The sequence below is a fragment of the Kogia breviceps genome, chromosome 9 (assembly GCF_026419965.1).
Source record: "Kogia breviceps isolate mKogBre1 chromosome 9, mKogBre1 haplotype 1, whole genome shotgun sequence".
NCBI classification, from domain to species: domain Eukaryota; kingdom Metazoa; phylum Chordata; class Mammalia; order Artiodactyla; family Physeteridae; genus Kogia; species Kogia breviceps.
The window spans coordinates 33,162,140-33,450,497 of NC_081318.1; the positions used below are offsets into that span (position 1 = coordinate 33,162,140).

Here is a 288,358-nt window from a genome sequence, read left to right on the forward strand (position 1 = left end):
ACTTTTATATTTTATTTGAACTATTTAAATAACTGCCTCAACTCTCATTTTTCTTTGCTATCATTTATTATTCTTTCTATGTATGAAGAACCATTTCCTTTTAAAAATAATGTTGTCCATACCCTTCTGAACTGGTTAATTTTCTTTCCAACATTTTCTTTTGGGCTGTGTAGATATGACCTAACAGTCACCACAATAATGCTGTTATTTCAAAGGGTAAAGACCTTTTTTTCTTATAAAAAATTGAATGTGAAAAAAAAAAAAAACCACCTCATATAGTGTGAGAATGCCTGTTTTTCTTGGTCATATTTCATTTCCTTAGCAAGACTATTTTCTTCTGCTTTCCATTGTCAGCAGACAAAAAAGATACAATTAAATCAAGGAAACCTGGCAGAGCCGATTTTGGAAAATAAAGTGAATTCAGTTTCTGATTTGAACAAAGAGCAATTTATTATGTTGGAAAAACACTGCTGTGATGAGATTCAAACTCAATGTGTCTCATGTTAGCTCAGGACACCACTTCAGATCTGCATTTGTGTTTATCTTTGAGAAGGGGCAGTGATTTCACCCCCAAACTTTAAACTCCAAAGAGGACGTAGAGTTGTTTAAGGGTCAGCAAGCAATTAGCACCCAGAACCTTTGAGTGGAGGCTGGGGCCAGATTTGCAGCCTTCTCCAGTCCTGAGCTCTTTGATTCTAGGTACAGATTTCTGTAAACAACTCCAGCCATTCTGTTGGAGCAAATGAAGCACTAGGGTTGATTAGAGGGAATTTTATGAATCAGATGAGTTCTAAAATATATTTAAAAATAAAAATATATTTTAATGAATTTAATAACCATAATAATACCATGTATTTGTATAAAACATTATATCATTTAATATTAACAACCAGCATTGTGAGGTATAATTATCTTCATTCTTTATAGACAGGAAAAGTGCAACTTGAAAAATTAAGGGACATTGAGAGTCACACAGATAGTAAAGTCAGCTGGGGCTAGACTAGGACCCTGTTCCTAGTATCATGCTGGTATTACTAAAAAGGATGAAGAAAACTAGCATCTGTTTTCATAACTTTTTCCTTCACATATTTCTAGATTGTTTCAAACTTTGGACCTGTTTGATGGTAATTTTATTCTAGCACCTTCCACATAGAATCTTTCTGTGGAGAAAGGCAGGTAATTAATAATAATAATGATGATGATAGTAAAAATCAAGGTCCCCATAAATATCACTGCCACTTAATTAAAGTTTTGAATGAATCGTTTCATTTAATCCTCACACAATCTTATGAGGAAGCCACTGTTTGTATTTTCATTTTACAGATGTGGAACTGAGGCTTAGGAGGGTTAGACAACTAGTCCAAAATCATACCACTAGTAAGTGGTGGAAATGATGAAAACCTAGAGTGTCTGATTCCAAAGTATGCCCACCTAAGCTCTATGCTATAGCACTTTTATCCAGAATAAGGGGTTTGTGGGGGGGCTTGCCAGGTCACTGGGCCCTGAATTATGACTGGATTAAGTCAGTAATATGATGTCAGCCGATTCAGGTTTCCACATGTGGCCCCTTATGAAACGGACAAAATTAGGCTGGGCATGCTCCTGCCAAAAGGACAGTTGGAGTGAAGCAAAGTAACCTGCTACAGTAAACAGCCCATCTCTGTGGTGTATGTTTACCACGTGTAAATACAGTTCCAGTCAGTTAAAAGTTGTCAGCTGAAATTCTGAAACAACCCTCACAGAATGCTGCTTATCAGGAATGGGTGTTTCATTTTTATTACCTAAGTTTAAACCTTTATATCTTCCAAGTAGTCTAGTTTTGAATATTGCAAAAGAGAACTAGAATTTTAGAAAAATGTAATGTTTTGTTGATTTTTTTTTAGTATGTTGATTCTGCTTTGTTAAATGGAAATAAATAAGTAAATCTGTTCTTTAATTATTTTTAATAAGAGAAAATCATTGAAATCTATTTAAATAAAGATTGAGAAAATATTTAAAGAATATCAGTTTGAAGGGACACCAGATTATCAGCCAGCTAGGGAGTCGGGGGAACATGGTCCAAATAGCTCAGTCTAGCCCTCTTTACTAAAATCAAAAGGGGGATTTCAGTGGAATTTCAAAGTCACAGAGGTTGAGAGACAGCCTCCTTGACTGGGGAGATTATGCTGAGTAGTAGTTTGGTCAGTAAGACGGAGGCTTTTGAAGGATGTTCTGAAGTGTCTGGCTTAGTTTAGAACTAATGCAGGGTGGAAATTTCTGGAAGAATATACATGAAAGTGTTAACATCAGTTACACTTAGGGAGTGAGAATGGAGAGTGTGGGAGAGTGGTCAGAGGATATTTCCTGTCCATTTTGTATGTTTTTGTCCAACTAAAAATTTTTTTTTCCATGAGGATATATTTTGTAATAAAAATAAACAAAACAAAACGAGACATAGCAACATAAAGACTTGATGCAGGGAACGTCTAGGAATGGGCATAGGTTTTCAAGCAGGAAAATGACATAGTCAGATATATAATTTTGGCAGTTGGTTTTAGATTATAAGAGTCAGTACGCAGAGGGCAGAATAAGGAGGTCAGTTGTTAGAACAACATTGGAATAAGATGTTGAGTAATGACTTCTAATCCAACTATAATTTGGAGGCAATATTCTAAAGCCCACATGTGGAGGATCCACATTTTCTTCTCATCAGAGTAGTTAAAATAAAATGATTCAAAGTAATCATAATTTAAAATTTGATATGCTTGCACTAGAGGGAGTTACATTTTTATTAAGAGCTTAAATCTCTGTCAGTATAACAATCCTTAAGTAAACATATCCTCAGAGTAAAAGTAGGAGATAGATGTATGAAAAAATATATAAAGGATATATTACAAATGAATAGAAAAAATGAATAAGAGCAGCATATGACTCACTAACTTTTTTTTCCCTGTGAATCAGGCAGGCTTGATGGTGGCAGCTCTGTTTTTTTACTTTCTGTCATTATAAGCATTCGTTTACTAAACTAACAGCATTTCATCAAGCAAGACTAATTCCTGAGAGCATTACCTTAGCCCATTAGCTTCCAGACAGTCATTAATTCCTATGACATGTCTTGGGATGAGATCATTATTATTATCATTATTGTTTTTATCAATTAAGTTCATTTTCAGAAAAAGTGTCTATGTAGTTTTAACAGTGGGTATTTTGTTTCTGAAACATGTTTTTATAGTATCTTTGTGATAGTAATTTCTTGCTTTACCCATGTGTTTCCATAGATCTTTTGGCTACCACTGAAGCTAGTTTAAATTCCTTATATTTAATTCTCATAAGCTAACAAAAAATCAGAAACAGGTTTGCAAAAGTATCCTGATAGGATATTTGGGTTTCTCTGTATTTTTCTTTATTGGTACTTCTGAAGAAATCTCTAAAGGTGATCATGTGCCTGACTTCAGAAGTGTGGGACAGGATTTCACAAAGGCTCTGAATTTGGCATTTCTTGTTTACAAGAATTGTTGTCACTGATGAATATGGTAGTTGTTTAGTCACAGTTCTGTGGAAGGGAAGGCCCTGCTTGACTATAATGGAAAGAGCAGATGTCACTGTAACAGTGGCAAACATCAAAGTGATGGCTTGGGTTGGCAGACAGTAGTCTGTCCATTACCACTTTCCAACACTTCTAGAATTAGAGACAGAAAGAACACTCATAAAACAACTGTGAAAAGTATAAACAACCAAGAAAGGTAAAGGAAAATGAGATGAAATATGGTGCTTAAAAATTCCAGGCTGCCCAATAAAAGTAGGAACTGATGTTTCAGACCCCATGGACCATGATGGGGAACACAAATGGTTTGGGCAGTCAGTGAAAAACAGTTCTGACATGTTTGGATGACAAAGATTTTTAAGGTTGATCTCTTTTGGCCTGGTAAGATTTTATGCATTTTTGTCGTTCCAGCCCAGAGGTCTAAGGATTAGTGGACATTTCTGCCAGCCTGGAATTCGTGTGGTGGAAAAAAATGTACCCATGTGACAGTGAAAGAGTGAACACATAAAGACAAAAGGCTTCTTTTCAAGAAAAGGATAAAAATTAATTATCATTGTAATCTGGGACCAGTGCTTTCAAAATAATGTTAAACTAGTAGTTTATACTTAAATTTAAAATTTCCATTTATGTATCCTAAATGTGTCCATTTTCATCTCAGAGTTGCTTCCTTAATGCTAACTAGTTTTTGTGGAATGCTTAACCAGGTAGGGTTTAACTGCCCAGGAGAGTGGGACTTGAGCTTTATTCTAAATTGAGTTACATGGAAAACTAGCTCTTCGTTAAAAAAATAATAAAGGATTAGGAGCTATTTGGATGATTGATGCTACTTTTATATGGAAATAATGAACTAATTAATTCCTATCAGTTTTTTTTAAAAAACCTATACTTTTAGTGATAAGAAGGAAAACATACTCATCAGAATAGCTCAGAAGCACACAATAGAGAAAAGGGTGAAGACAGAAGTACCTTCTGTTTCCAGCATTAGTTACATATTTGCCTTGATGCCAATACAGTACTAGCTGGATGACAGGATAGTACGTTCTATTAATGATGGGCTTTTCATTATCGTAGATATGCTTTTGCAATTTTCCTAGATTTCTGCTCTGGGGTCACATGGTAAGTCAATAGTAGTTATAAACCTCTCAGCATTGTGATCAATACCTTTGGCTGACGTAATCTAGACCTCTGGTGTAATTTACAACAAAGGACAGTTTGGGCGAGCCTCTATTTTATTACTTTCAATTCACCAACTGAAATATTTCACTGGTTTATGACTGGAGTTATTTCCAAGTTTTGATAGATAGGGAATTGAGATAGTCCTGAAGAAAAATGTCAGGTATGAAGAGGAAAAACACTTTATGGAATTAAAAGCAATAAGCATTTCTTCCTTTGGGCATAATGTCTGCATACCTTTCTCCTGAAATTGTCTAAAGCACCACAAGAGTGCATCCTACGTGTCTGTGTAGTCAGCTATGTATGTCTAGTCATCCAGATGGATTATAATATTAACTAAGTATTCCTTATCTTCCAAACACACTCCATATAACATATAACACCATATAACAATACTGTACTTAGTCTACTTTTCCTGAGTTTGAATAATCATTAACCACCCATTTGAGCAAAGCAAGGAACAGTAATACTCTCTAGACATGAATACTGAGAATTAGGATTCCTGTCCTTGTGCCTTCCTGCAACTTTCCTATAATTTAGACAGGTTGTTTCTTTCCATGTCTGTTGTGAATTCTAGGTCTGAAGGCTAAACAAGAAAAAAGGAAACTAGTCATTGGAGAAGTGATTAAAGGAATAATAGAGAGTTTGGAGAAACAAGAAGGGATAGAGGTAGTTTTTGGCTGATCGGCACTAAGAGGAAAGGTGGGGCTTCCCTGGTGGTGCAGTGGTTGAGAATCTGCCTGCCGATGCAGGGGACATGGGTTCAAGCCCTGGTCTGGGAAGATCCCACATGCCACAGAGCAACTAGGCCCATGAGCCACAACTCCTGAGCCTGCACATCTGGAGCTTGTGCTCCGCAACAAAAGAGGCTGCGACAGTGAGAGGCCCGCGCACCGTGATGAAGAGTGGCCCCTGCTCGCCGCAACTAGAGAAAGCCCTTGCATGGCAATGAAGACCCAACACAGCCAAAAAAAAAAAAAAAAAAAACCCAAACATACATTTAAAAAAAAAAAAGAGGAAAGGTGCCACCATCTTGTCATTGTTTTGTCATGCTTCTCAGCCCCCACCTGTACTGCCGTATCAATATTCAAAGATGAGGTAGAATCACAGCTTTATTTCCACTGTATAAAGCTGGTATGACATGATGGATGGGGTAAGATATTTAAACATCTATAAGGTTCCTTTCAGGCTTCATTTCCCTTTCATCAACTGCAGGCTACATTTACATGGGTTTTTACTGAAGATAATAATAATATCACAATTATTGAGCAACTATGGTATCCAGGTGACTTTACACACTACTTTTTAGTCCTTATACAACTTTGTGCAGTAAGTAGGACTAACCTACATGACAAAGAAACTTATGTTGAGAGAGGTTCAGTATTTTGCTCAAGATAAGTCAGAGCTTGATCTATTTGCTTTACTAAGAAGCTTCACTTGGTATGTTTAAACTGTGATACCCACCTTGATTCCAAACTATTTTACAAAGCTACAGTAACTAAAACAGTACGGTATTGGCATAAACCTGACACATAGGTCAATGGAACAGAACAGAAATCCCAGAAATAAACCCACGCATATATGGTTGGTTAATTTTCAACAGAGGCACCAAGAATATACATGGAGAAAGGATAGTCTTTTCAGGGCTTCCCTGGTGGCGCAGTGGTTGGGAGTCCACCTGCTGATGCAGGGGACACGGGTTTGTGCACCGCTCCGGGAAGACCCCACATGCCGTGGAGTGGCTAGGCTCGTGAGCCATAGCAAAGGAAAAAAAAAAAAAAAAAAAAGAGGATAGTCTTTTCAATCAGTTGTGCTGGGAAAACTGGACAGGCACATACAAAAGAATGAAACTGAACCACTATGTTATGCCATTCACAAAAATCAACCCAAAATGGATTAAAGACTTGAATGTAAGACATGAAAACGTAAAACTCCTAGAAGAAAACATAGGTAGTAAGCTCCTTGACATAAGTCTTGGTAATAATTTTTTGAGTCTGGCACCAAAAGCAAAAATAAAAAGTGGGACTATATAAAATTTAAAAGCTTCTGCACAGCAAAGGAAACCACCAACAAAAGGGAAAGTCAAACTACTGAATAGGAGAAAATACCTGTAAATCATATATCTGATAATGAGTTATATCCAAAATATACAAAGAACTCATACAACTCAGTAGCAAAATAACAAGCCACTTAAAAAGTAGGCAGATCTGGGGCTTCCCTGGTGGCGCAGTGGCTGAGAGTCCGCCTGCCGATGCAGGGGACACGGGTTCGTACTCCGGTCCGGGAGGATCCCACATGCTGTGGAGCGGCTGGGTCCGTGAGCCATGGCCGCTGAGCCTGTGCATCCGGAGCCTGTGCCCCGCAACGGGAGAGCCCACAACAGTGAGAGGCCCGCCTACCGCAAAAAAAAAAAAAAAAAAAAAAAAAGTGGGCAGATCTGAATATACATTTTTCCAAAGAAGACATATAGATGGTCAACAGGTATGTGAAAACATGCTCAACATCACCAATCATTAGAGAAATGCAAATCAAAACCACAGTGACGTGTCGCTCACACCTGTTAGATGGCTATTATCAAAAAGACAAAGGTAAAAAAAAGGCAAGAGATTACAAATAATGGTGAGGATGTGGAGAAAAAGGAACCCTTGTTCCCTACTGGGAATGTAAATTAGTGCAAACACTATGGAAAACAGTATGGGAGTTCCTCAAAAAATTAAAAAATAGGGCTTCCCTGGCGGCACAGTGGTTGAGAGTCCGCCTGCCGATGCAGGGGACACAGGTTCGTGCCGCAGTCCGGGAAGATCCCACATGCCGCGGAGCGGCTGGGCCCGTGAGCCATGGCCACTGAGCCTGCGCGTCCAGAGCCTGTGCTCTGCAACGGGAGAGACCACAACAGTGGGAGGCCCGCATACCGCAAAAATGAAAAAAAAAAAAAAAAAAAAAAAATAGAACTACCATACAATCCAGCTATTCCACTTTTGGACATTTATCTGGAGAAAATGAAAATTCTAACTCAAAAAGATATATGCACTCCCATGTTAGCATTATTTACAACAGTCAAGACATGGAAACAATCTAAGTGTCCATTGGTGGATGAATGGATAAAGAAACTTATATGTATATATATAATTCAGCCATAAAAAAGAAGGAAATCTTGCCATTTGCTACAACATGGATGGACCTCAATGATATTATGCTAAGTAAAATAAGTCAGAGAAAGACATATGATTTCACTTATATGTGGACTCTAAAAAAAAAAACCTTAAAAAATCCCAAAACCAAACCACCAAAAAAAAAAAACCCCATGAAAAGAGCTCAGAGATACAGAAAACAGATTGGTGGTAGCCAAAGGGGATGAGGAGGTGAGAGAAATAGGTCAAGGGGTCAAAAGCTACAAACTTCCAATTTTAAACTGTGAAGCCTCTTCAGAATGGTTTACAGGGCTTCCCTGGTGGCGCAGTGATTGAGAGTCCGCCTGCTGATGTAGGGGACAGGGTTCGTGCCCCGGTCCGGGAAGATCCCACATGCCGTGGAGCTGCTGGGCCCGTGAGCCATGGCTGCTGAGCCTGCGCGTCTGGAGGCCACAACAGTGAGATGCCCACGTACCACAAAAAAAAAAAAAAAAAAAAAAAAAAAAAGATGGTTTACAGATCTAAGAAAATGCACAGTTCTAATATTCACTAACTGTGTAATATTGTTTGTCTCTTCAATTCCTTGGGGTGGGAGAGACTGTTTATTTGTAAATCTCCATCACCTAGTACGATGCCTGACATATGTAGATGCTCATTACGTATTAGTGGAATTTAAAAAAATACTATTAATTTCTTTTACATAATGTTACTTGTTTCCTGAACTAAATTGGGTAAATTAACAATGCAAGATGTCAGCAATTAAACATTTAATGTGCTTGTACAGGTTTTGTATCCCTTCACCATATTTCTTTGAGGATGTAATCTCCTGTGTAGGTCAGAGAGAGCAAAAATATAATTGATGCCTACACTGTGGAGTGAAAAATCCTATGGTAATTAAAAATACAGAGCATCAAGCAAACCTTTGCAAAGGGATATCTTTTTATCCCTCTCTCCCTAGGAAGATTCCCTTCCACCCCCCATGTCAGTGATTCACCAAACATCATGGGAGCTACCTAGGTAACTCTGTATATGTGGTGGCTTAAAGTGATTGACTAAAGACAAGAAAATCCTGTTTCAGTAGAGCACTGTTTGACAACATGCTAAAAAAGTGACAGACTCTTCGGATATAAAGATGACAAGTTCTTGTCCTTCTGGGCATGGAGTCTGATTGATTGAACTTCCTATGGAAATGCATCTCTTAGAGGGGAGGGAGTTTGACTGGGTACAGGCATTAAATTCTCTTTCACTAAAGAATCAGCCCCCACTATACTTCGTAGGCACTAGTTTAAACTTAGACCTTAAAAAAAAAAAAAAAATCAGACTGCCCTAAAGCTTAGATGACTGAAATTTCACCTTTGAATCCCTTTACCATTACAAGAATATTCATGGATATAGCCTGAAGGTAGTTGCTCTAGTCCCTGGGGGCACCTGAAGAGTGGGAACCTGTGCAGATGAAAAGAGTAGTTTTAAGGGGGTAAGAAGGTCTCTCTCCTCCAACACCCAACTAGGTATCTCTGTGCCGACTGTGGGGTTGCAGCTCCATTGTCATGTCTTCTGGTCCAAGGATGCACCTTGCTGGAGAAGAGGATCAAGCTGAAGTAGGGGCCAGGTGCTCTAGCAGTTGAAAGGTTGTCAGGAAAATGTTAGGTAATTCAGCAGCACAGGGGAAACCACCCTTAGAGAGACAGACTTCCTGAGATTCAAGGATGCAAATTCTTTTAGATGTCTATGCATTAACTTGACTAACACTCTCATAAATGGATGAGTTGGTATAGTCAGGTGAAATCAATCTTAGGCTTCCTCTGTCATTATGTAAATGGAGTAGGTAATCAGGCATGACTAGCAAAAACCAACTCAGTATACAAGATGATACATCACTTTAATTGTATGATTTATCAGAACAACAACTATTAACATACAAAGTACCATTCAGCTCAACTGCAGGTATAAGCAGTGACAAGTTATCTAATTCTTCGAAGAATCACTTAACTCCCACAATCTGTCCAGACACATTAACCTAAGGACACGTTTATAAATAGCAAACATGATTTTCACATTGTTGCTTTCTCAAGCATATATACAGGTGTGCAGTCTTGTTGATGGGTTGATTACATAAGCGCTATTCTCGATGTATTCATTCTCTTGACATCGGTGGAGACAGTTATTTCTTTCTGCAGAGTGGATTTTTTCTTCCTCATTCATCATTTACAATATTCTGTGAATCAGTATTACTCTTTACACTTCTGAAATAGTAATATTTGAATTGGAGTATCTCTGCAGTACAATTCCTTGTGTCTTCTGGCAAGTTCCACCATTGTCAAAGAGCTTTTGGTTGTAATCATTCTCTCTCGCAACAAGAGCCCAACTCTACTATTGGGTTTTAGCATAACACACCCTCTTTATAGCTTGCTGTGTTAACCCTTGGCTTCAAGTCCTGATGATGTAATGAGGGTGGGGTGTACTGGCAGTCAGTACGTTTCCTTATCACTATTTACAGCCATTTAAAACCATGCTGTTATTAATCCAAGTCCGACATACCTTTTCTGAAATGTTCACAGTGCAGTATTTTTGTGGCCTAACAAAAGTTTTTTACATCATTAAAAATAAACCTTTTTATAAAAATATAATACTTTAAATGTTTACATCGACAAAACCAGTTAGAGTATACTGTGCCACATGCATTATACAGTAGTAAGCACAAAATCCCACAGAACAAAACGTCACAAAAGTCCTGACCAGAGTAACTGTTCATCCAGGTGAAATGGCCAGAACTTTCAATTGCCTTTTTTTTTTTTTCCCCTAAAATATGTTTTGCTTAACACAAAACATGTCCTAATGCAAAACTGGACTCCTCCTGATTTTATTGTCTCCAATTGTTTATGGGGTGGAAGGCTGCCACCTGAGAAAGAGGCGAATATTTCCGGTCCATCGATTCTTTCTTGGCTCTACTTATGAGCCATGATTGGAACCAATAAAGTTTTAGTCAGATGTATTTTGCTTTAAAAACATGCTGAGTTACCTTTAAAAACATTTATCATCACAAATTACTTGTTTCATTTTCAGAGTCATCATTAAAAAAAAAAAAAAAAAACGGACAAAACTTCTAAATGTCTACATCCAGATCAGAAAGGTATCATTCTCAAACAGTTGATTTTTTTTTTTTTTTTTTTTTGCGCTATGCGGGCCTCTCACTGTTGTGGCCTCTCCCATTGCGGAGCACAGGCTGCGGACGCGCAGGCTCAGCGGCCATGGCTCACGGGCCCAGCCGCTCCGCGGCATGTGGGATCTTCCCGGACCAGGGCACGAACCCGTGTCTCCTGCATCGGCAGGCAGATTCTCAACCACTGCGCCACCAGGGAAGCCCTACAGTTGATTTTTAAATGACAAATATTTCACTGTGACTAAGCTATTTTATGAAAACCTTAATGTTGTCTATGTACATATGTAAATATTCCTACTAATTTATAAACACATTTCATGTCCTGTTGTTCTGAAATGTTGACCGTGTTGTCTATGGATAGCTCTTCAATAAAAGGAATGTGTAGACAAAAATTTAAAAGGGAATGTTTACCTAATGGGCAAATGACACCACCAGTAATAAAAAAATGTGTTGTTCATACAACACATAAAAGTTATTTGAAATAGTTTAACTCTAAATGAGTGGCCTGGTCCCAGGGCTGCCATGTCTGTCCTGGACATTACCACTTCTTTTGAATTTTCTGTGATCAAGAAGCCCTCAAAATGCATTGCTTCAGTTCCCCATATGAAATCAGGTGGGATCCTGATTTTTAAAAATTTCAACCCAGCATTCAGGTTTTGGCCTGAATGTGAGAGAAGCGTCATCACAGTTGCAGGATTGCTGTTGGTCACTGGCCTGTGGGGCCAAGCTTCTGGCTCCGATGCTTTGTCAGATGAGAAATTCCGTAGAATCCAGTCATTTAAAATAACAATATAAGGTCCTATAATAGTGCAATTATGGCAAAAGCAAATAATACCTGGTGGCCTTTCAGTGGCCAGGCAGTGAAAAAAATATTGGACAAAGTGTGGACTGTTGTTTGGACAGTTCAGTAATGCTTCTCAGAAGGGGGCTGGTGGTACAGGTGCCTCCATCCATCATGTATCCCCCTCGCCATCAACATTATCTTGTGATGACAACAGAGAAGGATATGGAGCGACACATTTGACATTCACGTATGTAGCGTTCACATGGACATAGTGCTCCCCAATGAAAGTAGAGAATATCGCTGATATCCTGGAGACCAGTTCAGAAAAGGATGGGCGCAGTTCAGCTTTAGGGTGCCAGCATTTCAGCATCACTTCATACCTGTTTCAGAAAGGAAACAATGCTCTGAGGACTCTGAAGGCAAGTATTTCTGTAAAAGTAAAGAACATAAGAGCTACAGAAGATCCTGGTGGAATTCTTACTTACAAGGGATCTGGGCAGTATTCAGGTTGTAGGAGCCTTCTGCCTTGCAACAAATATACAGTTATATCAAAGGTGTTGACATCAGGATAAGGTGGTGCTCCTCTTGTCATCAGTTCCCAGAGAAGCACGCCAAAGGACCACTGGTCAAACAAGGGAAGGGAGAATCCAGGTGAGGGAAGGGTGACCACACAAATATGAAAGGTGATCAGCAGGTCTTCATAATTAAACTTGGTTTAGTGTATTCATACTATTGCTGTTTTGGGCAAAATCTTCCTTAAAGGCAATCAGAAAGCTACATAATTATGACTCGTTTAAACCAGAATTGGATAAAGTTTAGATTACAAGTAAATGTAAAGTTTTCAAAGTCCACATGATGATTAACATTTCATCAGTAGTTTGCAGAGTGCATTTTCCAAGTTCTCTCTTACAGGGTCAAAGCATTAAAACGTTTCTATCCTTTTTTATAACAGCTTCACTACAATTTTAGATTATTAGTAAAAAAAAAAAAAAAAAAAAAAAAGACAAGGCTTCCAAAATTTAAAGGTGTGGGATTTCCAAATGAATGTAAATACTCCTTAAGAAATGTAACCATATCTAAAAGTTAATGTTAAAAGAGAAGATCTAAGTCAGTAAAAGTAAAAATCCATGTTAAAAATCAGAAGTAATAAAACTGCTAGGCATCAAGGCTCTCAACTAAAAATGAATTTCAATAAAATATATTTTGAAAATGCTGAAGGAGTAAATTAATATAAAACAGCTGTAAAAGTACTTTACAGGATGATCACAAGGACACAGAGGTTGACTGATTTGCTAAAAATTCCCCAATAAATCTGAATTCACACAGGGATAAACATTTAAGAGTTCTTGACTCTTGGGTCTTGCTTGGTCTACTAAACTTCACTAAGTATTCAATTTCTTGATTTAGAGCACTCTCCTTGGAATAGATCATGTCATACATATTATCTCGCCCTGGATGTGTGCCAAGGTGAGAATGACACAATGAGAGTAAGTCAGCATGTGTGGGTCACCGAGGACCAAGGAAATCAGTTCTCCCCTAGCAACACTTTCAGGACACTCACAGACCAAGAAGCACATGGGGGCAGGAATGAGGCACTAAGAAGAAAGAAGCTAGGAGGGCAAAGAGAATACAGATCAGACATGCAGAGCAGGAAAACATAACATTGAGAAGCAAGCGTAGCTCGTAATACTCAGCAAGGAGAATAAAGCTTGTGTTTCTGAAAGAAAGAAACCAGGTAGACACTGAGGTTGCCGATACAAATCTCCATTAATGACTTTTTCCCTTTGCCCGAGTGTGAGAACCCTTTAAGGTCACCTACTTCCTTGATCCAAATAGAGAAAACAAACTCCTTCCCAGGTGGGCACTAGATAACTTTGCCCTTCAAAGTCAAAGTTTTTAATGCCTAAAAATCTTATGAGTCACTTCTGACAACTTCATTGTGTTAACCTTCAAGTTCCAGAATTTGCATTAGAATTTAAATCAATTTTACAAGTATCTACTGACCCTTGATGATGCACAAGTAGGTCACTGTTCAAATTACTGGATAGGCCCCAAGGCTGATTTAACAGGGTTAAGAGTATCATGCAATTAACTGTCACACAGAACAATAAGATCTAATAACTGTGATACAGAGCAATTATAGAAAAGAGGTCCAAATGTTGTGAAAAGGCAAAGGGATAATAGTGGGATACTGAGAAAGGCTTTAGGAAGAAAGTGACAGTATAGCAGGTCTTGAGGAACAGGGAGAATATGTTAAATAGATAAGTGTATTGTAAGGGCAGAAAGAGTGTTCTGGATGGAGGGAGTGGGCCCAGGGGTGAGAGTACTCGTGTGTTGTTTTGAACCATAAGGACAAGAGGTCACTCTGTTTGATGTGTGGAGTAGGTGAAGGGACGACGGATAGATAAGGTTGAAAGGGGACCATGTTTTTGAATGTTGAACGTGGGTTAAACTGAAATCGATGGGATGTTACTGGGGTCGAGCTCCAGGAGATTGCATCTGTAAACACTCTGCTTTAGACAAATAGGGGAAGCCCATCCACAATATAGAGACCAGTTAGGAGGTTTCTGAATAGGAGTAGGTGAGGGCTGCTACTGCTTACTGGCAACACAGAACCTTACGAGACTGAACTCCTGAATTAGAGTGGTGGGAAAGAGTACGTGTCATTGTCATGCCCTTTAAAAAAAAGTTTGTCTTACTTAATCTTTATAACAGCCCTGTAATGTCATCAGTTTTGTAGATTTTTTTTAAATTTCTTTTTTAAAAAAAATGTTGTGGTACGCGGGCCTCTCACTGTTGTGGCCTCTCCCGTTGCGGAGCACAGGCTCCGGACGCACAGGCTCAGCGGCCATGGCTCACGGGCGCAGCCGCTCCGCGGCATGTGGGATCTTCCCGGACCAGGGCACGAACCCGTGTCTCCTGCATCGGCAGGCGGACTCTCAACCACTGCGCCATCAGGGAAGCCCTGTAGTTGTTTTAAGGATGAAGAAACCAAAGTTCTGAGAGGCTGATAACTTGTGTTTGATCAGGTTTCCCTAACCAACAGCCTAAGCTATAGGATGTCTGGAGGCAAATTTGCAAAAAAAGGAGAAAGAGTTGGATAAGTTTATAAGGAATGATAGGGCGTGTACAATAACTGGGTATCAGAGGAGTGTTGGAGTAATCATGGGACAGAAGAGTTGAGAAGGAAGCAGTTTCCACGAAAAGTCTGCATTCCAAACTCCCCGTAACAGCTTGGACTGCCAGGTTGGCAGGGGGAGGGGCAGTGAAGGAGGAGAATGATGCTGACCAAGAAGAGAGAGTTTGATGGGGGCCAGGAGAGGGATGGGGAGAGAGAGACAAAGGGAGGGGGTGGTGTCCAATACCTGTGCATTGAGAAAGATGGACACAACATTGTAAAGCAGCTATACTCCAATAAAAATTAATCAAAAAAGAGGAAAAAAAAAGAATGATGGAAACAGGTCAGTTTAAGCTTCAAGACAGGAGAGCACTGCCATTCTTGCTTATTGTGTGAATGGTCAACTTTCTGAATATCTGAGCAACAGCAGTGAGCTCACTTGAAGAATCTCTGCCTCACTTTCTCAAAGGTGATGCTCAAAGCAGTTATTAGAGGTGAGAGACTGTTATAAGCTATAAAAGTGATAGAAAGGCACACTGCCGAGGCAATCAAGGAATAGACAAAGCCAATTTGAGCATTCGAGAGTAGGTAAATTGAGATACAACACAATTTATAAAAACGCACAATTATTTAAAAAATGGATAAATTGATAAAATTTAACAACTGGTAAATTGATAACATTTTCAATAAAATTTAAAACTTCTGCTCTTTGAAAGATACCATTTAAAAAATGAAAAGGCAAGCCAAAGACTAGAAAAATATATTGGTAAAAACACATATCTGATAACATGTACCTGTATCCTGAATATATAAAGAACTCTCAACTCAACAGTAAAATAGCAAACAACCCAATTTAAAAAACACCAGAAAATAAATTCTGAAACTTAAAAAATGGGGAAAAGGCTTGAGTAGACATTTCACAAAAGATAGAATAAGGATGGCAAATAAGCACATGAAGAGATGTTTAACATAATTAGTTATTTGGGAAATACAGATTAAAAAGAAAATTAGACACCACTACAATCTATTAGAATGACTAAAATCCCACAAACTGAAAATGGCAAATGCTAGTGAGGATGCTGAACAACTAGAACTCTTATATATTATTGTTAGGGATATAAAATGATACTGGCACTGTGAAAGAGTTGGCAGCTTCTCGTAAAGTTAAACATACACTTAACTTACAACCCAGTAATCTTACTTCTAGATATCCACTCAAAAGAAATAAAAACTATGTTCACACGAAAACGTTTAAGTAAATGTTACAGCAGTTAAAATTACGTATAAGCAATTGCCTAAAACAGGAAAGAACTCAAATGTCCTTCAAGCAGTGAATGGATAAACACAATGTGAGACAACTGCACAATGGAATACTAGTTAGGAATAAAAAGTAGTGAATTATTCTGCTATGGAAAAGAGTATTCAAAAAATTAAAAATAAAATTACCATATGATCCAGCAAGCCTACTTCTGGGTATATATATTCAGAGGAAATTAAATCAGTATCTAGAAAAGATATTTGCACACCCATATTCATAGCAACATTATTCATAGTAGCCAAGAGACAGAAGCAATCTAAATGTCCATTGACAGATATTATTTAGCCTTAAAAAAGGAAATCCTGTCATATGCTAAAACATGGATGAATCTTGAGGATGTTATACTAAGTGAAATAAACCAGTTACAAAAATACAAATACTATATGATTTCACTTACAATGAGGTATCTAAAGTAGTCAAACTGTTAGAAACAGAAAGTAGAATGGTGGTTGCCAGAGAGGCTGGGGGGAGTTGTTCAGTGGATTCATAGTTTCAGTTTTGCAAGATGAAGTTCTAGAGATCAGTTGCACAGCAATATGCATATAGTTAACACTACTGTACTGTACCTTAAAAATGGTTAAGATGGTCAATTTTATGTTTTTGCCACAATAAAAAAAGGAATAACTACTGATACATTGATACTACTGATACCTCGCAAACGTATTATGCTACGTAAAGGAGACAGACTCATATTTATTGTATGATTCCATTTATATGACATTCTAGGAAAGGTAAAACTATTTAGAGAGAAAACAGACCGGTGGTTTCCAGGTCTTAGCGTTAGGGCAGGGGTTGAATACAAAGAGGCACAGGAAATTTTCCGGGATGATGGAGCTGTTTCATATCCTGGTTGTGGTGGTGGTGAATATACAACTGTATGCAATCTTTAAAACTTAAAGAACTGCACAATAAAAAGGGTGAATAATTGGTATATTGCACAATGGTGATACCATTAATAGAAATAAAGAAGTGAGGCATTGACAGTGGGCAGGAAAGAATTTGACTTTGAACATGGTAAATTTGTGTTGCTAATGAAAATATCGAGGAAGAGAGATTCAAAGGGGACCCTTGATGGGAATGGTTGAAATCGTTGAGAGAGGCTAACACCTGGGGACCAAAATCCTGGGGGAGAGTTGTGTGTAAGGCTGTGAGAGAAGAAAGAGAAGCTGTCAAGGTAAAGAAAACACAGCCTAAAAGCAGGAGGAAAACAAGATGGTACAGTGTCCCCCGAAACCAAAGAAGGAGGAAATTTCAAGAAGGGAGGAGTAGTTGACGATATTAAATACTGCAGAATGGTGAAGCAGGATGAAAAAGCCAGTTGGTTGAACAACTGAGAAGTCAGTATTGACTTTAATGGAAGCATTTGTACTAAGTGTGAGACACTGTGTAACACTGGGTATGAATAACTGCACATATAGAGACACTCCAATTTTGTTGGAAAGGGCCTCAAGAGTATTCAGACTTTAGCTGAACTCCATCTGGGCATTTGCGAGACAGTAGACCTTTCTACAAACAGGCAAGTTTTTGCTTGTAGGTCTCAACATACATGTGGTTTATTACATGCTTTTGGGAATGTTCCATGTCAACATTCAAAAGATTGTGCTGTCCTGGAAATGAAACTTTATGCAAATTTATCCAAGCAATCAATAACCATTTTCCAAAGCAGCACTGTATGGATTACTCGGGTTCATCCTTTATGTAGTACAGTATAGTGTCTTTCAATAAGAGGGAGAAAGGTACAGCACTTCATATCTATAGAAGCCTGTGTAAATTTCTAGTCAAGTATCTGAGCGATAGTTGTTTTATAAGAAGTGCTGGGCTTCCCTGGTGGCGCAGTGGTTGAGAATCCGCCTGCCAATGCAGGGGACACGGGCTCGTGCCCCGGTCCGGGAAGATCCCACATGCCGCGGAGCGGCTGGGCCTGCGAGCCATGGCCGCTGAGCCTGCGCGTCCAGAGCCTGTGCTCTGCAACGGGAGAGGCCACAACAGTGAGGAGAGGCCCGCGTACCGCAAAAAAAAAAAAAAAAAAAAAAAAAAAAAAAAAAAAAAAAGTGCTAACCTCCCTGCAGTGTGCGTGTATTTTTGTGGGGGTAGTAGTGTGTGTACAGGGTTGTCAAAAAGCTCAGAATCCCAACTCTTGCCTTGAGCATCCAAAATTTCATCAGGCTTGTTTTGTTTTAATATACTTTGCTGAGGTATGATTTATATATCATAAAATTTGCCAGTTGTAAGTGTACAGTCGATGATGCTTAGTAAATTTATACAGTTTGTGCAGCTATCATCACAATTCAGTTTTAGATCAATTCCAACACCCCAGAAACTTCCCTCATGCCTGCTGGTAGTCAATCTTCGCTCCCACCCTCAGCCCCAGGCAGCCGCTGACCTGTTTTCTGTCTCAATCTTTTGCCTCTTTCTAGAAATTTCACATAAATGGAATCATTCAACGTGTAATATTTTGGGTCTGCCTTCTTTAACTTGATATAATGTTTCTGAGGTTTATCCATGTTGTAGCATGCATCAGTGGTTCCTCTATGTTACTGAATAGCATTATTCTGTTGTATAGATATACCATGTTTTATATACCCATTCGCCAGTTGATGGACATTAAAATTGCTCCTGGTTTTTGGCTATTATGAATAACACTACTGTGAGCTTTCATGTGCAAGTCTTTGTGTGGGCATATGTTTTCATGTGCTTATTAGCTTGCTCCTCATACATCTCTGTGGTAAATATCTATGCAAATCTTTGGCCCATTTTTTAAAAAATGGGTTATTTTGTCTTCTTATTGAGTTGTAAGAGCTGGTTCTTACCAGTAGTCAAGTCTGGATGAAATGTATGTTCTTTGAGGATGAGTTAATTCTCCCTACCTTATGCCTTCACTTGCCACCATCATTAATGTGTCCTCAAGCCTACCTCTCTAGCACCTGCTTTTTTCATCTTTTTCAGAGTCTTTTAGGATCAGAATCCCAGGCATTAAGCTCTAGCATGGGCTATCACATCCTCTTACCAATCTTATCCACCCTGAAGTCCCATTCTTCCACCTTGTCCTGTGATACACCTGTTCATTGAAAACAGACGCCCAGTCACCCTCAACTTATTCTCTAATGACTCCCCCACTTCCTCAGGAACTGAAACTCTGCTTTCACTTAAAGACCACAACGTCTTTGAAACTCTTACCAATAGAGGCCACACCTCTCTTTCTTGCTGACTCACAGGGAGAAGGCAGATGACTTCTCACCTCCTAACACTGCACTCAGATCCCGGTCCCCTGTTATATCTTAAGAGCTGCCAACCCTTTCTCTTTTGCAATCTATGTCCTCCATTAACGTTATTTTCTCCCTACCTTGTTTGCTGATGTCACCAGTTAACACTTTTCCTGTTTTCAGTTGTTATCCTCAAGGACTGAGACATTAACATTTTTCTAACTCCACATATCATAGTCCTCTTGACTTACTAAAGGCAAATAGAATATTCCATCCACCACCCAGGCTCCTCAGCACACTCTAGACCAAATCACTTAGGTCTTTCCGCTTCCAAGACCCTTCTTGTGCCCTGAGTAGCAGTGGACCCTGCTGACCATATCCCATTACTTCATGAAACTTTCTCTTCCTCTGGGTCTCCCACCTCTCTGCTTTTCTCCCTTACTTCATGTAAGTAGGTTCCTCTGAATAATTGTATTTGGACTTTCAAAAGCCTATTTCCAGCCTTGACCTCTGCTGTGGACTGAACTGTGCCCCCCCTTTCCAAATTCATATGTTAAAACTCTAACTCCCATTGTGATGGTATTTGGAGGTAGAGCCTTTGGGAGATAATTAGGTTTAGATGAGGTCATGAGGATGGGGTTAGTGCCCTTACAAGAACAGACACCAGAGAGCTTACTCTTGCTCTCTCTCTAGCACGAGGCACAGTGAAAGGTGGCCATGTGTCTTCCTCACCGGAAGCTGACCACACTGGCACCCTGATTTCCCACTTTTAGCCTCTAGAACTGCGAAAAATAAACGTCCATTGTTTAAGCCACCCAGTCTATAATATTTTGTTACGGCAGCCCTCGTTGACTAAGACAACTAAAGAGTTTCTACAAGCTGCAGATCCACATTTCCAACTGCCTGACAGACCCTTCTGCCTGTATGTCCTACTTCCAAGTCAAACTCAATATGTTCAAGGCTCAATTGGTATTTTTCCTCCTAAACCGGCTTTTGCTCCTCTGCTTCACATATTTGTAATTGCACCAGTAATTGCACTTTGCTCCACTTTGACTTTCATCAATTTCTTGCTAAATATTGTTGATTCTACCTCTGAGATGCCTTTCCTTCCAACTCTTTTCTGTTTTTACAATCTCTATATTATTTCAAATTCTACCTCACTTTGTCTTCCTGCATCGACTCCTCTCAAAACATCTTACAGAATGAAGAAAGGCTGTAGTGTAATCTGATTCACTTTAATGTTTCCACATGGCCAGAGAATAAATTCCAGACTCTCTAGTTTGCTTTCCAAGGATCTCTATGACCTATTATGAAAATATTTTTCTCAATTTATTCTCATAAGTTCCCTTTGCACCTTCTATTTTTGCTGAATCACCGTTGCTTATGGTTTCCTTAGAACTTTACAGATTTGTATACTTTCCTGCCCCTTTGCCTCACCTGGATTGGCATTTTTTATTTCATTGTCCATTCCATCCTCCTATAAGGCCCATTTCAAGCACCACCTCCTCCACCAGGTGAAAGGGGAGTGTGGTAGATTTGGCTGCCCAGGTGAGTCTGCCCATGGTCTTGCCTACCCTCATAGCTCAGGTGCACGCCTTTAGAAGCTTGTTCTGTGACAGGAGGATGACCATTGCAGATAAAGGAGGGCACTTTTCTAGTTAGGCCCACACTGCTAGACGTGCCTCAGTTACAGCTTCTTCTGCCCTTGAGCTATGAGTGGCTAGACTAATCCCAGTCTACTTTGTGTGAGTTAGTGACGGACATGCCTTCCCATTCCTGCTGAGAAAAAGCTCCTGGAGGACAGGGTTCATACCTGGTTCTGCTCTGGGCTTCCCAAGGACTTAACGTGCTATTCTTCTGGACAAATGTTTCCGAATAAATGAATGAATTTATGAAAACATAATATGGGTACCTGTTAGACAGTCAAGCCCGTTTTTACTTCTGAAGGAAACTGAAATTAGTGGTGCTGAAGGTATCTTTTTTTTTTTTTTTTTTTTTTAATTAACTTTCTGGGACTTCCCTGGTGGCGCGGTAGTTAAGAATCCCCCTGCCAATGCAGGGGACACATGTTCAAGCCCTGGCCCAGGAAGATACCACATGCCGCGGAGCAACTAAGCCCGTGCGCCACAACTACTGAGCCCACATGCCACAGCTACTGAAGTCCGCGTGCCTAGAGCCCATGCTCCGCAACAAGAGAAGCCACCGCAATGAGAGAGGCCCATGCACCGCGCTGAAGAGCGGCCCCTGCTCACCGCAACTAGAGAAAGTCTGCGTGCAACAACGAAGACCCAACGCAGCCAAAAAGAGAAATAAATAAATTAATTAATAAAAAATTAAGTTCCCATAAAATTACTAAAAAAGTTTAGGTATAAAAGTAAAAGAGGAGGTTGGGGTGATCAATACGTTACCACATCTGACTTGGTGGTAAATTTCTGAGTTTGCAGGCTCTCTAAAGCCATCCACTTCACCGGCAGTTTTGCACCTGTTTTGTTGTGTACGCTATAGTATTCCTTATCATACACGTCTCTGGCAAGGCCAAAATCAGCAACTTTGACAGTGAATTTTTCATCCAGCCTACAGAAAGAACAAAAATTATTACTGGTGGCTGAAACAGAATAATTTACAGTGATGCTGAATCTCTATAGATTAGAATAAGGGACTTCAGTATTTGAAATCCATAACTTCTGAAGGGAGGGCTTCATCTGGCCTGTATTGACTAACACTAAATTACAATGGAATTCTTGAATAAAAATGCTTGACATTTACATTTGAAATTCAACAGACCAAGGAAAGAGATTATAAATGATGTGGCATATGAAAATCTTTTTTGCTTTCATGTAGATCTGGAGAAGTAGTAAAATTATCCACCCTCCCAGCTTTCCTTGGTTGCTAAATCGAGTATGCCAACTGACTACCCAAAGCAATCACTAATTTTCACTTGCCAGCTTATTAGCAATACTTAGTTTTTTGGAGGAGATATGAGAGGGGACTGTTATTTTAATTTTTCATTCTCAGTGGGCTAGGCTAGTACGTACAACTCTTATGTTCCACCAGTGAGGAGGTAATAGAGAAAAACGATACATAGTAAAGCATCTAGGAAAACAGCAAGGTTCAACAAAAATCAATTTCTTCTATCTGAGGCTATGTATCTTTTGTTTAAGCTGGCTTTTATGTTGTTACATTGACCAAAACCAAGGTAGGAAATTAATAGCACAGTTCTTTCATTCATACATACCATGAGCCATGAATCAGTGCCATGTAAGGGAAAGCACAAATCAACTACAAACTGTTGACTGTTGTATTATACAGCCCAGGCAGCCAGACACAAATAAAATTCTTTGTATATTCATTCCCAAATACCATTTTTGGTAGAGTTTCTGCAGGCTGACTTCAAATCCACTCTTGGGAAGTTACAATATGTTGGTATTTGTGTTACCAGCCCTCTCCTTTTCACTGTAAAATGCTGAAGATCAAATTCTCCCTCCCAAACACTAATGCAGTGTGAAACCACAACACTGGGGGCTATGGGTGGGAAGGAAAAAGAAAAGCAAGAGCACACAACAGCTGTTTAAGACCCCCTCTGGAGAATTCCTTTTAAATTCTGTTTGATAAAGCCTGAAAGCCCCGCCTACATCCCCAGTGCTTACATATTGATTTAAAACTGTAACGGAAATAAAGGACTTTTGCATGAGAAGAGAAAACATCCTCTCTAGCCTTGAACAGTGGAAAACAGATTCCTCCTTGTCACTTAATTTGGACTGCAGGCACAGAGATTCTTATACTTACATACAGTTTCTTGCAGCCAAGTCTCTGTGGACAAACTTTTTGCTTGCAAGATATTTCATGCCTTTGGCTACTTGAAGACCAAAGCCAATAAGATCTTTTACAGTGGGGTTCTGTAATAAAAGAGAATTGGAAATGCATAAACTAAGCATTTACTGTTCTAGCTATGATCTCAAAATTATGAAATGTTTATAAGAATGACCTTGTTTCAAATAATAAGTTGTGCCCTGTTGATAACAGCAATAATTTATTAAGTATCTGTTATTTGCAAAGTACCATGCTAGATGTTTTTATAAACTTTGGCTAATCCTTATACACTCACGTCTGTGATATGGGCTCTATTTTCCAGATGGGGAACTGGAGGTGTGTTAAAATGTAGGTTTTATTATTATTTAGGTATGGTAAGGCCAGCAAATGGGAACATTTGCCATCGAAAAGGCTGTTACTCACAACTCCCAAGAGGAGGAGGCATGCCACGTCATACAAGGCCACTCAGGGAAGTACCAGGGTTGGTTAAGGAGGCAGAGAGGGAGCAAGGGGAAAACATAAGCAAGAGTCTGTATTGTGGTTTCTGTGGGAAGGAATGGGTGAAGCAGAGGAAGCAGGCTTAGAATTGGCTGGTTTGAATAATTTCAGTGGGCACTGGGGTATAGGGACTGTCCCTAGTAGTCTGGTACCTGGTCTTGAAGTGATTAGTGCAGGTGAATAGTGTCCCAGAGTGTGAGAGCACTTTAAAGGAGGTGGCTGGGGTATGGGCTCTGGAGTGGTTGGTTTGGTGATGAAAGGCATGCTCTTTGAAGGTGAGTTGTTTAATATCTCTGGGAATTTGCTAGTCCTGGGAGGGGCAGTCTCTCCAGGGTCAGCATGTCCCCACAAGTCAGAGCATCAGAAATACACAGTTAACACAGGAAGTTCCCAGAAAAATAAATCACCCCAAACCACTCAGATGCTAAGTTGTGGAGTTAGGGTTTTAACCTAAATATGTTAGACTCCAAAGCCCACACTGTAGTGAAATCAATCACATCAGAAGCCCTCCTACTAGTACTGAAGCACCAGTGGCCTGGACCCACACAGAGAACAGGAAATCTCATTCTCTATAAGCTCAACACACAAAATTGGATGGACAGAGTAATGCCTTTAGTACCTATGAGAACTGTATCTGAAATCACATAGATGCCACTGCGGCTGATAGCCCTACTGGTGCCTGGCCATCAGGAACAGGATATCTCTTCTTCAGCAGCCACTGTGGAGTTTGTGAACTTAAGAGGCAGACAGTGGGGACTCTGAAAGGAGGGCTACAGCCCTCCTTAATGCATACAGCATGTGGAGAGGTCATTTCGTGTGTTTTAGGCTTCTCTAAGACATATCTGTTAGTGGTTGTAATAAGTATAGACTCCTTGGACTATAAAAGGCCATGGTACTGTATAATAGGAAATCTCTATCATGTTTTAACCCTGGGGGAATAATACCTAGAGAAGGTGGCATATCCAACCAGATGAACTCATCAGGGTAATGGCAAGAGTTAGAGTGGAAAAGTGGGTATGGTAAGGCCAAATCTTTGTGCTTTGTAAGGTAAATTCATCTTATTTGCAAAAATTCACTGCCAGGGAATATTTTATTCTTTTGACTGAATGCAAAATATTTCTTTATTGTCCTAGAGCTTATTTCCTCCGAGAACCTGACCCCATGTTTATGAAGCTGTTGATCAAGAGTAAAGCTACTCCATAACTCCCAAAGAGGCCTGATCACAGGAGCCAAGAAGCAGCCAGGGGCCATCTGTGACTTCAGTTCTGGAGACTCCTTCCTTCCCTAGTCCTGTTCTGGCCATTGCTTCCTCAGTCTTTAGGAACTAGCATAAACGTCACTTAGAAAACCCTCATTTGCAAGCATCTAAGAACCTCTTTTGTAACCCTGAGCTCATTCATTCAACAAATATCTCCTGAGAGTCTATGTGCCGAACACTATTTTAGGTGTTACTGCTACAGCAGTGAACAAAATACACAAAATTAGCTACCCTCATGTGCTTGAATTCTAATGGGATGTGTGTGTGTGTGTGTGTGTATACATATATTATTTATTTATTACCTAGTAGAGCACTGTTCAATAGAAATATAACACAAGCCACATATGTAATTAAAATTTTTCTAATAGTCACATCAAAAAATTAAAAAAAAAAGGCAAAATTAATTTTCACAATATGTTTTTCAACCCAGCACATCTAAAATATCATTTCAACATGTAATCAGTATAAACAATTATTGATGAGATATTTTACTTTCTTTTTTTATACTAAATATTCAAAACCTGGGATGTATTCTATACTTATAGCACATCTCAATTTGGACTAGCCACATTCACGTGGGGCTTGTGGCCACAGTATTGGATAACTCAGGCCTAGTGTATGATATGAGGGTAAGTGTGATGAAGGAAAACAAAGTAGGGGAGAGGATCAAGAAAGAAGGCATGAGGGTGTCGTGGTCAGCTGCAACTTCAGACAGGTCAGGGAAGCTTCATTTAAGATGACATTATGGCAAAAAGCTGAAGTTGGTGACTGAGATATGTGGATATTTTGGGGAAGAGTAGTCCAGGCAGAGAGAATAGCAAGTGCAAGGTCCTGAGGTAGAAGAGTGGGTGGCAAGTTTGAAAAATAGTAAGAGACCCATTTATAATTAATTTTCAATGTATTTCTTCCTTCTAAGGTTAAAACTCCTTGAAAGCTGAGGCTCTTTCTGGCTCTACGTCTCCTGTGTGGTGCTTTTTCTGGCATATAGTAGGTACTCAAAGATGAGTACCTATCCAGCAGATGGTACAGCAAGGATATTGCAGTGCAGGTAAGAATCACTGCCCCCAGGAGACCCTTCTAAGTATCATTATCTTCCTACTAGGATAGAGGATTTTGAGGAAACAGCGAATTGAATTGGCCTCTGTCCATTTGAATGGTGCAAACATTTTTTATGTGCTTCTTTGGCTAAAAAGCTTTTAAAAGGGTTCAAAACAGGCACATTTTGGAAGGCTCGCTGGCTTACAGCTAGTTCATGAGTTAGTAAGTTTGGTAATATACTTACATGAGTCTCATTTCTAATGAAATTTCGAAGATCCCCATGTTTCATGTATGGTAGGACCACCAGTGGAGACCCCTCACTTCGAAGGCAGATTCCCAAGAGCGAGAGAACATTGGGATGACTAAAATCTTTCATGATGATTCCCTCGGTCAGAAATTGGGAAACTTCTCCTATGTCAGTGATTCCTGAGAAAGCCAGCAGTGGAGACATTAACTTCATTACAGGGACAATGATTACTTTGTCAAGTTCAGAGAGGGAGAGCAATGGAATGTAAAACCATTGGGCTACATCTTGCCCTGATGCCTTATCATCAGAGTGTTTCTTTACAATACTTCTGAGTGAATGATGTCACCTGTGCTGCACTTTTTTTTTTTTTTTTTTAATTTTAGTTTTGGCTGCATTGGGTCTTCATTGATGTGTTCAGGCTTTCTCTAGTTTTGGCGAGGAGGGGCTGCTCTTCATTGCGGTGCACAGCCTTCTCATTGTGGTGATTTCGCTTGTTGTGGAGTATGGGCTCTAGGTGTGCGGGCTTCAGTGCTTGTGGCATGTGGGCTCAGTAGTTGTGGCACACAGGCTTAGTTGCTCCACGGAATGTGGGATTTTCCTGGACCAGGGCTCGAACCTGTGTCCCCTGCGTTGGCAGGTGGATTCTTAACCACTGCACCACCAGGGAAGTCCCTGTGCTACACCTTTAAGTCACCACCTGCACCCGTTTTTGTAAGAGTCTAGCAATCTGTTTGTCTCATGAAGAACCATAGTTTGTCTCTTACAGAAAAAGGAGAGGGAAGCAGGCCAGTCCATTTCTATAGTGATTGTCTAGGGCAGGGGTTGGCAAACTTTTCTATAAAGGGCCAGATAGTAAATATTTTTGGCTTTGTAAGCGTTATGGTCTCTGTTGCAAATACTCAACTCTTGCCATTGCAGCGCAAAAGCAGCCACAGACAATAGTGGCTGAGTCTCAATAAACTTTATTTATGAAAACAGGCAGCAGGCCATAGTTTTCCAATCCCTGGAGTAGGAAGATTTGAAGACCAAACGTTGTGTATGGTATCTAAGTAGACTATTTTGTTATAATAGTTTTTAATCATTTCCAGATAGAGATCCCGAGGGCCTGACAATAGTCAGCACTAATAAAGAGTTAACAACCTTTAATTTATTAATCTGATTAGTATCAGTGTCAGTGATGATATTCTTCTACAAATGCAATGCATTCTAAGACCAGGAAGTCCATCTGGACCAAACAGAGATCAGCACACACCAGGGACAGAAAGATTTCTTGGCATTAGGACTGTTCTGAGTACAACTGGCAGTGGTGCTCTTTAGTGAGGCAAACTTATTGACAATTATACTTAAGCCATCAGTTTGTAGTTAGATTTCATGTAAACTCTCCCTTTAATTACCTTGTGGTTAGACTTTCCGAAAAATGAACCATACAGAACACTGCTCAGCGTGGAGATTTATGTTTAAAAAAGCTGAAATATTTCTGGCAATAATGTATCTTGTAAGAAAACCTTTCACGTGTGCATTGAAAGTTTATTAATTCCAATATAAATCTGTAATATATCTTGTTAACATTTTTTCAGGCTGCCTCAAACTATGAGCAGAAATTTAGAAATGGGGGTAGAAAAGGCAAGCACACTGACTTGACATGTGAGACTTGTCAGCAAAGGTGGAGCCAGGAAAGCTCTAGTATGAGGAGTACATTGGGTTGTACAAGATAGTAATTTATGCCATAATTATGGCTCTGGGTCATTAATAAAGTCTTAGTTTATGTCTGGAAGCATTCCGTGTTTCTTTTCTCTTTTTTTTAAGTGAAGTTTAATAACATGCATACACGGGAGAGACCCAGGAAAACTGAGTAATTCCAGCATTCCCTGCTTCTTAAAAAGAGTATGCATTCCATTTTAAAAAGATTTTCTCAATAGCAGATAATATTAAAAAAAATATGTCTAGCACTAAAAGAGGGTAAGTATCACTTGTTAAGGAAGTTCGTTTATGTGGAATACCTCATTCACCAAAAATGTGGATAAACGAGATATTACCACATTTATAATTTTTCAATTTTCTGCTGGCATATTTTTTTCCTGTTTTCTTATTTCATTTTTTATCTTTTTGATGGAAGTTATGGATAAAAATAATTATAGTAATGTCTCTGGGTAAAATGAGTCATTATTACTGTATGGGCCAATATGCTTCCCATAGTTTCCATAAATATCACTTGCAAAACAAATATTATAAGCCAAACATATTTAAATGATACTTAGGCTCATCCAAGAACCTCATTTCTCCTTCATTCTTACTTATGAGGGCTCTGAGGGATAATTTCTGAGGAAATATTTCAATAAGAATTTAAAAAAATAAATTTATTTATATATATATATATTTAAAAAATTTTTGGCTGCATTGGGTCTTCATTGCTGTGTGTGGGCTTTCTCTAGTTGTGGCCAGTGGGGACTGCTCTTCATTGCAGTGTGCGGGCTTCTCATTGTGGTGGCTTCTCTTGTTGTGGAGCACAGGCTCTAGGTGTGTGGGCTTCAGTAGTTTTGGCTGCAGGCTCTAGAGCGCAGTCTCAGTAGTTGTGGCACACAGGCTTAGTTGCTCCGCGGCATGTGAGATCTTCCCAGACCAGGGCTTGAATCCGTGTCCCTTGCACTGGCAGGCAGATTCTTAACCACTGCACCACCAGAGAAGTCCCATCAATAAGAATTTAGATCAACGAATTTTCAGGATTAGATCCATAATTCCAGCAGTTGCTGATTTTTCCACAAGGGAAAGTGTAAATCAACATTTTATTATTTATTTATTTATTTATTTTATGGTACGCGGGCCTCTCACTGTTGTGGCCTCTCCCGTTGCGGAGCACAGGCTCCGGACGCACAGGCTCAGCGGCCATGACTCACGGGCCCAACCGCTGCGCGGCATGTGGAATCTTCCTGGACCGGGGCACGAACATGTGTCCCCTGCATTGGCAGGCGGATTCTCAACCACTGCACCACCAGGGAAGCCCCAACATTTTATTATGAACTATTTATTAGTTTGCAAACCACAAAAGTGTACTCCACTGTTAAATAAAATATAACTTACTATTCAAGGATTTCACAGCACAGTGAATTTTCTTATCATCATTGTCCAACAAAGTCCCATGATATACACACCCGAAATGTCCTACATGAAAGACAGAACTTGGTTAGTGCCACATTACTTTTAATTGTGCAATATTATTTATCAAGCTCTTCATGATCTTCATTTCTCTTTTTTTCCTACATGGAAAAAAAGTGCATTGTTTCTTATGCTTTTGATAAACAATACCACTATTTGTGTGTGTTTGTGAAATATGTATATGTCATATATTTCACCCAAAGATACAAGCAATATGATTATTTAATACATGGTAAATATTTAGGTGATGTAACTGTTATTAAAGGTTAACATAATAAAATATTCAACCACAGTGGAACCACTGAAAACAGGAGTAACATCTGCCTTGTAAAAGAAACATTATTTTTAAGGATCAAATAACATCTTTTAAATATGAAAATGAAGTTTTACCCACATAAAGAAATACAATAAAATAAGCTACCTATATTCCAATAAACTGAAATGAAATAAAAATGTCACCATTAGAAATAAGATTAGCATTATAGAACAAGGATTTCCCCCCTTAGTCACCGGTTAGTATGTAATCCAGGTTGGCAGAAACTGAAAGGCAATCGCCCAAATGAAGCAAATTCACTCTGAGTCATTTCATCTAGTTCTCTGGCTCTAGCCACATCACTTTCCCAATGGTAGCCTTTCATCCAGTGGCAGTAGTTTTCCCCAGAGGTACCAAATGTCTGATAGCTGTGTAAGTCATTAATTAGGTTTTCCAGCTGGCCAAGACCCCCTGAGTGCCTAGCATGTGAGTGTTGGGCATTAGTCAACTCTCTTGTAATGCAAAGATGACTAAATAAATGCTCTTGAGGGCTCACGTTCTACTGGGGAAAGCATATTAATAAATAATAGCTACTATTTATAGAATCATTCATGATTATTACTTTATAAGAGAGATAATTACCATTTTTAGCACCTTTCATGATAAAATACTAATTTTACAATAGGTAGAATTAGAACATAATTAGTGAAGCCACACACACTAAAACTGGTACAATTACTAGGATTTATAGGCTCGTAAAATAACTATATATTACTCTGATGTGAAACACGTTTGTTAACAGTGAAGCTGCTATTTGGGAAGGGGAGCATGCTAAGGATTAAATTCTGGAGTATGTGATAGAGGAATGTGCTGATGCTTTCACAGGAAAATGGGAAGGCCTCGTGAACACAAAAGGCAAATTGTCCCATCAGCTTCTTCTGCATCATGCTGGCTGATGTCTCTGCTACCTCTTGTAACACATAGTGAATAAAGAGGGATCAGAGGCCATTCAGTATTAAAGGTAAAAGCCTTTTAGAAAAAAAGGGAAGAGTGGAGTTCTTTTCCTGGCTTCCGGTTGGTTTCTTTTCCTGCTCAATATTTCCTCAAATACTGTATACACTAGCTGTTATTGCTGCTCTGGCTGGCTTATTACAAATATTCATTCCTCTTTGTATAAAGAAATTGGAGTGCATTGTAGAGATGATGTATGTTGCTTCAGATCAAGGGAAGGCTATAAATTCCCTGTCTTCTGATGCTGTCCAGAAGTATACAAACTGCTATAAACCAGGACTTCATAGAGTTAGTCAACTATTCTCAGGGTAGAGAAAGACTGGAAGGAGATAGGAGTAAAAATATTGGAACTTAACAGAATGATTTTTAGAAGGAAGTAAAAAGCACATTTCAAGGAATTATAGTTGTCATTATGAAAAAGGTGAGGAAGGAATGTGATTTATTTCTAATACGTTTGGGAGATTATCAAGTTGTCTCCATGCACAGGGGCAAATCCCCATGGATGTGATTTGCAGGGCTGTATGTCTGCAGAACAGAAATCAAGTGTACTTGTTATCACTGCTCTGTCAGTTGCTTTCACCATTGTCTAATTCCTAATCTGCAAAGGCAGAAGATAAAATGCTTACTGGAAAATCGTGTTTAACAAAAAGCTGAGTGGAAATACTTACCTCTTCCTATGACTTCATTGAAATGCACAATCAGGCTGCTTGGCCCAATCACTACGTGCTGAACTGCCTGGACCAGCTCTGGATTTAGAGCACTGAGGTCAATGTGGACAGTATTTTGCAGTAATGGACTGGATATATCAGAGTCCCCACTAGTTAGGATGGGGGATAGGTCTGTCAGAGGATACTGCACTTGTCTGCATGACCCATTCTGAGATGAGTTAGGAAACTGGTCTGCAAGATAAAGCATAATTATTAGAAACAACAGTGAAACCTCACTTAGTGGGGACTGCAACAGGGGCAGCAAATTGAATTAATAACAAAACCAAATTTTAAATTTCAATTTAAAGAAATGATGGTTGTATCATTGAATGAGGCTAGAAAAAACCTTTACAAAGAAATTGGTTTAATAAAATGATAAAATGCGAAAAGATACAGGTATGTGTGTGTGTGTTTAAAAAAATTATTGATTTTCTTGTAAGTATATTAAGCAGTAACTTTGAAAGCTTGTTTTCCCTCTTCATTACCTTAGACATTTCTCTTTTTATGTATAGCAAAAAGCCAAGCTTGAGATTTGTTTTTTAATATACTATATTCTTAAGAATGCAAAGAAGCAAAAGTAGTCAAGCAACTGCCTGGCTCCCACAAAAATCCAACTCAACACTAAGAAAATGAAAAAAGAGGCCTTTTGAGAGACTAGTGTTTATTAATGGAATGAATTAGTATTGCTCAAAACCTATGTGGATTCCTGGTCAATGAAAAGTATGTAAAGTGAAATATTATATATCTATATCTCTATATAAATATACACACATACACACAAATGACTAGAAATATGCAATGGCTAAAATTTCAGAACTGAAAGCTTTTCACATTTGTGGTAAGTTCTCCATACTGTGGTGATGGCAGCAGATCTAGTGTTATCACTCTTTAGAGAAAGCAGATTAGAATTGGGTTAGTGTGCCATTCTCATTGCTTAGTTGAGGACATTTGGAAAGGTATCAGATCAGCATTCCTTGTAAGTTGATCTTTATAACCAAAACTGTAAGAGCCTCAAGCAAGGTTCCCTTTTTCTAGGTTAAACTTTTCCATTTCAGGGGTAGGGAATTATGGGGCTGAGAATACATTTCTTAATGCCAGATAAGGCAAAAAAGCCACCAGTTGCTTCGTCCTTTCCAATGGGAATGCATACATGTCAAGGAGAGGGCATTATACTGGCAGCAACTGACTTGAAGACAAACTAGGCTGGGTATTGAAATGTATTAGTAAATAACACAGGGAGAGGGGAGATGTTTATGAGGGGGTCCCCATTAGCACCAAAAGAAAATGCTGTTTGTTTGCAAAGGAGCAGGAAAATCAGAACTTAAGTGAGGGTCATTAAAAAGAAAGTTGATTGTACCCTTACTATTCCTAAGCCCACTTAAACATGTTTAGTATCTGCCACATTGAAAGTTTGGTTAATACATCAATTTGGCCAGAGCAGTAAATTTCAACAGTGGTTCCAGAAAAGCTTTGGGACCACCTGTAGTTATAGTAATCCCTAGCTGGAAATGAGACAGATGCAACCTTAAAAGAAGGATGTAGAACATCAGGGGAGTGCTTGAGATGTTGGATGGGTGAGGGAAGGAAGGAGCCTAGCTGGGTGTCTGTTCCTTTAATTCCAGAGTCAGGGTTTCCAAACCTTTCCTAGGGGATGGAAATGCGGATGAACCTCTCTAAACTCAGTTCCTTTGCCTTCACTTCTCAAACCTTTGCACCTAGAGATCAGGGTTCTAAATTTTCAGTGGTGCAGAGATTAAGGGAAATCCTTGATGAGACACAGGAAAAAATCCTCTGGCATAGAAACTGTACTGACCTTTGGGCTAAGTTCAAACATGCACACAAACCAATTTAAACCATCAGTGTGTGATTCTGGTCTGACACACAGAAAATTCTAGGTCTGCATGAAAGACTGATAAGGATGCTGTCCCCACCACACACAGAGAGAGAAGCTCTGTAGGTGCCTCTTTATTAGGTGCTAGCTGTGCATTTCCTCATTCTTCCCCCTGGATAACTTTCTTTTGCCTATTTTATTTTTCCATGTTTCCAAGGAGTAGGTTCAATGTAGGAAAGAGGATGAAACTCAAGTTTCTTAGCAATGATGACAGAGGTCTGGTGAGTAATGAGGTTGAAGGAAGATTAACTATGCTTCTTTAAAAAAATTACTTGTGAATTTTAAAGATCTCAAATTAGAACCATTAAATGTGAATATAAAATAATAAACAGATATAAATTTCAAAACTATAAACTGGATTTGATTTGTCTATGTTGTTAAGGGCTTGGATTCTTAAAGGTAAAGGGAGTCATGTGGGAAAAGACAATATTAACAGTGTCTATAGAACATCTCTATAGAACTAACATAAACTTGAAAAAGTAAGAGGCAGTAAGTGTTGAAAAAGTTAAAATGTTAAGTGCCTCATTGCTCTTGTAGTTGTTTTGATGAGCAACTTCTAAGTTTTGCAGTATCCTCAACTGTCTGTGACTCATTTTATTTATCCAGTGGTAAATATTCAACCAGGGAAATGCTTGTACTTGACTCACGTCCTGTAACTTCTAAAGATAATGGAGCAGATACAATACAGACATTTTGCTTTTACCAGGAGATTTTAAATAAAACAATGTGAAATGCTCTGGCTAATCTGACAATTATTAGGTCTAATGTTTTGCAAAACAGATGATGTTAACCCTCCCTTTTAAATAGCATAATTGAAGGTTTTTATTGGATAAGACTCAAAATATATTCATCTTGGGATGCTGTGGGTAAAAGGGTGAGTACTAACAGTTCATTGAGAATCCTTCAAAGGAGGGCTAAAAGAATAATTAAAATGTCTGAGGATCAACAGGTAAAAAAATGTAGCTGTACCAAATTCTATTTCAATAAATATAAGTTTCCTATCTTAACTCTTCCTGGGTTGTTAAAGAGAGCTTCACAATTTCTTAGCATTGCACTCAGATGATAAACACCTTATCTTTGCTCAAATGATTTTAAAAAGAACCTTTTTGTGAGAACAGAGCTTAAAGACTCTAAAAATCTCATATAATATGTAAATGAGTTCATTTAAAAATAAGAGCCGTGTAATTCTGTGTCAAATTAAATACTTCTTTGGCCAAAGAAGAGGTGAATACTTCTTTTATATTTTTATAAAAATATAAAGGCAAAATAAAAAATAAACAACAATGTCACAACCCACTGAGATATATGTATAGGTATTTCTCAGAACAATAAACTGAAGTATACCTTCTGGAAAAGTAGCTCGGTAGTCTACAGATTCATTTGAAACCATTTCTGTAGTTGGGCTTACACTTCGGGCACTTACAAGCCTATCCAAATGAGGAGTGTGTACTCTTGCATCATAGCGAACTAATTCGCTGCCCAGATCTTAAAACAGAAAGAGAGAAAGAGCTCGTTAAAGACTTGGCTATCATGGGTCTCAGTAGACTTTGACCCAGTGACCAGAACTCATGGGTTTTATGGATTGCATAAGACCGCACACATGAATCTATGACAATTTTAAACTGTAACGACTGTATTCTTAAGGCAACTCCTTTAAAAAAAACAATAAGCAAAAAATGCACCTTTAATTTGCTTTCTCTTTTTCAGCCACAGGAAAAGCCCAAGTAATAATAAGAGTATTATTGATATTGAGACAACACCAACAATCAGTCCTGTGAAATTCTGATCTGGTTGAACTATCACTTTTCCAAGGATGGTTGAAGAAATTGCTTGCTTCCACTAAAAATGACAAATAAAAGTCAGAGTTTAGCCATGATAGATACAAAATACACCACACAGTTGAATCACTGTCTCCCTGGGCTCAAAATACTACCTGGTAATTACTGTTCTAGAAGTAGCATAATTGTCTTCAGAGTATTAAGACATTCCTCAATTCTGGTTCAGTGTTCAAATAATTAGGGGCTACTAATCACTTAAGTATTTACATTATGCACAGATGTTTGTACTTATAACTAGGTATTAGGGGGGTAAAAAGATAAAAATCAGTCTCTGACCTTAAGAAACTGAAGTATGAAAGTGAGACAAATACAAAAATAAATGATTATAGTACACTATGATATGTACTGTAGAAGTATGAACATATAGTAAGAAAAAGAGACAACAGGACATTAATTCTGTCCTGGAGGGTAGGGTAGAGGGCACAGGAGACTCCCTATAAGTAGTAATCATATTATTATTATGATGGGATAATAAAGTCTCAGAATATTTTTATTTCAGTTTTGATACACAGAAGAAGTCTTTTGACGTTCCTTCCAGCTCTAAGATGGTATGATTTTTAGGATTTCTGGTCCTTTTAATTCCAAACTCTGATCTCATGATTCAGCCTTCTTTGATTTTTAAATTTTTTCATACATTCCCATTTCATAACTTTTTGGAAAACTTCAGGAACCCTTTAAAAATCACACATTCTTGGATAAAAAAAAGTGGTATATCTATACAGTGGAATATTATTCAGCCTTATGTGGTGTATCTATACAGTGGTCAGTCTTAAAAAGGAATGAAGTTCTGACACGTGCTACAACATGGATCAACCTTGAAAACTTGCTAAGTAAAATAAGCCAGACACAAAAGGACAAATATATGATTTCACTTATACGAAATGTCTAGAGTAGGCAAATTCATAAAGATAGAAAGTAGGTTAGAGGTTACCAGGGGCTGGGGAAGAGGAGGAATTGTGACAGTACCATTGAATGGTTCCAGAGATTCTGTTTAGGGTGATGAAAAAGTTTTGGAATTCGATAGTGGTGATGGTTGCACAACACTGTGAATGTAATTAATGCCACTGAACTGTACACTAAAAAATGATTAAAATGGCAAATTTTATATGTATTTTACCATAATTTAAAAAACTAATAATGTAATATACCTAAAACCATTGAACTGTATACTTTAAATGTATAAACTGTATAGTATGTGAATTAATCTCAATAAAGCTGTTAAAAAAAAAAGAATGAAAAAAATAAAATCACTCACTCTGGTTCCCAGTTATCTGATTTAGCTGTTTACATGAAAGAAGTTACTGTAAAATAGTTTAATTCTTATTTTACTTCATCCAGTGCATACATATTCTTTTACTTATGGGTCTCTGCGTTTGAGATCACTGTAGCGGGCAGTAGTGTGTTGGCTCTGGCCTCCTGGAGTGGTGAGAGGTGGGGAAAGGGCCCTATTGAATGTGTCCTTATCCCTCCTGAGAATTACAGAAAATTTCGGCAAGAACGTGGCATGATGGAGAGGAGCGTGGCCAGCAAGGACTTTTGAGATCTACCCGTTGATGCTTGGGAAGGAGATAGTGCAACAAAAATCTCACTATTTCTAAAATAACAACTAAGAACCAAGGCTGAGATGATGAGCTAAAGCCCACAGACAAATGAGCTTTAATGATTTATTTCAAGCCTGCAAGTGACATAATTATGATGGCATCTTTATTTACATCATGAGAGGAAAGCAGGAATCCCACCTCTATATTTAGCTCGCTGTTCAATTTCAGCAGGTCATTGGGGACCGTACAAAAAACGGCTTCAGAATGTGAGTGTATATTCTCACAGCTCTTATTTCCAACTTTTAACACTTCACCTTTAACTGCTTCAGGGTCAATATCGTTTCCCTGGAAGAAAAAAAGAAAAAGGAGCTTGTTAGTACTTCACAGTTTTGCAGGAATGCAAACAGTTGTGAAGGAATATAAATATACTGCAAACACAGGCCATGTTGTTTACCAAGGCACATGATTTTCTGACACTCATTTTGATTGGGATTTGGATGGTTGAAAGACAGCATGACCATTTCAGGGTACTAATTAGTCAGGAATCATAGCATCTAGCTTTTCCATCAAATTGTATTTTAGAGAAAAGGACAGAGATTCTTGGTTCACACCCTTATGTCCAATGGTGTCTTATTCATAATCACCTTAGTAATGTTTTCAGGGGGTATTGATGGTTGGCAAAAGGGAAACAATTTGGAGATTTGGTTGTCGAGCTGCCTAATGCAGGGATACTCAGCTTTGGCTTTAGTTTTAGAATCACACTGAGGACTTTATATAAAATACTGATGCCTGGGTCTCATCTCCAAAGATTTTGATGTAATGGATCTATGTCAATGTATTTCTTTTGTATTTGAGTTGAGCAGTTTCTTTTCATCCTTCTTGCATAGTTGAATCCTATACAAAAATGAATCCATTTTTAAAGAAATTCCTATAAGATGCCGTGTAACCCTCATTATGATTTGAGAGCATGATTACATTATTTTGAACAATTATATAGTTACATGAGGGCTTTAAAAACATTGTTCAATTTGACATATTTAGTTAATTGAAGTCACCATTAGGCATTTAAAATATCACTGTTTTGTTGAAGAAACCAATAATTAGCCTTGGGAAAGAAGTGGTACAATTTCTCATATGAAGACTTAATGAGTATGGCTATTTATTTATTTATTATTTTAAAAATTTATTTATTTTATTTTTATTATTTATTTTTTGGCTGTGTTGGGTCTTCGCTGCTGCACGTGGGCTTTCTCTAGTTGCGGGGAGTGGGGCTACCCTTTGTTGTGGTGCGCGGGCTTCTCACTGCGGTGGCTTCTCTTGTTGCAGAGCACGGGCTTTAGGCAAACGGTCTTCAGTAGTTGTGGCTCGCGGGTTCTAGATTGCAGGCTCCGTACTTGTGGCGCACGGGCTTAGTTGCTCCACGGCATGTGAGATCTTCCCGGACCAGGGCTTGAACCTGTGTCCCCTGCATTGGCAGGCGGATTCTTAGCCACTGCACCACCAGGGAAGTCCGAGTATGGTTATTTATTAAAAAGTCATTATTTTGAGGAGAGAGAGCTATCAAAACATATTAGCATTTTTCTTAGGGACAAAGAGCAGCCAGTAACAACTACAGTACTGCTACTTTGTTTCCCACTTTGTTTAACATGACCTTTAATACTTGGCAAACTAGTTTTACATACATTGTCTCATATGGATCTCGATAGATTGCTAGGTCAAATATTATTCTCGGAAAAGAAGTTGGAAGAAAATATTTCTTTCTAACATGAATTTTGAGTTTAAAAAAATGGATATAGACAAACTCTATCCTTACCACATTTCTAGAGGCAGTGTGTGTACTCCATTGAAACAGGTCAGCCCCACAGGGCAAGTCAACGTAGAAGCATATAAATCTAAAAAGTCACCTTGGAGCTTCAAATGACAACTTGTTGGTTAGGACTGAGGAGGCTAAGGCACTGGCTCACATACTGGAGGAAATTCAGGGAATGACAAAGGAAGGAGATTAAAGAGCTGGAGGGCTTGATTTATGAGGGAATGACTAAAATGTGTCTTGCTCTCTTAGATAATGATGAAGGCTGGGGGAAGGGATGAACATACTGCATTTACATTTCCAATACTCCTTCTTTTAGGCTCGGGGTTGCCTAGGATGTTGCATAAAAGCTTCTCTGAAACAAAAACAGGTCACAAAGCTGAACAACGAAACCCCTTTTCATTTGTGCCTATTAAGAAATGCATAATAATTAGTGACTTACATAAGAAATTAATATCAGCTTTATATGTATAGTGATTATTTTATTTTTAAAAAATTTATTTATTTTATTTATTTATTTTTGGCTGCGTCGGGTCTTCGTTGCTGTGTGCGGGCTTTCTCTAGTTGCAGCGAGTGGGGGCTACTCTTCGTTGCGGTGCCCGTGCTTCTCATTGCGGTGGCTCCTCTAGTTGTGGAGCACGGGCTCTAGGCACATGGGCTTCGGTAGTTGTGGCGCATGGTCTTAGTTGCTCTGTGTCATGTGGGATCTTCCCGGTCCAGGGCTCGAACCCGTGTCCCCTGCCTTGGCAGGTGGATTCTTAACCACTGCGCCACCAGGGAAGCCCTGTATAGTGATTATTTTAAAAGTTTACAATCCAAGATATCAAAAAACTGATACTGGAAGCCCACTACTATATAACAGAGGGGAACGAATCAGGAAAAAAAAAAAGGTATAGGCTGGTTTTTGTCATTTAAAATAAATGTAGCTTTATCGAGCTATGGAAAAAAATGTTTATGTTTAGAAATTCTATCCCTTTTTATTATTTAATATTAGCTATTATTAAATAGTAGAACATATTTACAAAATTGGATTAGTTCTTCAGTCATTAAAACAGTAATACATAGGTTTTTAAATAAAGCAAAATAAAAGGAGCTTTCTGGTCTTTAATCCCCTACACCCAAGAACAATTTAGAGTTATAATTATCTCATTTTATCCTGCAAAGACACTTCCCTGAGGTAGGTATTATGGTCATTCCTGCTTTACACATTGAGAACTAAGGTTCAAGAAGGGACTTGGTCATGAAGCAAATCAATTTCATTTAATACAAAGCTACTTACCATCTACTACTGTGTGTTAGACAAAACTCTGGAATATAAAGATGAGTAAGAGTTTCTTCTTCTCACTGTAATGTTTAAATGAATATATTTCTAAAGTGAAAAACTGTTACTCCTCTGTCATATCAGGATGTCCCTTGTCCCTTTCCTCCGAACTCTGGCCAGGTATGTACGACATGTTTGTATCTAGGACTCAGGCCTGGGAACTCATGTCTGAGCTAGTTACAGAGCAGAGCAGATAGGAGTGGAAGTAGGTATAATTTGAAAAATAGCATTATAACAGGCGGGGTCTTGCAAGTTTTCATGCCTCCAGGGGCCACAATGTTGAGTCTGGGAAAGTCAGTTAAGGCCACGGAGGGGATGGTAGCAGGACTCAGCCAGGCCACGGTCCAGGGAGGCTGGTAATAGAAAGTCAGTGAGGTGGGGTGGTGGTGGAGGGACATTTACAGTTTATCCAGAGGACATGAGCCCCCTTAGCTTGGGTACTAGGCCAAAGAACCATCACAGAAAGCTTCAAAACTAAGTCCACAGGACATTAACAGGCATTTGGGGAAAAAAGTTCCCAGGTCTTTTGAGAAAAGCTGGATGAACGAAAATTAAATTGGTTTCTTCACTGGCTACTTGGGGCACTGGGGTACCACAGGGGCTGTCTATGTGCCCTGGAATATGGGTTTTTTTCCCCCACAGAATGCATATTAAAGTGTGTAGCACAGGGAGATACAGCTGATCCCTGAATAACATGGGGGTTAGGGGCACTGACCCCCATGCAGTTGAAAATCCACGTATAACTTCACAGTCAGCCCTCTGTATCTGAGGTTCTGTAACCACAGATTCAACCAACCATGGATCACGTAGGACTACAGTATGTATTTATTGAAAAAAATCTTCGTATAGTGGACAGTTCCATGCAGTTCAAACCTGTGTTGTTCAAGGGTCAACTGTACTAGTTTATGAACACCATCAATAAGAATAGGTCTTGACACTGGGCCAAATGATCTCTAAGAAAAGAGCCCTTCATTTCTACCCTGTCTGGAGACAGAACTGGCCTCACGGTGGCTGTGAATGGGTTTGGGCCTACAATTGCAGGTATATTAGTCAGAAGTGGGAGGAAGACAAAATTCTAGCTGGCTCTGGGCAGCAGGTAGACTGAGTTAGCTCAGAACTACTCTCCCTTCTAGATCCTTCTGATGCCCAGACACTGACACAGGCCTCTAACTGAGCTCTCAACCTTTGATCTTATGCTCCTAGTATCGTAGCCTGAGTCCCTGTTCCCTGACTTAGATGATCTTCCTGCTGCTTTTCCTGTTTTAGCCAACTTCTCCAAACTGGACTTCTCTATTACCATGTATATCTATCTATATGCTCCAGAATAAGATGAAGCCCCAGGGCAGTGTCAGACAGTACTAGTTCCAGCATTAAATACTGTGCTTCTCTGGTTTCCATAAAATATGATCATGAACAAAAAGTCATATAAGATAATTAGGAAAAAATTCACGGTTTCTTTCAACAGAATTGACTTTTAGATATTTTTAAAGAGTTTAGAGCTATTTCACTTAAAGGATTGTATAGCTATCCATGTACCATATGATAGAAAATTTCTCTATTATGAAAGGTATTTTGGTATACATGAAATGAAAGTTAATATGAAAGCCTTTGTAATGTAGTGGAAAGAAGACCAAATTTGGAATCAAGAAATTTGAGTGTGAGCCCTAGTTATGCTGTTTGCTCCCTAGATGACCCAAAACAAATTACCTAATCTTTCTAACCTCTGTTTACTTATCTATAAATGGGGATGATCATCACTGACCTCCCAACCTCACAAGTCCACATGAGTCTCAAATGAAACAACATATGTCAAAGTACTGTGTTAACTAAAATTCCACACAAATGTGAGCTGTTGTTGACATGAACACCATACCTTAATGTGTACTCCTAAAGAGATGTCTACTTTTTTTTTCCATAAATTTGTTTATTTTTTATTTTTGGTGGCATTGGGTCTTCGTTGCTGTGCACAGGCTTTTCTCTAGTTGTGGTGAGAGGGGGCTACTCTTCGTTGTGGTGCGTGGGCTTCTCATTGCGGTGGCTTCTCTTGTTGTGGAGCATGGGCTCTAGGAGCAGGAGCTTCAGAAGTTGTGGCTCACGGGCTCTAGAGTGCAGCCTCAGTAATTGTGGTGCACAGGCTTAATTGCTCCGTGGAATGTGGGATCTTCCCGGACCAGGGCTCAAACCTGTGTCCTCTGCATTGGCAGGCGGATTCTTAACCACTGCGCCACCAGGGAAGTCCCGAGATGTCTACTTCTGATGACCACTGTCCACAGCTGGTGTCTAAGCCTTGGATATAAACTACCTCCCACATTAATGGTGTTTCTGATTAGTCCTGAGGAATGAGTGATCCCTGATCTCTATTATGTTCTCTTGATCCAAACTTGGCTGACCCTCTTGGCCACGGTATAATCATTACACCAACTATTGACTAAGCCAATTTTCACAACTAGGGCTGGAAACTATCACAGTCTCTTTTTAGCCAAGGAATTCTTGTATGCATGGCTGCTTGAGGAGCACGAACTCTTCCTGGCAACAAGAAGCAAATCTCACTCTAAACACAATTCTCTCCATAGTGCTTTCACTGATGGAACACAAACATACTTCACATTCATGTTTTGAATGGTAATTGAACAAGCACAACATGAAATAAAATGGCACCCTTTCTTTTGATAAAAAACAGTTCACTGCTTGTCCAGAAGAGGCTTTTTCTTTTCTTTTCTCTTGCTTTATGTTTGTTTCTGCCCTCAGAGAGTCAGAGGTTTTAATGTGTTCAACTTTAGAAATTGATAAAGGGTTAAATTGCTGTCACACAAAGATTCTCTTATACTAGATTTCCTCTTACACATACGTAAAATGGAATATGGGAGAAGACTGAACCATGACACCAAAATAGTCCCCCCCAACTATTCCTTTTTTCCCCGGATTGCCACTCTGTGACATGACAGGTGCTAGACCCTCGTTAGAGAAAAGAGTCATTCTGTATATAGGCAAGAAGAGAAAGTCTCTTGTGTCTGTTTCCAGAGGCCTCTTGGGCCAGGTTGGGAACAGCATTGAAAGGCTGAGGATGATGTCAAATCATACTTTTCTTGGTCCAACTATTTTGTAGGACATTGAATAATGGGTATGTAATTTACAACAAAAGGAGTTTTCTCCTCCATATAAGACTGCTTGAAAGGGTAGATAAAGCACAATTCTTCTCTAATCCTTCCATCATAGATACAGGAACAGAAAAACAGAGTTTATCTGGATGTAAAAATATTTGCAAATAAACCTTTGTTTTCATCAAGAAAAACCAAATGGATTCTTTCAAATGGCAAACACAGTAATTGTTGAAAGCAAAAGGTCACACTAGATTGATTTTATTGAAAAAAAAAAGAAGTGATAAAAGCTCTTTCTCCCTTTCTAAAACTAATTAAAGAAGCAGATGAAAGAACTCTGCTATGGTAAACATGCTGTTCGTTGAAGCAGGCTTCCATTTAATTTCATGCTGGGCTTGCTTAATTATTGTACAAAACACAATTGCGAGGTTAGTAAACTTGTATGAGTACTAACGTGTGCATGGGTTTGGCTGTAGATAAAATCTTGTTGAAAAAGCAGAAAAATTTTAGTAGAAACATATTCTTACTTAGATGGAGATGGTCTTTGGGAATTTATATTACATCTAAACAAGGACTATCGTATTATTTTGTGTTTGTTCATATTTGCATTCAGGCTATCCTTCAGGGGGAAAATTCTGCATGCCTAAAACATCATGTTGAAGCATAAATATTTTGTTGTTTCTAGAGACTGGGGCTACAGATAATTAAAGTTTTGATCATTTTGCCTCTTTTATTACTATTTGAAGTAAAAGTGACTGAAGCAACATAAAAGAGTTGTATTCTAGTCTTTGTTCTGTCACGATTTGATCACTTGTCAAACCACTTAACCTTTCTGGGTTTTAGTATTCTTTGTTTGCAACAGGGTGGGTTAGAAAAGATGATTTGTTATTGTCCAATCAAATTATATTTAGAGGCTAATATATTTCTGAGGTAGAGGAAATCCAGCTCCATTTATAAATCTGCTTAGAGATAACCACACCCAGATACAAAATTCCAAATTAGAAGGAAGTACAGAACTACAATTGATGCGTTTACTTTCATGACTCTTACCTTTTATCTTATAATGAGCACATTTAGGTGTCCAGGGAAATATATAACATTGGCAGAATAATACATCATGGGCAACTTTAATGGATTTGTGCCTCACATTTACTACTTTTTAATATATACACAAGAAAGAGTTTTTAAATGCTTCATTAAAAAGCAGTTCATGATTATACATACCTTTTAGTCTTATGTCAAAAAGATTTGTTTCTCAGAGCTTAGATATTTGCCGATGTAGTAGAAGGTAATGACCAAGTACAACAATTTTATTCACATAGCTATGAAGTCAATTAGGTGCAAGCTGATAATTTAAGAGATGATTTTAAGCATTTCTTACCTTAATTTCCAGTACATTTTCATTGCCTATTGAGATCATCACTGGCTTTTCAAAAGGCTTAAACACAGGATTATGTACATAAATAAGATCAAAGTATTTGGAATGGATCCCATCTAACATGAAAAAGGCTTTGGTTTTCAGGGGGAGTTGTAGGTTCAGCTGTTGTAGTGAAGGAGTTGTACAGCAGATTATCTCCGAATTAGAGCGATGCTGACATGCCTATAGTAAGACACAATTATCCACTGTAAACAGAACATAGCTTGACAACATCAATAGCAACTTTCACATTTCACTGTTTCAGACAATCAACTGAAAATGTACAATTTTGAAAAAAATCTCCATTTAACTTCCTAATGTTGAAGAACACATTTCTGGAAACATGACAGATGTGATTCTCTAAACAACACAGTCTTTTTATTTTTTTTTAACATCTTTATTGGAGTATAATTGCTCTGCAATGGTTAGTGTCTGCTTTATAACAAAGTGAATCAGCTATATGTATACATATATCCCCATATCCCCTCCCTCTTGTGTCTCCCCTCCCACCCTCCCCATCCCACCCCTCTAGGTGATCACAAAGCATCGAGCTGATCTCTGAGCTGATCTCTCTGTGAAATGCAGCAGCTTCCCATGAGCTATCTATTTTACATTTGGTAGTGTATACAGGTCATCTTACTAGTGTGTTTTAAGCTATCAATTACTGAGTGCCAGGTCCTGGGCAAAACACTTTAGTACAAGGCTGGTCTCATTTAATTCTCACAATAATCCTATGAGGTAGGTGCTACGATTACACACATGATTACAGATGAAAAAACTGAGCTTTTCGAGCTGATGTCATCAGACCAGGTCACAGAACTCTGAGTGGCAAAGCAGGGAACATAAATCCTAGGCCACTGACCCTAAAATTCACATAACTCCCACAATGGATGGCTTCTTGCTCACTTTGTATTCTCTACTGATAAATCTTTTCCTATGCTATTTTACAAAGGCTCTGTTATTATTATTTCATGCCCTTTCATCTCTCATTTCAAATCTTCCCCTTTGTAATTCTGATTTATAGAAGTTTGGAAAATGTGGTTTCCTCTTGATTGTGCTTAGACTAAACCACCAACACAAAGTGGCAAGTTTAAGGTTAAATGGTTGCATTTTTTCCCCCAAGGAAAAGACAAACAAGCAACAACATCCCTCATATTTCCTTTTCTTTGACAAGTAGAGTTGGAGATAAAACAATTACTTATGCCCACAATACAAAAAGGACTCAGGATATACATAAAAAGCACAAACAAAATTGGATATTTGATATTTTCTTTTAAAAATAATTAAAATTATCCTACATTAAAAAATGTGTGCTATAAGCAGATAAAGAAAACTGATACATAGATATAATATGAATAAAATATTACTTAGGTTTGTATCAAATCCATATTATAATGCTAAAAGCTATTTATTCTATCATCTTGAAAAAAAGGAAATGAACAATTTTACTGCTATTACAGTAATTCTCTATGTAACAAGAAATCTGAAAATGATACAATAAACTGCTGGCTTCTGGGACAGACATAATGCATATTAACAAATTAATATGCATTTTGTTAAGAAGGTGATTAGTATTTTTATTTTAAAATAATTGAGTTCGTTAGGCTTAAAAATTATTGTGGCTGGATTGGTATATCTAAGTCAAACCTGACCAAGAGTTTTTCTCTGTTAAATAATGAATGGGTTAAATTCATCATGGTCAGCTTCAAATTCTATAAGAAGCAGGGAACATGGAAGGAACACACGTCTCTTTAAGAGGTTTTTCACAAACAACAGTCAAATAGACCCACTGAATTTTTCATTCCTGTCCAATTTGAATGCATTGTTCTATTGTACTAATATGTTTGTGGCTAAAATAAGAGAAGTTTACATTTCCAGATATGTAAACAGATAAGATTTAAATCTTCTACCATTGTTTGAATCTTCCTTGGCACATCTAGGAGGTTTTAATAATTATTTGATTATAAATGAATGAATGATGCCACATATCATCATAATGCTGGTGAGGAAGAAGGAAGAAAACTTAGCCATTATTTCAATAACGCAGGCTCGGTGTGAATTAGATAAACTAATAATTTCTTAGATTTCCACTTTTAAAAGTCACATGCCAACACCAAAGAGGGTTACTGTTATTTTTATAGGTTAATGAAAAATCGCTATGCCTGGCTGTGGAGAACCGATGTCCTTTAAATTAATAGCGGCGGTATTCTAACTTTGTTTGTGGCCATGTGCGGGGATTGGTTTCAAAGCTCTCTACTTCATACGGTGACTCCCTGGAGTATAATCTTTCAGGAATATTATAAAAATCTAATAATACTCTTTAGAGGTGATGCAATGTGGCTGATTGAGAAGGTCAAGAAAAATCTCATTTGAGATGACCTTATTGTTTGGTGATTTGGCTTGACATTTTTAGCCCCAAATTGGTTTTTGTAATTAAAGCACACTGTGGTCTTAGCCTTCACAAAATATTGGATGGGAATCTAAAAGGAAGTGCTGTAATTCAATCTACTGCCTCCCCAATCAAGCCCCTGCTTGAGAGGGGGCACTTAGAACTTTCATTCTAAGTTGCGTGTACAAGTCCAACTAGATTATGGATATTTTATATCACAGAAAAACAACAAAAATATGAAATCTTTGTAAATAACTCCGAACTTCCTAAGGTCTGAAGTAAAACTACCACTTTAATGTGATGTCCCAAAATTGTTAGAGCACGAAATAGGTCAATCACTTTTAAGGAGGAATTCAGTTAAATTCTGATTGACCTTGCTAATAAAAGAAAAAAGGTGGCGAAATACCAAACAACATACACAATCTAGGACATAAATATTCTAATGCTCTTTCTCATTATTTGATAACATGCTAACCAAGGCACAAGAGGACTGGTAAGAAGCAGGGATGTGTAAGAAAACACTGTACCACTTAGGAAGACAAGGATGCTGTGGCAAGATTAGAGGCTTTACCCAAGGGTTTTATTAGAGCAAAAGGGTTGATGTTCTATGGGGTATTAAAAAAGGGGGGATAGGGAAATGCAATGGCCTGAATGATTGCATCCTCCCCAAATTCATATGTTGGGAGCCTAATCCCCAGTGTGATGGTATTTGGAGATGGGGCCTTTGGGAGGTAAGTAGGTCATGAGAGTGAAGTTCTCATGATGGAGTTAGTGCCCTCATAAGAAGAGACACAAGAGATCTTGCTGCCTCTTTCTTTCACCGCCATGTGGGGATACAATGAGAAGATAATCATCTGCAAACCAGGAAGCAGGCCCTCCCCAGACAGCAAGATCTGCTGGCACCCTGGTCTTGGACTTACCAGCCTTCAGAACTGTGAGAAATAAATGTTTGTTGTGTAAGCCACCCAGTCTATGGTATTTTTGTTATAGCAGCCTGAACTAAGACAGGGAATGATGTGGTTTGCCCTTGTACTGACTGTCTTTAAAAAACACTGCCTCAAGTTGATAATCATTATTTGTGTCTAAATATTAAGTGTGTGTGTGTTTTAATGTTAGCCTGAGACTAGATAATTTTAGTTGTTGAATAGAAAATACTATTTGACCTATGCGGCAAGGAAGATAACTAGCAAACATTAAAGGCAAAACTGAAATGTCTCTGCTACCCTGAAAGCTGGTGGTAGAAGCAGAGATGCTGAGCTCTAAGCACAACTATCACTCAGAGGACTTACCACTGTAAAGTTCCTTCCTGCTTCGTGCACATTTATTACCATCCTCAGGATACTAACTGAATTCAGGTTTTTTCCAACACCTGTTACTGTGCTCCCACCACTGGCAAAATAAAATAGAAAAATAGCAATATTGAGGGGATCTTTCTCTATCAAGTATTTTAAGAGAGAAATTAAATTAAATCACATGTAGTGACTGCAAGTTATAGCCACAGCCAAAGTCAAATGAAAGTTCAGTGGTAGTTTTTCTTTGGCAATAACTTATTTAACTGGAAAGTTTTAAAATTCATATTTCATAAGCTGAAGAAATGCATTTGTCTTTTTATTCATAAAATATGCAAAAGAAATATTTTTTCCTGTCTGAAAAAAATACAAAGGAAAAACGAACTTAACTGTTGTTGCTAGACTGATAGAATTAACAGAAACAAGGCAGATTGAATTGGGTCCAATGAGATATCGATTCAGAGGGAGTCTGGTATAGGGAAAAGCTGTATGTAAAGTAGGCAGGGCAAAAATACACTGAAGAATGAAGAGAAAAAGGTGATTCCACTTTTAGGCACTAAGGTTAGTACAGAATTAAGATGTACATAATATAAGTGCATAAATATCAATATTATGATGTCCAGTTAAACTGTTTTAATGAAAGCTATTTAGAATAGGATAAAATGGCATGAACTAGCACTGATAAAGTCAAATTGTACTCAGAGCCTGAATGTAGTTTGCAATCCTGAATTGGAAAGGTAGCCTTCAAAAAAAAATGCAACAGTATCAAATCCAGAGATAAAACTGTCTTCCTTTTGACTATTCGACAGCCAGTCATCCTCATGTTCATTATTTTCTTATACCCATCAGAAGCTTTTACTTACCTAACAAAAGATTTGGTGGGATGTATTTCATAGATAATGGGGTCTTCCCGGTAAATGAAGCTGTTCATTTCTCGGTTGGCTAAGTCAATTTTCAATTTAATAGGAAACTCAGTTGGAGTGCTTTGGGCTGGGGTATAACATTCGAGAATACTATCTGAAACACTGAACAAAAAAAATAAGAAAATGGACCTTTGCTATTAGAGACACACATATATTAGAATTATATACATAAATCAAAAGGGTATCAAGTCAGTGGCTCCAAAATGGGAATTTTCTGATGTGGTCTAGAAAAAAACCTCTTTCTAATCTAGAAATTGTAGCCAATTTACAGTTGGCTGGATCCCAAACTTAGGCCATCCTTGACTTAGAAATATTTGGGATTTTAAGCAATTTTAAAGTATCCTTTTGGCACTTGATTAAACTGAACTCTCCAAATCTAAGAAGCAGAAACGTAACTTCCTAACCCAATCTCCCTCATGCTTCTCACCTCTCCAAAGTGATTTGATCTAATTGTAAATCTTGATGGAAATGTTTATCTTAATTTATTGTCAATTACCAGAATCTCACAGCTTATAGCATAGGTGGGATACTAAGCATAATAATAAAGAAGGTGGATGGGAAGACAAAACTTAAAAGGGGAATTAATAAACCATAAGGGAAGGGTAGAAAAATCAGCAAGAAGGAGTAGATGGCTTTGGGAAGGAGAAAGTTTTGTAAGATGGAGAGTAAATAATAAACAACTTGATTTTTTGCCACAAAAGAAGAACAATCTTTTCTTGATTTGTTAGGTATACATATTAATCCGTCTTGACTGATGCAACAAAAAATAAACTACAACACCTTTTTAAAGTACATGTTTTTCCACCAATTGAAATGTGTCTAGAATTTCCACTGTTTAGGTGCTTTCCAGTTAATGTAAGTAAAGTGCCACCAGTTTTAGGACCATAACTTGGAGAAATACTTTTTATTATAGGATCCTGAATGAGAGATAGAAACAAAACAAAATAACTTGTTAATTTTATAACTCTAAGTAGATTAAGTAATAATTAAATATCCTAGTTCATGAGAAAATTAATGCCTAGACTTACCACATAGGAAAATGTACTATAATGTACGGTCCCTCGACTGTTTGAAATAACTATGGACATATTGAAATGTTCATTCATTGCAGGACCAACTGTGCATTTCAACCTGAAAAAACAAAGTTTTGTATGTTATAAATCCAAAGGCATTTTCTGGGTTGGCTGTTTTATATTATGGGCCATTATCTATAAACAGTGAGCTGACTCCTCTAAATAGCAAGCAGAGTTTCCAGGTAAGCATTAGAATTGAAAATTGTATAATTCTGTTTCTGTACTATTATGCTAAACTTTATATTGACTGTCTTGTATTATTCATACAGACAAAACAGGAAATGTTAAACCTCATCAATGCAGACCTCACCAATTGAAAAGTTCATAATAATCTAATAATACACAGTTATAGGCATAATGTTTGGCATACTTAAGATGGAGAAATGGTGTTTCAACTGCATATGAAACAATGGGCTGATTACAACTAAGCAGAATCTCCTCTTTAAATTATGTCAAAAGATACATTTCTGTCGTTACATGTATTTATTTAGGTTACTTAAAAAATGATGAATTATTTTTGAATTAATAATCTTATTATAATCCTAAAAAGTATAAATATAATTTGTTTTATTAAATAACTTTTTTTTGAATTTTATTTAATTTATTTATTTATATTGCAGGTTCTTATTAGTTATCCATTTTATACATATTAGTGTATACATGTCAATGCCAATCTCCCAATTCATCCCACTACCACCACCTCCCCTGCCACTCCCCCCCCTTCGTGTCCATACATTTGTTCTCTACATCTGTGTCTGTATTTCTGCCCTGCAAACAAAAGAGGATGAATTATGTTTCACTTTTACAGGCTCTAATTTACAATGCAAGGAGCAAGAACTTACACGGGGGAATTCTAGAATGAATCTGTTTTGCCATTAAGCTAAACAAGTATGACATTAATTGATGTTTTGGCCTCTGTAAAATGAGTAGATTTAGATCTTTGTATAACCCTGAAAGGAATTCTACTAGGTGTAAAATAACCACTTGAAAGAATAGGTTCAACTATAAAACTTTAAATGTTTGGTTGTTGTTACTACATAACTCAAAATTTCTGGGTTCTCTGTTCGTTATGGGATTCAGATCTTATAGAAGTTACATGTAGAATACAGTAGACCAGGTACAGGTCTTGAATCATGAGAGCTGAGTTTGAAGGCCCGTTCAGCTCTTACCTTCTGGATTACCTCTGCTAATCTACACTCCACCTTTCTGAACTTTGGTTACCATCTTTGTAAAATAGGGATAACATTGCTATTTCCCAAGATTTGGGAATGGTTATATGAGATACACTCCCTCCATTACAGTGCCAATAAATATAAGGTAAATATAAATTTAAACTCATCATAAACAAGTCTCAAAAAATGTAATGCTTCATTACATTTCTGAGGTTTAGAAAGTGAATTTAGAAGAGAGGGTCCATATTGAGCTGTTTTCTGATTTTTATAGAAAAAGCTGTTTGAGACTCTCTTTATTTGAAGACTTTAAAGATGGAACGACCCCAAACAGTGCTATTCTTTCAAATTTACTCAATTTCTCAAGAGTTGTTAAAAAATGCTTGAAAAACTCCCAGATGCTAGATTCTTCTTTTCTTCACCTGAGTAATGTCACCTTTCTTCTTCCGTAATCCTGGTGAGTAAACAGTTTTAAAAACAAAACAAGTCCGCAAGGGGAGTGATGGGCCAAGACTCTTTTAAACTCAAGAGATAGACATTTGGGGCGAGTTTTACAAGATTCATTCAAAGACAAAACCCGTTTTCCAAGCACACCCTGGCCAAGCGATTTCATGTCCTTACATGTTTATCGTGCTCTCACTTAAGGTCAAGGTGCAGCTCTCATTTCCAAGGAGAACTTTGGTTTTCTTCAAGTCAAATTTATTATTCCTCTTGAATCCAAAGTCCCAGCCACATATGGTCAGCGTTGTCCCTCCTTCAAGGGGGGCACTAGTTGGGAAAACCTATGAGGACAATATAGAACTTAAAAAAACCCAGTATATTATTATCTTTCATAGGTATGGAAAACAAACAAACAAAATATGTATACTCAAAGAGTCTGAAATCCTTCCCTTCTCCCATTATCTAAAAAAAAGGAATTTTCACTATAGGAAAAAGGGTCACAAATTTCAGAGAATCTGGAACATACATTAAAACTATCTGACAGGCTGATGAAGCAAGCTGTTTTCAGGAGATCCAGAGATGGGAGAGAGAGCAGATTCAGCCTGGGTGGGGATGAAGGGCCTTCTTGGGCGTAGACACACTTTGGGCCCAGACTTTTACATGCTTATAACCCCTTCATGGGCCTCCAGATTGAACTCTGATCAAAACTCCTTTACAGGCCCTAGAAGCCAAGCCCTAATATATGCATTGCTCTGTATGCCAACTGGGTGTGTGCTATATTCATGTTGCTATAGTATTCCCCACCCAGAGAAGAAAGTCACACAGTAAAAATACCTCTTTCTGCACCCAGTGTTTTCATAGCTGCATTTATCAGCTTTCATAATATCAACCACATAGATGATATTCAATACATATCTGCCATTCATTCATTCACTCACTATAAATCATCTACTGCAGGCCAGGTATCAACAAATGAATAAGTGAACCTATTCCTTTATACATAATTTACATTTATTACTAGTCTGCCACTTTTATTTTTTCTTTAAATATGGTCACTATTTGATATATACCAGCTGGTTAGTTGACAAACTAAATGATGTAATATTTAATATATTCAATATATTATTTCTATTAGAAGTAGATAAAAACAGAATTGGAGAGAGCCCCACATGTGATCTGTATTGTAGCGATGTTTCTAATTATCTCCCTTGGCATCACCGTACATTTCATTTCTAGGATTGACTTTTTTTCCTCAGGCTCAGTATTAAATAAGTAATAAGTTCCTTTTATTATTGCAGGCTCATCTTTGGTGCATTAAAAGTAAAACTTGGGCCTCCTTGGTGGCGTAGTGGTTAAAGAATCCTCCTGCCAATGCAGGGGACACAGGTTCAAGCCCTGGTCTGGGAAGATACCACATGCCGCGGAGCAACTAAGCCCGTGTGCCACAACTACTGAGCCTGTGCTCTAGAGTCCGCGAGCCACAACTACTGAGCTCACGCACCACAACTACTGAAGCCCGCGCGCCTAGAGCCCGTGCTCCGCAACAAGAGAAGCCACTGCAGTGAGAAGTCCGCGCACCCCAACGAAGAGTAGCCCCGCTCGCGGCAACTAGAGAAAGCCCGCGCACAGCAACGAAGACCAAACACAGCCCCCCCACCAAAAAAAAGTAAAACTTGAATTCATTACTAAAAATCTGGCAACTGTGATATAAGATAGCATTAGGCTCTTATGAAGTCTATACAACAACTATTCTTAGGCTAAAACTATTAAAACAAAACAAATTTCTATGTTAAAAATAAGCTTCTCCTCAGCAGCTTTGTGACAATTGAGAAAGGAAATGCTCTTTTGGGGGGACATATTGTAAATTGTGCTGTAAAGTACAATGGTGGGAAAACACAGCACTGCTATAGAGGCAACTCAAAAGCCAGTAAAGGTATTTGCTAAAGACAAGTTAGTGAAAGTGTAAAAGTGACTCTTTTACAATTTAGAAGAGCTTTTAGCAAAATACAAATTTGCAAACATTCCCTTCCCTCCCAAGTAAATGACCACAAACCAAAGTCATATCCTTGTTGCCAAACCTCTTCAAGAGTCTTAGCTTAATGCTTTTACAATAGCTATTTTACCCATGAAATCCATTACACAGTTGTGCCTTTCATGAAAACTTACTTCGCCCCTGTCTAGCCAAATGAGAACTGCTAGAAAAGAAATATCTGTTTATTATTATGTTAGAAATCCAGGAGGAGGAAAAAAAGACATCTAACCCTCCAAGACTCTCTTCAGCCTGAGGCAGTCACACAGCTGCTGTTTCCTCTTTTAATGAGGAGTCTTGCCCACTGAAAACAGCCCAAGGCTGATGTTGGCCTGATCCCGCTGTCTGGATTCCTCCCTTTCTATGTAAAAATTGAAGTCTGTCACTCCACATTCATCATCACTTTCTATATAAGGATTGGGTGATGATTTCAGAAAAGACACGGAGAGCTGTTCGGTTGGTGTGCTGGCAACAGAAAGGGATACTATAAAACCTCTGCTAGATCATCAGGATTTGAAAAGCCAGCTCTACTTAGCTTTCCTCTCCCGGCTGAAATATTAGAGGGGGGCATCTGAGCTTTTCTGCCTTAGCTTATGGGGTAACGTTCACTCTTCCAGGGGAAAAGGAAGGACGCAGTCTTGGACTACACACCTTTGGACAGAACCAACAGTGGGCTGGCAAACTCTGAGTTATCCTGAGGGTACAGAAACTCTGTGAGAAGGAAATGAGTGTCCACACACAGAGGCTGGATCTGGATAGGGTAGAGCTAGCCACAAAAGTAGCTACTGTCCTTTCACAGGTGAAAATAATTTAAATGATCATATTTTCAAAACCCATTAGGATATACAAGAGAAAGTTAAAACACCACCACCACCACCAAAAACCTTGGAAAATTAAAATTTGTCTCTTCAGTAAATGTCACAAATATATTGGTGGCAGTATATTGCAGGCGTGAGATATCTCAGGTCCCTCATAAGATATCGCTGCTGCTTCTTATCTGAGTCTTCTGATCAATTAATAAGCTGTTTTATTGTCTCACTGGGACTGAACTCTAATCCTACAAGAATGACAGTTTTATCCTAATAAATTCAGAATATATTGGAAAGTGCTCTTCCTTTTCTGAAGCATTTTTCATTGCTCTCTAAGTACAAGATCAGATAACATGTTTGAAACAAAATAATGGGTTTGCAATCCTGAAATATTTCATATGTGGAACTGCAAAGAATTTCAGCCACTGAACATCATGTACCTTGAAAAGCAGGTTGACTTACATTTATTGGAAAGTGAAACTCTACACATTAGCTGGGTTTTGTGCCTGCAGCGTTTAAGACAGATAAGAAAAAGATGAATCATCTGTCTTATTTTTTGCAGTAAGAATGCTAAATGTCATGCTCTAGTGCAGCATGAAATCTTCCTAACAACTATGAACCGAAAGGGATTTATGGACTCAGCTGCATTACGTTTTTTCTAACTGTAGCACCCAAGCCTCAGTGAATTGTGCACGATGCAGTCTGACCTTTTAAAAATTTCCAGCTAGAGTGCTGGAGTTAGGGAAGGTGCAGGGTTGAGGTGGGGGGGAATTCAAACATTATGAGAGATTCTCTGGTTCTAGAAAATTCTAAAATATTTACTGTTTTTAACCATTTTAATATAGCTTTCATTACTAATAAAAGGAGGTACATTGGTCAAAATTAAGTTTCATTTGTACAAGTTCTTAACCTGCTCTTTATTTAAAACATCAGCTTTGCTGTTTTTGAAAAGAAATTGTTGTGATTTAATTGCACGCACACACACACACACACACACACACACACACACACACACACACACACACACACTCCCCGTATCTCTTTCATGGAATAGCTGAATTCAGAGGTCTGGTGTCTCAAATTGCCACGGCTACGTGTTTTAAAGTGTATAAAACTGCATGTGGTTTTAAAAGTATATTAAACACACAAAAAGTGCATAAATAATACAGTATAGATTTAAATTTGTTTTCTTAATATCTCCTAGTTTATTCTCTAGCTGATCAAGCTAAGTCTTAATAACTGTGTCACACCTAACATAAAATGATTTGGTTTAAAACCCAGTCACCCGGTATAAATCTTTCCCCAAACCGTAGCTAAATGAAAACAGCCATGCTCTTGGGGGCGGTTCCTGTTCTGACTCGTACACTTTGTTTACTTGGGCTTGAACCAGGCGACCGACCAAGACCTTTAACTTGAATCTTTCACAGGAACTACTTAGTACTAAGTCCAACTGTTCCACATGCAGGCAGAGAAAATATACATTGGGTCCTCACCAGGGAAGTAGCTTCAAGCAAAATGTGTTTGGATCAAGAAAAAAATTTAGAAAAATTGCCATGGAGATTTTCATAGTGCCAAACACATGCTTAAGTAAATAAGGCAATGGAGAGTTAGAGAGCGTGGCTACAATGTCATGGCTGAAGTCCACTTCTAGAAGCTCAGTTCTCTAAGAGCAGGAGGCACTTCTGTCTTGTCTGGGACTGTATCTCCCCATTGTCTAGAAGAGTGCCAGCTGTGTGGTATGCACTCAATAAATGTTTTTGGAATGGATTAAATAATGAATTGGCTTACAGAGTATAGAGGTTAGTGTAGTCATCAGCTGTGCTTTTACTTCTCTTCCAGGAACTTTGAGAGAAGGCACACAGTCACCCATTTGTTCACCATCCACATGCTTCCCACCTTGCCCTGAAAGGTAACCTCCAGACTCATCAGTGATGAGATAGCCACCATCTATGTGTCAGACAGAATGAAACCTCCTGTTTTGCCTGCTCCAGCATGGCTGGGATCTCTAGCTAGCATGGTCCAGGTTAGGGTTCTGGATTATGCCATGAGTGGATCCCTGTGTGTGATGAAGGCTCATGCCTGGGCACCTGGTAGATAAAGCAGCTGGTGAGAAATCAGAGAATGGGCAGGCCAGAAGGGAACAGGTCCCAGTGTGAGGAAATGGAGAGCAGTATTGCTCTCTAGCCACCACTCTTTTATTCACATAGCACTAAGGGAGAGCAACTGCCCAAGGAGAGTGTGAAGCAAGCACTTCAAGTGCAGGGCCTAGGGGCATGTGCCCAAACACCACCCTAAAGGAAAAACCTGGGGGGTAGGATTTCCCTGGTGGTCCAGTGGTTAAAACTCTGTGCTCCCAATGCAGGGAGTGTGGGGGTGTGGGTTTGCTCCGTGGTTGGGGAACTAATATCCCATGTGCCACGAGTTGCGGCCAAAAAAAAAAAAAAAACGCAGAGGGAGATGGCTGATGCCTCACAGCTAAATGAATACATTAATTTTTGAATTTTTCTATCAATGGGATTTATGATTTCCAAAAAACACACATGACAGCTGACAGAGACTTCTACCTTGTAGATTGTAGGCAGACAGGTCTCTTGAGTCCATGATCCACCAGGGCATTCCTCCAATCGCACACATTTATCATGGCACCAGCCACACTGCACAAAGGAAGGGGCGGAGAGGCACTGACTGCAGGACTGGAAATGTTCACAGCCCAAGCCATTCAGCGGGATCTTGGTGATCTGTGAAGACAAGTGATGGAAAGAGCTTCCAGAGGGTTCTTTTGTTTGCTTGTTAATAAAAACTAAATACATCGAAGATACATATAAATATAATTTTACAGAGTCTGACAGGGATAGCACCTATGTGTGCAAATCATGTAATAATGCTTACGTGATTAAAATTAAAAAAACAAATTTCTTCCTTCCTTCCGCTGTTGGCGCATATGTGATAAAAGTTACCATTACTGTCCAGTGAACACAAGCATTACCATGCAATGTTAGAGGTTCTATTTATTGGGACATTTTGCTCTGTCTGAGATGATTTTATTTTTTATTATTTTATGTTAAAATTTTTATTGGAGTATAGTTGACCTACAATGTTGTGTTAGTTTCTGCTGTACAGCAAAGTGAATCAGTTATACATACACATATATCCACCCTTTTTTTGATTCTTTTCCCATATAGGTCATTACAGAGTATTGAGTAGAGTTCCCATGCTATATAGTAGGTCTTTATTTTCTATTTTATATATAGTAGTGTGTATATGTCAATCCCAATCTCCCAATTTATCCCTCAAGAGAGTATAAACTAAGCTGCTGGAAAACACACTTGAACCCCCGGGAAATTCTAAGTAAGTTTACATATCATTCTGGCATCAAAATGCACCTCCTCTCAGAGAAAAGGGATTACTGGCCAGCGTCAGATTCCAAGGTACACTTCAGGGTTTATCTTCTGCACTAGAGTTCTGCCCTTAGGACTGTAATTCTCATTCGGCGTGTTTGTTTTTCTCATTGAGAAATACAGGACAAAAGGAGAAGTTCACATCATGAAGAGGACCTAATATAGGTCCAATCTTCCCTGAGTAAAAATTTAACTTGATTTCAGAAGATCTCTGGAATACTCAGGAAAGAACTTGATAGAAGAGAGGTGAATCCAGACGAAGAGAGAAGTTAAAAAGGACCAGATGACACTGGCTGTAAATATCCACTGAGGAGGAACCATATTCATGGAACCTCCCTGGGGAACAGAGCTTACCTTCTTCCCAGTGACAATGAGTGTATAGCCATTTTGGCTTAGCGGGTGTTCCACAATTGCTTCTGGAGACACAGGGTGGGAATCCAGGTGAAAATTCACGTGTGGGGTTAATGATCCTGATCGAGAAACCACAACCTGAGAAACAAACCAGAAAGCACACTTAGTCCAACAAGCTCAGTTTAAATATACTGTCAGGGGAAAATGTGGATGATAATGGTAATACCAGATTAGACGAGCTCATGGGTGTTTGAACTATAGGCCCAACAGTTTATCTCACTGTAAATCAATATGACATCGTCTAATCTCCTGCCTTGAGGACAATTCATCTGCACCCCCAGACAGAGTTTTGCCTATTATCTTTTAATGATTTCTAGGGAAGGAGATCTTCCAGTCAATCAGCCAGCACATGCAGACAAATCCTCACGATTGTATTGGGAACTGAAGGAGCCAAAACTCTCCCTAGCACAGAAGACCTCCCTTATGCTACGAGGATTCTGGATTATTTTTTAATGTATTCTCCTGACCCTCCCCACTGAGCATCTTCCCTTGATGTAATGGAAAGGGTAGTGAATGGGAAGTCTGGAGACCTGGATTGGGTTCCAGCTTTGCTACTCTTAAGCCATATGTATAGATCTTTTGAGGTCAAAATAGGCCCTCAGCTAACTTTGAAATGTTGTGCTGTCATTTCTTACAGACCATTGTCCCATCATACTTTTTTACTTTGATTATAACTAAAGTTCTGCTTCTTGGCCTGGTTTTACAATAAGGCCTGATGGTTTTAACAATGCCTTGGAAATGAGGTTTGATGATTGGAGTGATTCTTGCTGTTAGGTATTTTTAATTTGGGATGGTTCTCAGCTATAGAATTTCCAACTGCCCAGCTGCTAGAACCCAGTAATAATGAAGTCCAGGTATAAAATCAGATGACTATCTGAGATGAACACTCAGACTACAGGAGAGTTTAGGAGCACTCAGAGGGACTCTCATTCTTAAATAGGGCATAAGGTTGTATGTACAGGAGGGTACAGGAGGCTGAGCATAGCTCTGGGCTTGAAACTGACTTTGTGAAATTGCCTGACATCCAGATACCCTTTTACATTTCACTGAAAGTGCGTTTATGTGCCATGTGTTTGAAATCATGGGACAAACGTGGGCAGCTGTGAGATTAGGATTAAATAATAAATAACTACTCCTTCTACCTCAGCTTTCTTATCCATAAAATGGGAATGAACTGCTTAGTACTCTAACAAACACACAACATACAAATGCTTTGGGGAACCAGTAGTAAAGTTTTTCTTCAGTATAATAAAGGAGTCAAGTAGCCTGAGACAATTTGGGAAGATTCCCAAAGTCCCTAATTTGCTCCCAAAGAGTGAACTGTTGACAGAGAAACCAACCAGGCTCACACAGAGCTATAAAAATTAAACACCATGACATTTTTTTTTCTAACATTTGTTCTATCTCAAACACTCAACACTTTCAAAACAACTCCATTTAGCAGGGTGGCTACATTTGCACAGAAGTTAAGTGATGGATCAAAGGTCATATGGTCAGAATGGGAAAGGATGGAAACTACTGTTATTCCTAAATTTAGGGCCCAATTGTTATTTGTGACTTTTCTAGGGGAACTAAAAAGCAGTTCAATTACCAGTCCTACCTCCCTTTGGGTGTTGGTTACAAGCAGACTATCAGAACGCCAAACTTCTATCCCAAATTATCCAGATTTCAGTTAACCAATTTTTCTATCTTGACGTACTTCTGGTGCTCACCACCTCTTGTTTTTCCTACTCCTCACGCCTCCCTGCCCCCCAGTTTTTTCATATTTCCCTGATTGTTGTCAATCTCTTCAAACTGCAAAGGTGAAAAAAAATTTCATTTTCTCACACACAAGTAAAAACCAAAACAATACACCAGCCTCACTTAATAACCTGACTCTGTTCTCTGCCTCATTCTGTGCTTTCTACTTCACTGGAGATCATTCATTCCTCTGAACCTGCCTATAAGGTATTTGCGTTTTGCTCCTCTCTTATACCTTCCAATCTTTTCAGACCTGCTACATAACAGTCACCTCCTACTACTGTTTTGTCTCCTATCTTCTTGCTCTCTTTAATATCATTTCCCCTATCTATAATAAGCAATCCCTTCTTAATTAATAGGTCATCATCTTTGACTTTATCAACTATCTTAAGCCCATCCAAATATTCATTTCCCAGAAAGGATTAACATTACTCTTTTCATAAAGAAGCTCTTTGCACCTCTGGAACTTGGATAGATTCATTTGGTGCATTACCAGTTAAGACTTTTTGTCTGAAGAACACCATATATGATGGTAACTGAGCCAGGCATTGTGCTAAGTGCTTTAAATGGGTATTTTGTTTACTCTTCACAATAATCCTACAGGGTAGGTACTATTGTTTTCCATAAAGAAAAGATGACAGAGAATCTCAGCTAGAAAGTACAAGAGTCAGGTTTCCAAGGAGCTTTATCTCATGCCAGAATCTGTTTGCTTGACCTCTTTTTAAACACTCAACTGATCTACTCTTGGAGCACCAGAGTAAATACCAATAAAAAACTTCAACTCTGAGCTCCCAAGAGCCACTTATGAGCCAAAGCATTGAAACAAATTTCACAATATATTTGCCTTGCCAAATACTCCTTGTTTCAGTAATCTTGGCTGCACAAGTTAAGTGTGCCTAAGGAGAAAGACTCCACATCTAAATAGTTTTTGATGGCACAGAGGAAATGTTATTAGTACAGATGGCAAGCTCAACAAATTTTGATCATGGGCTAGGATAAGTGTGGCTTGTTATAGAAAAAGGAACTGAACCAGAGAAGACAGGAAGGCTGTGTGGAAAAGTGAGACGACTGCTTGGAGTTTCAAGCAGAGGTCATATCACAGATGCAAATACATTTTTAGGTGATCATTAGCTCTTTCTCTGGAGGGATACCTATTGCTATTGTTTCTATCATTAATTCCTCACTTCCTCTTATTGCCAGAATTCTAAATGATTGGGTAACCACTTTAACTCTCAAAATACTCCTGAAGCAATGTTTGCAAGAAGTTAGGAGTTCCTTTCGGTTGTCATGGAGATATTTCTAACGACAGAACAGAATCCAGCATTTAAATTTAATTCTTATGATAAATCACCTGGCAGTCTTAGGACAATGAGTAAGAAACAGAAGACTGGCAACTATATTTTGAATTTCTACTGTGCTGACAACTCATCTTTAGTGTTTAGTTCTCAAAAACGTTTTCTTTAATGCTCTTGAAAATACAAGACTAGGGTGAGGGAGTAGGGAGCAATCTGAATGTACTTGACTGTGGTGGTTATGATCTCATATTACCTGGGGGAGGACAGGGGAAGACATGTATGTAAAAATAAAATAAAACCTTGTGGCTAGGGCCCTAAATACATGACCTTGAACAAAGTAATTCTATGTAATATATCTATAAATACATAAAGGCCAGACCTCTTTACCCCACACACAGAGTTCTATTTTTTTTTTTTTTTTTTTTTTTTTTTTTTTTTTGCGGTATACAGGCCTCTCACTGTTGTGGCCTCTCCCGTTGCGGAGCACAGGTTCCGGACACGCAGGCCCAGCAGCCATGGCTCACGGGCTTAGCTGCTCCGCGGCATGTGGGACCCTCCCGGACCGGGTCACGAACCCGCACCTCCTGCATCGGCAGGCGGACTCTCAACCACTGCGCCACCAGGGAAGCCCCAGAGTTCTATTTTTGATTAAACTCTTTTAGAATTTAATTTTCTTTAAGAAGGATGAATACAATTTAACATGAGATATTATTTCTCACATAACATGAGATAACGTGTTTTTTCTCCTCATTTTTTAAAGTGGACAATTCAGTGGTTTTTAGCATATTCACAGATTTGTGCAACCATCTTCACAACTAATTTTGGAATATTTTCATTACCTCAGAAACCCCACACCCCTTAGCCATCATCCACCCTAGCTTGTCATACCCTGTAGTTCCTGGCAACCACTAATCTACTTTCTATCTCCACAGCTTTTCCTATTCTGGACATTTCATGTAAATGGAATCCTACAATATGTGGCCTTTTGTAACTGGCTTCTTTCACTTAATGTTTTCAAGGTTCATCCATGTTGGGGTATGTATCAGTACTTCCTTCCTTTTTATTGCCAATTAATATTCCATTGTATGAATATACTATATTTTATTTATCCATTTATCAGTTGATGGACATTTGGGTTGTTTCTACTTTTTGGCTATTGTGAATAATGCTGCTAGAAACATCCAAGTCTAACTTTTGGTGAGAATATATATTTTCACTTCTGATGGGTATATACTAGGAGTGGAATTGTTGGGTCTTATGGTAACTCTATGTTTAACCTTTTGAGGAACTGCCAGACCATTTTCCATATGGGATGCATAATTCTACATTCCCACCAGCAATGTATGAGTGTTCCAATTTCTTCACATCCTTATTGACATTTGTTATTTTCTGTTTTCTTGATTACAGCCATCCTAGTAGGTGTGAAGTGGTACTTCATTGTGGTTTTGGTTTGTATTTATCTGCAAAATGTTTCCTTAAATTAAGTAAAAGACAAGTTTACTTCTGAAGGTTCACAGCCTTCCATCCATTCCTCCTGCCTGAGACTGATACTTGGGCATCACCTGCTCAGCCTCCCAACCAGTTCTCTGAAGAACATCCCTCATGGTCAGACTGGACTTTTGTAAAACAGAGATCTAGAGAGGCTGGAGGTGGGGGAGGGGTAGAAGAAACAAAAATGGATTCTCACTAGGAGAAGCAGAGTGGGAGATGCAGCACGTTCCCCAGTGAATTGAGAGAAAAAAAAATGTAAGTGAAGGAGATGACACCATTAATAAACAAACTGGGTTATAACTGGATGTGAACTTACAGATCCAGAAAATGAGTCTGCTTTCTCTCTAGTTCCTAGTACAGATCTGGCACATAGTAGGTCCAAAGGGCATATCTATTGCTTAAACATATGAATAGACTGAAATAAGAAGACTACTTAAGCCTGGATGAAGGGATGGGTTTTTTAATGCTTCAGACATTTAGATAACCTTCAAGAGTTTGATTTGCATTTTCAAGGTATGGCTTCTGCTGCCTTTTGAAATGGACTGAATGTTTGTGTCCCCCCCCAAGTTCATGTGTTGAAATCCTAATCCCCAGTGTGATGGTGTGAAGAGATGAGGCCTTTGGATGCTGCTTAGGTCATGAGGGTGAAGCTCTCGTGAATGAGATAAGTGCCCTATAAATGGGACCCCAGAGAGTTCTCGTGCCCTCTTTCCACCATGTGAGGACACAGTGGGAAGATGGCAATCTGTGGACCAAGAAGCAAGCCCTCACTAGACTCCAGATCTGCTGGCACCTTGATCTTGGAATTCGCAGCCTCTAGAACTATAAGAAATAAATGTTTGTCTTTTTAAGCCACCTAGTCTATGGTAATTTGTTACAACAGCCCGAACTGACTAAAACACCAGCTATAGGTTTATATCTTCTTAAGTATGTGAGAGAAATTGGTATTTGTTTAGAAAGAGATCAGATATAAAGAGTTTTGTTTCAACCAAGGTAAACATCTAATTTTCTGGAATTAAAAAAATGAAACATAAGAAGTGGAAATTGCTGATTGGTGCTGACAACTCAAAATTAGAAGCAGTAAGACAAAGTACCAGGTGGCAAAAGTTGAATTAAATGAAACTGCTCTGTTCTTTCACTCTTTTTGCTAAGTGGGCACAAGAGCTTCTATACCAGCCTGACACTACAAAGGCCAAGGTATGTACAAAAAGTAAAACAACTTTTTTAATGATTATAATACCTATGTGTATTTGTGTTTCAACTTTTTGAAATGAGTCAAAGTGAGTCAAAATGAGTCAATACCAAACCGAGAACTTTGTAAAAAATTTCAAGCATCTAAAAACCAAATAAGCTAGTAAATTTGTAAAAATTAAAAAAATCCAATACTTTCAAATCAGTATTCCAAATACAATGATTGTAGGATTCGCCAATCTATATATAGAGTATATCTGTCTGAATTTTGAAAAAAACTACTGATAAATATATTTCCTGTTTTAAAATGTCTCTCAATTTTTTCAAATAAGCACCCGAACAAGAAATTCCAGTTATTCCCTGCTACCAAAAAAACCAAAACAAACACAAGGTTAGCACTTTCCCATGGTTTCAAATATGTATGGTGTTTTAAATTTCTATGCTCTAACAGTTTATAAGATATATATATTTCAAGACCATGCATTAATTCATTTTAGGAGACTACATATGAGTGGGGCTTAAATTTTTGTTATGGAAATAACTCTGAAATTATTATTTACAATAGGTTCTTTTTCTCCCAAAAGAAATTTCAGAACCCATGAAGTATATTTTCCTCTAAAGAAATATAGCAAAGCTACCATTCTTTAGAGATGTAACTAAATCAATGATGTACGCCTTAAAAAAAGGCAGATGATATTTTTATCTGAGCATTTTATAAAGGAGACGGGTAAGTTAGCAATCTCTGAAGAGGAATGTTCAAGTTCAAGCTTTGGCTGTGTCTCTGCAGGCTGCTCACAGCATTGATGAGTTGATGATCTGTGTCTACATAGTCTAAAATAGCAGTAATCCCAAATGAAACGTATGCTGCAGGCTTCCAGCACAAAGCACTGACATGCCATGATGGCAGCATAGGAACTGAAGAAATTTAGAGACAGGAGGTTAATAGATGAATCGATTCTTCTTACTAGAAGTGAGTAATTATTGTCAAGTTCACTGATTACTAACATAATCCTTTAAGTAATGGTCATAAGTAATGATCATGAGCTAACGATGTCTTTTGAGGTGGTCCCTACCTCTTGAAGTTTCTTGCTTAAGACCAACTAGTCCAGTTAAGAGGCACAAGAGAAAAGGGGTTATGGGTGGTAACAGCATCAAGGAATTGGGGAGAGGGGAAAGGATGATGGGAGAAGAGCAAGGATAATGCCAAAGAACCTAATGAAATCTGTGACAGTGCTCAGGCAGTGGCCACTATATAGCAAGGTAGCTGCCCAGTGAATGTGGAGCTAAACTTGCAACAAGTCTTGAAAGTGCCTTCCCACTCCCACCCCACCCCCATCCACTTGCTCTCCCTGGCCTGACAGTCATGCACAAATATTTTAATAACGATGCTTGCATCTAGGGATTAAAGGCCTTATATAAGTGCTGTAAAAAAAAAAATCAAGCAAGCATTGTTTTTGGATGTAGATTAGATGAGGAGCTCAGAAGGGGAGATGTGGGCAATCCCTGTGATTAGTCCTGTGATCTTCATGAGTATCCTGCCTCCCTCTCCCATGTAGCCCTGCACACTGTGCTCATGTTCCCCAGCCTTGTTCTTTTCTACATCCGCTCTGCCTCCAAAATTCATAAGAAGGCGTGTTCTTACTGTTTACTTATACTATCTCAAACATTGCTTATCATATTATTTTACTTCAGAGCATCCCAGAGTGATCACACAAATTAAAAACTGTTTTTGAAATCTATATCTACACTGACATAGCTCTACAGATAGATTTGAATGTATGTACACATTAGTATATTTAGACATAGCTGTACCTGTGTAAGTTACACGTTTAAATGTTAAAAAACATGTCAAAAATGTCTTCTCTTCCATACGTATAATATTGTTAGCTAAACAATATAATTCTTTCTAATCAAATAACCACTGTGAAATACCTGATTCACTTTGCACCCGACAGCTGGGGCTGAAGCTTGTATTCCCAGCCAGAGTTGAACATAAGCACAATAGGAAAGGCAGAAACAGCTGCAAACTCTTGGGAGAAAACATTTGCAAAGCAACTTTGCCTTTAGGCTTCAGGGTAGGAAGGAAGTAAAATCATTTTTCTATTCCTTTTCATGTGTGGCAGCTGTCTTTGGGAAAATTATGTCCCTTCTATATTGTAACAGAAACTTCATAGTATTATTAAAACATGGGTTGTAGAAACTTAGGCTTGGTCACAGATTCAGCACTTCAGTGCAGTCAAAATATTTACAGAACTTGGTAGGTTACTGCTTGGATAGATTAAGCTGGATGGTCCCCAAATTTTTGCTGCACTCCTGACTCCACCTCCACATTATTTGCTGTAAACAAACTGGATTTCAGTGATGTTGATTCTTTGATCCTTTAAATGGTTTAGGTTTATTTACATAAAATTTTACTAAATGGAATTCTTCTGGGCAAGTGTCAGAGAAATAGATCCTCTCTCTGTGGGTCTCAGTAGCCCTGTGTTTTTTATGTCTTTGTTTTCTCTGCTCTTCGTGTCAGATACATGTTTTTATTTCCCCTACTGAAATTTTAGTTCCTCAGAGGCAGGTTCTGTGTCACTGCTTCCTTTGTTGCACTTACTTGCCTAGTAAAGCAAAGTTAGTATGCTCTTGATACATATTTGATGAATTAAGAGCCACCTGGTTTAAAAAAAAAATCAAGGATATCAGTGCTTTTCATAAAATAAATATCTACTTATATACTTATTTACATCTTTGGTGTTATGGATGCAAAGGTGTACTATGGCTTCTTTTATGAAAATGCTGGGAGACAAGAATAAAACATTTGTTACATTTTTAATAGAAATGTTAAAGCATTTCTATTATAATGAGACTGATGTATATAACATATCACTTGGGTTGTGAAATCTGTCACACAGTAGAATTTACTTAGCTATTAAAGCAATCTATCTAAAAATGGAATTTTATTAGAACTTTAGAATCTGGAAATAGGCCAGGAGCATTATGATGTGAAAAAGTGTCAGACCTAAAGTGACTGTAGAAAACTTATTAATATGGAACTGGATTGGTGAGGTATTAGACAATTAAGCAAAAAAGAAAAGCAGAAAAAAGATAAAGGGAAGCAAATCAACATAGTGAACACAATAGGAATTCAATAGATGAATTCAGTCATCCTCCTTCAGATTTTTCTTGGAATTTACAGAATAACATCAACGTAAACTAAAAACACATATAAACACCACATAACAAACATATTTTACAAGGATAATAGATATGATCATATTTCAAATATGTTAGAGTGTTTGTGTGGGAGGAGACTGGGCATCTCTCCTTCACATTTTGAGGAGTTAAGGACAGCACTGAAATGCTCTGAAGTGGGTAAATAAGAACACTGGGCTGGGGGGTTGGGAGAATAAGTGTAGTTAATTGTGAAGCAATGGGAGGAGGGGAGACCAAGTGTGGGATTATTTAGATAACAGGATCTACAATATATGATTCATTTTGAGGTGGGAAAGTTTTATTTACACGTTTCATGATTTTGAAAAAATTCCACCATGCCCACTAGTACAAGAAAAACATTTGATCAGTACCCAGACTGCTATAAAAACAGTGGTAACTTTAAAAATATATATATTTGTTAAAGAATACACACAGAGAATGTACAGATGGGCAAGTCATAGGAAAACATCATTGTCCTCAATTCGTTTACTAAAAGTCATTGCCGGACTGGGCTGTTAATTATGTCAAATGATTATGAAATAAACATCTTTCTTTTTTTTTTTTTTTTTTTTTTATTTGTGGTACGCGGGCCTCTCACTGTTGTGGCCTCTCCCGTTGCGGAGCACAGGCTCCGGACGCGCAAGCTCAGCGGCCATGGCTCACGGGCCCAGCCGCTCTGTGGCATGTGGGATCTTCCCGGACCGGGGCACGAACCTGTGTCCCCTGCATCGGCAGGAGGACTCTCAACCACTGTGCCACCAGGGAAGCCCTAAACATCTTTCTTTAAAAGAAATATCTAGTCTTTGTGGAAAGTCAACATTTCCATAGATACCATTGTCACTGTGCATTAACCAATAATTTACTAATGAACTCATGTTGAAAGCACTACCAATAACTATTAAAGCAGTAAAACAGACCCAACATGAGAGCATTTTAATTTCTGCAAAGTGCTAGGGTTCTTGTATCTAGGAGATACGATAACTGCAAGTCTGAAATGTGAACTTTTATTGTATGGAAATACTGTTGCTATCCATTAAAGGCATTTCTTAACAAAATCCGGATCTTTTTTTCCCAGTGTTTGCACTTTTTTGTGTCTGACCCCATCATTTTGCAGAATCAGGAGAACTGGAGTTACAATGGGATTTTGATGATAACGTCCCTTCCTAACTCCTGCCAATATTTCTCAATGATGTGAATGTTTCTTCTCATGGAGACGCACGGTTCACACAATAGCTCTCTTTTGATCCGTAGCTTCCCTTGAAATAGGAAAACATCGCCTGGAAGTGCTTTAATTGTTTCATTTTATTTTCCAATCATGTGATAGAAATCATGAATGGAAAAAAAAAACCCAAACCATTCCAGGCAAGAACATTAAAGCAACCACATTTAAACTGAAAGCTTTAAGAATTTAACAACGAAAAAAGGCCATACACTTCATAAAAAGTGGACCAAGCTTCATTGTTTTGCTTTCAGTCTATGCCTCTAGCTTCCACTGTGATTTTCACTTACAGTATTTGCAAACACCTTACTGTAAAAAGAGAAGGAAATTAATTGCATAACACCGGATAAAACAGACACAGCCACTCTCAGAAAGTAAGTACCTGCATGAATCGACCCTCTGACGTTCCAAGATTAGCGATGGTGAGGTCTCCTTTAATAAAGGTGGATATGGATGTTAAGAGGACTTGGTTGAACTGGCCCGTGAATAAGTCAACACGCTGCAAAGCTGTGGTAAACTCCGTTCGGTATTCATCACTGCGCGCTTCGCAGCCTGATGAATTTCTCAAAAGTGTCTGGAATAAAATATGGTCAAAGAATTAATGTGAGTCCAGATGTGAGCAAGCTATTAAGAAACTTTTTGGTGTATCTTTTTAGAGCTTGGAGGGAATGGCAAGGATAATAGACAGTTTGCAAATAGACAAATAGTCCCAGAGCGTTAGAAACAATTCTAGTGACCTAAATGACTCTAGTATCAGTAGGTGCTGCTGTGTATATATAGACTCTAAAACTAGGGGCAAATCTTTCCCTCACAGTTTGTATCATTGGTTTGATATGTACATACGTAAAAATGGAACTTAGCTGGTGCTAGTAAAAGAAAAACAAAACTATGAATGTTTCAGGCCTGGACATAAAGGTAATGCTTCTAGCAGGCAAGTCCAATGAGATGAATATCAACTGGAATAATCACAAATGTCAGAATCACACTAGGACATTATATTTTAAAATGTGTTCCTTCGTGCATTTGTGCGCAGTGGGGTTGTGGGGATAATTCATGGGGAAGCAGCAGAACACAGACTCCAGACCTAGGTGCCTGCATCAAACCCTGGTCCTTAATGGTTACTCGTTGTACGTAATTTCTATAACTTCCCCGTGTTTGTGAAATTCATGTTATCTCTGTTACAGTTCCTCCATTTGTAAAATTGAGAGAATTATAGAAATGTACTTACCTTACAGAGCTGTTGTAAAGATTAAATGAGCTAGTTTACAGAGATCTCTTATAATAGAACCCAGCACAGAGAACACAGAGTATTTGTCCTCATTATGGTGAAAGGCTCAAAAAATGTATAAGTTGTACATCAAATGCTTTGTTAACCAGCTAACTAAAAGGCGATTACCACCAAACCAGGTATTTATCTTTTAGCTTTAACTTTAAGTGAAAGGATTTAAAGAATATTGTTCACTAATACATGATAATTTAAGTACTAGGGATCCCTCCCTTCACCTTGACACTTCAGTCTCCTGGTTTTCCTTCTACTACTCTTAGATTGTAATATTTGTCTCCTTTGTAGGACCATCCATGCTTGCCTGTCAATGTTAGAGTTTCTCAAGGCTCCATCCTAGGGCTGCTCCTCTGCTCACTCTTCATACTCCCCACCCAGTATATCTCAGTTTTATTCTATTTAGTTGACACTCACATTTGTACCTCCAGGCTAACTTGCTCCTCTGAGCTGATTGTGCATTTATCAAACTGCCTATGAAATCTGAACTCAGATGTCTCAAAGACCTCAGGCTCAACAGGACCAAAGTAGAAATCACAATCTTCCCCCATGCCTGACCTTGTGATATAATGCACCCCAGCAAATGGCTCCACCATTTCTGCAGGTGCAAAAGTCAGAAATCTAAGTGTCATCCGTCATTCCTCCCCATACAGTCCATCACCAATTCCCATCAATTGCACTTTCTAAATATCTCCTGGGTCTCTACAGTTTTCTCTATCTCTACCATGGCAACCTTCATCGAAGGCAACTCCATCCTTTCCTGGACTATGACAATGGCTTCTTAACTGGACCTGCCCTGTCCAATCTCATCCAATCTCTTTCTAGGTCCATTCTCCACACTGCAGCCAAATTTTTTTAAACCACAAATCTCATCATGTCACTCTGCTTAAAACTCTGAACATTTCCCTATTGCTCTTCGGATCAAGGACAAAACTTTTAACATGCCCCATTGGATCCTGCATCATCTGGTTCCTGCTCAAATTCTCCACTCACCCTGCACTGTGTTCTTCCTTGCTCCCTATGCTCCAGTGAGCTGGCCTTCTCTTAGTTTTCTAAATAGCCATGTGTCCTCCATGACAGGGCCTCTGCACATGCTGCTGCCTCTGCCTGGAATGCTCCTTCCACCTCCATTCACCTTGTTAACTCCTATGCCTCCTTCAGATCTCAGCTTGTCATCAGTTCCTCAGAAGGCCTGCCCTGACCCCAATATCTAGGTCAAATGCTTCTATTATACACTGTCATAATACCATTTACTATGTGAAATAGCACTTGTTATAGCTGCAACTACTATTCGCTTGTGTGATATAAGAGTGATGTAAGACTTCTCCCAAGTGGCTCCCTGTCTTTAGGGACCCTGCTTGTTTACGACTGTATTGCTAGTAGTAGATGAAATATCACACATAGTAGATGTTTAATAAATACTAATTGAATGAATGAACAAGTAAATCAATTATGGGTAGATGGGGAATGAGTGTGAAGATATGAACCAATATTACTAAAGCCAGTTTTTTTTTTCAGGAATAGGGATAGTTTATGAGTTTATAAGGGACAAACGGAGTGTCTGACCCCGACTGTCCTGACAAGATAATTGCAAATTGGTAACTTTGGTGCAGATAATGGGGGGGCAAGAAGGTGTATAAAGAAGACAAAGTCTAACTTGAAGAAAGAGGAAAAAGCTCAGTTTTACACATCTTTGTATGTAGCTACAAGTCCAGGAGAATGATTTGAAGATTAGAGATTTTCTATTATTGTCCTATTATATTTGTAATAATCGGAAAGTTATTAGAGCATATTTCAAACCAACTTAGTGCTTAAGAACAAACTGAAATTAAAAAATTAGTTACCCTTATGTAAAGTAACCTTACTCCTTAATGTCAAACTTCTGTCACATAGAATGCAAAGTTCTTACATCTATTAACTTTTATGGTTAAATATCACCTAACATCCTGTTTTATATAGCAACTACTTTTTTATTTTAAATGGTGATAAGTTAGCAAACAGAGAGTCTCAGAGATGCTAAACCTATGACTTTTAATAAGATATTCTAGTTCTAGACATTTTTTGATATATTTGTGAGTGCTATTTTACTAGTTAATTAGAAACTTTTCTTCACTAAAGTGCTATAGATTGCTCTGAGGAGTAGCAGATAACTGAGATGTACTGTCAGTTCAATAGTTACCAATTAATTGGTAATTAAGTTTCCATTGGTGATCAATCATCAATTTTGCAGAGAGTGCTAGAACCAGGGAAGCTTCTTAAAGGAGCAGAGGACATTTTTAAATCAAAGGCCTTCTGAAGTATTCCGTTATAGAGGTGGCTGCTCTTCAGAGTCAGCTTCTGTGATTTTGTTCACTTCTTGTTCTCACTTTTTTCCTATGTCTAGGTGGCATTCTGGGAACTTTAAAGCCTCAGACTTGACTTGGGGTTTGGTGCTGGCGGAGAGATGATGGATTCATCAGGATATAAAACAATTGGCAAATTGTGGAGTAGAGTCTTAGGTTGTAAACTAGTAGCAGCCTACTATCAACAAGAGTCCAGGAATTGTCTCATTTATCTTTTCTCCCCACTGTGTACACTGCCTAGCATACTGTAGGTATTTAACAACTGCCTGCTGAAAAATTAATGCATTTGCAAAGTAACCAGGGGTAAAGCTCATTTGCCTACCCAGCTTGCTTTGTGGTCTGCCTTGCTGAATAGGGCAAGCTGGAAAACAGAGGTTTAGATGCATCTCAGAGTGTCTGCAAACCTGCAGGACCTCACTGATCTTCTCTAAATGAAGGGAGAGAAACAGGACCAGAACTTTAGCTTCGATGTGTCTGTTTTCTCACATGTAAGGCTTAATAAGTGTAGAACTCTGCATCAGAGTTAATGCAATATTTATATTCCACACTTCAAGGTTTCTCCTTCAGGAAACAGTAAGGTCTCTAAATGGTACTTCCTCAAGGACTGAGAGGGATTCCTGTCCCCCACCCCCCCACAAACAAATTCCAAAGTATAGAAACACTGCACAATGTTGGAATAGGATGTACAGAACTCCTTGATCTTAAAAAAATTGTGCAATGGAGCCAGAAACCAAACATCATGTCAGGTTCAAGTGGCATTCAAATTTCAGAAGCCAGGGGACCCCAACCTTTTTCATTTTCTCCACAGCCGAGATCTGCAGGAGAGGAGCACTAACTTCGAGGAAAACGTAACATTTCAGTGTTCACTGCAGGAGAGGGGGACTACTCCTTGTCTCTTCCTGCTCAGAATCCTGATAAACTCTGACGCCTTGGGTCAGGGTGGCAGGAACTGGCTTACAGAGCTGCGGGCTGTCGTTATGCTTGAATAGTAGACCTTTAACTATTAGAGGGAGCCTTGGTTTAAATTCTCAGCATTGCAAACGTAAAGTATTGTGTAAATACTCCATCTGATTCACCACGTCCCTTACAGATAACGAGTGAATGTGTTTGCTGCTCATTTGTGCAGGAAAGATGGGGTGACTCCTCACCACTTTACACACAGTTCCTGGTGTGATGTTGGAGTGGGATTGCATCCAGCTGGAAGAACAACTACAGACCCACTGCCGGGGCTTTCCTTGCCACTCGTGCTTCTCTTAAAGCCAAAGGTCTCGTGTTTGGGGGTAAAAGTGAACGTAGCTGGTGAAAAGCAGTTCTCTGGTACAATAGCTGCTTTGGGGCACTCCAGAAGAGCCTACAGAGAAAGTTTTCCCCCAGCACCAGTTGAGGAGCCAGACTAATGCTCTCTCTTTGGTAACAAAGGGAGGAAGAAGGAAGGAAGGAAGGAAGGGAGGGAGGAAATCAATCTTTACCCTGCACCTACACTGTGCCAGGCACTGAGTTGGGCATTTTCACATACAAGCAGACCCACAGCAGCCCTGTGAGGTTTTATCACACTGAGTTTCAGGAGGAGACGCAGGGCAGCCAAAGGTGGCAGCCACAGGTTCACACTGGAACAGGCATTGGAATTTAATTCTCTCTGACTCTCAAGCTCATGAAATGCTTTTGCTACTGTTTACTATTCTGGGCAAAGTTCCGACAGTTATACAATTACAAAAATGGAAAGGGCCTTAGAGACCATCTTACTCCAGTCCCTCACTTTATGTATGAGAAACTGAAAGTTAGGGAAGTTGTAACTCTAAGAGAGTTGGAATCACTTAACGAAAGTTACCATTTAACACGTAAACCCTCAATGCTTCAAAGAAGGAAATTTATTGATAGATTTTTCCACCCCTGATTCCTTTTCTGAGAGAAAGCCTAGAATTAATCATTTTCTGGACCATGGCACAAAGAGGACCACTAGCATTTTGGGCTGTTCTAGTTAGCACGGCTCTCAAATTTACCTCTTTGTCACCTATTCTGGTTAACGAACATTACGGTGTTTCCATCCTGGTCACTTGAAATTTCAGCCATCACCAACTCCTCTTTCTCCAGCATCTCTCACATCCAAGCAGTTGCTAGGTCTCGCTCAACTCTGTCTGCAGTGTCTCTCCTGTGCAGCCCTCCAGCCACCCCTGCACGCCTGCCCCAGGATAGGTGTTCCTCACTGGCCTTCCTGTCTCCCATCTCATCTGCCTTGAAGCAGTTACTTCCTTCTTCAAAATTTTAATTGCTTCCCAAAGGCCTGCAGGAAAAGTCCAGTCTCCTTAGTATGACATCCTAACCTGCCTCGATTAACATGCTCAGTCTTTTATCCACTAAGGCTAATTTTCCATTAAGATGGTCAGGTGACCATCTAGGACACCACGGGAATCTCAGAGTGGCTATCCTGACACAAGACCCTTCCCATTTTTGGATTCTTGAATTTACTTTGGCAGCTGATGGCCAATGACACTCACTCCCTGCTCATGTAAACCTGAAGCCTGGCTCTCTCCTAAAGTCTCTCTTTACGATGTCTTTTGAATGACAGAAGTAATGTGTTTTGGGACTTCCCTGGTGGTGCAGTGGTTAAGAATCTTCCTGCCAATGAAGGGGACACGGTTCGATCCCTGGTCCGGGAAGATACCACATGCCGCGGAGCAACTAAGCCCATGCGCCACAAATACTGAGCCTGTGCTCTAGAGCCTGCGAGCCACAACTACTGAGCCCGTGTGCCACAACCACTGAAGCCCGTGCGCCTAGAGCCTGTGCTCCACAACAAGAGAAGCCACTGCAATGAGAAGCCTGTGCACCACAACGAAGAGTAGTCCCCGCTTGCTGCAACTAGAGAAAGCCCGCGCAGCAACTAAGACCCAATGCAGCTAAAAATAATAATAAAAAAGAAGTAATGTGTTTTACTGGATGGGGGAGGGGAAACAGTGACAAAGAATAAGAATAGTGGATAGTACAAGGGCACAGGAAGTTACCATACAGCTCAAGATATTTGAGTCAAGAGGGAAAAATAAATAAATAGTCATCCAGTACAATATGTTGTTTAGGCATATACACATGTGTAGCACAAGTAAAGGCAAGGAAAAGATGAACAAACAATTCACAATTGCTGTTTACCCACTTGTCTGGAGCAGGAGGGTAGGAATAAGACTGGGAGGGACACATGGGGCCTTCAAAGGCATTGGTAATATTCTCTTTTTAAGCTTCGTGGTAGAGAATCAGTATTTGTTTTATTTTTCACACACACTCACAACACATACATGTATACAATACATTATTCTTTTGTACATATTACTATATCATTATAAAAATAAATTTTAAAAGAAAACAGTGAATAAATGGGAGGTAAGAAAGTGAAGAGAGCCTATTAAGTACTCTCTCCCCCCCAACTTTTTTTTTGCTTTCTTTAACATCTTTATTGGAGTATAATTGCTTTACAATGGTGTATTAGTTTCTGCTTTATAACAAAGTGAATCAGTTATACATATGCATATGTCCCCATATCTCTTCCCTCTTGCGTCTCCCTCCCTCCCACCCCTCTAGGTGGTCACAAAGCACTGAGCTGATCTCCCTGTGCTATGCGGCTGCTTCCCACTAGCTATTTTACATTTGGTACTGTATATATATCCATGCTACTCTCTCACTTTGTCCCAGCTTACCCTTCCCCCTCCCCATATCCCCAAGTCCATTCTCTAGTAGGTCTGTGTCTTTATTCCCATCTTGCCCCTAGGCTCTTCATGACAATTTTTTTCTTTTTAGATTCCATATATATGTGTTAGCATACGGTATTTGTTTTTCTCTTTCTGACCTACTTCACTCTGTATGACAGACTCTAGGTCCATCCACCTCACTACAAATAATTCATTTTCATTTCTTTTTATGGCTGAGTAATATTCCATTGTACATATGTGCCACATCTTCTTTATCCATTCATCTGTCGATGGACACTTAGGTTGCTTCCATGTCCTGGCTATTGTAAATAGAGCTGCATTGAACATTTTGGTACATGACTCTTTTTGAATTATGGTTTTCTCAGGGTATATGCTCAGTAGTGAGATTGCTGGGTCATATGGTAGTTCTATTTTTAGTTTTTTAAGGAACTTCCAAACTGTTCTCCATAGTGGCTGTATCAATTTACATTCCCACCAACAGTGCAAGAGGGTCCCCTTTTCTCCACACCCTCTCCAGCATTTATCATTTGTAGATGTTTTGATGATGGCCATTCTGACTGGTGTCAGATGATACCTCATTGCAGTTTTGATTTGCATTTCTCTAATGATTAATGATGTTGAGCATTCTTTCATGTGTTTGTTGGCAATCTGTATATCTTCTTTGGAGAAATGTCTATTTAAGTCTTCTGCCCATTTTTGGATTGGGTTGTTTGTTGTTTTGATATTGAGCTGCATGAGATGCTTGTACATTTTAGAGATTAATCCTTTGTCAGTTGCTTCATTTGAAAATATTTTCTCCCATTCTGAGGGTTGTATTTTTGTCTTGTTTATGGTTTCCTTTGTTGTGCAAAAGCTTTTAAGTTTCACTAGGTCCCATTTGTTTATTTTTGTTTTCATTTCCATTTCTCTAGGAGGTGAGGCAAAAAGGATCTTGCTGGGATTTATGTCACAGAGTGTTCTGCCTGTTTTCCTCTAAGAGTTTGATAGTGTCTGGCCTTACATTTAGGTCTTTAATGCATTTTGAGTTTATTTTTGTGTATGCTGTTAGGGAGTGTTCTAATTTCATTCTTTTACATGTAGTTGTCCAGTTTTCCCAGCACCACTTACTGAAGAGGCTGTCTTTTCTCCACTCTATATTCTTGCCTCCTTTATCAAAGATAAGATGACCATATGTACGTGGGTTTATCTCTGGGCTTTTTATACTGTTCCACCAATCTATATTTCTGTTTTTGTGCCAGTACCATACTCTCTTGATTACTGTAGCTTTGTAGTATAGTCAGAAGTCAGGGAGCCAGATTCCACCAGCTCCGTTTTTCTTTCTCGAGATTGCTTTGGCTATTCAAGGTCTTTTGTGTTTCCATACAAATTGTGAAATTTTTTGTTCTAGTTCTGTGAAAAATGCCAGTGGTAGTTTGATAGGGATTGCATTGACTCTGTAGATTGCTTTAGGTAGTATAGTCATTTTCACAATGCCGATTCTTCCAATCTAAGATCATGGTACATCTTTCCATCTATTTGTATCATCTTTAATTTCTTTCAACAGTGTCTTATAAATTTCTGCATATAGGTCTTTTGTATCCTTAGGTAGGTTTATTCCTAGATATTTTATTCTTTTTGTTGCAATGGTAAATGGGAATGTTTTCTTAATTTCACTTTCAGATTTTTCATCATTTGTGTATAGGAATGCAAGAGATTTCTGTGCATTAATTTTGTATCCTGCTACTTTACCAAATTCATTGATTAGCTCTAGTAGTTTTCTGGTAGCATCTTTAGGATTCCCTGTATATAGTATCATGTCATCTGCAAACAGTGACAGGTTTACTTCTTCTTTTACGATTTGGATTCCTTTTATTTCTTTTCTTCTCTGATTGCTGTGGCTAAAACCTCCAAAACCAATATGAATAACAGTGGTGAGAGTGGGCAACCTTGTCTAGTTCCTGATCCTAGTGGAAATGGTTTCAGTTTTTCACCATTGAGGATGATGTTGGCTGTGGGTTTGTCATATATGGCCTTTATTATGTTGAGGCAAGTTCCCTCTATGGCTACTTTCTGGAGGGTTTTTATCATAAATGGGTGTTGAATTTTGTCAAAAGCTTTCTCTGCATCAATTGAGATGATCATGTGGTTGTTCTCCTTCAACTTGTTAATATGGTGTATCACATTGATTGATTTGCGTATATTGAAGAATCCTTGCATTCCTGGGATAAATGCCACTTGATCATGGTGTATGATCCTTTTAATGTGCTGGATTTGTGACACGAGATATGATCTATCCTGGAGAATGTTCCATGAGCACTTGAGAAGAATATGTATTCTGTTGTTTTTGGATGGAATGTGCTATAAATATCAATTAAGTCCATCTTGTTTAATGTATCATTTAAAACTTGTGTTTGCTTATTTATTTTCATTTTGGATGATCTGTCCATTGGTGAAAGTGGGGTGTAAAGTTCCCTACTATGATTGTGTTACTGTCCATTTCCCCTTAAATGGCTGTTAGTATTTGCCTTAGGTATTGAGGTGCTCCTATGTTGGGTGCTTAAATATTTACAATTGTTATATCTTCTTCTTGGATTGATCCCTTGATCATTATGTAGTGTCCTTCTTTGTCTCTTGTAATAGTCTTTGTTTTAAAGTCTATTTTGTCTGACATAAGAATTGCTACTCCAGCTCTCTTTTGATTTCCATTTGCATGGAATATGTTTTTCCATCCTCTTGCTTTCAGTCTGTATGTGTCCCTAGGTCTGAAGTGGGTCTCTTGTAGACAGCATATATACAGGTCTTGTTTTTGTATCCATTCAGCCAGTCTATGTCTTTTGGTTGGAGCATTTAATCCATTTACATTTAAGGTAATTATCGATATGTATGTTCCTATTACCACCTTCTTAATTGTTTGGGGTTTGTTATTGTAGGTCTTTTCCTTCTCTTGTGTTTCCTGCGTAGAAAAGTTCCTTTATCATTTTTTGTAAAGCTTGTTTGGTGATGCTGAATTGTCTTACCTTTTGCTTGTCTGTAAAGGTTTTAATTTCTCTGTCAAATCTGAATGAGATCCTAGCTGGGTAGAGTAATCTTGGTTGTAGGTTTTTCTCCTTCATCACTCTAAATATGTCCTGCCACTCCCTTCTGGCTTGCAGAGTTTCTGCTGAAAGATCAGCTGTTAACCTTATGGAGATTCCCTTGTGTGTTATTTGTCGTTTTTCCCTTGCTGCTTTTAATATTCTTTCTTTGTATTTAATTTTTGATAGTTTGGTTAGTATGTGCCTTGGCATGTTTCTCCTTGGATGTATCCTGTATGGGACTCTCTGTGCTTCCTGGACTTGATTAACTATTTCCTTTCCCATAGTAGGGAAGTTTTCAACTATAATCTCTTCAAATATTTTCTCAGTCCCTTTCTTTTTCTCTTCTTCTGGGACCCGTATAATTCAAATGTTGGTGCGTTTAATGTTGTCCCAGAGGTCTCTGAGACTGTCCTCAATTCTTTTCATTCTTTTTTCTTTATTCTTCTCTGCAGTAGTTATTTCCATTATTTTATCTTCCAGGTCACTTATCTGTTCCTCTGCCACAGTTTTTCTGCTATGGATCTCTCTAGAGAAAATTTCATTTATTGTGTTGTTCATCACTGTTTGTTTGCTATTTAGTTCTAGGTCCTTGTTAAACGTTTCTTGTATTATCTTCATTCTATTTCAAAGATTTTGGGTCATCTTTACTATCATTATTCTGAATTCTTTTACAGGTAGACTGCCTAGTTCCTCTTCATTTGTTAGGTCTGGTGGGTTTTTGCCTTGCTCCTTCATCTGCTGTGTGTTTCTCTGTCTTCTCATTTTGCTTAACTTACTGTGTTTGGGGTCTCCTTTTTGCAGCCTGTAGGTTCGTATTTCCCATTGTTTTTGATATTTGTCCCCAGTGGCTAAGGTTGGTTCAGTGGGTTGTGTAGGATTCCTGGTGGAGGGGACTAGTGTTTGTGTTCTGGTGGATGAGGCTGGATCTTGTGTTTCTGGTGGGCAGGTCCACAACTGCTGGAGTATTTTGGGGTGTCTGTGGCCTTATTATGATTTTAGGCCACCTCTCTGCTAATGGATGGGGTTGTGTTCCTATCTTGCTAGTTGTTTGGCACAGGGTGTCCAGCACTGTAGCTTGCTGGTCATTGAGTGGAGCTGCGTCTTAGCATTGAGATGGAGATGTCTGGGAGATTTTCGCCATTTGATATTACTTGGAGCTGTGAGGTCTTTTGTGGACCAGTGTCCTGTACTTGGCTCTCCCACCTCAGAGGCACAGCTGTGACGCCTGGCTGGAGCAGAAGAGACTGTCATCCACATGGCTCAGAATAAAAGGGAGAAAAAAAAGAAAGAGACAAAGTAGAAGATAAAATAAAATAAAATAGTTATTAAAATAAAAAATAATTATTAAAATTTTTTTAAGTAAAAAGAAAAAAGAAAGAAAGAAGAGAGCAACCAAACCAACAAACAACTCCACTGATAACAAGTGCTAAAAACTATGCTAAAAAAACAAAACTAAACTAAACAACAAAAAAAAACGGACAGAACCCTAGGACAAATGGTAAAAGCAAAGCTATACAGACAAAAATCACACACAGAAGCATACACATATACACTCACAAAAAGAGAAAAAGGGGAAAAAAAAAATCATTGCTCCCAAAGTCCACCTCCTCAATTTGGGATGATTTGTTGTCTATTCAGTTACTCCACAGATGCAGGGTACATCAAATTGATTGTGGAGATTTAATCTGCTGCTCCTGAGGCTGCTGGGAGAGATTTTGCTTTCTCTTCTTTGTTTGCACAGTTCCCTGGGTTCAGCTTTGGATTTGGCCCCGCCTCTGTGTGTAGGTTGCCTGACGGCATCTGTTCTTCGCTCAGACAGGATGGAGCAGCTGATTTTGGGGTTCTGGCTCACTCAGGCCGGGAGGAAGGAGGGGTACGGATGTGGGGCGTGCCTGCGGCGGCAGAGGCCAGCGTGACATTGCACCAGCCTGAGGCCGCTGTGTGTTCTCCCAGGGAAGTTGTCCCTGGATCTCTGGACCCTGGCAATGGCGGGCTGCACAGGCTCCCAAGAGAGGAGGTGTGGATAGTGACCTGTGCTCACACACAGGCGTCTTGGTGGCGGCAGCAGCAGCCTTAGCATCTCATGCCCGTCTCTGGAGCTCCTTTATGTAGTGCTCTGGATCCCCTCTCCTTGCACACTAGGAAACAAAGAGGCAAGACAAAGTCTCTTGCCTCTTTGGCAGCTCCAGACTTCTTCTCAGACTCCCTCCTGGCTAGCCATGGTGCACTAGCCCCCTTCAGGCTGTGTTCACGCAGTCAACCCCAGTCCTCTCCCTGAGATCCGACCTCCGAAGCCCAAAGCCTGAGCCTCAGTTCCCAGACCCCGCTCACCCGAGCGGGTGGGCAGACAAGCCTCTTGGGCTGGTGAGTGCTGGTCGGCACCAATCCTCTGTGCGGGAATCTCTCTGCTTTGCCCTCTGCACCCATTGCTGCACTCTCCTCCGTGGCTCCGAAGCTTCCCCCTTCTGCCACCTGCAGCCTCCGCAGGCGAAGGGTCTTCCTAGTGTGTGGAAACCTTTCCTCCTTCACAGTTCCCTCCCACTGGTGCAGGTCCCCTTGCTATTCTTTTGTCTCTGTTTTTTCTTTTTTCCTTTACCTTACCCAGTTATGTGGGGAGTTTCTGGCCTTTTGGGAGGTCTGAGGTCTTCTGCCAGCATTCAGTAGGTGTTCTGTAGGAGTTGTTCCACATGTAGATGTATTTTTGATGTATTTGTGGGGAGGAAGGTGATCTCCACGTCTTACTCTTCTGCCATCTTGAAGCTGGAGTCCACCCCAACTTCTTGATGTCCTAAGCAGGTTTGAAACATTCTCATGGCTTTTCTCAGCTCACAGGAGCTCACAATAATGGTGTTAAATAACATCTGCATGGTGGATTATGGTTTTCAAAGTACATTATCTCATCTGATCCCCCAACAAGTCTGTGAGTTGGGTTTGTTATGATTATCATATTTCTACAGGTGAGGAAATTGAGGTTCAGAGAGTTGTCAGTAAGTATCAGAGCTTGCATCCAAGGTGTTGATTTCAAACCGTGTCTTCCTTATACTGCATTGTACTACTTACTTACAGGCTCCTACAGTATTTCTGAGGCAAACGCACACTCTAGGGATAGTCTAAGGACCAGGGAGGGAAGAAAAACTAGCATGCCTACCCGATAGGACTGGTTCTACCCCAGCTAGGATTTGATGAGTCCCATAAACTCAGGCAAATCACATGATCTCTCTGCGTCTGAGTTTTACTTTACTTATTTAACGAACATTTGTTCATAGTGTGTACAATGTGTCAGACATGGTTCTAAGCACTTTCCAAGTATTCACTCACTGAATCCTCTTAACAATCCTAGGAGGAAACTGAGGCACTGAAAGGCCACACGACCAGCAGTGGCAGGACAAGACTGCTGAGTTGATGACCTAGGTCATCTGGCCCTAGGGTCTTCACTAGTACACTAGGCTACCTACTTCTTGTCTGTAAAAGGGGAGGCTGAGAGAATTGATTTCAAAGTTCTCTTCCAGCTCTACCATGTTGTGGGTCCATGGGTGACTTTCCAAAGTTCCCCCTGGGCTTGGAACCACCAGACTGCCACCAGCCCACTGTTGGAACAAATGATTGCTCACAATGTTTAAGATGCCATGAATGATCACTGTCCCCCATCCACCAGAGGCTGCTTCAAAACACAGATTCTGGATACATCTGCCTATTCTATAAGAAGTTTTGAAAATCATTTAGCTTTTCAAGGTTTATCCTCTTCTAAAATAATTATGTGACATCAACTCTGAGAACCAATGGTAAACATTCTGTTCTGTTTTTCTTTAAACTTGTTAAAGACTTGCTTCCTTAACCTAAAAGCTTATATACTGTCATAGGGCTAAATAATAGGAATTACTTTACAATTCATAAGCCTTGAAACAATAGTTTAGTTTTTCTTCACCTTTTCCAGAGCACTGGACATATTTTTTTTAACCTGACTCAGACGTATACTTTTTTTTTTAACGAAAAGAAAACTGAAGTGCTATATACCTCAATGTATTTGATTCAAAATGTTTCCCCTAATTAAAATTATGATGCATGCAGTGAATATGCAATTACATTTAATTCAGTATAATTAAGGATGTGATATATTTAAAATAGTGATTCTTCTAATTGATCTATAGGACAAATTTAGCTCATCTATAGATAATTTAAATCACTCTTACAGATAGACTTTTTAAAATGTACTATCTTGTGAGATCTTTGACAGTTCACTCATACCAGCTCTCTTTCCTCTTTGCCTATGACTAAATTAACAGAAGCAATTTAATATTACCTTTATTCATAATTATACTTTGTACAAATTCTTTGGACATGTAATAATGGTTTTCAGGGGGATACGTATTTCAAAATAGAAAGTCCCTCTTTGCCTAAAGCTTTATATATAGTTGGCTAAAAACTCAACTGCTTTAATTTCAGGAACTCCACTTTGCTTATTTCCCTAAATTTCATTCATGTGCTCTCTTCTCTTTGTTATATGGTACTCAGAGGCAGGTGGTGTGGAACTGACTGCAGGCAGAGACACAAAGCTTTGAACTTAGGGCTCTGCTTATGCTTCATTCAACTTCTCTCAGTCTGTACTCAAATGTCTAAGATATTAACACTGAAGCCTGGATTCTTTGTAAAATGCAGAAGCTCTCTGGCAGAGCAGGAGCTTCCCTTTGGGGTCTTAAATGCAAGACCAGACTGTTAGGATGCTATGGTCAAACCCTAAGAATGTGACTACATTGTTTTGTGCTATGAAGAGGATGCCTGATGTTGGCTTCAGTCATGATTTAAAAGAAAGATGCTTTCTCAGTATTTTTGCTGCCATGAACTCCCCTTGATGAAGTGATCTCGCCTCATGGCTTCAAAAACCTGAAACCTCTGTTGGAGTTCTAGCAGAGGAGCAAAACGGGGGATCAGTTAAAGAAAGGTTGATTGTCTCTAGGAAGGAAAAAAGGGCATCCTCTTGGGCTGTGTGTAGAGCCTCAGACAGTCATGAACGTAGCATAACCAAGCATCTGGCCAGCCAGCTGCTGGTTCCACACTGGTGATTCACGAGGTGATGTATGCTGCCTCGTGGTGATGACCTAACTTCACACATCCAAGCGCATTCTCTGTTCTGAGGACCAGCCCAGTCTCTGCAATTGCCTTCAGGCCAAGTTTGAATGTACCATTGATGACATTGAAACTCATCGTTTTTCTTTCCAAACTGACTCCCTTTCTAGCTTCCTATTTCCTTTTTTTAAATTGGAGTGACTGCTGTGTCAGTTTCTGCTGTTCAGCATCTAGCTTCCTATTTCTATATGGCATCAATAGCCACCCTCTCTCCCTAAGCCTCAGGTCTCAGACATCTTTTTTTTTTTTTTTTTTTTTTTTTGTGGTACGCGGGCCTCTCACTGCTGTGACCTCTCCTATTGCGGAGCACAGGCTCCGGACGCACAGGCTCAGCAGCCATGGCTCACGGGCCCAGCCGCTCCGCGGCATGTGGGATCCTCCCGGACCGGGGCATGAACCCGCGTCCCCTGCATTGGCAGGCAGACTCTCAACCACTACGCCACCAGGGAAGCCCGGTCTCAGCCATCTTTAATCTTCTTCTTTTCCTTTATTGTTTATATCCACTTACCAACTCAAAAATTTTTCTACTGAATTAAAGGAAATCTCATACTTAGCCTCCGACAGTCTGATTTCCTTGATTCCATAATCTCCTTCCTCAAGTCCACTTCTTAGTCATGTCCATTGGTAATCTCACAAGCCTAGTGGAGAAGAGCATGCGTTCAGGGATGACCCTGCCCTTATTGTTTGTGTGAACTTAGAGAGGATACTTAGATCTCCAAGCCTCAGTTCTTCACTTGTAAAACGGAAAAACACACACCTATCTAATATAATTGTTTCCAGGTTCAAATGAAATGAATCCAGTGCCAGCAGTATATTAAATAGTCACTTCCTTCCTTCATTTAGTCATTCAAAAATATTTACTAAGCCTGTAGTAGGGTGAATAGAGTTCCCCTGCAAAGTCATATATCCACCTGGAACCTCAAAATGTGACGTTATTTGGAAATAGGCTCTTTCCAAGTGAAGATGGCCATGTGAAGATGAAGGCAGAGACTGCAGTTATGCTGCTACAACCTAAGGAATGCCTTGAACCACCAGAACTGTAAGAGGCAAGGAAGGATTCTTCCCTAGAACTTTTAGAGGGAGCACGACCTTGACGGACATCTTGATTTTGGACTTTTGGCCTCCAGGACTACATGAGAAGAAATTTCTATTATTTTAAGCCACCAAGTTTGTGGTCATTTGTTGTGGCAGCTTTAGGAAAGTAATATAATACCATACCACAATACTGTTCTGGATAACTGGAAGAATACAGAAGCAAACAAAAAAGGCCTAAGTCTATGCCCTTGTGCTTAATAACTTAAATAGTTATTGTTACTATTAATTTTGTTGGTTGGTCTAATGAGTCTTCATAATACCTAGTAGGACAAAGTCCAAAATTCTTATTATTTAGATTAAGAAAATAATCTAAAATGGAAAACACTCACACCCGTTTAATAGAATTATTTATAGATAGTAAGGTCAGACTTGTTATCTGTCCACTATTATTTTTCATTATTCTCTAAAGCAGGGAATGGCACCCTTTTTTTTGTAAAGGGCTAGGGAGCAAAAATCCTAGCTTTTGAGTGCCATCGGATCCCTGTAGAATATTTTAGTTTAGTCTGTGTGCTTTTGAAACCTTTTAAAAATGTAAAACCCATTCTTAACTTGCTGGGTGTACAAAAATAGGTCATAATTTGCCAACCCTAGCAAATGCTTCTACCTATAGTCCAGCCTGTTCCCTCAATATCCCTTGAAGGTACTGTGCAATACGGAGACAAGAGGTAGACACACGAAACAGCTAATAATGCAAAGTACAGTATAAAGAACACTGTTGATAGATAAGTTCTGAAAACACTGGTACAGGTGGTATATGTTATAAGATTAGATAAGGATGAGATGAGAGTGGGCTTAAACAGCTGGGGAAGGCTCATGGCAGAGGCTAAAGTTGAGCCTGGTCTTGATAGAAGGGAAGAGAGAAAAACTTGGAGCAGAATATATTTTATGTGTATGTGTGTATGGACTTGCATACACGTGTACAAATGCATTTATAAATAAGTGAAATATATATATCCATTCTCCTCATGAGATATCCTTAGGATTCAAATTCTCAGAATTCTACAATGATAAGGGCTTTGGAATTCTGAATGTTAAAACGTTTGCTTCTTCATCATCATTTCCTAAGGTGAATCAGATCTAAAACAGACCAAGTCCATGTGGTTTTGGTTAGCAGCCTTCACATTGCCCTTCAATCACATTCAGGAGTGACAGAGTGATTCATAGAGAAAGTTGTTCTCAGTGAGGCAGATTTTAATGCTGAGTGTACAGAGGTTTTCTGCTTTTCTTTATTCAGTTAACAGAAAAAATTTAATGTACTTACTCATAGAAATGTAAGAGATACTCAAAAGACAGAACACCAGTTACCCTGCACTAATCAATAAAACAGAAGCAGTTCCTCCTGTAGAGTGTAAGAGCCATGGTCTATTTATGTGTCTAACAGTGTCACACTCAGTAGAAGCAGGCTGATGAATGTCTTAGTGGAAGGCCAGGAGAGCTGAAAGATGGATGAAACCAGAGTCCTTCAATTGTGTCCCAATATGTTGTTTAAACCCATGACTGTATTCTAGCCTGCCATCACTGTCATCACCTCTTATCCCTTCTTTCCATCTTATCATTGTGCAGTGAGACTCTTCACTCCTCTTCTCCACTTGTTCTTGCCCAGAACTGTTTATCAGGAACCTCAATCTGTGGGCCACCCTTCTCACTGGCCAAGGTCCCTGAGGCCCTTAACAAACTCTCTTCTAATCTTACTGCAGCTACATCAAGGCCAAGCTCAAGAAAGTTTCTCTCTGTACCAAGCATGTACTTAGTGCCTATGAAGTGGTGCCACTGTGGTGGAGTCTAATTCTGTGGCCACAGTAAGGGTGGTATTGAAAAAGACTTTCAGGCTCAACTTCTTTTCCTTAGCCCATACATTTCAACTTGAAATCATAGACTGGTGGTCAGTAGTGAAAATCTATGGATTCCAAAAGCAAACTTCATGGGAGGGCGCGTCTACTGGTACTACTGCTTGAGCAATGACCACCAGAAGGCATTGCCTAATATGTCCCTCTTACAGACCGTGTCACCCACTCAAAGGGGAAGCTCTGTTGAAAGGCTTGAGAAAGCCTTAAGGAGCACAGTGGTTACTCTGTCTTCCTCTTTTTAATGGCTTTAATTGTGTTTTCCCAATTTTGATTATGTACGAAGCTCTGGAATTTCTGTCTATTCACTGTCCTCATCTTCATCTTTTCTTCTCCTTTCATTTTTCTCCTTTTGTTCTTTGATTCATCTTCATCCCAAACTGGTGGATGGAGGAGAGTGTATGTAAGTATGAACATGTGTGTGTGTGTGTGTGTGTGTGTGTGTGTGTGTGTGTGTGTGTGTGTAAGAAAGGGGGCATAGATTATGGTGAATAGAACTTTCCAGAATTTCTTCAGTGCTCTTTAACTCTTGGAAAGTCCCCAATTCTATAAATTAGTTTTCAGGGATCTGGGGGAGAGAAAGAAAAACTGTTTTATCTAAGATTATTTTTACTAATCAGCATTTTATTATATTATTTGAAATATGAGGCTTTGTCATAACTAATTGCTCTTTTGACAAATATATATTTTGTTCAAGCTATTTCGTTAGGTACCAGAGGTATGGAGATAAAAGCTATAGGCCATATCTTCAAGGGGCTAATGAAGGACCAGTGAACATATTATCAATACTATGAAGTATGGTAGAAATAAACAAAGGGTGCTAACTGGAGTACACAGGAAAGGCAGCTTATCCAGAGTGAGGAGTTAGGGGAAAGCTAGAGAAGAGTTTCTGGGGAAGAAAATGCCTTAATGGGTTGCAAAAAAATAGGGAGAAAATGTTAACCTGACAAAATGAGTGTTAAAGGGAATATGAGGTAGGTGAAATAATATGTGTTAAGGCAGGGTTGTGAGAGAGACTGATGGATTCTGGGAACTGCAAGTATGATAGGTTGACATATATCCAATAAAGGGGTTAATGTCCCTAATATACAAGGAGCTCATACAACTCAATAGCAAAACAAAACAAAATTAAAAGATGGGCAAGGAACCTGAATAGACAGTTTTCAAAAAAAGATACAAATGGCCAACAGGAACATGAAAAATTGCTCAACATCATTAATCATCAGGGAAATGCAAATTAAAACAACAATGAGATATCACCTCATACACATTAGGATGGCTATTATCAAAAAGACAAGAGATAGCAAATACTTGTTAGAATGAGAAGAAAAGGGAACCCTTGTACACTTTTGGTGGGAATGTAAACTGGTACTGCCAGTAAACACTATGAAGGTTCCTCAAGAAATTAAAAATAGAACTACCATATGAGCCAGCAATCCCACTTCTGAGTATCTATCCAAAGGAAACAATACCATTATCTCTAAGAGATACTTGTACTTCCGTGTTCACTGCAGAACTATTCACAAAAGCCAAGACACGGAAAAAACCTATATGTCCATCAATGGATGAATAGATCAGGAAGATGTGGTATATATGCATATTCATACAATGGAATATTATTCAGTCTTTAAAAAGAAGGAAATCCTGTCATTTGTGACAATGTGGATGAACCTGGAGGGTACTATGCTAAGTGGAATAAGCCAAAGAAAAACAAATGCTGTGTGATATCACTTATATGTGGAATAAAAAAAAAAGTTGGATTCATAGAAACAGAGTAGAAAAGTGGTTGCCAGGGGCTAGGGTGGTGGGGGAATAGGGAAAGATTGGTAAAAGGGTACAAACTTTTTTAAAAAAAATAGATCTTGGGCTTCCCTGGTGGCACAGTGGTTGAGAGTCCGCCTGTTGATGCAGGGGACGCGGGTTCGTGCCCGGGTCCGGGAGGATCCCACATGCCGCGGAGCGGCTGGGCCCGTGAGCCATGGCCGCTGAGCCTGTGCGTCCGGAGCCTGTGCTCCGCAATAGGAGAGGCCACAGCAGTGAGAGGCCCGCGTACAACAACAACAACAAGATCTTTATTGGAGTACAATTGCTTCACAATACTGTTTAGTTTCTGTTGTACACCAAAGTGAATCAGCCATATGCATACATAAGTCCCCATATCCCCTCCCTCTTGAGCCTCCCTCCCACCCTCCCTATCCCACCCCTCTAGGTCATCGCAAAGCACTGAGCTGATCTCCCTGTGCTATGCAGCTGCTTCCTACTAGCTATCTGTTTTACATCTTGTAGTGTATATATGTCGATGCGACTCTCACTTCGCCCCAGTTTTCCCCTCCCACCCCATGTCCTCAAGTCCATTCTCTATGTCTACATCTTTATTCCTGCCCTGCAACTAGGTTCATCAGTACCATTTTTTTTAAGATTCCATATATATGTGTTAACGTACGGTATTTGTTTCTCTCTTTCTGACTTATTTCACTCTGTATGACAGCCTCTAGGTCCACCCACCTCACTACAGATAACTCAATTTTGTTTCTTTTTATGGCTGAGTAATATTCCATTGTATATATGTGCCACAGCTTTTTTATCCATTCATCTCTACAAACTTTCAATTAAAAGATAAATAAGGTCTGAGGATCTAATATATAACATGGTAACTATAGTTGATAACGCTGTACTGTAAAATTGAAATTTGCTAACAGAGTAGAAAAAAGAAAAAAAAGAAAGAGTAAGAATGAGAAAAAAAAAGAAACTTGAGAGTAGGGTAGGGTGGCAGTGGTATGCTTGATCCATCTTGTACCAGCTTACAGAGCCAACTGTGAACATTTCTTCTTAACTCTTATTCAGTGACTTTACCTTCTTTGCTTGAAATTGGCTTGGGGGGGTATTTACACCACTTAAACTGCTAAACATTACAAATCAGGGGCTTCTACTCCCCCTGACCCCAGAGTTAAACATTTGCCAGAACACCACTGAGTGTGGAGAGCACCAGGAAATAGCCAGCGCCAAGGTAAGAAACCCTTTGAATATCATACTAGAGAGTGTGGATTTTACTCAAACCACTGGGGAACCCTCAAATTATTTTAAGGGATGTAGTTACATACATGGGTTGGCTTTCAAGAAATATTTACTCCAGCAGCAGTCTGGAAACAAACAGATTGCTTGGGGACGAGGATGGAGTCAGGGAGATCTAGCTTTATCTTATTGGTATCGTTTTCAACACACTAATAAAACAAAAAACGTGTAAGGGATGATAATATACAATTTTCTGTTTTCTGCTTTGTGTATATGCAGAAGGCAAGAAGAAGTAAAGATATTTAAAGTTCATATTTACTGTGAATGAAATCAGGTTTTCTTCTGGAGAAGTCATAGAAGAAGCAGACTTAATTAGGTTGTGTTAATGAAGAATGCTGAGATAGGTAAAATGATTTCTTCGGAAATATTATTTCTGGATTAAATAGGTATTGTTAGGTGTACCCAAAGACCAGCAGCTGGTTATGGTACTTAAGAAGGTCTTAAATAAGGCTAGTGCACAGACTGAGAATGTCCACATGGATTAATGAATGGGAGATATTGTGAAAACTATTACTTAATCCCAATTGAGAGTTTCCTGAGCCACTGGGGAACTGAGTTGAGGTTGATAGACAAGAATAAGTTTAGAAGGAAACAGAGCATTAAACAAACAAAACAAACAATAGTTCAGTTTGACTTGTGATTTACCTGGAATTTAGAAAGCCTTGCTAGTAGCAAAAAATGTAAAATGAAGCTATGTCAACATTTTTATTAAAATAATTGTCCAGCCATTCACTGGAACAGAGACTTTATTATATACTGGCAGAGAAAATAGAAAATTTGACTGTTTCTTAACTAGTTCTTGAATACCCAGAATACAGAGTATTAAATAAGGCATTGGGAGCTATAACAGCTGGTTCTGAGGGCCCAGAGACTGCAGGGAAAGCTTTAATAGTTAAAGCTCACACAAATACTAAATTAATACTTATGAAAATTTAGGTGTTTACTTTTCAAATCTTTAATAATCCTTCTTTTTTCATGAGTTCATCTTCATTCAATTGGATCGTTATCACCAGGGTCATAAAATACTCAATATCATATAGTTTACACCATGGTTACCCTAGATCCTGTAATAATTTGGATTTTTTTTAAAAAATAAAGAACTTCTTTTTGCTAGGTGTGGTAAAGTCCTGGTGTATATTTTTCTAGGATCTATAACTGTGCACAAAAGGTGAACTTCAAATTTTCAACACTGAGGTGAAATGTTTTCCTGTGCAGAATCCACTAAAAACAAATGGAGATAGGAGAGGAGGCATAGGGGCAATTATTGCACCATCATATCACATACCCAGGATCATAAAAAGCACTGTTTGCCTAAAAGTCTGAAATTGCTGCTTATGTTTTCATAAGCATTTGATTCTAAAAAAGTATCTAGATAGAAAATACCACAATAGTCAAAATTTGCTCTATTATTTTTTAAAGGAGGCACATATTTTAGTCCTTTTTGTACCTGTCAAAACCCTGTACTTTGACCTTTCAATGTTTTTTGCTTTTTTTTTTTTTTTTTGAGATGCTGCTTGGTCAAGCACAGTGGTTTTCTTTCTATTTTTTTTTTAATTTTATTTTTTTATACGGCAGGTTCTTATTAGTTATCTATTTTATACATGTTAGTGTATATATGTCAATCCCAATCTCCCAATTCACCACACACACACATCACCCCCGCACCCGCCGCTTTCCCTGTTAATTACAAGTAATACCTACTATTGTTAAACCACCACTTACACATTACTCATAATTTTGCAAACACTGACTAGTATCCCTATTACTGAACCAGTAACAGAACTGATCTTGTGCTTTGTCTGTCCAATTCTACTTGGAATCAACAGTTTTCCTATGACTCTTCTGAAATGAGAGTGAGTTTAGTTGAGAGTATGAAACACTGACCATTTTTTTCCACATCAGCTCTAGATAAACCCAATGTAACTGGTGTTTTTCAAATTAGAAATACTTCTCAATTACTCTTACTAATATATTGACTGATTCTTGTTTACCATGATGTTGAAGCTACAAATAAGTTTATATTTAGTGAATCATCAGGAATGTTATATTTTATTATAAATTCCTCTTCTTTATTAATTTAATTCAGTTCCTTAAGTACCAGGATCACCTAACTTGACCTCATATTCGCCTCTGTTATTCCACTGTAGAACATTTCCAGAGTCTTGGACCTTCTCATATTAGTGACTATGAAGAAAAATAATTTCACCTTCCTATTATTTCTGAGGTTTTATATAACCCCTACTCACACTGTACTCTTATAAACAATCTCTTATATTCAAGATTCTGGTCACTTTACTGGAAAATAAACAGTCCTCTGCCTGTAATTACAGCCTTCAGGAAGAGGCAAGCCAGTGACCTCTCTGACTTTAGGCACAGGAATAAGCCCTGAAGATTAAATGCCTCCAATTCCCTCATCTTTTCCCCTGGCAAACTCTACTTCATTCTGGGCCAAACAAATGTGAACAAAGTGAACAGAGAAAAAGGTGAGAATTTCTTTCTACTCTTCATACATATTTTTTGCACTTGCATTTCAAATAAATCTTCGTGGCTTGTGGAGATGACAAAAACAATGCTTTCTGTGATCCAGTTACAAAAATATATTTGCAGATTTTATCAAGGACTTTTATCCAAACACTGCAGCAAATCAGATGGTCTCTGTTTACTGTGTAAATATATATACATATATTTTGGAAGACAAAATTTTTTGTCAAAATCAACAATAATGTCTATGATCTGCAAAGCACATGCTTAGGTACCAAAAAGCATGATGAAGTGCCCAAGACCTTAAACCTATTTAGATATTTGCAGGATTAAATATATATAGATAAACATGAGTGTAACAAAAGAGAAAGGCAAAATGTGTCTGCAGCTAGAGATGCATTAAAACAGCATAAAGGCGGTACTAACCAGAGCGCATGCCCCTGTACATTCAGTAGGTGCTCATGACATCCTCGTGAGTCCTGGGAGCACTTGTCTCTCACTTGGCCCTCTAGGCCACATGATTCTCATGAGAAGGAAATGGTCTAAAATGGATGTAGTTGTGTAGAGGATAGTCCACAGATGTTGAAAGACAATGAGACTCAGCATCACATTCCTTTGAATTCTACCAACTTTTATAACTTTGACAGTTTCAAAAGACCTTATTTTGTGTGTTTTCATAATTATATGACTTTTTTTTTTGGTCATAGGACTTAATGGTAACAGGACAATCCCTTCCATCCCTAAGAAACACAGGTTTTTCTGATGAGTAGGATCCCAAGTGTTGGCCACAGAAGACTGAAGAGGGGGAGAAGAAAGAAACAACTTGGATTGATATAAGAAATTTCTGCTTTCAAAGGTGATTAAAGTGATAGGCTATGAGAGGCAGTGAAAGTGAGAGCTACCTAAATTATGTCCTTAGCTTCTAGAAATTCACACATTATCTTCTTCACACTAAGAATTACTTAATGAAAAGTGACTATTTAGAAATCAAAGAAAAGACAAAGTTCGGAAACATTGACAACTTTTTTAAAAAAGAGAAAGTGTTTAAAAAAGTTAAATTCTCTAGCACAGTTTTACTTTTTACTTCTTGTGATACATTTTTCTAAGTTTAAAGTAATATGCAGTCACAGTCAGAACCCACTTTAAAAAGCTGCTTAAATGCTACAGCAAATAGTTAAGACCTCGAGCTTATGATATAGATTAAAATTAGTTTGTTAAATACTGGCTATGTACTTGACCATGTAGTGAAGACATAATTGCTTTTTTGAGCTTTATGTAAGTTAACTTTTAGCTTCATGAAAAAGTTAACTTTCACCTCCTCAGGGTGGCCTTTTGTGACTATACTACCAAATTTAGATCTTCCTCATTTTCATTCACAGATGTTTATTTCCCTCGCATTATATTTCATGAATTATTATGATGTATTTGTTTGCTGGTATGACTGACTATCATCTCCTGCCCAGTAGGTTTGCTTCATAAAGACAAGAACCAGGCCTATCTTACTCACCATTGTAATACCAGTAGGTTAGACATTCAGTAAATTCCTGTTGAATTTCTTGTTGAATCTTAGTTGTATAAATAAATCCTTTCCTCTGTCCCTTGCTGAAAATGATGATTACAAGTTTCTGGTCATTTTATGTACTAAATAAAATGGTTAGGATTCTAGCACTTGGCTTAAACTAATAAGATGAAAGAACAAGCATGTAATGTAATTAGCTTAAATTAAATGGAAACTATTGCACATTTTATTGTCAAGATAATTTTTAGAGATATTCGTTTTTGCTATTGACTGCTACTGCATTAGTGCTTGTAATCTGCTTAGTGCATTAGCACTAAACACTATTGATTCACTCAGAGCTAACAGACCAATTTAATCTTTGCATTTTTCCCATTTCCTGAGTAGCACTTCACCTATAGTTTAGTTAGTAGACTGGTTGCTAGATGCAAGTGTTAATCAGATTTTAAATTTAAAATGTCATCAGAAAATTTAGTATCCTACAGATTTATATTTTCTGGTACATGGATTCAAATTCTAGCAAATCATGAATAAGCCATATATTTTTAGATGACAACTCAGCAAGTTTAATTTTCATAAAATCAGCTCTAGAAAAGAATACTTTACAAATCAAAACTGACCTTAATTCATGCCTTTTACCTAGAGCACCATTTAAAATATCACCATTTTAATGTCCTTTGGTTGATGAACATTTTAGTGATTTACCCAAATCAAACAATTGAAGTCAGACTTTAGCCTGAATTCAGAAAGGTTATTTTTTGTTTTATAGTTATGTACTGTTCATAAAACACCTCCCCCTACTAGTGAACATCAGGAATAGTTAAAAGAAGCCTTTGCCCTATATTAGCATGCATTTATAAGATAATTTTCTGTCTTCTTGTTGAAAAACTAGAGAATATTTTTGAAGTATAGAAGGTAGACACACTTCATCTGCCCCACCTTAGCCTAGGTCTAGGGTGAAGTGCAGGAAACCTCTTTTCCAAGGATTTTACTCAGCAAGTCATTCATATGCAAATGAACCTGCCCAGACCATTTTAGTTAGAAAAAATATATAACTATCAGACTGGAATGTAACCAGGATCCTAGAATCACTTACCACATTCACTATTATATTTTTTAAAAAATCAAAAGAGTTTTAGTGACTTCAAGAGTAGCTGAGCCATTGGTTTCTTTTCCCTGATAAATGAGCCCTTTACAGTCCTCCCTGGACACTGGAGATGTGATTTACAGCACATATCTGGGCACTGAGTCATCCTGGACGCCGGGTGCCCACTGATTCAGTATCTGTGCCAATCTATGAATAAGCAACGGCAGAAATTCCTGGTGGGTTTTCTATCCAAATTCTGGCAGCTCCTCATTATTCTTATCAGAGTGAGGAGATAATAATGCAGGGTGGGATGCCATCAATGAGATAGAAGTCTGAAGTAAGGGTGTAACACCTAAAATTTCATACATTATTTGGAATAAAAACTCCATTATTACTCAAGGAGCTTAATATTCTTATCAAAATGCAAAATCCCATATGCTTTCAGAAGTCTCTAATCACATAGTAGTATGGCAATGAAAGTATGTATCAGAGCTGTGGCTTCCAAGTTTTATTAACACTTCAGCTTTTCAAAGACCAACTTTAAGATTTATTTTTTTGCCCAAACTCCTTATTGTTTGCTCCATTAACTTTACCAGATGAGTCTCCATGCAGAAATCAATTACTTAAATAAAACACAGATCACACCGCTTGCTTCAAAGGATATTAAGAAAAATGAATTAATTTACAATGCATGTGGCATAGTTAACTCTTAATTCCCCTGCACAGGTGGGGAATACTATATCACATCATATATTGATAATATGTTATCAATATATTATCATATATGATAATATAATCCACATGTTAAACTTATTTACATTTTTGGTGATAGTTTCAGCATTAACTGTGTTCCTTTGCTTAGTTTATTAAAACGTCATGTCTTTGCTTTTTCATTCTTTCCTGGGATGTACCTGTGAATAAACTATAAAATGGTTTAAAGAAGGGTTAGCAGGAGGACGAGAAAAAAGCAAACGGCTTTAATGGCTCGCTCTGTAACATGTTTTCTAATACCCCCAGGGAGTGCCCTGTGATCTCAGAAAGTGTTATGAATTCTGGAAAGAAAACAATTTTAAATTCTTCTCAATATAATAATGCAATATGGCACTTTTCATGGGATGGATAGCATGGAGAATTCAAGTAAATAAGTTAGGGAGCAGCGACTCCCTGAGCCTGGGAGACAATAAAGAAGAGTTTACAGAAGGAAAGGAATCAAGTGTAAAATTAATGAATTTCTACTTAGATTTTTTTTTTAAGTATATTGAATCCTTAGACCTCAAGGATTTTCTTTCTTGAAAGATTTTGCTTTGGTAGCTATTACATTTGGCATATGGCCAAGATATTTTGTGTTTAGAATGAAGAATCCTCAACATTTTTCATATAGGATAACATTCTCTCATTTTGAAGCACAGGAAGTAAAAAATCCTGAAATCTGACTTCGCATTTTTCATCCCTAATACAAAATACGTTCTCTTGAGAGTGCTAGACTGTTTAAATAAGACATGCCAAACCAGTATAATTACATGGATGTTATTTGTAACATTGACTCCACATTCCCAGTTCAAATGGTGTGGTGTGGAAGATTATAGATATATGGCCTATAAAGAGTTATAAATCTTTGTTTATTTTATTAAATATTATGAGACATGCCCTGAGAATGACAGATCAATAATGGTCCTTGTGGTTTCCTGATGGAAGGCTGCAATTATTTTCTTCCATTACAACTTGAATGTAACCCAATTTTACTCATCTATCATCTTTATAATAGTAATAAAGAAACATCACTGTATGTTATTTTTATGCCTATTCCTATTATCCCTTGTTTGCATCTTGTTTTGATTTTGTTTTCATTCAAAATTGTTCTAATCATTTTACTTTCTTCCTTTGATGGCTCTGAGTGGTGACCCTTTAACTTTGGCACTCTTTAAAACGGAGATGGAAAATTACTACTTTAAGTTTCCTTTATTTTGGGAAGCAGTTGGCTACTCTTTGAATTAGAGTATAAATGATGTTTAAGAACAAGGAAGCTTAGTACAAACAACCTGTGAGGTTAACTTTTTCTAAAACTGCATTATCTGCAAATTCTTGAATGCATAAGATAAATTACATTAGCATAGTATCTTATAGTGCCATAGGTAGTTAGAATTGAAAGTCAGGTAAAGGAGCACCTTACACCTTTTAGCTTGACTATATAGCACAATTCTGATTTAGCTGTCTTTCTCTTCACCCTCCAAACCACCACCACTCCCATATCTTCCTTTTTTTTTCTTTTGGAACTATTAAGTGTTAAGGAGGACTTACACAAATTAAGCATTATGGAGGTGGGTCACTCATAACAGTTAGTGGGGGAAGTAAAAGACCCTCATGAGCAATAGAACCAGAATGTGTCTCTCCAGAAAACAATCCAATAATTTGAATTTGACTTTCTTTACACAAATAACAATACAATAATAGCTGTTAATTATTATGTGCCAAGGACAAAGTTAGAGCCTTTTAAACGTTATTGTACTTGTCTGCACCATAGTCCTGCATGGAGGAAAATGGGTCCAGTGAGTTTAAATAATGCCCTCATGGTCAGGTAGATAGAAAATCATGGGGTATAAGTTTGAACCCAGATCTCTTTAATTTCAGTCTTGTTCCATTAGGCTATGCTGCCTCCCAAAGAGATAAATTTATGGTCATCTTATTGTGCCAGGTACTTTATATTTATTATCCCACATTTTAAAAAAAGGCTGAGAAGTAGGTATTGTTATCTGCATGTTATGAATGAGATTGAAGCTCTAAGAATTAAGTAACGTGGCAGAAGTTACACAGCTCGTATGCAGGAGACCATGAGTTCCAACCTGATGAGTCTGGCACCAAATTACATGCTTTTCTCCTTCAACTGATCAATCACTGGTCATTAAGATGACCAAGATATTGGTAAAAATATTTGCTACCAGTCTATTTCTATTCTTTCAAATGCTTATATGTAGAAAAAAACTTTGGTAATGGGATTGCAAGAAAAAGTATAATGTCATAACTGTATTTCCTGGGTAGGTGAGAGATATTTCAAGGACCCTTTTATATTTCAACTTTGATTAAAAATCTTTCCAAAATGTATAACTCCACTTCTCTTAGTAAATATACTGTAATTTAGGGAACAGGATCTTTGTTGATTTGAGGACAAAAAAATTCCCTTATTCAATATTCATTCTTATTTGGAAGAAACTGGGCTAATGTGTACTGATTCTAGTATTTTCCTGGAATAATTGTCATGTTACTAAATCCCTTATATGATACTGTTGGATATCCAGTTAATGTGCTTAAAGTAAATTTTTAATAGTTTATCCCCAAGAAGGAGGTGAGGTTTTCTTATGCCCAAATCTGGGGATTTACAAAGTCTCCAGATTATGTGGCATTTTTTCAGTTACTTTATTTTGAATAATAATGTGCTGTTTAGGGAACACACATTAGCCTAAAACAATTTCAATCACTATTAATTTAGGATGCTTATAGAGGTCAAATGATGAATGGGTAAAAAAAGGCGGTAAAGATATTTAAGACTAAAGATTTAATTATTTGTGGGTGTAGAATCTCATAATCCTAAATGTTGGAAATCACCATGAACAAACTTTTTAGGAATCACTTTCAAAAGCAACATAGAAAATGGCTACACTGCAAAGATCAAGAAGAACAACTAATAATCAACACTGTATTACATGAATGGATATCTGTGGCTTGGGGTAAGTTTCCAAAAACAGCATGTGGAATTAATGAGTTCTGAAGCACAAATAACTTAGAGGTGAAGATGATCTGCTTTGGAAACTATCAGATGACTCGAAAGATGGTTTTAGTGATGTCATCAATATGAGAAGATGTACATGAAGAGTTTGCACAGATATTTTCATAAAATGTGAGAGTGGAAAAAGCAACATAATATGTGATCTAAAATAAGCAAGTCAGGTCTGATACACCTGTTGGACCCAAAGAATCTAAAAGACCCTTTCTTGGTCCTCTGTCTGATCCTGTGATAGAGACACATTTTGGGTAGGGTAGAAGCTCAAGGAGGGCCAGAAAACCCCTGCTGCTGTGAATGTGCTCTCTAAGTCCTCCGAAGGTTACTGTTGCAGTTTTCTTAACTTTGTCCACAGAGCACACAATGGTCCCTCCATAAAGATCTGACTGATTAGTTTTGTTAACAACAAAACTACAATATATGTATCTATTCACTAAAGTTATGCCAAAATAAAAACTTAGTTCCAAGAAATTGTCAGAAGGGTCACCTGACATCTTTGCCAAGACAAAATGGAGTTGTATTGTTTAGAGTATTTCCAAACTTTTTTGATCTTGTAAATCATTTTGGTTTTGTGTGAGTAACAGCTCTAGGTGCCTTCATTTTAAGAAGAAGCTGGGAAATGACTGTATGCTGACTATTGGAACAACCTGAGGTCTTTCTGTGGCGGGTATATGAAAACTGATAACGTGGGGAGTTTCATTCTTGGAAGAATTCTGACCTTTAGTAACCAGAGAAGATAAACAGGCAAATAAATAGAGGAGATTGGAAGGCATCTGTCTCTGTGGAATTTGGCTAGTGTAAAAGTTGCCTTCCCTTGTAAAAAGCCTATGTTGGCCAGTTCCATCTTGTTTCCCACAAGAATTTTGCGATGGGAGTGATAACGGCTTCAGGTGTGGTTGGTGCATTTTGGGCATTTTTCCTGGGTGATAAAACTGCCCTGAATTTCATTAGGTAATCCTGCCTTTTTGTTCCCTTTGGAACACTAAAAAAGTCAAAGGGGTAGGATAAAGTTCAGCTGTGTTTTGAGAATTTCTAGGATTGATAAATACTTTTACATCTGGGGGTTGAAATGTACAAAATAAAACAATGAGATAAGATATCAGTATACCCTTGTAAGGTAAAGTCTCTTTAAGTTTTAACAGAACAAGATTTAAATAGCAAAGTCCTGTGCTTTAGAGGCTCTGAAGGAATTCCCAGTAGACTATTAAACTTGTTTCTGAAGCAATTCATTGGATGCAGGAAAAATGTTTTCTCTGAAATGCTATTAATATTACACTTTTATGTCCTAATTCCCAGGTTTCTGAAAGTTTTTTTGTTTCCTTCAGTCTTTGTCTTTTCTAGTGAGGAAAAGGGACAGCCTCATGAGCAATCCCATTGCTTCTTACAGATTTTGCAACATATATTAAATGTATTCAGGGAGAAATAAGTCTTAGTTGGGATATATATGTATGTATATTATGTATATTCATAGACTTTTGAGAGAGAAGAAAGTTATGTCTTTAGTTCACTAAAAGATGGACTCATTTTCTCAGAAGCATTTTTCTAACTTTATAAATAAATTACTTAGAGTTTCCATCTAGAGAAGTATCCTAGACATTTCAGCAAAAGTGAAACAAACGTTTCTGAATTATTATGCCCTTGTTATCCATCTGCAAATTATATACTTTCTTTTATCAAGGACATGTTTAATGTTCTTCCTGCTTGCAATTATAACCTTTACCACTTAGATTGAAAACTGCTAGAGTAAGAGAGATGTACATTTTCAAAGTCAAATCGTCTTTAGAAAAGCAATAGAATTTGTTCATCCAGTTATGATCACTAGTGGTCATTATGTTAGGAGGCATAACCAGGTCTGTATGTTCAAATCTGGGTCCCCACCAAGAAAGCCCAGGGCCACAGTGGACTCCCAGTTTGATGCTCTTCCTCTAGCACCAAATGATCTGATGACTAGCAGGATAAATCCTCTGGGTATAGCTGGTAGCCTTTACTATATCTAAATCAAAGCAATAAAGAATTTCCCTAACAATTCCTGGGAAAATATCATTTCTGTAAGTACAAACAATCATCAATCAAGAATATTTACGTCTATAAATATCAAATGCCAAATAGGTAAAACGCAACAAATTAGAACTTGGTAGACACATGCCCATTCAAGCACGAAGTTTATGTATTGAAGTCAAGATCCAAAGTATGGATTTGAGAGCAAAAATTTCCTCTGTAGTTTTCTAATTTATTCAGAGAGGTATATTAGTGCATTTAAAAATGTTTAATTTATCAACATTTTAGAAGAGATATTTTTGTTTGTTTTTAGTGAAGTTTCTTTAAGTAATGCCAAGAATAGAGGCTGTTCATTCATATATCAGTGAGCGAATGGGATCTCATGAAAAAAAAAAAAAAAAAGGCTTCAAAACCTACAAATTAAGCATCTTATTCTAAATGTTGTAAAGACTGCATGGCATCTCAATAATTGTGTTTTACAGGAATTGCTGTTGTGTTAAACTTTATGTACATCTGACCAGAACTACTAAAGCCGATATGAGAAACAAGGTTAATAATCTGAAAAATACTGGCAAACCTGTAAAGCCAAATTGTAAAAATATTTTATATTTTCTTTTAGTTATCACATTAACTTTTTCTCAAGCTATGATTCTACCTTTAAATGAAGATTTAATTTCTAAATTTTCTTGGAGAGAATTTGCAAATATTTGGATAAAGACCATTTACCAAGCACCAAAAAGCCCTTTATATTCTCTTCTAGATGGATACCTATTCTGACTTGTACCTCATAATTTGTAAGTAGGGAATCTATACAACTTACCCTATTGAAGCAGTGTTCGTGGTTGGGGCCATAAAAATGCTGGAGACATCTCACATTGTTTTTGTTGACGATCTTGTTGAAGAACTCATTGACATATTTGACAGGGAATGCACAGACAGCAGAGCGATTCATTGGTTCGACAGAATCTGGTTTGCTTTGTGCAAACACCCCGTAGAGAATATCATCATTCAGGTTGGCACCTATTTGCTTAGCGAGCTGGGTCCCAGGCTTACTGACATACGCAGCTTGGAGAATATTAAACACTTCCTCCCTTGTGGATCTCTTTCTTCTCTTTTCTGTGAGAATACACTCCAGAGGCATTTCCATGTACGAATGCAAACCAGAGTCTACGGAACAGAACCTGATTATTCTTGTGTGAAAAGTCTGAGCATCTAGAGTTTCCCGTTGGACCGTCAAAAAGTAAATAAAATGGTTGCTTTCAAAGGCGTGGACATACTTAATGGGGTAGGAATCTCGGAACTCAGGTAGAACATCAATATAGGATTGGTCCGTCAAAAACTTAAAACCATCTTGCGTTTCCTTTAGCCTTCTCACAGATATCGAATGCAATGAATGATCTGGAAGGTAAGAAGAATTTATGGTATTGCCCACGAAGAAGTTGATGAATCGATCCTTTTCAGACAGCAGGACTTTGGTTCCCAGGGCACTCACCACACAGTCAGGACATTGGCTGGGCTCTTCGTCTGCCTGTGGAGAGTACATGCAATGAACCTCCGACTGTATGTTAGCAGTATTGTCAGGTGGAAGGACGTGTCGCTGGCAGGTCCCTCTGTGGACACTGCCGCAGCTAATGAGTTGGTCATCATAGTACGTGTCAACAAGCAGAGCCATGTTGATGTTATCTTTCCAAACGCCACCTGATAAATTGGCTTTGTGGCTGCAGTTCTGACATGGGAAACAATCTGGGTGTTCCAGCACAGGCCCAGTCTTGTACTCAGCAACCTTCTGTAGGTCTTTGTCATTTAAAACGTAAAGGTAGTTAATGGCACCGAGGTAAATGTGATGCTTGTGCGAAACGACATTCTGAATGGGTGTTTCTGCTGTGAAGTTAGGAAGCTGATACTGCATGTTCACATTCATCTTGGACTTTATTAGTGCCTCTTTACACTCCCCATTGCTCTTCTGCACCAAGGTAAACAGAAGCACAAGGATGCCAGGTGCAAGCACAGCAGAGGCCTTCATGGTGAGAAGTTTATCTGCCAAAACATATTCAAGGCAAGAGCAGTTTAGTTGTCATTAGTAACAAAGAAGAAGAAACTGAAAGAACTATACCAGTTAAACTATTAGAAACAAATCTTCCTAACTGGAATTTTTACATTGAATGAAAACAAAAAACTCTAGCTGGTTTCACATAAAGATGCATTGTGCAGTTGGACATGACTCTACATAATTTAATTTTAGAACTCAAGCCATGAACAAGTAATTTTAGAGAACCATTATGAGATGCAAACAATGTTCTGTATTAAGAACGATACAGCAACTAGGTTAGACTCATTCAGCAGTGAAGTCAGAAAAATAGCAAACTTCTTTCTTAACCTCTTGCTGGTTGTTTAATGTGGTTTAATATCTGTGGTTAATGACTAGGTTGATATTTAAACTTTCTCAGTTAGTCAAGTAAAGGAATTGTGGTTCAGATTCATTTATTCTACAAGTCACAGCAGGCATTGTTTCCTTGGGAGCATGTAGAATTACTAGGCTAAATTTAGCTTCCTTTTGGAAGAAAACAATCATAAATTCTAGAAGCAATATGATCACATGCTGTTTATAGGATTTTGTGTGCAGAGGAAAGGTATGGTTATAATTTGGCTATAATTGACCTATTGTTTTGGATAGACAAATGCTTAACTTAATGTAAGATCACTGGGAATGTAAAAACAGAAAGCTAAAAATGTATAAAATAAAATATAATCTTTAGGACTAAAGTCCTAGAATTATTTCTCAGGGGAAAACAGCATATTGTTTGTTACTAAGTCAAAAGTTATTTAGTTAAAAGAACATTATTTTAACATTCCATTGTATGCACATGGACAGTATTTCTACTAGGAAGCATGAGTGGATTTGTTATTCTGGTTTTAAAAAGTTAAGGTGCACAAGTTATAAACATTGTGAGTTCTACTTATAACAGCTATAGGCAGGGTTGGAAAAGAAAGGCCTTAGAGAAATAGAAACCAAATAGTTATTACTTCTTTCCCCCTTCTGAAAAAATACATAATTCTGACAGGACAAAGGGAGCCTCTAAAAACATACTGGGCATTGTAACTATGCCAAAGACTAACTCTAGGTCCACAAAAACACAACAGAATTCACTGTGCACAGCTCTGTGCTTATACTATGGGAAATGGGACATGGCACTTACCCTTCAGTGAACTTACAATGGGGTTGAGAGATAATACATATATGCAAATTACTATAATATACGGTATTATAATTTCCTGTATAGCAAAAACCAAAAGCTAAAAGCATCAAGAGAGGAAGGCATGGCCTGTACTTAGGATTACTATGATCATGAGAAATATGGACAAGTCCAATATGTTTCAGGTCCAGAAGACAAGGACAATGCCTGTTTGGTTCATCACTCTATCTCAAGGACTTGATATAGAACCTAGAACAGAGTAGATGTTCAATAAATATATGTTGAATAAATGAGTGAATAAAAATTAAACAATAAGTTCAAAGTCACAGAACAGATAAGTGTAGTAGCCAGAGTTTAAAACCAAATTTATTGACTCCAAAATCAAAGATAATTTTACCCTACCAAACTGATAGGAATTACAGACATTATTTAAGAGGTAATAGAAAGTCATTGAAAGGTTTTGAGCTGGAGAGTCATATGAGCAAGGTTTTACTCTAGGAAGATTGATCTGGAGGAAAAGTGGCTTAGAGCAGGGAGAACCTGGCAATGAGAAGACCAGATGACAGGCATTATAGCCCATAACCAGGTAGTAAGGGCCAGAAGCAAGATGGTGGCCCCAAGAATAGAAAGGAAGGGATGAATGAGAGACTTATTTGAATAAATAAGATTTGACACCTAAACTGGTGGAACACAAAAGAGAAGGTAAAGATAAGCAGCGTCATCTGGGAAAAAGTGGAACAAGTTACAAACTAGGGTAGTCAGTAGGAGGAAGTTAGGCTAAAGATCAAGGAATATGATAAGCTGGTTTTAAACATGTTGAGTTTGATGTGTTATTGAGAAATGAGTGAAAACGTTCTACTACAGGAATGAATAGGTTTTACATTGTTTCCAGCAAGCAGGTTATCTGGAGTAAGTGAAGAATGAAGATTCCAAGTAGACAGCATATGTGCCAAGCAATAGAGGAGAATGATGAGAAGGATTTTGAGGAGAAGCCTGCTCTTACTGGGAAAGTGACACAATTGGTTTTGGGTGAGGTAATATCCATCTTAGATGAGACAGGGGCAAGTAGAAGCATGAGTGCCAAGTATCTGCCATCTGTGCATTAGAAAGAATGAAACTTCAGAACTTGATCTTAGTGGGGCAATTGGGATTCTAGTTGGAATAGAAATAAACGTTGCATGTTATCTGCACAGAGGGGATGGTTAAAACCAAGAAAGAGTATGTTCATGGAGGGACAAGGTGAAGGAAGAGAAGACAAATGAACCAGATCTTGGAGAATACGCACATTGGAGAAACTAGTGAAGGAATCAAGGAAGGTAAGTTAGTTCAGAGAGGCGTCATGAGAGCCAAAATTGCACTGTGTCACAGAAGGCAGGCGAGGGCCTCAGGAAGGTGGATGTAATCCACACAAAAGCTCCTTGTTGACCTTTACAAGAGTAGTTTCAGCAGATTCAACATTGGTATCAGACCACTAAATTGAAAGGGTACGTGTGAGAGGAAGTAGAATGTTTGTCAAAGGAAGGACAAGCAGAAGGCAAGATCAGGGTTGAGAGGACTTTAAGTTGCGGGAAAGACATACACATACACTTATTTGTAGGTCTCTTCTTCTTCTACTAACGTTTGTTGGGTATCTACTAAAGGCCAGGCACTGTGGTAGGTCTGGGAACCCAGAAATACGGTACCTTTCCCAGGAAGCTCACAGTCACTTGTGGAGGCAACGGGTTGACAGAAATTATGGGAATGTGTAGGAAGGGCAGTCAACCAGACTGGAAATGAGGCTAGAGCTGAGTCTTTTTGTGGTACGTGGGCTTCTCACTGCTGTGGCCTCTCCTGTGTGGAGCACAGGCTCCGGACGCGCAGGCTCAGCGGCCATGGATCACGGGCCCAGCTGCTCCACGGCATGTGGGATCCTCCCAGGCCGGAGCACAAACCCGTGTCCCCTGCATGGGCAGGAGGACTCTCAACCACTGCGCCACTGGGGAAGCCCTAAAGCTGAGTCTTGAAGGAGGATGAGGAATGGAAATTCCTAGTGGAAGATCAGTTTATGCAAAGATATAGTGGCAGGAGAGAGCATATGATACAATCAGGAAAACTGCAAGTAGGTGGGCCTAGAGAAGTGGGGAAAACAAAGAGCAAATGAAGGAGACAAAAATTGTTCGATCAACATTCCAAGGGATCAAAAAGAGGCATTTCCAAGAGCCCTGAAACATAAGAGAAGTCACTCATTCTGAGACAGCAGTAGAGGATGAGAAGTCACATAAAGATAAAGGGACATTTAAGGAGTTCAGGGAATATGATCTCAATGTTCTAAAAAATAAATTAGGGTATATGACCATCTGCTGAAATTGATGGTTACAGGAGTGCCAGGGACTTCAGGGTGAGGGAGGAGGTTTAGAATATCTACAGCAGGGTATGCAAACTGAGGTCAGCAAGAAAGAAAGGATTGTATAGTAGCTTTGAGGGTTTCCTGAAGATAAGACACAATGTATATGACTTCCTCTTCACATTCATGAGATATGGAAGAAACCCAAGAAAGAAGGTCAAGGACACAATGATTTTCAGGATCCAAATGAAGGTATCTGATTGAGGATATAGGTTTTAAAGGCTACAAAACTACAGTTGGACCACAGGGCAAAGCAGAGCTTCAGTAAGGTATAAACCATATAATAATAAAAATAACAATAACTTGTATTGAGTGTTTACCATGTACCAGGTATTCTGCTAAACCCTCTGATATACTCTTTGTAAACACCCTGTGAAGCAGGAAGTATTATTATTCTCCATTTCTAGATGAGCAAATTTGCCAAAAGTCACACAGAACCAGATTCAATCCCATGTCTGACTGACAGGAATCTGTCCGGGATGTTGAATGCTTCACTAACACTGGAGCAGATTCCTGAGCTAAGAGGGAGAGTGCACTGGAGCAGAAGTTAGACAGAGTTCTGGTTCTGGCCCTTTCCCTCTCTGGCTGTATGACTTTAGGCAATTCATTCACCTCTGATTCCCAAGGTCCAATAGCCTCACATGACTGCTTTAAGTATCAAAAAGAGATCTTAGCTTTGAAAGCACTTTGTTACATAGTGTATACGTGTGTATACACACACATATACATATATAACTATATGATTGTTAAATATGTGCATATATATGTATATATATATATATGCATAAACTTGCTGGTTTTGAACGTAAGTTTCACTGTTTTAAAGTATACTAGAAAATTTTTGGCACTGGTAGGGGGTATAACAAGGAGTAGGAGAAAAGGATTTGGGACAAGTTGTTCTATTACAAGACAAACTCCAAACTCCAAATATGTGTCTAAACCTTCTAGAATACATTATACAGAAAAATTAAATGCACTTCTCAAAATGGTATCAGTGTATCTTCTGAAATTGGGAACATTAGCCTAATACATAATTTATCACTGTATTTTCTCTAGGAAAAATAATATGGGAAGAAATTAAACTATCATTCTCAAAAGAAAAAAAAGCATTACAACCAATTTGCATCTTAGTTGATGCCCATTAACGCAGTGTGGAGTAAGAATGATTTTTTTCTTCTAGGCTTTTTGAGGGAACCTTCAAAATGATCTTAAAAAAAAAATCTGAGGTATTATGTTTAAAAAATAAGGTTCCTATCTGAAGGCTCGTACATGTCTTTCATGGTACTAAACCTCAATCAACTAGAATCCAAGAAAATGTACAAATTGTTTTCTCATTTGATGAGATGGCAAATCATAAGAAAACCAGTAGGGAAGGAGAAAAATTTTTTCTATTTAAGGAAAAAACCCTGCAGAATAACACTGGAGTTAGTAACCCCGTCTCCAATACTTTCTTCATATTCTCTTGATAGCAAATGGTGATGCCATTTTTCTGGTTGAGAAATCAAAGAAATGTTAATTTAAAACATTTTTTTATTAAAGCAAAAATATAGGACTAGGGCCCATTGTCAACAACAGAATTTTTAATTAAAATAATGGGTTCCCTTTAATTCTCAGATAATGAGAAAACTTAAACATCCTGTTTTATTAATCATTCCAATTAATTGAGGCCCTTCCCCATTAACAATGTGTTGGTCAGATTAGATCTTCTCCAGGAAATGTTTGTGTCCCTCACAAGCATTGGGGGAATACTTTTGGAAATATCTGTTGCTGAGCTATGCACACTGATGACACTGCCAGTTAACTGAGTGACAGCTGAGTGATCAAGTGCACAGGCTCTGGAGCATGACTGCAGGGTTTGAATCCATTCACTGTCTGTGTGACCTTTGGTAAATTTTTCTGAGCATCTATTTTCTCATTTGAAATATCGGAGTGATTATAGTACCTGTCTCACTTATGATGGTTACTCTGAGGATTCAATGAGTTAATGAACATAAACCACTAGGAGCAGTGCTTGGCACAATAAATATTCTCTATTATTGCTTGTTCATGCCCTCAACAAATAGTTTTTGAGCATGTACTGTGTTACAGATACTGTGCAGAGTACAGAAGATATGAAAATAAATAAAACACTTTCTGATTGTGAGATGAAAAGGCAGACAAACAGACTACAGTTTAAACTCAACGTGGAAATGTCTATGGGAGCCCCATAGACTATGACAATCAGTCATAGTCCTTTCCTCACAATGCATTCCAAATACTGAAGCTCAGCATGGCGGGCAAGTGGGGTGGAAACCTGAGTTTTGGTTGTGGGAGTGCAGCTAAATGGTTGTATGACCCAAAGCCAGTCACCCAACTCCTTTGGCCTTAGCTGCTTTCTTATTTGTAAAATTACAGTGTTGAACAAGTTGTGTGCTGGAGGCCCCTGGAACCAGCTAATGACGGCTTAGCATACGCATCTTCTCCCAACTCGTGTTCAGTGACCTCATCTTGGTTGCTCGAAATCGGCCTTGGTGGGAGTATTTACCCCATAGAAATTGGCAAACACTAAAAATTAGGGCTTATTTCCCCCCGGAGGGATGGTTATTAAATACTTACAAGCATACCCCTGGGTTGAACCAATGAACATTGAAGTATTTTCCAACTCCAATAATTTTCAACTCTGAGATTGTTTTTCTACGTTTTACTCCAATGCCATTGAACTGGCATATATTGCTTTCTCTTCTCTATCTATATCATCTGCCAGATCAGGCTGTGTGAGCAATTTTAATATTTATATTGGGAGTGACTCCAGAACTACTTTCATCTTTTATATATTTTTGCCTTGATACATTTATTCCTGTGATGTGCTTGGATCAGGCTTTCAATATAAAATGTCTTTTTACTGTTTGTTTTTTCTTTCTTTCTTTCTGAAACGGTGCTGGCCATTTAACCAACTTTGAGTTCCTTACCAAAAGGAACACATAAAGATGATTCAAACAGACTGACTAATTCATTCTCTTAAAATGTCATGCACATAGCAGGTGAAACTGAATCATTCACAAAACATTTCTGTATTTCTTTTCAGTTGATAGTTAAGATAAGCTCACCGGCAAAACATTTCCTGGGAGTGATTATCTCAGTGGCACCTTGGTCATTAAACTATTGGTATTTAGGGGTATTTCATTTAAAGAGGGCTGCTCTATTAGCTACAAATACCAGCTTAACCTAATGGTAAGACCACATACTCAACTCTGCCATCTATCTACCTCTAGTTTTCACATTTAACTAGCTTACATTGGGCTTTTCATGCCCTAGAAATCTAGAAATACATTTAATTCTCTAAGAGTTATTGAGTAGCTACCTGTGCCTATCACCACTACTACTGTCACCATCATTGTCCTCATCAACAAAAACCTGTCTCAAAGCATATACCTGTGTTGTAAGCAAGTACTGATGGCTCATGAAAAAACACAACAGGTGTCATGGAATAGGTTTTTAAGAGAGGGAGTTTCAAAACTTTGACACGGGTAACTCTGTTTTCCTTAGGAATTGATTTTTCTTAAAAATCATAATATTTTATAACTATATAAATAGTACTTTATAGTTTACAAGATGCTATCAACTACATCATCTCTTCTAATCTGATTGTTTTCTTAGAAAGGTGAGCATTACTCCCATGTTTTCAGGGTAAACTATTTCAGGGGAAACTCCCATGTTTTCATGACAAAACTGAGATTCAAAGAGGATAAAATATTATCTAAAATATGATAAACATGCAAGCTAGTTCTTATAAGTGTATTTCTAATATTTTTAAAGTATGATGCTTATTTGAGCTGTTTCAAATTATTTGCATTTCCTGGAAAAGATTTTTGTTCTAAAGGCAAAATATTTTGAAAACTTTTTCTGCATTTACCTGCCCAGCCCCTGTTCTATCACTGGCAACTCTTTTGAAAACTCTCCCCTATCTAATGGGGCTGTCAACCACCTGGCTTATCTCCTCCCCACAAGGTGAGCTTGCAAACCAGGCTGGCCTTTTAGTGAATTCTATTCCTTTGACCCAGAGCTTGGACAAGGGTGAGCATGTGACTAAAGCAAGGCCAACCAGGATCTTTTGGGGTTTAATAAAGATACTGGGAGGGGACCTCTCTCCCTCAAAAATCACTAGCACTAAGGATGATATTAACTTGTACTGTCTGATGACCATCTTTGTCACTGTGTGGAGAAAGCCTGCCTGAGCATGAAAGTGACCCAAGAGGCAGGGGATCCTGGACATGGAGAAAGGCAGGTCACTAATGCTATTGTTCAAGCATCTGCATCCACCATGTCTTCAGCTAATGAGAACCAGTAAATTTTTCCTTTCCTCTTTTCTTTCTCTTTCTTTTTTCCATCAGCAGTTTCACTGTGATTTTTTAAAAGATTTAAATTGATTTTTAAAATTAGTTAATTTATTTTTGGCTACTTTGCGTCTTCGTTGCTGCACGCGGGCTTTCTCTAGTTGTGGCGAGCGGGGGGGCTACTCTTCGTTGTGGTGCGTGGGCCTCTCATTGTGGTGGCTTCTCTTTGTTGTGGAGCACAGGCTCTAGGACTGAGGGCTTCAGTAGTTGCAGCACATGGGCTCAGTAGTTGTGGCTCATGGGGTCTAGAATGCAGGCTCAGTAGTTGTGGCGCACGGGCTTAGTTGCTCTGCAGCATGTGGGATCTTCCCGGGCCAGGGCTCGAACCTGTGTCCCCTGCATTGGCAGGTGGATTCTTAACCACTGCTCCACTAGGGAAGCCCCTCATTGTGATTCTTTTATTCCTTGTGCCTGAAAGTCCTGACTAAACAATGTCCACTCGAAGATTCTACAAACTTGTGAATTCAAACACAAAGTCAAGTGCATAAAAGCAACTTTATGTAAAATATTCAAGTAATTGGCAAAGACTGTTTCTTTATTTACTTGAATAATTTCTCTAAATATTTCATTTTTCATTTGGAGATATATCTACTAGTTAAAATTTCTGAGGTGCTACACTAGCTTTTTTCTGCTCTATAGTTTCAAATTCTTCTATAATATTTACTTAACATAATCTCAAGATAGAAATAATGTATCAAAGTGAAGAGTCAAAATCTAAAAACTAGAAAACATTTCAATCCTGCTTATAAGTGTATAAAAGGGATTTATGATGATGGAAAATGGCTGAGGCCCCATAATAAGGAAACTGGAGTCATAAAAACAGTCATGGCTAAATTCTCCAGGAGGACTTGCCAGAGTGAAATCCTAAGGAAAATTCTTAGCCCTTTCTACATTTATATTATTTCCATTAATTTGCAAAGTAGGCCCATAAAAACAAAGCTAAGGAAAGAAGATCCCAATAGGAGATTCCTGATGACATTTAAAATACTGTATTTATAAACACTCACTGCTTATGAAGAGTCATATTATATCACATAATATTAATCAAATATTTGTGAGCTCCCATTGCATACCATGTCCTTGTCTAAATACTGAGAGTTTCTACCCTCAAAAAGTATACAGTCTGTGGATTTGAAGATAGCAAGATAAATGCTAAAAATCTAAATATGTAACCTAAATTGAAAAGTGACAGATCTACAAGGCTGTCGAGAAAGCAAATTTTAAAACATGCCTTGTTCAACATTTGATTCCTAGGCCTAAAGCTTTAACACTTAGTGTTATTATCATCAAAAACCCTAAGCTGACTTTAGAAAAATAAAACAGTACATGTCAAAAATCCCTTCTAAGGTAGCCAGACACTACCTTGACAATGATTTCTAACAGTAAGTCAAAAGGACAGAAGAAGTCTTCAGGGTTTTTCAGCCCACACAACTGCTCATTTATATGACCAAATTTAAATGAGTCAAAATACCCATGAGTTAATCTTATGTCTAATATTTACAGACTACTTTGCTTAACAACATTGTTCCCAATAACTCATAAGCCTTCTGGAGAACAGGTGGGTGTAGTGGAGAGAGTATGGGCTTTGGTGTCATCACACTGATGTGATGTGAATCTGAGCTTTACCATTTACATACCTTCTGACTCTGAGTGTCAGTTTCTTCATTTAAAACATGGGGATAATAATGGTACACATCTGTGGGTTGGCCAGGAGGGTTAGAGATGAATTATGAGACAATTATGCAGCATACACTGGCATCCAATAAATGTAGCTATTATGCTTACCCTCCTAAGTTGTGTCTTAGCCAGTTTCTGCATACCTTCATCAAAAATGAGGAACTTGGCACAGTCCACTGGGTGAGCCCACTCCAAATACTTGCTGTTTCATCACCTTGGCCCTCTCATCTACAGTTTAAATAGTGCTATTTCTTATTTTCCCACCCTTTGGCCATCTTGTGGTTTTCCTCTAAAGCTGTTTCAAGTTCCTGAAGTCCTTCTTAAATTATCCTCCAAGAGATATGGGGATATATGTGTATGTATAGCTGATTCACTTTGTTATAAAGCATAAACTAACACACCATTGTAAAGCAATTATACTCCAATAAAGATGTTAAAAATAAATAAATAAAATAAAAAAAATTGTCCTCCAAGACATGGTAAGGCCATGGTAAGGGCCTTCCACACTAACGAAGAACAACAGATAAGGAACCATTACTTTACCTCTTTAAAGAAGAGCAAACCCATGCCCCCACTGAGGTTTAGGAAATGAACATATAGGATGCTCAGTTAAATTTGAATTTCAGATAAACAATGAGTAATTTTTTTAGTATAAATATGTCCCATTAATGTATATTATATGACAATATGAGTTATAAGCAAATGGAGAAAAATAAGGGAATAATCACCCTTTTTACTAACAGAACTTAGATCGAAAATATTTTGGCCAAACCTATTTATCTGTTGGAGTAGAACTGTATTTTTAAGGTTTCTGTAGCACATGCATGTTGCAAAACTGCATGTTTTTTTTGTTGTTGTTGTTGCTGTTTTGATGCTGTGTGTCTAAAACATGCTGTTTTCAAAGTGATTATCAGGGTAACCTGTTCCTAACATGGTTTTAAATATCATGTGAAGGTACAACTATGTAAAAGGAAGTTTTTTTTTTTTTTTTTTTTTTTAACTAAAAATCAAGGAAAAGATTTGTGTGCTTGTAGAGAAAAGTTATAGTGTATATGGCAACCTGTCACTGACATAAATTTCTGAAACAGAAAAAGTATTCCTATATTAATATGTATACTTTATAATAAAAAGCTTATTAAAATTCATATAGATCGCTATAGGAGAAAACAAGTTAAACATGGTACAAAAATAATTTCATGTATTATGAATATTGTTTTAGCAGCTCCTCTAAACAATTACTCTTGATTATTATACAAATGTTGCTTATTTGATAGATATCTAAATAGTGCTGTTATTCAGACTCTTATCTAATATTGTATCCCTTCTTCCAATAAACATTTTAAAAGTTGAAAATGACTGAATCATAGCACAAGAAAAAGCCAACATGCATTTTCTAGTTGTCAAACATGATCGAGATAATTGTCCAACTCTGATATGGTAACAGTAAAGATAAAAAGAACAGAATTCCAATATATTCTCAAGATTATCCCTCACACAGTCATAATCTGTTAGTAAATATCTTTGTCCTTTTAAGAATGGCTGAAAGTATTCCACTTCTGGGAAATAAGAATAAATGGACATTTGTTTTATCATTGTGCATATTGTAAGAAGTCCTGTTCAAAAAATACATTGAACTGTCAGTCTTGATTGATGGACAGGCTTTTGTCCCATTAATAAGCCATAGGTCAGATAAGAATGTTTCACTGCCCTAGAAAATGTGAAGACTGAACTTTCAATGTTAAGTGCTAAGATTCTTGAAATCCTATAAAACTATTTTAAAATATTCTTCAGCCTAATGGATAGATGTAATTTTATAATTCAGATAGTGTAGAAGTGATACCAGATTTTGTTCAATTGATCCAGGAACCCTGAATAACATGAATCCACAAATCACATTTGAGAAACATTTTTCTAACTACACAAATTAAAATAAAAATGAAAAAAAGCCTAGCAACCTCTTCCAGTTGCATTCAAATACAGGGTTTGAATAGGATAAACCTGACTGAATGGTCAGAATGTGAACCACAAAAGGGAGACACAGAGAGGAAGCCGGTACATCATTCATTAATAAATCCGATATTTCCCTCCCTCAGTGTTTGAAAATGTCCTCTGCATAAGGCATGGTAAATTCCAAACGGGAAGAACTGTGCTCAGGATTGAGTTTATATAACTGATCACTCTCCTCTGGTGTTACCCAAAGCAGAAATCAAATGGTTGCAGAGGAATGCTGGTGGTTAGTGGACCCCATTCGTGTCATGGCCGCTGTCACGTAAAGAAAGAGAAATCAACATCCAGGGAAAGAGAGAAAAAGAGGAGACACATGAGGATGCCAAAGGGCAGGCTGTGACCCTGAAATACGGAGTGGTCAAGCAAGGGGGGCATTCTCCTCTAACACTATTTGCACCTAGCTCTTAGGGTGTGGCTGAATTTTATTTTGTTCACATCTGAGAACTTTTCTTGGAAATCAAAGTTAACAAGTAGACTCTCTGGCAGTGACGTGAACTAGGGACCATTTTCAAGGTGAATTTTGTCAGTATAAGACGTTTTCTTTTCAAGCAAAGTAGAAAAAACAACTTTTAGAAATCATGAAAATAGTATGAATGGAAGAAATAACAAAACTGGCCATATTTTGTATAGATGTGGATTCCTTGGGTGAACATAATGCAATTCTACCAGTGTTGAGAGAAAAATTAAAAGCACATAAATATCACTACGTTGAGATCAATATGTAATCAGAGAATAAAAGAACCAAATAAAACTTTCTACAAAAATCTTAAATACTTTAAAATGAATAAAGAATGCCAAGCAAAGCTATCCTTGTAAAAATAGAACAGTACAGAAAAATAAGTACAGAATCCAATATCTAAAACTCTGGATCCTTGAAAAATTGATAAACTAAAAGGTTAGGACAACTTAAAAACAACTGTGCTCAGGATTGCATTTCTATAATGGATCAATACAAGGAAAAATAATTCAGGGTGTGTGTGCGTGTGTGTGTGTGTGTGTGTGTGTGTGTGTGTGTGTTTGAGGGAGAGAGAGAAACAGAAAGAGAGAAAAGAGGGCAAGGCATTAAAAATCTTTTTAACCATATAGGTGCTGCCCACTGGTTGGCAGTCCCAGCCTCCTGCCACACTGTCCTCTAGTTGTGCACTCCAGATGGGTGCACATCTCTGGAGGAATACAGTGAAGGAGAGCTAACTACAGCAGACAGAGGCAGGGCCAAGTAGTATCTTAGAGTGAAGATATTACTTGCAGGATAAGCTGGAGTTGCTCAGGCACAGTGGAGATGGGACAGACACTCTGGACTGAGAGACCATACATGCAGGCACCTTGGGGAGAATATGCAGGGCTGGTCAGGAAGCTCTAACTGGCACAGAGGCTATGTGGGCTGGGCTGGGTGTGGATGAAGCTGGAACGTTAGGCTGGGGCATATCACAGAAAGTCTTATGCACCCTATTGAGGGGCCTGTACTCTTTCAGTAGTGGAGAGTCCCTGGGAGGTTTTAATCAGGACACGGAAACCAGAATACTTATAAATATATATTAGACAACTTTGGTGACAGTGTGGTGAGTGGACTGGAGGGAAAAGGAGCTAGAGGCCAGAAGACATAACAGAAGGTCACTGAATCTTCCACGCACTAGAGGATGAAGATTTACAATAGAGTGAAGACTCCCAGGTCTGCATCTTCATCTCTTTAGCTCCAGAGAGTCCAGAAATCCATCTCTCAAGCATCCATTTTGTATGTTCAACAGCTATTCAAGACTAAATTTGACAAATATTTATTGAGGACCTAATATGTGCAAGGTGGTTGGGGGTACACCAGTAAACAAAACAAATATTCCTGCTGTTGTGGAACTTATTCTGTAGCAGGTGGCTCCAGACAACAAATACATAAAACAATTAAGTCAATCCTGTAGTGTATTAGAAGTTGATGAGTAAATGTTGGAAAAAATGCAGGGCTCCATGTGAAAAGTATTTATTCTATTTGTTAACTGTCCTCAACAAATAAAGAAGTTTCAGAATGTGAAAAAAAAGTTGATGAGTATTACAGGCAAAAAAAAAGCAGCACTGCGGGATCAAGAGTGCCTGGAGGGGAGGTGGTGGAAGAGGTCTGTAGCTTTGAAAAACTGGGAAGTGGGAGGAGCTTCAAGATGGTGGAAGAGTAAGACATGGAGATCACCTTCCTCCCCACAAATACATCAGAAATATGTCTACATGTGGAACAACTCCTATAGAACACCTACCGAACACTGGCAGAAGACCTCAGACCTCCCAAAGGCAAGAAACTCCCCACGTACCTGGGTATGGCAAAAGAAAAAAGAAAAAACAGAGACAAAAGGATAGCAAGGGGACCTGCACCAGTGGGAGGGAGCCGTGAAGGAGGAAAGGTTTCCACACACTAGAAGCCCCTTCGTGGGTGGAGACTGCGGGTGGCGGAGTTGGGGAAGCTTCGAACCCTCAGAGGAGAGCGCAGCCACAGGGGTGCGGAGGGCAAAGCAGAGGGATTCCCGCACAGAGGATCGGTGCCGACCAGCACTCACCAGCCCGAGAGGCTTGTCTGCTTACCTGCCGGGAAGGGTGGGGGCTGGGAGCTGAGGCTCGGGCTTCGGAGGTCAGATCTCAGGGAGAGGACTGGGGTTGGCTGCGTGAACACAGCCTGAAGGGGGCTAGTGTGCCATGACTAGCCGGGAGGGAGTCCAGGAAAAGTTTGGACCTGCCGAAGAGGCAAGAGACTTTTTCTTGCCTCTTTGTTTCCTGGTGCGTGAGAAGAGGGGATAAAGAGCACCACTTAAAGGAGCTCCAGAGACGGGCGCGAGCCGTGGCTATCAGTGCAGACCCCAGAGACGGGCATGAGACACTAAGGCTGCTGTTGCCACCACCAAGAAGCCTGTGAGCGAGCACAGGTCACTATCCACACCTTCCCCCACTGGGAGCCTGTGTTGCCCGCCACTGCCAAGGTCCCGTGATCCAAGGACAACTTCCTCAGGAGAACGCACCGTGTGCCTCAGGCTGGTGCAATGTTATGGCTGCCTCTGCCGCTGCAGGCTCACCCTGCACTCCGTGCCCCTCCCTCCCCCCAGCCTGAGTGAGCCAGAGCCCCCGAATCAGCTGCTCCTTTAACCCCATCCTGTCTGAGCGAAGAACAGACACCCTCAGGCGACCTACATGCAGAGGCGGGTCCAAATCCAAAGCTGAACCCCAGGAGCTGTGCAAACAAAGAAGAGAAAGGGAAATCTCTCCCAGCAGCCTCAGGAGCAGCAGATTAAATCTCCACAATCAACTTCATGTACCCTGCATCTGTGGAATACCTGAATAGACAACGAATCATCCCAAATTGAGGAGGTGGACTTTGGGAGCAATGATTTTTTTTTTCCCTTTTTCTCTTTGTGAGTGTGTATGTGCTTCCGTGTGTGATTTTGTCTGTATAGCTTTTTACCATTTGTCCTAGGGTTCTGTCTCTCCGGTTTTTTTGGTTTGTTTTTGTTTTAGTATAGTTTCTAGCACTTGTTATCATTGGTGGGTCTGTTTGTTGGGTTGGTTGCTCTCCTCTTTCCTTTTTTTTTTTTTTTATTACTTAAAACATTTTTTAAAATAATTACTTTTTATTTTTTATTTTAATAAAGTTATTTTATTTTATCTTCTACTTTCTTTCTTTTTTTCTCCCTTTTATCCTGGGCCATGTGGATGACAGGCTTTTGGTGCTCCAGCCAGGCATCAGGGTTGTGCCTCTGAGGTGGGAGAGCCAAGTTCAGGACACTGGTCCACAAGAGACCTCCCAGCTCCAAGTAATATCAAACAGCAAAAGCTCTCCCAGAGATCTCCATCTCAATGCTAAGACGCAGCTCCACTCAACGACCAGCAAGCTACAGTGCTGGACACCCTATGCCAAACAACTAGCAAGACAGGAACACAACCCCATCCATTAGCAGAGAGGCGGCATAAAATCATAAGGCCACAGACACCCCCCAAAACACCAGCAGATGTGGACCTGCCCACAAGAAAGACAAGATCCAGCCTCATCCACCAGAACACAGGCACTAGTCCCCTCCACCAGGAAGCCTACACAACCCACTGAACCAACCTTAGCCACTGGGGACAGACACCAAAAACGACAGGAACTACGAACCTGTAGCCTGTGAAAAGGAGACCCAAAACACAGTAAGTTAAGCAAAATGAGAAGACAGAGAAACACACAGCAGATGAAGGAGCAAGGCAAAAACCCACCAGACCTAACAAATGAAGAGGAACTAGGCAGTCTACCTGAAAAAGAATTCAGAATGACTGTAAAGATGATCCAAAATCTTGGAAATAGAATAGAGATAATGCAAGAAACACTTAACAAGGACCCAGGAGAACTAAAGAGGAAACAAGTAATGATGAACAACACAATAAATGAAACTAAAAATACTATAGAAGGGATCAATAGCAGAATAACTGAGGCAGAAGAATGGATAAGTGACCTGGAAGATAAAATAATGGAAATAACTACTGCAGAGCAGAATAAAGAAAAAAGAATGAAAAGAATTGAGGATAGTCTCAGAGACCTCTGGGACAACATTAAACGCACCAACATTCAAATTATAGGGGTCCCAGAAGAAGAAGAGAAAAAGAAAGGGACTGAGAAAATATCTGAAGAGATTACAGTTGAAAACTTCCCTAATATGGGAAAGGAAATAGTTAATCAAGTCCAGGAAGCACAGAGAGTCCCATACAGGATACATCCAAGGAGAAACATGCCAAGACACATATTAGTCAAACTATCAAAAATTAAATACAAAGAAAAAATATTAAAAGCAGCAAGGGAAAAACAAATAACACACAAGGGAATCCCCATAAGGTTAACAGCTGATCTTTCAGTAGAAACTCTGCAAGCCAGAAGGGAGTGGCAGGACATATTTAGAGTGATGAAGGAGAAAAACCTACAGCCTAGATTACTCTACCCAGAAAGGATCTCACTCAGATTTGATGGAGAAATTAAAACTTTTACAGACAAGCAAAAGCTAAGAGAATTCAGCACCACCAAACCAGCTTTACAACAAATGTTAAAGGAACTTCTCTACACAGGAAACACAAGAGAAGGAAAAGACCTATAATAACAAACCCAAAACAATTAAGAAAATGGTAATAGGAACATACATATTGATAATTACCTTAAATGTAAAAGGATTAAATGCTCCAACCTAAAGACATAGACTGGCTGAATGGATACAAAACTAGACCCGTATATATGCTGTCTACAAGAGACCCACTTCAGACCTAGGGACACATACAGACTGAAAGTGAGGGGATGAAAAAAGATATTCCATGCAAATGGAAATCAAAAGAAAGCTGGAGTAGCAATTCTCATATTAGACAAAATAAGACTTTAAAATAAAGACTATTACAGGAGACAAAGATGGACACTACATAATGATCAAGGGATCAATCCAAGAAGAAGATATAACAATTGTAAATATTTATGCACCCAACATAGGAGCACCACAATACACAAAGCTAATACTAACAGCCATTTAAGAGGAAATGGACAGTAACACAATCATAGTAGGGGACTTTTTTTTTTTTTTTTTGCAGTACGCAGGCCTCTCACTGTTGTGGTCTCTCCCGTTGCAGAGCACAGGCTCCAGACGCGCAGGCTCAGCGGCCATGGCTCATGGGCCCAGCCGCTCTGCGGCATGTAGGATCTTCCTGGACCGGGGCACGAACCCGTGTCCCCTGCATCGGCAGGCGGACTCTCAACCACTTCGCCACCAGGGAAGCCCATAGTAGGGGACTTTAACACTCTACTTTCACCAATGGACAGATCATCCCAAATGAAAATAAATAAGCAAACACAAGCTTTAAATGATACATTGATGGACTTAATTGATATTTACAGGACATTCCATCCAAACACAACAGAATACACATTCTTCTCAAGTGCTCATGGAACATTCTCCAGGATAGATCGATCATATCTTGCGTCACAAATCCAGCCTTGGTAAATTTAAGAAAATTGAAATTGTATCAAGTATCTTTTCCAACCACAACGCTATAAGACTAGATATCAATTACAGGAAAAAATCTGTAAAACATAGAAACACATGGAGGCTAAACAATACACTACTTAATAACCAAGAGATCACTGAAGAAATAAAAAAATAACTAGAAACAAATGGTAATGAAAACACAACGACCCAAAACCTATGGGACGCAGCAAAAGCAGTTCTAAGAGGGAAGGTTATAGCAATACAATCCTACCTTAAGAAACATCTCCAATAAACAACCTAACCTTACACCTAAAGCAATTAGAGAATGAAGAACAAAAAACCCCAAAGTTAACAGAAGGAAAAAAAACATAAAGATCAGATCAGAAATAAAAGAAAAAGAAATGTAGGAAATGATAGCAAAGATCAATAAAACTAAAAGCTGGTTCTTTGAGAAGATAAACAAAATTGATAAACCATTAGCCAGACTCATCGAGCAAAAAAGGGAGAAGACTCAAATCAATAGAATTAGAAATGAAAAAGGAGAAGTACCAACTGACACTGCAGAAATGCAAAGGATCATGAGAGATTACTGCAAGCAACCGTATGCCAATAAAATGGACAACCTGGAAGAAATGGACAAATTCTTAGAAAAGCACAACCAGCCAAGACTGAACCAGGAACAAATAGAAAATATAAACAGACAAATCACAAGCACTGAAATTGAGACTGTGATAAAAAATCTTGCAACAAACAGAAGCCCGGGACCAGATGGCTTTACAGGCGAATTCTATCAAACATTTAGAGAAGAGCTAACACCTATCCTTCTCAAATTCTTCCAAAATATAGCAGAGGGAGAAACATTCCCAAACTCATTCTATGAGGCCACCATCACCCTGATACCAAAACCAGTCAAAGATGTCACAAAGAAAGGAAACTACAGGCCAATATCACTGATGAACATAGATGCAAAAATCCTCAACAAAATACTAGCAAACAGAATCCAACAGCACATTAAAAGGATCATACACCATGATCAAGTGGCGTTTATCCCAGGAATGCAAGGATTCTTCAATATACACAAATCAATCAATGTGATATACCATATTAAGAAATTGAAGGAGAACAATCATATGATCATCTCAACAGATGCAGAGAAAGCTTTCAACAAAATTCAACACCATTTATGATAAAAACCCTCCAGAAAGTAGCCAGAGGGAACTTGCCTCAACATAATAAAGGTCATATATGGCAAACCCACAGCCAACATTGTCCTCAGTGGTTGAAAACTGAAACCATTTCCACTAAGATCAGAAACAAAACAAGGTTGTCCACTCTCACCATTATTATTCACCATAATTTTGGAAATTTTAGCCACAGCAATCAGAGAAGGAAAAGAAATAAAAGGAATCCAAATCGGAAAAGAAGTAAACCCATCACTGTTTGCAGATGACATGATACTATATAGAGAGAATCCTAAAGATGCAACCAGAAAACTACTAGAGCTAATCAATGAATTTGGTAAAGTAGCAGGATACAAAATTAGTACACAGAAATCTCGTGCATTCCTATACACTAATGATGAAAAATCTGAAAGTGAAATTAAGAAAACATTCCCACTTACCACTGCAACAAAAAGAATAAACTATCTAGGAATAAACCTACCTAAGGAGACAAGAGAACTGTTTAAGCTGAAAATTATAAGACACTGTTGAAAGAAATTAAAGATGATACAAATAGATGGAGAGACATACCATGTTCTTGGATTGGAAGAATCAACATTGTGAAAATGACTATACTACCCAAAGCAATCTATAGATTCAATGCAATCCCTATCAAACTACCACTGGCATTTTTCACAGAACTAGAACAAAAAATTTCACAATTTGTATGGAAACACAAAAGACCCCAAATAGCCAAAGCAATCTTGAGAAAGAAAAATGGAGCTGGAGGAATCAGGCTTCCTGCCTTCAGACTGTACTGCAAAGCTACAGTAATCAAGAGAGTATGGTACTGGCACAAAAACAGAAATATAGATTGGTGGAACAGTATAAAAAGCCCAGAGATAAACCCACGCACAGATGGTCACCTTATCTTTGACAAAGGAGGCAAGAATATGCAGTGGAGAAAAGAAAGCCTCTTCAATAAGTGGTGCTGGGAAAACTGGACAACTACATGTAAAAGAATGAAATTAGAACATTCCCTAACACCATACACAAAAATAAACTCAAAATGGATTAGAGACCTAAATGTAAGGCCAGACACTATCAAACTCTTAAAGGAAAACATAGGAGAACACTCTATGACATAAATCACAGCAAGATCCTTTTTGCCCCACCTCCGAGAGAAATAGAAATAAAAACAAAAATAAACAAAGGGGACCTAATGAAACTTAAAAGCATTTGCATAGCAAAGGAAACCATAACCGAGACGAAAAGACAACCCTCAGAATGGGAGAAAATATTTTCAAATGAAGCAACTGACAAAGGATTAATCTCCAAAATGTACAAGCAGCTCATGCAGCTCAACATCAAAACAACAAACAACCCAATCCAAAAATGGGCAGAAGACCTAAATAGACATTTCTCCAAAGATATACAGATTGGCAACAAACACAGGAAAGAATGCTCAACATCATTAATCATTAGAGAAATGCAAATCAAAACTACAATGAGATATCATCTCATACTGGTCAGAATGGCCATCATCAAAAAATCTACAAACAATAAATGCTGGATAGGGTGTGGAGAAAAGGGAATCCTCTTGCAGTGTTGGTGGGAATGTAAATTGATACAGCCACTACGGAGAACAGTATGGAGGTTCCTTAAAAAACTAAAAATAGAGCTACCATATGACCCAGCAATTCCATTACTGGGCATATACCCTGAGAAAACCATAATTCAAAAAGAGTCATGTATCAAAATGTTCATTGCAGCTCTATTTACAATAGCCAGGACGTGGAAGCAACCTAAGTGTCCATTGACAGATGAACGGATAAAGAAGATGTGGCACATATGTACAATGGAATATTACTCAGCCATAAAAAGAAATGAAAATGAATTATTTGTAGTGAGGTGGATGGACCTAGAGTCTGTCATACAGAGTGAAGTAGGTCAGAAAGAGAAAAACAGATACTGTATGCTAACACATATATATGGAATCTAAAAAAAAAAAGGTCTAAAGAACCTAGGGGCAAGATGGGAATAAAGACACACACCTACTAGAGAACAGACTTGAGGATACGGGGAGGGGAAGGGTAAGCTGAGATGAAGTGAGAGTGGCATGGACATGTATACACTACCAAATGTAAAATAGATAGCTAGTGGGAAGCAGCCGCATAGCAGAGGGAGATCAGCTCGGTGTTTTGTCACCACCTAGAGGGGTGAGATAGGGAGGGTGGGAGGGAGGGATACACAAGAGGGAAGAGACTTGGGGACATATGTATATGTATAACTGATTGACTTTGTTATAAAGCAGAAACCAACATAACTTGTAAAGCAATTATAATCCAATAAAGAAGTTAAAAAAAAAAAGAAAAACTGGGAAGTTGCCTTTTAAGAGTTGGAGAAAGAGAGGACTTAGCCATCTAGATACAGCTCTGCCTGGTGTGTCTCAAGCACAGCAAAGGGGTCAGTACGTAAGCCTGGATCTCAGTGACTAGAAGATGAGATCAGAAAAGACAAAGAATCGGATCAGGCAGGGCCTTGTAGGCCACTGTGAGACCTGGGCCTTTATTGGAGTGAAATAATGAAGCCACTGCAGTGTTGAGCACGGGAACGATTATATTTGAATGGAATCACCTTGAGTGGGTGTGGGAGAAGACTGCTGGTGGCAGGGGGGTGGGATAGGGCTAAAATAGAGAAATGAGGCTGGTTGGGAGCTGGGAGGCTGCTGTTAATAGTGCAGGTAAGTGATGGCAGTGGCCTAGGCCAAGAGGAAGGAATAAGTGATGAGAGGTGGCTAATTCTGGTTATATTTTGAACGCAGCTAAAAGTATTTGCAGATGGATTTGGAGATGAGGTGTGTGAGGAAAAAAAGGAGTCAAGAATATGCCAAGGATTTTGCTTTTTGTAACATTAGGGAGAATGGCTCTGCCAGTTACAAAGGAGCTGGAGGATGGAGCAAGTTTGGCAGGGGTGTGTGAAGATCAGTAGTTTTGTTCATGTTTGAGATACTTTTTAGACTTCTAAATGGAGATGTTTAGTTTGCAGTTGGATATTTGAATCCTGGAGTTGGGGAGAAAGGTCTGGAGTAGAGACTTAAATTAGGAATTTGTCTGCATATCAATGGTATGAAAGCCATGAGACTGGATGAAACCACCAAGGAAAGGAGTGCAGGGAATGAAGAGAGGAGAACTGCGTGCTAGGGCTCACTGACGCCAACAGGCTTGGGAGAGCAGGGTGACCACGAAGGAGCAGTTGGGCATACCGTCTGGCACCTCCGTCTACTACCATGAAACTTGTTCTCCCATTCCATATCCTATCTTGGTGCTGAACATTTCCCACATTTCCAAGACATCATGCTTGACTCCCACCTACAGGTGTTTTAAATATGCCCACCTGCATCCATCCCCAGGGCAGTATCACTTCTTACCTGGATTATTACAACAGTTGCCTACCTGGTCTTCCTTTCCCATTTTTGTCCCTGATCATCCATTCCCTGACGTAACAGAGATATCTTTTTAAAAAGACAATCTGATTATGTTATTTTTAAGTTTAAAAACAGTTCAACTCCTTAGCACAGCTTAAAAGCCATGCATGATTTGGTTTCTGCCTAATTCTCCAGCTTTTCCACTTGCCATCTCCTCCCTAGAAATCTAGGCTCCAGCCACCCTGTCCTTCTTTGAGTTGTTGAAGCAAGCCATGTGTTCTTCCACTCTGGGTTTCAGCACATAGATCCCTCTTCATGGAATACCTCTGCCCTCACCTTCACCTGGTTAACTCTTACTCTCTCTTCAAGTCTCATCTTAGGGAACATTTCTTCTAGGAAGCCTTCTCCAATGCTTCTCTTGCCCTCTAGGAAGGGATTAGGAACTCTCCCATGTGCTCATACATCAAACTTGCCTCCGCCTTACCTGGACTTTATAATGTTGTGTTGTAATTTACTTATTCATACCTCCCACTAGACTATAAGCTCCATCTTTAGCCCCTGGCATACTGCCATTACATGGCACTTGGTAAGAATTTGTTGAAGAGTAGATAATGGAATGAATTAATACATGAAAGAATGATCCTGAATAAAAACTCTGGCAGTATGGATATAACAGAAAGAAAGGACTAGATTAGAAATTTATGTGACAATGATGCAACATCAATACTGACCATTGAGGAGACTGAGAAATCAAAGATGGCTAAAAAATGTCTACCTTGGGTGTAATAAACAAAGGTAAGGAAAATAGGCAGAGAAGAGTTTTGGGGCAAAAATAATAGTTCAGTTAATAACTGAGTGTCTGTTGGTCATTCAAGTGGCAGTGTCTTTAAGGTGACTAACAACATGGGCACAGTGGTTTAGAGAAGAGGGAGTTAGGGATAGCAATTGGTGAACCATTGGTCCATTGGTGTATTTGAAGTCATGGAGGTAAATGAGATTACCCATGGGCATGTTCAGTAAGAGAAAGGAGGGATTCAGATGGAACCCTAAAGACGAGAATCTAAACTTTATATCTAAAGGCTGAAATAAAGGTTTGAGTGGTATTTCAGAAGCTTGAGAAATTTCAAGAAAGGAAAAGCAAGATGTATAGTGTCAAATCTCATAGAGGGGTCAAGTGGGATAACAGAAGTGTCTATCAGATTTGTCAATGAGGTTTCCAGTGATTAGAGTGGGGATATTTTCTTGGGAGTGGGGAAGAGACTGCTTGAGTTGAATAAGTTAAAGAATGAATGATAGTAGAAAAAATGAGATAGTGATTTTCAAGAATTCTTTATTTAAAGGATAAGGCAGAAATAGGAGTGAATACTTAAGGTAACTGTATATTAAGGATCTTCTCAGGGTGTGTGCTTTTTTCTAGAAGCAGCAAGTTGAGTAAGGGCTGAATGAAAAAAGGCGATGGAGATTTTAAAGATAAGAGGGGTTGGTAGGGAAGGTGGGGTAGATGGAGCAAGGTGCTGGAAGATGCGGGGAAGAATGGGATCAGGACCACAGGCTGAAAAGACCATTTCATCATTTGACAGAGAAGGAAGTAATAATGGGTGACATAGAAACTATTCAGGCTTCTGTTTGCTCTCTAAACTATGAGGGAAGATACTACACTGAGAAGAAGGGGAGTCAATGAGATTCAAGAGCTTGAGGGAATAGTGGAAGTTTGTAATCATTGTGGTGGGAAAGGGTAAAAATGAGACTAGAGACAAGTAAACAGATTTGCTGGTAAGAGAAGCAGGTGCTATGAATTGGCCAAAATGGGCAATGATCAAAACAAGAATAAAAGTTCTCTTGAGATAATACTTATCCTAATGCACAATGCTCATTTTCATTGAGTATCTAAACAGTCAGCATGGCAGATTTGGGAATTAAACGGTCCCATAATCATAACCTCTGTAGTGAATTCTTTGTAATGTTTATTAATTCATCAGATCTATGAACGTTTACGAAGAGGAAATGCCAGCATTTGATTATTTTTATTTCAAAACCATTATTATTGAAATCCATAAGGAATAACTTCAGGGAAAAGAAAAACATATTGAAACAGATACTCTGTTCTCTTTTCAATAAGACCAACAGTCTAAAGATGTTAAAGAAATGAATCAGATATAATAATTATCTAAGTCTGAAAATTAAAATCCATTTAGGAATTGTGAGGGAGCCTTGATCCTAATACAAGTCTTGTTATTCATTTAGAATCTTTAATAACATTTGGAAAGCAATTAATCAAGTTATGACATAGATTCAAGAGCTGTCACCTTTCATTGTCATTAATGAAACTGTCTGGGGATTTATCTGCACTTTTCTGGTGATTTAAAGAACAACTTTTTAGTAAGCTATTTGAAGACTATAAGAATGTTTAAAGTCATTGGACCTTGATGTACAAATTTCAATGAACAATCCAAATGTATGTTAGTGAAACTGAAAATTTAGAAGTATCATAATTTTGACATGACAGAAAGTGAATTTTAAAAAGTCCAAAATGCATATTCATTTCTGTTAGGAGAAAGCTTTCTTCTGTCAACAAACTTTGCTTTGATTGCTTCTTTATATAATTCAATAGAACTTGAAATATTTACTGTACACTTTTACTCTCAGTTAAAAAAACAGCTAGGGTAATATTTTAGGTCCAAAGTTTCACACAGGCTCTGAATGATTCTATTTGTCTGCAGTCTTTATCTTAACTAGAGAGTGGTCAGGCGACGAGCTCACTTTGGACAGTGTGTCCTTCAGCAGGAGCTGGAGGGATTCTGCCTGAATGTGAGGCCAGAATCAGATGACAGCTGCTCACCTAAGACTCTCAGAGTAGCAAAAAGACAGGAAGTGAAGGCAGGCCGTGATATAAGCTTTCCTTAACTCTTTAGACTACTGTATAAGTTTAGAACATGAGAAGTACAATTCTTACGCACAATAAAGCATGAACTCTGTACAATCGAGACCCAAAGAAATGGTCTCAATATCTGCAAGAAAAGCTAATATACATACACTACAGATGATATCCCAATGGAAAATAATTATTGATATAGTTTTAAGGGCCATAACTTTTGATCCCAACAGTAACTAATGGATTATAATGCCCTGATATGTTAGAAAATTTTAGTCATGAAAATGGTATAAAACATTTGTAAGCTGGGTTTTTCTTTTAATACTGTGATTCCTTCTGAGAACACAGAATTTCATTTACAGTGTTTTTGAGTAGCTAAAAGAGTGCATAGGACATGCCTCTGACACTCAAAATAGAAGTCCCTCTTTTTCTGCTACATGTTCCTGCTATTCTTACTGGTAGCTAAGGGTAGGATAGACTAAGAGGGCTGATTTAGAAATGGGTAGATGATAGCCTAGTTTCTCCCAGAATCAAACCACCTGTGACAGAGTTGGAGGAAGCTTCGACTTTGCTTATCATGTGCCTACAATTTTCCTGTGAGCTTCCTTTGATTCCCCACTCAGTTTTGACCAGCCTTTTTCCTACTTGGAAGGTGGCAGCCTGATTCCTAATGGGACACTCTCTTCATGACTTGCAATGCACCCAAATCCATGACCCTTTAAGCATATCCACCCACCTCTCCATTCCTTTAACCTTGCTGACCCATTACCCTGGCAAAACCTGCAGGTCTTCTGCTTCATTAAATATTTCCTATACTTGTAGCATGAGAGTTATCACAAAAATGTCTTAAATTGAATTACATTTTTCCAAATGTACAAATACAGAGGCATTTGATTGCTCATTTATCAAGCTGTGAGACCTTTTAATTAGAGTTTAAAAAATCCTCTAAATGTAAATGTGTACAAACACATGGATATATAATTATTACTGATGTTTGGTAAACCACTGAAATTGAAATTAAGCATGTGAAAACTACATAAGTAAGTTACTCCTTATACAGTGTTATCTACAATTAAATTTCAAAACAAGTTTTAATGATAATATATGTATTCAGCAAACTTTCAGATTCACCTAAGAAAACGTCCATTTCAAGACCATAATAGCACAATTTTCCTTTTTGTTCCCACCAACATATAAAAAAATTGACAAATTCTGGCACCTCAATGTCATAAAGAAACAAAACACTTTTGATCAGTAAAGGTTTTCTGGGGACAAAATGTGATGAGTTGTTAGAAATTCACATCATGATATCAAGAAAAATGTCAATGACCACGCTTCAGTACTATGCCTTCTAAATACTACTTTCTTTATTTGAGAGAGAAGGAGTTGCTGTCTCCATAGCCTTCAGTACTCTAATCATGTGGATTTCAATTGCACTTAAAGCTACATATTTATTTCAAGTCTATATGGGAAGTCTAGTTACCAGAAAATACACACTCACAAACAGGAAATCTAACTACAGTAAGAAGGTGTTTTTTTCTCCCACACAATAGAGTTCAAAGATGTGTCATCTATGTAATTTGGAGCAAAACCCAACACCACTATTATTGTTGAGTACCCCTCTCTGCCCTCCTATATTATGGCAACTTATGATTACAGCATTATGTTTTCCAAGCCTGTTTGAACTTGCTGCTCTTGCTTATAGATACAAATGACCTGCCCTTTTCTGTGCAAAGCTTTCAATCAGTAAGCTTGTCAAGGTGGGAGGAAGGATGGCAGGAACAGTAAAAGGGAAAAAAAAAAATCAATTTTCAGAAAGCATATGGTAACAACTGAATATTTAATCAAATTAGCCTAGAAATTCCTTCCTATTTTCAGCACTCTTTGCAAGGCTGTTGCGTCATGGTACAGAATGAATTTCAATAAATTCATATATTTAGTTAGATGGCTTATTTTTAAAATTTGTTGAACCAGGTCACTGACTCAGAATAGATCTCATTCCAAGACATGACAGATGGATACTGATACTGAATAAAAAGACTGACATTAGTTGGAAGGTTCTGGGCAGAAGAAGAAGCCATTCATTTAACATTTAACAAAATATTTACTGAGTACCTACTGTGTGCCAGGATAAAATGATAAACATTTGGACTTTATATTATAATAGAAAGAGGAGTTGTTCCAAAATAATTTCCTTGGGGTTAGTAAGGATTACAATGGAATACCAATAGGGAGCAAGGTCCTTAAAAGTACTTACATTTTTCATATTGCATCAGAAAAATGCATTAGTACTCATTCAAACATCCATTTTGTTATGGTTGAAGGATTTTAGACCTAACTCAGATTTTTGAAGATGTTGTTTACTGACCCTTAACAAAAACTTCCTATTTTTCTGGAACAAAAGGGGCCTCACATGGTTTCAAAGATTTCTTAGACATCAAAGAGCTTAGAGAGACATATAGTTTATGGGTAATGATTTAGGATTTAGTGAATCAAAAACACATGGATTAAATTTCCTTTAAAAGACCCCTAGGTTTAAATTTTAAGAGGTAAAATGTTGGTCTAAACACACATTAGTCCCAAAAAAGCCAAAATTTATTTTTAAAGATAGTTTGAGCTGTCTTATGGACCTAAAACTTGGCTGGGTTTTACTTTCCCACATGATTAGGCCTCAAAGGAGACAACCTGCCTTCTGCTAAACAAATTTACTCCACCTCTCTCATTTGTGAAGACTACATTATTTCAAAGGTCTCTAGCTCTGAATGCTCTTCTTGATATTTTCAATAAAATATTAAAAACCAGAAACAACCCATGGTCTTATTGAACAACTGGAGTACATTTTAATTCCTCCAAGTCAATTATTTTTTTTTTTTTACATACAACTTTAAAATTGGACCTGAGATTCTAGGTGCTAGGTTCAGATTTCCAGCTATCAGAGAACAAGAGATAATTTGAAAACAGGAAAAGGCCACTGATCTTAATATGTACACTGTTTCATGACATATTATTATATTTGCATTTAAAATAGTAGGAAGAAATACAGTACATGATCTTCCGTTCTAACACAATGGCTTTCCGGAAGGCCGCTAGCCTGGGTATTTCACCGAGTTTTTAGGATTAAAGGAAACAAGTTAGTGCACAACCTGTGAACTCTTATTCCTTTGGAAAAATAGACTGCAACACTGATCTAATGGCTTTTAAAGGGTACTCAAAACCAACACAGTGCACGTTTTGAATTTCAGTGGTGGAGGAATAACAACTGGTGAAATCCAGGCAGGTCTTAAAAATCAAAACAAAACAGAGAAAGCACCAGCATTCTAAACAGAGAGTTTATTCTGAATGAGAACCTGGAAATGAAATAGGAAATCTACATATAAGGTTATGATGACTTTAGATTTCAGGAAATTGTTGCTGCAGTTTAAGAATGAAATGACTACATTACTCTTATAGTTTAGAAATATACATAGTTTGATAGAAAGTATGTGGGTTGATGAGTCTAGGAAAATAAGTATGTGCTGATAGATGATGAATTAGAAAATATCTCTTTTTTTTAGTCACTAATTTTCCAGTGAGGAAAAAAGGCTGAGAACTCTAAAAGATAAAATACTTTTCAGAAGCAGTCCTGGGGCTTTTTGGCTGTGCATGCTGCTGAATTAAACAGCACATGCGGGTGAAACAGGGGACCACTTGGCAGGTATAGTTGTGGCCAAGATTGTAAATCTGGCCTGCAAACATTTTGTCTCTCTAGCTCAAACAATTTTAAAGATGCTGAGTCAACATGTTAAAATTGAGAGATTTCTAGCTTCTGAAAAGCTGAAAGACACCACCACATGGGCCCATGCCACTCATTGAGCCTCACAACAACTCTGACGATGCCAAGCAGTGGCTGCTCCCTCTTAGGTAGGACTTTTTCTGAGCAGGTTTTTGGTCCCAGTTTTTGGTTAGTTTTACTCATTTAGGTTACCTGTTTGCAAATCTTCATACAGGATACAGAAAAGGCATAGGGGGAAGAAAGAAAAGAAGAAGAAAATCCAACACAGTGGTTTAACACTGGAAAGGGAAAAGGAAGGAGAGAGAGAGAAGGCAAGAAAGAAGTACACAGCAGAAAGAAGCTGTAAACCATCAGCAATTGCCTCCGCTGCTGTCTCCAGATTTATACTACGAAAGGGATCTGTGACAAAGCTATGGGTATTAGTCTCATCAAATTCCACTGGGTCAGGGTCATTGTATAGAAAATAAGAAGGAAAATTGTCTGAATGGAGCAATATCCCTGATCAAGGATGGGGTGTGGGGATGGGACCAGGTAAATGCAAGAAAATACCACAGTTCTTTTCTTTCATTGCCCTCAAACCAAGGGATGTGGGCCTCTCCTTCATCTTTACCTTTGAGACTGTAATGAAGTATGGCAGGCACTGTCCAGGTACTTCCCATAAAAGACCAGGGACTCCATGTACAGTTGTACAGGCTGTGCATTGCATAATTCCAGAGATAAAAAATGAGAATGACACTCCCAAGGAATGCGAAGGAGAAGCTCTGCCTTATTCTTTCATCTCCTTCAGGTTCTAGCTCAAAGGTCACCTTTGAATTAAGGCCTTCTCTGACCCCACTATTGAATTTTTCAGTCACCAGCCCATTCCCTCTTAGCCTTGACAGTCCCTACTCCTCTTTCCACTTTATGCTTCCTTATAGCTCTCATTACCACTTCACATACATCTTATTTGTTTTTATTTACTGTTTCCCTTCCTCATTATAGAACAGAGCATCATGAGGCCAGAGACTTTTGTCTGTTTTATTTTCTGCTGCATTGCCAGAGTCTAGAATCATGCCTGGTAGGTGTATAACAAATTATCCTGAATGCCTAAATCCTCAGTCACATTCTTAAAGAGTACAGGAACCTGGCTTTCACTAGAACCTGTGATTCTCTGACCATTTTTCATAATTGCTTGGGCCAAATTTCCTCATAATCCTTTGTTATATTATAAGAAATACTTTTCAAATCCTATGGACCATTATATAATCTACATGGCTCATAAATTCTTATATAATTTCTATTTGCCTTATGCTACATAATTTATCATAGAAATTTAAAACAATAGGAGTAACCTGTATAAACATACTTGCACAAATTTATACAATCACAGGAGAAACATGTATACTTGGGTATGCAATTAGCCAGTTCACTTCTTTTAAAAATTTCACTGTGCTCACACCTCCTGTTACAAATGCCACACGTGTGATTTTTCTCTCAATTATATTTTACAGCTTATAAAAACACATTCTTCATTTTGTCCCTTGAAAAGCAAAGTAGTCAGATTTTACTGGATATTTTTATTGAAACAAATCCCAAGGGGAATATACTAAACTGTTAAACACAGCTGAAGAGATATCTGAGAATGGGCTTTCTGATAGAAGGGTAGATTACAAAATTACTCACAGCTCTTAATCTGATAATAGGAGAATGCCCCACACATATGAATGGAGCTTTTCCTTGGTATGCTTTACTACAAAAAGAGAAAGGGAGAAAAAGAGAACTGGAGAAACAGAAGGTGAGGAAAACTCCCGAGACTAGAAATGTTACAGTCATCATTTATCACTAACCTAAGGATCCCAATGTATGCCTCAGTGCAAAATGCTTCAGAGTTAAACTTCCTTGATGGCTGGGCAGAGGCTGTGGTGTTGTTGAGACAGCATGGGGGCTAGGCTCATGCACAGGTTCCCTATATATAACATGGGGAGGCTAAGACAGTGAAATCAGCCTTTCCTATTCTGTAAGGTTGTTGTAGTATCAGAAAGATGATATACTCAGAAGCAGCTTCAAAATTTTAAGAGTTAAGTTCCAATCTTTTGATTTAAAAAAAATTTCTATTATTTAATAGCAAGTGGGACGGTTTCCAAGGCTGTCACTCTCTTGTAATGTCTGCTTAACAGTTACGGACCTTGATTCCATTTTGCACGAGATTTAGTTATCTGAATATCTAATTCTTCAAGGGCAGATATTTCACTTCTTCCTTTCTAAAAATGTTCCTCTAGTACCAGACACATATGATGTTTAACCTACAGTTCTTAGCTATTTTTGCTGAAGCAAATGTGGGCCTGGCAGCAACTCTGTTAAGAACAAGGAATCAAAGTGATCCTGAATTGACATTAGTCAGTATATCTATCATTTAGTACTAAGAGGTGATTATTTGTTTTGCACTGAGCAAAGCCCATGAAGAAACTCTGCCCTGAGGGCTCAGAGTCAAAGACACCAGTTTCAACATACACCAGTGAGGTAAACTCCCTGGCACTTGAGTTTCTGCATATTTTCTCCCCTTAAGGTAGCACAATTAGGAAATTCAGTATCCCATTAACAATCGTAGCAGCTCAAGAAAAATATTGGCGATGATGGGAAAGAAAAGCATAGATAATTCTGGTGAGGCTAATTACAGTGAAGAAAACATGAAATTAGAGGGAAGAAATGGGGGCACAGAAAGCTTGGAAGCAGCTCTGACCAAACCAAGGGGGAAGAGATGAGGAAGAAGGGGGCAGAGAGATGGGAGGTGCTCTGAATTTGTAGGGAACTCTGTACTCATCATGGGTGTGTCACCATAGGCACTAGTGCAGCCACTTAGAGAAAGGTGTGTGTCCTGAGAGAATGTTAGCCATTTTGAATTATTCACTTTGTTTTGAGATGACCACATTTGAGAAAAAGTTTATTTGAGGCTATCATATAGATGTGCAAAAGGAAAATAAGACTAATGCTATTTTGGACTATTTTTTTTCTTTTTTAACCAACAGCTAAGGAAATTGATTTTTGAAATGTATTTCTTAGTCTAATTCTCCTTGGAACAAATTTTAAACAATTTCAAGATTATAGTGGGTCATAGTCTTAAAAGGGATTTATAAGATAAGGGTTTTTCTGCTGCTTGGAAAAGTGTCATTTTTCTTTTATCGTAGGTTTAAAAGTCATGAAAATATTAGTTACGAACTTTCATAGTAACTGGCTATGGTTAATCTTATACATCTTTATCATTCAGATAAACCTCAACCACTAATTCTGAAGTCATGGAAAGTACATCTAATATAAACTTCTACTGTGATGTATTAAGAATAAAGCAATCTTTGAAAAACCAGTAGTCAGCAGATCATCTTCTAAATGCCATAAATTCCATTATGTTAAAATCAAAATATATTTAGGTTAATAACTATAAACTAGGTTTATGCACTGTTAAGTTTGAAACCTGAACAGAATTTTTAAAACACCAGTAAATTTTATAGGCAATCAGCCACATTTTTGGTACTACAAAAATTTCTTATGAGTGATGTAAATTTTACTTGTATTATTCAGCAACTCAAAAAGAATGAACACTGAATACACCACAGACTTGCAGTCTACAAGTGGAACCAAAGCACCTCACTTTCTGTTCCATTATGGAAGTTTACATGTTAAAACAAAGCCCAATAAGCTTGGAGCTAGAAAGAGAAACTATGTACCTGTAAATAATCCAAGCACCACTTACAGTTTACATAAAAGCACAATTTATGTCCCAGAGGCACAGAGAAACACGATGTACATCATTTTCAGATCATCTTCATGCAGAAAAAACTCATTAGTCAGCTATAATATAGCTGTAAAGGAAAATGTTTTTCTGAATCCATTTGCATGGCAATGTGCATGTGTCTGCCTGATGGAAATGACAAAATAAACCTCCACCCAACTCTACAAAATGTGAACAGTGTTCTTAAAATTCAGGAGAGGGTCCAGATAGTCTATATTCTCTCCAACGTCAGTTTTTACAATCCTCTCATATTCACCGACCGTCTTAACGTGGCAATTAAAGTATCCTGATTATTTTGCCTAAGAGAGTTGACTAATATTTCATTCTGCCCCAGGGTCCTTTGCACATAAAACTGTGATAAGGTAAAACACACTGGGCAGAACTATTCATGCAGGAGCCAGAGGAACTCTCTCCAACTGCCAAATTAGTAAATGGCTCTTTTAAAACATAAAAGGTATGAAATGGGAAACCGTACTTTGGAGTAAATTCTGCATTGTAGATAGTCTGTGAAAATCCTTTCGTTCGTGCTTTAATTACTGGGTCAGTAACAGTCGTGGCCAGATTGCCCGACCTCAGGTTGTAATCTATTTCACCTAATAAGACAGATGTCCTCCACAGAGCCCCAGCAGAGAGATAAGGTAAGATTGAAAACGATAGGTCACAACAAGCCCTGTGTATTTGCCAGAAATTAAGAATTCAGACCCTCACAGAAACACCTGCCCCTTGGAAGGGGTCCCAGTAATACAGATATAAAGCAAGGATAGGAACAAGGAAACTGCTGGCTCGAAGCTTGCTGGCCACATCACCCTCTGTCAGGGTGACCGGATCACTTTTGTAAAGGCTGAGTCAGATCACAGCCTTGAAACTTGCTGGGCCATAACAGTCATACACCATCGCCCACCCCAGCGCCCCTCTCCTGAGTCACACAGGTGGCTGTCAGAAGCAACCCCCTAAAACGAAAAGCCCCATTCTAGTTTCGACCTCGCCCCTGGGGCCACAGCTCTTCAGTTTCTGAAGCCCCTAAACTCTCACCCACCTCCCGGGTCTTGCCCTCTGGAACAGCAGGCAGGTCTCTTAGGGGAACAAAGAGCAGGAGGGCAGGGGCGAAAGATGGGGTGCAAGATACGAAAGGGGCTGTAGTTTTTACCTTGCGGCGCCCAGGAGCCGGCGGAGGAGACGTCAACCGCGCAGGAATCAACCGCTTAGGGACCACCCGCGCGCTCCGCGCCTCCCTGCCTCCTCGCAGCAAGTCAGCTGTCGCCCCGCATCTGGCTCGCGCCCTCCGCTGGGCTTCGCATCTGGTCACAAAGCGCTCTGGGCGCCGCGAGCGGCGAGAGCCTCCGGGTCACCTGTGGCCGGGCCCAGCCGAACACCCAGTCCTCCCGCCGGCCGCGCTCCCTCCGCCCCTTCCCACCCGCGCTCCCTCCGCCCCTTCCCACCCGCGCGCTGCCCGGGCCGTGACTCAGCCGGGCATCGGCGCGCGCGGCCCGAGGCGGCCCAGGCGCGTCCAGCCGGGAGGAACGGCCAGGGGACCCGACTCGTGCTCTCGTCCGCCCGCCCCTGCACGTGTCCGTCTGTCTCGTGCGCTGTCCGTCCACCTCGTCCACGGGTCCAAGGACCGCTGAGGTGGGGACTGGCAACAACACCCTGAGGGGGAAATCGGCCCCCGCCCTTCCTGCCGCCCGAGCGCCGCGCCGGGCCCCGCGGGGGTCGCGTTTCCTCCGCCCCTCCCCCGCCCACAAGGTGAAACTTTCTAGGTGGAGTAGAAGTTTTCTCGCCCTGGCCGCGCGCACTCTCCTCCCCACCAGCTCGGGTAGTTTGAACTTAGCACAGCGGGAGATAAGCGGGACCGAGTCTCCCCCTCCTGGTACCCGTGCAGCCAGCGGCCCTGGCGCACCGAAAGCACTAGGCGCGCACACGGCGCCCCTCCCCCCCCGCGCGCGCTGCCGGCGCGAAAAGCGCGAGGCTCTGCTGTGAGGACCGTCTCCCGCGTCTCGTGTTAGCCTTCGGGTGCTGAGGCGGGGACGCGGAGATTTGGGCACCACACAAACAAGGAATTCCTTGTCAGGGACGGAGGTAGGAGTGGATGGACGAATTGTCCCAATGATTTCATTATGCAGCGATTATCCCCGACTGTAATAACTCAGATTTTTGGAAGGAGAAACAACACAGGAGTTTAACCCTGAGGAAACTTGCTGCTTTAACTGTTCCCGCCCCCCCCCCCCCCCCCGTTCATAGCAGGAAACAGGCTGATTAAATAACAAACAGGAGTGAGGAAGCACAACTGCACAAAAGCTTAATTCTTGAATGTTGAAATCTTATGATATTAAAAAAGGTTGGGAGTTTGGTGAATTAATTTGTGTTAGGGTAGCTTTTAATATCTCACGTGTCTGAGTATAAAAATTTGCATTAACCTTCAAGAGGAAATAAAACACTCGCAGGTAACAAGCTCACAGGAACAGCCTCTCCTGTGAGGATTTAGCAGCTCTCCTTTCCTACTCTCTCAAGGGCTGGTCAGATAATGGCGGCTGTTAGTGAGAGTCAAGGGGCGAAACAACATTTACTATGTGGGTTCGGGAATGACCACAGAATGAAAAATAGAAAATATAGTTAAGATTCTTAACGTTTTACTGAGAGCTTCTTATCTGCCGTGAACTACACAGAGCGCTATCAACCCTCAAAATTGATTACCTCATGAGTCCCCGGTTTTGTGGAAAAACAAAGTTCTCGCTCTTTACATAATACTAGAGCCCTGCATGGAACCATTTGCAGATGAGGAAACTGAGTTCCTAAGAGGGTCACACAACTGGTAGTAAAAGAGGAGTGATTAGAACCCAGCTCTCAAATGCCAGCCAGGTGTTCTTCACACTGTGCCAAGAGGCTACAGGCTGGCAAGGTTACATAAACGACCCAGTCCTACTGAAGACTTCCTCATATCCTGTGACACAATTTAACAAGGACTACTTCACATTAAAATGCAAATTTACTAGTTGAAGGGCACTGGTCCTATTTATGGACAGATCAGTTATATATTTGGGTTCAGGACCAACTTTAAATAAAAGGTGAATAAACTAATGGATTTAGACACACACACACACACACACACACACACACACACACACACACACACACACACACACCCTAGCCATAGCTGTCCAAATGAATTAGAGTGCTGTTTCTATTTTTCTGTTTCCTGGTTTCCATAGCAATATGTTAACTGGATTTTTAGATTGCATTATGTAGTTGCTGTAACAGGTTTTCTGAGTTTGTGTGCTATGATAAAAATATAAAAGAAAAGAATTACAATTAAAGTGGTAGAAAGATCCAGCAAAGCCAATGCAAACTGGAAAACAAAATAGCTTATAAATCCACATAACCTATTCTGTATTTTCAGCCCTGAAGTTTCCTACTTTCTTGTTACTGACAAATTTCAATCCAGTTTTGAAACTGGATTAAAAATTTGTCTTTTTGATTTATTAACCATAAATAAGGAGAAAACATTTAATAAAAATAATGTAACTAAGAACGTAACTAAAACGTATCTGAGTGTGTGAAAATCAAATAGTTTTTACACACTACTAGATAGGTTTCCCTTTCAGGAAAAGGGTTAGAAGTATAATTTCACATATTTGGTTTTGGATAGAAGCAGATACTTTAAAAAAGCAATAGGAATTCCACAGTTCCATTTTGGTTTTGTGGCAAACTCTAATTGTTGCTGTTTAACTTTCCTTGGGTCCATGGCATGGGTGACACACTGTATGATGAAGTTCTGTTGGTATTTTCTGAACGAAACCAAACCCTTGTGGCTGATGCTCTTGGCTGGCTAGGCCAGCACCTGTTTCTAACTAGATATTCCCTTGCTTCCCTCCACTCTTAGGGCTGTAAATGAGAAATACTTGCTTTCCCAGACTCCTTTGCAGTCAGACATGGCCATATAATGTCACTCTGGCAGATTAAGCTGAAGTCTGTTTTCTGATTAAAGGGATGTAATAAATTTGTGCCACTTCTTCCCACTTCTTGCTTTCTTGATTTTATGTATAATATCCGGCAGAGAGCTAGCTATCTTGTGACCATGAGGAGAAAAGTTGGCTCTGACACTGCTGAGCTGTAGCACCAATGCCAGTAGACACCTGCTTCCAGATTTCTTGTTTTGTGGAAAAAATACTCATTCCAGACACTGTTAGGCAGGGTTTCTGTCACCTGGGGCCAGAAGCCTTCAAAGCTGATATACCTCTCAAATGGGAAGCAAGAAATCTTCAAGACTAAGTCTAGCACAGTAGTTAAGAGTGTGGGTTTTAGAACCAGACAGCCTGGATTTCAATCCCAGTTCAGCTGCTTGCTAGCTATGTAACTGTAGGTCAGTGACTTAAAGTCTCTGTGTCATATCTGTAAAATAATAGTGTTATTGTGAGGATGAAATGAGAAGCTGTAAGTGAAGCACATGAAATAGTGTCTGGTAAAATATAAGTGCTCAAAGGCATGAGTTATCATTTCCCATGTATTTGTGAATAACACATAGTGCTAAACTATAAAGAGGATCCCATCTCTTAACCCTGAGGTAGACCTAATGGTAGCCATGGTCAAGAGGGAGAGGAACAGCTGCTCTAAACCTGCTCTAAACATGCCACATCCTTTCTGCTCTCCCTTCAACAGATAACAATTCGGATCTTTGATGGCATTCTTTAAGTTCATTCACATGGCACTGTTTTTGAAACAAAAATGAAAGCAATCTTCTTAGAACAGTGGCTTCTCGCTGGCAACGTGTGGAAGGCAGGGCCCACAGACATGCACAGGCCCATAGAATGTTTTTTAAAAGTTTGAGTTGTGTAGACGGAGGATATGTTCTGCAGTTTTCTGTTGTCCTCCCAGTGGTTTGCCATTGTCCTCCCATCTTCTCTTGTAATGCATCCAGCCTACCTCTGGTCTTCATGTCACTTTCTTAGGCATTAGGATTTGTGTCCCCTCTCTTATTTATTCTTGGATTCTCTTTGCTCTCCTCCCTTCCCCGGCCCCAATGCCCCTATTATTGTGCCTATGGAAAATGTGTCTCCAAAATGACAAGAAGAATTCAGGTGATAGTTCCTCAGGTCATGTCTGTTGGCAAATACATTTCGGGAATATAGGACTCCTCTTACCTTTTTAGAGATACATCATGCAAGTTAGAATATTGAAGATTCTGGAAATTCACATGGAAAAACAACAACAGAACAAACAAAAACATGCTTTTTTTCCTCTTAACATCTTCAGTAGCAATTTTCTATAAAATTAGTTCAATAGGTAATGTACTTTGGGAAATCTTGCCTTAAAGAATGGAAATACCAGCTACAAAGGGTTAGAAGAGGGCACTTTCAGTATGAACTGCTTTTATGTTGATTTATATTGGTCATTTGTTTGTGGCTGGGCTCTCTAAAAATAAAACATGCAATGTTAAGTTATCTAAAAACATAAGTAAGCATATTCAATATTGAGGACAAGTACAAGACTGCTAGGCTCTTGAAGTTACAAGTATCACGATTTTAATCAGAAGGTCTAGGAGACTGGAGGCAGAGAAATTGAAAATAAATTACCATCTCCAACAGGGTGCTGCAATTTTGTTAGTGATTTGGTTCATTTTCACATCGGCTTATTGCCTCTTTCCCCAAATCAGGCAAAGGTATAACATACTTTGCTCTCATTTATTAAATGTCTACTATGTATCAGTCATGTGTTTGAGTTCTACTTAGGTCCTCATAACAAAAAACTCCAGGATGGGTATTATCCTTCTCAGTTTACGTCCAGGGAAGTAAAGCTCAGAGAGATCATGTAACTTATCCAGGGTCACACAACAGGCCTAAGTCTGTCTCTTTCTAGAACTCTGCACTTCCCCTTGCAGCCCTTATAAACTGTCCATGGTCCTGTGATGAATGATGCAGTTCTTAACGTGGGGCAGGATAACTTAAGGCTTCCTTTAATTTTCCCTTCTTTTCCGTCCACAAAGTCAGCCACAACCTAAGACACAGCCACACGTCTTCTTGACCCTCGGGGACTGGATGTTGCCATGCAGAATAAAGGTGCTGACACCACCTGCATTGTTGATCTATAAAACACAGGTTGGAGCATGGGTCCTAGGCAGTCTGGATGGCCTACGTGGTGGACTATGGGTGCAGAAGACCAAGACCTCCCAGTGTGAAAAGAAACAGGAATGCCCTCTCTCCAATGTCTCTTGTTTTCACAACTCCTGAGCTCTCCTTTGGGGACCTGGGGAATGTGAGAGAGAAAGGGAAGCACCAGATGACAGAGAGCCAGGAGTCCTAAGAGAGGGTCTTTTGGAGAGTCTCTTGTCTTTTCAGAAGATGAGAAATAAAGACCAAAACTTGCAGAAAGCCCCAGAAGTCTGCCCTCATAATTCTTTCTATCAATATTTTCCTCCCTGAAACTGTATTAATTTTTTTTCTTTCTCTTTTTTTCTCCTCGCCTTTTTCTTCTCCTCTCCTCTCCTTTTCTTCTCTGTTTTTTACCTTGTGGTAATTTGGTAAAAGCATTTTGGGCAAGAAAACAGGAAAAAAATCTTTCATTTTTATGCAGCATAGTACAGCATTGTTTCCCAACTATCTTATCCATTTCATCTGTTAATCTAAATGGTTTGGCACTAATACAAATGGATTAACCCATTTTGTGAAATAATGCACTAAAAAAAGTGTTTCCTTCATTGATCAACTTTTCTTTATGAATAGCCCTTTACAGATGTGTATGTGAGTATGTGTGTATGTGAGTATGTGTGTTTGTGTAATTACTGCAATTCTAGGTTTTACCATTAACTTGATGAGGGCTTTGGCACTTAACCCTCGTGGATCGGTTTCTTCAGCTATAAAAACAGTTCCAAAGTCTGATGAAAATGACTTTAAAAAATTAAGTATCAACTAAAATTTTATTGAAGCCAGTAAGTTTGGAGCAAATATAGCAAACAATTTACTAATTGTATTATTTATAAGGGGACATTATATTAGAAAGAAAGTACTCCAGTGTGTGGTTCTTATTAACTACTGCCTTGTTCAAATAAGATAAAATTCCTTTTTCTATTCCAATGACTGACTGATTTAATGACTCAGGGATAGTATATTTAGCGAATCCAAAAGTAAATTTGGTGATTTAGTAAAGGCTACAATTTTTAACAGTTTAAGCAGGAATATCTAGGTTTTAGTGACATTGAAAAATGACAGAATGTTTGAAAGGTTTAATTAGAGTCACTGTAACTATTACACATAGCTAATGTATTCTGATGTATAACAAAGATGGTTCCAACACTTTTGCATTGGCCAGACTTTTACCTTTTGTTTAACAACCTCAGTGTCTAAGCATAATTACTATTAGTGTATGTATGTGGAAGGAAAGGCACTAACTCTGGATTAACCTTGATTTGCCAACAAAGAATTAAAAAAAGAGAGCACAGACAAATGGTGACCAGTCAGAGGTCATGTTCAGAAAGTCAGTGGTGATGCAAACTGCTTCAGACTTCCAGTTTTTTGGTCTATTATAAACATTCCTGCCTTTACTTACTTTGAAAAACAAAATCCAACCAAACTGCCCCCAAAAGGCAGTTGCAAGCTAACCTCTAGACAGAACAGTCAGAACTAATAAAATCATCTGCAAACATTCTGCTTGTGTTGAAGGAACTTTCAAGGAGTGTGTAACCTGAATTAGAAAAGACATCTTTTAAAGCTTTCCCTGAAGTGTCTGGGCCATCTGTTTTGGCCCGAGCTCTCCATGTTAGAGCTGTTATCAAGTACTGTCGACTCTCCCATTGCTACTGTTAACAAATGGATTTGTCACCCCAAAGTTAAGAAAAACCAGATGTTTCCTTTGTTGTTCTATATTCCGATGGCAGGTCAAGAGGCTGTTTAAACAGCACCAGTGGAATTGAGATTTAGAAATTGAGATCTTATTAATCTGGTCAGTGAGGTCATATGATTTAGGGCTGTTTCAAGATTTAGACTGAATTTCAATATTTGGCCATCTACATATACTGGGTTACTTCCAAATTAATTAGTTCTTTATAAATATAAACCTATATTTTATGGGAATCATAATTTGTATGCAAGCAGTTATAAATATGGAATAAAATATTTAAACATGTTAGGTTTTGTAATCCATCAACTAAATTTCTAACCAAATGTTTATTGAGCCCCTGCCATGTGCCAGGGAAGTGTTAGTATCTGGGGCTACAAAGATGAATGAGATGTGGTCCTTAACACTGAGGGGCTCATAGTCTAGCACAGAGAACCAGCATGTAAATTAGCAGACCTGATACAATGTGGCAAGTACTAAATACTGTTAGGAGAGTGTTATGGACTAACTGTGGAGATCAGGGGGAGGTGAGGAAACATGGAAGACACTGCAAGGGAGGCCACATTTGAGCCACATGTGAAAGGATGAGCAGGAGTTTGCCAGGTGACTGTATTTACAGGGTGATGGAGGTGAGGAAATGAATTCTTAGCAGAGGGAGCAGGCATACAGGCTTAAAATAATTACATATTCAGCATTCTGCAAGTAGTTCAGAATAGTTGGGAGCACAGTGTGTTTGGGACAAGGGCAGGAAAGGAGGCTAAATAAATAGGTGAGGATCAGAATATGGGGTGTCTTATATACCACACCAAGAAAGAAAATCGTATGGTAGGTGATAAGGAGCCACTAAAATATTTTAAGTAAAATAATTAGGGTTTTACATTTTAGACAGGTCACTCTGGCTTAATGGAGGGTTTGGAGCAGGGTGAGTTGAAGGCAGGGTGGCAAGAGGGAGAACTATTTCTTTAATGCAGGGGAGCAATGATATAAGTTTGATGTAAGGCAGAGACTCTTGGGTGCAGGACAGAGAGGACAGTTTGATAGATGCCTTGGGTGTAGGACATACAGGACCACTTAGAAATAATAGAAATTGAGAGATATTCAGAAAGGTTGCTTTTTATTTGTTTATTTTTTGTTATTTAATGAAAGTCTGGGACATGATGACACTTTCATTTTGGACTTGTTGAGTTTGAGTGTTTGTATGTCCCTGCACAATGAGTTGTTGGAGGTCTGGTAGTTAAGTCAAAATACCAATGTGCCAGGTTGTTCTATTATCTACTTGGTTATTCTGGGCACTACGTTTCTCAGACTCTCCTTCTCCATGTAATTCCAGATTGAAGTTGGCCTAAAGGTAAAAACTGTGTGAGTTCTGGGACGCGGAAGAGAAGCAGCGGTCATTATATTCTGAAGGTTATCATCAGACCCAGGGGTGCTGCTGGGTGCCAGTTTGTTCTTGCTCTTCCCTCCTTCCTGATGCTGGCCTTGCCCATCAAAAGTGACCTCAGGCCTCCACTGGACGCTTGGCTGACAGCTCAGAGAGGTGGCAGCTATGAAGGGCCAGCAACCTTCCACAGCCTTCGTGGTCTCATCCCAAGAGCAGGACGTACTGGCTCCCTGCAAGTTCTGACACGTTCGTGACTTTTTTTCTGCTCCTTCAACTACGTATTTTGGATCTTTATCTTCCCAGCGCTTCCCACAATCGTGTAAGTAATAATTCCTATTATAAATTCCTTCTTCTGTATCACTCATAGTGGTTCTGCTTCCCAGACTAAATCTTTTTAAAGCTGCAACCAAAGTGTATTTTGAAACAGAACTCCTTGAAAAAAGCACTACATTTAATACCTGAAACTTTTATCATTTGAAGTTGTTTTGATTTTGAGAGTTTGTTTTTTTCCTGACTTCTCGATAGTGATCACTGGTGCAGAATGATGATCTTACTGTGTCTAAATAGGAGAAATTGTCAGGATAACTAAGAGGAATTTCAAGAAAATTCAGCATTTCGTTTTTCTGCTTTTAAAAGAAATCAATATTATTTTTATGTGAACATTTTAATACAATCTAGTGCTCTAGAACTGTCTGGGCCAAAGAGAGCCAGGCATGAAGATCTCAGGTGTCTTGGAGTCAGGGAGGGAGGACCAAGGCAGACTGTGGCAGGAAAAGAGGTTTTCTTCCTGCTGGCAAGTGGAGCCATTCTTGGGGTGAAGTGTGTGGCATGTAGGTTCTTGTTGGAAGAACAGCTGTGGAACAGAGGTCCTGATGCTATTGGCTCAATGAGGATCCCATCATGAGCAGCTCAAGAACAGGAATGAGAGGAAAGGGCTGTCTAAAACTCTGGAATAAGCATTTGGGTTGCTCTTCTTAGACCACTCCTGCCCTGGGAAGAGGGTGGAGTTTAACTCCAAGGATGATAACGAAGAGGTATTGACTTTGTTGTCAGTTATGGGAAATGAGAATTGATCTAGAAAGGTGTGTGCCCTGGTGAGTACTTTTTTTCCCCCTGCTTTTTTTGCCTTTCTCCAAAGCCAGCAAAGGAGAACATGGGTATCTTCTACCGCAAGAAGAGACTGGCAAAGGAGGCAGTGTCAACAGCCTTGTCAGCAAAGGCAGTGGTATTGGCATTATTTATTCCTCTGGTGGGAATGGCCTTCCTTCTTTTATTTGCACGGCAAACTTTGACTCATCCTTCAAGGTCCAAACCAAATGTTGGAAGGCTTCCTTGATTGGCCTTCTCCCACTCCACCTTGTCCCACACCCTGGGCAGGCTGACAGGTTGCTTCATCTGTTTTCCAGGGGCATTTCATACTCCTAATTTAGCACATCTCACACTGTATTACAACTCATCTTTTTTGTTGACAGCATAACCGCATGATATATTAATTTATGTGATTTTTTTCTATCTTCTCCTTTATGGATCAGAAAGCAGTAATGCAAAGAAAATGAGAAAAGCTGTCAGTGGGGCCAGGGGGAGGTAGGAGGTTTTACATCTCTTAGACTGCTATACATTCAGAAGGGGCTGCCTTGCTGCAAATACAACATAACCTGGCTTTTCATTTTCTTGGTTAGGCAAGACACCAGAAATAACACCTTTTAATCCATTTGCCTAAAATCCTTGGTATCTCTGTATTTACAAACTTTTAAAAATGCATAAGCAATTCTGGAAATTGGACTATGTCCTCTGCATGCTACTCTGCAGGCATGGCAGGCACTGGAGACTGCTCTGGGGGCAGAGCCTTCATATGCAACCTGCTTTATGGGTCTCATGACCCTTGACCCATGCCTTTCCCTTCTCTTGGGAAACAAATAGGATTTGTTAATTAATAATCTTTGCCTTCTCTTGGGAAACAAATGGGATTAGCAAATGGTGCCACTGTTGATTATTCTTAAGGAAGTCACACTGAGATGAGTGTCTCCTCCCCAAAGGACGTAGTTAGTATACGTACTGCACAAAGGGGGAGTCATGCAATATGTGCAAAATTCTTGAACAATTTTTTTTTGTCCAGATAACATGCTTGCTAGCTGTTTTCTATCAGATACTCGCAAGGTATCCACTACTTAGTGCTGAGGAGGCAGAAATGTTGGGAATTGGATGTGTCCATTAAACTTATCACAAATGAGGTAGAGTGTGTGACTAGAGGATACAGTCTCGTGGGCCTGGGGAAGGAGAGTTGTGCCTGGATGTCAGCCAGGACTCAGAGTACACCTGTCCCTTTGATGCACTTGTGATCATGCCCCTGACCCCTGGCTGTGGGGTGAGGAGAAGCCCTCTTGCCACCCGAAGACTAAGTGAGCCATGACTGCTAGGGTTCCTGTACTCCTCAGGCAGGCAAGACTCCATCAGTCTGTGTTTATCTCTTGGGGTCCTGAAATTACTTTCTCATTATGATGAAAAGAAGTGAAATGAAACCTGACCTAGGAAGGATCCCTAATTTTGGCAACATTCTAAAACATGTAGTGAGGGCTTGGATTTTGAAGGACAGCACAATCCTTCTGAAAAGGTGCTAATACACAATTGCTGAAAAGTCTTTCATGGTTATATGATTCAAGTCCCATGGGGCTTGTCTGGGACTTGGTCACTGGGGTGAAGTAACTTAAACAGAAGTCCTCATGAGGAATTGGGCACAGCATAAGGTGCTGCAGGTCAGATAGCTCAAATAAAAGATTTACTTATTTACCTGTGATGGCCATGGTAATGTAGCCAGAGTATCTAAATTAAGGTTGAAAGGGGAAAGACAAAGGTAAAAATTAAGAAGCAGTTCTTTGTGTCAGGACTAAGGGATGAAGCAAGGCCACATCCTAGGCACGAGCCAAGAGGGCAACAGTGGGAAGACTGGCATTTCCATTACCTCTCACCTGTTTCCTAGGTCCTCTGTTTTCCTCTTTTGTGGTTTACTCTTTCATTTTTGGTGCAACACTTCCTCCTGTACCCTCCTGAAAAAGGGTGCATGTGATTGGTGCATGTGGTATGGTGGTGGCATGTGATTGGTAACCCCAGATTGATGGTTACCAGAGGGACAGAGGGTTGAGGGGTGGGTGAGATGGGTGAAGCAAGTCAATTATATGGTGATGTATGCTAATTAGACCTTTGGTGGTGATCACTTTATAGTGTATATAGATGTTGAATTATAATGTTGTGCCCTTGAAACTTATGTTAATACCAATTTTACCTCAATTGAAAAAAATTAAAGGGGGAAAAAAGAGGATGCGTGTGACGAGAATTTTTTGAGACCTTGCAAGTCTAGATATGTTTTTATTTTACCCTATTGCTTGATTGATAGCTTGTCTGGATATAGAAGTGTAGGTTGAAAGACAAGTGTCCATTATCTTCTAGCTTCATTCTTGTTCTTGAAAAGTTTGATAATATTTTACCTGATTTTTTTCTCCTCCTATTCATTTTCTCTGCTCTCTCTTCTGGGACTCCAGAATTGAGATGTTAAACCTGTGGGATTTATCATGTAATTTTTTTCATATGTATACAAAATATATATGTATATATGAAATAGATACCATGCCACACATATCGGCATCTTTGAGGATTAACAAAGAGGCCAGTGTGGACAAATAAAAGTAAGTGAGGAAAACAGTCTCAAACATATTTATCTTAATTATTTTAAATAAGTCAAGGTCTTAATTTAGTAAATGATCTTTGACAAGAGAAGTAGAAAGAAAAAAAAATTTTTGGTAAATTTATTAAGTTTTCTCTCTTGTACCGAATATTATCTGTTTCATCTTTAGCTCTGAAAATTTGCTAGGGTAACTTGCTGGGTCACTTTGGATGAATCACAACCTGTGGGTTTTCATTTCCCAGATAAAACAAGCAATTGGGTATGTGTAATCTTTTATATCACATTTGGCTTTAAAAGCTGAACTTGCATTGGGTTATCTCAATACTAATTAATAATTCTATTTAAAGAAGGGGCACAGAGAGGAATTTAAACTTAAGTTGTTTAATACTGGTGCTCATTCAGCATCTCAGGAGAAGGGTTTGTTAGAAGAGACCGACACCTCTAAGGTTCATTTTTAGATTCTAAAGTTCTTCTATATTCGTTACATTCAAAGAGAAAAAGATCACAGATGCTACTCAGCCAATGTAGTTCTCATTTGAAAAATATAAATGAGGTTTTAATTTAGCTATGATCATTTTAAGTGCACAATTAATAAAGCATTTGGAGCATTTAATGTACAATTATATGGCATAGCTCACTATCACAAGCATTGAACGAGCACTCTTCGTAATAAGGAGTGTATGGAAGAAGTTCTTAAAATCAAATCCAGTCTCAGGAGTTTGTACCCACATTTTTTTTCCTGGCTGTGCCATGAGACATGTGGGATCTTAGTTCCCTGGCCAGGGATCTAACTCTTGCCTGGGAGTTAGGCAAGTGGGAGCATGCAGTGGAAGCATGGAGTGGAAGCATGGAGTCTTAACCACTGGACCGCCAGGAAAGTCCCTGTACCGAACACTTTTAATGCACATATTGCAAGCTGAAAAGAAGAACAGTATTTACTCTGACCTCTCTTTCCAAATTTATATTCTATTACTTGGCTCTCTGCATTCTACTTTATACTACTCAGTATGTTTTAGACTTTCATATGTCCTGTCTTTGTTTTTGTTACCTGGAATCCTTCCATCGCTACTGTCCACCCTAAGACTCCAAGCACCAATATCTTACCCATCCATCAAGGCCCATATAAAGTATTTCGTTGCTTAAGCAACCTTTCCTGATTCTTCCAAGAAACTCAATTTTTTTCTCCTTTAAAGTTCATAGCACATTGATTGTACTTTTCTAACGATACTTATTTTATTCTCCCTGGAAATATACCTCCTTATCTTCCTTTTTCATTGTAAGCTTCTTGAGTGCAGAACCCATGTCTTGCTCTTCTCCATATCTTCTACTGTACTCAATAGAAGACTCTCAATAACTGTTGTTAAAATGAATTTCATATTACTCATATGTAGACAAAAGTCTATAGTTTTATTAAAAAACAAACCAACAAAAACTTTCTAATGTGTATTGGAAAACATGTATATGTATCCTTAAAAAGTGTTATATCCCTGGATAAAGCTATTTCCCATTCTATCATAAATTACTATCATCTTTTCTATTCCACCTTTATTATTAGCAGAGACTTTCCATGTTTATCAGGTTTTGATGACAAGAATTCTTTTCCCTGGGTAAGTCATTAAAGTTAAATTTGATATTCCTTTGGAAAAGTACCCCCCATACCCCTGCAACCAAATAAAATAACCCATAAGTTTAAACTATTAGCTTTGACATGGCTTTCATTAGTTAGCTGGCTTAAAACTCTAATGTTTTGAGCATGTCAGTCCACAGGAAAGGGTGAGCCAGGTGGAATGGAATCCCAGTTCCTTCTAGCCTAGCCAGGATAAATGTCCTAGGAGAAATTTTCCAAAAATTTGTTTTAAGTTTCTTGTCATTAGGAAAATGAGCAGCTTCAAAAGATCTCTCAGGATATTGTCCTGTATCTAAACTTTGGATTGCCTTTATTCTAAGGGTTTTAAAAAAAAATCTATTTAAGGAGCATTTTGGAAAGATCACTGACGAAAGTCTGGGCTAAAAGCCATTGGTTCATATATCATTAGTCTTCATGCTGATTGTCATCAGTAAATCTTGTACTGGATACTTGTCCAGTCCTATAAAGTAAATAACACTCTTGCCTTTATTTCTATATTTTAGCTTCCATTAAAGTGAGGCTTAGACCTCATTTTTTTTTCAGACATAGATCAGATTACAAGAAGTAAGTGTAATGTTAAAGCTTTTATTTAGTGACTGAACTAACCTTATCTGCCTCTTTAAAGAACCACGGTTGTATCTCCTTATGTATTTGGAAAATTCCTTCAAACATACAAAGTACATATAATTAATTTCTCCAATGAATAACAACTTTGGGATTTTAAGTATTGTCAAGATGTTTCATGTCATACTGAGAAGTTAGCTCTTTGGATAGTGTATTCACAGTATTTTACCATATTTTTATTATTTATTCATCACTATAACTCTAAGATAGGTTGAGGAAATACACATAACATACATTCATATATAAGTTTGGTTATTATTATTATTATTTTTTGCGGTACGCGGGCCTCTCACTGTTGTGGCCTCTCCCGTTGCGGAGCACAGGCTCCGGACGCGCAGGCTCAGCGGCCATGGCTCACGGGCCCAGCCGCTCCGCAGCATGTGGGATCTTCCCGGACCGCGGCACGAACCCGCGTGCCCTGCATCGGTAGCAGTACTCTCAACCACTGCGCCACCAGGGAAGCCCTAATTTGGTTATTTTATTCAGAGAAATCTGATATGTGCTATCCTTTCCTGACAGGTGAATTGAATAACTTTTTTTAACAGCTGTTCTTTTCAAATTTAATCTAGAAACAAATTGCATCAAGCTTGGTGCTAAAAGTCTATCTGATGAGAATCTTTCCAATTTTATTTTTATATTTAGATTTATAGATAGAAAATTAGATATCAGTCATTTAACTTGAAGGAGCATTTTCAAAATAAAGTGTTTCTTTTTGTGTTTGTTTTAGTAAAGTGACTTTGCTTGTATTGAATATAGGGTAATAATCACTTGCCAGCCTAGAAGTAGCTAAATACTCAATTTTCAGATTAACATTAAGTTTATAGTACTGCCCATTTGATGTCATTATGAGGCTGAAACCACGTAAGCTCCATATTGCTTGATCGTAAAGTTCATCTGGCTTCCTGCCATGTAAATGGATATATTAATTCTCAGTTCTCAAGAGTGTTGTGAAGTTCAGTTAATTAATGTTTATAAAAGCTTCTTGAGATTGTCTGCTGAAAGATAATATGTGCATTAAAATTATATAAAAAGCAAACATGTAGAGCACTCTAGAAACTGTTGCTTACAGATGTAGAGAACAAATGTATGGACACCAAAGGGGAAAAGTGGCAGGGGGCAGGTGGAGGTGGTGGTGGTGGGATGAATTGGGAGATTGGGATTGATATATATACACTAATATGTATAAAATAGATAACTAATAAGAACCTGCTGTATAAAAAAATAAATAAAATTTAAATGATAAACAAATAAAATAGAAACTGTTGCTTAGCCAAGATGAAAGTGCCCTGAATATCTATTAGCCATGTCTGAATCAATGACTTCTGGTTTCTTTATTATAGTATTTCATGACTGGTACATAAAGATGACTTAAAGATGCATCATCTCATTTCATAATTAAGAATTCTTTATGAAATTTTGGTCAGAGAGGTTTAGGTAAATCATTTGTCTGGTGTTCATTCAGGCAGAAAATTCAAATCACTGATCTCATATATAGTAAAATGTTAGCCGGAAGATTCATTCTTGCTCCCAAGTGAGTGCTCCTGTGGTAAGCATACTAGTTGTTTCCCAACATGTAATCTCCATATCTCTCTCATAACAATGGAATACCGAATTTTTTTTCTGGGCACATGGACATCCCAAATGAAGTCTACATATTGTCCACCTTTCTTATAGCTGGATGTGGCCTGTGATAACTAAGTTCCAGCCAATAGAACGTGAGCAGAATTGATCTGTGAAACTTTAGGTTGCATCCTGAAAGGGAGGGCATGCCCTTCTTTCATCCTATTGCTTGGAATGTAGATGTGGTGACAAGCCACCTTGGACATGGGGGTGAAGAAAACAGCCTAAAGATGGAGGAACAACAAGACAAAAGGAACTTGGGTCCCTGAGCAACTTGCAGAAGAGAGCTGCCAAAGCAGCCTTATAATGCCTATTTGTGAACGTGTTTAAGACATTATTAGTTTGAGTCTTGGTTATAACCACCTATTATGTCCTAACTTATGCCTATCTTTACAGAAAGCAAGAGGACAAAAAAGTGATTCAATTTTCAGATCTCACACCAAATTGCTCACTCATGGATCAGGTCTCATTGAAAAATCAACTGTAATTTTTATTTGTGTGCTGGGTACATTAAAAAGTTTTAATTTGGGGGTGTGACTCCTCATCCTGAAATGGATAAAGAAAAATGTCTTTAGTTGTGCCTCCAAACAGGCTAGGGAGCTCTACTTTGAAATGACTTCATCCTCTGAAAGCCCTGAACATTATACATGTAGTAAAACTGAAAGAAAATATTTAAAATTATACAATTCTGATACATTAGACAGATAAACCATCCTGACTGACCATTGCACTCTATCCTGCTCTGTCTCATTCTTTTGTTTATCAGCTGGGTGGTTTAGTGGCCGTACCTGATTCCTCTAAATGGTAAAACCCAATAGAGCTAGCTGTACATTGTTAGAAAAAATAGGTGATCTTTATTCTAAATTCCTTCAGAGTTCAAAACTTATTCAGAGTTCAGGAAGGTGATACTATTGTATCAAATGCTTTTCAGGTATAGTTTTCATTTGCTTCTTAAATACTTTTTGCTTTCATGTGAATGAGGAATATACAACCCCTCTAGGTTTTTTAAATCAAATATATGTGTCACTGGCTCTGTGCGTATAGCATGATAAACTACAAAGTCAAATACTAGTAATAAATACAGTTTGGCTTATTGTACTAAATAAAGATAAGCGGAATGTACATAATATTTATATTCACAATATTTGACTACTAGAAATTCATTTATATTTACATTTCATTAAGGCATCATTAATTTCTTTCACTGAATGTAATCTATTGATGTGTAACAAACCACCCAAAACTAAATGGCTTAAAAACGTAACAGTTATTTTGCTCACAAATCTGAAATTTGGGCAGTGTTCAGAGGGGACAGCTCATTTCTGCTCCATGAAGCATCAGTTAGGACAGCTCAACTGAAGGTAAAGGATCTACTTATAAAATGGCTCCACTGAAATGCCTGGCAAGTTGGTGCCAGCTCTGAGCTGGAGGTCAGCAGGGCTATACACTAGTGGCCTTGATTCATTTCTCTGTTGGCCTCTCCACAGTGCTGTCTGAACTTTCTCCCAACATGGTGACTAATTTCTAAGAGTATGTATTCAAAAAGACAAGAAGAGGAAGATACCAGCCTCTTAAGGCTTGAGCCTGAAAACTGGCACAGCAGTGTTTCTGCCATGTTCTATTGGTCAAGCAGTCACAGAGCCCACTCAGATTCAAGAAAAGTGGCACAAACCTCATGAATTTGACCTTAGGAATGTCAAAAAAATTGTGAACATCTTTGATCTACTCTAGTATTAAACACTTTAAATTAATAATGAAGATACAACAACAGAAAGAAAAATAATTAAGATAACGAGCAGTTGCATTCACTCTTCCTATAAAAAAGTGACAAAACATTGTGAAAAGAAGTAATAGAATGGATTGGTGAGTGTTCAGAAATGTTTGGAATCTTGTATTCCAGTGGTTCTAATCCTTTTGAGCACATGATATCCAGAGAACAGCAGAAATTTTAGTGATGATATGTAGCATACACAGATGGTTGCCTACCCTGTATCTACTCTCTCCTTCTTCCTTACTAAGAGAAAGTAGACCTTACAGTCTACTCTAGATTTCTTTAAACATGATGTAAATAATCTTGTATGTGGTTAGGCCACAGCAATTGAGTTTCTGTTGCATAAAGTCAAATCCAGTTTCTAGTGGAATTATTAATCTAAAAAAGTCAGCAGTAATTATAATATAATCACTGCTAGTGAATAACCTTATACCACAGGATCTGTAAAAACGTTCACAGACTTGCCTCTGTTCACTGTGTTTCTTTATGAATGGAGCTGTTGCTGCTTTGACTGCCTCCTTGCTTATATTTATAAGGGAAAGTTTTGGCATGTTTAATACGTGTGGGCTCTTTGTGCCAGCATTACATTATGACATGCTTCTTACTTCTTATTTGCAGCATATTTAATCCTCCTTTATTATGGGCAACATAGTCTACTCAGCAGAACCTTCCATCTAATAGTAATATACTTGGTTATAGCAAAAATAAATTCGATGAAGTGTTGCAGTATGTCAATGATGGAACCATTGTTATAAGTGATGAGGTACAATTTTGGTTAAGTTTGAAGATATTTTATACTACATTAATTTTAAGAGCTATACCCAAAGAGTAGAGTAGTATCAATAGATGAACATATATTTGAAGTATTTGACTACTAGAAATTCATTTATATTTACATTTGGATATGGATTTGGCTGCTTTAACAGAGACCAAATAACAGCAGCTTAAACATGATAGTTAATTTTTCTCTCATGTAAAAGTCTGAGAGGTAGGTGGTGGGGGGAGGGAGGATAGGCAGCTCTAGTTCACCAGGAAATTCAGGTTCCTTCTATGTCATTTCTAGGCCATCTCTTGGCTAGAGTGTTGTCATTATCCACATGGTAAAAGATGGCTCACTACCACCATGACCATATTGTAGACTTCAGGAATGGGAGAAGTTAGATGCAATGGGCAAGTAGCCTCCCTAAAGAATCTGATCTAGAAATTGTCCACATCCTTTCCAGTTACATCTTATTGGCCATTTTTAAACAAGCTGAATGATCTGTTAGAAAATGGCTCTAGGTGGGACCCCATGTGTCCAGCTAAAATGAGGAAGTCCTACAACTTAGAAGAAGGGGGGAAATGGATGCTGGATGACAATTACCTGCCACTTTTACAATGAATATGTCATCTGCATTCAGAGGAGGGCTGGTCTTTCATGCTGGCACTGTTAGGCTTTTGGCTTTTATAAGGAGATGTTAAAGTGAACACTGGTAGATCTGGTATTGAAATCCAGTGAACCTGCCCTCAGTCAGCATTGTTTTTTGCTCTTCAGTTCTCATTAATACCAGTTAGCTTACAATTGCCTGATTTCGTTTTATTCTTGGCTTCTGGATTCCTCACATTCTGTCACTGTCTTGCCCCACTGCCATCTTGACTGAAACTTAACACTCTTTGCTTTCAATGTGTATTGAAATACCCAAAGCAATTATGAGTTTAGCAAACTTTACTGAGGACTGGGGGTGGTGGTAGGTGACGAGGGATCACTTGTTCACAGAACCTTCCACATGTTCAGTAGCTTTTGCTCTCCCTCATTTCTTTTCCCACCTCAGCTCTGAGGTGAGTTTACCCACTCATTTCCAAGTTGTCCTAAAGACCTCCAAATTCCTTTTCCTCTATTAGACAGAACTATTTTCCTATTCCTCTGAGGCCTTCACAGCCCACACTGAACACTCCTACCCCAACCGTTATTCTCAGAAAAAGTTGTTTTCTTCCTTAAAGGAATTATAGTGCCATTTGTTGAAATAATGTCTCCCTACCTCATTATAAAATGAAGCCAACTTCTGGATTTGCTGTAAAAATGTTGCTGAGGGCATTGTCCATTGCATCATGCAATTTCCCCTCCATAAAGTGCCACATCAGAAAGTTCTTTTAGATTTCAGTGCCAGAAAAAACACTGCTTCTCCTAAAGCATGCTTCTTCCTTTCTGATAACAAGAGCTATATAACTTATCATGCTTTCTGAACCATACAACTCCAAGCCAAATTTGCAGCTCTATCATTGGAATTATGTTAAGCATGCAATTAGCATATTTGTATTTCCCTCATTTGCTTGGGCCATTATATGTCTATCATATTGGTCTTCCTTTTCTTATAAGCCATTTCAAATCCTTTAAAAAAATAAAGATAAAAAATAAGTTGATTGTTAATAACTAAAAAAGCTGCTTAAGGGTCATTTAAGGCGATAGTGTGCAGTATTTTTGACACCCCCCCCCCCCAACTACTTAAGGCAAAAGGCTCTGTGGACCACTTACCTTCCTCATTTCTACTTTCTGAGGGAAAAATAACTCAGTGAACATGCTCCCTTTAGATTAAGAATGAAAAATTTAAAAATTTAACATTGGCTAACTCATGTGGTAATCTGTACCAAACACTTCTGTACTGTTTTAGATCCCTTTGACGTCAATTGTCTCCAAGAGTCTTTGGTCTCTCATTCCACTCACTCCATCTTGGTAAGAGTTTCAGCTGATTTCAAGAGAGTACAACTCTCCTTAAAACACCTCTCCTTACGCCTTCCCATGCACTACTCATCTTCTGCAGAGGAGCTTCCTTGCTGATGATGAGGAAGAAGACACTATGGGATCTGCTTGGTGCCCACATATGTGTGATCTAGAAATGAGGGGGAGCTAACACGTAGTTAGTTCTGGGCCACTCACTAGGCAAGAATTCCAGACCATCCAAAGCTGGCCAAGAATGAGTGAATCTAGAGTGGATGGTGGAGGGGGAAAATAAGATTATGAATACCAATTATGGCTTTATGAGACCATCAATAGATGTAGGAACTGAAGCTGGTTTCACTAATTTTCTTGCCATAAGTCTCCTGCTTTGCTGGACTGCACTCTGTAATAAAGTAGTTGCACGTATGCTTTAACTTCTGTCTCTGCTTTCCAAGGAACCTGGCTAAGGCTATGGGCTTTGGAAATTGGTCCTTGGCCCTATGTACAAATGAAAACCTATAGAGGTGTGTATCATTCCCCTGTAAGAGACTAAGGAAAGATTTTTGTCCTTTCTTGGCTCATGAGGAGAATCCTCATTGCTCACTCACTAGTGGACCATACACCATTCTCTGAGAACCACTGACCCATAGGATTTTATCAAGGATTGTCCCATAGAGATTTCAAAGTTCTAGAGTTGGAATTCTTTGGACAATTTGTATAACTTAGTTTTCTAACAACTTTGGTTGATGAATTGTATTTGAAAAGTATTGCTGAAATATCTAAAATTCTCAATAGAAATTCCAAGAAGGAAGGCAGCTCCGGGGCAGCATTATTATTGTTGTTTTTGTTGGGGACAAGTTATCACATTGGAGCTGGGAATGACCATAGATTGGTAAGGCAGGGTTGGAAGTCTGGATTGGGTTAGTTAAGACAACATTATGAGTGAAGTTTACGGGAATGATCAGAATTAAGAAATCGCAGAAACTTGGGTGAGACTATAACAGATGCTCTGACATGAGATCAGTAGTCAAGGTCCAGGAAGCAGTCTAGGATTAGAATTCAGGAATAAACAAAGCCACAGGCTGAGGTGATGCACCTGATAAAAGTCAGGGTAGCAATAAAGGCATCCCATTAGGACACTTGGAAATTGAGGCAAGATCTCCTTTAGACAGGCCAACCTTTTATAGAGTCTTTCTAGAGTTCCAGAGAATTAGTGACCTAGGGTCTGAGGCTTGAAGTCTTATGAAGTACAGCAATTCCCTACGCAAGGAATTGTGAGCATTTTAAAGAAAAAGAGTTTCTTTACCTTCTGGAAAAATTTCAGTGACTTAGAGTAGATCCTGTCAAAGGGAGGGCAATGCAGAGTCTGCACAGACCATGGTTTGTCTTAGCCTCCCTTTCATCTTTTCTGGATCCCTTGGCTTCTTATTTCCGGCTTGTTCTTTGAGGTGCAGACACCTCTCTGGGGACACAACATGGTAATTGCTCAGCATTTAGTTCTGACATGAACTAATTTAAGGTAAGACTGATACAATCTGCTTCTTCTTGGTTTATATTATAAACTGTCCTCCATCTGCTCCTGGCAACTCCTACTAATAGGAAGTAACTTGCCAGAATAAATGGGAAGCATGCTACTGTTTTAGAAGACAGACTGATCATCTATAGTATGAATTATTATTTCTTGTCAGAAGCAAAAAGCATGGACATCCTTAGATTCTAAGGGAGAGAAGAACTTTTCTTGTATATTCTTATCTTGTTTCCTTTAATTGTAAGCATTGCTAATTAATTCTACCCATGTGACAGATGAGGAAAGTGCTGCTCTGAGAGCTATACATGTTGTAGAGTTAGTAAGTACAGATTTGACACCAGGTCTGTCAGGCTCCAAAGCCTGAGCTGTGTCACTATGTCAAAGGCCCTCTGATTATTTTTATAAGTTGTCTATGCACAAATGACAAGAGAATCTTCATGGAGTTTTCTTTTTGAAAAACTCACTCTTTTATCACCGCTCCAAAATTAATGTGCATTTGATTTGGAAGTTCAGAAAACACTGAAAAATTTAAGTGAGGCAATATCAGTGAAATTGTTTAAAATTATTTAGTACTGTCTATTCAAATATTGATTATATTTAGACAAGAAAAAGGGCAAAGCCCCTTAAAAACTAATTTGGTTTTAACAGAAAGTCACGTTGTAAAGTGTAAGGTCTAGCTAAAGAAAAGTCTTTTTATATAGTGGGAGTATTCATTAGAATAGGAAAAATAATGAGGATCTATATGTTCAGTTTAAGGGAAGAATCATGAAGTCTTGGTTAACAGAGGCCTGAAACGTCTGAGGGACCCTACCACTGCTGCAAGCAACTTAAACTCTTGGAAATTTAATCACAAACAAGCCCTACGTATTATTAATAGAAACTACCACAATAAACTGACCTCTAGGGTTTTATCAGCAAATCCAATCCTATGTTGGTATTATAAATGTCCCAGTTAAAAACAAAGTGTATCTAGATACCTTTTGTAGTATTCTTTCTGATCCATAAATATCAGCGGTCTGCAAATATAGTTTGGTCTATTCTACGGTAAGAATGAGTTATATCAGATGCTTTCTAATCCAGAGGGACTGAACATGAAAATGAAGTTAGCATAATGAGACATAACATGCCTCATTCTTTACCTGTATTAAGAGAATATTTTCTTTTCCATATCTTTAAGAGTAACATAGACCCCTATTTTTAACATAGAGCTCATTTCATGGTTCAGTTATATCATGTAGCAAATCATATCATCAGCTACCTTAAACTGTATATAGAAATATTTAATATTACTCAGATCAGCTGTAAGAAATAGATGGTTTATATTTACTACTGAAAGTCTTTTAGTTCTAATCATGGAAGTTTCTTCCCCAGAAAATGTTGCTAAACATTTTGTGGTATAACTTTTTAAAAATAATCAAATAGAAAACATGGCATAGCATACATAAGGGGCTTCTTTATTAGAAAGTTATTTAGGGAGTTTTCTTTTAAAAAAATTCCCAGAAGGGAGACAACTGAAATGACCTGAAGAACACATGAATAAGCAAATGTTTTTAAGGAATTCTAGGGAAGAAAGCTAACGGATAGGTTATTCACGTGTGTTAATTATTCTGTAGTGAAGGTTTCTTTTTGAAAAATGATAACATTCAAGAAGAAGAATATTAGGATTTACTTATATTCTTTTTTCTTTTTTACAATTTCCAAAGATTTTTCTATAGTATCCTGATGTAGGTCAAAATAGTCTTAAAAAGTCAACTTCAAATGGCATTATTGATTTTTTTTTTAACCATGTCAAAAAACAGTATTTTCTGCAGGTTTTCACAGGGTGAATGAAATCTATAATCTAATTTTAAAACATCTATAGGAAACAATTTCAGGAAACTAAAAAATTTCATTAAATGATACTGTACCTTAGTAGAAATGTTGTACAGAAATGCCTCAATTGATGAAAATATTTGGGTAATATGCTATTTTGTTTAATTACTTTTTAATTTTTAATTTAAGATGAAGTGTTTCACTTTTAATTCTTATTGAAAATCTTTTAGAAATGTATTCACAATCTTTATTGTCATGGGAAGTACAAAAAGTGTATTAATCTCCTTGGCCACTGTGAATTTCCAGTGTCTGATATTGATCTTTCTGAATGTCATTAATCATTGTCTGGTCAGAGATTTGGATGAATATATATATAATTTCAGCACATAACCAGGGAATTTCTTATTTGAATAAATCCTTCATATAAACTTCCTTTCTTAAGATGTACTTCTTTTTCCTTTTCGTCAAAATAGAGTTCTAGTAATGGTTTGGGACTGGAATTGTTTAATCAGGGGCTTAAAATCCCTGACAGTTGATGGATAGATGTTTGTTCAAATAGGATTTTATTGTATTCTTGATAGGATTTTGGTGAGTACAGGGCTAGACTGCAGAGGCCTAGTCCATACACTGGCAGTTATTAACTCAGCAGGGTGTAGCTCACAGTTGGGGAATGGATAGGAGGAAATGACCTGGATGTAGAGATGGGCCTTGAGTGAGGGTGGTCTGTTTAGCATCCAAGCACTGTTGTAAATCCTGGCTTTACTTTGGAAATAGGAGTTCAAATATGGTGGGATTGCTACCACCAGGAAAGTTAACCAGGTGGTCAGTGGTTGATTGGTTCTCAAAGACTTTTTTATAGTGGTGCTTGTGATTGGAAGATTCAACATGGGGAAGGAAGGCTAGGAGACATTAGGGCCCATACATATGAGCTGGATTTAGAAAAGGGTCCCAGTGCTAAAGGGGGACTGGGAAAGTAAATAGGATCACCAGATGTGACTATACAGTAGAAAATCAAGGATCACCAGATGTAACTGTAAGTAGTGAAAGGAGATGACAGTGAACATCTTTTCCTCCTGCTCCAAGTTATGGAAATGCTGGAAAAAAATGTACATTTTAAATGTAAACCAAGCTTGAAAGAAAGAAAATAAAAATCCTTGGTGCCAGAAACGAGGAAGGAACATAAAGTCAGATTTGCTAGGAGAAGAATGAAGCCATAGAGGCTCACAGGGATTTCCCAACCAGACAGATTTGAAAGTTGGGGCTAGAGTCCAGTTCAGAGACAGGAGATGGGGGCCCAGTGAGACAGACACTGGGTCAGTCTCCTGTATCAATGGGGATCTTAAAGGGCTGCTCCTTGTATGAAATGGACTACAGAAACTCCATCGTCTGGGACATTCCTGAGATGGGCTGGGTAAAAAAATCTGCAAGGAATTGGAAACTTAAGTCGGCACAAACAGGTGTGAGTCCTGAATTTACAACACTTTCAGGGTGCAGGAATTCCAAATAGGGAAATTAACATCAGTATTGGCACTAGAACTCATGAACCTCCCAGGTCTCTGGAAGAAACAGGAGTGGAACAGCTCTTAAAGGATCATCCTACAAAGCAGAGCACATGGGAATTTAAAAAATATTAGAAAACAAAACGCCATGAGGGAGAGAGAACAGCTGCAATAACCAGGAGAATTTGCACTCCAAGAACTAGAGATTATTAGAATGATCTGAAACATAATAGGCACACTAAAAAAGCTAAAAGAGATAAAAAAGAAAGAATAAAAAAATAAACAAAGTACTATAGAAAAATAAAAGGCATGGGTATAAAACATACATACTAAATGAAATGAAAACTCAAATGTTAAGCAGCAGATTAGGCCCAGCCAAAGAGAGGATAAGTGATTTAGGAGCTATTCTGAAAAAATCAGTTAGTATATAGCACAGGAAGATAAAGAGATATATAAAAATGATGAAGAGAGATGGGGGAGGTCTAGCATAGGGGTTTCAGAAGCATAATATTGAGATAATAAGATTGAAGTTGTATGATTGAAAATTTTCTAGACCCTCAAGCAAGACAGGAGTCCTCAGTTTGACAGAATACTAACATCTGAGTGAGATAAATGAAAAAAATCCAAATCTAGGCTCCTCAAGAACAAACAAACTCTTAAAAGCTATCAGGGAGAAATAGAAAAAAAAAAAAAAAACTAAAAGAAATGACATTTAGACTGAAAGCAGTTTTCTCACTGAAAAACTAGATTCAAGAAACAATGAAATGCATTTTGAAATGTTGAAGTAAAAAAGGGGTGGAGTGTATTTCTTTACTGCTTGATTCTGGGCTCAGCTGTGCAACTTGCTGTAGCCAATAGAGTAAAGTGAAAATGACAGTGTACCAGTTTCAAACCTAGACCTCAATTGTGAGTTTTTTCTGTTGGTAATGCTATCGGCCTGGGGAAGAACATTCCTGAGCCACCCACTGGTTCCAGGAGGAGGATGAGAGACAGGAAGAGCAGAACCACCCCAAACTGATCGTGGAGGAGATAAGCTGACCCACAGATTCATGAAGATAAATCACTGCTTTTTACGTTCTTGAGTTTTGGGATGGATTATTGTGTTTTTGTCCTATTACTGATGTAACAAATTAACACAAACTTAGTGGCTTAAAATAATACAAATGTATTCTCTTACAGTTTTGGATGTCCAAAATGTGTCATATAGGGCTAAAACCAAAGAGTTGGCAGGGCTGCTTTTTCTGGATGCTCTAGGGGATAATTTGTTTCCTTGACTTTCTAGCTTCTGGAGGCAGACTGCATTCCTTGGCTCATCCTTTCCTGTGTCACTCCACTCTTTTGTTCTGTTGTCACATCTACTTCTGTTGTCATATCTCTTTCTACCTTCCTCTCATAGGAGTACTTGTGATCACATTTAGAGTGCACCTGAGCAATCCGGGACAATCTTCCCATCTCAAGAACCTTAACTTACATCTGCAAAGCCCCTTTTTCCATAAAAGGTAACATTCACAGGTTCTGGGTGTAAGGATGTGGACACTTCGGGGAGTAGGCATGATTTAGCAGACCACAGTTGTTATATAGGGTTTTATTTTAATTTTTATTTATTTTTTTCAGAGAATCAAAGTTTAAGAGACTTACTGGGCAGAGATCAATACTGAAAGAACAACTAAAGGATGTAGTTAATAGATAGCATTAGTATAGTGATTAAGCACGGAGTTTTTAGACAGATTGCTTTGGTTCAAATCGAGTTTTGCCACTTTCTATACATGCAAACTTAAGCAAGTTACTTACCTCCCTGTGACCCCTGTGACTCAGTTTCCTCATGTGTAAAAATGGGAATAATGATGGTAGTACCTACCTCATGGGCTTCTTATTAGGATTAAATGAATTAATATTAGTAAAGTGCTTCAAACATTTATAAGGCTTTTAGTAAGTGCTATCTAAATGTTTGTTAAATAACAAAATAAAAAGGAAATAACCCAGTATAAGGGAGTGGGATAGATGAATCATTTCACTACCAGCCTGGTAGCAAAATTTAAAATACCTGACATCAGCAAGTGCTGGAGATACTGTGGGGGAGGTGAGAACTCTCAGATGTAGGAGTAGTTGTGTAAATTGATCTTACTTTCTAAAGCAATTTGGGGACATCTAATTGAATTGGAGTTAAGCCTATCCTACTAGGCAGCAATTTTGGTATATACCCAAACACCCCCCTAACACATCTGCACGTGGAGACCCACGAGGACTGTCACAGAATTTTATAATAGTGTTTGTGATAGGGACCCTGTCTGAGATCAGGTTCCTCAGGAGCAGAGTCTGAGACAGCCCTGAAGATATATTCCATTTACTGTGGGTGTGCTCACTATGAGGGAGTGAGGAAAGCAGGGGCAGTGTGGAGAAATGCCAGCCAGAATGTGGCCGTAGGTGAAAAAGTCTAGTTTGGGTCAGATCCATGAAGGGCTCTGGGACATAAATCATATCAAAGAGTACCTCCCTTGAGGTAAGGGGGTTGTTTTGTACCCCATGCCTGGCATGTGTGTATGGGGTGAGGTGTTGTCATCGCCAGGGCAAGGTAGCTCCTGTCAGCCAAGAGGGATCTCTGGATTAAGGGGTAGCTGTGAGCTGTCAGCAGTCAACCCTTAGAGTAAGCAGCTGGGGGTAAATGCACTGTCTGGAGGAAAAGGGTGGGACACTACAACTCCCCTAAAAAATGCAATTCAACAAAACCTAATGTTTATCAATAGGAGAATGAGTAAAAATTTAAGGCATACCCATGCAGTGGAATTCTATATAGAAGTTAAAATGAATGAATGAAATTTACATGTTTAAATTTACATGGTTAAATCTTGAAAGCACAATGTTGAATGAAAAAAGCAAGTTGCAAAATGGTACAGATAAGTTGTATCATTTATGTATATTAATAACACACAAAAGAATATTTATGTGTTGCTATGGTTGCACAATATGTAGTAAAGACATTAAACTGTGAATTCACACTGACTTTGTTAAGTAGTAGTCACCTTTCAGAATGGAAGAATAGGAATGGGATTAAGAGGGATACAGATGGGCCTTCAGCTATATCTGTAATGTTTTATTCAGTATGACACAATGTTAATATTTTGTTAAGCCTTGAATTGGGTACTTTAAAAAATATTGTTCTCCTCAATTTTCTTTATATTTGAAATATTTTATGAAAAAGAAATAAGAGAAAAAAATCAAAGGAAGAGGACCACATCTGTGGGCTGTGCCAGTCAAGAAGGGGATTGGGAGGGTATAACCGAAGCCCCTTTATTCACATAACTTGGGCTCCTGGCACCCAGCTTATTCAGGAGACTGTGGGTTCCCAGAAGCTATGTTTGGGCTTCTAATCATATCTTGGCTCTAGAAACACTGAATCAGGAGCTAGAAAGACCAAGACTTAAATGGTCAATCAGTGGATCAACTTCAGGGAGCTGAACTGGAGAAAAAAGGGAAAAGGATAATAAGATAGCAGTGTAATGACAATATCTTGAATAGAAATGTTTAATAAGTACTTATTGAATCCTTAATATGTATCAAGCAATGTGCTAGGCTGGGGAATCAATGATGGATGACACTGCTGCCACCTTAAGGGAGATGAGGGTCAAGTGGGAATCTTATAAGAAAGGAGAGCCTGGATTCAGGAACATCTTTCCACTGGAGGCTAACAAATATATTTGTGGCAAGTGCCCTTTGTTTCTGAATTAAAAATCCCCAAATGATTTCTGTGTAACTCGAGTCCTCTGAGACGTTCGGTGAAAAAAAGGGGCTTTAGAGTCAAACATTTGAGGAAATGCTCTACGCCATATTCCCTTCTTAGAGATTCCAAGGCAGTTAACACAGGAAAATTATCAAGATGAGTTATGGAGAAGAAACCTGTAAAGAAACTTTGCATCTCCCCAAATTATTTGACACCAAAATGAAATTTTTGGAGGGGGAAGGTAATGCATATGACTCTAAAGGTAATGCCTGTGACACTAAAGGACTCTTTAGTGTTTGGTAGAATTCACTTTGGTCCTATGTATTTACATTATTATTTTCCTAACTTCCTTGAAATGTTTCTAAAAGGTTTATTTAAAAAATTTAAATTAAACTTTCATTCCAGTATTTCTATTTAAGTGTTTAAACTCTAATATTGTGCTTAGGTTTAGTATAGTTATTTTGTTTGATTTTGTAGAGAGAATTAAAGCCATGAAGTTTTCTGCGAGTTATTTTAGGTCTTCAAAATAACAGAAAGGCAGAGCATTTATGATAGGCCTATAGACCATTGTACTTTCTGAAATTTGATTTTATTGTACCTCCTTAAATGTCTAGTATAACACTCAGGCTTTAGTCTTTTGAACAAACATATCAATAGCCTTAAATTGGACTACCATGCTGAAATATATCACTGTGTCACACCCATTTGCACTATCCACTTAATTGCATCCTATAAAATGAACCAGGAGGTATAAGTTTACAAACATAACATCTGAGGTGATGGTAAGATTAGAGTTAAATAACATGTGTAGTTTAAATTATCAATATAAAGCCATGAAGGGCTGTAATTTTAATATACTGCTGACATGGGGCACTTGAGAATTAAGGTGCATTCCCAATAAATATTTTCAGTACTAGTATTAAATAATACAGCTTCAGTTTTATATATAATGCTCACATACACACATTTTTTTGCATCTTGCTGGAGCATGGGAATATTCAGCTTACATATTGTCTAAGTTTAAGGAAATAATAAAAACATTTCACTCCATAGGATAATTCTTGGCACAAAATGGTTGCTTCATGACTATTTTCTATTTGGTTAAAGGTTTTTTCTTGTTTGATTAGTCTAAACCCACTCCTCCCAGAAATTGCACTGAATTAATTAAATATGGGATATGAAACCAATTTTTGTTTAATGAAATGTACTGTTATTTATTTCTTACTTATTTTTATATTTATTTATTTGCACAATTATCTGTTTTCAGTCTCTCAAGTTTCTCAAGTTAGTGAAAATTTTTCTTGTATGTGTGTGATCTTGGGTTTGCTACTTATGAGCTGGGTGACTTTGGACAAGTTATTTAACCTTTCAGTGTCTCTGTTTCTTTGTCTTTAAAACAGGGATTGTTGTTGTGACTATCAAGTTAATGTAATACATGGAAAGTGTTTAGAATACATTAAAGTGTATGGCACATAGAAGTATACCATAGGTGTTAGCTGTTATTACTATTATTCTGAGTGTACACTGGAAAGACTGTAAATTATTAGCAATACACCATTACTTCCACCAAAATCTACAATCACAGTTGATCATGATCAGATGTATTAGCCTAACTCATAGAAACAGTCTAAGTTAGATGTTATGCATAATTTCTTATTTGTTTATTCTTTTTTGAAGGAAAATTTATATTAAGAAATTGGGTAGGTGTTTAAGTTTGGACGAGAGGGGAAGTCTATTGTTGGTTAGGGAACACAGATACTAAAAATTCTCCTACTTTTGGTCTGCTTAAAGTCTGTAAATTAGTTTTTAGTTAGTATCAAGAGTTCAAGAACCCCATAGCTTACACCCGTACTTTCCTCATCTATCTCCTTTTATGCTTAGCCTTGTTTCTATCGCTCCTTAATAGCCAATCCCTGATTCTCTTCTATCCCCTGCTGGCAAATATACCAGTAGGCAGAATCAACAAGCATTGGGAGGCAGCTGGGAGTGGTGATATAAGTGACGGCTGTGTAAATGGTATATTGTAGGCTAGAGTAGAGCTGGGAGAAATAGGTTGCCTTCTTTTCATCCTCCCATTTAAATCTCTGAACTCAGCAAAATGTTTCTTCACATATTTTATAGTCATCCAAAGTATACATAATTTTGTTTGTATTTTCAAGACTATACTTTTAAAGAAAAGGCAGACAAGTTATACAGAAACTGCTCACGGAACTTTAAAAGAACTTAATAAAGTGAGACTATCGCTTAAAAAATAGAACAATGAGTAGAAATAGTGATAGCTATTTTTTAAAAATATACTGTATTAGGAAATAAGTTGCAATGTGCAAAAATATAAAAGGAGCCATAAAAGTATTTCTTAACATATAATAGGGAACATATTCCTTAACTACATATAATAGGGAACATTTTCCTTAACTAAGTGGAAAAGAAGAAAAACTACAAGTGGATTCCTACAATAGTATGTATTTGGATATACTATGCATAGTATCCAATAATATGTATTTGGATATACTATGCATTGATTGTGTCATAAATATATACTAAAATATACTAATATATTAACTTCAGGCCTTTATTCAAGACACCATAAGAGTGTAGGACAGAGCTTGGGATAAGAGTTAAAAGGGGTGAAAAGATAAAATGTTCCAATCCTTATACTTTTTTCCAACTTCCATTCTAAACCTATAGAGACTAGCGTAATGCAGGAAGTATACATATTAGAAGTGGAAAGTCAAACTAGGATTTGGAGGACTTGGCCCTAACCTGTAAAATAAAATATATTAAGGTATTTATGTTCTTTAGCATTTTAATAATAAACTAAGTAATTGTAGTGATATAAGTTACCAGTCTTGAGGACAGAGGATGGAGAGGTTACTGAATGTGTGTATTTGTATGTGTGCACACACACAATAATAGAGACATGTTTTGCAGCTAAGGGGGAAAATATACATTAGCAAGAATGTAAGTCATGGAGAAATTCACATGAAAACAGTTTAAAAACTGTAATGCTGTCAGCACAAGCAATACTGACCTAGATTCTTATTTTATTCTTTATAACCAAGCAGCTGACATGGGTACAAAGTCCTATTCAAGGTCATCAGAAACTTTGAACGTGGATTGGCTCCAGGAGGACATTGGATAACATAATGATAGTCCTCCTGAGTGCCAGAAGTTTAGTAAGATTCAAAGCTAGTAAATATTTTTTTTGCAGAAACTCAACTCACTGTTTCTTACCATTGGGCTATTTCAAAATTTACATTTTACAGATTAAAACAGTGACTACGAAAAAGACGTAGTACAGAGGCCATAAGTATGAGCTTGCTCTTTAAAACCCTTGAGAAGCTAATTTCCATGTCCAAGATAATGTTTCAAAGAGATTTCAACATGTTTTCTTAGGAGGACAAGATTTCAAAGAGGAGAATTAGCAAAGCAAGGTAACTGTGATACTGCCATCTGGAGTTTTCAATTAGCATTTATGACTAATACTTTGGCAAAATTACTGACAAATATTTCCAGAGTTGAGAAATAATCTTGTGGCACTTTCTGTTCTTATTTTAAGGACACTAAGGCATCTAAAATAATACAGAGGGGTTTGCAAATGTCAGCTTTCTGGAGTGTTTTGTTTTTATTATCATGTTTAGTTATCCCATATTGCTTGTATGTAAATCAACATAGCAGTATTTAGAACCGGTAAGGGAAATTATTGACCCAAAACTTTTAATTCAATGACTAAAGTTTGATTAACATATACAATTGTGTAAAAATAGACATATTAGACCAATGGATGATTTAGGACGTATTATTATTGGATTTTAATTTTTAAAAGTGAGTATTAGCAAAATGAAATGAGCTAAATGGGCAAAATGAAAAACCTTAGAAACACAGATTGTAGAACTGGAAAGTGCCTTAGGGATCAACGTTTCCATTCGCCTCATTTTACAGGAGAGAAATCTGAGGACTAGGGAAATGAAGTGACTTTCCTGGGGTCACATCGAAAGTCAACAGCAGAGCTGTGATGGTACTCAGATCTCCTAACCTCCTGGCTATGCTCATTCACTGAGAGTGCTTCAAAGAATATTTACAACATTTAGTCACAGTTTATCTTTTGGTTAATTCCACACTTATTCCTATTTTTGTGGCTGCAAAAATAGCCCAGAGTAATATGATTTGCTCCAGTTGAAACAGATATTAAGAAAAAAGGTAAAGCTTTCAGTAGTCGTACTTCTCATGTGTAGTTCTTTATGTGTGTACATATATGTTTGTGTGTGTGCATATGTGAGTGTGTATGCGCAACCTCTTATTCACCATTCCCAAATCCAAAAAGCTCTGAAAATTAAAAGTTTTTTCATAAATTTGTGACAGACTTCATGGGTGGTGAAACCTGGTGTGAACTAATGTGAGACTACTTATAGACTTCATATATACCAGCGAGTGTGACTCCTCATGCATTTCATTTCAGAAATAGTCATATGTTTGATTATAGTGCACTGCCCCAGACTCTGGATATGATATATAATGCAGCCTCCATATAATTTATTACATTTTCAAATCCTGAATAATTCTGAATTCTGACCCCTGTGGTTTTGGATAAGTGATGGTGGATCTTCAATTTATCTATAATGTATTTTCCTTATATTAGTTTAGACAGTTTTGGCTTATAGTCAGGCAACTCAGAAATCCCTTTACATATATGATTCCTTTTGGTTCAAAATATATGAACCAAAGAGAATTATATGAAATAATCAGAGTGCTGTCTATGTGGGAGTCGTATATAAAAATGAGCTTAGTTTCACCGATATTATTTTGGTCAGGATGCCCAGGATAAATTTGGTGTTCAAGTGAGGCAACTGCATCATCCTGGGTTTCTGATAAAATTATCTGTGTCTTTTTCCTTTTCTTCCACCTTTTTGTAGCCTGTATTTTATGGTCTCTTTTTATATATGTTTCTTTATTCTAAGCTGCATCTAATGTTAGTGTATATGTGGGGAATGAATTAAAGATTTTCTATCCCAAGTCTCATAGTAACTCTGTGAGCTATCATCTACTCAGTAGTGAAATTGAAGACTAATCAGTCAAATAATGTCTACAGATTAGAGTTTAGAACATGTATGCTGAGTTTAAATGGATTAGAGTTTAAATGGATTTGACCATATCCGACATGATGTATTCTTCCTTTATATTAAACCCTTATATTTAACCAAAGTCTAGATAAGCTCAGTGTCCCGATGAATCTGTGCTCATCCTGAACAACATTGACTGCAGAGTCCTTGGTACTGGATCTCATCCCAGTTGGAGTTCTAGCTTGACCAACGGCAGATGGAAAGGAAGGGGCAGTCATTAGGGCAAACTCACAACAGGGCCAGCCCTTTCCTTGTTTGCAGGAAACTTCACCAATTGAAAATTGTGACCTGTCAGGATACACACACACACACACACACACACACACACACACACACACACACACACACACACACACCAGGTGGGTAAGAGTTGACAATATCTTAGATTTTTCCATGCCCTTATTCAAGATCCTAAAAGTAAATTTTATAGATAAAAGTCATGCTCTTGGTGAGCATTGCTCCCACCATAATTTTGAACATGTTCATAGAGACATAGATTCACTTTCTAGGCAGTCAACTTAAATGTAAGACATTTGTTCATTTCACCATATGCATATCTCAAAGAGGAGGGTATTCCCTCTTTTTGTGAATGATCCCTATAATATGGTAGTTGCTTAGATTGTATTATTTAAAGGGACATGTGTGACATAATCCAACATTCTCTCTTTGTCCCTGGACCAAAAAGGAAGAGAATAGTAGGATCAAATGGAAAAATCCTGGACTAGGCAGGAATCAGGTCCCTCCCAGATGCACCATGACCTAGCTGTGTGACCAAGCCATCAGCCTCTATGGGCCCCAGATTCCTCTTCTATAAAATGAGAGGACTGTACCCTGTTTATCTCTAAAGTGTTACGATTAGAGGTGAACATCAATAGGGTCATAGTTTCTTTTGGATCTTTACTGAGAGGAGCCCCCTCAGGTAGCAAGTTTCTTCCAAGTATGGGACAACTTTTCTTTGCCTGAGGAGAAATTTTTAAGCATGGGATTCTGAAATGGCTGGAGGGGAAGGAAGAGGCTTGCTGATAAGCCCAGTTCAAGAGTTCCTAAGCGCACTCATTGTAGTCTTGTGGCTACTGAATGACTCAGGGGAGGAACACGTCATAGCAGTCAAGCCTGTGACTCTGCTTGGCTAACCGACCTACTAGATGACTGGATTCTGCATCTTGGAAGAGTTCATGAAAGTGGCCATGCTGAGCCTGAGGGCTGGAGAGGAGCAGTCAGAGTGGGCACTCTGGACAACTGCTTTGTGGCAGAGCCAGCTCTGTCTAAGAGAGGTGGGAGTGGGGAGCTGGTAAGTGAGGAATCATATAAAAGAGGAATTTATTGAAAAACAGGACAGTAAGCTTTGTATAAGGGATGGGTAGAAAAATCAACTGCAAACAATTATAAAAGAGAGTAAATCCCTTTAAAGAAGAACCCATTTTATAGATTTCTTCAGATGTGATTGATATCCATTGGGTAATGAGTAGCAATGGACTGATTAATTTATTTCCTAAAATAATAATAAAGGGTTTACCCAGTACTATTGACAATCACTCTGGAAAATGCTTTATATCCACTAGGTCTTCTAATCATCATTATAACCATATGAAGTAGGAACTATTCATTTCATTATACAGATAAAAGAGACTGAGGTTTAGTGGACTCAAATAATGCCCAGTGTCACACAGCTAATAAAATAGGGGGATCTGAGATTTGAACCTAGGTAATGTACTTCTGCTATACTGCCTTCCTCTTCCTTGTTTTTAGAGTATTAGAGGTAGGCTATGGAGTCTATTCCCTTCTCCTCTTCTTGTCTCTTTTTCTCATTTTAATTCTCTCTTTCACTCCCACTTTCTTTCTCCTTCTCCTTGTTCCCTAATAGCATCATCATAAAGAGGGTTGACTGTGTTGTTGCAGGGTGGCAACTTCTCACATTTATTGGAGAAGATAATTATAGGAAGTCTTTTTTCCTGTACATTCTTAAAGATTATTTTCAGTTATTCCACTGGAAAATGTAAAATAGAGATGCCAAAAAAATTGCTGGAGTCAATTAATAGAAAGTTCATTTTCCATAAACTAACCTCCACTGCACCCTGTTTTTCATCATTACTATCCAAAAGATTTTAAGGGCTACAGACCAACGTTAGCTGTTATCACAATAATTAAAATATTGTTAGCTCATGCTCCTCAGAAACAAAATTGAGATTTATTCTGTAATTTATATAAACAAGAAAATATGATGAGGTATTTTTTCTATTCATCAGAGGAGAAAGAGAATAACAAAGCCATAAAGCCTTCTTCTTTTCCTCCAGTTGCAGAGGCCCTACTCTCTGTTGGCTTTCAATATAAGGTAGTTCTACTTTGAGTTCCCAACTTGCATAGAGAGAGAGAATATCTTCCTGATATAAATCCTGGAAACCCCCTGGCTTCATAATTATGTTTGGGTTAGTTCCAGGCATCACCGCTTGTGATGAAGGATGCTGTTCCCTCTCTAGAATCAGGCTGTAAAGCAGGGGCAGCTGAACGACTAGGCCAGACAGCTGGGGTCATAGCTAATGAGATGAGATCCACAGCCACAATCTTGTCCATGGCGATAGACTGCAGCTATACGTCTTGTAGGTTTCATTGCTATTGGTACCAGTTCTGATCTTTCCTAGGGCATTGTGATTCTCCAATGTGCTGAGGGAAAATTCCCACCTTCCCCTACTTTCTCCCCCGCTCAACCCCTTAGGTTAATTCACAGAGCCACTTCTTTGGTCCACAAGCCTGATCCAGGAGGGCAGGTCTGGGCAGTCTGCCCTTAGTTCCATCATAAACCCATAACCATCATTCCCATCTGACTCCCATCAGCCAGCATACTGGACTGAGCTTTACTCTGCCTCCAAAGTAACTTTATTTTAGTTACCTTTTACCTTTTCCTGTCTTTGGGACTTGATTGAAACCATGTTGGTCTGTCACAGCCTATTTCAATAATTTTTAATCTTAGGGAAGGAGATTGAGCACTAAACATTTCTTCCCAGAGTGCCCTGCTCTTTAACCTTTATTCCTCTAGTGTCCCTCTCAGTATTCCAACTTCTTTCACAGGGATGGAAGAAGCTTCTGGATCCCAGATTGTACACAGGCAGAAACCAAGACCCATACCTCATGCAAATCTCCCTATATACCTTCCTTCACCAACACTTCTAAGCCAGGTTGGATGTTGCTCTAGGTCAATGCCAGGCCTCTTTTCCAGGCTTGTAGGCCCCCCTCTAGGCTGCACCCAGGTAAGTGGCCTACTTGCCACAGTGTTCCCATGTTCTTTCATTCCTTTCTGGGCTTTGTTACAGCAAACCCCTTTCTACCAAGATTTTAGGATAGAGAAGTTATGGTGTAGATTATGGATTAGTTCCCTTGGCCTCCAATTCCAACCTCCTTTTGTCTTGCCTTCCTGGGCTACAAGTGTTGTAAAACTAAATACTCAGTTTTCCTAGTTATCTGGTCAGAGGTGGCCATGGGACACAGTTCTGGCAAAAAAGATGAAGCAGAAGCTGGAAGAATTTCCTTTCCTTAAAAAGAAAACAAGGCCACAAGAGGAGTAGGTTTTTACTTCTTCACCTTTAACCCTGTCTGGAATATGGGCATACTGAAGTTTCTTAAGATCATTAGAGAGAGAGAGAGAGAGAGAGAGAGAGAGAGACAGACAGACAGACAGACAGACAGACAGACAGCAGACAGGGAGGGAGGAAGAGAGAGAAAACTACAGAATAAGGATGTGAAAGCAGAAAGATAAAAGGATTCTAGATACTTGATGACCTAGGCAGCTACATCAGCTTCCCACTTCAAGGATTCTTGTTACAAGAAAAATAAACCATTTAAACCACTGTAATAGGATTTTCTGATACATGTAGCCAAATGCTTTCCTGATCAATATAATGGGGATGTCAGGTCAAATGTGTCTGCTTACTTGTTTCCATTCACTTTCTCCTTCATCTTTGCACATATCATAGGACTCTTAGCTCAGGGTTTTTCTTCTCTCCTGTAGTGATAGTTTGAATTATTGTGCAGCAAATTTCACTCTCTTCCTTTCCCAATGGGGGCAGAGTATACTTCCCTTAACTTTGGAATATTAGTAGACATGACATGGGCAGAAGTTTTAAATATGCTGTGCAATGTGGCTGGCCTCTTGCATTCTGCTGATCCACTATGAGAGGAGCATGGCATGGCTAGCTGCTGCCTCATTAGCCTGAGCCCTAGAAAGAGTAGACATGAGCAAACTTGAATGGATCTATAATCTGGAGCACAGCCCAGCTGGACCTCAGCCTGAAGTAACAGTCACCCAGCTGAGCCCAGGCTAGATCAGCTGAACCATAGTTGCCTTCTAGGCATCAAGAAGATGAGAGTGAGTTCTTATAGTTGGAAGCCACTGAGACTTGAGGTGGTTTGTTATTCAGCACTAATGTAGCCATAGCTAAGACGTCATGTAGGGAATACTTTCCTTAAGATATATCCTGAACTTTCTTCTTTTGGCTTAGTGAAACTAAAGGTATCAGTCAGTCAAACCAGTCTCTTGGTATGTAAGTAGGAATTTAAGTAATTTTTTAAAAGTTTCACTCTCTCAGCTATGCTTGGCTTTAATGTTCTGATCTTACTAGGAACTGAAAATTTTTATTTTGGGAGTCAGTATCTAAGCGTTGATTCTTTCTTCTCTTTTCATTTCTACTAAATAGTTCTAATCTACCCCCAAGGCAAATAGATGCCTTTGTCCAATCAAGGAGAAGTTCAAGTAAAATGAAGTGTAAATTGAGGAAGCACATTACAATTTTTATTGTTACTGGTTTTTGCTTTCTTCTGCTTTTTAACTCTTCTGTGGCACTAGTAGAAGTCTTTTAGTCAGCAATCTATGGTGTGCAGGCCAAATCTGGCCATCTGATTTTGTACAGCTATAAGGTAAGAATGGTTTTTACAAATGAATATTTGTAATTGATTTGATGATAGGGGACTCTAACTTTGAACCTCAATTCAAGGAATTGTTATTCCCCCCAAAAGAATTTCATTTTTCTCATTAATAGATCTGAATTTGAAAAAAATGTACATAATTATTATCACTGTATTTTGAATTTTGCCAATAAAAATATGTGGAATGTGTTTTCTCTCTTATTGTATAAGTATCCACATATTATCCTTGATTTTCCTTCTTGTCTCACAAAGGCTAAAGTATTTACTACCTGGCCCTTTCCAGGAAAAGTTTGCTGACCCCTGTCCTAAGGTCTTAGGCTTATAATTGCTATCCTAAGAGATATCTCTGTTCTGCATATCCTGAAGAAACAAACTCTAAGGTGATCAGAGGTTAACTCCCCTTCTCTTTCTGTCATTGTCAAAGAACAGTCTTTGTTCCTAGAGAATTTTAGAGAAAAATCAGTGCCAAACAGTTTTCATAAATTTTTGTGTGCTTTTTACTATTCTTATAAAAGCTTTCTTCTGGAAAACCTGAACAGGATTGCATAGATACTCATCGGGCTGATGCTCACACTGTTCTGCTAAGGAAGTTAATGTGTACCCAGCTAAATCATGGTTAGAAATAAACTCCAATAAACCCCTGCCGAGTCAGTCCTGGTTCAGATCACTTAAGTAGAAATAGTTGAAAGAGCACCTGAACTAATTTACACTTGGAATTAACCTCTTTTACTTATATTTTTCATCATCACAACATATAACTTCAGGTCATCTCTTTTGTAGCTTTGATTCTTTTCCTAATCACTCTTCATACTTTATCACTCCAGTTAGTTATAGTAATTATGAGGTGTGCTCTACTTTAATTTTTCCTTAATTACTCATATTTCCTTTTAGTACTCCAAACAGTGAAATGTGTTTTGTTTCCACTTTTCACATCATAGATCGATCCATTTGAATGTACCTTGGCCTTTATTGTGATGAAAGTAAAAATATTTTTGTTTATCCTTTTAAAATTATTGTTACAGTTATTTCACAGTTGATATTATATAGGTTGGTTGTACTGATTTGGTACGTGCATAATCATAGATTTCTTCACATTCAAGTTTTAAAGTCTTTTATGGAATAAATATTTTTTAGAGCTGTGTTTATTTTCCTGTTGGGATCTTCAAAAATCACTTGTGATTTACATTTCATTTTTATTTTTTCACTTTGTTAACATCTGTTTGATAATAATCATAGTACTTCCTATAATAACATTTCAGTCATTCCAGATTTACCCACTCTACTCCAAAGCAGGCTGGGAAGTCTACCAACCATGCCAAGAAGTCTCTGTTAGAGGAGAGAGTGAGGGGTGAAGTTAATAAGGCTGCCCTGACATTTCCCAAGAGCTTCTCAAAGGTTCTGCTCTCTCAGTCTACAGAGACTGCAGTTTTGATCTGAAGGGAAAAATTGATTTAACTCCTACATTTACATTTTTATGATGGTGTCTTTAAAGCCTATTACCTTAATAGTACCTCCCATATGCCCACTCAGAGCCATCATTCCATGCTTGTATTTTATAATCAAATTTTCTTTTTGATTCCTGTCATTTTTCATGGACTTCTGAAGTTTTTTGCATTAGGGAAAGCTTATGCATGTAAGGAGCCGAGCACAGAGCTTGACACCTACCTAGTGCTCAATAAATGGTAGCTGTTGTTGTAATTTGATTTTATTTGGCTTAAAATCCCTATGCATTTTTACAAAATTTCATTGAGATTATTTTTACATTGAAATTCAAAAGTCTGTGGTTGGTAAAGTTCTGTATTTCTCAAGACCTCTAACTGGAGAATGCACTAATATCACTCTAAGCATGAAAGAGAATTGTTCTGATCACCGTTAAATAAATCCTTGCACAGATTTATTCTTGCCTGGATCTGTTCTATAATAAAAAATAGGTTATTTTCAAAAGGCTGCTTGTTTAGAATACCAGTTTCTTGGGCCCAGTGGGTAGCTGAAGTGTTACTATGTATTTATGCTTTATGGGTAAGCATTAATTTTAGGGGATCTCTGTGGTGTTGCTGCAGGCTACATAGAAAGTCCCAGAAGGAGGCTCATGCTTTTTCTGGATGAGAGAAACTTTTCCCAAATATTTACCTACTTTTGTGAAGTTAGCACTGGAATCCCAGGAATCCTGGATCTCAATTTACTTCTGTAATCACAAGTTCACATGTCCTTTCATCAATGCCCTGGACTGTAATTACAACTTAAAAAAAATCACACAAATTAAATTGCATTTGAAAAAAATATCCTAATTAATGAAAACATTCTGCTAATGAAACTACAAATCAAATAATAAATTAGTCTCAAGGAGTGTAAGGAGTTTGGTGATATTATTAACTTTTTTTTCCCCCTTTGTGGTATCAAAACAGCTCAGCAGATCAAACCCAAAGAATATTTGCTAAATTCATCTATTTTGGTAAGTAGGGCACTCCTGCTTGTCTTTTTTGTTGTTGTTGTTGAAGTATAATTGGTTTACAATATTATATTAGTTTCAGGTGTAAGTGTAGTAGTTCAACATTTTTATAGATTATACATTTAAAGTTATTACAAAATAATGGCCATATTTCCCTGTTCTGAACAATATATTCTTATAGCTTATTTATTTTATACGTAGTGGTTTGTATCTCTTGATCCCCTACCCCCATCTTGCCCCAACCCCCTTCCTTCTCTTCACTGGTAACCACTAGTTTGTTCTCTATATGTGAGTCTGTTTCTGTTTTGTTATATTCATTTGTTTGTTACATTTTTTAGAGTCCGCATATAAGTGATAACATAGAGTATTTGTCTTTCTCTGTTTGACTTATTTCACTAAGCATAATACACTCTAGGTCTATCCACATTGTTGCAAATGGCAGAATTTTATTTTTTATGGCTGAATAATATTCCAGTGTGTGTGTGTGTGTGTGTGTGTGTGTGTATACCACTTCTTCCTTATCCCTTCATATGTTGATGGGCCCTTAGGTTGGTTCCGTATATTGGATGTTGTGAATAATGCTGCTATGAACATGCATATATCTTTTCAAATTAGTGTTTTCATTTTCTTTGGTTATATACCCAGGAGTGGAATTGCTGGATCATGTGGTAGTTCTATTTTCAGTGTTTTGAGGACCCTTCATACTGTTTTTCATATTGGCTATACCAATTTCCATTTCTACCAACAGTGTTCTCTTTTCTCCATATCCTAGTCAATATTTCTTATTTATAGACTTTTTGATGATGATAGCCATTTTGACTGGTGTGAGGTGATATCTCATTGTGGTTTTGATATGAATTTCTCTGATGATTTGCGATGTTGAGTATCTTTTCATGTGCCTGTTGGCCATCTTACAACTGAGGTGTGCTTAGGTTTGAGTCCAGGGGATACCTAGCATGCAGCCCAGTGGTCTTCAGCAAGATCATTTTCAGCAAGATTAGTCTTGTCTTAGTCCACAAGAAAGCACTTATTTAGCAATCAGAATAATTTACATGAAGATAAAAAAAATAACAAATGGCCATAAACATCACCAGGAAAGCTTTATTGGAAACTCTCTTTGGATTAAAATACTCACTAGCCCAGCAAATGGTCCTCTAGTTACTAGCTGTTGCAAGACTAGCTAATATGTATATGGGTGGCTTGGCACCCACTTCTGCCACATTACTGAATGAAAATTAGCTCAAGTCCCATGAATTTCTTAAACTATGTTGCATGTGAGAAACCACTTTTGTCCACCGGGGCAAACATAGGTCACTGTTTATTCATTTAACAAGTATTTATTTGAAATTTGCTCTGTGTCAGGCACTGTGATAGAGGTTAAGAGGTTAGCAGTAAATAAATCAGATAAAAATCCTTGCCCTCACGGAGCTTACAATCTAATTGGTCAATAGTGTAGTAAGTGCTGTGTTTGGGGAAGTTCAGATTATCGTATGACCACATTTGTAATTTAAAAGGATGGATCTGCTCTGGCTGATGACCGGATCCAAGTGTTAGGTGGTTGAATTGCTGGCCAGGGGGCTCTTATGGGCATTGATTTTTCCCAGAATTTTGATTCCAAGTGTGGATGGAGACAGGACGTCCAAGATTTTGGTGAAAAGGGGAAAGTGACTGCAAGCTGGTAGATAATAGGAACCAGGATAGCAAAATGCCATGAGCCTCAAAGAAGTTAGAAGGTTCCCAAGGACACTGACCCCACCTACCAACTCAGCTTGAGAGGGTATAGGGAAAGCACTGTTCTCTCTGGCAGGCCAGGAGGTGGAAGGAATGTTTAGTGAGGAGGCTGGTGGACTTTGTTAACCACTGAAAGGAGTTCTAGGGGTAAATGAGGTTTAGGGGTACCCATGGAAGGTGTGGAAGGAGAAGAGCAGCAGAATGTCAGGTCAGTGGAGAGGAAGCAAAGAGTATTGGGGGTTGTGTCCTGGGGCAGAAAAATGATTGGAGAAGGTTTTTTCTTGGAGGGTGACTATGGTTTGCAGGAATGTGAGGCACAGGGACCCTCAGAACCCTCTGGAATCACTCTGGGGGAAGGTGTCAGTTGAATTGCACTTTTGAGGGACATCTGGTCTTACTTGGGAGACTTCCCACTTCTTTAAGCTGTCAACCAAGGTCTGGATGGATTGTGTAGGCATAGTGAATGGTTAGCAGCCATGTTCATCTGGCCTCATGTGATAAGGAGCTTGGAAGCAGTAAGAGTCCTCCATGATAGTGTGCAGGGTGGGGATGAGAGCCCAGTAAATTTTGTCTAAATCTTGCTGATGTGGTAAAGTTCAATCTGAAAAGATCACCATTGCTTATGCTTTTCTTATTTTCTTATTTTCTTTTTTTTTTCTTATTCTTTTTTTCTTATTTCTTTTCTTTTCTTATTTTCTTATTGCCTGTCTTCAAAAAGGGATTAGAAGAATCTAATAATTTTCTCCAAAATTATGATCTATTAAATAATTAAGGGTGTAGGGGAGAGTCTGTAAGCAAGCACTGGGGAGGAGGAAGAGATGGATAAAAGCTGTGAAGGGAAGGAGAATATTGGCAAAAGCAGCATAAAGCCAAGAGAGAGGAGCAAGCAAATTGCAGGCTACCTGTATCAGTCATTCTCTGTGAAAAGGTACTCTGTGTGAAGTCCAAATTGGTACAAAGCTGTGGAGGAAATGGAGGATTAGGGCAGATTTGTTTATTCCCAAAGCTTCCACACCCCTCCTAACGCTGCCTTTCAGGTTCACGTACCATGTGTTGCAACTTCTTTAGAATGTCCCCAGAAGTGCTGTTGGCAAAAGTAGAATCACTCAGGATTGGGTCCGTCTCTGTGCCCTGAGTTGAGTTTTTCAGGTTTTTATCCTTTCTTCCCTAGGCTTTTGTGCAGGGGAAAAATACATCCCATGATACTCAATTGCTAGTGCTAATATTAAGCATCTTGAAGTAGATGAAACTCTGCACTCTCCCTCCTTTCCCCTTCCCTTCAACTCAGGAAATGGCTTGGCTGGGCAATGTTTTGCAACCTTCATCCAGAAGGCTTGGGTGTGACAGGCTACAGAGATGTGACTTGAGATCCTGGACAATTGCTTAAGGACTATGTTTACTTACCAGTGAACCCATACTTACTTTCTGGTCACAGTATTAATAGTAGTAATAATAATTATAGTGATAACTCTCTCTACATGCTTCATGTGGAAGGCACTGTTCTAAGCCTTGTGCATTTTAGCTACAATATAAGCTCTATGAAGACTGAGATTTTTGCCTGTTTTATTCACTGTGAATGGCACCTGGTTCATAGAAGGCAATCAGTAAATATTTTTGAGTGCAATTATTTATTACATTATCACAACAATCATTTGAGGTAGATAATATTATTGTCTCCATTTTACAGATGAGAAAACTGAGGGACAGAGTGGTTAAGACTGCATAGCTAGAAAATAGCAGAGGCAAGTTTTGAACCAGGAAGAAATGTGAAAGCAGTTAACTAATTTGCAAAAATGTGAAAACAGTTTACATAATAATCACAAAAGAAAGTTGGGTTATATGCAAAATGAAATGCACTTGGATAACCTCACTTTTGGATAACCACACATTCAACAAATTATATTGAATCCTTTACCATATTTTTTCCACATAAAGACTATTAACTTAATAGTCTTTGGTTGTTATTTTTTGAAATAACTTACATTTTCCACACTACCATTTTGAATTGTGAGCTATTTTTCAGCCCTTAAGAATATACCTCATTTGGTTAATCCAGATGGCATTTCTTGAGACTGCCAAAATACACAAACAGCATAAAAATATTAACATTAAATTAAGATATTTTTAAGGGAAAAATATCTTCCCCCTTCTGAAAACTCAGTAATTCAAATTCTGGAAGCCTAAAAATGCAAATCATCAGCAAGTTCACCTACTGGTCATCAGAAAGACATACTCTTTTAAAGTATCATATTCCATAACACACACCTGATTTCCAAAAGTGTGGAGAATGAGAAGTTCTATGCTTTTCCATATTTAGAAGTTTCCAAAGACTACATCATAGCAGATGTTATAAGTAGCATTGAAAAGATGAAGTAATTAAATGGCCCTTCTTTATAGCTGAAATTAAAGATGAGTTTAGTGTGTTCTTAGAAAGATGAAAGAATACCTGACAACTCAGGTCTGGTACCTCGGGGAACAGCACATCTTTCAGGGCACGCTTGTCATCAGATTTCTTTGTAGCAACACAAAATAATTTGTAAAATGATTTAAACAAACAAGGAAACTTTCAAGAACAATCTTTGTTCTTAGCTCTAGGATACAGAGATGAGAGGTCCTGTGTCTGTCCTTCAAGTAACTCATATCTAGAGGCTAAAGCAGAAAGGAAAAGTGAACAGAAATGTAGAAAAACCCACATCATAATAAACACAGTGCAGGTACTATGGCTGCGAGAATGCATAGGGTATGTGGAAGCACCCTGAAGGACTGGCTGATTTAGTGGGGGAAATGCCTACAGGTTTCCTGGTGGAGATGTCACCTGAACTGAGTTTTGAAAGGCAAATCTAGGCATTTCTAAGATGGAACACTTAGTAAAAATACAAGGTAAGAGGGAGGAAAGTGCTGGCAGGAAACTGCCATTACCTAGGTATTCTGGAGAAGTCATCAAGAGCCACATTGGGAAGGACCTTGCCCAAATGCAGGAAGACTGAATTTTGTCCTAGGGATAATTGAGAAATAATGAAGGGTGATCAACAGGGGAGGATAAGTTAGTTAAATTTGCATTTTTAGAAGGATAGTTTATTGAATATTTGATAGGATAATATGAGAGACTAGCTGATATTTTATTTTGTCCCTTCATTTTCCCCTCTCTCTACTGTTTGCCTGCCTCAACCTGCCAAATTCAGACTGCTGTCCGTGTCCTCATTGCCTTAGAGTTGTAGTGAGAAATAAAGTACCAAAAGTCTAAGAAACTCTGTCTCTGAAACCTAAACCTTTTATTGAAAGTTTCAGAGGATTCATGGAAAAGGTAAAAGGAGTTTAAGAGGGCTTCCCTGGTGGCACGGTGGTTGAGAATCCGCCTGCCGATGCAGGGAACACGGGTTCGTGCCCCGGTTCAGGAAGATCCCACATGCCGCGGAGTGTCTGGGGCCGTGAGCCATGGCCACGGAGCCTGAGCGTCCAGAGCCTGCACAACAGTGAGAGAACCGCGTATCGCCAAAAAAAAAAAAAAAAAAAAAAAAAAAGGAGTTTAACAGGATACAGCATATACTCAGGATATCTTGGCCAGAAACATAAAGGGCTGAAGATTTTTTCTAAAAAGATTCTAACTCTCTGTGAGATACTGTTATGTTTTGTTCTCCATGTATTTCTTTCTCCTTTTCTATTTCTAGAAGGTGGCCAGGATTTTGTATTTCTTGTCTTTAGGGAGTTTTGGGTCTTAACGTCCTACAGTAGGGCTGCCAGAAGAAATAAATCTTACTGGGATGACACCTCACCTTGTTAAGGAGGTGGGCGGAGTAGGGAGGCAAGCGGTCCACCACCCTGGGAAGGGATAGAGGTCTTTAGAGCCCATTCATACCTGTGCTCCTTTCTTTTATAATGACCTAGGAAGCTGTACTGTTTAGGAGGGGAATAGGGTGGGGTGCCCTTAGAAAGTTGAACTCAGAGTAATGGGTCTACCAGCTTCAGCAAAGATTCCTATGCTTTGAGAGAACTAGCTGTGCCACCTGTCATCAAGGGATCATATTTTAATCTACATAAAACTCTTGGGATCCTCACACAGCCCTGGAGTGAAGGGTTGGGGAGATTAGGAGAAACTCAGTAACAACTACGATTAAGATTTTCTGCTCAGAGTTAGATTTAATCAGGTTTTAGGGAAAATAATTTGACATTTTATCTGTACTTAAATTGGGGTCAAAATTCACACCCACTGCACATTATAGAATGATTTCTCTGGTGTTGGAAGAAGTACTCAAAAACATCTAAACTGGAAGGAGAGGACTTGTGCCAAAAGCTAAACTAAGAATGACAGGGGTCTAAATGCAGACAGGGACTCTGGGACTGGCGAGAAGTCAAGATCTGAGAGATGCTCAGGAAGTGGAATTGAGATGAGGAGGTATATTAATCAGGCTCCATTGAGGAGACAGAAACTACACAATGATTTGAACAGGGAAAGTTTAATATAAAGAATTATTAACTTATAACAAGGGATTAACTACTAAGGGGTATAGAAAACTCTAACGAATACAGGAATAGCAGATATAAGGAGCAGCCACTGCCCTTGGGGATGAGGCAGAGCACCCGAGGAAGGAACAAATTTGGAAACACTTCCATTCCTCAAGGCTGAGATTCAGGTCTCAGCAGAGAGGGGTTCTGTAGCCCACTGATGATGAAGGAGTCTGCTGCAGTACAGCAGCCTGAGGCTGGCAAGCAGAAAACCATTTGCTCTGATAAAGCTTGCCATAAAGCTGGCTTCGGTGCTGGTGGAACTTGTTGGGAAGCTGTCTGGAGGAGTGTTGCTGGGGAGCCACTTCATGACTGACTTCGCTGGGACGCTGGTTATGGCACCGTGGAAATCACTAGAAAACTGTCCACATTGAGGCTGCTGAAACTCTCTGGGGGTGAGCACCACTATGTGTCCCTCACACAGGACAGGTAGCAAAGGAGCAAAAAGAGAAAAGAAAACGAACCAGGAAGAGAAACCCCTTCCTTCTGCAGTGTCCCTCCATTTCCCTCCACTGACAAAGCTTAACTTTGGGCCAGCTTGCAAAGAAGTGTTCACAGGATCCAGCTTCAACATCGCAAACAGGGAAATGAAGGATGGATATAGAACTTGAAGACAAGAGATTAGTATCTGGCATGAGGTTGGGGGAACCTCTAAGATGACGTATAGGTTTTTGGTTTGAGTGATTGAGTTTATGTTGAAGCTTTTCACTAAGGAAGGAATAGGAGTTTGGGGGGAAGAATTGGATGGATTCAGGTCAAATTTTGTGTAACAGTAAGATTACATGTTGAATGAAAAGGAAACACGACTGATCACTGAAACATGAGAATACCAATATTTTAGGGGTAGGTGAGGGAGAGACCCTTATGAAAGAAACTGGAAGAAGGAAGTTTATAGGTAGTAAAATTAGGAGGGAGTGGGGTTATGGAAGCCAGCAGAAGAGAGATTTAAAGAAGGAAAGGAGGGGTGAATAGTGCCAAATCCTGCCAGTTAAAAAAAAGTAAAAATAAGAACTGAAATGTGTCGTAAGATTTAGGAGCTAAGAGATCTTGTGTAGAACCTTATCATTTATAGCATTAGTGCTAAAAATAGATAAAGGAGTAAGGGTCATGCATGTTGAACTAGTCCATACTCTAGAATTTTGTGAGATGGAGAGATGTATAAGATGCTATGACTATTTTCAGAGAACTTACTTTAGAAATGGAGGAAAATATGCAAAATATACAAATGACTCCAATACAAGGTGTACTTCAGTGAATGCTGTATGAAACTACAAATGAAGTGCAACTTGACTATGAGGGAGCGGGAGCTTGTTGCATGCTAAGAGTATCATGAGAGGCTTGATTTTGAGGATGTGTTTAAATTGGGCTTTGCAGGATAGGCAGAGTTTCAGGAGGCAGGGAATAGTACAAGTGAAGGTACTGAGGTGGAGAGGTGCAGGATGGGCGGGGGGAGGTTGTGAAGTTTGACCTCTGTGTGATATGTCTAATGGCAAATATTGAGGGTACTACAGGAAAAAGAGGCAGAAAAAGAGGGATATTTAGATGTCTGTTGACCATTTAATGTATACTCAGTAGGCATTGGAAAGCCAATGAAAGTTAAATCAGGACTTGACCAGCACTGTGCTTAGTAAGATTGCTAGGGACAGAAGCATGGAGGACTGATTGGATGAATGACAAAACGGAAAGAAATATACCATATCAGGAGGCTGCCAAAGTAGGCAAGGGACTACCCCAGCCCAGGAACCAAGAGCTTTAATTGAGGAGTAGCTGAGGAGGTGGCTCAGAGGAGAACTAAAGGGGTTCTGCAAAAGAAGTGACAAGAAGTAGTATTGAGATGTTGGAATCTGGTCGAGGGGAATGTGGAAAAGACACAAGAGTTTACAGAGATTGGTTCGAGGACTGGTGATACTATTAGTCACCATAAGAAATGGAGAAGAAAAATATGGGTAGTTTGGGTTGGGAGTAGCTTTAGTTCTGGACAAATTGAGTAATTTTAGGAGATCAAAAAATTTTGGTTCTCATCTTTCTAGTCTTTATACAATCCATTGGGTGTTTATATGCTCTCAACTGTGTGCAGGGCTTTGAGAATGGGCTCTCACCTAGTTCTCAGGACTACCTGTGATAATATTCTTTCTGTTTCACATGTAGGGATGTGGAGACTTAGAGAATCTGTTATGTGATAGATGTCCTACAGGGCTAGGTTTCAAGGTCATGTTTCTCTGTCTCCACACCCAGGCTCTGAACTATTACATAAGACTACTTGTGCATATGTCTCCTTCCCTTAATCTACTAACTTAATTCCTGGTGACCAGGAATCATGTCTTGCACTGCTTGATAGCTCTCAGACTGCTAAGGACAAATTGCTCTGTTTAAGTATTCAGTTAGTATCTGTTGAATGAATGAATGCTGAAGTCCACTTAATGGTCCCTAAAGGGCTTGAAGAAGTGTGAACTCCCATATTTACCAAATAAATATGTGCTTGGACTTAAGAAAATACAGCTGGTTAACTCAGTTGATTTGAGCATGATACTAATGAGGCCAAGGTCATAGGTTTAATTCCCTTGTGGGCTAGTTCACTTTGCAGTATTTTCATGCTCTCACTCTTAGACTTTCTAGCAAATACGAGTACATACACATGGTTCTAAGGGAACCAGAAAAAGAAAGGAGAAAGAATGAATCAGTGCAAATCCATCACCACTTTTGGAAAAACACCTTTAATAGTATTACCTATTTATGGCTGGTCACCAGTGTCATTTATGTTTACATATGAAGAATTACTCATGATTATTGTGTGCTCTGCTTGAATTTGTTATACTGAAGTCCAAATTAGTACATATGCCTTAAATATAAGAGGATTTAATAATTTAAACAAAACACTATTAAAATTATTTGCCAAAGAATTTATAGCAGAAAGAAACCACTCTTGGGTCACTTAAAAATTAATTTGATTTATACGTAAGAACACCTTTACTAAGTTAAGTGATATATTCCTGAATAGTTTCCTAGTCATTGTGATACAAGAAATTTGCTTTTGGAATAAAAGAGGAAAGAAAGAGAAGTTTGGGGACTGATGTATTATGGTGGAAAGGTTATGATGGCTGTTCAGGGCAGAAATCCCTTAATATGCAACTTACTGTCTGTGTGATTTTGGTCAACTTACTTCGTCTCTCTGAGTCTCAATTTTTTGCCTGTTAGATAATCCTATGGACCCTACATGGTTGTTCTGTTTGTATCTAATATGTCTGAAATTATATATGTAAAGCACGTTGCATACAGGAGATCTTAAAAAATATTGTTCCCTTTTCTCTTTATTTCTCAAAACTCCTCAGAGTTTCTCTGAATTGTAAGTGGTATGAATAATTATATTGTTGTAAATAAAATGGTAGCATTTAAAAAAATCTGCATTATCATATTAGCATCAAGTGTATCTTTTAAGAAGTTGATAAATTTTTTTAAGAAATTTTTTAGTTGGCTTATGTTCTCTGTGTGAAGTATTTATTTTAGAAATAAGGAAGTACAACTTCATGGAATGGTTTTGCCTTTTGTTTGGCAAAGGTGTATTTTATTTTTTTCTGAAGTAGTATAAATGGAATTGCAATTAAAATGGTAGATCCTTTGAGGAACAATAACTCTTCTCAAAAGGGACTGTGAAATACAGAAGTTTTCATGCCATCATCTGCTGAAGAAAATCATCATCGTAACCCTTGATACAGTGCAGAGTTTAGTTTATTCCCTATCTGTAAAGAACAGACTGAAGGATCACGCATTTTGTTTGTTGGGGTCAATGACACTCTTTATAGCACCAGTATCATTCTCCCCAAAAAACAGGCAAAGGGGCATCTTTGTAAAATTAGATTGGTCTTAAACACCGAAGGAAAACATAGTGATTAATGTAAGACTCAATTCTTCCTAAATAAGGTATTTGGAAACATTCATAGAAAGGAAGGAATCGGCCCACATCTACCTTTGGGTACCAGTCTCTCTAAGGTTTCTAATATGCTTCCGTTCTTTAGCACAGAACACTCACTGTACTGAGCCCTTAGGCTCTTAAGTGGTATCTATTAATCTCTGTTACTCATATTCTCCTTTTTCTGACTGATGTTGTACTTGTCTAAGGAAATTTACCAGAAGAAAGAATAAAAATGTAGTATGTGGGTGGGGAGGGATGGGGACAAATATATGAAATAGATGGAAGAATCAGAAAAAAATCAAAGTGGAAGCATTAAGATGAAGAATTTATGGAGTACAATTTGTCATGAATTGTATTGACCAATAAAGAAAATGAGAAGTTTGTGGATTAATATTTTAAACTCATAGCCTGAATTAGAATCCAGCAAATCAATGCCAGGAACCAGCAAATGTACTTAGCAATTAGCAGGAGGGGGAAAAAGTGAGCTAGTTAATCAGCTTTGGAATCTACCATGGTTCAATTTTGCATTCTGATTAAACAGTTTCAATCTAGTTGTCATTTACTTTTAAAGTGCTGGTAGGAGGAGTTTGCTGTAAATAGCAATACTAATTGCACAAACTTGAGCCAGACACAGATACTGCACGCTGTGCGTATTTGTCTTTCGTTGTGTAGCTCTGCCAACGGACCTGCTGCTGCTGCTCCTACCCTTTCCTTTCTTGGGCACAGCACACCCAAGAAACGTTCTCTGGTGCGTATGTAGGTGTGAATGTGTGAATGAGTGTGTGTGCGTGTGTGTGTGTGTGTGTGTGTATAGTATGTGTGCATGTACTCTTATAAGTGAATAATAGCACAGACATTGAAAACAATTTCCTTTCATTTATTTCTAGGTCTTCAACTCTTTTTTCCTAAATGTGAAAATCTACTGTGCTAGCCTAATGAGCCACTACATCCTGGTATTACTTTCATTCTTTTATAGATGGGTTTCATTTCTCTTCAGTTTCATTATTTTCCCTAAAAGGATTAGCCATTGCATTGCTGTGCACTCCCACCTCTCTCAAGCTTCTGCTTGTCACTGAATCACTGAGTTATAACTGAGAGAACCCTTTATGCTAACTCGATGGAATTGCTGATAATTGGGAACTGGTATGTCAGTCTCAGGTTGGGGCAAGACCGAAACCTGGGCTGAAACTGAAAAAATCATAATCATCTAAATCTAACTGCATGTATACTTCCAGGAAATTCTTGGAATGTGATTTTGGTAAGTTATGAAAAGAATTGTAAAGAAATGGTTTACACACATCACATACCAACTGGCAAGAGATCATTGCCAAAAGCATTCTTTTCCTTTTTTAAATTGAGCTTACTAAAAGTATTTTCATAATGTGGACTAATTGCAGCCCACTGAAGATGAACAAACACATGGGTGAATTAACACCAAACCTTGTTTTGACTATTGACAAGGAAGGTGCCCCTTTTCTCTTCTCAGGGAAAAGGTTAAATTTACAAAACAAATGCATTAATTACCATTTATTTCAAAAGTACTTTATTTTATTATGGTGTGCAGCATTCATCACCTAGACAACCAGCTCCTTGGGAAGGCCATGCCAATAAAAGAAAGTCTAGATAAAGCTGAGAAGTCAATATTGAGAGTATAGCATCCGAATCAAATTAAAGAAACACTGCTGAGGTTGCCAAACATTTGACTTGTCTATTGTGTAGGTCTCAGACACCAGGCAACATGACATTGCAGAGATTTCTTTTTGATATACATATGTATCTGCCTTAAATGAACTGTCTGTGTAGTATTTACTGGGTCCAGAATTGAGTTCTCTCTGTTAATAAGTTCAAATCTTTGACACTACCTTCATCATTTAGTTGTTTTGTTTCCCCTTAGTGTACCCTGGGATCATAGAGGAGACTCCTAACAAACACATCTGGGCACAAAGGAAACACTGGGCTCATGAAGAATAGCTCTTGCTAGTCTGCTCCCTGGTTGCCCTTCCCGAGCAGCCTGCACACCTGCAACCTCAGCTGGGAGAAAGGAACATAGCCTTTCCCAGTTCCTTTGTTACTAACTGGCAGTGAAGCCGAAGCCTGGGCAGTGTGATAATCTAAGACACATGTTTAGGCAAATGAAATATAGTCTTATACGGTTTTCTTATTCTTTTATTTATTTTTTAAAAAAATTTTATTTATTTATTTTTGGCTGTGTTGGGTCTTCATTGCCGCACGCGGGCTTTCTCTAGTTGCGGCGAGTGGAGGCTACTCTTCGTTGCTGTGTGCGGGCTTCTCATTGCAGTGGCTTCTCTCACTGTGGAGCACGGGCTCTAGGCGTGTAGGCTTCAGTAGTTGCGGCACATGGGCTCAGTAGTTGTGGCTCACAGACTCTAGAGCACAGGCTCAGTAGTTGTGGCACACGAGCTTAGTTGCTCCGCGGCATGTGGTATCGTCCCGGACCAGGGATCAAACCCATGTCCCCTGCATTGGCAGGCAGATTCTCAACCACTGTGCCACTGGGGAAGCCCATGCTTTTCTTCTTTAACTGGGACAGTTAGGTAATCCTTTTTCATATTCCTGTACTCACTCTAAATAAAGATAATCTGAGAGAATCACAAGTAGTGGGAAAGGAAATCAGAGCTGAAAATTTAATTCTCCCATCCAAACCTCACATACAATTTGAACATGAGTCACTGGACATGGAAGGGATGATGGCATCTGTTACGTCAGGCACATCATCATTTATCAGGGGTCTTCTGGCTTATGTGTTTAGTTGCATTCGAGATGCTATTATTTTGAAAAATTTAGAGCTGCCAATGAGAAGGGCAGGTTTTTTTGAAAAACACTTATTTTGGGGAACGCTGTGTTTTGTGACTCCGAAATCAGTAATTCAAAAATAAGAAAGTTTTGTACCCCTAGCCTTTCCTATATGTGATCAATATGTGCAGTTTTATCAGGAATATCATGTCTTCACATGAAAGCTCTCCACAAAGACAAACATTCAGGCGAGCATCTTGGTTTCTCTTCATTTTATAGAGCTACGTTGGTGTTCTTAAATGTGCAAGCTCAGACTGTGTATAATTGAATGAATTAATAACTCATACTTTTAAAAAGTCAAAGCACTTAATTTTACTCCATTTTATTCTTTCTTTCTTTTTTTTTTTTTTTGCGGTACGCGGGCCTCTCACTGCTGTGGCCTCTCCCGTTGTGGAGCACAAGCTCCGGACGCGCAGGCTCAGTGGCCATGGCTCACGGGCCCAGCCGCTCTGCGGCATGTGGAATCTTCCCGAACCGGGGCACGAACCCGTGTCGCCTGCATGGGCAGGCGAGCTCGCAACCACTGCGCCACCAGGGAAGCCCTATTCTTTCTTTTAAAGATTATCAATAATATTTTCTAAATTACCTACTACATTTAAATAATCCTCATTTAACATCCTCATTCAGAAGCAGTTCTTTCATTGCTATCCATTAGCTTTTTATATATATTTTTAGTCATCAAAACATACGATATACAGTAAGTAGTTAAAGTCTTTTCTCCATGCTCAGGTCCTACTGCCTCAGTAGTATTTTCCACAGAAGGACACCCACCCTCTGCTCATTTATCCATTAATTTCTTTGTCCTGTGGCTCTTTCCTTACTCGTCCTTTGTAAAATTATTTTGGCCATCTGCAGTGGTTCCTTACTTGACCAAGAAGTCCAGAGTGAAGGTAAGTAGTGGGTGGAGGGCACTGGATGGTCATGGAGCCTTACTAAATCTTTACCATGGTGAAGTGACCATTGCCCAGCATCTTGTGGGATGAGAACTCTGGTTTCAGCTTCCAAAATTGACTCAGCAAACCTACCCCCATGGAAAATGTCACCAGAAACTGATGCTTATAAACTTGATTAAGTCAAACTGCAGTGAGATAAGGAAGAACATGGGGTGCTGGATACTCTTTTCTTCCGGTCAATGTGTTCTCTCTTTAAGGCAAAGTGTGAGGAAGCCAAGCTACCATCAGCAGGTTGCATAGTGAGCCTGGGGCAGGAAAATGAGATGCAGGTTTTGTAATTGATCTTCACAATGGGCATGAATATTCTTGGTCTGGGGAAAGGATGTGTTCGTGGGCCAGTGTTCCTTCTTCCTATGGGTAGTGCTTGGAGCTTGGATGAACACAGCCACTATATGTCTCTGTGGCTCTTTGTCATCTCTGCTTCATTAGCTGATTCCCATCATAACATGTCCCACTTTATGTCCCCCTTACACTTTGTACATATCCCTACACCTTAACTGTTTCTTATGAATGGTCTTTCAGTACAGTCGTATCTTCACATATATGGGAATCGTTCTATCTTCTGAGTTATTAGAAGCAGATTCTATAAAGGGTAACTAATTTAACTTATAGAAATCTCATTTGTGATCTTTTTTTTTTTTTTTTTTTTTTTTTTTGCGGTACACGGGCTTCTCACTGTTGTGGCCTCTCCTGTTGTGGAGCACAGTCCCCGAAGCACAGGCTCAGTGGCCATGGCTCACGGGCCTAGCCGCTCCGCAGCATGTGGGGTCCTCCCGGACCTGGGCACGAACCCGTGTCCCCTGCATCGGCAGGTGGACTCACAACCACTGCGCCACCAGGGAAGCCCTCATTTGTGATCTTATTTCCATGATTTCCAAGAGAAATAATGATTGTCATAGGTTCCCCCTTCCCTTATTTGTGCTATCCCTCATGTGATGTTGTCATGTAGTCAGAGGAGCATAGATTTTGCAGTCAAAAATTTTCAGAGACAAATTTCCTTTCTGCCTCAGGCTAACTATGAGATCTCAGGTAAATTATTTATACTCCTGAGCTTCAGTTTTTTCATTAGTAAAATGGATTATAATAATAACTACCTTTTAATGACTTTAGCAATGTGGCTAATTTCCATGTTCTTCTGTCTAGTCCCTATCACTTTTCTGAGGTCCAGGACTGTGTTACTAATTGCTTACTAGGAAACCCTACCTGGATATCTTACTAGCAATATTAGATATCTCACTGGATGTCTTCAGAATATTCTGAAGGTGAATCTTCTCTCTCTTCAACTTGCTTCTTTTTCTGTATAATGGGATGGTAGTAGGTGCTGAGTGGGACTTATTTCAAAATTATGATTAAAGTTCAAAGCTGGAAACAGAAGATTCTAAGTAGTCCTCATTCTAAATGCAAAGAGCATACTATTGTAGCAGTCAGGCACTTTCCCTCAGGGCTTGACGAATGGTTTCAGCTGAATCTGTTGTGTGCTCAGCCCTCTCCACCTCCCTAGCCTTTCACCTGCCTGCATCTCTCTCCAACTTCTTTCTCCATCTTTGTCCTAGAAGCAAAAGAATAGTGTGAAATTTGGTCTGGAGCCATAAAGTAAGGAGACTTCTGCCTCCACTGTCCCTCCTCCCCACCCTAAGACCAGAGGAGAAGCACAGGAGATGAGGGTTGGGAGACGTGTGTGAAACAGACTACACCCCAAACTCCACCCCAAGCTTCTGGAGCTGCGGGTCTAAGATGGCATGGAGAGAAAGGGGTATTCAAAAGAGCTCTAAATCCATCTGATATTGAGGTGTCTAAATTACCAGACTGAATTTAAAGAAGTAGAATAGTAGAATAGTATTGGGGAAAAAAATCAGATACCGAGTATTGGAGAGAATATGAAGCAGCAGTCTTTCTAATATCTTGCTAGAAGGAAGTGAATTGATAAACTGATTTGGAATTATCTCATGATATTGAAGATATGCATACCCTATGACCCAGTAATTCTATTCCTATATATTTATCCAAGATAAACTCATGAATATGTGCACCAGGACACAGGTACAAAAATGTTTGTAGCAGCACTGTTTGTAGTAGCAAAAACAAACAAACAAAACTCTGGATTACAAAAATGTTTATGGCAAAAAAAGGGTAAATGAATGGCAATGGTTCACATAAGAGAATATTATATAGCAGTGAAAATGAATTAATTATAGCTATATCCAAAAATGGTCATGAATAGTAATAATATAATGTTGAGTGAACAAAAAAAGCCAGACCTAGAAGATTGTGTATAGCTTGATTACTTTGTTCTAAACTAGCATTTGCAATACATTATTTTTTTTAATCAGAGGAATGATAAACATAATTTGGGATAATAGTCATATCAGATAAGAGGAGGCAAGAGGTAGAATGGCAAGGTGAACATAGATGTATGTTTTGTCACTTTTAATTCTCCAATTGGGTGGTTGATTTATGGGTATTGATTACATTATTAATAAATGCATAACAGGGACTTCCCTGGTGGCACAGTGGTTGGGAGTCTTCCTGCCAATGCAGGGGACATGGGTTCGTGTCTGGTCCAGGAGGATCCCACGTGCCGCAGAGCAGCTGGGTCTGTGCACCACAACTACTGAGCCTGTGCTCTAGAGCCTGTGTGCCACAACTGCTGGGGCCGCTGCGCCTGGAGCCCGTGCTCCGCAGCAGGAGAGGCCACTGCAGTGAGGGGCCTGCGCACTTGGCGAGGAGTGGCCCCCGCTCTCTGCAGGTGGAGAAAGCCCTCGCACAGCAGCAGGGACCCAGCGCATCCAGGAATGAATAAATACATTTATTTTTAAAAATGCATAACAAATAAATAGAGGGCCATGAATCATGATAGTATTTAATGAAACAAGTATTATGCTTTTTCCAATGTTGCACTCCTGAAGTCCATTAAAAAATAAATAATAAGAAAAGTTATGGGCTTCCCTGGTGGCGCAGTGGTTGAGAATCCGCCTGCCGATGCAGGGGACACGGGTTCGTGCCCTGGTCCGGGAAGATCCCACATGCCGCGGAGCAACTAAGCCCGTGAGCCGTGGCCGCTAGGCCTGCGTGTCCGGAGCCTGTGCTCCGCAACGGGAGAGGCCACAACAGTGAGAGGCCCGCATACCACAAAAAAAAAAAAGAAAAGTTATGAAGTCAGGTGGGGATAAATTCAGTGAGAATGAAAGGTGAGTGACAGATCATAGCTGAAGGCATTTATTGGAAAAAATTAAGTTGTTGTACGTTTATTCCCCAACAAATTGAGACTTCTCAATAAAATATTTTCAAATGCATGAAACCAACATTCTTCCAATTGCCTGGATTTTAATCTGAGTCATCTTCTTTGTTACCATTATCCAGTCTAGTGTTTTTTTAAACCACAGGTCATGACCCAACAGATTATGAAATCAGTTTAGCGGTTTATTCTCATCTTTTAAATAAAGAAAAGAAAGAGAATAAAAAATAGAAAATATCAGTGTGCATTAAACGTAGTAAGGGATGTGTTTCTGTGAAACCTTTGTCTCATTTATGCATGTGTATATGTGTTGAATTACGACATAATTAGGGGGTGCATTAAAAAAGTTAGTGGTGGCCAAGTTCTATAGGTCCGTTTGTAACAAATGTGTTCTCTCCTTCATTCTCACTGCCTCCACGTTTGGGCAGGTCCTCCACTATCTCACCTGGATATAATGGCCTTCTAACTGATATCTTAATTCTAAGCTATCCTCTCTTCAATATGCCATAGCCTCTGGAAGAATCTAGCTAAAACGGAGTTCTGATCATCACTTCCTTGCTCAAAATCTTTCAGTTATTTCCTTTCAGTATTTGCTGAAGTCAATACAGAGCCCCCCACCCTGTTAAAAACCCTCTGAAGTGTAGTCCAAACACACTCTGTAGACTTACCCACTGATACTCTTCTTACTGAAGCCTCTCCAGATTACTTCAATTTCACAATATTCTTGTAGTATTTTTACTCTTTAACAGTAATAATTTAAATACATGTTTTATTCTACTATTGTATTTGAGTTCCTTGACATCAGTACCTAGAACAGTGCTTTGTACACAGTAGTTGTCCAATAAATATTTGTTCATGTGAGAAATAGAACTTGTAATACAGTCTTGGATTTCTATTTATTAATTTATTTTTAATACAAGAATGTCCATAGCAACTTTATTTATAATAGCCAAAAACAAACCAGATATCTACTAATAGGAGAATGTACAAATATCCTGTGGTATAGCCATACAATGATTGCTTCTCAATGGCAAAAGAGAATAAACAACTGATACGCGCAACCACATGGATGAATCTCAAAAACATTATGGTGAACGAAAGAAGCCAGACACAAAAAGAGTGCCTTCTCTGATGATTCTGTTTTTATGAATTTTTTGAACAAGCGAAACTAATCTCTGGAGGAAAAGAAACCATATCGGTGGTTGCTTCTAGTGAGGTGAGACAAGGGTTTACTGGGAAGGAACATAGGGGAAATCTAGGGTCATATAAATGCCTTATTGATAAAGTTCAGGTCACATAGTTGGATACATATGTCAAAACTCATTGAAACGATGGCAAAACTATTTAGATAGTAAAAAGATCAGTGGTTGCCAGGGGCTGGGGAGGGAGGAGGGATAAATAGGTGGACCACACAGGATTTTTAGGGCAATGAAAATACTCTGTGTGATACCATGATGATAGATACGCGTTATTATACATTTGTCTAAACCTACAGAATATAGAATACCAAGAATAAATTCTAATGTAAACTGTGGACTTTGGGTGATTATGTGTCAATGTAGGCTCTGTTGTGATGAATGTACCACTCTGGTGGGGAAAGTTGATAATGGTGGAGGCTATGCATGTGTGGGGGTAGAGGTTGTGGTAGATGAGAACTCCCTGCACCTTCCTCTCCATTTTGCTATGAACCTAAACCTGCTCTAAAAAAATAAAATCTTTAACAACAACAACAAATAGCCTCATTGAATGGTACATTTAAGATTTGGACATTTGGTTTATATTAAATTTTCTTTAAAAAATTATAAACAAATATTCAATTATAATTGATGATGTAAATGCTGAAACACTTAGGGAAAAGAGTATTCATGTCTGTCACTTACTTTGAAAGGCATCAAAAAATAAGATGGATTGATGAGTGAGTAGAGGGATACATGGCTGGATAGATAACAGATGAAGTAAGTATAATAAAATGTTAATGGTAGAATCTAGTTGGTATAGGTGGTTACCATAAACATTTTCAAATTTTCTGTAGTTTGCAACTTTTTATAATGAAATCTCTAGTGGGGGAGGAAACAGGTAGAAGAATTTAAAATGCCTCTGGTTTATTTCCTTATTAGTAGTGGATTTCTCTCTTTCTATGATGTGCCTGCCTTTATGGTGCCAGGAAAGACTGGAGGATGGGACATAAGAAGTATATTCGGAGAGGAAAAGTGGAGGTGGGGATAAGGTGGGGAATGTTGAATGGGGAGGGCTCAGGAGTTAGATGACAAGAGTGTTGGGGAGTGTATCAGTCAGGGTCAAGCAGAGAAGCAGAACCAGTAGAAAATATTATATAAGGAGGTTTATTGCAAAGTATTGATCTAATGAAATTTTAGGGCCTGATTAGGCAAATCCTAAATCAGTAGGACTGGCTGTCAGGAAAGGCAGGCTGGAAATTCTCAGGCAGGAGCTGATGCTGCAGTTCATGGGCAGAATTTCTATTTCTGTCTCAGAGTTCTTAATGGTCTACAATTTGAGTTATTTAATTAATGAGAACAGTGGGAAATCTTTAATGAATTTACCCAGTTATAAATTCTCAAATTGCTCTTTATACAATTATATTAAATGACTTGAATGCAATTGTCATCTAACTTTCCCAATTATTGATAATTTACAGCACACATAGCAAAAGTTATTAAAAATGAGAAAAAATTTTTAAAAAGTTATAATAGATGTTGTGTTTATATAGATAAAATAAAGTACAGAACTGGCCAAGCTATAAAGAGGAGTTTTGTAATAGTTGGAATCAGAATGAAGAAACTAGAAAATTCCTCACTCTTGTGGAGACTAGTTTTCTGAATATGCTTAGCTATTTGGTGATGTAAAGTCCCAGTAAAATATCCTGACTAATATATGTGAAAGGCAAATATACATGAGTTTTAAAGTAAAAAACCTCTTTGTACCATGCTTCTTTTGTACTCTATTAGAGATATTCTAGATTTGGATATTCTAGAAATGGAATCAGCATCTCTCCAAGCTAAAGAAATAGAAGTGTGCTCATAAATTTAAAGGATCAGGCAGATGTTCAATGAATATTCTGTTCTCTAAATACCTCTTTTTTAAAGTTTTATTTATATTATTTTCCTCTCCACAGTTTGACTAAGAAAAGTCTTTAAATGATAAACTTCATTAAATATAGGGTTCTTAGATGCCCCAAGTTTACTTACCACTTATACTGTCTAGTTTCATTGCTAGAGTTTGTTTTCCCCTTTCCTTAACGAGACAAAGGATGCAGAATAATTCCCATATGAGACTGTGTCAATAGTCCGGGATGTGAAAAATAACTTAGAATTTTACTTGCCACACCCAAAGATTGTTTGTTTACTAATTTTGCCATCCATTGCAGGATGAACTTTTAATGTGTACATAACAGAACTGGGTGCTCTGAATCTGACCTCTTGCATTTCCTCCAGGGGAGAGCTGTAAAAGAATGACATGATCTTATATGTACTAGATCTCAGATGTTTATGTTCTAACACATATATAATTTTAACTTGTGGCACATAATGGCTCTGTAAGAATGTTTATCTTTTGGACCTGTTTCTACTTTGATGATGTGAACTTTATTGTGATATTTCATAAAGTTGCTGCTTTCTCAAGTTTCAAGGGATAGCTCCTCATTCTCATGTGCCAGAATTTGGTGAAAGTTAATAATTTCTGTGTATTCATCAGGTTCACATAATTATACAATTTCAATAAATAGTTAAAAAAATAAGGTACAGAACTAAGGCAAAATTACAGAAAAATGCAAGTACTAAAATATTTTAGGTGAACTAGCATTTGCATTGATGCACTTGTTTCTTTTTAACTTACCCTGATTGACTATTTATTTGAACATCACTTTTTTTCATTTTGCCTAAGTAGGAAAATATCTAAGATTTTTCATTGTAAAGTTATTACTAATAACCCCAACATTCTTTTCTTAACAAACAGTAACAGAAGAATAGTGAAATAATATAAAGTAAAGACAGGAAATCTGGAAACCCATGTTAGTCCATGGTTTGGACTTTTCCAATCAAGTTACTAGGTGATTAAATAAATACTGAGTAGGAAATTTGAGCTAGATCTTGCACTCCTTATTCAAACTCAGTGGTTGTGACTAAAAGCAGTAAAATGCCCAAAATGCAGCCAAGGAATGAAGATTCTGGAAAAACAAGGTCCTTTAAAAAAATCTCTGATTTGGTTTATCAATTAAAAAATCACCAAGAATTGGCTATATTTAAATCCTATCAATTGTGAGCTTAAAAAAAATTAACTATGTAGTCTACTTGTTTTTATAAATAATTTTCAGTTCTGTTAAGTAAGGTTTTGCAGTTTATGTGGTAGCATTTCAAAGGTTTTTTATTTTGGTTTATATGAAAATTTTCCGAATGGTTTCTAGGCACCAGGTTTTTCAATTAGATAAGAAATTATTTAGCTACACAGTCTTCCTTTTGTCTTTTGAAGAAAAATAAACATTATTGAAAGGCCTTTGGTAGGTATTTTTATACAGACATTAAAATTTTTTCCAATTCTGTGTTATAGGCCAGCTATAAGTCAAGCTATTTCAGCTAATGAAATTTGCTTTGATCAGAGGAGGCCAATCATCCTTCAAAGCATTGTATTTTGAAATGCAAGCAAGTGCCTAATAAATTGAGGGTGCTGCAGTAGCAGCAGATCAAAATAGAGGTTGATGTTTCATTAGATCACATTAATACCTGACAAAAGGGATGACTACAAATCAATGGGGAAGCCTGCTCCTACGTGGTTCAGTGTAAGGGGAAGGCAGACTTTCTCCTCCCTCTCCTTCCCCACCTCTCTCCCACCTTTCCTCTGTCTCTTTCTTTTTTTCTCCATTCCTTCGTCTGTTTCCCACTTTTCCCAAAGTATTTTAGACTACAGAAGTAGTGACTTACGACCAAGTATTCTTTATTTTTTATAGATATTTAGAATGCTACATATTTCAGTGGGTGATAGGGCAATAGTTGGTAGAGGGAACACTTTAAAAGGAAATATTGGGACTTCCCTGGTTGCACAGTGGTTAAGAATCCACCTGCCAATTCAGGGGACACAGGTCCAATCCCTGGTCTGGGAGGATCCCATATGCCATGGAGCAACTAAGCCCGTGTGCCACAACTACTGAGCCCGTGTGCCACAACTACTGAGGCCTGTGCGCCTAGAGCCCGTGCTCTGCAACAAGAGAAGCCACCGCAATGAGAAGCCCGTGCACTGCAATGAAGAGTAGCCCCCCTTCGCCGCCACTAGAGAAAGCCTGTGCATAGCCAAAAAAAAAAAAAAGAAATATTATAATAATTTTCATAACTATGTAAAATCTTTCATACCCCCCCAAAATATATATGTATCTATTCTCTCCTGTGGAAAGAGGCTTTAAATAAATGTTTTTGGAAGATGCAGATTCCTTGTGGAAAATTTCAAATATGACTTTAATAACAAATGATATGTCTTCTCATTCAAAGAAGGGTCAGATGACCTCGGCAAGCAAGATTGGAGAAATTCTTATACTTCTTTGACACCAACTGGGTGTCCCAGAATTCAATTCAATTCTGACACTAACTACGAGGAGTTATTAGTACAGTCCCACGAGAGTGCCCTCACTTCAGACACCAGTTATAAATGGAGTCCCCAGGCTACCTACACTTCTGCCTGGTCAACTACAAATTCAGAGGTTCCTGTGACTGCTCCTCAGGTTCAGTAATACCCTAGAACTACTCATGGGATTCAGGAAAGTTCTATACTTACAATTACAGTTTTATTTTCAAAGATACAACTCAGGAACAGTCAAATGGAAGAGATATACAGAGCTAGGTATCGAGATGGGTGGTCCAGAACTTCCACACCCCTCTGGGCATGTCACCCTCCCAGTTCCTCAATGTGTTCATCAACCAGGAAACATCTCAAATCTCATTGTTCAAGAGTTTTTATTAAAGGTTCATTGTGTAAATGTGATTGATTAAATCATTGACCATGGTGATTGAACTCAACCTCCAGCCATTGTCTCTTTCCCAGGGGTTGAGAGGTGGGGCTGAAAGTTCCAACCCTCTAATCATGTACATGGACTTTCTGGTGAGCAGCTCTCCTTCTGAAGCTATCTAAGGGCCCAATATGAGTCACCTCCTTACCAACTCAGGTATAGTAGAAAGGGGTTGGCTATGAAAAATAAGACACTCCTATCACTCAGGAAATTCCAAGGGTTTTAGGAGTAATGTGCCAGAAACCAGGGGCAAAGACTGAATTATATGTTTTTTATTATACCACAGACATACATCCTGTTTGTAGAGTCCTGGTGATGTTTCCTCTCTTAGATTTTAAGGCCTAATCCCTTAGCTGGTGCCACTTGAGATCAGCTTCATGTATTTATAAGAGGTGAGGTTAAGTTGGCCTGAGACTTAAGGCCACGGTGGGAGAGGGTGAGGGGGAGGTGCTGGGATGAGTGGTGGTAGTGGGAGGGCCGTTGATACCAATACCTGCCTCACAGAGTTGTTCTGAGTGTTGAGTTATACATGTGAATTGCTCAGAACGGTGCCTGGCAGATGATGGCTATATATGTGTTGGCTATTATTATTATCTTTTTTGTTATTATTATCACTGCTCTCTTTATTTTGCACATGAGAACACTGAAGCTCAAGAGGTAAAGTGAATTGTGCAAAGCCCCAGTGGCTCTTACATACCTGAAGCCCAGGTATAAGCCACACTTCCTGGATAAGAATTGGAAGTGACACTTTTAAGAGCTGGATTTCATTTAAGGGCCTCATTTAGCCCATGGTTTAAGCAGTTACAGAAACTCATATTGTATAACACTTATATACCACACCACATGCAGAGAGCTGTTCATGATGAGATTTTATGGCTGCTTTTGGTGTGTACGAGGCATTGAAGTAGTATAATCACCACGTTTGGAGCTCTGTAGTGGAACAAGAATTTTCCTGTATTGCCTATTAGAATCTCATAGTAAAAGCCAGTAACTTGGACTGTGGTGTAAATGAGTCTGTGATGATAGTAATTTAATAGGAAAGTTATACTGGAAGCCAAGTTTCCTTTCAGCTGCCTTAAATTTTACCTTTATTGTCTCATTGCCTTTTGCATCTGAGCTTGGCAGTTAATGGTCTCTGTAATAAATTCAAAGAAGAGAGTTTAAAACAATGGGGGCTGAATTTTCCTTTTTTGGTGGCTACATAAAACCTTCATAACCATTATTACTTAGGTTCTGCCCTAGCAGTTTTCATCAACTTGATCCTTTTATCTTTCTGGCCATATAACTAATAATTTACTAATTAAAATTTGGATTGGGTGCCAGTAGCAGATCGCAGTTTACACTTAAGAATTTGAAGTCTCTTAGATGTTTCCTCTTTTGTTGCTACTTCCCCTTACCAACTTCTAAAACTACAAAAAATACAAACTCTAGTAAGAGTGGGACTCATATCTGCAACCTCTTATTTTGTGATTCTTGAACTTAACTTCAAGCTCATAAAAAAACACTGAAAAGTGGGAGATACCTTGGAAACATTTTTGCCTAAATAGGAATGCTTTAAAACTATAGCTGTACTTAAGAGGAATTGATAAAGAGGTCTTCATTATAAGTGTGCTAAATATCGCAGCTGTGTTCAGCCCATGAACCTTTACCATTTGCCTCAATCCTTTGCCTGATTTTTGCGGTACGCGGGCCTCTCACGGTTGTGGTCTCTCCCGTTGCGGAGCATAGGCTCTGGACGCGCAGGCTCAGTGGTCATGGCTCACGGGCCCAGCCTCTCCGCGGCATGTGGGATCCTCCCGGACCCGGGCACGAACCCGTATCCCCTGCATCAGCAGGCGGACTCTCAACCACTGCGCCACCAGGGAAGCCCTGCTTGATTTCTTTAATGCACAGAAATACGTGGAGTTGGAGCGAGTGAGATGATGCAGCCAGTCTCCTTTTGGCTGCTTTGATTCTGTCTCCTGACCTTCCGAATGGATATGAATAGCTCTAATGCCCCTCCCACTTTCTGTTGTCTTTCCCCTCTTTATCCTTTCCCTGTCAGTAAGGGATATGTGGGCAGATATCCTGGTTTCTTTTTTATCTTCACCTCAAATATTGACAAAATGTAGTCTCAATGAAAGAAAAAAGCTATAGATCAATCACACAGACTAGCAATCTTAAAAACACGGCTTACTGAAAATAAGGATGATTGTAGCCTTTTTCTCAGATTACCTTTAGCTAACTGACTCTGTCCCTGGAAAAATCACCGCAGTGTTTTGTCTTTATTGGATGTCTATTTGTAAATAATTTGCCAAAAAGTTATCTTGCATGCATGAAATAATGTGCTCAAATGTTTAGAATTCATTGGGACAAAGATGCACTCTAAATCAAATTAATCACTACTACCACAGTTAACATAATTTTCAAACTGAAAGCTGGTCTTTCATTCAGGCATTACACTTCCACCACCTCAAGAGACCATTGCTGAGCAGCCATAACAGGCAAGATCCTGAAGGATTGCTGTGGGTGGAATGAGGGAATGTAAAGCATGATCTCTGCTCTGAAAGACCTAGCTGGGAAGATAAAGAAACCTTTAATCAGAACACAGAATTAATGTGAGGATGCCAAAAATGTTCTGAGTAGGGATGTGATTTACCAGTATGAGGAGACTTTTTCAGGGGAGGAAAGGCAAAAGATGTTAAGCAGAAGATATTGGAGAGACCACAAGTTCCAAAAGCTACAATTTTCCTGTATCAGCCAAGGTGCATGGTTGCAGGCTCCTCTGTCCATCATGAGCAGGAGGAAGTTCACTGGACTGATGTATATGTTGAACTGGCTAGATGTAAAATTTAAGTTGTGTTTTTGTGATGCTACTCTGTGTGATTGATCCATGCCTTTTTTTTCTTTAATTAGGGCTATTATTTTATCAAAATTTGAGGGGCACGCATGCCAGCACAGGAGTAAAGGGCCAGGCTTGGAAGAGGAAGAAGCATGGGAATTTGGAGGTCTGGGTTGGAAAAACCATGGTGTATTAATCAGGGTTTTCCAGAGAATTATATATATATATATATATATATATATATATATATATATATATAATTATATTTGGATAGATAGATTTCTATAATTATATATATATTTATATATATATATGTTCGTTTTGTTTCATACCCATAAATTCATACACATATACAACACATATGATACATGACACTCCATATATGTTAAGGGAACAAGAAATATGAAAGTCAATTCCATATTTATGGGTCTTTGTCGTACACTTCATAGATTTTTCTGATCTTTTCCACAATTTGGACAGTTTCTCATCTCTTGTCCAGTGATATCTGTACAAACGGGATTCTTTAGTAAAAGTTATGAATGTAACCTAGACCTAGGAGAAAACTGTTTTTGTCTCAAAAGAAAGTGAAAAACATCAGTAAGATACTGATAAAGCTTTTTCCAGATGATCAGTGTTTTTCACTAAAGAATGGTTTTTATGTTTTCCATGGCAGAGTATTCCACATCCAAATGTTCCACCGTTGCCAGTAAAGGTTTTCCCAGCCCAGCATGAACAATACTCAGTTAACAATACCTAGCAATGTGCATATTGAGTCCCTCAGCCAATATTTATAATGGAGAAAAGTCATCCAACTTGCACTTGGATGACTTATGTGACAGAATGCACTTTTCAGCATTGTGTTGCTGCTTGTCTAGGCTGATCCAAAACCTTACTTTTTAGAGCCTTTGATCTCTTAGCCCTCCTGATTAGTTTCCCATTATCTTCTTCTGCATAACAAATCACACCAAGCTTCTGGGAGTGAAGGGGGGTGAAGCAGCAACCATCTTATTGTGCTCACTGATTCTGTGGTCAGGAATTGGGGACACAAGCAGGGATGGAGTCTTTGTCCTTTGGTGTCTGGGACCTCAGCTGGGAAGACTCAAACAGCTGAGAGTGACTGGAATGGCTGGGGGCTGGAAGACAAAGAGGCTAGACTCAGCTGGGACCTTGGATTACAGTACCTACCAGTGGCCTCTCCATTGGCTTGAGCTTCTCACAGCATGGTGGCTGCATTCGCAGGGGGAGTACCACAAGAATGAACGGTCCACATTCTGAAGCTCAGAAAATTGTTTTCTTTGAGGCACATGTTACTGTGGAATCAGACATGGGTTTTAATCTCTATTTCACTATCTAGCTGAAAGAACTTGGGTATGTTTTCTTCTTTCTTTTTCCCCTCTTCTTTGTTATAACTTCAGTTTTCTCATCCGTGTTGGGAGAGTCTGGCAACATGGGAGGCAAACTTTCTTCTTTCTCTGTGAGATGAATAATAACTATTTTGGAATAGAGTAGGTAATTTTGTAATTTTGCATAAGGAGCCCAGAAGACTCCAGGGAGAGAAAGGGCCAAGATTACTTACTGTCTGCACCCCTCCTCTCAAATTCCAATTTTTCTATGATTCAAGTTAGCAAATCTATCACAGTGGACCAGGGTTTCCTTGAGCAAGGCCCAGGGATGGGGATAGGTGATACGACTCCCAAAATAAAATAATGATGAGTATAGAAAGAGAGAACCACTGGGCAGGTCATAATCACTGGTTCAGGGAATCGAAGGGGAGCTTGCTTTAGTAAGATTTCTCTGTGAACCACTTGAAAGGGCTGCAAGGTTGAGCCTGAGCTGCTTTGTCTTGGAGTCTCAGTGACTGTACTTTGTAGTAGGAGAGAGGAGGACAGATACCTTCTGTTCTTCCTTGACAGAGCTCAGGGATGTGGAGCATGGCAGTGGTAGAAGTACAACCATGGACAAAACAGGAACAATGCCCTCTAGCGGTGGAGGAGAAGCCCTTGGTCTGCCCACTCTGTTCAATGGCCTCTCATGTTTGAGGCAGCACCAGGAGCACTGGTTTACTCTGGAGCAATGTGCTTCTGGTGTCCATTATGAGATTCCCCAGCCTTAATATGGCTCTTCTGACTTGTAGCTCCAGAGATATCAATAGGTTTGGACCTTTGAATATTTTAGATACTGACCAGAAACCTTGAGCATATCAGGGAAGAGAGTCTGAGGGTGGGTGAAAAGGGACAGGAGGGGATTAATGTGCTGTCAGACCTGTGTCAAACTTACACAGGAAACCACAATTACAAATGTAAAGCAGAACAAAAATACCAACTGAATCTGTTGTTGTGAAGACTACATAATAAAAATAAATATATATGCAAGGTGCCTAGCACAGTAGTTGATCTACATTAGGAACTCAACATTGTTTTCTTCCCGTTCTCCTTTCATCTCTCTCTTCTGTCTTATGGGAGGAAAGCATTGGTTTGAGGGTCAGACAAATCTGATTTTTGAATTCTGACTTTTATTTGTTAGCTGTGATCTTGGGCCCATCTTTTACCTTTCTGAGACTTGGTTTTGACATTAGAAAAATGATTCAAAAATAATTATTTTACAAGTTTAGTAAAATTAAAGTAAAATTATAAAAACTGAATAAAATGATACTTCCACCCTTTTTCTAAATCTTTCTCGTATCTCCCCTTTACTACACACTCAACAAAAATCCATGGCCATTTTATAGTTCCAACTTCCAGGGGAATTTCAAATGCATTCCTCTCTACTTTTCCTGAGTGGCACTATCCTTGACAAGGATTTCTTTGGGACTGTCCACGTTTCCTAGACTGAATTTCCCCAAATCTCCCTGACTGAACATAAGGGGCCATACTCACTTCCTTCCTTTATCCAGGAACAAGGTCACCTCCTGTGAATTTTGGAATGTGTCCATTTGAGGCCTACTCTGCCTTTATGTTTATCACTCAACTTCCACCTAGAGGAACTAGAGAGACCACAGGATTAAGCTTGAGGGTTTTGTTTTTGTTTTCACTTGGATGGCAATGTGTTATTATCTTCAGGGAGGCTAAAACAATTAGGTATCCCACAAGGAGCATCCAAGTTCTCAGCATAAGCCACAGTCAGTATTTATTGGGTGACCACGAGCTGAAGGGCTCCCTATGATCATAGTACTTAAACCTAAGGGCTCAGATTAGCCTCAGAGTTTACCTGGCCCCAACCCCTGCACTCAAGGGTTTCCTTGAACTGAGAGCAACTCCACTCCAGATTCTAGTGTCTCATAATGATATAAAATTCACTCAGACTTTTGAGTTCTCTATTTGAAACCCTTGAGTAGTTTTAGAGCTTTCCGTAACTACCCTACCATTGGACTAGATTTGTTATGTAGCATGTTATTGATACTAATGGGCCTTCATCTTCTGCATTTTTTCTAGCTCCTGACCAAATGCAACTACCCTGAGATAGTACAGATTGCTGACTTATCCAGGCAGTTACTTGGTCTTTTATTTTGGTATTGATCTCAATAAAGAGTCTTCTAAGTATTCAAATGAAAGGTTGTGTGAATGAAAGGTGTGATAATGACATTAGCATGACAGACACTGCCTTGCATTGTGAGTAGATGATTTCCTTATTTAGGCCTATTATCTCGGTACTTATTCAGAGCTCAAGTACTGAAAAGAACAATACACACACACACACACACACACACACACACAGTGAGAGAGAGAGAGAGAGAGAGAGAGAGAGAGAGAGAGACCAGGAAGCAGGAAACCTGTCCACTCTCCCCAGTCTTTTCTTTTTCTGACACTATGACTGAAAGAAGAGTGTCCTGTTGATACAAGGGACACATGCTTTGAGGTCAGTCCCATTTTGGGGATGTTCTGGATCTCTTATGTGTTAGTAATAGTGATCAGTTGAAGGTTATTTAGGACCCACAATGAGGACTTAATTAATCTGTAGTTTTTAACTCTCCAAAGGGGAATTGGAATAATAATACCAAATGACATTGATAGATGTTATCACCTGGAAGAGAAGTTCCAGGTGGTACCATGCAATTTTGTCCTTTGCCTGGATCTCAGGAAAATAAATAGGGACACATTGGATAAGAGAATCAGGAACCAAAAAGGTACTGAGAGAAGGAGTGATGAACCAAATTTCACAGGATTAAAGGAGATGGTGATAAATGTAAAAATCTGTGCTTGGGTTCAAGAACCTGATTATAAGGGGATTCAGACAGGCATGTCTTAGCAATGTCATGTGTGGGAAAGTCTTTCATGTCAAAGGATGACAATGCGGCAGCCATGTAGAAAGTAGGTAAACAGAGGGTTTGGTCTTGATTTACTCAGAATTGGTCACAGGATGACCGTGACACACATTACAAACCTGGAGAAGCAGAGAGACAAGCAAGTTGAAGCATGCTCAGAAGAGAAGGATTAAGGTGGCCATAGGGCTTGAAATAAAGGAAACCAGGGGTTCTTGGACTGGTAAGAGAAGACTCATGGACATTAGTGTTCCAGCCACGAGTCTGTTAATGTGAATGTTTAATTTGACTTGTTCTGCTTGGCTCCATGTGGTTGATGATGAAAAATGGATAGAGTGTCAAGGTGATAAATATTTAGTTTACTTTAAGAAAAGGTGTTTCATAACTAAAGAGCTAATGGGTGATCTGAGAGTTGGTAAATTTTCTGTCATTGGGGGGGATTTACTCATAAGCTGAAAAAATCAATTACAGTAGGGATTTAGGCATAGGAAACATGATTGGACCAATAATCTCTAAGCTTCTATTGAAGCTGGAAATCCTGAATATATGATTCTAACACTTACTTGCCTAATTGAACATTTGTTTACTTGTGAAACACTTGAATCACCGTGATGAAGAAGGTCCAAACCCAAATTTTTGCATATGAGATTTAAACATTGATCTGGGGAATTTTAGCCAAAGATTATTGGTAGTTTGGAACATGTAATGGGATTGTATTTTACAGTGATGGTTCTGAGTTCCAACTCTGATCCAGTCATTAGTGAACTCTGTAGAAGAGTGCTGGAACCGGCTCACAGCAGCTTGTGAGAGTTGACTATGTGCATTTCCTCCCAAGTTTGTATTCAAAGACTTCATGTTGGCAGCTTGAAATTGGCCGTACTGGGAGTACTTACAGCATGGGAAGTGGAAAACACTACAGATCAGGGTTTTTTCTACTCTCTAGAAAGCTGGTTGTTAAACATTTACCAGTAGAACCATTAAAAATATATTTTTATGTGAACTCCAGTGTATGAAACAGATATACAAAGAATGAAGTTAGCGGAATGGGGCCATAAGCCATACCCACTTAGCTTTCCCTCTTGTCAGGGCATGTCCTTCCCCAGTAAAAGGCTCTAAGGCTCCCCTGTGGCACCCTATAACTCCATGGGATTTAAAAACTTCCAGAAAAATAATTCTTTTTACTTACTCTATGACTGTATTCTTTTAACCATTATTTTAATTTTCCTAGATCTAGTAATACAGACATAAAACAGCAGGGTTTCCTTCAGTTTTATAAGATTGTCTTTAAAATGCAGAGCCAAAAGGATCAGTTTGAGAACATTGGAAATCTGATTCCTATAAATACAAGAATAAATGCACATAGGAAACAGTGAGTTTCCTAACTTTGTAAGTGTTCTTAATGTAATTGTGGGTTTTCTCTTGTAGTGCAGGGCTAGCCCAATGTGTAGTCAATAAGTTTATGTGTTGTAAACCTCAGACCTTTCCTTTAGCATATTACCTTTTTTTTTCTTTGTTAGCTAGAAACTAGATACATTGAGGGAATAAGATTTTGTGAAATATTGTATGTGTGGAGGAGGGGATATGGAAAGGCAGTTTTAAATGATCCACAGACTTTTGAATGGGCTCCTAAAAACGGTGAGAGGGCATTAAAAGCATAACTCCCCAAGGGCAAACTTTGTCCACTTTTTTTTTTTAACTGCATGGCTTGCTTCCTACAGTCCCTGAAAATGTCCCTAGGAGGATCATTAGGATCATAGGATCATAGGCTGTTAGGCAACTGGAACATAAGTCTAGGCATCTAGAGTGATACGCTTGAGGTGACCCTGATGTTTCCAGAGTGTCCACACATCAGAAAATAGGAGCATGCATGGCATGATCTGCTGCAAAACTTATCAAGTCAAATCAACTTTATCACTGATTGTGGAATTCCTGTTCTCAAATGCTAAAATGATATCGTCTGCCCATATTTTGGTTTGAATATTTTCATCTGAATTTCTCTGGTGCTCTGAGCTCTGATTTCTTTAATCTCACCCTTCCCATTTTCCCCAGAATTACAGTGGGTTCATGGGTTCATTTTCCTTTCAAGGTCTTCTAATTCTATTGCCTCTTTCCTTGATTTTGTCCCCTGATTTCCCTTATATCAAGTTCTCATCTTCAGAGGTAGGAGCAGAGTCATGGCTGGCTAGATTGTAGCCCTTATCTCTACCTACACTCCTTCCTGTTTCCTTCTCTTGCCAAGCTTCCCTCTTCTCTCTGCCCTTCAGTCCCTGAGCTGGCTTTGAACTCACAACCTTTCCTGCCACATGCTCCTCATGTTAAGCCCCTGTCCTAATCTGCTTTGCCATGGACTTTCTCCTTCCTCTGCCTAAATCCTTCCCTAGTGTCCTTGGTCTTCAACCTGCTATATTGTCTTCTGCCAGCTGCGGTTAGGTCTCTATTTCTTGACTTATATATGTGTCTTTTTCCATAAATTATCTAAAGGAGAGACTTTCTATATTTGCACTGGAGCTATGCCACCTTTCAGATATTCAGCACACAACATAAGGTGAAGTATGATGCCACCTTAAGTCTCTTTACAGTTAAGAAGCATTGACTATTTTGGTTTCTTCTCAAATGCAGAGAAGAACAATTAAAGATTTTCCCAAATAATTAACAAAAATCAATTTAGTAAATATTATTCTCTTCTTAGAACACAGAAGTAGGGACCAACTGATTATATTGCTCCAATCCGCAGGGACAACCAAGTCAAACAAAGCTGCTTTACCATACAATATAATTTTTAATGAGCTTTGGAAGACAGATAATTTTTGATCAAACCTGTAATAACTGTGTTTATCAGGTTTAACTTTTCAAATCTAATGATGTGACACCTAGTGTTAGTTTTGAGTACTGCTAAGTGTTTCACATAAAATGTATTAAGAGAGTTTCCATTTTAAAAATTTCATTTAATTTCTTTATATAGCTTGTGACATTTATTCAGGTTATGATATAGTCTCAGGACAGATATAGCTTACTCTTTGGTATTCAAATTGCAGAATAGGATTTGAAGTCAGAAGGCTGGGTTCTAGATGTGGAGCTGGCTAGCTCCTGTGTTCTTGTGCAAACTATTTTCCTCTTCAAGTCTGTTTGAATGCCCTCATTGGTAAAATGAGAATGATGAAATATCTTATTTATCTATAGTCCCTTTCAAACTCTAGTACCCTGTGACATATCTTTTTAAAGCATTGGATATGTATGCCAACTCCATTTTGAAGCTTGGTATATGTTCACCCAATAAACTGGCAAATAAAACAGTTGTTAGTTGGAGGAGTATTGTTATTCTTTTGCTTAAAAAAAAACTGATGTTACAAGTTTTAACAAAGAAGTAAAATAGGATTTTAATTATTTATATTAACACTGTCTCATAGAGCTTCTGTGATGATGAGAATGTTCTATATCTGCTTTGCTCAATACTTGGCACTTGAAATGTAGCTAGTATGACTAAAGAACTAAATTTTAATTTTATTTAATGCAACTTTAATTTAAATTTAAATAGTCACATATGGCTAGTGGCTGACATCTTTGACAATACAGATTTATAGGGTGTAGGAAATATAGGAACTTCTTGATGAATTTTGGGTGGTTTTCACCAATATACTTACTCTTGTTACTATATTTCACATTCACCACTCCCCCTTTTTTTTTCTTGCCAGAATTAACCATACAAGTGCTTTAGGATTGATTCCATAATTGTATCTTTCCTCATGGTTTCAGTTATTTAGGTCTGGTTAAATTGAATTAAGGTAAAGCAAAGATTTTTTTTTGGTTCAAAAACAAGGATTAAAAGATGCAAAAATAGAGAACACTTTGTAACACTTAGTAAGTGTGAATTTCAATGCCTAACCCCTACAGTTATTTTTCTAAGGTAATTTTCTGCATTTGAGAGTTCAGGTTAAAAAAAAAAAGCTTAGGAGTCCCATGAGCTATAGAAATATATACTTTTCTTCTTATTATGGTGTCTACAAAGAAATAAATACCTGACAATTTTAAAAAATGTTATTTAACTTAAATTTTAGCTTTCTTAAAATCTACTCTGAAAAGACTCAAGGATTTTGAATAGAAACTTCACCCCATTTTATTCATTCCAAATTATTTATCATTAGGTATACTTTCTTTTGTGCTCTTGCAGTTAAAATTAAGCCCACCCAACTAACCCTTTCACTAGTGTATAATGTCTTGATTTCTATTACTGGCATCATAGAAGATACTTTAATTTAACCCCTATTGCCAGATAAACAACTCCAGCAAAACACACACACACACACACACACACACACACACACACACACACCCCATACACATAGACATATACATTACACATACATATTCACAAACACATATACATATACATTCATACACACACACATTTTTCTAAGATTTAAGATGACTGGGAGCAACTTAATATATTGTCATTGAAAGGACCTCTCTAACAAGGTACATATGCATAGGAGGATCTGGTCCAAAATAAGTAGAAAAATGACATGTGACTTATAAAAGTTGGTTGTAATATCTATAATAAATTTTATCTTTTCCATACCTAAGCCTGCTCTATCCCAAATTTCTGCCTTACTGTAAAGTTACTTGGCAAAAAAAACCCACCTTGCCACTCCCATATGTATGTACTTTGAACATTTAAAAATGCAAAACTCTTCTATTTTTCTGCCATCCAAAGGATAGCACTTATCTATCCTGAGTAACAACAGGTCAAAGTTCAACTAAGTGTATTTTTTACAATATTATGAAAAATAATGTTTTCAATACTGATTACAAGGCACTACAAAACCCTGGACTGCCTTCTGAAATGAAGGTTGAACTTTACTTATGAAAAATTCAGCATTATGCATGTGATTTGAATTCAATTTCTTTGAAAATGATAAGCTTCTGTAAATTTATTAACTGTGTACACACTTATAATGTATGTTTTCAGAATGTGTGATTAGACAGAATGTCCTGTTCTGCGATCATTTTAGAAAAAAAGAGAACCTCCACATAGCTACTTTTACTTTGCCACAGGAAGCATGATATGAGTTATCTCTACTCTCTGCCATATCAAGTAACCACATTTTGAAAATCATTTTATTAGCTTGAACACTGCTATTCTATATTCATCAAAGTGGCAGATGAAAACTCCTTAGTAACAAGTATTTCCCAATGGAATATTGCTGTGACTGAATATTCTACTAATTTATTCCATTCAGTCATTTAGATTCTTATCTTTATTATAAAAGTTAATAATATTTGTGACATATTTTTCTTTTACAGATCCTGCTTAAGTTATTAAATTCCCTGGTCCTAGAGCAGTTTAGCTAGCTTTCTATCATAAATGCACAGTAGATGGCAGTCTATGCACTAGAATTCACAGAACATCATCTTAAACCCTTACTGCAGCTTTTAAAAAATCTGCATTTTGGAAATTCTGTTGAAGTTTCACATAATGAGGTTGAAGTCAACTTAAGCTACCTCCTGATTCATTTTTGGCCTTCGAGAACCATTATAAATGGAACATATATCTGCTTTTTTGTTTCATTTTGCTTGAAAACAATTTTGGCACAAAAAAACAGGAGAAATTATTAAATTTAAATGTCCACAAACACTGAAGTGATAAAGTCAATAAGCCAATTTTCTGTGAGTTTTCTTGATTTTTTAGAAAGGAGCAGACTAGAGGATGAGATTCCAGACCAAGATCTGTCCTTCTAAATGTGACCAGCAACATACAGTATGATACTTTGTTCTTCTAGAAAGTTTCCCCTATGTGTTGAAGACACAATTCATGGGTAATTGTAGGAAGAGTTATTAATGTTCAGTACTGCAAATTGGCTAATATAGGGTTCCAATATGGTTTATCAAAAGGGAAATTTGAAAAGAGAGAGAGAAAATTATAATGGAATGTTTTCTCCCAAGGGACAGGAGTTTCCAAGAGGGCCTTTGCCTTGGGGGCTGTTCTTGTCTACCTCAAAAGACTTGGGCAAGATAAAGAACCTATCCCAGTCCTCTGGAGAGCAGAGAGGAAGAATCACTGTTTCCAGGAGTCAGTGCATTCAGAGAATCTATTGTGAGTTTGTCAGAAATAAGCAAGTATGAGGCTGCTGGAGGTGATGAGATGGCTGATGCTGGTGGGTCAGAGGAAGGGTCAAAGGAGGGTCAAGGAGAAACCTTTCCTGGCCAAAGGATTAGGAAAGTACCGACTGGCATCACTGACTCTGTGTGAAGCCAAGGGCTGAGTGGCCTGATGTAGAAGAGCATGTAGCAGAAAATCAGGGAAGGTGAGAGGAGGTGAATCAAGTGTAAGTCTTCATACATGACGTTTGCTTGACTTTGAATGCTCTTCTCCCCTCCACTTTTCACTGGCCGTCATCTTCTCAGTCTTCATGTCTCAGCATCACAGTCAATATTTCTTCAATGAATGAATGGATGATGATGCAGAAAAAATTAACATTCTAATCCCAAGAGTTTGAAGGTACAGCAGAGACAGCACCTACAGCTTTGGTAGTGGTAGCAGGGGAGAGCTCTTCCATGGGAAGGGTAGCAAGCTCTCATCACCCTGAGAAAAGCCACAGAGATTCTATAAGGAGGCATGGAGGTCAGTGAGAGCTTAAGAAGAGATCAAGGCAATTCTATGTCTGAGTATTTATCCAAAAGAATTGAAATCAGGGTTTCGAAGAGATATTTGTATACCCATGTTCATAGTAGCATTATTCACAATAGCCAAAATGGAAGTGATTCAAATGTCCGTTGACACATGAATGGATAAACAACATCTGGTATGTACACACCATAGACTATTACTCAGCCTTAAAAAGGAAGGAAATTCTGACGCATGCTACAACATGGATGAACCTTGAGGACCTTATACTAAGTGAAAGAAGCCAGTCACAAAAAGACAAATACTGTATGATTCCACTTAAATGAGATATCTAGAGCAGTCAAACTCATAGAAACAGAAAGTAGAATGGTGGTTGCCAGGGGCTGGGGGAGGGGGAAATGAGGAGTTGTTGCTTAATGCGTACATAATGCCAGTTTTCAAGATGAAAGTTTCTAGAGATTGGTAGCATGGCAATGTGAATATGCTTAACATTACTGAACTGTACACTTAAAACTGGTGAAGAAGGTAATTTTTATATTATGTGTATTTTACCATAATTTTAAGAATGTTAGAAAAAAAAAAGAGGATGGTGCAAGGCAGAGTGCTTCAGCCAGCATCTGCATCTCTCTTTTCCTTGGGGCTGAGATAGTTCAGCCTTGTTGAAATCTTAGGGAGTTAAGAATTTTAGCACAATACTCATGCTACCTATTCTCTAGTTGGGTCTTGACCTTATAATATTGCCTTCTTGAATTCCAGTTTTGTTAACTGGGTTCTTGCTTTCCTTAAAGAGCACTGGCTTGGGCTTCCCTGGTGGCGCAGTGGTTGAGAGTCCGCCTGCCGATGCAGGGGACACGGGTTTGTGCCCCGGTCCAGGAAGATCCCACATGCCGCGGAGCGGCTGGGCACGTGAGCCATGGCCACGGAGCCTGTGCGTCCGGAGCCTGTGCTCCACAACAGGAGAGGCCACAACAGTGAGAGGCCCGCGTACCACACACACACACACACAAAATGCACTGGCTTAACGTCTCTAGGGCTGGGGTCTGCCTTGTTCTTACAGTCCCTTCTCTTCTCAAACTTCATCCTTGTCCAGGAGTGGAGCCTAACCTTGAGACCCTGACTTCCTGCTAATTGATTTCCTTAAAGATAACTCTTGTCTGCATTGATTTCCCAGATGCTCCAACTAGGCTGACCAACCATCCAGGTTAGCCCTGGACTGTCTTGGTTTTAGCAATGCAGTTCCCATACCCTAGGAAACGCCTCAGTCCTGAGCAAGCTGGGACAGTTGATCATCCTACATGTAACTGTCCTCAGTCTGTCGGTGTGTTCTTCACTATTGGACCCTCCAATGCCTGTCCAATAGCCCTTAGTGGAGGCAGGGGTGAGCCTGGCCAGAGTGCCAGCTGCACAGCCTAGAGTTAGAGGTAGCCCAGAGCCATACCTAAAGCAACTTGATACAGAAGGACACAGAGGATGAGGAAAAGCTTAAGTATTTGGAAGCTACTGAAGTTCAAAACTGGGAAGCCAATAAGAAGATATTTAGTGCTAAGACCTAACATTTAAGAACTATGCTGAGGTTTAGATGTGAATTAACTAATTTAATCCTGACAGCCTAATAATATACATACAGTATATATATATAGACACTGTGATTATCACATTTTATAGATGAGAAAACTGAGACTTAGAGAGAATAGGTAATTGGCTTTGCTGGACTTCTAACTCAGGGCATCTGATTTTTAACCGGTCTCCCAGGGAGCTTTAAAACAGACTAATGCCTGGTTTCACACCTAGAAGTCCTCATTTAATTGGTCTGGGTTGAGAACTCAGTATTGGGATTTTTACAAACTCCCCAGGTAGTTTTAATATGATTCCAGGGTTTAGAACCACTTCACTAAAGCCTGATTTTTAAATAGCTACTTGATTCCACCTTCTTAAAGTCAACGTTCAGAAGGTGGGCAGAGCTGGGGAAGTTGGATTGAGAGCAAGGATGGAGTCATGAGAAAAGGTTCTCAGCTGATCACCATGAGCACAGTCACATGCTATGGCTTCCTTCTTTTGGCTACTGTTGATAGGTGAATCTGACAGGCTTAGACATCGGTGATCAGGACAAATGCCACTGGGGTATTTATTGTCTCTTGACCTCCTCCCCTGATGTCATATTTACTTATACACAGGCTGGATGCCCCCGACTCTGTACCTGACCTTCACAACTGGGCTGGATGAAAATCAGGCCCTTGTCTCTTTCATAATTCCTGTCTTATAAAAGTTAGATTGACTTAAAGAGAAAAAAGACCCTCCTCTTTTCTCATCCAACTCCATGCTTTTTGCCCTATGAAAAGAGACGGAACGAAGACCTAGATTTTGAGATTTTACTTGGGATGGTAAGAATTTACCATTTCCTAGGGAAAAATGTATTAGTTATACATGCCTAAATGAGTTATTTATAAGCCTGCATTCTGTTATCAGGTAGGTAATTCCTTTTGTTATTTTCCTAAAGAACTTCAACCAGGTACTATGAAAACAGAAATGGCTACACTTTGGGTAGACCACTCAACCATCCATTAATATTTTTTAGGCAAGAACTAATTGAGTTTACCATGCTCCCCGTGCCACAAATACTGCTCATACACCTCTGGGTGTGAGTGCTTACTGGAAACCAAATCTTGTATAATGGCCCCAGAACATGGTCCATCTATAATCACGAAAGCTGGGTCTTACAAAGGCCCAACTTCATAGAAGTTGGCTAAGAGTCCAGTTCCTCTTGGTGGATGCAGGAGTTGCCAGAAACTTCATTCTGTCTTCAGATTCAAACTTAAAAAATATGCAGTTATTTCAGATTTCCAATAACTTTCTGTTTCCTACAAAGTTAAAGTTTGAAGTGATATACTGTGGTGCTGGTAGAAACACAGGGATAGGTTCACTTTCTCTTGCTTGGCTTTCTTGGCCAGGACAGAGTTTTTGACACAGCCTGCTGGAGTGCGGGTGGGGGGAACATCCCTGGCCATAGGACAGGGTGAAGCCCTGGGTAGTATTTGTGAGTATGGCCTCATCAACACTGGCTCTGACCAGGGATCAGCAAACTATGGCCACAGGCCAAATTCAGCCTGCTGCCTATTTTTTCCCCATTAAAATAGAGTTTTATTGGAACATAGCCAATGTGTAGAATGGCAAAGTTGACTAGTTGTGACAAAGACCATATGTCCTGCAAAGCCTAAAAATATTTACTATCTGGCCCAGAAAAAGTTTGCCAACCCCTGCAGTAAGTTATTCACAGATTTAGAAGAGATTTGGCTGAAAAATATTCGGTTTGTCTCTAACTTCTTTTGGGGGTCAAAAACCAAAGCAAGCCACCACTTGGCTTGAAAGTGGCACCTCTGCAATTTGTAGTCAGCCTCTCAAAGGCTCTTGGCAGTGAGACACAATGCTGGTCTGTGGTCAGTACTAACAGTTTTATGTTTTACAAATACTCATTATCAAAATAGGCTTATGTTTTTCAGAAATCATTGGAAATTATAAACTAGTGTTTGGTGCATTTTGGATTTATGCTCTAGTGAAAAAAGAGCTTATTAGAGGCCTCCTGGAAAACTTCTAGGACTGTCATTTTTTTATTCAGCCTATAAGGAATGCTCAACTGTTTCTTTTATTATTATTATGTTTTTGAATTCTCTTGTCCCCTTGGGTCTTATTGTTCTCATATATTTTTTAAAATTAGTGAGTCAGAGCCTTGCTACAATGAGAAAAACGTTCGGTCTCACAGGCCTTTGCTAGCGTGAGAGATGGCGTTGAGGTGCAAAGATGTCACTGGACAAACTAAATATAGGCCAAGCAAGGCACTCCCAGGCCCATCGTTTCTCTGTAAACGGAGGCCTGCTATGTGTCATGAGCCTCCTCCCCCTTTCTTTGCCCTGTGCCTTTTGCACTGCTCTGAGGAATCTTTCTCCTCAGGGTAAGGCTGATGAAACGTTCCTAAATTCCCTGAGGACACACAAAACTGTGGGAGCTGCATGAATTCTTTTCTGGAGGAAACAAGCTGGTCCTGGTGACCAGGCACAGAGACCGGAGCCTCAAGACACCCTGTTAGCATATGTTTTCTTCCCAGTTCTTAAACTAATTTGCTGTGCATCTGGATGGCAGCACTTAGCTGCTAAGTGTGGTGACACCATAGCGTGGAACTTTTCAATTCGCTTCTTTGTATAAGTGAGTCTGGACTATGTAATTTACAGATTAAACAATGAGAATATGCATTTCTAAAAACATGCAGATACTAATGGGGTAAAGTCACTTGGGAGGGGGAGTGAACAGTGATATATTTAGACCAAAAAGAGATTGTACAGCTGATTTTAAACTTCCTCACTTGTCTGAGGCTGGTGGGCTTAAAGTCTTCTCAGTGGTCTACGTTGGAAGGTAGAATCCTAATTTCATGACCCTTCTGTGATTGATTCCCCAAATCTCTCAGCACAGAGCCTAGACCCCATCCTGGAGGAAGGGAGATGCCCTAGCAGAGGGAGAATACAAATCCTTGCTTTGCCTCTGACTCACCGCATAACCATGGAAAATTCTGGTTACAAAACATGGAAAAGTGCAAGTTTTTTCCCTTGAGAAACAACTCCTTGACAGTGTCTCCCAGCCATCTTACACACCCCATATGTCTAAAACTACCTCCTTGGGCAGTGAAGAAAGCTGGGACCTCCACAACTGCAAGGAAGAGGGGAACAGGCTGCAGACAGCTGGGGTAACCAACTTGGCTGTGAGCCTAGCCTCTGTCATGGGGGGCTGTGTTGTTTAATGTAAGTGCAGCTGCTGTAACAGATAAACCCTGAAATTTTAGTAGCTCAGCTTTAATTCCTGTAAAAGCCCATTAGTGCTGTAGAGTGGGGTAGGGTAGGGGATGGCGCTTTCCTCCCCACAGTCTTTGGAGGACCCAAGCTGAGAGATGCTCTGTCGTTTCAACACGTGGTTTTCATAGATGCCCTTAGTCTAGACATCCAGCCAAAAGATGGAGGAACATATGGGAGGTTTTTATGGCTCAGACCTGGAAAGAGAGCACATAATTTCTTCCCAGATTTCAGTGCCAGATCTGAGTCACATAGCCACTGCAAGAAAGGCTGGGAAATTTGGTCTAGCTGTGGGTCCAGGAGGAAAGGGAAAAAAGTTTCTTGCAGAAACTAGACAGTCTCATGCACAAACTACGCCACCTGATGGAGAAGAGTCTCTAAAGCTCAATCAGAGTCCATGGAATTAACCCTGGAGCTTACTAGGGCAAAGGTGATGAATTTCTTCAGTTGGTTGGAGTTGAGGAATATAGAATTACATACTCCCTTTTTCTCTTTCTTTGAATCTCATTGACATTGTGGTTGAGACTCCAAGGTTTATTTCACTACAGATCTAAACCCATCTTGGTAATTACATTTATTTATCTGGCCAGACAACTTGACAGAGCCAGGAACTACCTTGTGAATCTGCAGCTGAATGAGTCATGAGAAAGTATGGAATTACCAGTCCCTTTGGTAGTCTTGTGGAATTGTTCCACACCTATGAGTAATACCTCTCACAGGTGAGACATTCCCCTGCCTAGGATATGGAGATGCCTTGGGTCTGTCCATCTTAGCTCAGTGAATCCAAGTGACCATGGAACTTCAGCAAATCCCCCTCCCTTCATGGTGGCAGGGTCCCAGTATCTGCATTTCAAGGTACAAGGTTTTTTTTGGGTTTTTTTGGTGGGAGGAGTGGAAACTTCTCTGCCTCACTCTGCCCAGCAGCAGGGCAGGCTAGAAGTACCAAGGAATTAACACCTGCCACTTCCACCCCCCTAACCCCAGCAGCAGGCTTCAGCTGAATTGGAAATTGGATATAAATGCATGCTGTCTTGCTCGTTGAGTGGGATGATTCTCTGGTGTGTACTGTACCATTTACCTGAGTTTCCCGTGTACATAAGCTGGCTTCGGTAACTGACTCTTATAGCTTTCTTCACTTCTCTGTATCACTTTCCTAGCTCCCAACTGATGTTCCCTGCTCTTCTCAAATAAACCATTTGCAAGTGAATTCTTGTCTCAGTGTCTGCTTCTGGGAGAAAGCAAACTAAAACTCTTCTATTCCAGAAAATAGCCTGGGCTTCATGAGGGGGTTATTCTGACGCTTAAAAAATAATGCTTTCCCAGGCAGATATTTTGGGATCATGGTGGTATTTACTCCCAACCTTCCTCTCTAGCTAATTTTAGTAGGTACATGGCAGTTTCCCATTAGAACTATCTTTTATTTTATTTGGGACCCAAAGAAAATTTATCTCCACATAAATTATGATAGTGGCTTAAAAGATTTTTTGGGTATTATCCTCAGTAAGAAATATGCTCTATATTGCAACTCACTACACACACACACCCACACTCATAAAAGTGAAACAAGTCTTACTGAAGTCATTCTGTTACCCTTGCTATCTGTGATCTACTCTGTTACTTCTATTCTACCCTATCTTATTCCATCCCATGCCATCCCATTCCATACCATCCTGTTCCATTTCTATTCTGTTCTGTTCTATTTTCATTTAAGAATGAAAGCCATTAACCATTAGATCAGTTTTACAATTCTGTGATAGATCAGCACTCACAGCTTGAGAAACACTAGCTGAAGGAGACACCTTTCAAAACAGATACTGGCATAACAGGATTCTTAAAGAAAGAAAGTTCAAGAAGAGGATTTGCAAAACTGTTATTCATTGTCCCTCAGGATAGCTGTGCAGTGAACTTTGTTGATAGAATCCACCATTTATTAACATCTTCTGTTCCTGGAAGAAAGAAAAAAAAATCAATACATTGAAGCTACCAGGATTCTCCATGTGGGGATTTTTGCAGGTATCCCCATTCCAGTGAGAACAAGCACTGAGGTTAAATGGAACAAATAGATAACTGGAAACCAGGAGGCTCTTGAAAGTTCGGTACAGCACTACAGGGCTTGCACTTGCTTTTAAGAATGGGTCCAGTGTTTTTGCTGGGAAAACCAGGAGCAGGGCGTGCACAAGCTGTGTACTCATCATCATCTCACATATATGTGGTTATCAATAGCCAGCTCTGTATTCACCAGAGACTTATTTGTATGGGAGACTTAGAGGAAAGACAGTGAAGGGAAACACTGAACTCTAAGGTTAAGCCCTATGACTGGGAAGAAGCAAGAGTTCAAACCTCTTAGCCATCCAGGAGAGAACTCTTCAGAAGGGAGAGCAGTACTACTGTAGTCTCTGAGTTACTTTATAATTCTTTAGCACTAACAGAGGGATATGTGTGTGTGTATGTTTAGAGTGGATAGTAGTGGATAGTTAACTTCTGAAATACTGGACTAAGGAATTTACACTCTGGGGGTAGTCAACTAGCATTGAAAAACCATAACCTGTAATCCTATTAAAACTTTATCTCCAATAGGTACAAGAAGGTTTGCTAGTTTGTGTAAGGGATACTAGAATGGTTTTTCATTGGTGAAAGAGTGGTGATCAAGTTATGTTGATTAACTGGAAATGTTGTACATGCATTGCTGCCTTTGTATGAACATCAGAGAGTAAGAATCTAGAGAGAGCCTCATAGGGGCCTTCTTGGACAGGTCTTCATTCAGGTTTTGTTCAACAGCTTAACACGGGATCCTGTGGCTTGACTTCTGACCAGAAATTTAGCTGAATTCTTCAATAGGACACTGATGCGTCTGCCTTGAATGACCATTTTATACATACATAGTATTTCCTGGGACTTCATTGCACGTGTCAGGTTATCTAGTTGTTTGGGGGCCTTATTGTAATGAGTATTTGAACAGGTGGCTTCTTTGATCTGAAATGTGTTTTCAGTATAATATATCACTTGGTAATGGATTGTGGGGGAGGATAATTACAATTCTCACCCATAGCTTCTGGATGTGACCGATATCTGCCAGAATTACGTAAAACTCATGAGCAACCAAATTTGCTTGTCAGTTCCTTAGGTACACTCTCTTGATCTAAGAAAATTGTTTGAGGGTTGAAGAGAAACAGTTGTTTTTTGAACACAGCCTAGTGAGTGTAACTGGGCTTGTTTCCAGCTCAGCCCTCACAGTTCTATGGAAATAGAGGCTTTGACAAAGGGTGGGTCAAAAAGCCACCTCACTATGGCCTCTATAAAAAATGTGGAGTAGAAGGAAGCCCTGCTTTGAGACACAGTAATAAAGTTGATAGCAGCATGATTTTTCTTCAAAACACAGGATGTGAGTAATATTACATTTCTTTCCTTTTTCTAAATAAATTTAAAATGCTCCAAGCTCCCGTTTAGCCTGACTGGTAGAAACATCAAACCTTGTCATGGTAGGGTCCTTTTTGGTGCTATGCGAATGCCCTGAGGGTCTCTTGTATTTGGTCTCCAAAGATCACAGCTGATGTAGTAGTCAGTGTTCAGATTTGTACCATTCCTCACGGCTGGGGGTTCTCCTGGGGTACTGGGGTCATTGCCAAGGCCAGGAGCTAGGTGCCCAGGGTTCTGCCTCTTTAGGAACTTTAAGATCCCTTCTGAGGTCCTGTCACATGTCGAGGCACTGCAAGACATCGGGAGAGGGACTCCCAGTGCTTGTGGAGTCTACACACAGCTGCTGTCTCCCTAATCTTGAAGGATACTGTCCAAATTGCCTTCCAGTCTTGCTTTTTCCATTCCTTTCACTTCTGAGAGGAGCCCATATAATCATTCTTCAGGGGGTCCTTTAGAAACACAGTGTGAAATTTCCTCCTTGGGGGAGTGGCTGGGAAAATAATATGCCGATACATTTTTTTTTTTTGCTGCAAACACAGATCCTATAACGTAACCCTGTCGTGCCGACAGCCACATCCAGCAATGTTGAGAGATGGGTGAGAGGAATAGCTGCAGAATTGTCACTTGAAGCCACCCAGTAAGCAGGGTGTGACCTTATGAGATAGGAAATGGCGGAGAAAAAATGGAATTCAATTTAAAGTGGAAGAAAGTAATTTGACCTTTTTGGAGGGCACATATATGTTTTTCCTGTGCAAGAAAGCACATATCCGATCATTTGCTAATAGCACAAGCACCCATTGCTATGATAATCATTATTTTTAGATATTACTTAATTAAAAATAATAATCTACTTTTATTTAGCATTATATATTGTCACATTATAGCATTGTATATATAGCATTATATATTGTCACACATGTGATCTTATTTGCTGTTCACCACATCCTGGGAAGTAGGCAAGGCAGATAAGATTCCCTCATTTTGCAGATAAAAAAAGTCAAGTGCTTTTTATGCTAACTGAGCTCCAAAGTATATCGGGCAGTAGGCAATTCAGTGAGATTAGAACCCAAGTAGATTGTTTTTCTACTTGACCGCTCTGCCCTAAGCTATAAGACTGGGATTGAAAATATGGTTTGTAAATGACTTATTCTTAAGCAAATCAGTTACTTTTAAGTGTATCTTTCAAATTAGCCACAAAAGGCTTTCCTCACAATATCCAGAGAATGATCAAATTCACTCTTCCTTTAGATCACATATTTAATCCCAACTCAGCCAAGTTAATGATTAGGTATTGAATGCTTTCAGTACTCTGCAGCTGACAGCTGTTTGGAGGGATGTGGTTTTAGGAAGGATTAGGTAGTCATTCATTCATTCAGAAACATTTGAATAGTAACTACTATGTGCCATGCATCACCCTAGACTCCATTGCTGCTCTGCCCAAGATAGTAACCATGAACCACAAGTGGTGACTTAAATTTAAATTAAATGAAATTAAATACAATTAAAAAATTCAGTTCCTAATCACACTACCACATTTCAAATGCTCAATAGCTACATATGGCTGGTGGTTTCTATTGGACAGTGCAGATACAGATTTTTAGAGGAAGAAAGTTCCTTCAAGTGCTTTCCATTTATTATACTGGAAATAGAGCATTTCTATACTTGAAGAAGGTTCTGTTGTATAGCACTGCTCCACAGTGACAGAGATGTAAAGAGATCAGACTGGGCCCCTCCATTTTAAAAACATAATTATTGTATGCTTATAGCACAACAGGATACATCATGATAAGTTCTATAACAGAGGGTCAGTTCAGTTTAGCAGATATTTATTGTCAGTCCTTATGCTGACCTCTGTGGCCATACTGATGGCTAAAAATTGGTCTCTGCCCCCCAGTAGCTTACAGTTCAGTGGAGATATGAATAAAATGTCTCAAGGCCTCGAAGGCAGAGCAGCTGTCTCAGCCTGGGAAAGTTACAAGAGGAAAGCACAATTATGCCCATTTTTTTTTTCATCTTCTCTATCCATGAACATGCCTTGTTTCCTGAACAACACAGAAAATACTTTAATAACTATATTATATAATAAGCAATTATTATAATTTTGCATTGGCATTCTCAAAGCACTGGGCTCCCTTTGCTCTATTTTACAAATGAGCCTGGACCATAGGGTGGGAACCATGACAACTCCCAAATTCGCTTGGCGACATTATTCATAAGGCAGGCTATTAGACCTCAGCCCAATGATGCTTCTCTTTGCACTCTGCTACTTAAAGCTGGGAGAACCTTCCTCCCATCTCCTCCTCTATCAACCGTGGGTCAGGTGCAGAAGACATTTATGTTTAACATGGTCCCAGGGTTCTAAGAGTGGCCAGCAGTGATCTTTTATTGAAATTTCCGACAGTAGCTGTTTTGTGTCTCTTCTCCTTTTATCATGTGGCATTTAAATTTGTACAAATAATGAAATAGTTGTCCTTTAGAGTAAGATAAATCCTCATTTAATTTGAGGGTAGTGGCTGAATATTAACTGTGTTTTCTGAGACTTTTATGAAAGAGACTCCTATTCACTGGCTGAATTATGGGGGGAAAAGTTCTCCATTGCCCTCTAGGGTTAGTGCCAAGGATTTAACCCTTAGGCTCTTTCCTGACTGGCATTAATATAACTCTACAGAAGGAAGTTGCCCAGGAGTGAAAGCACAGCATTGTCGAGACAACAAGTCCATTTCAAGCTGATTTATTCCCTTTAGTGAGCTGGGATAGTTCCTTCTTCTAATTGTGCCTGTGTTTCTGTCTTTACAATTGATACTGATTCAGCATTTGTTGCCCTTGCTGTATTTAGAAATCTTTGCAACCTTAATCGTTAAAGAGAGACCAGGCTGCCTAAGCTCTCAGAAAATCTGGATTTATTTCTTGCTCCACCAGTCACTCGTTAAGTGACCCTGGGTAAGTCATTTGTCCGTGTTGTTTTATTCTTTCCGTATGTAAAATGAGGTTATGGGACACCTCTGTTCCTATCTCATGGGAATATGGAGGACACAGATGTGCAAGCATTTGGAAGATTAGAGTTTTATGGATATTTAGATTGTAAGAGACATGTTTGCTGGCCATATCCCCATTTCTAGCTTCTCTTCCTTCCATAACCCCTTGAATGGATAACCTTTCAAACCAGGTGACTCTGCTGCCATAGCTGTCACTGATAGGATTAGAATGGACAACAAATGTAGGAGAAGCCAGTCTATGATCTAGTCTGAGCCAGTCAGATGTCCCTCCTTTAGTATGAATATAGAGACAAGAAATGGAAGTCGGACAATGATAGGTCCTTGAAGTAAAACGTCGGGTAGAGTTTGGACATTTTGACTCAGTCCATATTGATAAGCACAAGAAGAAATATGGTTTATGAAGACAGGCAAGAGAATGGCTAGGATGTGTGTTTATATATATATATATATATATATATATATATATATGGATATAACTGATTTACAATGTTGTGTTAGTTTGTACTGTGCAACAAAGTGAATCAGCTATATGTATACATATATCCCCATATCTCCTCCCTCTTGAGCCTCCCTCCCACCCTCCCTATCCCACCCCTCTAGGTGGTCACAAAGCATCCGGCTGATTTCCCTGTGCTATGCAGCAGCTTCCCACTAGCCATCCATTTTACATTTGGTAGTGTATATATGTCCATGCTACTCTCTTACTTTGTCCCAGCTTCCCCTTCCCCCACCATGTCCTCAAGTCTGTTCTCTATGTCTGTGTCTTTATTCCTGCCCTGCCACTGGGATCATCAGTACCGTTTTTTTAGATTCCATATACGTGTGTTAGCATACGGTACTTGTTTTCCTCTTTCTAACTTACTTCACTCTATATGACAGACTCAAGGTCCATCCACCTCATTACAAATAACTCAATTTTGTTCCTTTTTATGGCTGAGTAATACTCCATTGTATATATGTGCCACATCTTCTTTATCCATTCATCTGCTGATGGACATTTAGGTTGCTTCCATGTCCTGGCTATTGTAAATAGTGCTGCAATGAATATTTTGGTACATGTCTCTTTTTGAATTATGGTTTTCTCTGGGTATATGCCCAGTAGTGGGATTGCTGGGTCATGTGGTAATTCTATTTTTAGTTTTTTAAGGAACCTCCATACTGTTCTCCATAGTGGCTGTATCAATTTACGTTCCCACCAGCAGTGCAGGAGGGTTCCCATTTCTCCACATCCTCTCCAGCATTTATTGTTTCTAGATTTTTTGATGATGGCCATTTTGACCGGTGTGAGGTGAAACCTCATTGTGGTTTAGATTTATATTTCTCTAATGATTAGTGATGTTGAGCATCTTTTCATGTGTTTGTTGGCAATCTGTATGTCTACTTTGGAGAAATGTCTATTTAGGTCTTCTACCCATTTTTGGATTGGGTTGTTTGTTTTTTTGATATTGAGCTCCATGAGCTGCTTGTAAATTTTGGAGATTAATCCTTTGTCAGTTGCTTCATTTGCAACTGTTTTCTTCCATTCTGAGGGTTGTCTTTTTGTCTTGTTTATGGTTTCCTTTGCTGTGCAAAAGCTTTTAAGTTTCATTAGGTCCCATTTGTTTATTTTTTATTGTATTTCCATTTCTCTAGGAGGTGGGTCCAAAAGGATCTTGCTGGGATTTATGTCATAGTGTGTTCTGCCTATGTTTTCATCTAAGAGTTTGATAGTGTCTGGCCTTACATTTAGGTTTTTAATCCATTTTGAGTTTATTTTTGTGTATGGTGTTAGGAAGTGTTCTAATTTCATTCTTTTACATGTAGCTGTCTGTTTTCCCCAACACCACTTATTGAAGAGGCTGTCTTTTCTCCATTGTATATTCTTGCCTCCATTGTCAAAGATAAGGTGACCATATGTGTGTGGGTTTATCTCTCGGCTTTCTATCCTATTCCATTGATCTATATTTCTGTTTTTGTGCCAGTACCATACTCTCTTGATTACTGCAGCTTTGTAGTATAGTCTGAAGTCAGGGAGCCTGATTTCTCCAGCTCCATTTTTCTTTCTCTAGATTGCTTTGGCTATTCGGGGTCTTTTGTGTTTCCATACAAATTGTAAAATTTTTTGTTCTAGTTCTGTGAAAAATGCCATTGGTAATTTGTTAGGGATTAAATTGAATCTGTAGATTGCTTTGGATAGTATAGTCATTTTCACAATGTTGATTCTTCCAATTGGATATGTTAAGAAAAGCGAGTAAGTGACCCTGAGGCACTGGAAAGAATGAGATAGGGTGATGGAGTGAAGGGCAGTTTGAAACTTTTCTATTTCCCATGAGGTCTGGCTCTGTTGTAGGCATTTTTACTTTTTAATTTGAACCACAGTCTCATGAGATAGGAGGCATTATGACTGCTGATTTAGGAGAACATAGTTATGTGACTTATCCAAGGTCATATAGTTGGTTTTGAAGTTGGTTGAGAATTTGATTACAGTTCCCTGCTTCTAACTTCAAAGTTTTTTTCTGCTACAGTATTTCTTATTATTTACATTCACTATTGTTTAAGGTTGAAGGTGACATAAGAAGAACTAAAGAAGTTGTTTTAGTCCAATGTAGGTACTGAAGGCCGATATTTTATTTCTAAGTTGCCTGAGCAATATTGATGTCATCCTAGATATTTGTCCTAATGCCAAAACCTCACTGTTAAATTTGTTTCCTCCTCAGGAATATAAATGACACTCCTAGTTTTTTCCTATTCATCCCACTCAAATTATTACTCATTTCTGTTAGATCTGGAGTATGAGAGTTTACAAGGCTATTGTATATTTTTGCATGGTTTTGATAGATATTTTCTGAGTTTGGTCATCTCAGTTTAGCCTAGATTTTCAAAAAATATATATTTAGGACATATTTGAGTGATAATCACAAAAGCAAGCACTAGCCTTTCGTTTAAGATCTAAGTTGCTATAAAAGATGTATTTATTTCATCAAGGCAGTGGTTTTCAAATTTTCTTAGTGATAGAACTATTTAATCAAATAAAATATTATGCCAAAAATTAATATGAAAAGAAATTAAAATGGACCTTGCTTGTTTGAGGGAAAGTGGTAGATACTGTTCCTCTCATCTCTACCCCTAGCCCACCTCTTTTCTCTTAGGGGAGCTATCAGTACTTCTGACTTCTATAGTTCTATATTCCACAGTTTTAAGGACACTATACTAAACCATAATATTTATTGTCAGTAATTTTTATTTTACAAAAAGCTATTTTCTCAGAGAAAAATAACAAAATATTAATTCTAAGAGTTGCCTTCATTGGTGCTTCACTGAGCTTCCTTGAAGGCAAAGGCCTTTGTCCTACCCGTCTTTGTCTTGCTTGTTTTTCTATTTTCTACTGTACCAAATAGTTGCTTCCTGCCAAAGGAAGAAAACAAACAACTAAGTGAACAGAACCTTGGACTAGGGGATATATTATCTACACGGCTTTTAACCATTTACTGTATTTTTTCCCCCTTGATGACACAAAATGCCATTTTAATACTGCCAAATAGTACTTCACTTCTGCAATTTCTCCCAAGAACATAGTGAGTTTCTCCATAAAGAAGAGCTTTGGAGCTAATAGTCATGGGTGTTAAACTTTCTGGGAAACCTTGAGTAATCTACTTAACCCCTCTGAGCTTCTGTTTTCTGATCTCGAAAACAGAGCAGTGGCATCCAGTTGACTTAGATAAGGTCACATAAGCCATAGGGTTGTTGTTGGGAATATTTGTAAAATGCTTAGCATATTGCTTCACTTAAGGTATGTGCTCAATAAATGAAACCTATTTTTATTTTGAGGGCAATAGGAAAGGCAATGAAGAAAAGGACAAAATCACAGTGAAAATGCAAAGTCAGTGTCAAGCCAAATTATATCCATCAATGTGAACATTGTGCTGTGTATTTCACAGAGCACTTACTTGTGTTTTACAGTTGACAGAAATTTGTTTTAGAGTTGGTAGGTAACTAAATCTCACCTTTTCCAAGAGTGCATGCAATGTGATGAAGAGCTTAAGAAATACCCTCTCAAAAGGACTTTGACTAATGCCTGGGATAGTTATTATCTCATTAATAGTTAGCATGATATTAATACAAATGAAGTAGAGGAGTAGGTTTCTTTGTTGCCCATTCATAGAGTGGCTCAGACTGGCAGCTGTTACCTTTTTTTAATGACTGCCTTCTTCCTGCTGCAAGTACCCCACCCTTTATGCCAGTTTCCACATGTTTTTCACTTGTTCTGTTAAAGTACTAGGTAGATTATAGTTTTTTCCCTTTGACATATAAATTACTCAACTTTCTATAGCATCAAATCTGTCACTCCAGTTGATTTTATTCACTTTCCCATATCTAACTCTTCCCACTCCTCTCTCATCACAATAATAAAATTCCTCTTCCTTACTTGTAAGTTTCTAGCTCTGTAGAAGTTTGAGTGACTCATCACATAGTGGAGTTGATGAAGTCAACAGCTGCTGGAAAATCATCTTTTTCCTTAATAACTGTATCAACATGTGTTTGCCATTATTCAAGTAAGAAAAAATGTATATATTAAATATCCATGGTAGTCCTTGCTAAAATTTTCATAGGGGAAACTCATGTTTCAACATATCAGAGTGTTCAAATGGGTACAATAGAGAAAGTTTCAATGGGGGAACAAAATCATGGAGAAAAGAATGAAGTTGGGGAAGAAAAACAAATGGCAAGTATGTTGTTGATAATGCTATAATTTATTTCACAATGGGTTAGGTGACCTTCTTCATGACACTATTAGCAGTAAAGCGGAAACTTGGCACTTCACGCCTTCATAGTCTCCATCCATCCATCCAGCAATCTATCCATCTAACAAATACTAATTGAAGTCTATTATGGTAAAAATCTCTGCTTCATGGAGTTTGTATCCTAAGGGAGGTAAAGACAAAAAATTATAAACTGACAAATAAAATAATTTCTCAATATTATGTACAGTGAAGGAAATAGGCAAGAGGCTAAGATAGAGACTAACAAGGGAGGACTTGCTTCAGATAGGGAAGACATGGAAGACCTCTCTGAGGAGTGATATTAAGGCTGAGACTTAAAGGATGAGAAGGAGGTGGCAAAGTAGAGAGGAAGGTATAAGAGCAGTCCAGTCTGATTGAACAGCTGAGCAAAGTCCTGTGACCAGATGGGACTTAAAATGTTCTTGGGAATGAAAGATCAATGTGTCTGGAGGACAAGTAGTAAAGTGGTGGTGGTACGAGCTAAGATGGAAGAGACAGGTAGGGTCTGGGTCATGTAAGACTCTGTGGGCCTTGGTAAAGGGATTAGATTTTATAATGGTTACAGTAAGAAGCTACTGGAGGGTTTTAAGCTGTGTGTGTTTGTACATATATGTGACAGTTTGTGTTGCTGTATAGCAAAATGACCAAGTGAATTAGATTAGGGGGCAAGAGTGGAAACAGAAAAACTAGCTAGGATAGTTCAGGATTTAAATGATCGTTGCTTACACGGAGGTAGTGACAGGGGAGATGAGGCAAGAGTTTAAAAGAACTGGAGGTGGAACTGACAGAATCCTATGAGTTAATGACAAAAGAGAAACCATCCTAAGAAAAAATTGCTCAATGACATATAAGTGATATCATATGATATTTGTCTTTCTCTGTCTGACTTCACTTAGTATGATAATCTCTAGGTCCATCCATGTTGCTGCAAATGGCATTATTTCATTCTTTTTTTTGGACACAGCAGTGAATTTATTTATTTAAAATTTTTTAAATTTTATATTGGAGTATAGTTGATTAACAATGTGTTAGTTTCAGGTATACAGCAAAGTGATTCAGTTATACACAGACAAGTATCTATTCTTTTTCAAATTATTTTCCCATTTGAGTTGTTACAGAATATTGAGCAGAGTTCCCTGTGCCATAGAGTAAGTCCTTGTTGGTTTTCTATATATTTTAAATAGAGCAATGTGTACAGGTCAATATGGCTGAGTAATATTCCATTGTATATATATATACACCACATCTTCTTTATCCATTTATCTTTTGGTGGACATTTAGGTTGCTTCCATATCTTGGTAATCAGAAATAATGCTCCTATGAAGATTGGGGTTTGTGTTTCTTTTCGAGTTAGTGTTTTTGGGTTTTTTTTGATATATACCCAGGAGTGGAATTGCTGGAACATATGGTAGTTATATTTTTAGTTTTTTGAGAAAACTCCATACTATTTTCTACAGTGGTTGTACCAATTTACATTCCCACCAACAGTGTAGGAGGGTTCACTTTTCTCCATATCCTCTCCAACATTTGTTATTTGTGTTCTTTTTGATGATAACCATTCTGACAGATGTGATGTGATATCTTATTATGGTTTTGATTTGCATTTCCTAATGCTGATGATTGGTGATGTTGAGCACCTTTTCATGTGCCTGTTGGCATTAGCATTTCCTCTTTGGAAAAATGTCTATTCAGATCTTCTGCCCATTTTTCAATCAAATTGTTTATTTTTTTGATGTTGAGCTGTATGAGCTGTTTATATATTTTGGATATTAACCCCTTATCAGTCATATCATTTGCAAATATTTTCTCCCATTCAGTATGCTGTCTTTTTGTTTTGTCAATGGTTTCCTTTGCTGTACAAAAGCTTTTCTTTAAAGTCACTGCACTGATTCTTCTTGAATAACTTTGGCTTAACTTTGGTCAAGATCAGACATGCTGCCATGGTCAAAAGCATGTCTCCACATTGCATACTGGTAATGGATTTACTGGGTAAACAAAAATGCCAGCCTGGGTTACTAAATAATCAGCCTCAGTACTTGCTTGAGAGCCCAGCAAAGGGAGGGACTCTGTTAACAACATGAAAGGAGATTCAGGGGGAGAGAAATTAGGAGAAGATCCCTCTGCAAATTTTTTTTTGGAAGCTGTGATGGTTAATTTTATGTGTCAGCTTGACTGGAGTACCCAGATATTTGGTCAAACATTATTCTCGTTGTTGTCATGAGGATGTTCTCGGATGAGATTAACATTTAAATTGGTAGACTGGGAGGGCAGACAGCAGAAGCAAGAAGAACTACAATCCTGCAGCCTGTGGAACAAAAACCAAATTCACAGAAAGACAAGATGAAAAGGCAGAGGGCTATGTACCAGATGAAGGAACAAGATAAAACCCCAGAAAAACAACTAAATGAAATGGAGATAAGCAATCTTCCAGAAAAAGAATTCACAATAATGATAGTGAAGATGATCCAGGACCTCGGAAAAAGAATGGAGGCAAAGATCGAGAAGATGCAAGAAATGTTTAACAAAGATCCAGAAGAATTAAAGAACAAACAAACAGAGATGAACAATACAATAACTGAAATGACAACTACACTAGAAGGAATCAATAGCAGAATAACTGAGGCAGGAGAATGGATAAGTGACTTGGAAAACAGAATGGTGGAATTCACTGCTGTGGAACAGAATAAAGAAACAAGAATGAAGAGAAATGAAGACAGCCTAAGAAACCTCTGGGAAGATGTTAAATGGAACAATATTCGCATTATAGGGGTCCCAGGAGGAGAAGAGAGAGAGAAAGGACCCGAGAAAATATTTGAAGAGATTATAGTCAAAAACTTCCCTAATATGGGAAAGGAAATAGCCACCCAAGTCCAGGAAGTGCAGAGAGTCCCATACAGGATAAACCCAAGGAGAAACATGCTGAGACACATAGTAATCAAACTGGCAAAAATTAAAGACAAAGGAAAATTATTAAAAGCAGCAAAGGAAAAACAACAAATAACATACAAGGGAATTCCCATAAGGCTAACAGCTGATTTCTCAGCAGAAACTGTACAACCAGAAGGGAGTGGCATTATATATTTAAAGTGATGAAAGGAAAGAACCTACAATAAAGATTACTCTACCCAGCAAGGATCTCATTTAGATTCAACAGATAAATCAAAAGCTTTACAGACAATCAAAAGCTAAGAGAATTCAGCACCACCAAAACAGCTCTACAACAAATGCTAAAGGAACTTCTCTAAGTGGGAAACACAAGAGAAGAAAAGGATCTACATAAACAAACCCAAAACAATTAAGAAAATGGTCATAGGAACATACATATCGATAAATACCTTAAATGTGAATGGATTAAATGCTCCAACCAAAAGACACAGGCTTGCTGAATGGATACAAAAACAAGATGCATATATATGCTGTCTACAAGAGACCCACTTCAGACCTAGGGACACATACAGACTGAAAGTGAGGGGATGGAAAAAGATATTCCATGCAAATGGAAATCAAAAGAAAGCTGGAGTAGCAATACTCATATCAGGTAAAATAGACTTTAAAATAATGTGACAAGAGACAAGGAAGGACACTACATAATGATCAAGGGATCAATCCAAGAAGAAGATATAACAATTATAAATATATATGCACCCAACATAGGAGCACCTCAATACATAAGGCAACTGCTAACAGCTATAAAATAGGAAATCAACAGTAACACAATAATAGTGGGGGACTTTAACACTCAAGTACACCAATGGACAGATCATCCAAACAGAAAAATAATAAGGAAACACAAGCTTTAAATGACACAATAGACCAGATAAATTTAATTGATATTTATAGGACATTCCATCCAAAAACAGCAGATTACATTTTCTTCTCAAGTGCGCACAGAACATTCTCCAGGATAGATTGCATCTTGGGTCACAAATCAAGCCTCAGTAAATTTAAGAAAATTGAAATCATATCAAGCATCTTTTCTGACCAGAACGCTATGAGATTAGAAATGAATGACAGGGAAAAAAATGTATAAAACACAAACACATGGAGGCTAAACAATACGTTAGTAAATAACCAAGAGATCACTGAAGAAATCAATGAGGAAATCAAAAAATACCTAGAGACAAATGACAATGAAACACGATGATCCAAAACCTATGGGATAAAGCAAAAGCAGTTCTAAGAGGGAAGTTTATAGCTATACAAGCCTACCTCAAGAAACAAGAAAATTCTCAAAAAACAATCTAACGTTACACCTAACGGAACTAGAGAAAGAAGAACAAACAAAACCCAAAGTTAGCAGAAGGAAAGAAATCATAAAGATCAGAGCAGAAATAAATGAAATAGAAACAAAGAAAATAATAGCAAAGATCAATAAAACTAAAAGTGGTTCTTTGAAAAGATAAAATTGATAAACCATTAGCTAGAATCATCAAGAAAAAGAGGGAGAGGACTCAAATCAATAAAATTAAAAATGAAAAAGGAAAGTTACAACACACACTGCAGAAATACAGAGCATCCTAAGAGACTACTACAAGCAACTCTATGCCAATAAAATGGACAACCTGGAAGGAATGGACAAATTCTTAGAAAGGTATAACCTTCCAAGACTGAACCAGGAAGAAATAGAAAATATGAACAGACCGATAACAAGTAATGAAATTGAAACTGTGATTAAAAATCTTCCAACAGGGGGCTTCCCTGGTGGCACAGTGGTTGAGAGTCCGCCTTCCGATGCAGGGGACACGGGTTCATGCCCCAGTCCAGGAAGATCCCACATGCCGAGGAGCGGCTGGGCCCATGAGCCGTGGCTGCTGAGCCTGCGCTTCTGGAGCCTGTGCTCCACAACGGGAGAGGCCACAACAGTGAGAGGCCTGTGTACCACAAAAAAAAAAAAAAAAAAAAATCTTCCAACAAACAAAAGTTCAGGACCAAATGGCCTCACAGGTGAATTTTATCAAACATTTAGAGAAGAGCTAATACCCATCCTTTTCAAACTCTTCCAAAAAATTGCAGAAGGAACACTCCCAAACTCATTCTATGAGGCCACCATCACCCTGATACCAAAACCAGACAAAGATACTACAAAAAAGGAAAATTACAGACCAATATCACTGATGAATATAGATGCAAAAATCCTCAACAAAATACTAGCAAACAGAATCCAACAACACATTAAAAGGATTATACACCATGATCAAGTGGGATTTATCCCAGAGATGCAAGGATTCTTCAACATATGCAATTCAATCAATGTGATACACCATATTAACAAGTTGAAGAATAAAAACCATATCACCATCTCAATAGATGCAGAAAAGGCTTTTGACAGAATGCAATACCCATTTATGATAAAAAACTCTCCAGGAAGTGGGCATACAGGGAACCTACTTCAACATAATAAAGGCCATATACAACAAACCCACAGCAAACATCATTCTCAATGGTGAAAAACTGAAAGCATTTCCTCTAAGATCAGGAGCAAAACAAGGATGTCCACTCTCACCACTATTATTCAACATAGTTTTGGAAATTTTAGCCATGGCAATCAGAGAAGAAAAAGAAATAAAAGGAACTACAAATTGGAAAAGAAGTAAAACTGTCACTGTTTGCAGATGACATGATACTGCTATACGTAGAGAATCCTAAAGATGCCACCAGAAAACTACTAGAGCTAATCAATGAATTTGGTAAAGTTGCAGGATACAAAATTAATGCACAGAAATCTCTTGCATTCCTGTACACTAATGATGAAAAATCTGAAAGGGAAGTTAAGGAAACTCTCCCATTTACCACTGCAACAAAAAGAATAAAATCCCTAGGAATAAACCTACCTAGGGAGACAAAAGACCTGTATGCAGAAAACTATAAGACACTGATGAAAGAAATTAAAGGTGATACCAACAGATGGAGAGATATACCCTGTTCTTGGACTGGAACAATCAATATTGTGAAAATGACTATACTATCCAAAACAATCTACAGATTCAATGCAATACCTATCAAATTACCAATGGCATTTTTTACGGAACTAGAACAAAAAGTCTTAAAATTTGTATGAAGACACAAAAGACCCTGAATAGCCAAAGCAGTCTTGAGGGAAAAAAAACCGGAGCTGGAGGAATGAGACTCCCTGACTTCAGACTATATTACAAAGCTACAGTAATCAAGACAATATGGTACTGGCCCCCAAATATAAATATAGATCAATGGAACAGGATAGAAAGCCCAGAGATAAACCCATGCACCTATGGTCAACTAATGTGTGACAAAGGAGGCAAGCGTATATGATGGAGAAAAGACAGTCTCTTCAGTAAGTGTTGCTGGGAAAACTGGACAGCTACATGTAAAAGAATGAAATTAGAATACTCCCTAACACCATACACAAAAAAAACTCCAAATGGATTAGAGACATAAATGTAAGACTGGGCTCTATAAAACTCTTAGAGGAAAACATAGGAAGAACACTCTTTTTTTTAAAAAAAAATATGATTATTTATTTATTTATTTATTTATTTTTGGCTGTGTTGGGTTTTAGTTTCTGTGCGAGGGCTTTATCTAGTTGTGGCAAGTGGGGGCCACTCTTCATCGCAGTGTGCAGCCCTCTCACTATCGTGGCCTCTCTTGTTGCGGAGCACAGGCTACAGACGCGCAGGCTCAGCAGTTGTGGCTCACGGACCTAGTTGCTCCGTGGCATGTGGGATCTTCCCAGACCAGGGCTCGAACCCGTGTCCCCTGCATTGGCAGGCAGATTCTCAACCACTGCGCCACCAGGGAAGACCCCGGAAGAACACTCCTTGATGTAAATCACAGCAAGATATCCCGTGATCCACCTCCTAGAGTCATGGAAATTAAAACAAAAATAAACAAATGGGACCTAATGAAATTTAAAAGCTTTGCATAGCAAAGGAAACCATAAACCAGACGAAAAGACAACCCTCAGAATGGGAGAAAATATTTGCAAGTGAATCATCAGACAGAGGATTAATTTCCAAAATATATAAACAGCTCATGCAGCTCAATATTAAAAAAAACAAACAACCCAATCAAAAAATGGGCAGAAGATCTAAATAGACATTTCTCCAAAGAAGACATACAGATGGCCAAGAAGCACATGAAAATCTGCTCAACATCACTAATTATTAGAGAAATGCAAATCAAAACTACAATGAGGTATCACCTCACACCAGTTAGAATGGACATCATCAGAAAATCTGCAAACAACAAATGCTGGAGAGGGTATGGAGAAAAGGGACCCCTCTTGCACTGTTTGTGGGAATGTAAATTGATACAGCCACTATGGAGAACAGTATGGAGGTTCCTTAAAGTACTAAAAATAGAATTACCATATGACCCAGCAATCCCACTACTGGGCATATACCCAGAGAGAGCCGTAATTCCAAAAGACACATACACCCCAATGTTCATTGCTGCACTATTTACAATAACCAGGTCATGGAAGCAACCTAAATGCCCATCGACAGATGATTGGAGAAAGAAGATGTGGTACATATATACAATGGACTATTACTCAGCCATAAAAAGGAACAAAATTGGGTCATTTGTAGAGATGTGGATGGATCTAGAGACTGTCATACAGAGTGAAGTAAGTCAAAACGAGAAAAACAAATATCGTATATTAACACATATATGTGGAACCTAGAAAATGGTACAGATGAACTGGTTTGCCGAGCAGAAATTGAGGCAAAGAAGTAGAGAAAAAACATATGGACACCAAGAGGGGAAAGCAGCAGGAGGCGGGAGTTGTGGTGTGATGAATTTGGAGATTGGGATTGACATGTATACACTGATGTGTATAAAATGGATGACTAATATGGAAAATAAAACATTAAAAAAATAGTAAATTGGTAGACCGAGTAAAGCAGATTACCCTCTCTAATGTGGGTGGGCCTCATCCAATCAGTTGAGGGACTGAATAGAACAAAAAGACTGATCCTTCCCTGAGTAAGAGAGAATTCCTCCTGCCTGACTTCTTTTATACTGGAACATTGGTTTTGTCCTGCCTTTGAACTCAAAGTGAAACATCAGCTTTTCCTGGGTCTCAGCCTGCCAACTTTTGGACTAGAACTACACCATCAGTTTTCCTGGGTCTCAAGCTTGTTGACTTACCCTGCAGACCTGGAGACTTTTTAGCTTCCTTAACTTGTATGGGCCAGTTTCTTACTCTTTAATCTCTCTCTCTTTTGTTATATGTAGTTGCCTAATATATTCATATATGTATATTTTGTATATGTATTTCCTATTGGTTCTGTTTCTATGGAGCACCCTGACTAATACAGAAGCTCTTAATGTAAACTTAGCCAAGGCCAAAATAAATTATTTCTGAAATGTGCATCTTAAAAAATTCCAGGGCTTCCCTGGTGGCGCAGTGGTTGAGAGTCCGCCTGCTGATGCAGGGGACACGGGTTCAGGCCCCGGTCTGGGAAGATCCCACATGCCGCGGAGCGGCTGGGCTCATGAGCCGTGGCCGCTGAGCCTGCGCGTCCGGAGCCTGTGCTCCACAACGGGAGAGGCCACAACAGTGAGAGGCCTGCATACCGAAAAAAAAAAAAAAAAAAAAATTCCAGTTAAGAAATGGCAAAAATTCAAAGCAAAGCCCCCTCCCTGAATGTATCAGTTACCAATGGAGAAAGTTAATATCTATCACATAAAGTTGTTGGGAGCTCAAATTAGATGACATAAAACAAAACATTGAGTAAACTGCTAAACAAATATTTCTTATTTATTTATTTGTGGTACATAGACCTCTCACTGTTGTGGCCTCTCCCACTGCAGAGCACAGGCTCCAGATGCACAGGCTCAGCGGCCATGGCTCACAGGCCCAACTGCTCTGCGGCATGTGGGATCTTCCTGGACCAGGGCACAAACCCCTGCCCCCTGCATCGGCAGGCAGACTCTAAACCACTGTGCCACCAGGGAAGCCCCCAAATATTTCTTATTAATTATAACTTTCACCTGAAGTAACTCATGAATGTTGATGGCTATAGAAGAAAGAGCCCAACGAAATGACTTTGTAATATTTGAAAAGTGGAAGACCACCACCCCTAAAAACATACTACAAATATGTACACACACCATGAATATGCTCATTATACACACACACACACACACACACACACACACACACCACAGAAGTCAACACATACAGATGTGTTTTAAGGAAAAATAATAAAGCTGACAAACTGTTAAACATTTTTATTGTGCAGACTTATAACTTTACAAGACATGCAGGATAAAAAAGTGTAAAATATCAGTAAGCATATAAAATTTCAGCAATCTTTTGGACCAGCACTTGATTTGTACAAGGGACTAAGCATCTATATAGAACAGACATGTCTTGGGATACACAGTTTACAGATTGAATCACAAAGCAATTTCCAAAATGATTTTCCTCATATAAAGATAAAAATATCTTTGCACTTAAAAATTATTCAGTATAGTACATTTTCAGTTTATGTACACAGCTTAAAAGTAAAACTATGTCCATGCCAGTGTCTGTTTTAAATGCAAAAAACCTAAGTAAGTAACAGGTTGGCAATTAAAGTGTCAGGAAAACTGGAAGAGGCCAAAAAACAAACAAACAAACAAAAACAAGCAGAATTCCAACAGGTGTATGGAAATAAAAATAAAAGCATAACTGAAGGTTAAAAATAAAGTCCCCCTGGGAAGAATCTTAATATGAGCAGGAGGAATAAAAAGCTTTTCGATGTACCAGGCAGCTTTCTGTATGACTCAGGTTTACAGGTAAAATTCCTCAGTTTGAGTTCAGAAGAATTTGAATTTATTCCAGCAAAATTACCTCAATCTTTTATTACTGCCTCCTCCCCCATCTTCTCTCTGAGCAAAGTGATGCTTGGATTAGGTCCAAAGCTCCTGGCAGGGGGAGGGGCCGTGTGTCACAGCATTACAGACAGTTGCAAGTGCTTTACTTTGAAGGGGTCACATTTGCAACAACTCTGACAGTCTCACACAATGGCCTCCATTTTATGAGCCCTTCCCCAGAGGCCCACTGATCAGCTGAAAAGGGAACACAATGTTCAGCCACTAAACCACCCCAGTGATGGATTAGTTTGGAGTCAGGAAAGCGTGATTATTCTTGAAAATAAACGAAGCTGAATAGACATGCTGACCTCATTCAGCTGGTGAGAGACAGGGAAAGTTGGCTTCTACTCCTGCCAGCCCAGAGAGGGCTTGGCCCCATTTATCCACCTTAATTTGTTTAATGGGGCTGATGTGGACCATACTCGATATGGGTAAAGATGTTGTGTCATCAAGTGCAGACATGAACTTCATCTGATTCTGTATCTCAGAGTCAGAAACAAGTGTGAAGAACTAAGTAATGGATTTTTCTAATTTTGGTCTTCAGGGAGGCTGCTGACCTAATGAAAGTTGATGAGGTGGACCCTATTTGAAAAGGAAAACCTGAAGAACAGGAAGGCACTTAGGTGTCACCATCTATATAACAAATATTCAGGCATAGAAAGTATCACAGGTTAAAATTTCAAGAGAGTAAGGCATTAGTCGGATCATGTGCAGATTATATTTTCTAACTTGATAAAGATCACCAGATTCCACTGGATCATTAAAGTGAATGGCAGCAATTCACTAACAGTTCAGAGGGAAGAGTTGGTTGAAAACTGCCCACATACCTGTACACTCAATGGCAATAGCCTGGAATTCTTCCCTTACCATAAAATGATCAACATTTTAGAATAGGCACTTGAGGTTGTTAGTTCTTTTTTTTTCCTCCTCAGTTCTTCACATTTCTCTCAAATTATCTTTCAACGATAGGTTCATATATCAGCCAATAAAACAATGATCCAAATGTAAGGAAAATATTTTAAATGGGTTTTAAAAATTCATACCACCCCAAAAATAGAAGAAATAGCTCAGAAGAGACAAATAATAGTTACGAAAACTGAGTGATTTCTTTGCTCTGAACCAAGAAAATTCATTCATATATTGTTGCTAGCAACTTGAAACTTGAAATTGGCACCAAGAAAATTAAAAGGGAAAAAAAGAATCGGATATACTTCTATCCTTGAAATGTCATTTATATTTCTTTCTGCGTGTTGATGTGGATATTGCTGAATATTTTGCCAATAGACTCAAATAGCGGGTCACAGAAGGTGTGGACGCAGATGGAATAGACACGGCTGATGCACTGAATCTCAATCAAGAAACTCTTAATGCACGGTACAACTGCCCAGATGTGCAGAAAAGAGAGAATGGCAAAGTAAATGCCCCAGATGAGTGCCATTGGGATGCCAAAGAGGGCAGACAGCAAACGGTAAAACCAGTACTTCGTCACAGTGAAGGTGGTGAAGCTGGCCTTCCAGATGCCATCGAAACTGTGTGTCCCTTCTGGTTCTGCAATCACATCTTCAAAATCAATCTAAAAGGAAGAAGTAACAGAACATGAGCATGAAATAGAAGAAAAAAAGAAAAAAAATACCATTTCTGAGTATGCATAAATATATATTAGCTTTTATGTACAGGTTCTTTGTAAGATGCTAAAAGGCACCCAGCAGCATAAGCCTCACTTGGAATTTGTAGGGAATTCAGAGATTTGGGCCCCACAAAAATCCCTAGGAGTGGCATCAAGGAGATTTTCTAACATGTCCTCCAGGTGCTTCTTTGCTGTGTGAAAGGTTGAAAACTGCTGCTCTGAGGGAAACTAAATGGATATGATAAAATTCCTGCCTTCAAGTAAAACCCAGCAACATGGATAAGTATACATGGCGCTCAATAAAATGTAAATGACATGACCTAAGTTAATTGACTCCAAGACAACTACACACACAATGTTAAGGGGTAGTTAGTTCATAACTGATTATCAACTCTTCAAACACTCAACTGGTAGAATATCTTTAGGAAATTAGATCATTGTGAGCTCTGAGGATTCAAGAAGTCTTCATGGGGTGGTGGGACTTGAGCAGGAATTGGAAAATGGGGTATGATTTGTAAAGGAAGGAAGAAGGGATCTTGAAAATGCAGTGAGCAAGGCCCCAGGAACAAGGAAAGATGATACAGTGAGTGTCACAGGCAGACAGACCTGTGTGGCCACAGCTGGAAAGATGGGTTGAGGCCAGATTCAATTTTATTTTATATACAGTGGGGGTCTATTGAAGATGTTGGAGCAGAGAAATGCAGCCACAATCAATGAAGTCATTTATCAACATGAATTTGATATCAGTGTCCAGCCTGAGAAAAAAATGAAAGGAGACTCAAGGCAGAGAGATTCTTGCTGTATCCCAAGTTTGAGATGGTAGGGCCAAAACTGGAATAGGCCATGAAAAAGAAAAAAGAATAAATAATGAATTTTAGGAGGTTAAAGGAAGAATCCACAGGACTTAATTACTTCAAGGATATGGAGAGAGAAAAGCCTAAGATGAGCTTTGAGCTTCATGTTTTCCTGCTAGAGAGAGCAGAGGTGACATTAAAAGCAAGAAGAAAATTAGGAAGGCAGTTAAGAAAATGTTAAGAGAGAAATTAATTTTTGAATTGAGCAAACAGTAAGGTTTTGAATAAGGACAGATGCAAACATCAGTGGTCCACACCTGTACTAGTCCCTTTTGGTGGCCACTAGGAAGTAATCAAATGAGTTTGCAGTCACATAGCACTTAACAGTTACCAAGTGCTTCTACATGAATTGTCCCCATGTGATCTGGGGTTTCAAACCAATCTGGGAAGGTAGGTTGTCATTTTACAAAAGAAGATACTTAGGTTTAGAGAGGTGAAGGTGACTTGCTAAAGTCAAACACAAAGCAATGGTGGGGACAGAATGCAAACTTGGCCCCTTTCCCAAATAGCGTTCTCTCCCACAGTTTGTGTTCACTTAAGCAATTAATTCCCAGGAGCTTTTATCCCTCTGGAAGGATTATATAGACTAAACTGAAGCATAGGGTGAAAAAATTACCACCAAAAGAATAGGACAGAGCCAGCTTAACTGCTTGGTGGTGGCAGCTATATGAAGGGATCTAATGTAGTTTGAAATCCAAACAAGTTGATGACTGCTAGCAGCAATCCAGCTAATCTCAGGATTAGGGAATTAGGACTTGGGTGACTCCATGGAGCCTCTCAGTGCCAAGGAGCCACTTTTGATTCAACACAATAAAACCTCTTTCATAAAAAGTACATAATACTTACCAATAGTTAAGGTTTATTTTCTAGAACATTCTGTTTCTTGATCTGTTGTCCAATGTCCTAAGAATATGTAATATATAAAAATGGTATGTCCACAATTATCTAAATGAAGTTCAGTAAATTTATTGTTGTTCTAATGTTTTCTTTCTTCATTTAGATCTAGACTCAGAAGTAAACATTTACTTGTGTGTTTTCAAAGGCTGTTCTAAATATGGGGCAAGTCAGATCAGTCCTTTAATGAAGTTTCTTTGCAGTTTACTTGTCTACTGTGGGGTTTTGCTCGGATAATGCATTTTCCTAGAGCTATTAACAATAAAACCCTGCTGTTTTCCTTCATTCAACTGAAAGGTACCCAAAGAATTTTATTTTTTAAAGATGACCTTATTTTGTAAGAGGATTTGGTGAAGTCAGAATGAATGCACTAGATTAGGTGTTCTTAATCTGAGTCAAAGGATGGGCAGTGTTGGTCCATGAATGCCTTGAAGTGGGTGCATACATTTTGAGTGTGCAATAGAAAAGGGTCCATTGCTTTTTATTAGAAAATAGTCTATTACCAAAGAAGGCTGGTAAGCACATCATGGGAACAGAGGATTGCTATCTCTTTATGGAACAGAATTTAAGTACGTCTGCCTAGAGATTCTTTTCCAAGGGAATGGATAGTTACTAACATTTGTTGATTGGCTATCATGATCAAACACTGTTCTCATTTAACTTACAGCAACTCTGTAATTTATTATTCCCATTTCATAGAAAAATGTAAGGTTTAATAAGTTGGTCAGGTAAATAAGAGGTGGATTTGAATTTCTAATCTGGTTTGAAAGATACTGACTCTTTATTCAATACAACATTGCTTAAAAAATATTTTTCAAATTTTCTCTAAGACAGTAATAGTATTTCATAATTAAAAGTTACATTAACAAAAAAGAGTTTACTGAATTTAACCCTCTGATAACTGTAAGAATTCCCACAGTGTGGTCTCTGAGGACCGTGTTACAGTGAGGTCATACACATATATACACAATTGGTCCTTAGTGAAGATCTATGAACATATGCATGTGTGTAAGATATCTTAATGATAAGTTAGTTTTTCTAAACATAAATATAAATGCTTTTTTCAATAAACATTTTGGAAATTCTTAAGCTTTATTTTAACTTGCGTTGATTATTTCAAAGCAAGTTTAGTGCTTTTTTAGTGCTTTCCAGAAACTGCAGTGAGCATGATTTATTTATTCTCAAATATCCAAGTAAATTTAGAGCAGGTCTCCAGGGGTGGACAGCAACATGACAAAACTAACATGTTATATAAATATATTCAGTTAGTTGCTGCTTTAGCCTTAAAAACTTTAAGTGGCTTAAAATAATATTAAAAGTAGAGCCAATTAGATGCAGCTGAGAAAAAAAATAAGGCAGGTTAAGGAAACACAATGAAGCCAGAAATAATGTTTAGTTTCTCTCCACCTCCATTTCTGCAGCAATAATAGTAATAGGTTTATGTGAGGAGAACATGAGAAAATTTATGCAAAGTGCTTAGCATGGGGATAGAGCATTGCAATACAGTAAATGCTTAATAAATGGCATTAAAAAAATTACTTGCTCTGGGTGACTAAGCTTTTTAATTGCAATAAGATAAACTATCAGTTGCAAAGTATATGATGGCTGTGAATTCAAACCTCATCAATGCTTCAAACGAACTAACTTCCATCTGTAATCATCTTTACCACAACCCTCTGAGATGCGTGCTGTTATTCTCATTTTACATATGAGGCTACTGTGGGAGGTTAAGAAATTACCCAAGGTCACAAGGATGATAAGTGGCAAAACTGGAACTTGTCCTACTCCAAGTTTGACCTTTTTTTGCTTATGTATCCCTAGGACTATAAGCTCTTCAGTAGCCTTATTCGCTTAATTTTCACCCATATAGATATGCTTTCTAAAACATTCACATTTTGATTATTAAAGGAGTTACTCTTGTTAATGTTTCCATTTTAAGTTTGGACATCTAGTAACTAGGATGTTTTGCATTTTTGGTACTGATTGAATTTCCATGGCCCTGAACATTATGTTCTCACAATCCTGGGCACCTAGCCAAGGACTCTCTCTAATTGTCAGATAAGGAAACTGAGGCACGATTTAAATGGGCCAGACATTCTCAAGGTCCCAAGTGAATCAGTGGAAAGGCTGAAATTAGAACTGTAACTTCCTGATTCCCAGGCCTAGGTCCAGCCCTGCCCTCCACACAATTTCCCTAGGAACTTACATCTCTCTCCTCAGGTCCCTTCTCTGCCTACCCCATTCATATCTCTAGGTCTCCTGTAAGTCTCTCACTGTCTTCTAAGACATAGACTTGAAATGTATCTCTGTGTGAGGTTAGGAGAAATGTCCTTTTCTCAACACTACTACAGACATTTCTGTACATTTATCTAGGGTGAAGAAAACTGGAGGGAATATTTTGAAAAATATCCTCATTGTACATTTTGATATGTATTCATAATGCACTGAACCCAACAAAGTTCTGTTAGTAATCAGTCATTCCATCTAAAGGTAGTTCACAATTCCATCAATCAAAGCATAATGCTTTAGCAGATTCATAGGTTTTTAAAGCTGAAGGGATCCTTAAAGAAAAGGAGTCCCATTTGAGATAGAGAAATCGATGGGCAAAGCTGTCAGATGACTGGATCAAGAATACTTTCCCACTTAATGGCAGGCACAGGATTGGAATTCAGGCTTAGAAACTCTCCTAGGCTCTTCCAAAGCTGTCTGCTGTCACCACACATCCTCAGTCATCTGGATGCTACATTCCGTAGTCAATGTAAAAGGCAGCTAGGCTTGTATGTGAATTTGAACATCATTGAATGAATGATGATGCCTGTTTCTGACAATCCCCAGTGTGCTCATCTTTCACATGCATCATCGGTTTGATTTATCCCTTATCAAAGCTGTCACTCCGGCGTCCCACTACCTCAGGGACATACTCCTCTTATCCCTCTATAGAAGGGCAGGTCTTGCTCAGAGCAGAACTTTTATCTGCTCACCTAGATTTGGAGCAGAACAGCAGTTAGAGATTTGCTTTTAAACAAACATAAAAACCAAGACATGCAGGTGCCATTTAGTTTCTTAGAATGGGATGCCTCAGATGAGGTTGAGCAGCTTCTCCAAGAACTGATTTTCTGTTCTGTAATCTATGGAACAAGTTGTGCCTCTGGCCCGAATCATTATGCAGACTGCAAGATCAAAGGCATAAATATGCTTCAGTGATATTTCTGTTTCTTAATAGATGCCTTATAAGGAGTCAACAGTTTATATAACTAGATTTTTATAAATGACATTAAATACTTTTGTGCAACATTGACTTATGATGCTATAATTTCGGAAACATAAGTTAACAAAAATCTATCAGCAGATATCAAGAAAAGCAATCTGTCTCATTGTGTTTTAATAATAGCTGGCTAATACAGTAAGTCTCAGAAAATTTCATCTTGTTAAATGTATGCAATGGAAATATTTTAAAAACATTTTATATGTACACAGGATTAAAAAACCATGGGGTCATTTTTTGTCTCAAAATTTGGACATTTTATTTATGAATAAGGAATTTTCAAGAAGGAAACTTTAAGTATATTTGAGATTTAATAAGCAATGATGCTTGCCTCGTCTGTTTCTGTGGGAAGATATCTTTTTAGACTTTTGTGAAAGTTGTGAAAAAATCACAAAATTTTCATTGTATTGGACACATGGAGCACATAAATAATAACAAACAAGATGTTTACAGAAGACGTGTGTTGCCTGCTCTAAATCCACAGTCCCACTTCTCTGCCAAATGAATCTTCGTTTATTCAGGTCTTAGAAATAATTCTTTTATCTCAGAGTTAAGTTATAGTTGGTTTAGACTTGCCAGGGTAATCTTAGTCTCCTTGGTGAGTGGTCAGTTTAGAGTAGACATGTGACCCAATTCTGACCAATGAAATCTAAGTAGAAGTCTGCTGGGCAAGACTTCCAGGAAAGCTTTATCATCCTTATGAAAAGAAACAGAGGTATATGGTGTGGCCCTTTGCCCCTTTCATCCTACTTAGAAAATGATGTATTGCCTTAGTGTAGAGAAGTCATCTTGTGACCATGAGGTGACATGTATAATTAAAAGACCAAGAGAATGGAAGATGCTGCTTTTACTATTACCAAATTACTGAAACAATGCCAGTAGCTGTCTGCCTCTAGACTTCTCGTTATGCTCTTATTTTTAAGCCACAGCTCTTCAGATTTTCTATTACCTATAGCAGAGAGCATTCTTAAGTGATACAGTAACTAACACTCTTTCCTGTTGGTTGGCATAGTAGTTGTACAGCTCCTCATCTAGAAACCTGAATTCAATTAATAACCTCAGAATATCTTTTCAACACTACTAGACTCTACCCCCAGAATGTACTCCTTAACCTGTATCAGAAGAGTTTATTTTACATTAACATTTAGTTTTAGCAAAGTGTTAAGTAGGATGATAAATTGACTATGAAAAAGCAAATTCATGTATTCTGTGATAGCATCTAAGATGACTCCCAGTGATCCCCCCTCCCCCATTTCTTGGTATTCATGCTTTGTGTAACACCCTCCCCTTTAGTGTGGACTGGATTTATTGATTTGTTTCTAAATAGTAAAATGTGGCAAAAGTGATGGGGTCGTCACTTCCAAGACTAGGTTACAAAAGACCATGGCATCATCTTGCTTCCTTTCTTGCTCTCTTGTTTGCTTGCTCTGCTGGAAGCCAGCTACCATGTTGTGAGCGGCCCTATGGAGAGGTCTATGTGGAAGTTAACTGAGGGAGAACTCTAGCCAACAGCCACTGAAAAACTGAGTCCTCAATCCAGCAGCCTGGAAGGAACTGAATCCTACCATTGGCCATGCGAGTGAGCTTGGAAATGGGTCTTCTCCTAGTCGGGCTCTGAGATGACTCCAGCCCTGACACCTGGACTGCAGCCTGTGAGAGGCCCTGAACCAGAAGTACTCAGCTAAGTCACACTTGGATTTCTGACACACTGTTAGGTGGTAAATATTTGTTGTTCTGAGCTACTAAATTTGCGGGTCATTGGTTATGCAGCTAGAGGTGACTAAAACAAACCATCTTTATTTTGATGATCATGTTTTATTTTCTATTATATTACTCATTTTTCTGTTAGATAATTCAATTTTTAAGCTTATAGAAAAATGTATATAATGAATGTATATAAATATCCTGGAATTTGGTCCTGGAGCAAAGTCTAGAAATATATGAGAAGGAAATGCAACATTTTCAACTTTCTACAATTCATATCAAACTGAATATTAGAAAAGTTTGAGGCAATTGATAGTGCTATCAGTGCATATCCGTGAAGTGCTTGGCTTTCTACCCAGATATGCATCAAAGACTAAGAGCCAGCTCCACCTAGAAGACACATCACTGAATCTTGACTTGTGAATATATTGTCTTGAATGCACCAGCATAGGGGTAGTGTTGCAAAAAAATCAACTGGAGGGAGGATGCTTGTTAAAATGCAGATGCTCAGGCCCATTTCAGACTCAGATCACACTCTCTGGGTTGGGGCCTGGGGAATCTTATGCAAAAGACTGAACTAGCGAATGACACACCCATTTGGATTTAGTGACAACTTCTTTTTGTTGACGATACTCTTTCCCCTCCATGCTTGGAAGCCCTAGTCTGCTTCCTGCTTCTTTCTGGAAACTCCTCATGTGCTGGCTGGCATCTGGAAGTTGATAGATAATGAATGAATGGAATTCTCTTGAAAAGCTTTTCCTAATTGAAACCTATAAATATTTATTATTGGACAAGGATGAATGACTACTATTTATTATGAAAAACACAAAAACTGGCAATCGAAATCCTGATTTATTTTTCATGACTCTAAACCCAGTATAAACACATGCATGTTTTAAAAATCAAATACGTACTTCTAAAATCCTAACACATGAACCAAACCCACACATACAGAAGGAGGGTCGAGACTAATTTCAAACTCCCCTCAGTGTTCTCTCACATATTTCCAACATGTTGAACAGCCTTTGAAGTCAGTGGAATGAATGTTGTCCATGAGTGTGTGGGTGTAGAGAGGGCTGAGAACTAGCACAATTAAATGTTACCAGAACACAGGAACTTTGCTCTACTGCCTATGTGTTTTCTCAGGGGCAAGGGCAAAATACCCATTTGTTTACTGGGCTGAACTAGCACCACTGCAGGAAAAAAGCTGCAGTGTTCTTGCAGCCCCGACTGAAAAGAGGAGGCCTGGACTGTATCCTTAATGCTCGTGATTGCTTGGATTTCCAGAGGATCCACACACAGTCCTAGGAGAAATGTAAACCTGGGGTGGGAACACTGAAGTGTTCTTGGGCTGATTTGGGGTGGCAGGTGCTAGGCAACTTCACCTTGTGGGAGAGCACAGGGTTGCCTGAAGGGAGAGGGCTGCATTACTAACCAGGGTTTCAAGGTGGAAGAGGACAGAAAGGTAGTTATATACCTACCTCTGAGTGAGAGAAGAGGACTGGGTGTAGAAAGAGGGGTGCAGAGGGGACCTGCAGGCCCTGCCCTGGGCCTGTAGCTGGGACCCTTGAGTGTCTCCCTTTGGATTAACCTCCCTGTTGTTGCTTCTCAGACATTACAGAAACCTCAGAATAACGATATTGTATACATATAGTGTCCTATTTCACTCATCTGCTTCTCTTCACAAACTTGTGAAGTTCTAGGTTATCTTCATAACAGGAATGGAAAATAGTCTTTTATTTCCCCAATAAGGAAAGGTCACTTAACTAATAAATGAATGGACCAAACCAGGACCTAGGGCAGGTCTGTATCTGTTGGTACCCATCTTGGTATCCTCCACAATTCCTAGTAGTACTATGCACACATTAACTAGCAAATATTCCTTCAATATGTATAATATTTTAAAGGAGCTATAAATGTCCATTGAAAGAATGTAGGCATACATTAACTATCATATTATCTACTATGAATTCTTTTCCGATTTCATAAGTGCACTTTTATTTACCGATATTTTTGGTATCCCATTTTATTAAAAGAGATATTCTTTTCCCCATAGCTCTATAATACCACGATCTGATCAAAATGAAGTGTAGGGCTGGTTATCATTTACGTTACTTGAATGGCATGGAAAGCCTACAGAGGAGGGGGCAATTCAAACTCAGAAGTCTTCAGCTTTAAGGAAGAATGATTTAGAAAATATTGATTAAAGCATGTTGTTGCTTGGTTGGGTTTTGCCTCAATTATCTGAATAACCACAGTTGCGTAGATCTGGCCCCAAAGCAGGGGGCACGAACTGGAGTATGTTGAGGAGGGGAAGCAGGGGTAGAAGCAAAAGTAGCAGCCCAGCTCTTCGGGGGATCAGTAGAACACACCAGTGGGGAAGAGATAGAGTGAGGAGAGTGAATTTGTTCTTTGGTGTCTCTAGTCTCCACTTTTCCTCATGTTTTCCTGTGTGTGTGTGTGTGTGTGTGTGTGTGTGTTTCCCCAGTGCAGGAGGCCTACATTGTAATTTGTACTTTAGAATGAATTTGGGTGACTATGTTCTCTTTCCTGGCAGGGGTATAGGGGGATGCACAGAGCAAGGCAGAGCATCATCTCCAATTGTCCTTTATTGTGTCATTAATGGACTTAGGGCATGAGTGTGGCAGATATATTCTGAGGCAGAAGAGTTGTACAGAGGTTTTGGAAAAGCAATGACATACATTATAGAGTACTATATGGCCTCAATTGGTTCATCACATCCTGTATGTGAGGACCTTCAAGGCAGGTGTTATTTCCCCCATTTTACAGACCAGGAACCTGAGTCTCAGGGAGGTTGTAATCAGTGACTGAACCAAACGCACGACTTAGGTCTCTTGGATCCTCCATCATACAACTCTCTTAAACCCCACACCAGTCCTTATTCTGCTTCTGAAGCCCTGCTCAATCAGAGTCATGTAGGAATTTCTGAATCCACATGCTCTGGTTGCTCTCCCTTGCCTGCAACCATGCTTCCCATCCAAACTAACAGAAAATGCTGCCCTGACTCAGCATAACCATTTCTACCAGGACAGGGCATGTGAATCCAAGCCAGAGAATGTGGCTGGCCTCCTTCTGCTGTCAAACCTCCATGCTCAGCATTACCCTTACTCTCCAGCAACCAAGCTCTTCTCTGGTCAGGACCCCCTGAGTCATTGACCGTTGGTTACGAGGGTCCCCATTGCCTTGTCATCTCTCTGTGGCTTTTTCTGGTTTACCATAACATTGTACCTTTCCCTATTCCATTCCTGTGGGGCCAGTGGTTCTCAAACATTAGTCCACTCATTTCTGTGTTAAAATGCAGATTCTGGGCACTGAGATTCTGAATCGGTTTTGTGAGAGTAGGGTCCTGGTGTCTGTACCTCCTCCCTCATTTTCTTTTTTTTTTTTTTTTTTTTTTTTTTTTTTTGCGGTATGCGGGCCTCTCACTGTTGTGGCCTCTCCCATTGCGGAGCACAGGCTCCGGACGCGCAGGCCCAGCGGCCATGGCTCACGGGCTCAGTTGCTCCGCGGCATGTGGGATCTTCCCGGACCAGGGCACGAACCCGTGTCTCCTGCATCAGCAGGCGGATTCTCAACCACTGCGCCACCAGGGAAGCCCCTCCTCCCTCATTTTGATGCAAGTGGTTATAGGTAAGACACTTTGAGAAAAAAAACAACTGTCTTAGGTTGTCTTAGCTCTGTGCTAGGTGAGAGGATCTGAAAAATCTAACACTCAGATCTGAGTGGGCATTATATTAAGTTAGTTACTGTGTTGCTCTCTGCTGTTGAAAGGCAATATGGTACCCTGCTTTATAGCATGAGGGCTGCTTTGAATCTCAGCTTTGCTAAGCTACTAAACCTCCCTGTGCCTTAGTTTCTTATCTGTAAATTGTGGGTATAATGGTACATACTTCATAAGATTATTCTGTGTATTAAATGACTTAACTTATGCAAAATATTTGGGACAGTGCCATGGGCAATGGTCAATACTACATCAGGAGCTTCTGGCCCAGGCACCCAAACCAGGAGAAGTGAGGAAGTGTCAGGGATTTCAGTAACAGTGTTGGGAGGATGGAGGAGCTATTTTGGAACAGGAGAACCTCTTGGCATTCCTGAAATCATTTTGTGCAGGTGGGTGCTTATTTTGCATTCTGCCATTAAGCAAATAAGGATTAGCTCATCTCTTGTATGTGCGTTAGCCTTCTGGAGTTTATTATAAACATGAGGCATACATGCCCTGGGGGAGAAGATGCTCTTGCTGACTGAGTGACTGGATGTGTCTGAAAATGGCAGCGACACCAAGTAGACAAGACTCTCTTTGCTTTAGATTAACTCCTTTTTGCCTTATTCTTCCTTTCCTTTTGCCTTTCACCTGAAGGCAACCACCAGGTTTCTCCATCTTTTGCTCTTCTTAGGAGGGAGAATAAATGATCCTTGGGTTTGTATTACACTTTGAAAATTTAAGTTAAATTTCCCTGCTCTGATACCAAAAGTATACACTCCTAGTTTACATCCTGTTATATGCATTGAATTGTGTTCCTCTCAAAAAGATACGATGAAGTCCTAATCCCCAGTACCTCAGAATGTGCCCTTATTTGGAGACAGGGTCTTGTAGATATAATTAGGATGAGGTCACACTGGTATAGAGTGGGTTCCCCATCTGAGATGGCTGGCATCCTTATAAGTAGATGGTAATGTGAAGACACAAGGAGAAGGCCATATGATTGATTTGAGTTATGCAGCTGTAAGCCACGGAATGCCAAAGATTGCCAGAAAACCAGAAGCTAGGGAAAGACAAGGATGGATTCCCCTGCACGTTTCAGAGAGAGGATGGCCCTGCTGACATTTTGATTTTGGACATCCAGACTCCAGAACCATGAGACTGTAAATTTCTATTGTTTTAAGCCACCTAGTTTGTGATACTTTTTAAGGCATCCCTTGGAAACGAATATACATCCTTTTGAAATTGCTAAAAACTGTCCTTGATGATGAGATGATTTGGGGGTTCCAGAGCATTTTCATAGCTCCTTGAGTATGCTGTGCACTCTTTCTTCTGGGAATCCCAGTCAGGAACCTAAAACCACATTTGGTGTACCTGGGACCAATTGGCCGTGAGCCTTCTTCAGGAATCAGGAACTATCTCTCCTGTCCACATGGCCTCACATTTTCATTATTACAAAAAGCACCTAGTTTCAGGTGGCTTGGTACAAAGCAGGCTACATATCTTTTGATTCCTTTTTTTAAAATCTTCAGGCTTCTGGTATTGATTTGGTGGCACTTGTTGATGTTGAGTGTTACCAAACAAGTGACATGGAACAGTGCACAGTGTAAAAATAGGCCAAGCAAGGGCCAGTGATAGGAGCACTGAGACTAGAGCATTGAACTTGAACAGGGAGGAGCCATACCTTGGGGGCGCTTATGTTTGTCATCCTTGAGGAGAAATAACTGCAGCTCTTCAAAGTGTTGGAAGCTTACTTCTCAAATAGAAAGTCCTGTATTGTTTAATGCATGGAAATCTTATTTTATCCAAACATACAATGATAAGGATTCATCCAGAGGTCTCACTTTCTCACAAAACTCTGTGTTTACACTTGGGAGTTTGTTATTCTTTAAACTTCTGGGCATGTCATGGGAAAAATATGAATGATCACTGCACTAAAGAAAATAAAAGCTCTTTCCATTCTATCAAAGACATAAGAGACGGAAATGTCTTCACTGTTTTCAAGCTACCCATTGGTTCACATAGACATTTGTTTGAACCAGAACTTTTTAAACACTCTTAACTTTTTTTCAGTTTCTACAACTCACTTCCTGATGGCAGAGGTTGTTTCCTACCATTCACTTAAGTCAAACTAGTGTTACTAATAGTTTTCTTCTTACCTCACTGCTTGAATATTTTTCCCTCCAGTGCTTTAAGTCTGTTTATTAAACAAATAGAAAATTAATGAAATGAATCTCTGTAGGTTTGAGCATTGCTTGGCTAGTGAGGAAAAGGATTTACACTAGGGTCCTTGTAAGATCTAAGCAAGGATAAGACACAGCTCCCAAGCTCTACCACAGGGTTACTCCATCTGGGCACTTGTTGGCATTTTGGGCCAGATAATTCCTTGTTGTTAGGGTGAGGGTGCTGTCCTGGGAACTGTAGGGTGATTCTCAACATCTCTGTCCTCTACCCACCAGATACCAGTAGCACCTCCTAAATTATGAAAACTAAAAATGTCTCCAGACATTGTCAAGTGTCCCCTGGGAGGGGGAGCAAAAAATTAACCCTGGTTGCAAACTGGTGCTCTAGAAAATCAGAATACAATTTGATGAGACAGTACCTGAACTTTAGAAACATTTATAGCCTAGAATGCATGCATATTTATTGCAGGCACTTTTGGTTTACAGTACTGTGGCCTTGTGAGTTCATTCATTCCTTCATTCAGTAGTTATGAAATACCTACTTTTTGAGGATGGAATAAATGAACCAAGCAAACAGAGCCAGGATAGGGTCTATGAGCTGGTTACGGGTGGCACTGAAAAGGGGACAGTGCAAATAAAATAGACATGGCCTCTGGCTGCTCAAGCTTACTTTTAGGGTAATAGAGGAAGTCACTTTCTTGCCCCTCCCCAAATCACTAACCTCTTGAATTTAGACCAGACCATTTTTTTCATCCAGCCTACCACACACCCCACACTTATTTAATGGTTTGATTTTTGTATGTGTGTGAGATTATTTCTGCTACTAGACTGTAAGCTCCCTGGAATGTAGTAGATACTAAATTAATATTTGTTGAATAAATGAATAAACTAGTGAATGCTTCCATTTATTAAGTTATATTTGTCTCTTTCTCCTATTTACAAGAGCACAAACACATTAAAATCTCCTTTAAGAAAGAAAGTTCTGAATGTGTTATTATCTGGCCGGGGGCTAGTGATTGCATTTATTGATTGCATTCTGTTATTCTAACCCAGTCATAGTAATTTTGGTAAAAGAATGATCAAAAGGTGAGTAATGACAGGGCAGACAGATCTATTCAGTTTTTGTTTATCATGAAATTTGGGTTCATACCTACAGATTTAGGTTTAGATTTAAACCTATAGCTTAGCTTAGGGAGCTGATGATCTCCCTGAGAATGTTCAGGGGGTCTGGAATTCAAACAACTTCATTTTTACTTTCAGATTCATACAGCTGGGGTGCTAAATGATGGGATTAAAATCACATAGGGTCCTAAATTCTAAACTTTATATGGGTCAGAGAGAAACAGACTCTTTATACCTAGGTAATGGGAAAATATGATTCAAAGTAATAGTGCTTCTGTCCTGTAGTTCTTAGTCCTCTGATCCTATTGCTCACAGATGGGCTGTTAAAAGAACTTTAGAAATGTGGCCATATGAACATAGGCCATAGGTGAATTTGATAACTCTCAGCACTCAGAAAGTCTGAGCATTTTCTATTTAGCTAGACCTTTTTAAGACCATAGCTCTAACTAAAGTTGCAAATAATTATGCGCTTCTTTGTTATGTGAACTAAGAGAAATTGGCTGGTTACAAAAAAATAAAAAACCAAAAATTACTGAAAGTTTGTAACCAACTTTGGAACTGATTTTCTTATCTATCTTTGAACACAAACAGCCAGTTTGGAGGCAAGGGCAATAAAAGGAAAGACCGCAGATTTCTGAGCCCAAGTGAGAAGGGGAAATGAACTCCAGCTCTTGATCTTCTTCAGGAGCAAATATTTATTTGCAGTATATTTGCATTCAGCATGCCATCTGTTGATAGCTCAGTATTTCAAATATGATTTAGTTAAGTCCCACAGCCTTAATATTAAGAGTAAGAATGACAATTGGTAAAATCTAGGAAGAAGGTAATAAAAACAGTATTGAAGAGAGAGGGTCCTCCACCGTTATTTCTGCATGGACTTTTACACATGTTTACAGCGTTCCACACTTTTATGAATACTGGTTAACTGGAATCACAGAATTTTAGAAATAAAAGTGACTTAGTGATCTTCTAGTTCAACTTATTGATTGTTAGATGAATAAACTGCTGTCCAAAGGGTCCAAGTGACTTTTCCAAGGCCCAAGGTAACACTTGAGGTCAGTGTCCAAGAGAGATCTGGAATTCAGGTTTCATCTGAGGCTGTTTCCCCATCTGCTCTGAGGAGTGATTGGCATCAGTAAAGCACTTCTCAGTGACTTCTCTCTTCTCTGTGCCAGGCCCTGGAGAAGTGTGGGACACCTGCCATCCCTAGGTCCAGTGAAGCTTCCTGTGGCCTCTGCACCATTTGGAGAAAAACCAGTGCATGTTGTCAGCTCCATTCCTAGTATGCCTGAACCATGAACCCAAGTGAAAAAGAGGGATAGGGATGATGTTCTGACACTCTAACCTGCTGACCTTCCTCTTGGGGAGAATAGAAAGAACGAGCAAAGGAAAGGGAAAAACACCAGGACTGAATTACATAAGTGACATGAGATTTATCCCACATACAAAGTCTATCTTATGTAGTTGCTACAGCAGAGTTCCAGAAAGCATTTTTTTGTAATGGGAATTTGAGTGATAAATATCATATGCTAATAAAAATTCTAAGGACTCTGCAGGATGAGGACCTAGAGAAGTAATAATTTCCCCACTGTAGCCCTTACAGTCCTGAAAGTTTTGTCATGATACACAGTTTTATTATTAAGAAATTCTGTGAGTCGAAACCAGACTCAATTCCAGCTGTATATTAGCATCACCTGGGGAGCTTTCCAAAGAAAAAAGAATACATAGGCCTGGGCCCCACCCTGGACCAATTCAATCAGAATTTCTAGGAATGGAGCGTGTACAACAGTATTTTTAAATGTTCCCCAGATGATTTGCAGATAGGGTAAAGGACCACTGGTCTAAAGTCACAAAACAGCCACCCTTTGCAGAAACCACACTCTCTCATGTGTTTAAATCACAATAGGGATTTATACAAGCTGCAAAATTGTGTGACTATGCAATGTGTAGGAGGGATTGGATGGGCAGGCTTGCCATAAAGATAATGTTTCATACTGACCTTTTGGTACATACAATGCATGCATTTTGCAGTATTCTACTTTCAGATGTTTACCACTTGCATTCTCAACCACTGTTAACACAATGCCACATCAACTCCTCTTTGCCCCCAAACAAACCAGGTATCCTGCAGGAATAGAGGAAAGTGTTGATACATATGCTTGTGCTTAATTATGAGGCTGTGTCAGTATTCTTATACACCAAATTGTAACTGTAGAGGTAGAAGGATTTGAGAAACTACATAGACAAGTAAGTAATTTAACACACTACTCTTACAAAACAACCCCTTGTGACACATTCCTGGGATTAACCACTCTTATTACTTGGAATTTCTTCTCCCATGTAACCTAACTTTTCTTTTTTTTTAAACTAACCCCTTCCTCCTTTTTCCTTGTCCTGAATGGTGATTGTGTCTGAGCAGTATTTTCCTTGTAAGTCTCATAAGAACCTACCAGTAAGTAAAGGCAGTTGTCATTTTATGTTCACTTTCAACTCTTCTAACAAACGGCCAGACAAAACAGTCCCTCCCCAGCCCTACCTGGGTGTTTCTCTTCATGTCTTATCTCCTTCCTTTTGCTCTTCCCTAGGATCTTTCCAGCATCTCTACCTCCCTCATGAGATCAAAACAGATCCTATATTTAATGTCTGACCAATAGCAAATAAAGTAGAGAATCTTGTCTGTGACTTTTTTTTTTTTTGATTACATTCTCCTTTTGATTCCATTCATTGTGCTTCCTTTAAAATATCATTAATTTATTGAGATGTTTAATGTTCAGAAACAATTGATAGGCTTAGTTTTGGTCCCCTATTGCTCAAGGGGTATGGAGCATGATGGATTCATTTAAGGATGTGTTTACAATAGTGATTCTCACCCAGGAGATCTTGGTCCCTTAGGGGCTGTGGAATTATTACAAGGGGTTTCCATATCCGTTATGTTTACCAAGCATCTTGATTTTCCACATCACAAGCTCCCACAGAAATGACAACCCTCTCCTGATATTTTCTTATTTTTCATATATTTACCTATTTGTTTCCCACTTAATAGCTACACGTTTTATACCTAGTCTTTTAACATTATCTTACTTTGTATTGGTTTTTATCTTATTTTATGGGCTATTTGTAATTTGCCAAAAATCACTTTGATGTTATTTTTATTATATATGTTAATAAGGTCATTGTAATTGGTATCATTTGTAAGTTGAGAGTCCTCTTTAACTTGTTCATTCCAGTCATTGATAAAGTATTAAATGTGCTAGGACTGTGGTCTTGGCTGTATATTTGATATCAGTCACACCTAAAATTCACATTACACATCATCACCCTTTTTTAATGACAACTTTCTAGTCCTACCTATGCTTAAATGAATAATGACCCTGATTTCCTATACTTAGCTTATTGATGAGAAAACTATTTGGGGTCAAATTGACACATCTTACTCTTATCCTTATTATAGTAAATCAACCTCCTATCACAGGAAATGATACAAAGAAGTATATATGGAAAAGGGGCTAACATTCATTTCACTTGGCCCAGACATCAATAATGAAACAAATGATATCTGACCCCTTCTAGAAACATTTAAGTGTTTTGCTTGTTTTTTGTTTTTTCTCCTGAGAAGAGATCTGAGATCTCTGACAGACCACCTATGAGGTACAAAGAAACTTCTATGCTGTTGAAATAGTGAATACCACATCCCAGCTAGTAAAATCTCAGATCTCTCTGTACTTAATATCTAGAAGTAATAAAGCAAAAGAGAAGGAAGAAGAGGCTTGGGTTGCTCAAAGCTGTTGTCTCCTTTAGGCTTTGAGAAAGGTTTTAGATTTTTCTTCAGGACTGTCTCCGGACCTAGTCATTCCTCTGATGTTTGCATTTGTCCAAAGGTATATGGGGAGTCTGACAGGGAGTCCTTCTACCCCTCTCTTGGCAGGGGAGCTCTCACGTGGCCTGAGACCCAACTCTCAGCCTTCATACTTCTGGCCCCAGGGGGCAGTGCCAAGCAGCAGCAATGGCATCTGTTGGCATTCTAGGAATCTGCCTGCCCTGCCTGCCAGATACTTAGGAGATTAGCCTTATTCTGCAGGCCCTGGGAAGTCATCCAGGTTCCTCAGCCTGCTTATTGGAAGGCTCGGGAGAGATGTGTCTGTGTCCTCTTCAAACTGGAGATGAAAAAATTCTAAATAATAAATTTATATACATATTAGAGCAAGTTGTCTCTTTACCTTAGTAAATAGAGTGAATGTTTTTGGATTTCTTTCTTAATTATTTGGATATGTTTTTCCTTATAAGGCTTTAAATGTGGCCGCTGTAGAGAAAAGGAGCAAAAGAATACACTCAATGACATAATTCTACTGTCTTTTAGCTCACTGAAGACATTCAATTACTTAAAAAAGAAATTTCAGATTCTTTTCAGCAGATTCAATTTGGCATCCATTTTCTTTTTTTTTTTTTTTACTAAAGTACATGAATATTTTTATTTAATTGGTCTTTTTGCACGTCCACTTTTCCTCTAGACACGAAGTTTTGTTTTGTTTTGTTTTTTAAACATTTTTATGGGAGTATAATTGCTTTACAATGGTGTGTTAGTTTCTGCTTTATAACAAAGTGAATCAGTTATACATATACATATATCCCCATATCTCCTACCTCTTGTGTCTCCCTCCCTCACACCCTCCCTAACCCACCCTTCTAGCTGGTCACAAAGCACCGAGCTGATCTCCCTGTGCTATGCGACTGCTTCCCACTAGCTATCTATTTTACATTTGGTAGTGTATATATATGGCCATGCCACTCTCTCACTTTGTCCCAGCTTACCCTTCCCCCTCCCCGTGTCCTCAAGTCCATTCTCTAGTAGGTCTGCGTCTTTATTCCCGTCTCGCCCCTAGGTTCATGGCCATTTTTTTTTTTTAGATTCCATATATATGTGTTAGCATACGGTATTTGTTTTTCTCTTTCTGACTTACTTTGCTCTGTATGACAGACTCTAAGTCCATCCACCTCACTACAAATAACTCAATTTCGTTTCTTTCTTTTTTTTTTTTGGTACGCGGGCCTCTCACTGTTGTGGCCTCTCCCATTGCGGAGCACAGGCTCCGGACGCGCAGGCTCAGCAGCCATGGCTCACGGGCCCAGCCGCTCCGTGGCATGTGGGATCTTCCCGGACCTGGCACGAACTCGTGTCTCCTGCATCGGCAGGCGGACTCTCAACCACTGCACCACCAGGGAAACCCCTCAATTTCGTTTCTTTATACAGCTGAGCAATACTCCATTGTATATATGTGCCACATCTTCTTTATCAATTCATCTGTCGATGGACAGTTAAGTTGCTTCCATGTCCCGGCTATTGTAAATAGAGCTGCAATGAACACTGGGGTACATGACTCTTTTTGAATTATGGTTTTCTCTTGGTAAATGCCCAGTAGTGGGATTGCTGGGTTGTATGGTAGTTCTATTATTAGTTTTTTAAGGAACCTCCATACTGGTCTCCATAGTGGCTGTATCAATTTACATTCCCACCAACAGTGCAAGAGGGTTCCCTTTTCTCCACACCCTCTCCAGCATTTATTGTTTGTAGATTTTTTGATGATGTTGGCATCCATTTTCTGACAGCAGACTCAGTGTGGGGCCCTGGGTGGGCAGCCACAGTCCTGGGGCCACCAGGGGCCACTGTTCTGTCCTGAAGGACTTGCACACGATGTGGGAAGAGAAGAGGGGAGAGAGGCATGGGGATAGAGAAGCAGAATGCTTAGAGGGCTTTGATACATGCTAAAATAGAAACAAAACCAGAATATGGTGGGAGCCAAGAAAAGAGATGACCAGTTCTGATGAGGGCAGTCAGGGGAGGCTGACAGAGGCCCAGATATCTGAGGTGAGCCTTGGTGGATGGCTGTGGTTCTGTCAGGCAGGCTCTGGTGCACAAGGATGCATAGCAGGCTCCATGCATGGTGCAGAGTAAGTGCTTCCTAAATATTTGCTGAATGGCCTTTCTAGGGAGCACCCATCTGAGAATGACTCTCATTCCTACCTTTATAACTAGAATAATAGGCTTACCCAAAATATTTTGGTGAACTGGTGGTTATTAACCATTTTAGACAAACAATTTCTCTCCCTACTAAAAAGCCTGACACTTAAGAACAAGTGAGAAAGAGGGCTCTGTTGACCTAACCAAAATAATTGGCAATGAAATCCAATGAATGCAGTTGCATTTCCTTGACATGTTTTGGTATGCCCACTTCCAGCTATATATTACTATTGCTAATATAGAAAAAAAACAGCCATGATTGATGGAACATTTTAATTGTTCTTCTGAGAGATTAATGGTACGTTGTAAAAATGCACTGTTCCTTACTTCTGGTATTTGTTTTTGAGAACAAATATGTAGTTATTAGGGAGGAAGTCTCATAGAAACCACTTTCAGGATTAAATAGGCATTTCTCCCACTAGCATAAAACTAGGATTTTTCTCAATTGTTTCCTATTTTTACAATGTATTGCTGTAATGGCACGAATATCTGTAGAAACTGAACAGGCAAATTGAGAACCTTAAACGAAGCTATTAGATGCAAAGTGCCTGTCAGGACCTGCTTCATTTTCTCACACCTAGCCCTCCCTGCACATCCAGGCAGGATCAGCTGCAGCCCAGTAGCTGTGGCCAACCTGGGCAGTCAGAGTGCTTTAAAGACTCAGGTAATTCAACACAAGGCAGCGCTGCAGCTTGTCTAGTCCTGAGTGTGTGTTCCACTTCTAATCACTGGGGGGACACATCCCCACTTTGTACCCCACTTCTGTCTTTGGGATTTGACCCTCCCTGCCTTGTTGGGAGCTCACCCAGCTTGCATATTTCTTGAGGTGTGTGGGGTTTTATCTTGGTCTTTACGTTGGTCCTTCCTCCTCCTTTCCCAACTCACCTACCAGGATCTAAAGTCTGACCTTAGAACTGTAGGCCTGTCACTCCCAAAACAGGCCATGTCTGGAATCCCCCTGCCAAATGCTGCTCAGCCACTCTGAGAACACAGTCATGTCTTTCCTTACTATGAAGACACCACTGTCTGCTTGGATCATGATCTATTACAGAGAGGCACTGGAGCACAGTGGTTAAGAACCCTGGTCCTGGGGTCTACTTGTCTGGGTTCAAATTCAAATTCTGAATGTACCATTTCCTACCTATGAAATCCTGAGCAAATGGTCAGGTCTGAATTTCCTTATCTGCCAGATGAATATAACTGAAAATGATAGCACCTCCTCAAAGGGCCGTTGGAGGAGTAGGTAAAATAATCTGTGCCAGCAAGCTAGCCCGTAGAAAGTGCTGGAGGAAGCCTTCCATGTCCTGTTTCACTCCCACCTGCACATTTGGCATCCCTTGGTTTGCCCCATTGCACTGAAGTTAGCCCTTTCTGTTAGCAGAGGTCATATCTCATCAGGTCACTTCCTGGCCTAAAAACACCTCTGTGGGTTGCTGTGGCCTACAAAGGGACAGGTGCTCTAGCTGGGCACAGGAGGTCATGCTGACCTGGCTCCTGCTTGTGTTCCTTGCTCTGGCTACACTGACCTTCCACTGGTGCCCAGAATGTGTTAGGTGCCCTCAGGTCTCTGTACCTTTGCTCCTGTCGCCCCCTCTGCTGGCATCCCTTTCCTGCCACACATGCCTGGTGCTCAGCTTTGGAGATTGTTGAGAACTCTGCTTTGTGTCCAACTATAGTGCATCCCTAAGTTACAGTGACCTCACTCAGATTTGTTTATATATTTGCTTTCCTGATAAGCTCTTCGGGGCAGGAGCTGAGAGTTAATACTCAGTCAATGCCTGAACCTGATCGTGTCATCAGACATGACAGCACCGTGCAAAGCAATGGATGTGGGGGGATCCTGGAGTTGGCACGTGCAAAGCCCAGTCCAGCACAGAGCAGGTGGCAGGGCAGGGAGAAGGGGCCTTGTTGTCCTTTCTTTGTCTTTGCTTCTTTTCCTCCCAGTTTTCTACTTTCTCACTACTTGGGTTCAGAAATCAGAATCTTTTTCAGTTCTTCATTATAAATGAGAAACCGTAATTGTGTTTGATGCCTACATCAGTGAGATGACCTGGTGTAATCTCTAGATGGAATTTACTTTTTACATAGAATCTGTCAATGTCCATTTGTGTTATAATGTCCTTGCTGGGCTCAAGAAAGGTTTAAATACTGAATGCACCTTAAAAAATTTTCACTTTTAAAATGCTATTAAATAATATATTAAGCACATACATACACCATCAAAACTTATTTAAGCCTTCTCAAAATTAAAAATGCCTGGCTCTTAATTACCTAAATAACTAACAGTGGCTAAAGGGAAGCTCAGTTGTGTATTTAGGAATATGTACTTCCCCTGCTATGAAATAATGACAAACAAGAGACATCTTCTCAAGGTTTAATAAAGAAAACAAAATGTATTTTATATCTAAAACATCAGCATAGGAGAGGCAGGAAATATGTATTCTGTGCAGGTGTAAATCTGTTCTACCAATTAAATTCCCTTGGTAGTTGCTCAGTACATGGATCATGCAGGTTTCCTTTAAGACAAAATTAAAAACACTTCCCCACTCTAAACAATGGCTCATGTGAAAGTATGCCATTTTATGTTTCCTGGACTAACTGAAAAAAATTAAAACTATTTTAAACATTTTAATCTTTGATTGAGTAGTTGACAAAATATGTGATGGAAGGATGTCAGTTTCATTAACCCTGTGTTGCAGGGAAAGAAACTAAGGTCTGAGGGTAGAGTAGATTGGCACTTAAGAGCAACTCCTTCAAGTTATAGTACAGCTTGGTGGCCAATGAAAGATAGGAGAGAGGTGACACTGGAGACTGGAGAGAAAAGAAAAGCATGACATTCTTAAATGGAAATTTTGCCCATTTTGTTAAAAAAATAGTGCAAGTAGGGACTTCCAATGTATTTCAGGTACAGGAATCAGTGACAGGTCATTGCCAATTCATTCATGACCATACAACTTTTCTTCCAAACTGACAATTTTGAGAATGAAAGGGGCATTATTAATAATTAATTATAATTAATAATTAAAAATAATTAATAGTTATTCAGGATAACTATTGACCATTATTAACTTGTCTGCATGGGACAACCTAGAACATATGGCCACCCCACCCCTAGGTCACTCCGAGGCTCTAAGCTTGCAGTTGGCTGTAAGCCCAAGTGGCCTCAAGGGATGGAGGACCACTGAGCAAGGCTGATTTGGGAACCCTCTATGGTGTTTCAGAACTCCTTGGCAGAGTTTAAACTGGCCTAACCTTCAAGTGTTCTTCTGGCAGGAAGAACATCTAGAATTACATGGTGTGACTGAACTGTTCTCTTAGGGTAGAACCATTCAAGTGTATATCTTTAAGCCAGCCTTGGGTACAATAATTTCTAAGCCTGACTTCACAATCTAGGGCGCTTAGAGGTCCTAGATTAGGCCCCATCCCTAGATACTCTAGTTTAGTAACTATGTAGTGGGCCCAGGCATCTGTATTTTAAAAAATTCCTGTCATGATTCTGATGCCCAGGTGAATATGAGACCCCTCTTGGGTTTGTAAAGAGGATATGAGGTTTTAAAAAGGTTGAGAATTTTAAATTTTCAATAGGAAGATTAAAAGTCAAGCACCAATATGGGAAGGGAGAATATTAGAGAAGAATTGAAATATTTTCTATAAGTTAATTATAATTTTTTATAGGACCCAAACAGGGGCAAATTGTTTAAAAAATATACGTTCCTTTGGTGTTTTCCTAAATAAAAGTGGTACACTGGGCTCTAAAAATATATATATATTACATATTATATATATATATTATAAATATATGTTCCTTATTTTCCCCTAGCCTTACTTACTGGCTCAGGAACAATTCGAGGCATTATAGATGAGGCATGTTTTAAACTATGCCCTAAAGATTTTAAGATTTTACCAGTAGAATTTGGTAAAGGAATTTCAGCAAAAGTTTTCAAAGGAAACTGCAATGAAGAGAGACAAGGAAGATAGTCATAAACTCTTTGTGGGCAGTGCTCATATCTATCTTTCTTCCATATTATAGTGCACGGCACATAATAGATATATAATAATCATTTATTGAAAGGTGAATGGGTTTGGGAGGGGAATGCTATTATATGAGAATGATCTCATTCTTTTCTTTAAAATAGCTTGCTCAAAATATTTTTAAGGCTGGTGTTTATTAGCTTTGATTATTAGCTTTGTTATTAGCTTTATTAGCTTTGATTAGTTAAACAAGTTTGCTCTTTGTTTATGAGCTCCACTCTCAGGGACTGCTGAGGAAGAGAAATCTGTTGCCCTGACATCCTTCCCCCTCCTTCCTTGGTGTCCCACACTAATGGGACTAGACACTTCCTAGTTTGGCCCTTAGGTTGAAACCAAAACTGATCTGATTTCTACGTGCATGCCTTTTCTTGAGTTTTAAAGAAACAGAATTTTGTGTCTATATATTTAAGAATCATTAACATTCAAGTTTTAAAAAAGAAAGTTAACAAAAGTCACAAAAATTTCTTTTCTTGGCACAGTACTCTTTCTACTCTGTCCAGGTGCCTCTGAGCACCTGTGGTTAAGCATATTTCTAGAGGCTAAGGGCTACCTTTTTAGAAAACTTCTTTTAACAGAAGTATAGCATGCAAATCTTTTTATCCAGGGTCTTAGTGTATAGTAACTAAGATAATATATATAGGGTCCAGAGAGTGGAAGAAGAGTGTGTGTTTCTTGGTCTAAACCATCTTTGTATGAAAATAGCAGCCCTACCCTTTTCCTGCTGCAAATCTGGCCAGGAGGATCACGGAAGGGCCCAGGAGCCCAGTGCACACAGCCCTATTCTTCTAGGGATCATCTCACTCTGGATATTTCATCATAGAGAACAATAACTCACGGTTAAAAGTAGGGCAAACTAAAAAGCAGTTTAATTTAGAATATGAAAGTGTCTTATTTTATGAACTTGAGTGGGCAGGATGCATAAGCAGGTGGTTTTTGAAATTACTGGACTTTCCAGATGCTTCTTACTATTGCAGCTGTTCTTCAAACCCCTTTAAAAGGTAGCCAGCACTGCTGTCGACTGGAAGAATAACCCACATCATGAACTTTTTCATAATTCAAGAATATTTGGTGTATCTTATCTTAAATTTTAATAAATAATATGAAATTTTATTCAGTTAGAACCGAAGTTGAGCCAATTCTTCAATTTTTTTTTGACCACAATTTGGAGGTGGAGAAAGAAAAAAATACTTTCTTTTAATAAGCATTTAAAATGTATGTCACTGTTGACTGAATTTGAAAGTGTTTCAGATGGTTATGAATGAATAATGTCCCCCATTTTAATATTGTTATTTGCTCAGTGATGTGAGAATAATTTCCCACCACACATGACCATAGTGCTCTTTTACAAGCTGGGGATTCTGAACTCCATGCATAATCTCATGTGTGGCAGAGTATCAGTCACCATCTTGTGAGGCTATCTCCTAAACAAACAAATAAGCAAAACCAATACCAATTCCAACAGAAGAGACTATTAACATGGTGCTGAGTGCTTTGGGTCAGTCTGACCTTTTAAATCTTATGCTTTAATTATATCAAGCAAACATGAAATTTAAAATCTCTGTTATATTGATATTAATTACTAATTGCTCTAGAATGCTTTATAGTTGAAAGAGATCATGGCAGCATTAGGCCATTATTTTGAAATGCAAACTGATTACCATGCGCATCCCTTTTCTTTCTCTCTCTTTTTTTTTTAACATCTTTATTGGAGTATAATTGCTTTACAATGGTGTGTTAGTTTCTGCTGTGTAACAAAGTGAGCATCCCTTTTCTTGACTGCTAGAGAAAATTTTGTATCTGAGTATATTTAAGAATCATTACATTCAAATTTTAGAAAAGAAAGTTACAAATGCGTATTTTTATTTTCAACAAAGATCTCCTCTCAGATGTACTGATTTGTCTCAGAGCTGGGCTCAGAATCATCTCAGCTCATTTCTCCTCTCATGACAATAATCCATGAAAATCACATAATCTTATCTATTCATGCCTTATGATATATTTCAAAATATCTGTTTTGGACACTAACCATGTGAAAACATGGATAGAAATTTAAACTATTTTAACCCTTAAGTTTCTCTTAATGTTACAAAAAGGAATTGGAGTTTAACCTGGTAACCACTACATTCTTTTCCAATTCTAAAATTCTGTCATTTTGCGCCTATATGGTTTTATTACCAGTGCCACCGCATACTGTTCTTCTCATTTCATGTCCAGACCATGATGCAATTACATTGTAACTGTTTGCTCCTCATCCAGACTGGCTATCTTTTATTACATCCTGTACCTTAACCAGTCATCTTCCAAAGAGCCCACCTTCATCATGTCATTCCAAGCTTGAAGTCTTCTTGGCTTCCCACCACTGACATTATAAAGTTCAAACTTATCAGGAGTACTGGATTCAGGATTCTATCATCTGGCCACAATCAGTCATTTCACCTCTATGACCTACCACTATGCCACATGAACTCTAATTTCAATCAAAATGGGCTGCTAAACCTTCCAGACTTATGCCCTGTGTGTGACATTCCCATCTCCATGCCTTGTCATCTAGAATGTCCTCGTGTACTTTTCTCAGCTATTTGCATTCCATCTGTCGATTATGACCCAACTCACATTGCACCTCCTCATGCCCTTCTCCATTAAACTATCTGTGCATCCTTCTCTCACCCTAATGCCCTATCCAAGTAAGGTCTCCCTAACACTTAATATCAGTACCATTCACTTTCAAAAAAACTTTATTGAGGAATAATTGACAAATATAATACTTAAAGTGTACAACATGATGACTTGATATACATCCATATTGTAAATGATTACCAAGATGAAGATAATTAATGATTCACTTTTAAATAAACTTTTTATTATGCAATATTCAATACTACTTACTTTTGATTTATTATAGTATATATTTGGTATATTTCCAAAATGATAATGAGAAACCTTACAATAGAGACTGCATAAAAAAGCATGCCAGTTGAAAAAGAAAGTGAAAATTCAAACCCATATGTGAGAGAGAATAAGTAACATGGATTAATGAAACTTAAAAATCTAGTTATATGTTTCCTGGCAAATAAAAAGAGGACCAATTAGATAGCATTTGGAAGTGACTTACTGTTACGATATTGTGTGTGTGGTGTGTGTATGTATGTGTGTGTGTATTTTTAATCTGTATGCATCTTGTCCTCACTAACTCTAATCTTTGTGATTTCTAGCAATTGTTTTAGGAATTACACTTTGTAGTACGTAGCATAGTGTCTAGTCTAGCATATGATGAGTTTAACAAATTGATGGCTAATGTGATATCAGAATCATAAATTTGAAGCCATTTTCTTTATTAGAAAATCAAAATAGTACATAATAAACATATGAATGAAATGTGAGCATAAGAAAACAGAAATCTCAGAGGGAGAATGGACAGTCTGAAGGTATGATCATTTTAATTAGAAGAAATTTTAAAAAGCGTTCATAACTTACTCTTTTTTTTGATAAATGTCTATACAGACATCTCATAATATGGTGTAGCAAACCTTTAGTGAAATAAGAAACCAACTTTATTGGAACTAAATTGTTCAGTCTAATTTATATCATTATCACTAGTGGAATAGGTGATAATACTCTACCTTCTTGAAGTATAAATTCACAGCACATCCATCTTCTGAGTTTTCTTCCCTACCCTAAATAGCTGTTTTATGGGACTAAAAGGATACTGTGCAGATACACTATGCTGCTTCTCACACTGTACATCTGTGTTTCATTTCTTCTCCATCTACAAGTTTCTAAACTTCGTATGGGGACATTTTTAATATATAGAGAATGAACACTCTAGTCCAATGCTGTCCAATAGTAATTTCCATGAAGGTGGAAGTGTTCTAAATTTGTGCTGTCCAATACGGTAGCTACTAGCCTTAAGTGTTGAGAACTCAAAATGTAGCTAGTGTGACCAAAGACTGTATTTTAAATTGTATTTAATGTTAATTACTTGGAATTTAAATGGAAATAGCCAAAAGTGGCTAGTGACTGTAGAATCGGACAGAATTGGCAGCTTTTACAGAGCTGCTTGCTTTTAGAACAGACCTTTTCTTACCTGATTTGGTAACTCTAACAGTAGATTCAGTTGGCCACCGTTTCTTTATTATCATGTCAAGTTTTAAGCTACCATGCATTAAGAGTGAAGCTTTGGATGTCTTTATTATTTTAAGAAGTCTATGTAATCGAAAGTAAAATTTAGAGAAATTTATATTTACTGTCTCAGTAACACGGAGAGGATCATCACTGTTTCTATCATTACATTTGTGCTTGGATTCAAAGAAAAAAAATTATAAAATAGGAGTCTCCATTGGGTGTAGGCCCCCTTTCCTGGCCCTACTGGCATATGTACGCTTTGTGTCTCCCTTTGCAGGGCATTCTCTGAAGGCCTCTTTAAGCAAGACATCTGAGTAAGCGGGCCTACCAAATTCTTCTCGAGGTAGATTTTTCTGTCTGATTGTCTTGTTTTGCTCACAGTTCTATGAGCAAGTGGGTGGGGTTTGCTTTCTCTAGGCCAGCAGAAGCTTGTTCTAACTCTTCCTTTTAATTTCTTTAATATGAAGATCCCCACACTTGCTCTTTGAAATGCTATTTTGTAAACTATTTCCACTAAGTCTGTTATGGCTTTTTTCCATTTGTGTTGAGTCTCTTTTCCCAGTGGGGCCTTTCTTTCTCAACTTAGTCATGCTATGTGTGGAGACCCACATCTACACTGCTGGCTTCTCTGACTCATCCTGGGAGGTTCACTTGCTTCAGGAATCCCACTCAACACTGCAGTGGAACAACAGGGAGGCTCTAATGAAGCTAGGCCCTTCTGAAATCTGCATCTTTTCCTGGCACTTTTCCTTCTTGTCCAAAGCTACATGAGAAGGGAAACAAGCAAAAATGCCCTTTCCTCCTTTAAGGCAATGTTTTTAGTAAATAGTTTTTAGCAATTCTAATTTCCAGTTTATAAGCTATTTTTGTTATTGCTGCTGCTTTTAAATATTCCATAATCTGGCTAGTAGAAAAACCTGCTAAGTCTCCAATTTTCCTTCTTCCTCCACCAGCAAGCCAAGAGAGTCAAATGTGACAGTTACATTTTCCTTCCAGTTGCAGATTAAATTGTTCCCCTTTTTGAAATATATTATTCATAAATGTGAAGTCTCTGAACTATGGCCCCTCCCATCCTGGATAGAAGGCTGGGTGGGTGGAAACTGCTCATCCACCCCATTGGCTGCTCTGGGGGTCTTCACACTTTAATTTTCCAGGCCAGGAATTTCCTAGGTCATCCCCCTTCCTGAAAGAAAACCCTCTGCCAAGGATGGCTCAGGCCTATGATTTCCCAATTAAGATGGGTTTAAGCAACAAATTCCTCTGATGAGATTTGTTCAAAGGGTCAAAGTTGAGTAACAATCATAATCAAAAAGTGACCACCCTGTCAGATCTAAGTTTAGCCAATACCCATTCAATTAACCTATTTTTAATCTCACCAAGCACATCCTTAAAGTATGAAAAGGAACTCCAACCTGAACGTCCCATTAGCTCAGGGAAGGCTTACCCAAGCAGTCACTAAAGAAGCAACTTTCCACACCTAACTAGAGGTCTAAAGGAGAAATCAAAAGGCACATATTATTTTGGTTGTGTAAATATGCATAGCTGTGTACAACAAGCGCCATGTTTTTCCAGTTAAATACCCTTCATATAAATATTAAATATTTGATTCTATTCTGTATATATATGTGTGTGTGTGTATATATACATATATACACACACACACATATACACACACATATATATATTTCATCTTTAGTCAGAAGCATTTCTACCTACTTTTTTATTTTTAAGAAAATCACTTCAGGTTATCTTAATTTTAGCTGAGGGAACCTGCTCACTTAGTATTCCCGTTGTCACCTTTGGCACAAGACCTTACCAAATGATCTCACTGCTTAATTCTATATACAGTGGAGCGCCACCCTTCACTTAGACTTTCAACCTGAAAACGGAAAAAGAGTGACCTGCAGTGCAAACATCTCACCCTCTCAAGGAGTGCGGAGCTGTCTCTTGCTGAGATCCAGAAGTTCATTTGCCCGGAGAAGGGTGCGGTTAAATGAACTCCTACAAAACTCAAGTTAGCTAAATTCCAGCTGAACTAACCGGCAGGAGTGGGGAGGGGAGATGCGACATTTCTGACGACCGCACATCAAGCCCAGAAAATGGTGAGTGTGTGGCAAAGACAAGGGAAAGATACACAGGCTGCTGGCCAGACAGAGGAGAGCTGTCCCGGACCTCTCAGTGTCTTCTCGGGGCACATCCCTTCCTTGCTGGCCGCCTCACCTTACCTTGACCACGTCGTCGTTGAGATGCTTGGGGTCGCGGTTGACCAGGTCGATCTCCTTGGTGTGCGTGTCGTACACTTGCTTCTCGTTCATCTCTTCTGCCATGGCCTTGTTGTTGGGCTTGTAGATGTTGCCCTGTTCCCGGATGGGAACAGTGTAGAGATGTCCCTGCGGAGGGCGGACGGCCAGGAAGGGGAGGGTGGCACCGGCGGTGGGAAGAAAATTTCAAAAAGAAAAACCGGCGATCAGAAAAGTCAGCCTAGTAGCGCGGCAAACCTCGAGGCTCAAAATCGAACTAACAGCTTCGGAAGCGGTGGCTCCGCGCACAGTAAACTCCTTGGCGCCGCAAGCTTTTTAAGAGGATCGAGGAGAGGACACCACACCCCTCGGTACCAGGCAGGGAGCTCCTGCCTCCCCCTCCCGCCACCGCCAGGGGTCAGGGCAGACCCCGCCGTGCGGTCCGCCCCGGCCTCAGCCCTGCGCACGCCCTGCCCGCGGCACCCCGCGGAGACCCCCGCAGGGGAGAGAACCAGACTTCTGACTTTTCTCCAGTCCCTGTCTCCGCCACGCCACCCTCTACGCGAGCTCTTCACCTGTTCCCGTCCCTGGCCTTCATTTCCCTTCTCTCCATAATCCTTTTTAGCTTCATCCTTAAGACCCAGCTGGAACCCGCCCCCGACCCAGGGAGTGTCCCCGTTTTCGTTCCTTCCTAGCCGAGTATCCTTCGCACCTGCCCGCGTCCCCCACCCTGCCTTTGCAGTCCCTGTTCCTGCGCAGCTCCCACCACTCCCCTGGTGCTCACAATCCCGCATCCCCCATCTTTGGGTCGAGCCAAGTGTCAGACCCTCCTAAACTCTCTAAAACGGTATCTAACCTGCACAACCCCCCGACCCACCCTCGGGTCACTCCCAGGCTGCCGGCCGGTCGCTGAACGGCGGCTGAGTTTGGGAAAACGAGGTCTCCACACCCAGATGGAGACTGAGCGCCGGGAGGTGGTTGGAAGGGGTGGGGGGAAGTGGTAGTTAGGGGGAGGGGAGGTCCGCTCCTCTCCAAACACCCCTGCCGGGCGCCGAGATGCAGGAAGAGTTCTTGAGGTGGCCCAAGAGCTTTGGAAAGTGCAAACAAGACGCGCGCTGTCGCCCCGGCCAGCCGGTTCAGGCGCCTGGCGGGGAGTCGGGGGGACTGTCCCCAAGACTGCGAGTGAATGAGCTCCCACACTCTGCTCTGGCTCTCTGCCTCCCAGCAGACTGGGGCCGGACCGTGGGGGTCCCGCAATAAGGCAGTGCCGCTGAGCCATTCAGAAACGCGCCCTCGGTCTGGCAGACCCAACCTGAGGACCCCGACGACCCCCTTTTCCGCTATCCTCTAGCTTAGGGGCTCCCTTGGCCCCCTTCCTAACAGGAAAACATAAAACATTCCTGCCTCCTCTTCACCTCCCCGCCCAGGCCCATTCCTCAGCAATGCCAGGGGAGAGGAATGCTCCGACGTCGAGAGAGGGCCGAGGCAAGCAAAGCAGTCGGAATATTTGGAGTGCGAGATAGCAGAAGCAGCACTTATTGCGCGCCGCGATCCCGGAGCACACCCACCGAGCCTACCTCTGAGTCTACGTATTTGCCCCCCGACATTTTGGCCTGTGGCTGGATGAAGGCTCTGAGGAGATTTCCCTGGGCTGTGATTTAAGGGAACTGAGGAAGGAAGATCTTGTATTGTACGGGGGGTGGGGGGAGGCTCTGACGGGGCGGGGGGGGAGGTGGCTGGGAGGGAGCCTCCTGGCTCTCCGCCAAGGGTTTGTTCTGCTCGCGGTTGGCCGGGATGTGCGCTGCGCCGGGTCTAGACACATCCCCAAGGTTTTGGCAGCAGAGAGCGGGGAGCGCTAGCAGGGAATAAAGAGCAATGAGAAAGCGTTTTCACCGGCTGGGCTGCTTGGGCAGATATTTTAAACCTGGGGCAACATTTTTCCAACTATAAGCCACTGAGAGGCGTCGGGGGTGGGGGGTGGGGGGCGGGGGGGGAGCTAATGTTTTCGCAGTGCATCATCTCAGCAGGGGTGGGGAGTGGAGGAAGTCGACTGCCTGCAGAGATGCCCAGTATGGGCAACCGAGCTTCAGGAAGAATTCTGCCCTGTTCTAAGTCTTTTCTTCTCATCGCCCACGTTCCATCGCTGCTGAAGACACAACTATCTCCCTGTTTCACAGAGGAAGGGATGAAAAATGACCCGGAACCTTTAGGTGCATTTCACATCTAAACACAAGGAAGGAATCTGTGTGGGTGCGTGTGTGGTGTGCTTTTGGTGACACTGGTTTACATCTAGTCTATGTGGATGGAAACTTGGAGAGCAGGCATGCAAAATTTAACGTTTACCAACCGCTTCTGAAATGTCTCTCAAAAGCCTTGAAATAAGAAATAAAAATGTTTAACTTTTCTATTAATTTATTACTTTTTTTCCCCTGGAACAAAGGAAACAGGTGATGCCATATTTACAAAATACATAAAATATTTACAATTGTACAAATATTTAATTGGAGTTTCAAGTTTACCAGAGAAGATTCTTTTTTTTTAAGTGTTTGGCTGTGAGATAGAGGAGGCTTAGTTTTTCTAGTAATTGATTCGAATTTTTTAAAAAGTTGTTAGCAATGAAAATATTTTATCTGTTCCTAAATCAGGGTTTTCTTTACCTTATTATAAAGTGGCACAAGATGAATTGAGCAATAATCAGTCATTTTACTTTGGGGCAGTAATAAGGAAATTCACTATCCAAAAATGGAAAGGACATTTTGCATTACATTCCACATGGGATTGCAAGTCAAATTATGACTTGAAATGAGAAAGCTGGGACTATACCTGAAAGAGCACAGGGTACATTAAAAATACTGGCAGTCTAGAAAAGGGAAAATAGGGGTGGACACAAAAGGAGGAGGAGAAAGGGAAATAGAAGATGGAACTCCTAGAGTTGATTATCAAGGTGGAGAGAAGACATAAACATATAAAAGAGAATGACAAAGCACAGGTTTTTGTTATTGTTGATAGCAGAAAGGCAATACAGTTTTTGAAGAAAAGATCAATTTCAACTAGATGGCAGGGAAAATGTCACAAATGTTGGCATGACTTTAATTATGCCGACTAGGCATTGTTAGAATACTAAGATCTTCCCAAAGTTGGGTTTTCTTAATTTTACTTCTGCCAAATTGCATTTCTGAATGCTTTGAACAGATTACATGTTAACAAACATGATATTCTAGGAAAGAGAGGTGTCAGGGTCAGTGTGTTGTGTAGTGCCTAGTCCACCTCTAATGATTGTGAAGATTGCTATTCCTCTAACTCCTCCTTCATAAAAATGTTGGCTGCAAAGCAGTTGAGTTTTGTTCTATGGAAATATGTGGAAGCTGTTTCCCATCTTTTGTTATTCAGTCTTCAACTGCAATGAGTAATCTTGACTGTGAAAAAAGTCAACAGGAACAGGGAGAGAGCATGTCCTGCATTCCAGCAAGGAATGGACTTTGGGGAGGCCTATGAGTGAATGCTTAATTAACAAAGGAGGGAAAGCAGCCTCCCTGGGGAAGTCCACCCCAAAGTCAGCACAGCACATGGAATCATAATGATCAGTGAAGCGTTGTCAATGCCAAAATGAATTCCTAATGAGAAGAAAAACCACAAACTCTTCATTAACCTGCCCCAACAAGAAGCTGGCACCAAAGAGAAACAGATCATATTCTGGTTATAATAGCTGATTGGGATAATTGGCTCCATCCAACTTTATGAGATACAAAGAAAAGATGAAGTAGAACACTGTTAGCAGAGATTTGAAATGAATAGATGATGTAAAAAATATATATATTTTTTCTTTGATACCCACAGGGATATCTTTAGGCTTAGAGGCAAGTTAATAACTTCTCCAAATCATTTACTTAAAAAAAAAATGGGGTAAATGGCAACTCATTTGCCCTTGCCCTCTCCTTTTTTTTTTTTTTTTTTTTTAGGAAGCAGCCTTAAAGGTCAGCTCATGCATTATATGTTACTATATAGAGAGCTGAAAGGACACAGATCATCAAACCAGCCATCTTTGAAATAAGGAAACTGAAGTTTAAATACATGAAAATGATGTGTTCTTAAGGAGTTTTGTGGGGCAGTTAAACATTTTAAAATTCATAAATAACTATAGCACCTGTTAACAACTTACGGGGTGTGGGATTCTTAAGTAGTGTAATGAGGACAGCTGTGGCAATACTGTGACGTTTGTTGCCTTTTGTGTACTCTCATCTCTTTCTCTAGGCCCCTTAACCCCTGAGCACAGCTTCCTCTTCCCATCCCTTCCACCCTAGGTCCTCTTCATACTCTCAGCCGGCTTCATCTAATTCCCACTCCACGATTAGGAGTCTAAGGTTTGACCACTTATAATGATATGAAGGTTTAAAAAAGCAGTCATCTTTCCAAGATTTCTCAACACTCAGAAGCTTGATACTGCCCAAATGTGCCTTTGTTGATGAGTTCAAAAAAGGGAGTGTAGCTTGGATTATAATAAGGATTATCACTAGGTGTGATATAAAAACAATTTAATAACTAGTATGGCAGAGCCACCAAGCAGTCATTCTAGGCTTGAGTCACAGCTCTGGAGCTGTGCCTTAGTGTCCTGCCGGCTAGCTGCTGGCTTATTGGGAGTTGGGGGCCCTTGGGAGAAGGACAAGAGGGGAGGGAGTACATTTTAGAGCAGTGACTATTTATACACAAGTACATAAATGGCAATATTTTTACAATCCATGTTTCAGCTGAGTATTTACCCTGTTTTCACCATCACCACCTCTCATTCCTTCACCTATTCACCCCCATACTCCAGATCCTATTCAGGCCTTCCTCCCATACCTGCCATACCTTCTTCCATACCTTCCATTCTATACATGGAAAGAAATGGCTTTCTAGAAGAAGACTTTGCCTCAGGACCCAGTCCCTTCCTATCCCTGTTCTGGTTTGAAGGCCTCGCTGGAATCTTCCTCAGTTTGAGGAATTCATTGGTCTTTCCATTTTGACTCTCTTAAATGATTTTTTTCTATTTATTTTCTTAAAAAAAAAAAGGACAACTATTTCTACATCTTAAAAATCTGATCAAGATGGCTGAAAAAGTATTCTTTTTATACTGTTTCTTTAAATTAGCTTTACTTTTTTTATTTGTAAAATGAAAAATATAATTGACATCTACCCAAGAGGGGTGCTGTGAACATTCAATGAAGTAATGCATTTAAAACACTGAGGATACTGCCTAAATCAAAACAGATGCTAGGGTTAAGGAGACAAATTTCAGTACACAGATTCAGGATTGGAATAAATGTATTTTCTTTTACAGTATTTTTATTGTAAAATAGTTCAACCATCTAAGATATACCAAATAGTGTAATGAACACTCATCATAAACCTGATCAAATAATTTTGTTTTGCCTGGTTTGCTTCAGATTTTTAAAGTGGAAAACATAGATATTATTCAGGTCCCTTGTGAGGTATAACTTTCTCTTTTATTGATAACTGAACTTAATTTCTTTTACAAACCCCATTCCTTCATGTGGCAGAAACTTCACCTCAATCATGTCCTAGTTTCTTTCATTTTGTTAAGGTTGTATTGCATCTAAGTTCCAGGGGTTTATTGCCAAGGAATCTCAGGGTGGGTCTGTGGAGGAGAGTCTCTTCCTTAGTTGTACATCTTGGATCTGCTGATAGGTACATATACTATCTGTCATTGGTCCGTTCAGGATGCTGCTATAACGTCCTCATGCTGATTCAATATGACCCGTAGGGCTAGAGACGCCTTTTGCTACCTCTGTCCTTTTCTTGGGGCTCTGTGCAAGTCTGATGAATCTGGGTGGGCAGGCCTGATGCAGCATCACAGAGCCTCCTATGGTAAATGTGGTGTAGAGAACAGAATAAATGCCCTACCACCATGCAGAGGAACTCTAGACGGTTGCTATCTCTACAGGCCCTACTCAGAAGCAGGAGGCACAAGTACCTCTGCTCTTAGATCCTCCTTTATCTGGGTTCATGCTAAGGATGCACATGTGTCAAAAATTGCTTATTTTCCTAATTTCGTCTCCCTTGAGCAGGAAGCCTTGCTCATATATCACTCAATTTCTTTAATGCCCTGAATTCCCCCAGGACCAAGGCTTTTGGAATCAAGAGAAGCCTTATCTCTGCTTTTTCGTTTTAATAATCCTTCCCTAGGTATGGTGGGAGGTGAGGTAGGGGAAGGCTCCATGGGCATACAATAAAGAACATCAGTAAACATTTCAAAAGCGTCATCATTCACTAGTTCTCCCCTTTCCCTAGGAGGGGGAATTAGATGAAGCTAGTCAAAAGGTACAAACTTCCAGTTATAAGAGTAATAGAGATGTAATGTGTGAGTGATAAACATAATTAACGCTGCTGTATGTTATATATGAAAATTGTTAAAAGAGTAAATCTTGAGTTCTCATCACAAGGAAAAACCATTTTTTCCTATTTCTTTAATTTTATATCTATAGTAAATGATGAATGTTCACTGAACTTATTGGGATAATCATTTTATAATGTATGTATCATCATGCTATATACCTTAAACTTATGTAGTGCTGTATATTGATTATATCTCAATAAACTGGAAGGAAACATAATCCTGGTAAGACTTTGCTGGTGACATATAAGCTCTATCTGGTCTTTCTGAATTATAACAAACCCTCAAATTCAAATTCCAAATATGTAACTTTAGAACTTCTGCCAACATTTATATTTCATTGATAGCCTTATATTAAGGCTTCTATCCTTCTAATTAGCCCAAAATATTGATGGTGGAATAATATCTTTAGCCTTTAGCTTTTACTGTATCAGTTTACTATATAATTTTCCTGTCAAATCTTTGTTATGCAAGACCAAATCAATGTGACTGGTTATTTAGTATTATTGAAATAAGTTTAATTCTTTTTTAAAAAATTTATTTATTTATTTATTTTTGGCTGTGTCGGGTCCTCGTTTCTGTGAGACGGCTTTCTCTAGTTGCGGCGAGCAGGGGCCACTCTTCATCGCGGTGCGCGGACCTCTCACTATCGCGGCCTCTCTTGTTGTGGAGCACAGGCTCCAGACGCGCAGGCTTGGTAGTTGTGGCTCACGGGCCCAGTTGCTCCGCAGCATGTGGGATCTTCCCAGACCAGGGCTCGAACCCGTGTCCCCTGCATTGGCAGGCAGACTCTCAACCACTGCGCCACCAGGGAAGCCCTGAAATAAGTTTAATTTTTGGGAAAAGTTTTGAGTAGGAAATCTTGTGTAGAAAAGTACAATTCTTGTCTGTGGTCTAACTAAAATTGGTAAAAATATAGTTGTAAGTACTAAATCAGTACAGATGACTATGTCTGAATTCACAACAGCTAATTAAAATCAAAAGATGCAGTGAACTGATTCTTTCTTTGTCATCATATGTCTAACACATATTTTAAAATTGAATTTTAGGGTGTATCAATTATTGCTACAATAATTCAGCACAAATAAAGTACTACAAAGCTCAGTGGTTCTAAAGAACAACCATTTATTTTCACAGATTCATGGGTTGGCTTGGCTGGGGCTCAGCTGGTCTAGGCTGGGGTGGCTGGGGCAGCTCTGCTTCGCACGGCAGGCCTGTGACTGGCTCTGCTCCATATGTCTCTCACCCTCCTTGGACCAGCAAGCTAGTTAGGGCAGGTTCTTCTCACGCTCCAAGGAGTAGCAGAGGCACAAGAGACAAGATAAAATATGCAAGACTTCTAGAAGCCTACACTTGGAAATGACATACTGACACTTCTATCCTGTTCTGTTGGCCAAGGCAAGTCATATGATTCAGCCCAAAGTCAAGGGACTGACAAGTAAATCCCACCAAGATGAGGCCAAGGTGAGGGTGTGAATGCAGCAAGATGTGAGAAGCCCGAATCTACATTGCCTGTGTGTGGTCGTTAGCGACTGGCTTTCAATTTTTCAAGTTTTAATCTTATTTCTGCGATATACCCTTTGCTATCTTTTATTTCATTCTCAGAAAGCTTTACATATGTTTAAAAAATCTTTCTATTAAACAGTTGGTAACAACAATAACTAAATCTCTTAATCTTACATTAAATGCAAATTTTCTACATGAAGATTCTCAAATACGATGCTTGACAGAGGGCCTCAGATCAAGGGGCCCAGCAGGTCACAAAATACATTCTCTTGGCTTTAAGCAGAATATGATTTTCAAAGCAGCTGACAATCTACCTTACTTTCAAAAATTAGGCCATCTTATTGTCGTCATTATTATTGTTTCGGATTTAGAACTCAATATGATGAAACTTGTGATTTTTCTTTGAAAATGCAGAGAAATTTTGTCTCTAAGAGTAGGAATTCAAAATTTACAGACTTCCTTTTTCTTTTATATGTAAATTTTTCCTTGAGTTCCCCCCCCAAATTACATTAAAAACAAAATCATAATACAATCTGATTTGTCAGCATACAAGTAAATCTAAATATTGAAAAAATGCTAAATGTAAGCAAACACAAATCACATTGAGTTCTTTCTTATTTGTGCTAAAATTCCAGGTTCAATTCATCATTTCATCATGATACCATATAAGAAATCAAACTAACTGCTATGAAATTGGGGGATATGCTTACCTTGACTATTTTAATAACTGGATAATAGCCCTACCAAAATAATTGTTCCAGCATTTATTAAAGAGAGGAAGTCTTAGTCCAAACACTGATATAATCAAGGAATAATATGTTCAGAAAGTGTGAAAAGAGAGGTAAAAATGTCAATATTTGGCTCATTTTTTTTTTACCTAGGTAGATTTATATCAATAATAAAAGTAATGCTAATTACAGTCCTAGCTAATCCAAGATTGAAAATGTTTAATATGAGTCTCGGGCTTAGCAATTTTTCAGAAAAATTGGTGTCAAGTGGTGAGCCAGATTGCTACATTACATCTAGTTGAGAGAAGCAGAATTTTAGATATGTGGACATGACTACATTTCCTCCTATTCAAGTGAAACAAAATTCTGATCACCCTTTATAAATATGGAAATTCCATAAATCTTATTCAAAGTGTGCCTAACTCTCAGAAAACCTAATAGGACAACAAAGTGTAATATAATATATAATGTAATATAATATATATCTGAGATAAATGGCTTTTATAGTATACTAGTAGAGTGTTTAAACAGCCTACAAGTAAATCTAAATTTAGAACATCACATATTTTATTTTAACAAATAATTAATTTAAAAATTCTATTTTAATGAAATGATAAAGAATAAAAATGGTAGTAGTCCCTGAATACTATCATGAAATTATAAGGAGATATGCACTGTAAAACTTTCATATTTTTCTCAAGTTAATGTAAATATTTGGGAGGAGTCCTTTACAAAAGCCCTTTGTTTTGTAACCAACCCATCTGGCTTTGTCAGAGCTCCATTATTTAACAAAGGAAACTCTCTTTCCTTTTGGCCCTTTCCCTAGTAAATAAACTATTTACCAGGAGTTGCTTTTACCTGGGGGAAATTTATGTGTACAACCACTCCCTTTGAGGCAACAATGCTTAATCATAAAATATTTCACTCTTCAAAAGTATATATCAGTTCATATTGACCATTTATTAAGTGGTCTGGTCTTTATAGAGAACTTTACTTTCTTATAATTATATATTGAGTATATTGAAGGTTTTTTTTTTTAACCAATTCCAGGGAAAATTTTGGTCTGTAACATCAGCTTTTGTACATACTGGAGGATGGGTTTGATTAGGCACTGCTGGCTTTGCTGTCAATCAGTTCAACTTACTTCAGAGGGAATGTGAATGTGTTTTGAAGCTAGTATGGGGGATTATAGCTATGGGACAGACTGTAGAATCTTTTTTTTTCTTTTTTCTTTTTTGATTGTGTTGGGTCTTCATTACTGTGCACGGACTTCTCATTGTGGTGGCTTCTCTTGCTGAGGAGCACGGGCTCTAGGCCCGGGGGCTTCAGTAGTTGTGACTCTGGGGCATGTGGGATCTTCCTGGACGAGGGCTTGAACCAGCATCCCCTGAATTGGCAGGCAGATTCTTAACCACTGTGCCACCAGGTAAGCCCTAGAATCTTTTCAGAGGGTCAAATAATCTCTCTTTCAGTTTCTTCTTTTCTCTGTCTTTAGCTACTTCATCTTCACTTCTCTCCATGTCTTACTCAAGCTAATTACTAGGGCCTTGCTACCCAAAGGGACCTGCAGTATCACCAGCAGCATCACGTGGGAGCCTGTTATGAACCAGAATCTCAGGTCCAATCCCAGATTTGTTGAATCAGAATCTGCATTTTAACAAGATCACCAGGTTATTCGTATGCACATTAAACTTTGAAAAGCAGCATTCTAGGGGAAACTTGAAAATGCTTATTCTCTGAAGGTGTTAAGGAGGTGTTAGGCAGAAGCCGGGCAGGGAGGTTCTCGAGGGTGAGTGTGCGCGCATGAGGGCAGGCCAGTGAAGCCCGTGGCCCTGACTGGCTCAGTTGCTTGGTGGCTCAGTCGCTTGGTGGCTCAGTCTGTATGTCCCTCAGTGGGTGCCATCATGGTGGACGCGGCCAGTCAGGTGCTCCTGAGCTCTCGTCTCACCATCCTGTCCCAGACGCTCTTGTATGTGAAGGTGCTCATCCAGGTGGGATATGAGCCTCTTTCTCCAACAGTTGGACGAAATATTTGGGGGCAGCAAGTATGTCAGCTTCCTGGTCTTTTTTTGTTAGGCTCAGCACATGTCAAGCATCCATGGGAAGCGTGGGTTGTTCACAGGCTTAACTCTAAGACTGTGTTCAGGGGTCCTTGGAACTGTGGTCCATGGTAAAGTTTTACAACATTACCAGTAGTGTGACAAGGTTGAGGAGTCGTGATCTGGAAATGTACAGAAAGAAGTTTCATCTCTGACCGAGTTATCAAGGAGACAACTGGAGAGATTATGGCTTCTTCTGCTGCTACTCTCATCACTCATCCCTTTCATGTGAGCACCCTGAGATCTATGGTACAATTCATTGGCAGAGAATCCAAATACCATGGACTTCGTGACTCCATAGTAACTATCAGGAAGAGGGCATACTAGGATTTTTTGTGGGTGTTATTCCTCGCCTCCTAGGTGATATCATTTCTTTGGGGCTCTGTAACTCAGTGGCCTACCTCATCAGTGTCCTTACACCAAACTGTGGGGTTTCCCCCATGAATGAAATGAGTTATTTCCTAGCTGTCACAGGATTTTTTGCCAATATGTTGACCTATCCCTTTGTGCTTGTCTCTAATCTTATGGCTGTCAACATCTGTGGGCTTGCTGATGGATGCCCTCCTTACTCCCCAATATATACTTCTTGGATAGATGGCTGGTGCCTGCTACAAAAAGAGGGAAATATGAGCCGAGGAAATAGCTTGTTTTTCCAGAAGGTCCCCTTTAGGAAGCCTTATTGTTGTGACCTGAGAATGTCAATTTGAAGATGTGGGACAGGGACAGTGACGTTTCTGTAGTCCCACATACACAGAATTATGGGAGAGAGTGTTGGTTTCTATACAGTGTGGCATGCTTTTTATTAAATAATCATTCAGTCTTGGGAAAATGAAAAAACAGGCAGAAGTTATATCATCAAATAAACTGAAAAACAAAACAAAACAAAAAATCCTCATATATAAGAACCACAAATGAAGAAAAACCTCCACAAATACATGCATAACAGAGCTTGTACATCATCGTAGGAAGAGCAGTAGTCAGGCAGCCTGGAGGACTTACAGGGAATCCCAACTCCGAAAAGGAAGTAACATACTATTGAAGAAATATTTGAAGGAAATTGAAGGAAGCATCATTTAAGGGGAAACCCTACAGGCTAAGTTGCCCAAGTTGCTTGCAGGGAACTGTCAGTTCTTTCCACTTCATAAACTGAAGTCTTCTTGGAATGTGAAATCAAGAATTACAAACTGGACAGCAGCCAGGATGGGTTTTTATTGTTGCTGGTGTTGGGTTTTTTTTTTTTTTTTTTTGCTTTGTTTGTTTGTTTGTTTGCTACGAAAGGAGTTGAGCTGTATTAAATTTTCCCATTAGCCACACCCGAAATGTGTTGGCTGTGGCAAGAGCTGAGGCAGCACTGGCCTTAGGGAGAGCTTCAAAGTAGCCCAAACCCACCCTGCACTAGGAGTGTGTCATGCTGGGCCAACTTCATTGAAGATTTTAAGACTAGGAGGATTTTCCTTTCCAATTCTGAATATTTCTTCAACTCTAAGAATCATGAAATCATGGAAATCTTTACATGAATTCCTAGTTCATCATGCAGCATAGAGACTGCCTGCATCTGATCTCTCATCATTCCAAAAGTTCTAACATGAAAAATAGTTTATAATCTTTTTTGCCATTTCCTCTTGTTCAATATATTTAGGATCACAAATCTTTTTGCGTGTGCCTACTCTAATAAAGTTATCACTTAAGATGACCCAACTTAGTCTTTTTCTCTCTCAGAAAAAAAATAGTTTTAATAAATTCGTTCTTTGTACAATATTTTTCATCTTTTATGTGGCCCTTTACTCACCTAATATGATTGTATACGCCAATCTGGTTTTTCTGTTTTTAAAATTTCTCATGAGCAAATTATCCTATTGGAGGAAAATAAAATTATATATGGTTTTCCCTAGAAGTTTCAAGGTAAAATAACTGACAGTAGGATTGGATAACATACTAAAAGCTGTACAAACTGATAAGAAATTTCCAACCAAATGAAGGTATGAAATATGGCCCCTATCTCAAAAGGTATATGCTTAGCCTAACTAGAAATTATTACTGTAATTATTAAGATTTTACATGTCTAGGTGTCTAGTATTGAGGAGAAAGATCATCATTGTGTTTTTGATACATAATAAGAAAGTCTTCGTTAAAGGTAGTACAATTTTATGAAATTTACAAAACATGGGAATAATAGCGTGTGAATGATAGTTTTCTTTTTAAAAAATTTTTTAAAAAGATTTTCTTTAGATGTGGACCATTTTTAAAGTCTTTATTTGAATTTGTTACAGTATTGCTTCTGTTTTATGTCTTATTTTCTTGGCCCTGGGGCATGTGAGATCTTAGCTCCCTGACCAGGGATAGAACCTGCACCCCCTGCATTGGAAGGCGAAGTCTTAACCACTGGACTGCCAGGGAAGTCCCTGAAAGATATTTTTCTGACATTAGCTGGAGTGTTAGGGACTAGGGCACAGATCATACAGGGAAGGAAATGGTGTGCTCAGGAAAGTAGAGAATAGGACTAGGGGAGGGCTCAAGGATTAGAAGGGGGCAGAGTGAGGAAGGTACAGGGAGCCCAGATACCAGGTTGTAGGGAGCTCCCACCACTGAGGACTTTGTACTGACTCCATTTATGGGAGAAAGGAAAGAAAAAAGGTGCTTCTCATAGCAGGAAAGGTGACATGACCGAACAATGAATGAAAAAGAAGATTTTGGTCGGAAGGCAGAATTAGTCATTAGAACAGCCATACCCACATCCTAGAAATAGCCGATAATCTCTGTAGTGATTAAGAGCCTGAACTCTGGTGTCAGACTCTCTTGGCTCAGATCTTGACTCCCATGTGATCTTGGGAAAATTCTTCAACTAAGGACATCAGTTTTCTCATCTGAAAAACAATAATAGAACCCACATCATAGAGTTATTGTGCAGATTAAATAAATGCCCAGCAAGTAATAAATGCTTAACAAATGGAAATGTTATTATTTGTACCAGAGATCAGGATTCTCCCACTGTTGTAATTCATGAAGAATTCCAACCGGTGTCCTCCTCAGTAAAAGAAACATGTTATCTTTGCCACCTGCCTCCCTGGGAAATGCTGTGTTTATCCCTGCAACTTTCCAAATGACTCCTTGTTTCACTGTCCCAGTTAGCTGAGCCAGCACTTGGCTGGAACTGGTGTGCCATTCAGTTAGAGAGGCAGGTCCTGCCTCCTGCCCTTCTCTCCCCTTTTGTTACTGGCAGGTGCTCGATGACAAGCTACTCAGAGGCAGGGAGAGAAAAGAATGCTCCAAAGATGACCTGTAGCTCCTATCTCTTCCTGATCCATTTATGTCTGGGAGAAATATTTGCCCTTGGTTACGTGCTCTTTCCCACTCTGAGTCATGTCTCTTCCTTTCCTTCATCATTGTTCACCCCTACCTTTTCCTATAATGGCAAAACAACTTCTCCAGCTTTGCAGCCAAGCTGAATGACCTCACACGTCCAAGTGCAGGCAGATAGGTGTCTGTCCTATTTTTGGATAATTGTTGAAGTGGTGTCCTCTGATTTCTCTGACTGTTGCATGGTCTTCTTTCTTTGCCACAGATACACGGCAACAGACAACAGCACAGAGAGGTGAGGTGGAAGAGAGACAGATGGTCACAAGTTGTAGTACAGTTTTCATTTTAACTTTTGCTCTTCTGCCATTGTCTTTAGGGCACAGGGTTCTAGGAGAGCCCTCATGGCCCCTCCCAGGGCCCTTTTCATTTAACAAGATATAAGGAACTTTCCTCTATGGTCTTAGCTGACTTCAACTCCTTCCACCCTGTTCAGTTTCTATTGACCCCTTCACCAGGTGTTTGAACAGAGGTGTCCAAAAGCAAAACTGTGAAGGGTAAAGATTGTGTCATTGGAGCCTCCTGTTCTCCCCTTTTCTGTCTTGACTTTCACTTTGGTGGCATGTCTTTTAATCAGTGTAAGATGCTCTCAGGTGGTGCTCCACTCAAGGCCCTCATGCTAGGGCCCCTTACATAGTTTTCAGACTCCCCTTCCCAGATCATCCATTCACACTGAAGTAATGGATGTCTACTAATAGACTGAAATGTTATCTCACCCAAAGGTCTCATTCATTTAAACAAGCATCAAGGTGTAAGGCTCTAGTGGTGGCAGTTCAGATATAGTCTGAAGAAAGAAGCTGAAGAGTGGGTGCAAAAATGGTTTTAAAATACAACAGGGTGCCTTCTTTTGCTCATTTGGCTATTTTTGGGTAAACAGGGAGAAGAAATTGGGAAGATTAGGTATGGAAGCCAAAATTATTTTTATTCCTAAAAAATATAACCTAGATATCTAGTATATCCTTATCTTCTGCTCCCTCCTCCTTCAATTCCTTCTCTTGTCCTCCCTACGTACACATATACCATCAAGGAAGGAAATATACCAAATCCTGATTTATGATAAGTTGCATTAGTGGTGGTAATTTTTCATTGCAACACTACCTACTTTTTTTTTAATCTGAAAGTAATATGTAATCTTGTAAAAATTCTTTAAGCTCTTGTTATCTTAAGTAAACATTCAAAAATGATGAAATTGAAAGCTAAAGAAACTGAGCCATTATTTATGTGATTTCTCCACTATGCTATTTAATTTGTCCTGGATTCAAATGAGACAGTGTATGGGACTGTGTTTTCTAAAATGTAAAACTTGATAAAAACAATGTTTTAGTATAAATTTCAAAATGGGAAATAGGATAGTAAAAGAAATAGCAACATTCTAAAATGCCAGAGAGAATGTTTCCAAACCAGTTTTAAGTACTAGCATTTCCTACCCCTGAAGCCATTGAAAATAAATTTCAGGCAAGAAAATTGAGAGTAAAGATAGGCATTACCCCAAAAGATGAAATATACTTGATATGCTTTACATACATTTTCATTTTCCCAACTTAATGATTCATGAGTGAGAAAATGGTGAGAAGGAAAATCTTATTAGGATCAGTACTTTTCAAACCCCTCATGCAGACGAAGAGAATAATGATGTCAAAATGTGATTCCTACTCCAGCTCTGCAATCATCCCAAATTTTCTTCAATTATTTATTCATGTAGTTGTTCATTCAGAAAATATTGGTTGACCTCACTAAGTGCTTGGCACTATTTTAGAACCCCAGGAAACAAAGATGAAGTCATATTTTTGGTTCTCAAAGACCTAACCAGCAGTCTAGTGGGGTTATTTAACAGGGTTAGTTTTACCATGTGGTAAGTGATAATAGGGGTTTGTACAAGATTTTATATGAAGACATAGAAGAGGCACTTAATGTGGAGGAGTTCTGGAAACAGGAAGTGTTAGACAGGCCGTGAGGGGAAGAGTGATGCTGCCATGGACAGGAGAGGGCTGGGCACTTCAGTGAGGGCTGCAGAAGAGTTGCTGAAGACAACAGTGAGTTGATAGTGAAGGCCTTGTGAACACTGCTCAAGAGTTTGGATTTTATTCTAAGGGCAGTGGCGTATAATTGATAGTTTAAGCAGGGGAATGACATGGAGTCTTCATGAGATCACTTCTTTTGAAGGCGAAGATGGATTGGAAAAGATCATATTGAAGCTGGGAGTG

General features: G+C 38.9%; 2 protein-coding genes and 1 pseudogene across 3 annotated transcripts; 1 reads left to right on the forward strand and 2 right to left on the reverse strand.

Annotated features, from left to right (window-relative positions):
* Positions 1-9,688: 9,688 nt before the first annotated feature.
* Positions 9,689-136,736, reverse strand: MET (MET proto-oncogene, receptor tyrosine kinase). The gene is made up of 21 exons (XM_059074378.2): positions 136,475-136,736; positions 101,557-102,773; positions 68,752-68,943; positions 58,176-58,310; positions 56,988-57,161; positions 51,766-51,926; positions 49,931-50,033; positions 49,683-49,819; positions 48,843-49,004; positions 47,980-48,079; positions 44,266-44,484; positions 36,854-37,000; positions 34,959-35,115; positions 34,621-34,761; positions 31,347-31,577; positions 29,340-29,420; positions 26,259-26,440; positions 23,197-23,306; positions 21,819-21,984; positions 12,257-12,393; positions 9,689-12,151 (listed from the first exon to the last, which is right to left on the reverse strand). The coding sequence occupies exons 2-21, from the start codon at positions 102,757-102,759 to the stop codon at positions 11,941-11,943; spliced, it is 4,149 nt and encodes a 1,382-aa protein (XP_058930361.1). The 5' UTR covers positions 102,760-102,773; positions 136,475-136,736; the 3' UTR covers positions 9,689-11,940.
* A 102,918-nt stretch (positions 136,737-239,654) lies between these two features.
* Positions 239,655-273,943, reverse strand: CAV1 (caveolin 1). Of its 2 annotated transcripts, none has more exons than XM_059074398.2 (3): positions 273,654-273,943; positions 272,062-272,226; positions 239,655-241,869 (listed from the first exon to the last, which is right to left on the reverse strand). In XM_059074398.2, exons 1-3 carry the CDS (start codon positions 273,681-273,683, stop codon positions 241,528-241,530), a joined length of 537 nt encoding a protein of 178 aa, XP_058930381.1. In that variant the 5' UTR covers positions 273,684-273,943; the 3' UTR covers positions 239,655-241,527. The 2 variants fall into 2 exon arrangements, with proteins under 2 accessions (XP_058930381.1, XP_058930385.2); XM_059074402.2 differs by lacking the exon at positions 273,654-273,943 and adding an exon at positions 272,954-273,520.
* Positions 273,944-282,605: 8,662 nt separating this feature from the next.
* On the forward strand, positions 282,606-283,507 carry LOC131762703 (mitochondrial carrier homolog 2-like; annotated as a pseudogene).
* The last annotated feature ends 4,851 nt before the right edge of the window (positions 283,508-288,358 follow it).

Coding starts and splice junctions, on each gene's coding strand:
- MET (XM_059074378.2), bottom strand. CDS start 102,759: ATGAAGGCCTCTGCTGTGCTTGCACCTGGCATCCTTGTGCTTCTGTTT. Junction 37,001..44,265: donor AAAATGTACTGGAAATTAAG/GTAAGAAATGCT, acceptor TTTTTCTTCCAG/GGAAACGATATTGACCCTGA. Junction 12,152..12,256: donor GAATACTGCCCAGATCCCTT/GTAAGTAAGAAT, acceptor TTTCTGAAACAG/GTATGAAGTGATGCTGAAAT.
- CAV1 (XM_059074402.2), bottom strand. CDS start 273,355: ATGGCTCAGCGGCACTGCCTTATTGCGGGACCCCCACGGTCCGGCCCC. Junction 272,227..272,953: donor AGCCTGGGAGTGACCCGAGG/GTGGGTCGGGGG, acceptor CGCCCTCCGCAG/GGACATCTCTACACTGTTCC. Junction 241,870..272,061: donor TCAACGACGACGTGGTCAAG/GTAAGGTGAGGC, acceptor TCTTCCTTTTAG/ATTGATTTTGAAGATGTGAT.